The 282,562-nt window shown below is 38.6% G+C and overlaps 1 protein-coding gene, 1 long non-coding RNA gene, 1 other non-coding gene and 1 pseudogene across 5 annotated transcripts; 3 read left to right on the top strand and 1 right to left on the bottom strand.

Moving 5' to 3' along the window:
* The first annotated feature begins 50,638 nt into the window (after nt 1-50,638).
* Nucleotides 50,639-205,248, top strand: Igsf11 (immunoglobulin superfamily member 11). Of its 3 annotated transcripts, none has more exons than XM_063225012.1 (7): nt 50,639-50,862; nt 187,151-187,314; nt 188,428-188,635; nt 190,827-190,982; nt 200,186-200,308; nt 201,031-201,178; nt 203,020-205,248. In XM_063225012.1, exons 1-7 carry the CDS (start codon nt 50,811-50,813, stop codon nt 203,462-203,464), a joined length of 1,296 nt encoding a protein of 431 aa, XP_063081082.1. In that variant the 5' UTR covers nt 50,639-50,810; the 3' UTR covers nt 203,465-205,248. The 3 variants fall into 3 exon arrangements, with proteins under 3 accessions (XP_063081082.1, XP_063081085.1, XP_063081084.1); XM_063225015.1 differs by lacking the exon at nt 50,639-50,862 and adding an exon at nt 51,031-51,051; XM_063225014.1 differs by lacking the exon at nt 50,639-50,862 and adding an exon at nt 167,350-167,620.
* Nucleotides 60,745-68,040, bottom strand: LOC134470301 (OCIA domain-containing protein 1-like; annotated as a pseudogene).
* On the top strand, nt 106,964-116,410 carry LOC134470509 (uncharacterized). The gene is made up of 2 exons (XR_010039442.1): nt 106,964-114,471; nt 115,899-116,410. It is a non-coding gene; the product is annotated as an uncharacterized LOC134470509 (long non-coding RNA).
* Nucleotides 205,249-224,935: 19,687 nt separating the features above from the next.
* On the top strand, nt 224,936-225,039 carry LOC111756650 (U6 spliceosomal RNA). The gene has a single exon (XR_002791076.1). It is a non-coding gene; the product is annotated as a U6 spliceosomal RNA (small nuclear RNA).
* The last annotated feature ends 57,523 nt before the right edge of the window (nt 225,040-282,562 follow it).

Raw genomic sequence — 282,562 nt, 5'->3', positions numbered from 1 at the left:
TAAAAATATGTTTGATAAATGTGGAAACTTCTGGTCCATAAGAAGATATAATATGAGTGAAAGGGGAAAATCTCAGTGAATTAAAAGTCAAATGCTCCACTGCCACCCTAAGGTCCCACAAAGATAAAAATGGGACCCATAAGACAGAGAAGTTACAACTTGTATGGGACAATCAAGGTCTATTTTACTCTCTCTGTTTCTCTTGCGACGCCATGGCATTTAGCAAAGTCACTTCTGAATGTACTATATGTGATACTGGACGTCAAGAGAAGTTGTACTTGCACAACGTTTGATGGAGTTTAAGGCTGAGTAGCACAATTTCACAACCCGGAGCAAATTTAATGATGACATCAGGAATCTTCAGGGAGATTCAAAGAAGCAGCGTGGGTCTCAGAAGAGACCAGATGGTGTGGATCAGTTGTTTTTCTCTATTTGAAGATTCCGTGAATTTTCTGAACTTCATCATTCATTAAAACTGCATTTTCTCTTAAGAAATTATAGTGATATATATGTTTGACTTGAAGTCACAGCTATTTCTGATACTTCTAAGAGTCTGGGCCACGAGGAATCAGCCATTTCACACATCCTTGAGGACAGATGTGCTCCGCCATAAGGCCTCTCCCCCAAGAAATGTACTTCAAAGCTGAGTCACTGTAACTCTGCTGGTTCACTCAGCACAGTCATGATGGCCAGGCGTGATGGCTCACACCTGTAATCCCAGCGCCCTGAGAGGCAGCAGCAAAAGGATCATAAGTTCTAGCCCAGCCTGGGTAACTTAGGGACTTGGTAGAGCCCTGTCTCCAAATTAAAAATAAAGAAAGGTGTGGGGCTGTGCATGGTGTGAGGAAGGACTGGTAATTTTTCAGCACGCCTTCTTTTAGGTTGCTTTAAAACAGCTACTTTTGTTTTGGGGTTTTCTGCTTTGATCCACTTCCCCTACTTCCCGCGGTGTCTTCCCTGGCTCAGCACTGCCTGCCCGGTTCCTGCTCCTTATCCCGTCCCAGCTCTATACCTGCATTTCCTTCCTGGAAGACAAGATCCTCCAAAAGGAATTTTGTTTCCAGATCTTCCAGAAGACGCCCAAGTCTTCTTCTAAAACAGAAGCCAATGCCAGACGAGTTTTGTGGCTCTTGGTGGTTTCCTTTACCCATTTGTATTTGGCGGTTTATAGAAATATCTCGTAATACAATTTTTAGGTAGATACTGCTCATAAATCTTTATCTTTGTGATCCAGTTGCTTTCCCTGCTTGGGTGGGGGATTTGGGAAAATGGAAAAGCTATGTTTACATTGCCTTATCTTCCTGGGAACCATATTAATTTTTAAAGTAAACTTTAACTATTAATATCCTTAAATTAGCTAGTATATTCCTGCCACATGCTGTATCCCGTTAAATGATACCCAGGGTAGCCCAGCTTTATGAAAATGTCCCTGAAACTCTCTTTGGATCACTTTTTTGGTCACATGTAGGTTATCTTCTGATCTTAATTTGATTTCTCTCTTAAAAGTAATCATATTGATTAGCTAAAGTGAATAAATACCTTTGGATATTCTGTTTCTCATGGTAAATTATTCGTGTGCTCAGTTCCAGCTAAGCTTTATTTTGGGACTATTATTTGTGCCAGACACTGAACTAGTTACAAGAGACAGAGTTGAACAAACTATAGGCCCTACACTGAGGAGCTCGTGGTCTGATATGTTTATTTGTGGGTAGTAGGGCCCTTTTCTTTTCTTTTCTTTTTTTTTTTTTTTTACATTTTTAAAATTTTATTTAAGGAGAAAAAGAAAAAAAAGCAGAAAAAGGGTACAAGTTATACAGATTTACAGAAAAAAAATAAACAGTAGGAAATCACTAGTTAATGGATTACATATTGTCATCTTAGAAATATTTGTTCAAGTTACAAAATTAAAGCTTATAAAGTGGACATTCCACCAGTGAGACTGCAAACAGTTCTGTTCAATGATCCAACAAAACTCAGTAATATCATTATCTATCTTATACACTTAAATATACATGCAGTTATATCGTTTAGAGCACTTTCTTTTCCTCTCTTTTGTACAATGACAATTACACATTTTGGGTTTTGTTACTCCCACAGTTCTTATTACTTTTTTGGAAGAGAGTAGAACCAAATGTGACATAACAGAACAGAGTCAGTCATATCAAAAGGGTGGACATAATATGTAATGTAAAGGCATAATACAAGATAATCAACAATGGTTACCATAATGCCTCCCGCTATCTCTAATAGAATTGCCTATATCATCAGTTATAATAAAATTGATAAAAACAGTAAAGAACAAAACCAACAAAACCAAAACATTGGAGACATTACAGGTCTTCAAAATTAGATAATAGTCAAGCAGAATGGGCGTCATTCACAGCTGTTGCCTAAACTTTCGAACCTGGTACTATCAAGCAAAACAGAATAGAGGCATATCAGTCAAAACAAGATGGTGAAAGCAATACAGGGCTTCAAATAAAGATAATGGAAAATCAAGAAGGTTACTATAATATATCCTGCTATTTTTTTATTTACTCTTGCCTTAATTAAAAGGATATAAATAAAAAAGTGAATAATAAAATGGAGATTGAGATAAAAGGGGGCATAACAGCAAAACAGCACAGATCAAAACAACCATTTAAGCAAAATAGTGTTTTACCACATGATAATCCCGACATAAAAGTAGTTACCATATTGTCTCTTTCCTTGAAATCTTTGAGTATAACTTAGTATACTGTAGCATCAAATATATCAAAACAATGTAAAACCATTTAAGAGAATGACAGTATTACAGGGTATTTAGAATCAACTAACAGAAAATGAACAATGGTTTCTGTGTAATCTCCTTGTCTATAAAAGTTTTTGTTTATATTATCACATATAATAAAATCCAATAAGATACAACCTGTTTAGACCAATGGAGACAGAAGAACAAAAGCATGATGAGACTTCAAAACAAGATGATACTGAATCAGTATTACCTATTATGATGTCATTTTCTCCAAAATAGCTGTTCCTATCATCCAATCTTCTCTGCCTCATTTCTGTTGAGCTCTTTTTCTGTCATTAGTTGTCAAGTTTGTCTTCTTCATTTTGTTTTCTGCTCCATTCATTGTGGCCTCTCTGCCACTATTTCTGGATTCTTCGTATTTTTGTTTTTTAGAATATCCTGCAGTATTCGCTGTAGAGTTGAATTGGTAGTTGCATATTCCCCTAGTTCCTCTTTATCCTGGAAGCACCTTATTTTTCCATCAATTTCCAGGGATAGTTGTGCAGGATATATCAATCTTGGCTGGAGGTTTTTATCTTTCAAAGCTTGAATTATTTCCCCCCATGCTCTTTTTGATTTGATGGTTTGTGCTGAGAAGTCTGCTGTAATTCTGATGGGTGTTGCCTTGTAAGTGATCTGTTTCTTGTCTCTGACGGCTTTTAATATTCTGTTCTTGTATTGGATTTCTGGAATTTTGATTATTATATGCCTGGGTGTAGCTCTGTTTGGGTTGTAGGTGGCTGGGGTCCTGTATGCTTCATACAACTGAGTATCTTTACCTTTTGCTAAATTAGGAAAATTCTCCTGGATTATTTCTGTGAGTAGCTTTTGTAGTTCATTTGTTTGTGTTCCTACTTCTTCTTTTATGTTCTTAATTCTTAAGTTATAGATCCTCTTATCATCTTCTAGTCTTTGTATTATTGCTGTTTGTTTCTTTGTTATTTTTAAGAAGTTTTTCATTTCATGCTCCCGTATTATGAATCTGCCCTCCAGTTCAGATAATCTGTCTTTAGTTTCTTTCAAGCTTTTATGCCAGTTTTCGATAGAGTTTTTAGTTTCCTGGTCATCTCTTTGAACCTGCTTCACGTATTCTATGCTTTCTCTATTTTTCCATCAAACAATTCTTCCCTCTTTTTCTGTTCTTCCATTCCACCATCTGTTTTTTCTTGGGTGGTGCTTAGCGCTTCTCTAACTATTCTGCTTATGTCTAGTTTCAGGTCATTAATAACTTCATTCCTGAACTTGTCTATGAGGCTCTGGAGATAGCGCTTTATATCTATTGGTGCGGTGTCTGCTATTGCCTCTTTCTCAGGATTGGGGGCCAAGGAGCCTTTCTTGTTGCTGCCTCTTCCCATATTCTTTGTTCCTTATCTATGCAAGTGTGTATAGGAGGCCCAGCTTCCTTCCCTGTTGGCCACAGTCTGATTGAATTGTGCTGGCTAGGTGTTCCCGCCCACTGCAGCACACCAGGAAGTTGCAGACCAGGCAGCCTATGGGTGGCCCGCCCCTCTAGGTCAACCTACCTTCAGGCGCTGGGACCTGGGTTTTCTAGCCTACTGGGTCTCAGCCAGCAGCATCACGTAGGCTAGGCACTGCTCACCAATCCCATTTGAGAGGGGGATACGTGACTGAAGTCACTGCAGTGCCCTGTTCCCGCAAGTCTGCCAGGTCCCAGAATGTCCTCTGTTGGAGTTTCCTGGACCGTGGAAGAGTCCCCGATTCTCTAACTCACCACAGGTGAGTGCACAGCTCCCCACTCGTCCTGCTTTCAACTCCGTTCACTGATTCCCATTCTCAGAGCTTGTGCGTGTCTCTTTCCCTGCCAAGCCGATGTAGATGCAGCAGCAGCGGCGGGAAACCCAAATCGCAGCTTCCAATGGCGCAGGCTCTAGCTTCCACACTGAGGCTTTTATGTTCCTGTTATAGCACCAGGATTGTGCTCCCAGTTGGTTTCTCTCAGCCCAGTTCATTCTTGGGTCAGCAGGGCATATTTCCTCTTGCTTATGATTCCTTACTCCACACCATTCCTGAATTCTATGCTGGGTCTTTCAGAGAGCTTCCGTAGCTGCTGCTATCTGTCCGCCATGTTCTCCGAAGTCCAGTAGGGCCCTTTTCTTACCTCAGGTGATGTCAGATCCTTAAAAGCAAACTCTGATGAAAAGAAAGAACTAGCATTTCTGACTACCAACGCATGAGGGAAATACCTAGTGAACTTGGAGTTTGAGATAAATAGATGGCTTTTGGGTCCCAAATTATTATTTTTTTTAAACACCAAGAACATTTATTAGAAAAGAAGAATGTTATGAAATATCCTTGAGAAATTAAAAATAAAAGAATAAAACCAAAAACAAATATAAGATAATAAAGATCAAAAAACACAATCCCTTATCAAACTACCATCATCATTTTTCATAAAGATTAACATTTTGATTCTTAGTTTTCTGCAAAAATAGAAAAGTCTCAGAATAGTCTAAACAAGTTTGATAAAGGAGCATCACTGTAGCTCCAACCCTCCCTAATTCCATGACCTACCACAAAGTTACACCAATCAAGACAAAATGGCATGGACATCAAGATAGACAAACCAACAAAGTACCAATATAAAGTCCCAAAATAGATATCCACGTAATGAACAATAGATTTCTGGCAAAGATGCAAAAGCAATTAAGTGGAGAAAGGACTGCACCTTCAGCAAATATACTGGGACAAGTGGATATCCACCTGCAGAAACTCAAACCTTATAGCACACCAAAAATTTCTTAAGACATGCAAACGTTGACTCAAAATGGCTCACGGTGGGTTAAAGTAAAGGCAGGTGTGACCTGAGACGCTGTTTGGTGAAGTCATTCTCTCTGGGACAAAACACATGATTTTTTCCTTATCATACTAATGAAACAGTACAATGTTTATACATGCAAAACATATTTATTTCACTAATAAGTATGTTCTCAAGGCTCATCCATTTACCTATAAAAATGTTGAATGTATCATTCTTTATGGTGAATAATATTCCATTAAATAAAAATATCACAACTTTTTAAATCCATTCCTCAGTGGATGGGCATTTAGGTTGTTTCCAAGATCTGACTATTACAAACTGTGCTGCTATAAACATGGGGGCAGTATATCACTGTAATATGATGTTTTTAATTCTTTTGGGGAGATACCCAGAAGGGGAATAGCTGGGTTGAATGGGACCTCCAATCCTAAGTATTTGAGGAATCTCCACACTGATTTCCACGTTGGTTGCACCACTCTGCATTCCTACCAACAATGGAGAAGGTTTCTTTTTTCACACAACCCCTCCAGCATTTGTTGTTGGGTGATTTCTTAAAACTAGCTGTTCTTTCTGGAAGGAGGTGAAATCTCAGTATTTTAATTTGTATCTCTTGAATGATCAGTGCTGTTAAACATTTTTTTCACATATTTATTTGCTGTTTGTACCTTCTCTGTCTGAGAAGTGTGAGTTGATCTCAGATGCCTATTCTTGGATTAGGTCTTTAAATCTGAGAGGACTGATTTTTTTTTTTTTTGGTTTTTATACATTCTTGATAATAATCCTTTATCTGAAGAACAGCTGGCAAACACTTTCTCCCACATAGTGGGTTGTCTTTTCACTCTTTGGTTTCTCTTGCTGTGCAAAGATTTGCAGTAAGATGAGGTACCATTTGTTGATTCTTTGCAGTAAATTCTGTGTACTCTGGGTTTTGTTCATTCTTTGCCTATACCAATGTCTTTAAAAGTTTTACCTACTCTGTCTTCCAGAAGTTCTAATGTTTCTGTTTTAAAATTAAAATATGTGATCCATTCTGATTTTAGCTTAGTACATGGTGAAACATATGGGTCCAGTTTTAATCTTTAGCATGTGGAAAGCCTGTTATTCCAACACAGTTTATTAAAGAGACTCTCTCTCTTCCAGTAAATGTGTTTGGCATCTTTGTCAAAGATGAGGTAGCTTAGTGTGTCTGCAGTTATTTCTGCATTTTCTAATTTATTTCATTGGTCTTCAGGTCTGTTTTTTGCCGGTACCACACTGTTTTCATCATAGTAGCTTTTTCAAGTCAGGGATTGTGATGTTCTGTCTTGTCTTTGTTGCTCAGAATCGCCTTTGCTATTCTAGGTCTCTTCTGATTCCAGATCAATTTTAGGATTTTTTCTCTAATTCTATAAGATATGCTATTGGAATTTTGATTGGGATTGCACTGAATCTGTATAACAGTTTTGGAACTATGGCCATTTTCACTATATTGGTTCTTCCTACCCAAGAGCATGCGGTATCTCTCCATTTTCTAATATCCTTATCAATTTCCTTTTTAAGAGTACTGTAGTTTTCAGCATAGAGATCTCTCATACCTTTTGTTAAATTGATTTTTACATATTTCATTTTTTGGATGCTATTGTAAAAGGTATTGTTTCCCTGATTTCTCTCTCAGTGAGTTTGTTATTTGTATACAAGAAGGCTATTGATTTTTGTGTGTTAACTTTATAACCAGCTACATTACTAAACTAGCTTATTAAATCTGGAAGTCTTTTGGTGGAGTCTTTGAGGTCTTCTAAGTAGAGTATCACCTGCAAATAATGATAATTTAACTTCTTCCTTTTCTATCTTTATTCCTTTTATTTGCTTCTCTTGTCTAATTGCTGTGGCTTGCATCCAAATTAATGTGTAGGAAAGACAGAGGAAAACAAAGAAGGGAAAGAGACAAAAAGAGAGAATAAAGGTGAGAAAAAAAGAAGTCAGTGAAACCTGAAATATAAGAGTAAAAAGTAAAAGAGGTAATAAAGCATAAGACATGAAAGAGATAAAGAACAGAACTAGCAGGTTCATTAAGTGAATTAGTGTTAAAACACTGAGTGTTCATTTTACCTCCTGAATTGCTAACACGCACAAATATATCGCTAATACAAATGTTAAAGTCTTTTTAAAAAACAACAAATAAACTTCCAAACTTTCTGGGTAAGAAAACCCATTAGTATAAAAAGTCTTTTAGTTCACAGGGAAGTAGGTGGAATAAAGGCAAACTGTTACCCTAGGTATGGTCTATCTTTCTTTAAAGATACGAATTAAGGATGAACTCTTAAATATTACTTAGGATAGGAAAGTTACAATTAGCTGCAATAATAATTGTGCTCTTTGGTTCTTGCTTTGTTTTACAGTGGTTTTAATTAAAGGCCTACTGATGTCAGAAAGTCACATTAATTATTCATCTACAAACATTTACATAGACTTCTGTGTTTGTCTTCAGTAAATTAGCAACTTCATATCTCCATAATTTAATCAAAATGACTAAAAATATACCATTTTAGCCTTCTGCCCCTCCTCTCTGGTCTTTGTCTCTTCAGTGTTATTTGCTATGAGAAAAGACTTCCCACTGTTAATAAGAAAGAAGAGAAGAAAATCTGCCTGATGAAATTATGGAGTGTTTACTTTTCCCTACAATGTCATATTGATTGGTGTAAAGCTTTGCTTTGCAAATGTCTGTAATTTTTTTTAGAGCAAGACGGGAGGTACTAAAGAATTGTGCTATTATTAAAAGCTACATGATGCTGGAATATATTAATAGAAGCATAATACTCAAAAATACAGGGGCAGTTTCTCTCATAATGCTCAGAATGTGGAGAATAAAGGCTCCAGTTACTAAGGAGAGAAAGCTCATAAAAAGGTAAACTTAATAAGGGTTACAGCTAAGGGAAAAGGATAAGCAAAGTTTGAGATCCAAATGTAAAATTAAAAATGTGATTTTTAAAAGTTGTTCAAGGGGGTAGATGTATAATTTCATAGAAACATAGGCAGCCAGTTAAATGCAAGGACTCCATCAGAATTAATGGGGAAAGCATGGGTTTTGGAGTTACTTGGATCTGAGTTAAAAATCTCAGCTCTGCCATAAACAAAGATAAATGTGAGATACTCCTAGGTAAATGAATGCAATTATGGACCATACTATTAAATGAAATAAACCACTTAAATAAGTCAAAAGCTTAAGTATCACTTAAAGTTTTTCTCATATAAGAAACTCACATAAATTTTTTTCTCTCTATATAAACATATAATTCTTTCTATATAATATACATTATGTATGTTACACAAATAAGAAGTAGGGAGATCTTTTTCAAATGGATGGGTGAACAAGAGATGGAGAGAAGGGGAAGGGAAGGAAGGGAAAAAGTATTAAAAAGAAAGAATTGAGAGCAACAATGATGACAATGGAGCATTTGCAAATGGGAAGATGACCAAGAGTCTGAGGGATTAGGGAAGACGGAAAGGACAGGGGATGAAAATAAAAAAGAATTAAGACGTGTTCTGTACCTAGCTGCCCCACAGTAAATATAATCATGTTGTACTGCAAGCATGTATTAGAGGAAAATCTTAGCTCTTCAATTTATCAGTGCTCTAATTTTTTACAATTTCTGAACTTTTAAAAGTCATATTAAACTTGAGATCTGCCTCTGCCTGCTGGGTACTGCCACCAGAAGGCTCCTTCCCGTGGGCAGCCAGTGTAGGCAGAGAGAACCAGCAGATCTGCCTCCTTCTGCTAGGTGCTGCCACCAGAAGGCTCCTTCCTGCAGGCAGGCAGCGTGGGTAGAGAGAGCCAGACAGATCCACCTCTGCCTACGGCACCACCACCCAAAGGGTTCTTGCTGTGGGCAGCCAGCAGGAGCAGAGACACACAGGTAGGTAAGCCCCTTGCACCTGTAGGCCACCATTGGAGGCCCTTGGTTCCTTCAGGCAGCCATCACCCATCAGGAGAGTCAGACAAACGTATCTCTGTGTGCCTGCCACCATCATGGGAGTCCGAGTGTAGACACACAGACTGAGAATCAGCCCTGCCTCCACGCACCCCTGATCATCATGGAAGTCCCAGTGTAGCTACACAGGTCTGGAGAAGCCCACCCAACACCTGCTACCCCCCTGTAAATCTAGAGTAAGCAACGCAGGTGCCTGTCCCATTCCCTTACACCACAGAGGGGCAGTCAACATGGGAAGTGCCTGGGGCCCCATAACCAGCTTGTTGGGAGGAACCCACGATAATGTCAGGACAAAGGAGCAAAAGGCAATCTCAGACCTCCAGCCCACACAGAACAAGTCTGGGAGATACAGTCATGGAAGAAAATGGAAGTCACAAACTAACATCTCTGAGAGGACAGCAGCTGAAGTAAAGAAGATGTAAAAGCAGTCAAATCAGAAATAATGTCTCAGGTAAAAGACAAGATCACAAACATAATGAAAGCATTGCTCAGCATGTGTAAAGAAGACGGAGATAAAAAAGAGGAGCATAGGAAAATGATAGAGACCGTGAATCAATATAGAAAGAAATTACAGTGCATGAAACACAAAGAGAGATCCAGAAAATTAAAAAGTCAACCAAAAGTTTGCAAAACCGCTTGAAAGAAATGGAAGATAGACTTTCAAACCTTGAATATAGGATTGCAGCTAGCAGCTGTGAAAGGGAAGGTCTCTTTAAAATAACAAGGAATCCGGGCAGCTTACTCTTCCACCCTCTTGCTAAGTGCCCAGGGTGGGCCAAGAGGAGAACCAGTGATTCCCTTGAGCCTAGCAGCATGCAGGCTGACAAAAAAACCAAAAACAAACAAAAAAATCCAAAAAACCCACCCTCCTCTCTTCCCCACTCCATAGCTACTGGGGATAGATGTCTCAGCATCTCTTGGGAGGATGACCATATGCAATATAGCAAATATGGGGGATTTCCTTCTATCTTCTGTTTGAAGAGTATGGCCAAGTCAATCTAGAGCTTCAAAATAATCACTATCAGAAGTTCAGCTTTGTAGGCTTTTGTGGACAGAAATTGATAAGCCAACCTTAAAATTCATATAGATAACCTGGAGATGCAGAATGGTCAAGATAATCTAAAAAAGAGAGAAAGAAAACTCACCCTCTTTATTTCAAAACTTCCTGCAAAGTCATAAAATTCGACACAGTGATTCTGGCATGAAGACTGGATTTGAGAGTTCAGAAATTATACATATGTCTTATGTATGGTCAACTGTGTTTATCAAGGATGCCCAAGTGTTCAATGGGAAATGTTCAAAAGAATGGTGATGACTGAGGGTGTGGCTCAGTGGTAGAGTCCTTGCTGGGTTAGATCTCCAGCCTCCAAAACAAACAAACAAACAAAAAAAAAAACCAAAAAAACAAAGGTCTTTTCAACAAATGGTGCAGGTACACCTTGATATCCACATGCAGAGTAATGAAATTGGATTCCTACCTCATTCCCAATTGAATTGGCTATACTCTTATTTTAACAATATTAAACAATAATTTATAATATGTCCCTTTATTTAGCCCTTCTTTGATTTCCTTAGGAAATATAAATCTTATTCAGCAGTCAGATAGAAGAGACTCTAAACACTCAGGGAAAGGAAAAGCTGCCTCAAACCTTGTATACAAAAATTAAGTACAATGGCTGAAAGGCATACATTTTAAATCTAAAAATAGAAAGGAAAATAGATTTAAATCTTCACAAGCTTGAATTAGAGAATGGTTTCTTAAATATGACACCAAAAGCACACATGATAAAAGAAATAATTGCATTATCAAAACTAAAAGCTTGTGTTCCTTTAGCTTGGGCCCCTAAGGTTGAAGCCCTGGTCTTACCCATGCTGATCACGTGCTCTACCACAGAGCTACACCCCCAATCCCTGAAAATATTTGTGCGTCAGAGGATGGTGGCAAAAACTGAAAAGAATGAGACAAATTATTCATACGTCATTTGTCTGATAAGGGTCCAGAGCATATTAAGAATTCCTACAATTAAGTAAGTAAAAACAACCTCAAGAAGACACAATTTAAAAAAGTGAATGATATTTCTAGGCGTTTCTGAAAGAAGGTGTACAAATAACCAGTAAGCAGATGGAAGATGCTTAATGTCATCAGGAATCAGGGAAATGGGAGTCCAAACCACAGGGAAGCGCCACTGACACCAGCTGGCAGGGTACTGTTATGATAGCCATAATCAGAGAGGGGCAAGGTTTCAGTCTTGTTTGGGATGTGGATAAAGTGGAACCTTCCCACACGGCTAGCAGGAGTGGGAAATGGCACAGCCGTTTTCAACACAATCTGGTGCAGTTGCGTGTGTCAGAACAGGAAAGCCTTAAAGAGAAAAATAGTTCTACAAACATGTTTTAATAAAAGTAAGAAAAACAAACTTTGGGCTTGACAACACGTTAGGTTCACCGTTTGCGACACGCTCTAGATCTCCTGTCGAAAGACTGTGAAAAGAGAGGACAAAGGACGGGAACTCACTGGCTTGGAGTGGCTGCAAGACTTTGGAGTGTGCCCAGAATCCGAGGGAAGCTGGCTGACACCGTAGGATGAGGTATCTCTTCATTGTAGAGACCTTGGGCACCTGTCTAAAGTAGGGAAACACCAAATGCCAAAGGAAGCCTATCGATAGGGATATATGTGGTTGAATTTGATGCTGCACTGGGTTTCTACGAAAGCTTTTGCTGTATAATTTTGTTTCCTTTGCTTTTTTTTTTTTTGAGGTAGCATCTTGTTATGCGGCCTTGAACTCTGGCAATCCTCCTCCCCCGGCTCCTGAGTGCTGGGATTACAGGTTTGCACCAGCATGCCTGGTGTGTGTAATTTTTTTGTGTAAGGTTTGGGCCATGACCTTAGCCTTAACCAGAGTTTTCATTGAACTGTGATGTCATGTTGATCGTGAATGTCAGTGACTGTTGCTGTTCATGTTTTCTGGTATGTTTCCTCTAAGAGAGCAGCAGTCAGCAGCAGATATCGGCTCTCACATGACTGCTGGAAGGACTTTTGAGTATGCAAAGCAAACCTTTCTCAGAAGTCTGACTGTCTCTTTTGAACTCATTTTCTTCGTATCCCTCAACAGTATAAACCAGGTATAGGAGGGACCGATTTTATCCTATGTTTGCAGTTGCGCTTGGCTCCATGGGTGTCAGAGAACAGAATGTGGACACCATTCGCTATGACAGCACCAGATAAAAGGATACCTCTGCCTTCTGCAGAATTTTTCAGAATAAAAAAAGCTGCTTAGGGGCTACAGCATTGGGTTTGAAATGACATTAAACACATATGCAACAGATAAAAAGCATTAGAAAACATTACTGCTTCTGCATCTATTGTATACATGACACGTGTGTGTGTGTGTGTTCATATATTTCTCTTGTTTATTTTATTTTACTAGTACATAGTCGTAATTCATGCAGCTTCTAATTATCTCCAGGAGTGGTCACATGTACACTTAACAGCTGGGATTTCTTTTTGTCTCTTGCATCTCCCCTCCCCTCCTCCTCTGATTCCTCCATCACTTTTTTCATTTGCCTTCCCCGCCTCCTTTTTTTGGTTCTCTTTTTCCATCTCCCTGTTGTGTGAAATCTACCCCTCGCTCTTCTCTACCTGTCTTTTTTCATTTTCTTTGTATTTTGCATCCCTCAAATGAGATATACAGATTTGTGTGTCTGATTTATTTCACTAAATATTATGTTTTCTAGGTGCATCATTTTCCTACAAATTCCTCAAATGTCTCATTCTTCATAGCCTAGTAGTATTCCAATGTACCACATTTTGTTCACCTACTCATCTGTTGATGCATATATAGACCACTTCCAGGATTTGTCTATGGCAAATTTGACTGCTGTAAACATTGACATGCAAATGTCACTGCGCTACAATGTCTTAAACTCCTTGGGGAAGATTCCTAGCCGAGAGATAGCTAGGTCATTTGGAATTTCTAATTTCAGTCCTTTGAGAGATTGCTATACTGATTTCCACAATGGCTATACTAGTTTGCATAACCACCATCGATGTCAGAGAGTTCCTTTTCACCACAATCACGTCAGCATTTGATTTTCTAATGATTTCCATTCTTTCTGGAGTAAGATGGACTCTTAGAGTTGTTTTAATTTGCATTTCTGTAATGGCAAGAGATGTTGAACAATTTTTCACGTATTTGTTGGCCATTTGTGTTTCTTTTTTGTAAAGTGCTCGTTTCTCTAGCCAATTTCTTGACTAAGCCTTTACTTTTAAGATGTTTAAATTTTGGAGTTCTTTATATACTCTAGATATTAGTTCTTTGTTTGATGAGTAGCTGGCAAATATTTTTTCCAAGTTATCCAGGTTTTTGTAGGTTATCTCTTTATTCATTGAATTGTTTGCTGTATAGAAGCTCTTCAGTCTGGTATGATTCCATTTGTTGATTGTTGCTGCTATTTCCTGTGTGATTGAGGTTCTGTTTAGAAAATCCTTTCCTACTCCTGTCTTCAAGTGTTTTACCTATTTTGTCTTCTAGGAGACTTAATGTTTCTACTTTAATGTTTAGATCTTTGATCCATTTTGATTTGAATTTAGTGTTAGGTGAGAGATAAGGGTCCAGTTTCATTTTTTCTACAAGCAGGTAACCAGTTTTCCCAGCACCACTTGTTGAATCCATGCTTTTGGATCCTTTTTGGATCAAATAGTTGAATCTATCTGGGAGATTCCTGTGCCCTCAGTTACGTTCCGTGCGTCCACAGGTATTTTTATTCCAGCCCCATCCCATTTTTATCACTGTTGCTTTGTAGTACAGCTTGAAGTCTGGTATTGCTATGCCACCTGCTTTGCTTTTCTTGCCCAAAATTATCTCTGCTATTCAGGGTCCTTTCTGGTTTCATCTGAATTTTAAGATTGTTTTCTCTAGATATGAAAAGTACGCTGTAGGTATTTTGATTTGGGTTGCACTGAATCTGTATAGCAGTTTTGGAGATATGGCCATTTTGACAATCTTGGCTCTGCCTTTCCAGGAGCAAGGGCTATCTTTCCATTTCCTGATGTCCTTTTCAGTCTCTTTTAGAATATTATGGTTTTCTTTGTAGATGTCTTTCATTTCTTTGGTTAGGTTAATTCCTCAGTATTTTATTTTTCTTGAAGCGACTCTAAATGGTATTGCTTTCATAATTTCCTTCTCATTCTGTCCAGTGTTGGTATATAAAAATGCTGATGATTTGTGTGTACTGGTACTTGTGTACTGTGTACTTGATAATGTGTACTGGTCTTGTACCTTGCTACTTTTCTGAAATTAGTTAATAATTTTAAAAGTTTGTTGGTAGAGTTCTTTAGGTTTTCCATATAGAATATTATTGGGGACCACACATTCACAATGATTAATTTTGCACACTTCCCTAAGGGATAAATGGAGGGATTATGCCATCATCCTTTTGAGACTTCCCATTAACTCTTGAGATGGGCCATCTTCTCCACTCACTAAGACTTAACTGAGACTACTAAAATGAAAAAGAATAGTTAACAGTAAGATCCTTCTTAGTATGAGACCATCTTCACCCATTTGAGTCCTCCTGGGATTATCCATTGCCTGCAGTGTCATTGACTTCTGAATCTTCTGCCAACCTGGAACCTTCCACTGGCCTCTCCTGTCATTGTATACACCCAATAAATAGTGCCTGGTTCAGAGTATTTGAGTCTTTGCCCATCCTGAAGCACTGATGTCCCAGCCTTCCATCATGCTTTACTAAATTTGTCTCTGTTTCTTATTTTATCCTCCATTGTACCCCTCATATAGGCAATTGGAGATCTTGGCCAGGTCCCTGACAGAGTTTCATGCCACTTGCAAATAATGATAATTTGAGTTCTTCTTTTCCTGTATTATCCCTTTTGTAACTCTCTTGCTTAATTGTGCTGGCTGATGTTTCAAGTATTATGTTGAATAGCAGAGGTGATAGTGGATATCTTTGTTTTTTTTCTTGATTTAGGGAGGAATGCTTTTAGTTTTTTTCCATTTACTATGATACTGACAATTGACTTTTCATAGATAGCTTTTATTATACTCAGGTATAGTCCTTCTATACATGTTTCCTTCAGGGTATTTTTTTTTTATCATGAAGGGGTGTTGGGTTTTGTCAAAAGCCTTTTCTGCATCTTTGATATGATCATCTGATTTTTGACCTTGTTCCTGTTTACAAGATGTATTGCATTTATTGATTTATGTTTAAACATCCTTGCTTCTCTAAGATGAAACTGACTTGATAATGGTATATTAGGTTTTTAAAAAATAATATATTGTGGGGCTGGGGATTTAGCTCAGCGGCATAAGCGCCTGCCTTACAAGCAGGCAGTCATGAGTTCGATCCCTGGTACCGATAAAAAGGAAAAAGACAAAAAAAAAAATAATATATTGTATTCTATTTGCTAATATCTTGTTGAGGACTTCTTTAGCATTTATATTCATTGAAGAAATTGGCCTATAGTTTTCTTTTTTAGCTGTGTCTTTAGTTTTAGGAACAGATAATAGTGGCTTCACTAGATGAGTTTTGGAGCACTTCTTTTAATTTCTTTGAACATTTTCAGGAATATTGGTAATATAATATCCTCAAAGATTTTGTAGAATTTGAGTGTTAATCCATCATGTCCTGGGCTACTTTTAGTTGGTATATTCTTTATCATTAACTCAATTTCATTGCATGTGATTGGATTGTCAAATACATTTATGTTGTCTGGTTAGTTTTGGTAGTTTGTATACATCCAGGAATCTGTCTAGTTTTTCAAAATTTGTTAATTTGTTGGAATATAATTTTTTGAAGTTGTTAATATCTTTTGGATGTTGAGTGTCTGCTGTGATTCTCCTTTGCCATTTCTAATTGCATTTATGTGAGTTTTTTTCCCCCTTCTTTTTCTTGGTGAGTCTTGCTAAAGGCTTATCTTTTTTTTTTTTTAATTTTGAAGATAGTAAAATACAACAAAACAAGACAGAACAAAGCCAATTGAGACAATGCAGTGAAATTGGTACAGAACTTCAGAGCAGGATACTGGGATAACAGTAATAGGCACCATAGTATATCTTGTTTTCTTCACAATAGTTGTCCATTCAATCAGGTATAGCAAAATCAAACTAAAACCAGAACATTATAAAACCTATAAAAATATTGAATAGAGCAAAACAATTAATCAGAACAAAGCAAAACAGTGAAAATAATATTTGCCTTCAAAGAGAAGATAGAAGGAAATCCTCCATATTTGCTATATTGCATACGATCATCCTCCCAAGAGATGCTCAGACCTCTGGCTCCAGGGAAGCATAACCAACTCAACATTGCAAACATTTAGTTGCTTTATGTGCCTTAGTTGCTATCAACTCTGGCTGTCCTTAACACCATCCAGTTGCTAACTGGGGGAAAGAGGGGAGGGGACGTTTGATTCTCAGCCTGCGTGCCCTTAGACTCACAGGAGACACTGACTTGTTCTCTCCCTGGTGTGCCCACTGTTTGCTCGAGCTGCTGCTTACCAAGAAGCAAGGCTTATGTATTTTTATTCTTTCAAAGAACCAGTTCTTTGCTTCATTGATCTATTTTACTTTTTTTTTTAGTCTCAATTTCATTAATTTCCCCTCTCATCTTTAATTTCTCTCTTAAGTTTAGGTTTGTGCCTGGTTTGTTGCTGTTTCTCAAGTATCTTAAGATTTCTCATTAAGTTATTTATTTGGGCTTGCTCAGTTTTCCTAATGCACACATTAATAGCAATTAATTTTCTTCTTATAACTGCTTTCAAAGTGTTTCAGAGGTTTTGTTGAGTTGTCGGATCATTGTCATTATCTTCCAGAAAGTTTTAAATTTCTTTTTTCATTTCTTCTGTGAGCCATTGGTTATTTCATTTTATTTTATATAGAATAAAATGCAACAAAACAAAACAGAATAAAGTCAATCAAAATAAAGCAGTGAAAGTGGTACAGGACTTCAAAGCAGGATAATAGCAAAACGATAATGGCTACTTGTTACCTTCACAGTAGTTGTCCATACCGTCGGACATAGCAAAACAGAATAAAACCAATCAAAACAGAACAATTGAATAAAACAAAACAATAAATTGGAACAAAACAAAAAGTGAGACTAATACTGGTTTTCAAAAACAAGACGGAAGACAATCCCCTATATTTGCTATATTGCATACTGTTATCTTCTTACTAGATGCTCAGACTACTAGCTTTAGGCCTGCAAAGTCAATCAAACAATATGAGCATTTAGCAGTTTTGTATCTCAGTTGCTATCAGCCTGTCCTCTGAACCAGCTGCTTACCAAGGGTGGGGGGAGGTTCTTGATTCTCAGCCTATGTATTGGTTCACTCATGGGGTGGGAAAACTGGCTTCTCTCTTCTGAAGCCCTGCATGGTTTGTGTGGCTTACAAGAAGGGTGAACTGTTAGGTCTGAGAAGAGGTGGAAGAGGGGAAGGAAGGGAAAGAGGTCCGTGGAAGGAGTGGAGTGGACGGCCGTGAAAGGAGTGGACGGCGATGGCTGCAAAGATAAGAAATATTAAATATAAGTAACCTTTATTTTAGGAATGTGGGCAGAGACCCCCCTGGCCCTGGGGCACAGCATCTCCACCCCGGGGGCCAGTGGTCTCTCTCTGGAACACACTCTCCCTTTCTCCTTCTTCTTCTTCTTCTTCTTCACGTGGAGTGAGGCCCATAAGTAGCCTCTGTCTGGGGTGGACCCCAAGGGGCATTAGGGATGCACAGGTATTTCATTGGCACACGTTTGGCGCCAGGGTTACAGGGATGGGGGTATAGGGTTACAGGCAAATCTATAGGGGCGGGGGAGTCAGGAGCCCCCTAACTTGGCTGAGGCTTTTCCTGGTTAAAGTGTCCGGTCTGGGCCAGCAACTCTTTCATGAATCAGCTTCTTGATGTGCTCCTCTCAGACCCATTTTGGCTTCTGCCAACTCATGGGGAAGGCGAATTGGCTACTCTCTTCCGTGGCCTCTGCATGGTTTGTATGGCTTACCAGAAGGGTGAACTTCTTAAAGTGTTCCTCCCAGGCCCAGCATGACTTCTGCTGACTCATGGGAGAGGCCAACTAGCTTTTCTCTTCCTGGGGCCCACAGGTTTGTGAGCCATTGGTTATTTAGGAATACGCTATTAATTTTCCAGGAGCTTTTGCCCTTTCCAAATTTTCTTGTCATTGAATTTTATTTTCATTGCACAGTGGTCAGACAGTACATATGGAGTAATTTCAGTACTCTTATATTTACTTAAACAGGCTTTGTGGAAATAGATATGTGAACTATTTTGGAGAAGGTACCACGTGGTGCTGAAAAGAATGTATAATCTATTACAGACAGGTGGAATACTCTGAATGTATCTATTAAATCCATGTATTCATCAGTGTGGTTCAGCTTTGAGATTTATTAGCTTTTTGTTTAGTTGATCTGTCTCTTTGAGAAAGTGGGGCATTAAAATCCCCTACTATGATTGTGTTAATATTTATTTTGTCTTTTAATTTCAGTGGTGTTTGTTTTATGAAGCTAGGTGCTTTGGTGCATATATGTTTATCAATGTTATCTCCTCTTGTTGTATTGTTCCTTTAACTCATATTTAGTAACCTTTTTTGCTTCTGATCTATTTCAACTTGAAGTTTACCATATATAATATGAGAATCGTTATCCATGCTTGTTTTCAGGATCCTGGTGTATAAAATATTGCTTTTCATCCTTTAATTTTAAGTTATGAGTATCTTTTTGGATTAGATAGATTTGTTGAATGCAACAGATTGGTGGATTATGTTTTTTTTTTAATAATTCAGTCTACTGGTCTCTTTTGATTGGAGAATTGAGGCTGTTAACATTGATTGATATTACTGAGCTTTGTTGGCTATTTACTCTCATGGTCTTCTTTATTTCTTGGTATATTGTTTATTTTACTTTTTCTTTTATTTTAATTGTTGTTTATTCACTTCCCTCACTTATTTCCTCTGTGGATTTGTTTGTCTTTTGAGACAAGGCCTTGCCATATAGTTCAGGCCAGCTTTCAACTTAATATGTAACCCAGGCTGGATTTGAACTGTATCAATCTTTCTGCCTTAGTCTCCTGCCCACTGTACCCAGATTCCTCTGTGTTTTTAGGTGTGTCCAATTCTATGTTTCTGTTAAGAATATTCTTGAGTATTTTCTCTAAAGCTGTTTTAGCACTCATTAATCTTCTAAATTGGGCTTTTTCAAAGGAATACCTCATTTATCCAACTATTTTGAAGGATAGCTTTGCTTTGCTGGATAGGTCAATCTGAGATGGAAGTTATTTTTAAGGCTTGTAATACTTCACTCCAACCTCTTCTGGCCTTGGAAGATTTGTGCTAAGAAGTCTGATTCTAATTGGTTTACTTTTATATGTGAGTTTTTGTTTTTCTTTGACTGCCTTTAAAATTCAGGGTTTTTTTTTGTAATAAATAAGCAAATTTAATGAGGATATGTTTTGGTGAACTTCTATCATTATCATTGTTTGGTACTTTATAAGCATCAACTATTAGTATTTTGAAATCTTTTCTTATATTTGGAAAATTTTCTTCAATAATTTCTGAAAGTATATTGGTGAATTCATCTGTGCAGTCTTTTATTTTTTTTTCTGACTCCCATTAGCCTTATATTAGCTTTTTTTTTTTTTGTGGTCATTTAGTAGCTGCTGGAGGGTCTTGTTTGCTTATTTTCTTTTTGAGTTCTTTGAGCCCAGTGATATAATTTATTATTTTGTAATTAAATAGAACAAAACAGATCATAAGAAACAATGTAAGAGATACAGATTTCAAAGCAAGACAGTCAGAGATTCACTGTCTATCCCATTGTTTCTTGTTTTCTTCCAAATGGTTGGCCATATCTTCACATACAGTGACTTCATACAAAACAAAAATAGTATAAAACTGATCAGAACAGGATGATGAAGGCATTTTAGGTTTTCAAGACCAGACAATAGGAAGTCAACAATGGCTGCCATAATGTCTCTATTCTCTTTAAAAATAACTGTCCATTTCTTCATGTATGTTGAAATTAAACAAAACAAAATGGACTGAATTCACTGTGACCAAAGAATAACAGTATTGCCGGATTTCAAATCATGATGATACGGAATCAGCCCTGGGTACCTTAGTGTCTCTTTTTCTTCAAAATAGCTGTTCATTTTAAATCAGCATGCATTATATAATTGATTCTCATAAACTGTTTAGAAGTTCTACACATGCATGAATCTCTACATGTATACCTATTCTTTTTGTATTAGAGGGAAAAACAAAACAAAACAAAACAAATTCCTGAAAAAGACATATGAAAAACAATAGCAAAGAGCCCAGAACACTGACAATATAGGCCTTCAAAACAAGGTGGTATGAACATAACTATGGTTGTTATTTTAATCTTCAAGACTTTTTCAGATCACCACACAATAATATACACAGTTGTTCCAATCTTATGAATGTTAACTGTTTTGTTCCCAGAACTTATAGAATTTGTAGCAAAATCATCTTAGCTATCCGAAGTATGTTTATATAATTTAGATATTTTTAATATTAAAAGTCCTGTCTTAATGTTGGTCATTTCTACAATGTATGAATTCTACACTATTTTTTACTTTAGTTATTTCTGACATCTTTTAGAGAATTTCATATCCTTGTTAAATCTGTCATTCAGATTTTGAACTGTCTTGATTGGCTTATCCAGCTTTTTACTTATTTCCCTGAAAATCAGCATTGGCATATTGCCATTGTTGTAAACTTTTGGTTTACTTCCTCTTTGAACTCTTCTATTTTCTTCATTCTTTCTTAGAACATTTCATAGATTTCTGCTATCTAGTATTTATTTTGCTTTCCCGTTGCTCTTCTTTGGGAGAGTTGGGAAGGTGTTCAAAGATCTTACATTCCCTTGTTTCCCCATTCTACTTGTAGGTATATTTATTTATGTACATGCACACGTTTTAATTACATGAATCTCCCTCTGTTTTCTCCTCTCTTTTGGGGGGCAGTTTACTGTCAGCTGTGGACTAGAGAAGTGAGGCAAGTAGGTGGTTATACGGAGCTTCTTAGTACGTATGTTGCTTCTCTGTGAGTAGTTTTTAGCTTTGTGTGTCCAGTTCTAGTATTCCTTCCTTATGTTGTTTACTGTAAGTGACTGCATCTTTGTCCCTGTGTTTTGCCACAAAAGTTGCTTCACTTTATCACAGCATCCACATTTTCAATCTTACGAGTATACTTTTAATAAGCTGCTCTAGGATATAAATCCATTTGATGTTAAATTATGTAGCAGGAGAAAATGGAAAGGGGATGAATTTGGAGTCAGGTAGTCTTGTGTCAATTTCTCCGTTATTGGAATAAATATTATGTCCTTTGGTGTCGACTTTTGTACAACAAACATACCTGTCTTAGTTCACTTCCTCTCATTGCTGAGACAACACACCCAATGCTCAAAATTAAGGAAGGAAAGGTTTATTTGGCTCAGAGTTTGTGGAGGTTTCAGTCCATAATCTGCTGGCTCCAGGGGACGGGCTGTGGCAGAGGGGAAACCATTCATGGTGGCTGAAGGAACAAGAGCAAAAATGGAGGCGGACCAAACCGCTTTTCTTATCTTATATTGTAAGCAGGTTACCCACCCTCAGGATGTGGGGATGCTCAGGATGCAGAAAGGCTCAGGATGCAGCACTCACATTATCTCCGTGCCCTCATCTTGCATATGCTCACCATGTTTACAAAGTGAGGACCCTGGCCTAAACTTCTCAGGATGACACAGTGTATCAACCATTACAATAACTATTCTCTGTGCTTTTAATTCTACCTGTATAATAGATGTGGTGAGGGATAAGTTGTGTGGGTAAGCCCAGTGCCTAGCATGAAGAAGCAAGACTGTCACCGAATAGTGATTTCGTCTTCTGGGGATCATCATTTGTTCCATAAGGCCCACCTCACGTTGCATGTCCTCATTAACACTTTCCTGACTTTTCCTGTGTTTTTGATAACACAATGGTAGTAGGGTATTTGTGTTTCCTTGGATTTTTTAGATCTCAGTGCTAGGAGTCATCTCACAGTTCAAATGAATTACCAAGAAACTGTGCATGTTGGTTATTCTCTTGATAAGTTAGGCGTAACCTCAGTCCTACAGGGTTATGCTTTGTAAAAGGCCAGACACTTTTAAGGAGATTCATGTGGATCATGAATTGTTGGCCTACGCCCACCACTGAGAGCTGAGATTTTCTGTGGTCAAAACACTATGTGAAAACCAGGTATTTTCACTCTCATTTGAGATTTCATGTTTGGTTCTACTTACATTATATCCTCAGTAGTATCTACACATTTTTATTTCTGTTTTCAAATCACACCTAGTATATCTTATCTATTTCTAGGAATCTGACCTTGTCTCAATATTAGGTTATGATTTCCTCAGTCTCTTCATCAATTTCCTTGTCTGGAAAGTATAAATTGTATCTTTTCTTTCCTACTTCTTCCTGTCTCCATAAGGAAATTATCTCTTAGCTTCCTTCATGGTAAAAATGTAGAAAATCATTATGTTAAAAAGATACCTACAGTGTTAGGTACATGTTCTGACTACTCACAATGACTGTATTCGTTATATACTGCAAACATGTACTAATTTTTTAAAAAAGATATCTGTAATCGTATTTACTGTAGTACTACTCACAAGTAGCACCAAAGTATTGACTCAACCTGGATGCTCATGAACAGATGCATGAATGAACAAAATATGGTATATATCATAATGGTATATTATTCAACCATAAAAAGATAAAATCTGTTGGAGGAGATTATGTTAAGTAAAATGATGTAGGACACAGATAGACAAGTATCTAATATTGTCAAACACATGTGGAAACTAAAAAAGTTGATCTCATATGTTTATTAGAAGTTGGAGAGGGTGACATGAAGGGCAGATAGGGAGAAGCTGGTCAGTGGTACAAAGTTATAATCAGGAGGAATAGGCTCTGGTGTTCCTGTGCAGAGCAGGTAACTACAGTAAACAACAACCTGTTGTATATTTCAAATACCTATAGGAGAGTGTTACATTTGTTACACAAAAATGATAACATTCTGAGATAATAGCTATGTTAATTACACTGATTTGAGCAGTGCACAGTGTATATATGTATCGAAATATCACACTATACCACAGACTATGTACAGTTACTGTGTGTTGGTTTAAAGAAATAGTGAAGTGATGGCTTGTATTTCTCCACTTCTTCATTGACCAATAGCCCCATTATAAGCTAATCTGTCCTTGCAATGTTGAAATACCTTACTAGAATGACTAAGATTCAGTGGAATTCTCCCCCTGCTCTTTCCGTGCATTAAATATTTTGACATTTCATGGTTCTCCTACTGTGGCTTTATAATGTTACTCTCAGTATTTTCTCTAGTTTTCTGACCTTGGTATACAAGCCTCCTTTAAGTGACCTTCTTTATCCCCCTGTATTCATGCTTTTCCCTATTGGATGATTTATTCTATGCATTTTTTGAGCACCTAGTATATACCAAGCACTGTACTATGAACGAAGGTAATTACAATGAATTACAAACTTGTCAAGGTCTCTATTTTCCTGGACCTTGATTCTAACTGGGGAGATCTTCTGTGAGCAAGAAATCAACTAAAAACATTTCAAGTTACGATAATTACAATTGGCTCCATAGAGGAATATAGAGTGAAGTGAGCGTGAATGACACAAGGGAACCACTATAGGTTTGATGATTACGTAAGGCCTCCTGAGGGAGAAACTACAACACTTTAGCAGAAGGAATGGCCTTTAGTTGGTATTTAAAGTCACAGGAGTAGGTTGGGTCATTGAAGACAGAAAACTGTGGACATACTAACATTGTGAGTTGAACAGGATAGAATGGGCCAGCAGAGGAAATAAAAACAGGCAAGAAGACAGGAAGAAAGGAAGATGAAGGAATAGAAAGGGGTAGTAGCCCCCCTAAAGACATCCACATCTTAATTTTGGAATCTGTGAATACTTTAGGTCACATAACAAAGAAGAATTATGGTTGAAGACAGAATTAAGCCTGATTCTTAGGGATCAGAAAGATCTAATAGTGAACTGATTAAAATATAAACCAACATGTGTCCTATATCAAGTGACGTAGAATAGCAGAATTGCCTTGGAATAATATAGAATAAAGTATCCAAAGCACGGGAGGATGGGAAAGTTAGACTGGGTTTATTATGTGCACATTTCTGCTACCCTTGGAAGGTCCAGAGAACATGTCTTTTATCACAATTGTGAAAAGCAAATTCATGAGGACAGCTTGAATATTTATCCACCTACTTTGTGGCAGATCGGTTACTTCAGATCACTTTCAGCATGGGCAGTGTGGTACATTCTTATTTGAGTAATATATACTTACTCTCAACGTGGGTTTTTCTTCTCCTGGGCACGGTGCTCCTTCCCAAACCACCACCGGAATGCCTACCCACTCGCATGGAATTCCACTTAACAACACTTCTGACTGAGGATGTTTTTCACAACAAATGAAGTACAGCAATGGAATTTATTGATCTTGTCATATTCCTCACCATCCTATTCAACTGGTAAAATGACTTTTGAACAACCAGAGTCTTCTGCCAAGGGGCTGGCAATACTTTACAGAGGTGAAGTAATGTCCTCCAGGCAGCAGTATATGTTCTAAGTCTAGAATCTCTTGTCTGACACTATTTTACCCATTGTGCGGATTTGTGGGTCAGTAATCAAGGAGTAAAAAAATAACACTATCATGTGTTATTATTTTCTCTAGTGGTCCATAACCAAAATTTTTACTTCCTGATTTAGGTCCTACTAGCACAGAAGTCTTCATTCCAAAGAGAAGAATGTTTGCACTAGAGGGACTGGACAATTATTTCACTGAGCTGGAGGTTGGTGTGGCTGCTCAGGCATTTTGGGCTCCATATATCTTTTAAACAATACAAAAAAGAGGTTAGTGTATGTCATGGTTTATGTCTGTGTCCCCAGGCCTCATGAGTTTGCAGTGTACATTTGTGATGGTTTATTGTCTAGTGCTTGGATTTGATGGTGTCAGTGCTCCACCCACATAGGGGTGGAGCCAGGATGTGATGTAATGGCAGGAAGAAGGCGTGTCTTGCTCTTTGCTGGTTCCTGCTTGCTGTTTGCAGCGAGGATGAACTGTGGCCCAGCCATGCCCACATGCCTTGCAGTGTGGGCTGAAACCTCCAGAAACTGTAAGAAATAAACCTTTCCTTTTCCAACTTGGGCTTTAGGTATTTTGTCTCAGCAACGAGTAAAAAGTAACTAAGACAGTGTACTGGCTGTGATGCTCAGTTCTTACTGTTGTTTTACGTTTTGAGATGTGTGGAGGTTAGGGGAACTGTCAGAGACAGCAAGCTCTATAAAACTATGTTCTTAACTTCATCTGCAAATGGAATAGTTATTGTAAATAATGGGAAGCTTGCAACTGCTATTATACCTTACAAAGGGGTATCACCATTTCTTTCTTTTTTTTTTTTTCCTTTTTATCGGTACCGGAGATCGAACTCACGACCGCCTGCTTGCAAGGCAGGTGCTTATGCCGCTGAGCTAAATCCCCAGCCCCTACCATTTCCTTTAAAGTTTCTTACTTAGTGCAATGTTTTCCCAGTGCAGTGTTACTTGTTCACAAACAAGTAACTCGGGAAGCCCAGGCCTTACCATTCTATGAGCCTGACTAGGGCTAAGTGAAATTCATGCCTTACAGTCCTCTTAGTCTCCCCATTCTCCTAGTGTTGCCAACAGTTTGGGTTCTTTTGCTCAATTCTGATGGAGATTGTGATCTGCAAAGTGCAGCTCTGCTGGCAATTTTAATGTTACTTCATGATAACGGGTAATGTTGGATGTGGATAACGCAGGTTGACACAACCAGCTGCTGCTGGTCACTTGTGCTAGTGCTGCTGACTTTAAGGGCTGACTTGTGCCAGACCCTGTGGGACCATAGGTTGACTGCTGGCTGCTAGCTCTGGAGCTCTTCAGCGCTAACAACTCTTGATGTTCACTGCTCTTTCCTTTGGCACCAACTGCTCTGTCTACATTACTCAGCATAAAAATGCTGAGAAATAATATATGAGCAGATTACAGGATGATTAAGGTAAGTTTATTTTACCAGAACCTGTACTGCAGCACAGAGGGGTTAATTTGCTAGCTGGTGTCCTCCTGGACCAAACCTGAGAAGTGGTTGGGGAATGCTGCTGACTTGGCAGCTGCAGGCTGATGTGGGTGACAGGCAGGGCTAACTGAAATCAGGAGCCCTTCTGGAAGGCTAGCTGTGATGGCTGAGCAGGCAAATAAGGGGCCCTGATCCCTTACTTTCTGAAGCTGGCCATTCCAGGGTGCCCTCTCCTTCTTCAGAAAGGCAACCTAGCATGGAAGTGGCCCAAGCAGGGCAGGAGCTCTGCGCTGAGAGTCTGGCTGCACTCACGCTGGAGTAGAGAGTGGCAGCCAGGTAGTCAGGGAGGGCACTGAAGGCAGTTATCGCAGTCCACTGAGGGGTGAGAAGCAAAAGGTAGGGAGGGGAAGGGGCTAGACAGCTACTGGCCAAGTCACAATCATCCCTAGCTGGGGTGGGGGTGCGGCATAGTAGAGCCCCCTGTCTCAGGAGGACTCAAAGTTGGGGGAAAGGAAAATACTGACTCTGCTTCTGTATTCAACGTGATTACCCAGGCACAAAGTGTTTCTGCCATGTGCAGAGCCTCCTCTCACCATTTCCTTCCTTCGATTTTGTCCTGATTCTACTCTTAGATGAACCTGAGCTCAACAATTTGTACAAAGGTGGAGAGAAAGGACGCAGTGTCCAGGTCATTGTCCTCAGTTTCTTCTTGCCTTTACTCCATAGGTGTCTCTCAAACTGCTGTATCTTCCCTTAGAAGAAAAAATCCAAATTCACACCAAACCAACCCATCAACCAACAAAAAGAAGAAAGAAAGAAAGAACAAAGGCCATCATAAACTGTTAAGGATAGGTATTGGAATGCTACCCCATACCAAAAGATTTGATTCTTCTGGTACACGTATGTGAATCATCCTAAAGTAGTTAAGTGTTCAGCGTGCATAAAATATCATCTTTCAGCTTCCACTGAATTAGTTGAACTCCCATTATTTTGTAATTTCTTGTTCCCTTACATATTCCAGATACGTATTTTTTTACAACTAGAATAATATTGTAATATATTATTTAGGGGATGGATATAAATTCCCCTATGTACAGGCTCCCAGGAAAAGAAGTAAACCTTTCCTGTTGAAGATTAGTTAATATTTGTTTTAAATTTTTAAAGGTATAAAAAAAACATGTCTGGAATTCTCACTGAGGGCTTGAGGTTATAAGTTATACTATGTCTTTTTGTTTGGCTTAGAAGAACTGAGTAAAGTGAAAGCCTTTTGAAGTCAGCATGAGCCAAAGTCAGGAATATCTGAATTCCAGCTTCTCTGCTTCGTCCTGTTGTCTTGAGCAAGCTGCTTTGTGAGCCTCAGCTGCGTCCTCTGTACACCGAATACACTTCCCAGTGTGCACCGTAGGGTTAAAGGAGCTGATGCAAAGTGCCTCCACCTAGATGGCCTTTCCACCTACCCTTCCTCCCACCCATTGCCTGTTTCTCTGCATTATCTCATTCTCCAGTGAATCATTGCTATATGGAATTTTCGAGCTGAAAGAAATAGGTCTTAATTCTCATTACCATGACGACAGAATCAGAGAAGTGAAAAAATTTCCTCCTGAAACAGTGAGCAACTGTTAACAAAGTAGCACCTTCTTAATTGGTGGCAAGTATGTGATTTCTTTCTTTCTTTTTCTCCCTTTTGCTAGTTTCCCTAATCCTGTTTGTTTATTCTAAAAGAATCAAAGGAGATGTTGAGTATTGATTTTCTTACCATGAAAATGTTGATAATGGTATCTGTGACGTTTATATCTCCTATCCTGCTGCCTACAGGATATCATGGAAGGGTCCTGGGATTTTTATTATTACTGCAATCAACTCTGTTCCTAATCACTAGCTACATGTATAACAAATATCTTTAAGTCATAACTGTATTTCATTCATAATTCTCAATAAATTACACGGCCATCTAGTCTTTCCTTTGCCCTCTAACTAGGATAATTTCCAATAGGAGCTTTGCAAATGACAAATATGCAAATGACAGAAATTAATTGAAAAATACTTTTTTGAAATTCTTAAAGTTGATTCAACTAATTTTGATGGTAATATATTTCTTTTTTTATTTAAAAGGAAAAAGAGAAAAAAAGCAGAACAAAACAAAACAGTGTAAGGGGTACAACAAAACAAAAAACAGTAAGCTATCACCAGTTAATAGACTACATGCTATCATCTTAGAAACGGTGTTTCAGGTCACAGGATCAAAGCATACAAAGCGAACATTCAAACAGTGAGACTACAAATAGTTGTGTTCAGCAATCCAATCAAAAATATTAATATGGTCTTCTATTTAACACACCTAAACACCATTGCTGTTGTATCCTTTAGGGCACTTGATGGTAATATATTTCACTTTCTCATAGTTTTAGGGGTCATAGTTACTAAACTAACCTACTAAAATTTAATTCTGTTGGTCTTTTACCGTACATATAGAAAATAGTTCATTACTGCCATTAATTAATCATATCCCCATGTGTTCTAACTACATGCCTTACTGGAGAAAGAGTATTATATTTTCTTTAAAAATAAACAGTCATTTTAATAATCTCATTCAGTAAAAGCCATTTTAAAAGAATATTTTATGCATAAAATTTATTTTTAAAAAGTTACTTTGAAAGCCTGAATGTTGAAAAGCAGTTTGGCATAGATCCGTTAAAAAATTATTTACTGAAAATGTATAACTAGAGAGAAGAACTGAGTAGTATAGAAATATGTCACCAGTAAAATTATTTCCTTCTTATTGATAAAAGACCACTTCAGACAGGAAAATCATGCTGCTTGCATGCATGCAAATATGAAATGGCAAAATGCTTTTTTGGCTTTTGATAACGTGCTTGGAGCAGAAAATAATTTATCTCTTGTGTAGTTATAGAGAGCAATTTATTAGATAAGAAAGAAGACAGGAAAAGTGCAAACAATGAAACTAGCAGGGACATCTAGCTGCTTGCCTAATATCCACTCCCTCATTCCCTTGGTATGATAGAGCCCAATTTTCAGCTTAAAAAATATATTTCCAAGTTGTCCTTACAAATACGATTGGAGGAGCAATACCGCTTGAGTCAATGATTTAAAAAAATGTTTAAGGTTAGAACTTCTAGAAATACTTTTTAAAAGTTGGTTATCTGTTGTTAGAATACTTTCCTGGTCTATGGACCTTCTAATTTTTCCTGTGTGCAACAGGATAGACGTGATGGGTAGGGGCCTAAAGAGTGCCCTTCCCAGTCTTTATCTTGGTTCTAGAAGTTTGTATTTGTAATCCCATGGAAAAGTTATGGAATTCCAATTAATTAATTCTAACCTACCACTTCCAGTGCAACCCACAGTGAGAATAAAGACACTAAGACATATTTATAGTTATGGAGAGTCAGGCCAAGGGTGATTTGCTTGGCCCTTAGTAAGTTTTCATTGATTGCTTGATCACAGTGATCATAGATATTTTCCTCAGCTATTTGCGTCCTTACTTTCCATCTTATAATAATAATAATTAAGTTGATTGCTTACGAATATGAAAATTATTTTATGAACTCTTTCTTTAAGGTTGCAGGGTACAGTTTATTTTTTGAGGCTCCTCTGTAATGATCTCCTTCAATTATAGTGTTAGGGATTTTTGTCATGTCTTTGTCTTATTATGATTATTTTGAGTGACTATTTTTGATCAAACTTAAGACTTTTAATTCTGATGCTTTCTTGATCTTTGTAGGAGTCTAGTCAAGATGGTGGTTCACCTGAACAAAGGCTTTGACCCTGGGCTCACCCTGGATGTTATTAACTCATGAACAAGGGAGTGATTTGAGGATGAGTGATTGTGAGAAAGGTACAAAGTATGCGAGTGCTGTGAGCTGGGCTAGATAGGTAGCCTGAGGTCACCTCTGTAAATATATGCAGAAAGAGTAATCTATATAACACAACTGAGGTATCCCCTAATGTTTTGGGGTGGTGCTTTCATTCTGATATGTAAATTTTTCTGCCCTTGGAAGTCATAGCCTCTTATCTCAGGGCTCAATCCCAGTTGACAGCATGGAGTGGTGGCTCACTAGCTCTTCATCACACCCTGTTCAACCATGTATTTTGGTGGTCGCGGGGCAGGGAAACAGTGACTGTTGCCTAGCTTCCAAGATAGCACATCAGCACCTGAGCCAGCCCTATATACATTGCTTAAAGCCAGTTGAAGGGATAAAGAAATGGCCTAGGCAGCTCTGTATATGGAGATAGGACCAGGTTTAGCCAAAATGGAGATAATGTCTTTTTATTCATGGAGAGTCATCTAGGTGGTCCTCCACAGGGGTCCATTTATGGGGAAAGCCAAGAGAATCCTAAGTGCTTCAGCTGAGACTTCAAGCATGTCTTGTTTCTTTGGTGAGGTCAGTGGTATTGAGAATTGGCTGTTTATGAGACTGTATCAGAGATATTTAAATAATTTAATCATTAAGATTTTTAACAGGTAGGATGTATACATTGTGGCAGGATAGTGTTCCTATTTAAAAAAACAGGTAAATTGCAGCTATAATTTTAAAGATATCAGAAAGCTATAAAACCAAGTTTATCATACTAAGAATCCAAAGAGGAAGTACCATCCTCAGGTAGGTGGGTGCACAATGGTCATTTCTTACCCAGAGGGCATTGCATAGGCAGAGGGACTTTACTGATAGAGACATGAATAAAGTTTTTAGTAGTCATGCAGGGATAGAATGAAAACAAGCAGCTGGCAACACTTCAGATAAATGTCTGGTTTTTCTCACAGGACACTAGCCATGTTTGGGGGCTACACAGGTATGGGAGGAGCTAAGCTGAAAACTCTAGATGGCAGAGCAAAATCCTTCTGTCATGATACTTAAGAAGAGGAGGGAAACGTGCCAGAAACACAGAGCTGATCACTCCTTCAAGACGTTTGCTAGGCTTTCAAATGAAGGAAGCAGATAGCTGATGGCTGAGAATCTTAGACGAATGGAGGTGGATCCTCCTGAGTTTCTCAGAGTTGAAGAGCAGGAAACTCTTCAGGATCTCAATAAAAAGCTCAAGAAATCCTGAGGAACAGGGTGACTCACGGTACATTCAACTCTTAATAAACTGAAACCTAGCCCTAACTCAGCTCAGTACTTAAACTGACTGAGGTAAGCAGCTTCTCATTTTATACACTAGCAGAGAACAGGACCAACTCTCTTTTGTACTAGTCAATATTATCTGGATATTTGTGTATTTTTTTAGTGCACAGTATCACATACAGTAAAAAACTGCTAGTCGTACAATGAGGCAAGACAAAAATGATTTTTTTTTTATTTAAAGGAGAAAGAAACCAAAATAGTATAAGGGTACAAGTAATACAGAATTTTAAAAAAAAACAGTAAGAAATCACTAGTTAATAGATTACATATTGTCATCTTAGAAATAGTTGTTCAAGTTATAGGATTAAAGCATACAAAGTGGACATTCAAACAGTGAGACTGCAAACAGTTCTGTTCAGTGATCCAACAGAAACTTAGTAATATGGTCATCTATCTTAACACTCCTAAACACACTTGCAGTTGTATCCTTTAGAGCACTTTTTACTTCCTCTCTTTTTTACAACAGCAATTACACATTTTGGGTTTTATTACTCCCATAGTTCTTACTACTTTTTTTTGGAAGAGACTAAAACCAAATATGACAAAACAAAGCAGCCAGTCAAAACAAAGGATGGACATAGTACATGATGTAAAAACAGAATACAAGGTAATCAACAATGGTTACCACAATGCCTCTTGCTACCTTAAAAAGAACTGCCTATATCATTAGGTATAATAAAATTGAACAAAACAGTACAGAACAAGACCAATAGAACCTAAACATTGGAGATATTACAGGACTTCAAAAGAAGATAATAGTCAAATCAGAATGGGCGTCATAGTGAATCTTATTGCCTTCAAAATAGTTGCCTATACCCTCAAACTTGATACGATCAAACAGAACAGAACAGAGTAAAATCAGTCAAAACAAGATGGTGGGAGCAATACAGGGCTTCAAATCAAGTTACTAGGAAATCAAAAAAGTTACTATACTATATCCTGCTAATTTTTAAATTTTTTCCCTTAATTAAAAAAATAATAAATAATTTTTTTAAAGGAGGAGATTGAGATAAAAGAGGACATAACAACATAACAATACAGGTCAAAGCATGACAATTTCAGCAACCTAGTGCTTCATCACAAGATAACCCGACTTAATAGTAGTTACCATAGTGTCTCTTTCCTTGAAATATTTGAGTATAACTTCGTATACAGTGGCTTCAAACATATCAAGACAGTGTGAAACCATTCAAGAGGATGGAAGTATTACAGGGTATTTAGAACCAGCTAACGGAAAATGAACAATGGTTTCTATATTATCTCTTTGCCTATAAAAATTGACAGAAATGATTTGTAATGAAGAGAAAAAAGATCACTGAGGTAGGCCACATATGGTGTAGATATTGGAATTTGGAAATAAGGAACTTAAAGTAATTTTGGCTAATACGTTTAGGAAAATAAAGATACCGGAAAATAAATGATTGAAAATTTAACCAGCAAATCTGAATCTATAAAAATAACCGGAAATGCAGAACTGAAAATAAAATATTTGAAGTTATGAACTCAATAGATGGGCTTTATGGGATGATACAGAAAAATAGATTCAGTGAACTCGAAGGTAGCCCAAGAGAAAAATATCCAAGATGAAGCAAAACAAGAGAAAAGAATTGAAAGGATAAAAGAGAGAGTAACACATGACTAGAGTTGTACTCATAACTCAACTGTGGAGGAAATTAGTCATAAGGATGAGGATGGGGAGATAAATTACTTGCATTAATTATGAAAAAGAGACTACCATTATGAATCTTATGGATATCAGAAAACAAGAGACTATTGTGAAAAATGTTTCGCCAGCATAGTTGGATAAATTTGGAAGAAATGGCTTCTCTTTTTTTGAAAAATACAACCAGGAAGTGAGAGTTGACAACAAAGAAATAAAAGACTCAAATATCTTCTTTTAACAGTCCATTAAAAAGCAGCTATTTCATAATGAAAAAAATCTCACATTTGATGAAGATACAAACATTTACATAAGGAAGTAAAACAAATGTTTCCTAAATTGTTTAATAAAAAAGAATACTTTACTGTTTATTTTAAAAAGAATAAAGTAAAACAAAACAGTAAAGTAAACCAAAACAATACAATGACAACAACCCTGGATTTCAAAAACAAAATAGCATGAAATCAGTAATAGTTACTATACTGCACACTGCCATCCTTCAAAACTTTGCTCAGACCACTACACAGGCATGCAAAATGTAAGTACCAAGTTGTTTCCTCACCTCGGCTGCCATCATCCCAGAAACCTCAGGTGCCTGACCTCTAGCTTCTTTTATGTCAAGATAAGGAGTTACCTTGCTTTGGGTGGGGCTCACGGGGGACCCCGCTTCCACTTCCTTAGGACTGCAGCTGCTGACTCACAGCAGGCCTGGCTGCTTCTCCTTTGGGACCTGTTACCGCTGGCTCACTGCAGCAGGGTGTGTGTGTGTGTGTGTGTGTGTGTGTGCCTGGCTTTCTCATTTTTGCTGGATTTCTGGATTATCTCTAGCCATGGGTTTCAAGTCTCACTTCAAATCCTTCCTGGATCCAGGGATCCCACCGCCCTCCTTTTTCTCTTCCTCATGTTACTGTATTCCAGTGTCTGGACAACAAATCTTAGAGAGGCTCTTTCTCTGCTGCTCACCAGTCCATCATCTTCCTGGAAGTTCAATGTTTTACTTTTTATGTGCCAGCATAACTTCAAGTTTTTATGTTAACAAGGGAATTACAAAAGCAAAAAGCAAAGAAAAGGAAAGAAAGGAAGAAAGAAAAAAGTGTAAGGAAGTGAATTACAGCTATAGTCTCATGAAAACATTTAAAAAGTGAAATCTGGTTATATGTAAAATGTGCCATACAGTAAATGAGGCATGGTGGTGGAAACCTGAAATCTCTGAACTCTGGGAGGCTTGAAGTTTGAGCTCGGCTGGGCAACTTAGTGTTTTTATGAGACCATTTCTCAGAAAGATTTAAAAATAGTCTGGGAATGCAGCTCAGTGCCAAGACCCTCAGTGCCAAGCTCAGCCCAGTATCACATTTAAAAAAAGAGAAAGAAGCAGAAATAAAGAAGGAAAAAGAAAAGAAAAACCAGGCGAATTTATTTCACAAATACATTATCATTTTATTAATATTTAATAAATATTTAAAAAATATTTAATAAGGGCATTTTGTTGCATCAAATATAGAGATCATTTGAGAAAAAAACACTTAATGATTTTTAAAACATCTTGGAAGATGTGGAATAAAATAGAATTTTCTTATTTTGTTAAAGATAACCATTTAAAAGTCTTTAGGAGGCATCATATTAAACACTGAAATATCCAGATTTTTCCCTCTGAGATTAGGAAGAGTGGGAATCCTGTTACTAATGCTTCTGTTCAATGTTTTCTAGAGGCGTTAGAAAATTCAATAAGGCAAAAAAAGGAAGCAAATAAGGATTGAAAGAGAAGACAGACAATTTTCAGATGACACGATAATGTAGACTAGGACTCTATAAGTGAACTACTAAAGTCAGTAAATGAACTTAGTAAGATAGTTGGAAGTAAATTACTCATGTGAGTTAATTTTTCTATATATTGGTAATAACCAAATAGAAATTTAAATTTGAAAAACAATACCATTTACAACAGTGCCAGAAAACATCTCATAACTAGGAATAAGTCTAATTAAAAATGGTTGAAAAGCTACAAAATATTATTGTGAGAAATAAAAAAAAACCCTGAAAACCTTTATGGATATGCCAAGTCTTTGGTTTGGAAGATCTGGTATCATAAAAATATTTCTTCCCAAATTAACTATCATTTCAATATAACCTCAAGAAAAACCTCAGGTTTACTACGGAAACTGAGGTGTTGGTTCTAAAGTTCTCACGGAAGTGCAAAGGATGAGAGTAACCAACATAAACTTAGGGAGGAGGAAGAATTTGGGGGAATTTAAACTACCATATGTCAGTATTATTCTAAACCTATAGTAATTAAAACAATGTAGTACAAGACTCTAATTGAGAAATTGGTCACTGAGAACTAAATAGAGAAGAAGATTCTTGCACATACTCAGTTATTTGGGTCACTAAGGCTGGACAGTATTCCAGTAAGGGAAAACCTTTTTAATAAATGGTGCTGCATGTAGTGGCTATCCTTACCTCATAGCATTTATAAAATTTAAATCTACGTGGACTGCAGATATAAATTTAAAAAGTAAACCGAAAAAGCTTTTTAGAAGAAAATGTAAGAGAGCATCATACGACCTTGTCTTCATTTCATTCCAAATTCAGGATTCCTCTAGCTCAACAGGTTTTTTTTTTTTTTTTTTTTTTTTTTTTGGCATTTCAGTATCTCCTTTCTTCCTTCCACCCAATAAACCTCATCTATCTTTTCTGTACCACCATAGTGGGGTATGCACAACAATCTGAGACCATCCCAGCCATTACTCTTCTACCTTCCACTTTCCAAAGGGCAACATTGCTTCTGTGAACAAACTATTAGGAAATTGAGGACCTCAGATTTGACAATGTGGGACTTTCTCAACTTCTCTTCCTTGGTTCTTCTTTGAAAGGTTCCCTTGTTTTCTTGCTGAGGTTGGAATGTCATTTATGTAATATCCTATGACTTGTCTTCAGGATGATTACCCAGTAGAACGCTTTTGTGTGAATCTACCTGACTTTTCTCTTGAATTTTAAAAAGACACTACTGCAATTTAAAAAAAAAAACCTCAAGTAAAAATAAGAACAAAAATAGGGCTTGCTCCTGTCCTGAATCTTGGCTAAAAGGAAATCATCTTACATAGCCATTGATTATTGCTCTAAAAGCAGAGGAACGATTTTATACTATTTTTCTGGGACCCGGTCTGTCTGTGTTTGTGTGAAACAAAACTCAAGCATTGGCCTCCAGGGGAAGTACTACAGGAAAACATGATTAAAAAGGGCTTTTAAAAACGCAAAGTTTCCTTTTGAAGTAAGTTTACTGCCTGTGCTTGCTAGAAACTATCTACTTCCTCAATGCAGGGTCAACCTCTGCCTTTTACAGAAATCATGTCTTCAAGGAACTCTTTCAAGATCCCTTTCATTATGTGAAATTATTCTGTTACAGGCCCTTACAAGTTGACCTCTCCTCTTCATAATACTTGTCACAATCATGTGCATGATTATGTGATACATTTCTTAGAGGTTTTGTGAGGGCAAAGATTATCGATTTTTTGATATTTAATGTATTGTCAGTACCTTGAACAGAAAGTGGGAGCTGCTATCATCTCAACAGACTCCACAAAATCCTATATCATGTACCCTATAAGTAATGAAAATTAATATAAATTATATCGATAATGAATTCTTGTCCAGTGTCCATCCTTTTTCTCAAGGAAGGAACAAGCCCTAATTTCTAAAGACAATGTGGCTGGATGAGCCAAGTTAGAAGTTTAAATGGTATGCCTGGCATTGGAGGCACAGAGTGGATTCATACCTATCATGGCCCAAGCTGATGAAACAAGTGCCCACATACTATTCCTGCAGTCAGTGATGCTTCCATAGAAGGTTCTATGAAATGCACCCATCGATAAGCTGAGTTTTAGTTTAAAATGCCGTGAGGTGGCATTAAACTATAGCAAGTCCTGGAATAGGTAGACATCCAGAAAATGGACTCTGGGGATTCCTGGCAATCTAGCTGGTGAATTTATTACCCCAGTCATTTTGTTTTTGTTTTTTTCTTTTTTATCGGTACCGGGGATCGAACTCAGGACTGCCTGCTTACAAGGCAGGCGCTTATGCCACTGAGCTAAATCCCCAGCCCCTACCCCAGTCATTTTATAACTTCACAAGACTGAAATTGCAAAGTTTGCAAAGTGCAATTGTTTAGTCTCCACTTTCATTATAGTGGGACTTTTCTATATTTGTTGAATTGAAGTACTGCACTCTCATTTCAAAGATCTCTGCAGAGGTAGTCTCAGTTTATTGTATGGACATAGCTTGATTTCAAGCATTAAATAATTTCAAATATTTGATTATGGCTACAGACTATAATGCAAGATTTTAGGCAGAAATACCAAGTCTACAAAATGGACTTTTTAAATCCCAATGATGGCCAACTTTCAAGTAAAACTAAATCTATTCATAATGGTAATAATAGCTGCTAAGAGTATTCACCAAGCTGATTATTTGCCTGATACTGGCCATTTTCATACATACTGCCTTGTTGACCTAATATCCTGTGAAATAAAATATTATGTTCTACTTTTATAAATGCAATAGTTGAGACATAGAGAGATTGACTTTCAGAGGTATTAAAAATATACAGCGAGGTAGGAGCTAAAGATGAAGGATTGATAAGCAACAGGATACAGAGCCTCCCTGAGAGAGACAACTCACATGCTGGAATGAAACATGCTGGAGAGGTCCAGATAGAGGGAGATGGATCCTCTCAACCCAGAAAGAAACTAAAAGGGAAACAGCTGGCCAAACAAGTGGTCCTGGGGCTGCTATTGGAGCAGCTAAGATTAGCACCCACGGTCTAAACTTGCACTGCCTTAAGTTGCTGGAGCCACCCAAACCTGTGCTGCCATGACTCGATGGAGCCACCCAAAGTCACGCTGCCCTGACTCGCTGGAGCTGTAGTCCTGATGAAGTAAGAGGTCAGCAAGCCCAACAGAGAACAGAACCTGCAAGGGATCTGCATTAACCTGTGGTGAGTGCTGGGAATAAGACCCTCCCACGGGGAAGGGGCAACCAACTAGATGACATGTTGGAATTGGGCAGCCTGGGCCTGAACTAGAAAGGCAGTGACTTCAGTCAGTAACTCCCTTCTGAGAGCAGACTGGTGGGATCTGCTTGACCTGGGCCACACCCCTGGCCGGAATCCAATAAGTCATCCCAAACCGATTCCCTATATGCAGCACACACTAACCAGTGAAGGCCCTGAAGGTTGACTGGTCTGAAGGGGAGGAACCAGCACAAGCTGCCACCGCTATGTGCAGCACACACTAACCAGCGAAGGCCCTGAAGGTTGACTGGCCTGAAGGGGAGGGACCAGTATAAGCTGCCACCCCTGCTTGCACCTAAATGACCAACAGCAAACTGGAGAGGGGATAAATCCCTGGTCTGCCTTCAGAAGAACCATAACGAATAAGGAAAGGGGCTGAGACCTCCACTATACACCTGTATGGAAGAAACCAAAAACATGACAAGAGAAAGAAATAAGAAAATGGCCCCAGCCCCCAACCCTGAGAATATTGATCCAGGAGAGGTAAATACAAAAGATATTGAGGGCCTCAAACATGCAATATCAGACACAGCATCAGTGGACATAAAGAGATATCTTCAGGACCTCATAGATGAGCTCAAAACTGAAATATTAATTCAAGTAAAGCAAGATATAAGTAGACTAAAAAAAGAAATGTTAAGCACATTTCAAGAAGACACAGATGGAAAAATGGATAAACACAAAAAAAGGAGAGAAATGTTTGATGAAGAATATAGAAGACATGAACAGAAGAAAACATAGAATACATGAACCAGATTCAAAGAGATTCCAGGAGATTAAAAACTCCATTGAAAGCTGGAAACTGCTCGAAAGAAACTAAGGATAGACTATCAAAACTTGAAGACAGGTTTGCAATGTGCTATTATGAAAGGAAATAACTCTTAAAAATAACAAGGAAACAGGCAGTAACAATACAAAAGCTAGAAGATGACACGAGGATCTATAACTTAAGAATAAAAAAAGTGAGTGAAGAAGTAGGACTAAAAACAAAGGAAATACAAAGGCTATTCACAGAAATAAGGAAAATGAACCAAGCATAGGAAAAGGAAATGATAATCTGATGTATGAGGCATGCAGAACTCCAGCCACCTACAACCAAAACAGAGCTACACCCAGACATACAATAAGCAAGATCCCAGAAATTCAATACAAGAACAGAATATTAAAGGCCATCAGAGAAAAACAGATTACCTATAAAGAAAAACCCACCAAAATCATGGCAGACTTCTCAACACAGACCATCAAATCAAGAAAAGCTTGGAGCGAAGTATTCCAAGCCCTGAAAGAAAATAAATCTCCAGCCCAGATTGATGTACCCTGAAAAACTGTCTCTAGAAAATTAATGGAAAAACAAGATGCTTCCACAACAAAGAGGAACTGGGGAAATTTGTGACCACCAATGCAACCCTACAGAGAATACTGAAGGACATTCTAGAGAGAGAGAAAAAAAAATACCAGGATTTCAGAAACAGTGGCAGAGAGGCCTCAATAAACAGGACAGGCAGTGAAATGAAGGAGAAAAATAGACAACCAATGGCAGAAAAATAGCATAGCAGAAATGAGACAGAGAAGATTGGCTATAATCTCTAACATAGATAGCTTTGACACAATAAAAAAAAAAAAAAGAAACAGGCAGAGTGGATCAGGAGGTAGGGCCCACTGAGATGCTCTGTATAGGAAATGTAATTAACCTGAAAAAGAGTCATGGACTGAAAATCAAATATGAGAAAACAATGCTCTAAGTGACAGGGAACTATGGACAGGTATTTTGAAGAGATTTAGAGACACTATGACAGCCATTGTTGACTTCCCTATTGTCTGGTCTTGAATATCTAAAATGCCTTCCTCATCCTGTTCAGATCAGTTCTATACTATGTTGTTTCATGTGAATTCTCTGTATGTGAAGATATGGACAAGTATTTGGAAGAAAACAAGAGACAATATGATAGATAGTGAAGATCTCTGATTGTCTTGCTTTGAAATGTATGTCTCTTGCATTGCTTTTTAATATTGTTTTGTTGTATTTAATTTTACCCACTTTAAAATAAAAAATAGTTTAGGAAAAAAATATATAGCACAGCTGAAATTGAGCAAAACTCTTTTCAGACAGTCAAACCCAAAAGCTCTGTTTTGTATTTATTGGATTCTAGTCATCAAGAAAGATATATAACAAGAACCTGCCAAAATCTCTAGAAGCAGCAGCACACTGTTCCCATATTCTGATGTGCAATTTAAATTTAGCTGGATGCTAAATTTATTTTTAAAAAGACTATAGTTGAATCTTGATAAAAACCATATATAGAAGTCTGTATAAAATCTCTTTTAATATAGGTTTCTTAGCTTGGCTTCCCCTGAAAGTATATCCTGAGTCAAAGGCTAATGTATAGTAGATTTATTTAAGAAGTAATTTAAGGAAACAGAAATAATTGATGGAAGCATGAGGAAAAGAGGAAAATTAAAGATACATTTGTGTTTGGCTGGTTACTGCTGAGTATACCAGAACCTTGGTGAACCTAATGAAAATTTGGCTAAAAGCTGCTACTTGGAGGATGTGAGGGACACACTGAGTCCCAGCCCAACTGGTTCAGATTCCCTGTTCTTTTGGGTGCCATCAGTTTCTGTCGGTGTCTCAGGCACATGCATCAGAGGCTCTGCTGAGCAGGAAGAGAGGCACCTGGTGCAGGTCAGGCAGAAATGACAGCACCAGGTTACACCTGTGAGCAGCAGATCTAAGCCCATAGCAGTGGCCAAGATGCTTTGCAGTGGGCAAAGGGTTCATGGCTGTGGTGCACTTGCTGTAGGAGTGCATGGTGACAGTATGTGGATTTTGGTCACAACAGTAATTAGATATGTGTGGATTTTTATAGAAATGTTATTAAAGCTGTGAACTAATGTATTGGAATTAAAATATATTTTAGGCCATCTGATTATTTTCTTCATTGTGTTACCATAGAAACACAGCGTAGCTCACTGTTTTTAAGTTCCAAGTTGTATGGGTTGTTACTTATTTTATTAGGAAGATATATCAAGCCTAGATATTATTTAATCTCATGTTCACTAAATATAAAACTTCAGATTAACTTTAAGAGAGTGGTTTTTATTTAATTGAATAAGATTATCTCTTAAGGAGGACTAAGAGTGGTGTAGAAGTGGGCTAAAATCTGGAAAACAAAACTTTACGTATTAAAAAGTAGCTGAGCACATGTGTATAATCCCAGCACTTGGGAGGCTGAGGCAGGAGGATTGTTGTGAGTTTGAGATCAGCCTGGGCTACAAAGTGAGCTCAAGGCCAGCCTAAACTGCACAGCAAGACCCTATCTCAAACTGACAGAAAAAAAAGGAGCTGAAAGATGGTAAATTCCAGATTGTCACCCATAGAGGTGTCAGAGTACAGGGAAACAACACTTGCTCTAGAGACAGCAGACTTGGACCTTACTATGTAGAGTTGTACGACCCTGATCATGCAGCTCAAAGCTTCTTTGGATCTCAGTGTTGTTCACTTTGAAAAAATGGGGTAGAAATACGTAAAGACAGGATTTTGTGAGGATTTGAGTGAAATTATTTATGTTATATCATGTAATATAGTTTTCAGTGCTTGCAACATAGAAATATGTCATAAATAGGGATTGAATTTAATTCTCAAAGATACAGCCTATTCTGGTTCTTTTCTATATTCTGGTCATATATGCCATCAAACTAGGGCCCATCTTTCCATTGCCTTCTAGTTTTTCTGATATTTATCTTCTGAGTCCTTGCTTAGCTTTTCTATGGTGCTACTAATCAAATACCACCCTTGCTTTTTGTTTTTTAAGTGTGTTAATCAGTATTCTTAATTTCCTAGAAAACAAGGAGCTCAAAAATCTTTAATTCTAAAGCCAATGTTCTTTATTACAAATAGAAATTGATGGTAGTTAATTAAAGCAGAAAAGGTCCAAGACGCTGGGTAGCACATAAAAAAGAAGAGACGTTTAAAGAAACAGAAAGTAAGTGACGACCAAAGTTGGAGAGGTAGCCAAAATGACACCTTAGAATAGTCCAGTCAGGATTTCCTGGACACTCCCAGCACCAACACTACAGCTAGCCTTGGGTACTGGATGTCATCGTGCTTCTTGTCAGTGAAGTGTGGAATGAATTCTCCCTCATCCCTTCCTGACTTTTACATTTTTCATTTCCTTTTCCCTGACTTCATATGAAGCCTGCTCAAGACTTAACATTCCAGAGGTGAGCCTTATGGTATGTGACTTCTTTCTGGTTTCTTAGAGATAGAAGAAAGCTAAACTTTGAATTTAAGCTGTTCAAAAAATGCTAAGAATTAAACTTTGATGTTAAGCAGTGTAAAAGATGCTTATCACTAAAAAAAAAAAATTCCTACCCATTGGATGCCCAACATCCACCAAAAGGATACATGCATCCTTAGTTTAACTTAAAAATTACTTAACAGAAGGAGACAACTCAAAGTTTGGTCAGTTTATGTCTTGAGAATTTTAATCCAGTCTTCTACTTGAATTGTTCTTCTGTCTTGCTAGTCTTGGTCTGTGCAGAAACTAGAGACTTGTCTGCTAACATTGTACTCTAAAATAATGAGTACAGAAGAGGTAAAAACAGAAGGGTTAGTGAGAATTGTAAATGTGAACATGGACAGTAAGGAATTAAGCAGTGATAGAGGCTGCAGACTTTATTTCTGAAACTGATTATGAAGTCTCTGCTATTTCAACCCTGCATCTTCAAGGGATAGCATTCTCTGAAGCAGTCTTGGAAAGTATGTGAATTTCAGTGCTGGCCATGAGCCCAGATGTAAGGATTAATTGTGTTATCTCCTTTCTTTAATTGGTGTGGTGTCATGAAAAGCAATCACCAACTCATAGTTCTTGAATCTGGTTTTACAGGTCTTTGAAAGTGGCAGTCAGGTTTCTCTTCCATCTTCAGTGGACACTTAATGAAATGATCATTTTTTTTCAGCTCAAAATGATGAACTATATTGACTGATTTCAAATGTGAAACTGATGTTGCTCTTCTAAAGTAAATCCAATTGATACAGTGTATTGTCCTATATATTTTTGGACTTGGTTTTCTAACACTCCTTTGAATCTATCTGCCTACTATTTTATTTCTTTTATTATCTTTTGTAAACATTTGGTATTCAATGTACAGAAATGTCAACATCGTAAGCTGAGTCAAATGAGTGTTCTTCTTTGCCTCTATTTTTTGAGTTTGCAAAAAGTTTTTGTTTGGTGCATCTGTTAAAATCTGATGATGAAGATGTATAGATTTTTATCTTTAGAAAGATTTTAAGCTATTGTTTTAGTTACTTTCACTATATGACACTGTCCAGATTTTCCTTTACTTCCTGAGTAGGTATTGCTAAGTTTTATTTTCCTAGAATTTTATCCATTTCTTCCACGTTTTCCAATTCACTGAAATAAAATTACTCCTTATTATCTTTTTAATGTCTGAGATATCTGTAGTGATTTTTTTATTCTCATATTATTTGAGGTATTTCTTTTCCTCATTTTAAACATTAATTAGATTCTATAGTATTCAGTTAACCTTTCAATCAAATTTTGCCTGTTGATCATCTGTACTGTTTAATATTTTATTAATTTCTCCTTTATTATTTTCCTCTTTATGATTTTTGTACCTATCCTATTTTCCTTATCAAAATTCTTAAAATGTGTAGTAACTTGACTTTAGGCTTTCATCTTTCCTAAGACAAACATTTAAGGGTTTAAATTTTCCTTGAAGTGTACACTTTAACTGCCATCACAGACTTTGAGGTGTTTTTATTTTTCTAAATAGATTTTAGTTTCCTTTATGATTTATTTTTGAAATACTAAGATGCACTTTTATTAATATTCAAATGCACATATATCTGTAGTGATACTTAATATCATTGTGGTTATATAATGTGTTCTGAATGATTTCATTGAGGTTTACCTCATTCATTGATTAATATTTATTCAGCATACACTATGTGTCATATACTATTAGAAGTATTGAGTTTTATTTTTATCTTTTTGAGACAAGGTTTACTATGTAGTCCAGGCCAGCTGTGAACTCTCTCTGTAGCCCAGGCTGGCATTGGAAATACTGAGATTTATCAATGAATGAAACAGATAAAAATTGCTTCCTTAGGGATCGTATCCAGGAAGGTGGACAATATATAAATAAGATTATTAAGTAAATAATAGTTTATTAGTAATAGAATACTAAGAAAAAATATAATGGGGAAGGGGATTTTTACATGTGATTTAAACCTTTAATTTTAGATAGAATGGTCAATTAAGACCTTCCTTCAGGTGACATATGAGAAAAGACCCCAGAAATGCAAGGACAGATAAGCAGAATATAAGGATGAGCTATTCTAGTGGTCCTGTGGCAAATATGTTCCTACTTGTTTAAGAAACATCATGAAGGTTCTTGTAATGAAGACAGAATGAATGAGGAGAAAAATAGAGAGTTCATGGGGAACTAGATACAGTTTGGCTGGCCGGGAAGCAGAGTAAGTCTCCCAAGATAACCGTTTCCTAATTTTTACAACCTGTGTTCCTTTACAAGGCAAACAGGAATTTGGGTTGCAGATGGCTGCCTGGAAATGAGGAGATTATCCTTATTCATCTGAGTGGGCACAAAGTAATCACAAAGATCTTTACGTCTGGAAGAAAGAGGCAGAAGAGAGAGTCAGATGGCAGTGTGAAAAGAGGTCGATCTGACGTTGCTGGCCTTAAAGATGAGAAAAGAGACCATGAGCCAAGGAAAGCAAGTGAGACTCTGCTGGAAAACATGGACATGTGTTCTGTCGTAGGTCCCTTTGGGTTCCTTGATTTTAGCAAAGTAAGTTTCTTTTGGAGTTGTGATCTCAAGCACTGTGAGATAATACACTTGTGTTGATTTATGCCATTTTATGTATTTATTATGTATATACATTATGTATATACATAAATTTATGTATTTATTATGCCATTTTATGTATTTATTTATGCCATTATGTATTTTGTAACAGCAGCAGAAAACTAATTCATGTTATAGCCTAGTTTTAACCCTTGCGCCTCATTTCTGTTTTGTATGTGCCGCTCAGCCTCCTCTTCCCTTCCTATCTTTCTAGGTTAAGTTTCAATTTCCTGAGAAAGCTGTAAAAGCCTTAGGTATCAGTTTCCTGTAACCCCCTCCCCTACCCCTCATCTGGCTATCTGTAATAAAATGTGCTGTTCTTTAAGAAATGCTTAACTTCAAGGAAACTATAGGAAGTTCTGTAAGGCCCAGATGCTATCTAACTGTGTCAGGGATTACAACATTCCTGTGGTTTTTAGCTTTAAAAGCTTAATCCCTCAGCTGTGAGGGGGCAGTCTCCAAATTGGCTCCTGGAGACTGTGACGCTAGGCCTGGCCTAAAATAAAGCCTTTGCTCCCCAAATTTTAATTTCTTGCTTCCTTGGGTTTTATTCCAGGGTCCGAGCTATCACAATTCAGATCCTCTCATGCACAGTAAGGACTTGGACTTTTCTCCTTGAGATGTAAATTATAGAAAAGGTCTTGGTTTAAAAGTAATGTGATTGGACCTTCTAAGATCATTCTAGATGCTGGATTGAGAATACACTGTGTAGAAGACTATTGTTTTTCGTCTAGTTTTTAGATTTTTCTGTACTGTATTTTATTGGGAGCTCATCAATTCATTTTTTTTAGCTAAATCAAAGTCTCTAGCCTGCATAGAGGTAAAGTTTGAACTTTAAACTTCTGTGGAAACTATCAGATTTGATGACATGTAGATAACTGATTGCTTGTATTGCAGTGTATAAAATCAAGTAGATTAAAATAGTGAAAACTGGTAAAGAGCTGTTCCAGAATATTTAAAAATACATTCTTTGGAATAGAGCTGTAGCTTAGACCTGGCATGCACAGAACTCTAGGTCTGGTCTCCAGTACTGCCCTAAAATTTTTTTGTAAGAAAAAGACTGCACAAAATTTTTAGGTGACATGTAAAATGCTAGTCATGTTGGTTGCCCCTGTAGAGTCCTAAAAACAAATGTTACTATTTTAAATTTACCACTGCAATAAATTATATAGCATTTTTCTATTTAATTTATTAAATTTAATAATTTATCTAATAATTTAATTAATTTATTAAGTTTAATTTATTAAGCCACTCTGCTCTGAGAAAAACTTCACCTAAACATAATTGGTTCACACAAAAGGGTTTCAAGGAAAAGAGCTAGCTTTTCCTATAATAAATGGAAATTTCCTGAACTTTTAACAATTTTCACAAAAGTGGCAGGAATTGTGCTATGGGGAGGGGAGTGGAGATTATGCTTCATTCTAAATCCTATCTAACTAGAATTGCTGGAGAGGTAGAGAGGCACCTTTGACTCAGAGAAACTAAGCTACTCATATATGCAGGTGATAAATTATTCCAAATCTGAGAAAGATGTTTTAAAATATTAAATCATCTACTCAAGGAACATGCAACAAATATTTGCTAGTTTGCTTGCTTCCTTACTTAAGGGATTTCACTGTTTCTGTCTTTCCTCTTTTATTTTTATCATAGAGTTCTACTATACCTTTCACAAAGGGAAATGGGGAAAAATTCCTCTCAAGGTTTAGCTGTAAAATGACCAAGTTCCACACTAGACAATATCTGACTCTACACAGCTGTGTTAAAATAGTTACAGAATGAGTCACTGGCCCAGAGGACCAAACAAGGCTTTCCTGACTTTAAGAATATGCTATAATAAAAAATACTCCAGACAATTATCAACCAGAACTTAAATGAAATTAACCTTTAATTTATACGCACAAATGGGGAGGAAACTGATGTATTAATAATTTAAAATGGTTAATTCAAAAATAATTAATGCTTAGCTTTGGAAAGCTTTGTAATTCCTCTATCACCTGTCTTAATTATGTTTCTCCTGAGCTAACAAATTAATTTCCATTTTGAATGCAAATTAACTGATTGCAGAGAGAAATTGTCCAGCATTTGACAGTTTGAAGAGAAGCATGTCTAGGTTTAAAATTTGAATTTGGATAATATATATTCAAATGTTTGGAAGTTGACTGTACTCTCATGTCTTCACTGTTTGTGTAGCAAGACTTCTACAAAAATAGCAGCTTCTTTACTAGGGTTCCACATCCCAATCATCTCTTTTTTCACGTCTGTCTGGTACATTAGATCAACTGTCCCTCCCGTGCTGGTGTGGATGGGGTCAATCTCATTTAAATTTTACTGCTACTAAGCTGGAGAGTGGGTGTTGGTGGAATGGGGCAAGGCAATTTTAGGGTTTCTCAGAGACAATTTTAAGGCACTGTGCTGTCTTTAAGTATCGGGGGCTTTAGAGACCAAAAAAAAAAAAAAAAAAAAAAAAAAAAAGAGACTGTGACGTGGCAGAAGAAGCTATAGGGTAAATGTTAGAAGACACTGGCTCTCCTTCTATCCACTGGTATCTATAGTTTCTGAGGTTGCTTGATCTGTTTGGACTCGTGGTGGTTCATGTTCATCATCAGCTTGATTGGCTTGAGAGATGCCTAGAAGATTACTGAGAGACACTTATGGATGTGTCTGGGTAGATCTTAGGGTGTGTATATATACTGGTCTGTGACCTCTTTCTCTGCCTTCTGCCGCTGATGCCATGTTGTAAGAAGCTTCCTTCCACCATGACATTTCTAACCTTGGAGTCAGACAACCAGGGGCTAAAACCGTTGAAACATGAGCCAAAATTAGCTTTTCCTCCTTGAAATTGCTCTTCTCAGGCATTTGTCTCAGGGATGAAAAGCTATTACAAGATTCACTACCATCCTATGTGAGGAGGGGGTTATAATCCATACCTTCTTCCCCTATGAAGCTGTTGTGAAGATCAATTACATTATATGAAAATACTTCAAAATTTATAAAGTACTATACAAATGTGTGATATCTGTTGATGACTCAGAATACTGAAAGGATTTAAAGAAATCCTACTGTGATCAGAAGGCAAATTAGGATAAAAGGACAGGTGAAAGTCATCATTACTAATAAGTCTCCTCAAAGCACATGCAGTGGCATTAACTCTGTGAATTAAAAATCACACTTTTGGCTTTGTGTCCTGTGGGAGTACACTATTGAAAGCTTCTGTGTACAGCACTCAGAGCTTCCAGTATTCTTGCTCTGTTTCCTTAGCATCCACCATCTACCATCTGGCCCATGCTTCCGGGCACCCAGATTGCCTCATGAAATCTGATCGTCCCCACTTGCCCTTCCAAAGCCACACTTCTACTAAAAGGGTTCCCTCCACCAAATTGTAAACACCCTTTCCTCTCAGTGACTCACCAGCTCTTGTCAGTCAAGGCAGAAGAACACTGTGGTGTCAAAGAGACCAGAGAATTTTTTCTGTAGCTCATGGAAGCGTAATATAGATGGTATATCTCAGTGAATACCAGTTTAAATATTTGGGGGCAGGGATCATATCTTATGTTTTGTATCTAAACTTCAACCCAGTGCCTTACACAATGCAATTACATAATAAATATTTGATGAAGTGACATAATTTGCTTTATCAGGTCTTTTAAGTCTAAATTATTAGATTAACTAAAATATATTCCATCTATACAGTTAAATCTGTTATGATGAAGCAGAGTGAATGCTCTAAGTAGAACTAACACTTTCTAGCTTTCTCCTTATATTGTTTATCTTCCCCCCTTGGGACTGGACTAGATTCCAAAAATAAATGCAAGAAAAGGAGAAAAATCTAGTCCATGCCTGGAGTTTAAAAGTATGGACTAACCTAGGAGATGGTTCATAGCTGAATATTTAGACTTCCATTATTAGTATGAAAGAGGAATGTGAAGCATCTTTAATTCATAATGAAAATTTCTTTCTGATGTATTTTTATTAAGTGATTAATATGCCTCCCCTTTTATTTGAAAATGTAAGATTCACATTTTCACAAAAAGAAAATGTTTACCTATAATTACACCGTTTTGATTTTAATTTTTCCATGTATCTTCCAAGCCGTGTCCAAATGTCCACTGTAAAAATGTTTTACACATTTACTTGTCTTCTGCCACACTAGTTTTGCATCTGAGTTGCCCTGGGAAGACTGTACTTGCTACATGGGATCTAACAAGTTGTCCGGGGACACACCAATCCGTCGATACTGCTAAACTTCGAAAACTAAGCTGCGAAAACTAAGCAAAAATGGTCGGTCAGACAACTCTGGACAGAGAAGTTCTAAAAGCTAGAAGACTCAGGTTGGGTGTGAAAGCAGAGTGACTGGGTTAGAAAACAGAGCAGAGACCTAACTGGAAACACAATGAAGTTTAGGTTTTATAAGGGAAGATGTAGCCAGAGAATGATTGAAGTCAAACTACTTTCAGACAGTTTTAAGGTCCAATACAAGCAACATAAACAAGAAAGCAAAACAAAACCCAGCTAAGTGACAACTACCCCACCCCATGAGAGTTAAATGTTTTAAAATTAAGAAAGCTTTACTGCTGTAGTGGAAAACTTCAAAGATCTGAAATCGACATAAATTTTATAACAGGCGGAGAAAATGGCAGTTTCTCACAGAAAACGGGAGTTTGGGAGCCTAGTACAGCACCCATGCTCTTTTGTGGGGAAAAGGGCAAAAGGGTATCCGGAAAAATCCATAAGCCGTAAGAGTGACAAGACAAGCCTCGATTTTCATTTTGCCAAGAGTCAGGATCTTTCATATTATTTAGGTTTCAGAAGAGAAGATTCAGAGCGAGCCGACCCCACGGAACAGCACCTGAAAACTGCAGCAGACAGGACTCGTCGGCTCCGACGCAGCCCGCGAGGTCGCCCTGGTGCTCCGCGGGGACCCGCGCACAGCTCCCCTCCGCGGAGAGGCCGGGCTGCCGGGACACCGACCCCGACCCCGACCCCGACCCGACCCGGCGCGCGGGGCGCGGGCCTCGCTCCCGCCGGCGCCCGGCACAGGTGGCCGCGCCCGCCCTCAGCGCACGAGCGCGCTCCGCGGGGGCCGCCAGGCGTCGCGCTGGAGCCGCCGTTGCCCTGGAGACCGAGCGGGCGAGTGGGCGGCGCGGTGGCGAGGGGGCCGCAGCCGGAGGAGCCCGGCGGGAGTCGGGGGAGTGGCTCCCCGGCGGCGCTGGGGGCCGGCGGGGCCGGGGCGGCGCGCGGTGGCCCGGGCGCCTCTGACCGCCGCTCTGCCGCGGAGCTGCCGTGTCGCGGCCGCGCGTCTCACGTCCCGGCGGCCGGGCGGCGGGTCGGGTCGGGTCGGGTCGGGTCGGACCGGGCGGCCCCGAGAGCCCCAGCGCCCGCCGCGCCTCGGCTGCCGGCATGACTTCCCGGGGCTGCGGGCTGGCGCCCCTGCTGCTGCTCGCTCTGCACGGTGAGTCTCCGGCGCGTCCGGCGCGGGGGTACCGGGCGCCCACTTTGCGCCGTGAGCGCCTCCGCCGGCGCGCGCCTCGCGCTCCCCGCACCCGCGCCGCGTCCCCGCCACCCGCGCGGCTCAGGTGCTCCGGGCGGAGGTCGCCGGGCCCCCGCACCTCGCAGCGCTCGGCGGCTCTGGATCCTTCAGGTAACGGAACTCCCGCACGTCCGTGGCCAGCTAGAAACGGTACGGAGACTCAGATTCCGTTACCAGGAGGCTCCTGGAAAACTTTAAATGGAAGCTTCACCATAACCTGTAAGAAGCATGTGCGCGCTTGGAAAATATTTGCTGTAGAAATAATTCATTTAATGCGGTGCTTTACACTAGTTTATTTACATTACAGCTTCATCTCCGAAGATTTGTCTCCCAAAATACACATCCCATAACAGCACTAGGACAACAAAAATGATCTTTGTGTTTTGTTAAACGTTTTTTAAAATGTGTTTTTAAAACGCTTACTATTAAAATTTTTGTTTTTAAATTTGTGTTTTTAAAACATTTACTATTAAAATTTAATTTTCTACCTTATTTAATTTTCCTTAACATTTTATTTCCTCATGATAGCCGTCATAGGAGACCCTGATATTCAGCTTATAAACTGGTGTGTGCTTTGTGCTGGGGATCCAGGTTTTCTTTCCCATTTAATTGATTGCTGAGGTTTATTGAGATTTATTCTGAAGGGTTTTCGTTAACCCTTTTGTTTACCAAGCAGGTTTCGTGATTTACAGAGGATTGTGGTTAATGGTTTCTTGCTATAGATACCAATATTGTTTCCAGTCACTTTATGGCCTCATTTGAACTGATTATATGCCAAGCAGATTGTTAAGTAACCCACTTTTAGTTAGTTTAAATTGTACAGATTTATTCGGGCAGAAAACAATGTCTAAACTTTTGTGTACCTTCTGTACAGCAGCTAGTAAAGGTATAACTATCAAAGTTATAGATAACTTTCCTGGAGTTCAACATATATATTTTAGTGACAATATGCAGATAATTAAGTCACATCAGAATATACATTTTATGAACTTCTGCTTCCAAGTTATTTTTGCCCTGTTACCGGTTCAGCGGGGCAGTGTTTCTCAGGCTTGTTTCTTTCAGTGTGAAATAAGAGAATAAATAGGCTTTTTATACAATCTTTGAGCAGTTGAAAACTTAATAAATATTACCATGAGAACAGTCTTAAAGTTTTGGTAGAAAAAATCTTGTTAAACTTAATACATTTTAATCTCTTTTCGTAAATACCATTTGTGTATAGTTTGTTACTGAATTATTAGCCAGTACTTTCAAAGAGTTGATGTTAATTCATCAGCCTTACAAGGTCATCTGATTTGTTCTTTTGCGTTCAGCAGAACTATTCCTAAGCCATGCTAGCATGTTTTTAGAGACTTCAAGGACATTTCAGACTTCTTGATAATATATTCTGTACAGGCATTTTTTTTTTACCACAAAAATGTATTCATTTATTCAACCAATATTTACAGAGCTACCACTCTGTGCCTTTGAGAATCTGGTGGAGAAAGGAGTGGTGGAATGCAGGGATACATTGGAGTTTTCTGCAACCCTGAAGGAGTTTTCAGTTTTAAAACAGGCTAGGAGCATGCACAAATAATTTGTAATGCGAGGAATAGATGATGAATTGGTTAATGGTAATATCAAGAAACATTTCATGAAAACATTGTCTTTTGATTTGGATGGTGAGTAGAATCTGAATTGCCCCATAGATGGGAGTGGTTGGGCTTCTGTAGCCAAGGGACCTGCCTGGAAGATGGATATGAAGGGGAAAATGAAGAAGGGTATTTTTGAAAAACCAGGCTGTGAGCTTCTGGAGCAGATGTCTGCAAAGGAAGTGGGCTGGCAAGATAGTTGGGGGCAAAATAGCCTGGAATGCTAAGTTTGAACTGTGTTCTGGGAAGAAACTTCTGGGAAGAAACCAGTGTCGCTTTCCTCATGATGAAGCGGGGAAAGGCATACAGAGCTGGAGTACCTATCTGTGTTAGTGACATTCTGGTCTCCAGGAGATGGTGCCCTGTAAAGTTCTGGCATGGAGCAGTGGCAAAGTTAGTTTGATGAAATTGCTGTGGGTCTCTAGAACTTCCAGTGTGGATCAGCAGGAGAGGTGGATATCTGAGCCAAGTTGATTCCTTTTGTTCCAGAGGGGGAGTGGAAGGGATCCAAATAAATAGCAGCAGTTGATTATTAATTCTCTGTCTGTTTCATCCTGGTTCCTGTTATACTGATCTGTAGTCCTCTATTACAGAGGAACGTTGCACCAAAGGTAGAAATTGAGGGTCTTCAGCAAAAGAAATAAAATAGATGTCAAGAAATTTAGTTTTCAAATCACTGTAGAGTAACTTTAAAGGCAATTGGAATCGAAAGGTTAACCTAGTTCTCTCTATGGACTAAAAAATCTACTAGTTTCTTACACTTGTGATTCCTTGAAATAGCAAGTGACTTTTCAGAATTTGAGAAAACAAAGAAAGAAAAGACCATATAAAATGAAAATGAAAAAGTTATCAACCTTTTAAGTGTTGGCATTCTGAAAAATGTATTGTAATCTTCAGTTCCTTAGCCCTACATTTAAGTATGTAACTACTTTGGAAGGATTTACTTTTTAGTAAAAATCTGTAGTTTGACCTACATAGAAGGAGACAGCCATTATATGAAAATTTTAGAAAAGACACCATATGCTTAATGCGGACTGTTCAAAAAGCAATTTAAATATTAAATCACCAATTTTAAAATGTTACCCTTACAGCTGTTGTCAGTCCCAAAGGTCGTGATGCCATGGGTGGAAGGAACTTACTTGTTGAGCTCACCTGCCCTGCCCAGTAACAGCAGATGGCACATTTTCCAATGTGTTTTCACACTTTGGCAGTACAAACATTTATAATGAAAATTCTCATCTGAACCTTCATACGTAAGCCATGTGATTTAGTGTCAAAGGATGTGCCCATGCAGCAGACTCTTTAGTTGCCACGAGTAGGACAAAATAAAGGACTGGCAGTACCCTTGGACTTGGAAGGCATTTGGGGAAGATTTTGCTGGTCCATCCAAATTTTCAACTGTAGCTAGTTTATTTGGAGTAAGGATTCTAGATCTATTGTTATCGGACTGATAGCAATTTATACTCAACCTTTTAAATGTTTTAAGCGGCTTGAGGTCAGATGCCCACATTTCTAGTCACTTGCGGTGAGTGCAAACACTTTACTTTTCTCTTGTTTGGGGAGCACTCTCTGGCGTGAGTGCGTCTCACCCTGGGAGTTTTGAGGGCCAGGCCTTCCAACCATCTGGAGGATCAGAAATCCACTCCATCAGACTTCTATGAGCAACTGGTATGAGAGAGGTTGTCAGTTCTTGGGTGGGGTTCAAAAAGCCATCTGATTTGAGTTTAATCTTCAAAGTGGAGAGTTAATTCGTTTACTCATTGGTTAAGCCTATCTTATTAAACTGTGGGAAGGATTTTTTTTTCTTTCTTTGAAAGTTTGTGTAACTGGTTGCTCATGTATCTGATTTGCTAATTCTAGGAAAGAGTCTGTGGTAGTGGTTTACATTTGTAATGGTTTGAAGTTTCAGAAATTCGAAGTCAAACAGTGAAAATTTAATTGTCCTGATTTGTAATTGATAGACATAACCACTGATCTGCTGCCGGTTTATCGTGGCTGTTATCCATGCAGTAGTGGGGCTACTCTCGCCTCATTCGTGTATCAAAAGAAGAGTCATATTTTAATAAAAAATCAGTAAAATTCACATTTTGGGAGTAGATTAAACCAAAACACATGCTAGTGTGCACAAAGCCTGTTCAGTCAAATGTCCTTTGCAAAAACCTATTTAGTTGTTAGTCTTCATTGAGCAATTAACTTTTTGAGCTTGATAAAGAGAAAAAACAAACATTAAGAGGCACATGCATTTTTAGCCAGGCACGGTGGTGCACACCTGTAAATCCAGCATTTGAGAGGTTGACACAGGAGGATCCTTGCGAGTTCGAGCCCAGCCTGGACTACAAAGTAAGCTCAAGTCCAGGCTGAACTGCACAGCAAGACTCTGTCTCAAATAGACAAACAACCACAACAAAACAAAAACAAAAAACACCCTTTAAATCCTAGAAACACTTGCTTCAGCAAATATTTGTATCATACTAAGTGCTTTAGAAGAATTTTAGCAGTTGTGAATCAGTGATTTAGGGTTGGGTTCAGATGGTTAAAGTGTAATGGATGGGGATTGGAAAGTTGATGTTTTTTATTGAGGGTCACAAATATGTAATAGCACACTGCAACACTGAATGCAACTCTAATGTAATGGAATCAGTTCTGGGGAAGTCTTAAAGGAGCTCATTAGTTCAGTGTTTTAAAATATTGATAGAAATTTATATCGAGGACAAGCTGATCACATAAAAGGAAACACAGTTAGGTCCTAATTTGGAGACACTTTTTCCATGCCTTTGCCTGAAGTTTGATTGTTCACACTTAAATTCTTTCTTTCCTGTGTTCTCAGTGTTGATTAGTGCTAATTTTTCTCTTCCCTTTCTTTCGTTACTTTTCTCTCTCATTTTTTTAATTTCTTCTCCTCCTTCTCCTCTTCTTCCTCCTCCTCCTGCTCTTCTTCTTCTTCTTCTTCTTCTTCTTCTTCTTCTTCTTCTTCTTCTTCTTCTTCTTCTTTTGGTAGTGGGTAACATCATATTCTTCTAAGAAAGTAATTGCCATTCCTGGTTGTTTCCAGTTATTCAGCTCTATGTGCTTCAGAATTGATTCGAGCAAAAGCCATAAAAAGCCAACCAACCAGGCAGACCTAGAAACCACCTTACAAGGTGGATTTTGGTGGAGGTATGTGGGCGTGTGGACATAGTTATGTGCTGATACTATTGACCGTGTGATATATTCTTTTCTTAGTGTATATTTCTACATGTTTTCTTACTTTTAAATAAATGTTTACAGATCTCTAGGGGGTACTCCTGTGCTTGTGGCTTACTTGAGAAGAATCTTGTATTTTTCTAGGATTCTTTGAGTTTTCTCTTGACATTGATGTGACTGTGTCACCTGCAACTAATATTTAAATCTGGGTGTGTATTTTGTGAAGAAATGATAGACATCTGTTTTCATAGGTTTTAAAAATATTCTATGACTTGGTCAGAAATTTATTTTAAAAAATAGACTTCTATAGGCCTTTTAAAATTGATTCTTATCTGTAATCCTAACATTTTGATGTTATCCTTTTTTGAAATATTTTTCCTATAGAATTTTGAAGTTTTGCTTCAGGTGGTAAAGAATGATCTCAGACTTTTAGCATTTCATTGTGAACCTTGAAATTTCCCATTTCTGTATCTGATATATATATTCTTAGGCTTGAACACTGTATGTTACGGCTAGAAGTTAAAAAGCACAGTAGTAGTATGAACTCTTCCTCTTGTTCTGTACATCGTTGGAGATGGTTCTTTAGCAATAGGAACATTAACTAAGCCCCACATGGGAGGCATCAGACCCTTGTTCCAGCGGGCAGTTGTCCTCCCTCTATTCCTTTGGTGTAAAAACCAGCAGCCAGCACACCTTTAAGGTGATTCTTAATTTTTGTTTCTTTGGTTCTGGCCTACCACTGTCAGTTATGCAGTTTCAGTTAGTCCCGGTGGGGCAAGATCATTTGCCAGAGCACAAAATGCATGGAGAGAAGAGAGACCTGGGATGTGGCAAGCATCACTTACTATGATGCTAATGTCTGCACGTCAGGTTGGCACTTAGGCTTTTTCATAGGAAAGCTTGTGTACACCTCACTTAGCTTACTGCCCGTGGATAAATGAGATTGCCATATCTGATCTTGTTGGGCAATGCTTAAGACAGAATGCAAAGTGTTGGAGAACGTGTTTAGTATACTGCAGAGATCTCAGACTTTCTAATAAAAGGTTATTGGGGCCCTAAAGATTATTGAGACTCTTAAATTTTGTTTATGTGGACTATATTTATTGATATTCACCATGTTAGAAACTGAGAACATTTAAAAACATTGGATAATATGTGGTATAGTAACTATTGTTATTTTCCTATCATCTTGCTACATTTTTTAAAAAATTTTATTTTGACAGTATACAACAGAACAAGACAGAATAAAGTCAACTAAGATCATACAGTGACATTGGTACAGAACTTCACAGCAAGTTACCAGGATAACAGTAATAAGTATCACAGTATATTTTGTTATCTTTATAATAGTTGTTCTTTCAATCACATATATCTAGATGAGATGAGATATAGAACACTATAGAACTTAACAGAATATTGACTAGAGCAGTACCATTAATCCGAAAAGAGCAAAACAATAATAAAAATATTTGTCTTCAAAGAGATGGTAGAAGGAAGTCCCCCTTATTTGCTATGGTCAGCCTCCCAGGAGATGCTCAGATTTCTGGTTCCCATTTGCTAATGGGGGAGGGGAGCAGAAGGGGGGGTAAGGGAAGTGGGATATTTGACTCTAGGCCGTGCATCAGTAGGTTCACTATTGCTTGGCAGGGAGGCAGGCTGGTTGTTTGGATTCACAGCGTCCTAAGTTGCTATGTGGTATGGATCTCAGGAGCTGCTGCTGGTTCTCTCCCTGGAAGGGCCTCAGTCTGCCACACTGCCACCGCTTACCAGGGAGGGGAGGTGTTGCTTGGCTTCCCAGTGTCCTAAGTTCCAACATAGCGTGGATCTCAGGAGCTGCTGCTGGTTCTCTCCCTGGAAGGGCCTCAGTCTGCCACACTGCCACCGCTTACCAGGGAGGGGAGGTGTTGCTTGGCTTCCCAGTGTCCTAAGTTCCAACATAGCGTGGATCTCAGGAGCTGCTGCTAGTCATTTTTTGTCTTTTTGAGACAGGGTTTTGTTGTATGTTTCAGGCTGACCTTGAACTTACTATGTAGTCCAGGCTGGCCTTGAACTCGTGACAGCCCCACAAATGCTGGGATTACAGGTGTGCACCACCACACCTGGCATTGTTACCTTTTTTCCATTAAAAAATTTACTGATCTACTTACAACAAAGAAATTAATTAAATGTTAATATAAACAAAATATATTTATGACAATTGCATGTTTTTCTTGTAAACCAAACAATGTTAGTATTGCTGTTGTACAGTTTTGAAAATCTCTTAAATGTCTGAATCATGAGAATACAAGTATACTCTTGTCTGTATATCCCATTTTTTAGGATATATTACTGTGATTTTGTTGAAATGTATGACTATCTGATATTATACAGGTATGTAATATTTTTGATAGCGTTTCAAATAATATTGGATATGCTTCTTTGATATCCTACCAAAATATAGTACGTGGTAGTTTCTTAGAGATTGGTTGCAATGTAGAATAGGAAACTATCCAGGATTGTTTTCTTGATCTGTTAAAATCCAATGGATCTTTCACTCATGTGTGATTTTTGTAATATTATATGTTGGTCATTGGGAAAAATCAATTCACTGTGTTATATAGATCTTACATATGTCGGTCTCTGATATAATATAAACAAATTTTGTTTGTTAATATCACTATCAATTTCCCAGAACATCCTTCCAGTGCTATGAAGCTGTTAAACGACCATAGCACATAACAGATTTTCCAAAATTTTTCGATTTGCTCCAGTTTTATAACTGGCAACAAACCACTGTCAGTTATTTCCCTTGAGATGATAGTATAAGTTGGTTCAGTTTGAGAAAGTGCCTTTCACAGCCTTAAATCGGAATGATCGTAATCTGTCTGTGAGGTGTTCTTTCAGGTCAGCATGCCGACCTACCAAAAAAGTGTTGGGTCCTTTGAGCTCTGAGCTCGCAGGGGTGTGTCAGTACTGTAGTCTGTGGTCTGTGCTTAATGTTTTGTACTGTCCTTTCTGTGACTCAGAATATAAAACGTTAAGATTTAGCAAAATCATTGTTAGGGCTCCATCAAAGGCATTCTTTGTTTGAGGGGTGGATACCAGGGACCCAGCTCAGGACCTCACAGTTGCCAGGCAGGCACTTAGCCCACTGAGCTAACGCCCCAGACTGTAATCAAAGGGATTCTTCACTGGAACTGGACTTTCTTTTTAAACTGTGAGTAGGTAATAATGAAGACTACAGTGACTACTTGTACAATTTAATGCCAAAGCCTTGACCTGTGATCAAATGCCAGGAGTTGCACCCACCATTTCTTCTGAACCCTAAGTGCAAATGTCATCCCAGGAAAAGAGGCATATGGCACTTTGCTGTTGTGAAGAAAAGTATTTTTTAACCTATAGACTTTCTGAAAGGATCTGGGGAACCTTATGTGTCCATTGAGTATGCTTGAAATGTCAGTGTACTGTAAAGGAGTGTTAGACTTGTAATCTAACTTAGAGACAAATCAGCATACAATTTATCTGTAACATATGGGAATGCATTCAATAGTAGTTGTGTGCGTAATTTAAAGATAAATAACTCAAGAAGTTTTCCTTTATATTTAAAGCTTTATTCTATATTATAATTTTTTAAATCTTAAAGGTACAAAACTCAAACAGTGCAGTGCAGTCATGTGTAAGAAATGACTTGTACCCTACGTCTACCCACCTTGGCTTTCCATGTGTATTTCTAGGCCTGTTTGACGTCATGTGTTTCTTTCAAAAATAAATCACAACATTGATATTACTCTGAAACCTACTTTTAAAACATAGTAATTTTATATAGGCATCTTATTACAACTGTTACTCAGTATGTCTCATTCTTTAACCTGAGTTCAATATTTAATAGCAAGTAAATACTATACTTTATTTAGCTCTTTCCCTAATGTTGGGCATTTGCATTGTCTCTAAGTTTTGGATATTGATGTTGTAGTGAACGTCTTTGTGCATAACGTCTGTATATTGTGTAGCATTTCTGTAGTCCAGCTTGTCCAGGTGGAATTGTTTGGTGTACACATTGAACATTATGGGGAAAGTGGCAGCACTGTGCAAAATGGGGCTTCTGTGGTTATATAAACTGGGCTTGAATTCCTGACTAGTGATTTCTCTGCCCTGTGACTTTAGGAGTGTTGCTTAATACCCCAAGCTGGAGTTAGTCTTATAAAGGGGAGACAGTTTTTTCCTTGCATTGAAAAGAACAAAGTTACGTGAAATCTGACATCTCTGAAGTGTCTTGCATGGTACCTGGCATGCAGCAGATGTTTAGTTACTAGCAATTATTATTATAAGGGTCAGCTCTAATTTAAGCCAGAAGATGAGTGTTTCATCCAGGACATACCACTGGAGGTACCACCTGGGCACATCTCAGGTATCAATTCTTCAGGCCTGCTTTCATTTGCAAAATGATGGTGTTAAATTAGGTAACCTCCCATTGATTTTCAGCTTTTTTGTTTTTACTCCTTTACATTTTATTTACCATAAACAATAAGTACATCAAGTACTGAAGAAAGGCTTTTTGTAAGGACGTAAAGCTAAATACTGAAAAATTATGCTTACTCCTCCCACCCATGCCAGTTCAACACACTGGTATCATTTATTTTCATAAAGGCAATTTCCAGAGCATCAGAGTCTCTTCAGAGTTTTAGAAGAGTGTCTTTGCCTTGTAACTTTAAGTTCTCAAACTGTACACAATCATCTTAAAGGTACAAAACTCAAACAGTGCAGTGCAGTCATGTGTAAGAAGTGACTTGTATCCTACGTCTACCCACCTTGGCTTTCCAGCATTCACAGTATCCCCAGTGTGATCTATATTTACATGATCCTATTTCTAAAAATCTGTATTTTCCTTTACCCAGAACTTAGTTTTAAATGCATTTATGAAGACTTCTACTGAGCTCAAAGCATGCAGGTATTTCAGTCACCTACATGAAGCTGGATATTGAGACTTCTTCATGATGTCAACTGATGTCCTTTTTCACTCATCCCAAGTATCTCCATATTTGTTTACTGTGACTTTTTTTTGCACTCTTTCTTGCATCGACTGGACTGAGGGGCCAGTCTTTTGTGTAAAAGTCACTTCATATGACTCTCTGTTCTTTTGTCTTAATTCCTCATGGGTAATGTGTTTTCTTTTGGGGCTTTCTTCAAGGTTAGGATCAGGTCCTTGGGCAGTATGATCAGAAACACCAGTGGGAGTGGATTCATTCATAGAAGCAGTGAATGGAATTGGCTCATAATGAGGAAGCGTCTCCTTTTGTATGTTGTCTGCTGCAGGGGAGGGTACAAAAGAGGACTGACCACTCACATTGGAGGCATATTTTGACTTTTGAGAATAGGGTCCAAGTGGTGAAGATTGTCATGCAGTCCTGATCGTAAAGCTTGTCGAAGAGGGGAATTTTTGAGATTCTTGAACTTTACTTGGCAAGTCTTCATATAAGAAAGTTTTCCAGCAAAGTATCCCATGATACAAGCAAATGTAAGTATAGGGATGGAACCAAATCTGGGATGACTTGAAAAAATTCCTTTACTAATTAGTCCATGAGTAATCAACATACTTGAGGCAGCCAGAGGCTCAGATCTGAACCAGAAGCTTTCATCCTTGTGTTCTGCAAACGTTCTTCTGTCTTCCTCTGTTGGAATGTAATCAGCCCCTGTGAGGGGAATTGGTCTTGAAACTTCTGCATTCGGCTCTCAAAAATCAGCCTGCCCATTCCTCTTTCCTCCAAATGCAGCTATGGCCAGGGCATGTAGATGCCAAGAGACGGGGGCAGAAGCTGGGAGAAGACCCTAAAGGAGGTGGGGAACTGCAGCCAGGGCAGGGGATGGACTGCCAGCAGCTGCCAGCCTTGGGAATCTTTATCATGGCTTCTAATAGTATGAGTATTGGCAGTAAAATAAGCAACAGAAACACATACATACAGGATTACATAATGTAATAGGCAGCTATCTATCTGTGTGCATATATACATAGAAGGATAGATAAATACAGATACAGATATAGATAATGTTTTCCTAAAATAGTTACTTGGCATTTTTCTCTCCCTCCTCCTGTCAATATAATAAGATGTTATGGTGATGCCTATTTTAGAAATTAAAACTATCTTTATCTTTTGTAGAGTATAAAATGTGATTTAAATATAGGTAATATTTAAACTTTATTTTAAAACTGATTTTTGCTCACTTTAATGAAGATCATGTATGTATTTCTTTCTCTTAAATCTTTATTATGGGGGCTGGGGATTTAGCTCAGCGGCTTAAGCGCCTGCCTTGCAAGCAGGCAGTCATGAGTTCGATCCCTGGTACTGATAAAAACGAAAAAGACAAAAAAAAAAAAATCTTTATTATGGACAGATCCTGAATGTTGTTAAAGGGTCACTCCAAGCAGGCTATAAATGTGGCAGATATTTTTACGACAGTACTGGCAGCCTGTCCTTTGACTTGATTTCTTTGTCCTTTCTCAGCTTTTTTCTGATAATGAATTTTTTTTTTGGTCTGTGCTGAGTATAGATGCTTACATTTTATCTCTTCTAGGTTACATGATTTTTATTAGTGCTATTATTGATTAAAAAGGAAAAGTCCACAAGTTTTAAGAATATTACAAATTCTATTAAGGAAAATCATGATGTTTAAACTGAAAGTTCTGAGAGATGTGGTTAGGGTACATCTTCACTCTGATTTTCTGTCCTTGATTGGTTTTGTGACATTGATACTGTTCCCAAACTGTTTTTTTTTGCATTTTCAAGAAAGTGGATGTTTTTATGCAAAGCCAAGTGGTCTCTAAAATGGGCAGTTAGTTATATTGGCAGAACTAAAATAAAATTCTGAAATCCGTAACCTCATTGCCTACTGCATTGTCTTAATAACTAGAATCCTTTTTTAGACAATTTTTTTTTCTGAAACTAAGCCACACTGATAAGAGATGGTTCTTATACTTCAAACTAGTTATAGCACCTTAAACTTGATTCATTTTTGTGAAAATATTTTCTGGAATTGTGACTTTTAATTCTTCATTTTTGATTTCATTGTCCTCAAGCAAGACATGCCCATAACTATTTTGGGCCATTTTGATCATTCTGTACACTTACAGTTTCATTCTTAAAATTTGCACTTCTCTGGACAAACTTGCTCTTGTGTGCTCTGCCTTTTGTTACAGTATTTGGAATTCAGAGGGTTGAGCTGTATTTCTCATTAATTAGAAAGTCTAATGTTGTGAGTGACAGGGAGCTGGACCAGTAGGGTCTCTTAGAGCCCTTTAATTCCATAATGTCCTTGATCTGATGAAGCGGCACAGTAATCTCTTCACAATTTCCATGACCAAGCCATCTGCCTGCATTAAAATAAATCCAATCTGCTTACTCCTTCAGTGTCTAACAAATATTCTATAAACTGATGATGATGAGGTCCATGAACACAAAAATAATTTGCAGTCTTCAGCACTTCCTCTCGAATTCTCTGCGCATGGGAGCAGTGGGAGTTGGCATGGCAGCTCCCTGCCCCGCTGGGGTGCAGAGCACTGGCACTTTTTCCCAGGCCTCCGTGATTACCCAGCTGCGGCAAGTGAACTGATTCGCTTTCCCATGTTTAACTGTTTAAACTTCGAAAACCTTTGCTTATCCTACTTCATGCATGTTAATTTTGCAAACATATACATATATATTCATTTCATTTTACTTATATGTTTAGAGAGAGGAAGGGAGGGACGGAGAGAGAAAGGGAGAGAGAGAGAGAGAATGAATGAATCACAGGCAGACTGAGTTTGCATCTAACCCTGCTTCTGATATTGTCCACACTTACAGCCTGTGTTGTATGTGGTAGTGCCATGCTGTTAAGGGCTCCATTTGATGGTCTGTGTAGAAGCAAAAACTGTTCTTTTTATTCACACCTGAAAGCCACCCAATCTCCAAAAGCTTTCTTCACTTTTGTAAGAAGTTAATAACCTTATATAAAAGCTTCCAGCAAATTAGTGGTAAAGAGCGTTTCCTCAAACTGGTAAGAGGGATCTATAAAAGTTCTGCAGCTGACAGAGAGTGAGTATTATATTAATGGTGAGAGACTGAATGTTTCTAACTGGGTGGGGATATTGGGTCTCACCACCTCCAGCCAGCACAGTGCCACGGAGCCCAGCAATGCAAAGGCTGCTGTCTGTGATTGTTCCTGTGCTTGAAGAATATCCTTTTGCATTTCTTATACTGTGTATCTGCCTTTGGTTTCATCTTTTGTGTATCTTTCTTCCCTTTAAAACATAAATGAATTCTCCCCAATGTTGTGTACCTTGTGTCTTTCCAAAAAGAAGACTACTTTCTCTTTACTTTGGGTTCTCTGCATATATAGGTATTTCTTTTCTGGCTACTTTTAAGATTACTGTGCAGTTTGGTTATGATATTTTCCTAGTTTGGGTATTTGTTATACTTGGGTCTCAGTTAACTTTTTGTATTTATTAGAGTTATATTTTTCATTTGACTTGAAAACTGTTGGCTATTATTTCTTTAAACGTCTAGCTTCTTCCTTTGTTTTGTGTGAGGAGGTCTTCAACTGTACATGCAATTATGCATGAAGTTGTTTTTAATCCCATTACTGTTTTTCTTTCCATGTTTTACTTTTGGTAGTTACTTCAAGTTTGCTCATCTTTTCTTCTGAAATATCTTAATCTGCCTAGCTTCTCTTCACTATGTTATTCATCTAAGAATTTGTGGCTTTTGTCTGATGAAGTTTTTGTTGAGGCTTCATATTTTCTGCCTGTTTACCTCTCTGAGAATGCTGGGAGTAATGAATGATATATAGTTATAATATATATATAATGCTGGGAGTAATGAATGATATATAGTTATAATATATATACATATATATATATAGTTAGAATGCAGAATGCAGTTAATATAAATTTTTTAATGTCTTTGTTTCCGTCGTCTGTGTTGGTAACGTAATAATGAGTACGAATACCTGTGAATGACCTTAGTCTCCGGCTCCTGGAAGGGAGACTAAAACTTCACAATTTTCTGGGTTAACAGGAGTGATTTTGTTATTTGTAAACTCTGTGGATCAAGCCTGCGTTGGTGCTAAGACCTGAGATTTCTCAGAGAGGGGGTGTGTCACCAGAAAGACTAAGTCTTGCTAACTGACCCAGCAAATACAGTATGTGCATGTATTCTAACCTGTGTACATGTGTCAAATTCAGGGATGTTTCTACTTGTGAACAGATACAGCTTACTGATGTCTGCAGCTCAAATCCATTGCCACATGCATCTTTCTAGTCCCCATCCCTCAGTATCCATAAAGTCCTACTGCAACAATAAGGAAAAAATCTGTATCTCTACTGTTTGACAACAGTGTGCTTATTTAATTACAGTGTACAAGTTTGATCCTGGTACCAAAAAGATAAAAAGGTACTACCAATAAAAAATTAAGTGTATATTGCATCATTGCACGAGAATTGTGAACCCGTAACTGTGACATAACTTTACTAGCTGCAGTGGGTGCTTGTGCCAATTTGTTTGTCTTTTGGAATGTGCCCATTCACAAGTTGTTTACATCAGCACTTTTCCTACTATTTCCTTTAACAAAATTATTTTCTATGATGTAATATGGTTAGATCCTTTTATCATATTCTGCATTTCACCGCTGGCTGCCTTGACATCCTAAATTATTTTCTATAATTTGCACATAGTAAGGTGCATTATGGGTTTTGACAAATGCATGATGTCATTCATTCACAATTGCGGTGTCACACTGAATAATTTCAATGCCTGTAAAATCCTCTGTGCATTACCTCTTCACTTTTTCCTCTCTCCACACCTCTAACCACCAAACTGTTCTCTTTATGGTTTTGTGTTTAGAAAATCCATTTAAAGATCTTCATGTTTTGTGCACTTTGGCCATGTATCTTTTTTTTTTTATCACAGAATAATATTCCATTGCATGGATGTGCCACATTTGGTTTGTCCATCTACTAAAAATATCTTGGTTCATGCTAGCTGTTGGTAATTATCTTAAGTCACTTTATATTTCCAACAAATACCCACCATCCACAGTCCTTGTAAAGTATGCAGTCGATGTTTTTTGGTATATTAAATTATTTCTAAAAATTATGTTAAAATATATACAACATAAGTTTTATTATCTTACTGTTTGTGTTTAAATTAAGTAACATTAAGAATGTTCAGTGTTGCGCAGCTAGCACATTGTCTTTCCAGAAACTCGTTGATTACTCCCCGTAGATGCTCTGTGAATTTAAGTAGTAACTCCCGTTGCCACCTCCCTTTAGTCCCTGGGAATCTCTACTCTGCTCACTTTCAGCTGTATGAATTTTACCTACTCAGGTGTCTCATCGAAGTGGAATCATAAAATGTTTGTACTTTTTTGTCTGGCGTATTTCACTTAGCATAATGGTTTCAAGGTTCATTACTGTTGTTGCATGTATCTGAACTTAATTTTTAAGGATAAGCATTCCTTGCGTGTCTTATCTCTATGCTGTATTTTGTTTATCACTTCATCCATGGATGGACATTTTTTTTTAAACCAGTTTTAAAAATTAGGAAGGCTGTGTGTGTTCCCACCTAACTCCCAACTTGTGGAGTTTTGAAGAAATATGTTAGAATACTGACACACTGTTGCTTATTTGTATTGCAAAATCTTTTTCTCTGTTTTTTTTTTTTTTTTTTTTTTTTTTTTTTTTTTAACTAGCTTATTCTGGAGCCTAACAGAACAGGCATTCTTCATTTTCATTGGTTCAGTTTTTTTGTGTCTTACTGTTTTATGTGTTTGGAATTTTTTTTTTTTTTTTTTTTGCCTGTTCTGATGTCATGAGGATAGTCTTGGTTATCTTCTGCAGGTTACACTATTGTCACTTTTATATTTTGGGTGCAGTCTGCCTGGAGTTGATTTTTCAAGTGTGCGTAGAGTGGGATTTCAAAGACTAACACTTACTGTTTGTGGTAGGCTGCCTGTTTACCGTTTACCGTTTAGTGTTGTCTTTTTTGTTAGACAAATTCTTTGATGTGTTCTGGCACTTTGTTTTGTCTTCAGGACCTAACTCAGTGCTGTGCACACGGTGGATGATCAATACGTTCTTAATAATGGTTATCATTCCCTGAAGACTTACATCCCCAAAGACACACAGAGCCTCAGGCAAAATGCTATGAAACCTGAGTTTGCTCTTAAATAGTGCTCACTGTTCCTTTTCTTTCCACAGCATCATTTTCTTTCTTGTTTCCCCCCATTGCTTTCTTCCTCCTTTGTTGCCACTAGCATCTTAACACCGTTACCTCTTCCATTAGAATGGTCTTCTCTTTGGAGCTGAGGTTAAGCTTTTGATCTCATATTAATGTTTCCATTAGATAGTAATTTCTTTAAAGTAACAATTTTAGTAGTAATAGTCCCTTGCATTGTAACGTATCACTACCTACATACCTATGTTTGTTTTGCACAAAGGAGTTCTTGCTTTCCTTTTCCCTTCTCTTCCTCCCTTCCTCCCTTTGGCTGGGCCTCACACCTGGGCCTTGTGCATGCCAAGTAACTGTTCTCCCACTGGGCTGCGTCTTCAGCTGCATGTACATGGGATTTTGGTGTGTAGTCTGAAGATCCTTTTCAAGGGAAGTCACAGAAATTTTGGGCAAAATTTAATGTTGACTTCTGCCTCACATGAGTGCCTCATCTACTTTTTAGAACATATTCTTCTATTTTCCAGTATACTGCTGAACTCATTCTGTACACACCACTGTGGGTTAGTCAGAGATAGCATGTTACCTAATTTTAAGGAACTTAACATACATGTAACTGTAGTTGAAATTACGTATACAATAGTTACAATTTGAAGATTTATATGAACCCAAAAAAGGAGTAATGATAGAATACTTGTCAGGATTATGTGAGGAGCTAGGAGGACAGAGACATTGTTGTAAAAATGTCAAGAGGAAGAAAGATAAAGCCAGATACTCAGCAGCCTCGCGTACTGCGGGACCTGTGTTTCAGCGTCTGTGGGAGACAGCAGCACTTCTTATGTCTTTAGCAGTTAGAATGATGGGGGTAGACTGATGAAAAGGAGCTGGTCCATCCAGCCTTGCGGTTTAGACAGATTGCTGTGCTTTTGTCTGGGTAAACATGATTCATCTCACTGCAGTGCGATGTGTTATAATAGTGATGTGAGTGAATATATTCTCTTGCTCAGCTCTCATTCTTGTCATCCTGCCATTTCATTCCCACGGTGGTCTGGTTCTCCATTCTGCGTGCAGCGCAGCTGGCCACTCCCAGGATGTGCAGGGTCACGTGATGACATCGGGGATGAGAGGGGCGCTCGGAGCCTCAGAAGCCATCACAGGTGTGTGAGAGGCCTGCCAGTGTCTGAGCATCCTGGGAAGACACCGACAGAGGATTGCGATTAGGAGGAATTCCTATGCAGGAATTTCAAGATCAGTGTCTTACTCTGTCATTGTTGCTATAGCAGAATGCCATTGACTGTTTTATAAACCATGGAAATCTGTTTCTGACAGTTTTGGAGGCTAAGAAATCCAAGATGAAGGTACCTAGCAACTTTTGTGTCTAGTAGGGTCTATTTCCCAGTTCATAGTCATTTTGTGGTTGCATTTTCATGTGACAGAAGCACCCGAGGAGCTCTTTGGCTTTCCTCTTATTAGCACACTAAGCCCCTTCCCTGGAGCTCCACTCTGTGACCTAATCATCTTCCAGAGGCATCAACTTCACGTAGCATGACACTGAAGGTTAGGTTTTAACCTATGAATTTTGGGGGTGGGTAGACATTTACTCTAGGGTAATCAGAGGGAATGGCCAGGGTCACAGTATGAAGGGAGGGAAGGGACATGCTCACTGCTATTCTGATTCAACAACAATGTCCACAGAAAGAACCACCACAGAATACTGGTTCCCTGTCTGTGGCTGGTTCCCCTCTCATCTCCCTTGGAGAGGCAGTGATACGGCAAGGGACTGTCGGGAAGTAAAAGCAGGGCACAGAAAACAAATCTGATAGGCTGAAATCTATCTAAGGCCTGCAAGGAAACATGGACAGATTACAGTACTTGAAGAGGATGTTCGGAGTATCTAGCCAGCGATGACTAGATTATCCTGAATCTAGGGCTCCTGCTGACTCCTGCTGCCATGTGGAATGGGGGTGGGTTGGCGAGGAGGGGGCTTGAGAGGAGACAGACTCTGCTTCTTTGCATATGCTTATTTATTAAGCAAGTGAATGTAAATTTGCATATTGCAGTCCTGTTGATACAATCTGATTTAGATGCCTGGCCTGTCTCACGGAATCTAGACTCCTCATCTGGCCAGATGCACCAGTCTTGAGCTCTGTCCCAGTTTTTAAGTAAAGCTGATCTACCAACATGGCAGCAAATGTGTAAGCAATTGCGAGAACCATACTACAGGGCTTTATTGAATCTCAATAAATGATCTTTTCTTTCAAGAAAAGCCTCTTTATTTCCTTGATCACTTGGAGTGCTTTTTTAAAAAGTACTTGAATTTGGCAGGCGTTTTCTGATGCTGCGATGCCCACAGTGTACTGAATGTGGTTAAACAGCCTGGAACACTGGAGTTGAATAGGCTCTGCACACATGTGCCAAGGGTGGCCAGCCAAGGCATGCTGCAGCCTGTGCCAGCTGCCACCACTACCTCTGCATGCCTCCTTAAGTTGCACACATTTATTCTGCTTTTAATGTCACAAATTTCTAGTCTGGGTATCAAGTTGTTGGATGCTCACTGTGTGCTATGCATTGCCTGGGGATTTATGTATGTTTACTCCCTGATCTTCAAAGTAAGCTAAGCATTAGTCTTATTTCCAAGTAAAGAAACTGATGATCCACTTACAGAGCAGAACAAATTTCAATTCCTGGAAATAAATACCTGGGAAAATAAGGGAAATATAGAAAGGGTCAGTACTGTGACATGTTCAGACATCAATAAGAAGGTTACATTTTTATTTCTAAGCTCCATTTGATTCTGGAGGTTTTGTCTTCTAACTGGGGGAGCGTTTGGAAAACGTTTATAGCAGTGATCCCCAACCTTTTTGGCATCAGGGATGGGTTTTGTGGAAAACAGTTTTCCTGCAAACTAGGTTGGGGAAAGGGATGGTTTTACGATGATTCAACTTAGTTTCTATTATAATCACATTGTAACATACAATGAAATAATTATAAAACTCACCATAATGCAGAATCAGAATGAGAGAGCCCTGTGCTCATTTCCCTGCAAGTAGATGGTCTCATCTGGGGGCAGTGGGAGACAGTGAAGCCTAAAGTGAGCTGCGTATGTCCAGTCTATATTCTGTCATCGTGTTTTGGTTGCTACCTCTGCAGAAAACCCTCCTTCACAAACCAGTTCCCTTGTTATCAGTTACCCTTTTCTCAGTATTGATAAACTTGTCAACCTGGATTGCATGCCACAGTGACTCATGAATCCGAAAGGTCGTGCCTGCATATCCTTTGCTGTTTCATGAGTTTATCTAGTTAATTTCTAGCTAAAAGAGGAACACATGCCACCCTTGGAACCACAGCCTCTCCTAAAACTTTACCACAAATGTTCTTAGCAGCAAGCAAGATAAAATCTTCACAAATAAGGCAGGGTGTTGGAAGCAGACTTCTCAGTACTTTTGTGGGAGCTCAGGATATTTTGCATTGACTTTAATCTAGAATTCATAGGGATTTGAAGTTGTCTCACATATACTTATTTATGTTAAAGAGATAAAAATAAAACAATTTCAGGACAATTTAATATATTGTGCATTTTTATCTTTAAATTAGTTACTCAGAGTACAAGATACTGGCATTTAATCATCCAAAAACAGCACAAATCTTTCTTTTCAGTGAACTTAATAAGAGAAATTAGTAGCATAACTATATCTTAATTATTTTATATACATATGTATTTATTAATTTTGCTTTTACTTTTCTTTTGTTCTCAATGCCCTCATACCAGTGTTCTTTTTGAAGTTTCTTCCCATTTTACAGTATATATCATACATTTTGATTCTTCTTTCAACTTTTCACACAAGGAAACAATATGAGGTTTACACATGAGTCTGGTTTATTTCGCTAATGAGTATGATCTTGAGTTGCATCTATTTATCTATAGAAGCCACCATTTTATCATTCTTTATGACTGAGTAGTACTCCATTGTATAAAGATAGCACATCATTTTGTCCATTCCTTGGTTGATGGGCATTTGGATAGCTGTTAAACATTTTGATGCTGTAAACATGGGGGTGCACATATATTACTGTGATACGATGTTTTTAATTCTGGGAAAATACCTACAAGAGGAATTGCTGGATAGAAGGAAACCTTCAATCCTAGTTGGTTGAGAAATCTCCACCCTGATTTTCACAGTGGTTGTACCACACTACTCTCCCAACAGTGAATAAGGGTTCCTTTTTCCCCACAACCCCTCCAGCATTGTTATTGGTTGATTTCTTAATAATAGTTACTCTTCCCAGAGTGAAATGCAATCTCAGTGTGTTTTAATTTATATCTCTTGAGTAATCAATTATGTTGACTATTTTTTCATTTGTTTATTTGCTGTATTTCTTCATCTGAAAAAGTATATATTCATCTCAGTTGCCCTTTTTTTATTTGGGTCTTTAGATTTGGGAAGTCTGATTTTTTTTTCCTATGTTCTCAATAGTAATCCCTTATCTGGGAAACAGCTGACAAACATTTTCTCCCACATTGTGGGTTTTCTCCGTACTCTGTTGGTGGTTTCACTTTCTGTGTAAAAACATTTTAATAAAATGAGATCCCAGTTGTTGATTCTTTGTGATAGTTCCTGTGCCTTTGGGGTTTTATTCATAAAGTCTTTGCATAAGCCAACGTCTTCAAGGGTTTTACTTATCCTGTCTTCTAACAGATTTAATGTTCTATTTTAATATTGAGATGTTTGATCTGTTTTGAATTTAGTTTAGTGCATGGTGAAAGATACGGGTCTAGTTTTAATCTTCAGCATATACAGATCAAGTTTTTCCATTTATGAAAGAAATTATCTTTCTTCCAGTGAATTTGTTTGCCACCCTTGTAAAAAATAAGGTAACCCAATATGTCTGGAATTGTTTCTGCATCTTGTACACTGTTCCATTGATCTTCTGGTCTGTGTTTTTTTTTGCCATACTGTGCTGATTTTATCAGCTTTGTAGTGTAATTTCAGGTTAGGAATTATGAAGCCTCTAACCTTGCCTTTGTTGCCCAGTGTTGCCTTTACTATTCTAGGTCTCTTCTGGTTCTGAATGAATTTTAGCATTGTTTTCTCTAATTCTGTGAGATATGCTATTGGAATTTTAATCAAAATTGTATTAAATCTGTATAACAATTTTGGATGTATGGCCATTTTCACTATATTGGTTCTTCCTACCCAAGAACAAGGAATACCTTTCCATTTTCTGATATTCTCTTCATCTTCTTTTTCAGAGTACTGTAGTTTTCAATGTGTATATCTTTTGCATCCTTTGTTAGATTGATCCTAGGTATTTAATTTTTGGATGCTATTGTAAAGGGTGTTGTTTTCCTGATGTTTTTCTCAGTGTGTTCGTTCATCCTCTACAGAAAGGCTATTGATTTTTGAGCGTTTATTTGTATCCACCTACTCTACTGAATTTGTTTATAAAATCTAGTGGATTTTTAGTGGAGTTTTGGAGTCTATGTAGAGTATCATATAATCTGCAAGTAATGATAATTTCTTCAGTTCCAGTCATATTCCTTTTATTTCTTTCTCTTGTCTGATTGCTCCAGATAAGGTTTCCAGGACCATGTTGAATAAAGAGTGCATACAATGGGCATCCTTGTCTTGTTGCTGATTTTAAAGAGAAAGCTTTCAGTTTTGTCCATTTAGTATGATGTTGGCAGTTAGTTTGTCATTGATAGCTTTTATGAGACTGAGATAAAGACCTTCTATTCCAATTTTCTGTAGGTTTTTTGTCATGAACAGGGGCTGGAATTTTGAGATGATCATATGGTTTTTGTTTTTGGCTCTGTTAATATGGTGTATTACATTTATTGATTTATATATGTTGAACCATTCCTGCATCTCTGGGGTGAATCATACTTGGTCATGGTATATAATCTTCTAGACGATTTGCTGTGTTCTATTTGCCAGTATCTTATTGAGGACTTTTTGCATCTACATTCATTATGGCCTGTATTTACCTTTTGCAGTTGAGTCCTTCTCCAATTTTGGTATCAGGGTAATGCATGCTTCCAGGAATGAATTTGCAAGTATTGCTTCCCTTTCAATTTCATTAGCTAGTTTGAGAACTAGTGGTGTTAGGTCTTCTCTAAATGCCTTGTAGAATTAAGCAGTGAATCTGTCAGGGCCTGGGCTTTTCTTTTTTGGTAGGTTTTTAATTATATCTTTGGTTTCATTGATTGATATTGGTTTATTTAGGAATTTTGTATCTTCTTGATGAAGCTTTGATACTTCATATGTATCTAGTAGTCTATTGGTTACTTTTTACTTGTTCCTAGGACACAGTACCCAACATTCAAAGTTAAAGGGGATAAGACTTACTTAGCTCACAGTTTGTGGAAGTTTCAGCCCATAATCAGCTGGTTCCAAGCAGGATGGCGTGGCAAGAGGGCAGCAGTTCATGGCAGCAGCAGATCCCAAAAGGAACAAGAACAAAAGAGGCAAAACGGGAGGAGAGTGGAGAGAAGACTCTTTCTGTCTCTTATGTTGTATATAGGCTACACCCACTTGAGTGTAGCACACCCATAATCCCAGCTTTGGACCATGAATCAATCACAAACTCTAGAAGTCTATTCCCCCCTCCCCCCCGCCCCATGACTGCATAAGGTTTTGGGGGTGGGCATTCAGACACAAACCATAACAGAATCTTTCCATTTTAATGGATTTTCCATCTTACTAGATGTTTTCAAAGTACATATAGATGATCTGGATTTCTACAAGGTCTATTGTGATTTCACCCTAATTGCATGAATTTGAGCCTTCTCTTTCCTTTTTTTTTTTTGATAAAATTGGCTAAGTGTTTTTTAATCTTAATCTTTCAAAGAACCAACTCTATAATTCATTGATTCTTTGTATTTTTATAGTCTCCAATGCATTAATTTCTGCTCTTATCTTTATAATTTCTTCCCTCGTACAAGTTTTTAGCTTAGCTTGCTCTTCTTTTTCTACAAGTTTGAGGTTCACAATAACCAACAATTAAGTTGTTTATTTGCACTTTCTCTGTTTTCTTGATTTGAGTATTTACTGCTATAAAATTCCCTCTTAGGACTACTTTCATTGTGTCCCATAAGTTCCTATATGTTGTATTGTTATTTTCACTTAATTATATACTTTCTAATTTCTTGTTGAATTGTATCTGTGACCCATTGGTTGTTCAGGAGGGTGCTATTTAATTTCTGTTTATGAGATTCTTGTAGTTTCTTTTGCCATTGCATGCCAATTTCATTGCACTATTGTCTGATAATACACATGAGATAATTTCAGTTCATTTGCATTTATTTAAACATTTTCTGTGAGTGAGAATGTGGTGTATTCTGGAGAATGTCCCATATGCAGCTGAGAAGAATGTGTATTCTGATGTTGTAGGATGGAACACTCTCTGGACATCTACTAAATCCGTTTGTTCACAGATTTGGTTCAGTTCTAATATTTCATTGTTGATTATTTTGTCTAGTTGATCTGTCTTTTGTGATGGTGGGATTTTGAGAGTACCCCATCGCAGTTGTATTGATGCTTCTTTGGCTTTTAATGCCTGTTAATATTTGTTTTATGTAGTTGGATGCACTGGTATTTGTTGTGTATATATTTTTGATTGTTCTCTCTTCCTCTTGGATTGTTCCCTTTATAAGGTTTTAGTGACCTTCCTTATTTCTTTCAATCAGTTGTGGCTTGAAATTCAATTTTTCTGCCAATAGATTAGCTACTCCTGCTTTTTTGTGAGTTCCTGTCACATGGAGTATTGTTTTCCATCCTTTGACTGAAAGTGAACTTCTCTTTGAATTAAATGTTTTTCTTGTATTCAGCTTCTTGTTGAATCTTGCTTCTTGATCCATCTGCCAATCTGTTTCTTTTGACTGGTGAATTGAGACCGTTATGCTATTTTTCTGTTGTTGGCTCTCCATCTTTTTTCCCCTCCCTCTGTTTAATTGTTTGTCTTGCTTCTGATGGAGTTCATGGGGTTGTAGTCCTTGTTATCATTTTTCAGAATGCCCTTCAAAACATTTTGGAGAGCTGGTTTGGTGGTCATAAATTTCCCCAGATGTTCTTTGTAATGGCAATATCTTATTTCTCCGTCAGTTTTGAAAGATAGTTTTGTAGGATACATCAATATTGGTGGAAGGTGATTTTCCTTTAGAACTTAGCTCTCATTGACTTAAGGATTTGTGCTGAGAAGTCAACTGTGATTCTATTGGATTTCTTTTCCTTTACAGATTTTAAGATTTCTTTCTTGTGTTGAATTTCTGAAATCTTGACATGATATGCCTGGCTATAGATTTCTTTCTGATCATGGTTAGTTGGAGTTCTGTATGCCTCACTTAAGTGAAAATTCTTTTTCTCTACCAATGAAGTTTGCTGCCATGATATCTTTGAATAGTTTTTCATTGTTTGTGCTGTGTCTACTGTTTTCATTGACTCAGTCACTCTGATTTTTCTTTGTCTTATCTTGCAGCTGTTGGATTGTTTTCTCAATGTCCCTTTCTCTTTTTAAGAAATCTTTCATGATCACTAACCACAAATCTGTCCTCTGTATCTGAGATCCTATTCTCACATTTGGTTTATTCTGTTATGAGTACTTTCAATGGAATTTTTCTTTTCCTAGATAACTGCTTGAATCTGCCTTATGATTTCCATTTCTTTCCTATTCTGAGCATGCATGACTTCCATAATTTTATTAAGCTCTTTATTTTTTTGCCTATATCTTCTCTAGAGTCACTAATCTCAGTTTTCATTGTGGGCCAATTCTCTGCCATTATCTGAGAAATTATTTCTGATTTGATTTTTTCTAGAGCCTCAGTCAGTTGCTTTGTTGTTACCACTTCAGAGAGGCCAGGTGGGAGGCTTTTGGATTATCCCTAGTTGTGCACTGGGTTTGCCTTTGGTGAACTGTTTGTCTGGGGCTGCATCTTGTTTAAATGTCTTCTCATTTTCTTTCTTTTTTTCTTTTTTAATTTTTTTTTTTTTTGTCTTTTTCCTTTTTATCGGTACCAGGGATCGAACTCACGACTGCCTGCTTGCAAGGCAGGCGCTTATGCCGCTGAGCTAAATCCCCAGCCCCCTCATTTTCTTTTTTTTTTAAAGTTTAATTCCTGGGGTGACGCTTGTAAATAGCCTATAATGGGTTGCTTTATTGCTATCTTTTAGAACCCTTGGTAAATGACTCCTTCTCCAAGATATCTTCCATGTGTAGCTGGTTTTTAGGTTTTGAGTCTGTTGCAGGATTTTACCTTTTCAATTGGTTGGGGTTGAGAGGTTGCTGCCTGTTTGGCCCCGCCCCTGGTTATTTGGTACTATGCCACACTAGTTTTTCTGTGACTCTTAGTCAGTCTAAGTCTTAGACTACTAGGAAGAATAGCCATGTAGGACATTTGTCATAACGCAGCCTGGAAAATGACAAACTGGAGTAACCATTAATTTTCCCCCTTTAACGATATGAACTAGATTTGTATAACAAAATCTAAAGCAAACCAGAAAATTATATGCAGCATGCTGGTCTGTAATATACCAATTTTGTCCTTAGGGGATAAAATTTAAAATGGATTAAAGAGAAAATAGAGAAGTGGAAGAAGAGGAAGCCATTAGAAGTAAGACTGGAGGGCAAAGCAGGATCCCACTAACTTTGGGAAACTGGTGCAGACAACTTGGGGGAGAAAAGGAAGAGATAAAAAGAAGACCGGAACAGAACCACAGCCACAAAGAGGCTAGAAACCACATTCACGCTCATACAAAAACAAGATCAATGAAGGAGAAAAAACAAAAAAACCCCACCCACTACCACAACAAAAAACGAGAGGGAATTTAAGAAACTCTAAGGTTTGGTCTTTGTTTTCACTGGTAGACAATGCATGGAGATAGATTCCAGATCTATGCTGATTCCAGCAAGCCAGCCATAGCTTTTTTGTTTTGTACCAGGGATCAAACTCATGACCTAGCACTTGCCAGGTAGTCACTTATGCCACTGAACTAAATCCCCGGCCAACCATAGCTTTTTGGTGGGGTGGTGGTAATCTCAGCAGGCCTGCACCTCTGGCAGAGAACTGACTCAACCAGCCTGTAGCCATCTGCACACCTTCCATGGGCCTGAGCCCAGCTGGGAGGCACCAGGTGGAGCCTGCCTCCTCTCTGAGATGGCTCCTGGCCCATTGCTGTCTTGCATGGGACTCTGTACTCACTGCCTGCTAGTGCAGTCCTTTATATCTGCTGCTCCCACCCCACCGCAGAGATTCTGCATGGAGGCCTTTAGGGTCGCCAGCACTCACCATGTGTTCACAGGTTAGCACTGCTCCTCCCACACAGTCCTATCTTGGGGAGAAGGTGCCACTGGCCACTTCCTTATTCTTCTTTGAATTTTCTCTCTTCAGTGTCTCAGTGGGCTTCGGATCCTTCCTGGGCCCAAGGGTCCCACTTCCTTCCTTGTTTCTTCATGCTGTTATGTTCCACTGTCTGGGTGGCAACTCTCAGGCCTCGTTCTCAGCTGCTTACCTCTCCATCATCTTCTGTTGATCTCCTCAAATATACTTTTAAGGGCATCATCATTTGTGATCTCATTGTCTTCTAGCATGGATAAAGTTGATTCAACTGGCTTATTCATAGGTAGGTTGTAGATGCCTTTCTTCTAGTTCAGGAGTCTTTTGTGGTTGAGAAATGATGCTTTAACTCTTTTGAAGGTTGATACAGGTGATCATTCATCAGCCCTGACTGTTCTTTTTAATAGTCTTTGCTAATGTTTGAAACTTCAAGCATCGCAGTGTTTACTCATTGCCACATTAATTCCAGTGTGGCTTTGAATGCATTTACTTTATTTACTGAATTGAACACAGTTGTCATTCTTCCTTCCAGTGACAGATTGAATTCATTGAGTAGGTTGAGTATGTCATGATCCATTCTGTTCGTTTCAATTTATTTTCTCTAGTTGCTAAGACAAAGTATTTGATGCTGGCTGGGGATATAGCTCAGTGGCTTAAGGTGCTTGCCTGCTAAGCACAAGGTCATGAATTCGATCCCCAGTACAAAAAAAAAAAAAATCTCATGCCCAAAATGAAGGAAGGAAAGGTTTATTTAGCTTACAGTTTTTGGAGGTTTCAGTCTATACTCAGCTGGTTCCAAGGCAGCATAGCAGAGCACAGGGTACCTGCCACTACCATGAATGAATGGTGGTGGCAAGTACCAGAGGTAACAGAGTGAGCAGGGCAAAAGGGAAGAGCACACCTCTTTCCATCCCTTACATTGTATGCTGGCTACCCACCCCTGGGCAGGTGCGCCACTCACAGTGCCAATCCCAGTGCTAGACAGTGAACCATCACAAATGCCAGATTCAACCACCTTTGAAAGGCACCCCCCCACACACACCACATGAGGCTTTAGGGGATAATCAAACACAAGCCATGACACTGTGTCACTGAAATGTTCTTCCAGTGGTGACTTTTTTTTTTTTAAAGAAATCTCTAAATCACACACTCTGGTTAGTGATTCACCTTTGGAAAGCCATGTGACTTCTGTGTACAGGAGAAGACGTTTGTGGTGTGCATCCATCCATCTTATAGAACTGTATGAACAGACATGAGTTGGGGCATATATTTTAATATGGTTGATAATTTTAATGACATTCTGCAAAATGTTGTTGTATTTTTGGCCAGGCACTTCTCCGTGGATGACACAGTGAGGAAACTCACATTCAGAAATCACCTCTTTGACTTGAGTACTGAAACCAGAAAGCCAGGCATGACAGCCCCAGAAAGCCATCCAGTCACAGCAGCTGCTCTGTCATGAATATCCCAACATGAAACAACTAATTTAGTTTTATTAATATAATTATTCAAAGACTCGAATAGTTCTGCAGCACTGGTGTTGGTTGGCAACAAAGGTGCACATTATATCCTCTTGCACATCCTCCTGACAGCTAAATGACATAAAAAGAATTGCTGCCCTTGCTGTCAACATTGCTGGACCTGTCTACCTGGATTGCATACCACTGTCATTCGTTAACTCAAACAGTTGTACCTGAATATCCTACGCTATTTGATCAGTTCATCTATTTAATGTGCTAGGCAAAAGAGAAACACATGCCACCTTTTGAACTATAGCCTTTTCTTAAAATTTATAATATGTCTTTAGCAGCCAGCAAGATCACATCTTCATCATTAGTTAAGAGTTTCTTATGTTTTTGCAATGCAGTTAGCTACTGATGATGATGCTCTCAATATAGACACAGTCGTTGAAGTGGTGGCCTTTGATAATTGCTTATGTTCATTGTATTCATGCTTTTGTACTTTTAAAAAACTAAAGTGCATTGTAATTTAAGTGTGATTGGTCTTCATGTGATGAGGTGGTTTTGAAGGTTTCATGGCTTCCTTTTGGTGTCACCACATATTATGCAGGGTGGAGTTGGAGAATGTGACTCACTTGTGACAGTGAGCCTATAATTTAAGTAGGATTCTTGTATTTTCTTTGAAATTCTGCTTTCTTTTTATTGACAGTCGTAGAGTCTTCTCTTGTCTCGCCATTGAGTTTCCCCTCTTTTCAAAGAAGCTCTCCAATGATGTTTGTTTTTTATTCATTTTGGCAACATCTGGGATCAACATCTGGGCTTAGCAAAACTGTGACTGAAACAAGTGTGCAGTACAGATGGAAGTGGTAAATAAAATAATAGTGAGCCTCATGTGGTCTAAAATGACTATTGGATAGTGACTTAAAGCCTAACAGTTAGTGTAGTTGTGCATCAAGTATATCACCCACTACCACTGCAAAGCCTGTCATCAGATGCAGCCTGTTACTTGCCACAGTTGATCCACACATAAACAGTTAATGTGTTACATGTGTGTGCAAACAGTTGATGCATTACGGGTTTTGATATTTGTGCAAACAATTGATTTACGGTCTCTCTGCAGTGCAATTTGTCTGCTAATGCTAGTCTGTATTTGCAGCCATTCCCCAGCGCTAACATCACTGCCTCAGATCATCAGGCATTAGATTTTCATAAGAAGTGCACAATCTGGATCTCTTGCATGTGTAATTCACAGTAGAGTTCATGCTCCTGTGAGAATCTAATGCTGCCACTGATCTAACAAGAGGTTGAGCTCAGGCAGGAATGTGAGCAATGGGGAACGGCTGTATAGAAAATAAGCTTCCCTGGGTTGCCCTCCGTCCATCTTTCTGTGCAGCCTAGTTCCTAACAGGCCACAGTCTGGTGGCCCTGGACTTGGGAATCCTTGATTTATTGATTCATCTTTAAAGATCTTTAGAATCCTGAATATTGAAAATCCTTAAACTTTAAGCACTGTGGAACTTGAAACACCAAACTGCATAGCAGGAGTAAAAATACAACTCATTTCTGAGTCTTTCCCTCAGGAGGCCCGTCTTCGCACCATGTCTGCTTTGGCTCTAGTGATTGTTACATATCTGTAGTTGTGCTTATTGAGAATGTAGCACTAGCCATGAGAGGGTTTGGAATTTTATTTGCATTTGTATTAAATACACAGAAATGTAGAAAGTTAATATTATTTGGTTTAAAGAGGAATTGTTAAAAATTATTGTATTTATATGATTTGGAGCTTACTTGTCGACAAATTTTTCTTGGCAGTGTGTTACTCTCTGAAGTTGATAGGAAAGACTAAACCTGGGTTCTTCACTGAGTTTATAATTATAGAGGAGGGAAGGAGAAGGTATTTGTCTTTCAATTTTCATTATGCCTCATTTTCAGTATGCCTTGACATTATGTCCATTTTATAAATAAGGAAAATGTGGTCAGAAAGATCAAATAAGGTCACATAGCTTTGCTGGTTCCTTTTGGGAAGTAATGTGAGTTAAATTTGGATGACGTCTATTTCAGCTTATCTAGTGGTGTTTTTCTTTTGTTTCCTAAAAATTAATTATCTTTTGGTAGCTATGGTAACTCATTTGAAGATCTATTATGCATGTAATCTGTACACATTGAATTATTTGCTTCCGCATTCTAAACATTTTCCTGCACAGTCAATAATTCTGTATTCTCTTCCTTCTGGTGAAAATTGGCTTTTATGTTTAGATTTCTGAAGATGATTTTTAAAAGAATTAACAATGACAGTGTGACTAATAGATGACTGTAAATGGCCGTCACATTTTGTCACTACTGATGGTGTCATGACTTCCCTGTACTGACATTGGTAGTTCTTATTTTGAGAACCTTTCAGCATATGCCGTGGGCCACCATGGGCTCTCAGCTGCCCAGCTTCCCCCTCATCCTCATTTCCAAGGCGTCTTGCACCTCCTTCCTCTCTTCTCTGGGTCCTGTCACCCAGTGTAGTTCCCTGGCACCTCTTGCCTGGATCCGGTCCAGCGAGTTGTGCCTCTGTGGCTTCCCCTCTTCTTTTTCCTTGCAACTGCCTTAGCCGTCGCTAAACTTTTCAGGTCAGCCTGTCTGAGGGGTTTGCCCTCTGATTGAATTCCCTTGTGTCCCGCCTTTCAATCTAAGAGGACTTTTGCATGTGCACCCAGCTCACTGACATCCATCAGGAGGCCCCATGTTGTCTTCTCTTCTTTCATCAGGGTGTGACTTAACTACTGCATCTTTTTACTCTTGTGGGGAATGGATAGCCCCTGCTCCACGAGGGCTGGATTAGATGAAGAGATGGACTTAAAGCAGCGGGTGCATAGTAAGACAGGGTGTAATTTCCTTTCCCACAGCCCTTGCATTGTAAAATTACTTATTTTTAAAAATACTTTGTCATTTGTTCACTAAATATTTACCCTGTGCCTGTTTTACACTAGGCTCTGGTCCAGTCCTAGGGATATATTCTAGAGACAAAAACAGATAAAAATCAGCCTCATAATACCTAAGGCAGTAAAAAAGTGAGATAGCATTAAAAATGGTTTCTGAAATACCTCTTTCTTAAAATACTTTGAATCCCTCATTTTGGTCAGGGTATTTTGAAAATATTTTGAAATCCTTCTTAAAAATAATATATTGAAAAAATTATGTTAGATACTTAAGAATTCTTAAGTCCTGATAATCATGTTTTTGAAAGTTTTTGCATTCTTTATTGGTTTTTATTTATGTCCATCCTCCAGGTGACATGGAGGACAATGGAGTCCTCCATGAAGTGACAAAGTCACCTTGGGTAGAGGTCTGACGCCTTTATGGTTAGTTGTATTAGACAGATCTTATGCAAGCACTAGTGTTTGTTTCGAATTAAATGATTTTTTACTTAGAGTACTAGTGAAAACTCGAATCATTTTATTTGAGATAGTTATGACTCACTGATGCTTGTAACTCAGGGCCTTTGCAAGGACAGAACTCAGGGTTTTGGGGCTCAGAGAATGTTTCTCTCTCCTTTTTACTTTTACATAGAATTTGTTAGCAGTAATACACATCTTAGATATGCTTGTGTTTCTTTTTCTTTTAACTTAATTGTATACATTAAAAATATAAAATTGTTCTGCTTGAATTGTGTTTAAGTTTTTTAAACTTGTTTTTTACTCAAATGTTTACTTAGCTTACAGTATGAATGATTCATATACTTACAAGGCACTAAGAAAGGTAGACAAGTAAGTATTTACTGATTTGCCTCTGGGTTTCATGCTGATGATTCAAATTCCGTATACATTGTCTTCTGAAAATTTATCTAGCTGTCTGGTAGTCCCAGAATTGTGGGTCTGAGACGGCGTCATTTCGTTTTTCTTCAATGTTTGCCTTCTCCTTCCTTCTCCTGCCTTTGTTTATGCATGACGTGTAATAAAAAACTTAGAGAAGCAAAATGGTGTAAGTGGCAAAGTTTGGACCAGAATTTAGGTTAATGCTTTTTGCAAAACACAGAAGTAAAACCACATGAGATACAAGTAAGCAAGCAATGTTACAGTTATTCTTTCTGCCTTGTTAAACTAACTTAGATCTCTTCCCTGTCAAATACTTTATTTTCCTTAGGTCTTTCTGCCTCAGTCCCCCCACCTCCATGAAATGTTATGCAAGAATAATGTTCGTGCATTACCAGCGAACGTCAGTGTATAATTCTAGCAGGATTATTGAAGCACAGTGGGCATGTAGTGTGCACCAAATAAAGTGCCTGTCAGAAGCGCGCCCTTAGTTACTTCCCTGCTTCTGCTGTGTCCATATTCCAGACTGGGCGAGATGAAACAGAGAAGAAAATACTCAGATTTCATTTCAGAATCTGCAGCAGCTGGAGTAAACGTCAAACAGATGGGCTTTTCCACCCTGATTATCCTAACTCCCTAAATTTAGAATTACATGCTTTAAAAAAATGTAAATTACCCAAGGGGGTGGCAGCACATGCCAGGCAGTGCTAACGAGTGCAAATAGATGTCATCTGCTGACTCAGATGAAGCTGGCTGCACTGCTGGGCCTCTCATTTTGTCCCCCTTAGGTTTGTTTTATGCCACTGCTTTTCTTTCTGGAAATGTAGTGTCAAGCCCCTTTTCATGTATAGATTAATATAATGCCAGATTGTTGATGTACATAGTATCTTTTTTTTTTTTTTTAAACTGGGGATCAACCTTGCACTCACCAGGCAAGCACTTGAACCACTGAGCTAAATCCCCGGCCCTGTACACAGTATCTTTAACCAAAATAGTGTTTAATCTGTCTTATTACTCAGAATTCCTCCAAACTAGTGGGATAGGACTAGGACTAGGAGAGAGAGGGAGTAGAGATAGGGGCACATTGGAGGAAAAACCTTCACATCGTATCATCGCTACTAATTAGCTAGATGGATTTAGGCAGGATGACTTTAGTCTTCTACTGTAAAATGGGTGTATTTGGTTCAGTTGTTTCTGATGTGGCTTCCATTATAAGCCACAAGATATCTTGATGGTTTATAATTTGTCTACGTACATTCTTTTGACATTATTTTGCCCTGAGGATCTAGTTGTAGCACATGGCACATAGTGGGCACTTAATAAATTTTGTCCAAATATTCAAAACTGTGTGGCCTATTCTTTGAGGAGATTGTGTTTTATGACCAGCCTGTCCCAATTAGAAGATACGACTTTTCCTCTTTTTCTTATAGGGCTAAGTAGCCATCTAAGTAAATACAAAGATAGTCAAGCCAGTGAGGATATTTGTGTATGCAGATACCCTTGCTCTGGAGCGTAGATTATTTGGGAAATCACATTTTATGTAAATGTGCATGTTGAAACACCTTTGAAAGTTTCAATAGGAAATTGGGGAAACCTCTCTGGAGTAAGGGAGCTTCTCCCAAAGTAAAGGAATTGATCAGATTTGTGAAGTGAAGGGTAGAAGAGCCCAGAAGTTTCATTTTGGAGGAAGCCAGAGGGTGACAGAGCAGGCAGGAGAGAGCTCGCTTTCCCAGGCAGTGAGTAGGTTTGCAGAGTTCCGAGGCAGAGTGCAGCCCAGGTGCCCTAAACCTTTGAACATTCTGGAGAAGGAGCTTACAGGGAGCCCAGGGTGAGATGGGGCTGGAAGGGCAGGGCAGCCCCTGTGGATGTGGACTTTGCCCAGTGAGCCCTGGAAGGCCTTTCAAGGGTTGTAGCTGGAGGGAGAATAATAACTTGCTCAAATTTTTTCTTTTAGCAGTTTGACTTTAGCAGTACAGTGGAGGGTGGATTGGAAGTGGGCCAGGAGCTTGATGGGGGGTCACCTGGGAGTCTTTTGTGGTAGTGCAAGATCACATGTCACTCCTCAGAAATGTTGATAAATTAAGTCTGAGAAGAGAAACATACCCTGAGCCCTGGGGGGGGGGCTGTCACTTACAAATATGTTGAATAAAGCCTACAAAATCATAGTTTAGAACTTACTTGGGAATCTCATGAAAAGCCTAGGAAGTATCTCAGTGAATGATACTGAGAACGACAGAGCTCTGCAGTTTTCTCTCCTGCGTTTGCCTTGGGACACTAAGCATTCATAGCTGGCCAGTTCATCTAATTTCTAGAAGTTTATAGGAATCTGACAGTCTCTTCTCCTCGAGTCTCTTTTTGGAGATCCTCAGTGTGCACTTATGTGTCACTTTTCTGTCTTACACTGTGGGGACAGACCCTGTCACATCGCCTAGGAGAAAGAGGAGGTGGCATCTTTATTCAAATTTTCTGTTTCCTTTTCCCCTTCTTGCCCTTGTTAACTTTGGCATCCTCTCCTCACCCATTTAAATGACCTGTTTAGTGTAATTTGGTAGGGAAATAAAGCTGGGTTTATTTTTTAGTTTGATTAATGCACTCACAGCTTCGTGGGAGGTGGTGAGCTAGTGAGCTGCCTTTGCCTTCCTCAGATTTCTATAACTGGAACATGCTCTTTGAGTAACAGTACCCCTGGCTTTTCTCTTACAGTTAAAGAGGACCAAGCATCTTAAGTGCATACCAAAATACTCAAGCAGGTGAGGATATTTGTGTATGCAGATACCCTTGCTCTGGAGTGTAGATTATTTGGGAAATCACATTTTATGTAAATGTGCATGTTGAAACACCTTTGAAAGTTTCAATAGGAAATTTACTCAAACTCATTAAACTCATAAAACCTCAGTTTTGTTTTCTGTAAAATGACGGTGGCAGCAGGAACTACCTTATAGAGTTAGTGAGATGAAGTGTGCTAATTTATGTGCTTGACATTTGCACACAATTAGTTGTATCTCATTTGCCACACAGAATATGACCAGGTGTCTGTGAACTATTTCCTGATCTGAACCAGTGGACCTTATCCCCATTCTAGTGTGTACGTGACCTTCTCCACTGCTACCTCCTATTTTCTATGTACCCGTGTTCTTAAGTGTAAAAGTTTGCCAGTACATTCTGTTTTATTCAATTTGCGTGGCATTAAATGCTGGTATGTGCAAAATGTGTTGGATTCTCTCAGTTATAATTTCTTTTTGTGTCAACTAAAATGCAAGGTGAGTAAGTAACCCAACTTTATAAATGAAGACATTGAAAAAAGGGCCCCTTGTAGAAACAGGGGTGCTAATGATTTAAAAAAATACGACTTTGATGAGATACAAATTGAGTACAAACATCTGCATCTTTTTAAAGATTACAAATTTATGTTTGTTGTAAATACCCAAGAACTGCCCACCACAGTGAAGATACAAAACATTTTATTACTACTTAAAAATTACGTGTGACCCTTTACATCTATCCCTTCCTCTGCACACAAGCCCAGGGAACTTTTGCTCTGTGCCTATTTTTGCATTTTACAGAATTTTATGTAAGTGGAATCATACAGTGTATATTTTTTGATTCTGACTTCTTCACTCAGCATGATGATTTTGAAAGTCATCCACATTACTGAGGGTCCCAGTAGTAGGTGGATTTTTGTTGCTGAGTAGAACTCACAACTTTGTATGGCTATATTGTAAAATTTTCTGTTCTGTTGAATGGGAAATTTGGACATTTGAGTTGTTTCCAGTGTATGAGACTTTGTGAGCACATGTTTTTATTTTGAAAGGGGAGGTGGGGAACTACTCAGACTGCAAAGCTCAGGGGTATCTAAGGACACCCTGAGGATGTGACCCTGCTTATCTAGTGCAGGCTGACAGTGGGACACAGTTATGTAACTGCGACTCAGCACAGGTAAACACTCCTGCTGGTTATAGCACTGTGTGAGTGTAGCTATGAGGAAGCAACCTGTATGAGAATTACACAGTAAAGACACAGGCAGCTCTGTCTCTCTCATGCTCTTGTGCTCTGTCTGCTCCATGCTGCCCGCTGTTGTTGCTGATGTCTTGCACACGTGTGTTCTTTAACCATGGGACCTCCCCCATGAAAATCTCCCTTGGGCCCCTGAGCAGGCTAATGGGTAAATAGTGAAATGCTTGCCGTTTAATAACTTTCTAGAGAACTCACAAACTGTTGTTCAAAGTTGTTGCACCGCCATTTTTCTTTCTTTGCTGTGAGTATATAAAATATCACTGCCACATCTTGGTGTGGTTAGTCCATTGAAATGTAGCCATTATAACAGATGCATAATGGTATCTCATAGTGATTTTAGTTTGCATTTTCTTGATGACTAGTGACATTGAATTGAACATCTTTTCATATGCTTGGTGGCCATTCATAAAATTTCTTCGGCCAAGGATTTGTTGAAATATATGGCTCATCTTTAAAAAAGTGTATTTTCTTACTGTGTATTATAATAATTGTTTCTATATTCTGGACATCTCTTAATTGTCACATGTATGCACTGTGAATATTTTCTGTACTATGTGGGATTGGTTGTTCACTTAGTTTCATTTTGTTTTGGTGGTACTAGGGACTGAACCCAGGGCCTTTCTACACTGCCAGCTACATAGATAGTCATTTTTATATTTTATTTTGAGACAGCATCTCTCTAAGTCTCTAAATTACCCAGTAGGCTAAAACTTGTGATCCTCTTGTCTCAGGCTCTGACAGTGTCTGGATTACAGGCATCTGCCACTGCACCTGGCTTAATTTTACTTTCTTAATTGTGTCTTTGAAGAGCAAATGGTCTTAATTTTGAAAATTTCATTATAGTTTTTTTGGGGGTTGTGCTTTTTGTGTCTTACGTAAAGAATTTTGCTTACCTCAGAGTTGCAGATATTTTCTCTCCCGTTTTTTTCATATTAGAGGCTTCTAGTTTTACCTTTTTTATTTAGATCTGTGTTTCACCTCACATTAACTTTGCAGGTGATGGGAGGTGAGGGTAGATACTCACACTCATGCAAATATTCAGCCCTAGTACCTTTCCTTTAGTGGATCTTCTTCTCCCAATTTAATTTTTGACTTTAGTTGAAATTCAGTTGAGCAACTGAGTACTGAACTTGTGCCCTTTCTGTACCGCTGACCTATCCGTGTCTGTTGTTTTGTCAAACCCACACTGTCTTGATTACTGTAGCTTCATATAGTAAATCTTGGAACCTGGTCGTATGCCTTTTCCCCATTTTTAAAACTTGCTTGGGCTATTCCGTCATTTTCATTTCTATAGACATTATAGAATCAGTTTACCAGTTTCTAAAACAAATAGCCTGCTAGAATCTGGATTGAAATCTTATTTAATCTACAGATAATTTAAAGAGAATTCAGATATAACAGTATTTAATTATCTCATACCCACACAAATATTCTTTATATATTATTCTATATTATTATTATTCTTTATATATTATATATATTATAGATATATTTATATATTTTATATATTCTTTATATTCTTTTATATTCATTCTCCCATCACTCCTTTTCCTTTATTTGCTCATTGATCTTTTCATTCTTAGTAGTTTTTATCAAATCTATTCAAAAGAATGTAAAGATAATATATTAGCCAATAAAGCTTGGGTCCACTTTTCATGTGTAATTTGTAATCTGGGTATTGCATAATTCAGAGTAGATGTTAGGTGCCATATGATACCTTGCCTTCTTAAATTGTGTGGTATTTGAAAATAAAATAGTGTGACAGAACAGTAATAAGTAAAGCAAAAAGGCTGTGAAGACTCCCAAATCTGGTAGTAGAAATAACTGGAAAAAGTAAAAGTGTAAGCAAAATAATCTTTTTATCTATTAATTCCTGATGATCTTTCACAGGATCTTTATGGCCCTCCTTTGTAATATAGATGTTGCAGAGGGCTTGAGCTCTATGCAAGCTGTTGGTGGGAAGAAAGTTTAGTAGAGTTTAAATTATTTTTCTTTAATATTAACTGATTGACCTCTAGAATATAAAGTTTGAAAGACTGAACATTGGAGCAAATTGATTAAAGAATGCTCAGATGGTGTGTTGGGGTTCTCCAGAGAAATGAACATGTACGCATGTGTCTGTGTAGAGATTTGTTACCAGGAGTTGGCTCCTAAGATCGTGGAGACTGGAAGATCTAAAACATGCAGAGCTAAAGTCCCAGCTGAGGTCCAGAGAAGTAGATGCAGTAGAGCTGGAAGAGCTGATGTTCCCAGTAGGCCACCAGGCAGGGTTCTTTCCGGCTGGGGGGAGCTGAGACTTTACTTCAGCTGACTGGATGAGACCCACCTTAGGGAAAGCACTTTCTGCACTCAGGGGATTGATTGAAGTGCTGATCTCATCTAAAAACACCCTCAAACAAACTTCCAGAATAACTTTTGATGGAATATCTGGAAATCCACATAGTCCAGTCATGTTGCACATAGAATTCACCCTCATAAAGGAGCATGTTTATTTGTAAAGAAGTTAAGCTCTGATCCAGGAACACTTTAAAGAATGATTGCAAAAATGCCACGGAGGTCTGTGGGGGAGACTGAGCGCGTTGCCTGCGTGTCTCCCTTGCGAGTCCTTCCCTTTTGCTCCTGGTTCTCTTCTTACCGACTGATGGCTCCTTTGGTTTCCATGCTGGATCTTTCATGCTCAGATTCAGTGGATGTGCTGTATAGTATGTGGGTGTTGAATGAATAGAGAAAAGGAACAGGAAAATTTGACTTTTACAGCAGAACTTTGTTATTTGTTTAGACATTTTGGAGTTCACGAAAGCACAAAGCCACATTCTAAGGTAGCTGGTCTGGGCTTGGGATCATGGGTTCCTGTTGACTCCATTTCAGATTACACATGTGGCTTTTTCTGTAACTTTCATGTAAATAAGTGAAATAATCTTGAGGTTTCATTACTTGGTGTTTTGTTGTGATTTGTTTGGTTTCTTTCCTCAAGAAATGTCTGTTGTAGGGGATGGAAGGCTGTCAGAGTCATCTCCAGTTTCTTGTAGTAAAGCTAAAAGTGTCAAGAGTTGGAAAGCTGAGATGTGAGTAGATGTTTGAGAGAAGTAAATCTGTGTCAGAAGGCTTAAAGCAATTCTGTTAGGAATTTACCCTGGCATCAATACTGGGACAGCCTATTTGAAGTTAGATAATGAATGGGGAGGCCACACAGGTTTTTTTGTTCATTTTGTTTAATGTTTTTAGATTTGTGATTCTTCTTCCTCAGTAGCTGTGGATGTCACTTGATTCCTGGTATTGCAGATGACATCTTTGTTCTCAGCTTTTTTTGACCCAGAACCCTATTTTTGAAGAACTTTCTTTAGAACTAATTTTAAAAAGCATCTCATCATTTTGGGTCTTCGAAAGATAATGTGAAAAGGTATAAGTACTGCATCATAAAGTAGTTGTTCATTTATTTATGCATTTAGTTAATTAGTGGTACTAGATGTTAAATCCAGGGCGCTCTAGTATTTCTTTCTTTCTTTCCTTCCCTTCTCTCCCTCCCTTCCTCACTCTTTTCCTTCTTTTCTCCCTCTCCCTTTTCTCATCTCTTTTTCTCTCCTCCTTTTACCTCTTCTCTTTCCTCCTCCTCTTTTTCTCCCCCCCTCCCTCCCCTCCTCCCTTGGGGCAGGCTGTTAAAGCTGGGGAGCACCGGGCCTCTTCTCTAGCTCTTTTTACTTCTTCAATTGCCAGGCTGCCCTAGTACTAGGAATCCTCCTCTTTAGCCTCCCAGTTAGCTGGGATTATAGGCCATAAAGTTTATTTCTAATATTTAACTCACTATAGCATACCAGTGAGATACTTTGACTTACTTAATAAGAGATGGCACAGTGTGCTTAGAAAAATTGAGTGTTTAAATTTTTTTGCATATTCTTCTTATGAATCATGTCAAGACTCTGAAGATTTTTGTTGTACCCTTGAAAAACTAAGGAACTTATAATAACTGCTGCTTCAGCTATTGATGAAAAATAGGAAGCATTTAAGATGAAATGAACTCTTAAGATTGCTATATGCTAGTGCAGTTAAGGGGACACGTACTGAGCAGTTTTAAACATATTATAATACATATTAAGCATGTATAAGCTAATATATTTACATATTCCTTTGCAAGTAGTAGAATACAATTATATCCATTTCCACTTTATAAAAATAACTTCTGCCCAACATTTCATTGTATTAGTATACTGTGACATCCCCTCTATGATGGGCACTTAGCTTCCAGTCTTTTATTATAAACAGTGCTAAAATGGTGTGCATAGGTTATTTTGCATATGTAAAATTTGCTTCAAATTTACCATATGAAATAAAGTACCATTTAACAAATTTGAAAATGTGCTTTGAGGAATAAGAGTAGATTAAAGGGAAGATTGCCATTTAAGATTATGTAGAGGCATCACAAATAAATGAAAAGCTTATCCACTTGCCTAGTGATTAAAAGTCTTATTTTATGTATTTATTTTTGATGCTGGAGATTGAACTGAGGGCCTTGAGTATTCTAGGCAAATGCTCTATCACTGAGCTGCGTCTCAGCCCAAAAGACTGGTATTTTTTGTTTATTCAAAACCAAAAGATTTTTGTGGTAGTTACTGTTAATTACGGGTTGTCTTCTAGTGAAATTCTGTGTTGCTTACATTGTACTGTTGTGATCTGCTTTGTTATGTCCTGTTTTGTCTTAATCTCTTTAAAATAAAAAACCAAAGATTTTCTTTTTAAATATAATAAAAGATAAAATATTTGAAACTACTATTTGAAAGTACTTTGTTTTTAAGTAACACAGTATGGAAGCAGATAATATTAATTCAGTATAAATTAAAGCCAGTTTATTATTTTACCTGCTATATTTTTCCTTTCGACTTTGAAGTATTGGAGATGTTTTGTTTTTAAGAGTTAAAATTGGGCCTGAGGATATAGCTTAGCAAAACAGAGCCTGCCTTACAGGGGTGAGTCTGTGAATTCCCTGGTACCAGAAAACAAACAAAGAAAAGAGATAAGAGTTAATCAGATAACACTGTATGACTGGTAAAACTCTTGAGTTGAAGTGTTTACTGTTTATGTTCCTTATTTTCTCATACTTCAGCAGTTCTGTTTCCAGCATTTAATTTTTTTGCCTGAACTTTCCTGCCTAGAGTTTTTATCTTTTATTTTTTAACACCAAGTAAATTTATTAGAAAAGAAAAAAGTTATAAAGTATCCTCATATCTTCCCATAAGGAATAAAACCAAAAACAAATAGAAGAAAATAGAAGATCAACGTCATTTTTCATAAAAATTAATATTTTGATTCTTACATTTCTGCAGAAATGGAAAAGAGTCAATATTCTAAACAGTTTTGATAAGGGAACAAAATTAGAGCTCCAGCTGTCCCCAGTGCCATGACTTATCACAAAATTACACCAATCATGACAAAATGGCATTGATGTCAAGATGGACAAACTACCACGGTACCAATAGGAAGTCTCAAAATAGATACCCACACAACAGGTCTTGTAATCCACAAGTGAGCCCCCAAACTTCAGTTCAAAATATGAGACAAAAACGTATTTTAAAAAGCAGTGCTGATTTATTTTGCCCTGAGCCCAGCACCACAGTGCAGCAGGAGACTGCAAAAGCTGTGTTTCTCCCTCTGCTTGCCACCTTTAAGTACGTATCACAATTTACAAAGCAAGGGGTCCTGGGTGTGGGCTGGGAAACTGTTAATGAGGAAGACCTTTGTTTTCCTTAGGAGAGGACAGAGCAGTCTAACAGTAACCAACAATCCCTGTTAGCTTATTTTAGCACCACATCTGTTATTTGTAGATGGCAGCAATGGTTAACATATCAATTAGGTAAGATTCTACAATTCTTTACAGAGGAGAGCATTGATTAACATATCAATTAGTCACCCAGAGGGGAAAAGTAAAGGCATATACAGTATGGCCACATTACAGGTATTTTGGTACGATACAAATATAACAAAGTTATTTTTTTTCTAGAGTACAATAACAGGCAGTTGATTTCTGGGAAAAACACAAAACAATTAAGTGGAGAAAGGGACTGTACCTTCAGTAAATACACTGGAATAGGTGGCTATCCACATGCAAAAATTCAAACCTTATAGCACATCAAAAACTTAAAATATCCAAAAGTCAACTCAAAATAGCCTATGGCAGGTTAGTTAAAGTAAAGGCAGGTGTGACCTGAGCTGTTGCTTTGGCTGAGGTCATTCTCTCTGGGACAAAAAGGCCGGGATGAGGTGTAGAAGGGAAGGCAGAACCTACAGAGGTGTTCAGTGAAGCTCCGGAGGCAATTGAATTTGCTTCTGAACAGGCCATGAGGATGACAGAGAAGCCCATTATGCCTTTTTTTAAATTATAGTAACCTTTTTTACATATACATATACATACACATATGCATGTTTTTTCTTTCAGTTTGTCACACTAAACAATATGTGTGTCTTATTTATTTCACTAATGAATATGTTCACAAGGCGCATCCATTTGATATTGCGGAACGAAACTCCCGATGTACTGTATGTTCTGAACAAGTTCATGTTCTCTAAAATCGAAGAATGAATTTTAGGAACAGCGGAGGTTGAAAGAAGAAATATTTATTGAGAGAAAGAATGCTTCTGTCTGAGAGAGAGACTAGACTGAAGGGGTCTTGAGTGGGTTGCCAAAGAGTCTGTATTTTCTCAGTGTTGTTAGAGAATAAGATCATGAGATGAGGTGGGTCTAAAATTGGAGAAAACTGGGCGAGGTAGATGGGCATGAGGTGGGACAGAGCTATGGTCAACCTGTAAGTTAAATTGTTTGGGTAAAATGGACCAAATTGGGCAAATGGGGAAGCGAGTCATTAGCAAGTGAGGTTTTTTACAGATAAGTGACTCTTCCTGTAGGAGTTTGGGATGGTGACAGCTGGCTTCTCAAAATTAACCAGATTTAATCCTTAAGGATTATACTTAAAGGAGTGGTTGCATTTGTTTTGCCTTCTATCCCCCACAGCAAGAGGTGTGTCTCCCCCAAGGTCATCAGACATCTGGTCCTCTGTGTCAGCTTCTTCAAGCTCCTTGCCCTGTCTAACTGCTGGTAATATTTCTAACTAGCTCAGCTGCTTGTTAACACACTTACCTAAAAAAGTATCCAGTTTATCATTCTTTGTGGCTGAGTAGTACTCTATTGTTTAAAAATAGCACATCTTTTTTATCCATTCCTTGGTCAATGGTCATTTAGGTTGTTTACAAAATCTGGCTATTATAAACTGTGCTGATATAAACATGGGTGCACATATATTGCTGTGGTATGATGTTTTTATTCTTTTGGGAAGATACTCCGAAGGGGAATAGCTGGGTCAGATGGGACTTCCAGTCTTAGTTGAGGATTTCTTAATATTAGCCATTCTTTCTGGGGTGAGGTGAAATTTCAGTGTTGTTTTAATTTGTACCTCTTGAATGACTGGTGATGTTGAACATTTTTTTTCACGTATTTAGTTGCTTTTTGTACTTCTCCATCTGAGAAGTGTGTATTCATTTTAGATGCCCATTTTTGGATTGGTTCTTTCAATCTGGGAGGACTGATTTTTTTGAGTTCTTTGTATATTCTCAGTAGTAGTCCATCTGCGGGACAACTAGCAAACATTTTCTCCCACATTGTGGGTTGTCTCTTCATTCTGTTGGTGGTGTTTCCTATATTTAAGAAATAGTCATTTACAAGTAAAAAATAAATGATGTAGAATCAAACGCAAGTCAGTTTAAAAACAGGATTGTGAAAGTCACCAGACTCCTGTCAATGATTACTAGAATAATAAACCAAATGACAGGGTGGTAAGCCGATTAATCGTACATTTTTCTAACAGTTATACATGCTCCCTGATATTGATAGGGCTTCCCAGAAGATATGTTTTAAAAGAACATTTTTATGTAATTATTTATTTTATATATTGGCTTTTAAAGTGATGATAGTGATTTGTGCCATCATCAGTGTTCTGAACTTGAGTTTGTGAACAGTAGTTAGAAAATGCTAATAGTGGGGCAAGTTAAGAGGAAAAGGTGTTGTCTCTTACATCTGACTTTGGAAAAGTTAGTTTTGCGTATTACAAACTCCTTGGAAACAGCATTTGTCATGCACAGCATTTGATATTAAATGGTTTTGCACAATCGCATAAGAAGACTAGTTATTTTAGTGTTGCTATTTTTTGAAACTCTTTAAGGCAGCCCCATTCCAAGATGGCTATCTAGGGTCCATAAATGAAAGGAATGAAGGTAATTTTCACACTCACTTTCCCTAACCTGAAAAACTCCCATGAATATTGTCAGAATGCAGATTTTCAGAGGGCACCCCAGATGTGCTCAGTCAGGTAAGATTTATGATGAGTTAACAAAGAAGTCATTTGGAAGTTGGTAGGACGTCAGGAGTACAGGGGCAGATGTGTTATGAAAAAGTAGTTTGAAGAAAGTGGCCAAATCATAGACTTTGCTGCAAAGTTTTCCCTTATAAAAGATCCTACTATAGAACTAAGGCTTGATGGGCTGTTTCTGTTGTCCTTGAAATGCTCTCCTAGCCCTAACCCAGAAATGCAGGGCTCCAGATTAGAGAGACATTTTAATCTTTTGTAAGCTGAGCTTGCTTCAGGCAAGTTGCCTTAGGTTGTGATGATCTAAATAGTCTTAGCCTTGTTTACTGAAGGTAAAAGTATTTACATTGGTCCTAAAAAAAGTGAAACAAGCGATTTCAGGTCCATTCTGTTATTTGCACTTAAGGTAGCTGCTTGGATGTCCTGTAGGTACAGCCAACAGGCTTGCAATGAAATTTGTCTCCTTGCTTCTTTTAAAAATACTTACTGTCTATAGAGTATTATGCATTGAGTATTCCAAGGTGAATAAAACAAGATGTATTCTTTGTCTTTATTTTTTTAAATTGGAAGGCCATTGAAAGTTTTTCTGGTTTACTAATATAATTCTTGTGTGTGGAAAGAAGTAGAGTGAATCAAGAACAGCAGTACAAAGATTGACTGAGAGGCTGTTTTCAGATCAAGGCATGAGGTAGTGGCAACAAGGACAGGGTGGTGGCCTTGGGAATAAAGAGAAATGTTTGGATGAATGAAACACATTTTGGAATTAGAATAGTGGCATTTGGTGGTGAACTGAACATATTCAGGTGTATGGAAAGTGTATGCCACAGATGATTCGTAGGTATTGGGTTCATGAACCAGCATCAGTCCAGTGCTGCAGCCACTCATACTGGGAGGAGACTAGCAGACACAAAGTCAACTTTGGCAATTATTAAGTTTAAAATACCTATAGGAAAGCTCAGTATTCTGCTATGCTGCCTTTATCAATAACGTTGTCCTCCTTTACCCAAGCCACAAGCCCAGAAGCAAGGGAAAACAAAACATATTCCTATAAACACATGAAATGTAATAAACATACAAGACCGTTGTACAAAGAGTTCCACCATGGTTCCTGTGTTGTCTCTTATTATCTTCAATAGAATTGGCTATATCATCAGACATAGTATAATTAAATATATCAGTACATAACAGTATTAATAAAAGCACAACTTTGTATATAGTATAAAACTTCAAAAACTGGCAGTTATCAAACCAGAATGTGTATCGTAGAGTCTTGTCATCTTCAGTGTAGTTGCCTATATTCTCAGAGTTGATAGTATCAATCATATCAGTTTTGAATAAAATCTGTTGATACCAAACAGCAATCAAACAAACTAGATTTAACTAAGATCAGTCATGATAAAACAGTCTAAGTCATACAGGGCTCCAGATTAAGATAATAGGAAATTAAAGATGATTACTGTGTTATATCCTGATGTTTCTGGGATAGCTGTCTGTGCCCTCAAATCTAATGCAAGTAGACAAACTGGGACAGAATAAAATCTATCAAAAAAAAATAAAATCTATCTAAGCAGAGTGGTGCAAGTAATGTCGGTTTTATATCCTAATACATTATTAACAATATCTTCTGCCACCTTTTTAATACTCTCTCTCCCCTTTTACTCCCCAGGGTACACTGTGCATTTTTGGGTCTCACCAAGATGCTTGGTTTTAAATTGGGGGGGGGGGTAACCTGCTATTTACCTAAGAGGTTCCGAACCTTCTCCCTCCTGGACTTGATCTCTAATTGTATTCCTTTACCTATCAAAGCCTGTCTTTCCAACCCATCCACAAATACTGGTCTAGTTGCCCCTATTACTCTCTGGTTCTCTGCCACACAGAGCATTGTTTTCTCATATTTGATTTTCAGTCCATGTACTCTTTTTCATGTTAATTATATTTCCTATAAATAGCATCTCAGTGGACCCTGCCTCCTGATCTACTCCACATGTGGTTTTTTTCCTTAATTTAGTGTATCAAGGCCATCTATATTAGATATTATAACCAACCTTCTCTGCCTCATTTCTGTTATGCTCTTTTTTGCCATCAGTTGTCTGCTTATCTTCTTCATTCTGTTTTCTGCTTCATTCATTGAGGCCTCTCTGCCACTGTTCCTGGAATCCTAGCACTTTTCTCTCTTTCTAGAATGCCCTGCAGTATTCTCTGTAGACTTGGATTGGTGGTTGTGAATTTCCCAAGTTCTTCTTTGTCTTGGAAGCATCTTGTTTCTCTATTAATTTCTAGAGACAGTTTAGCAAGGATATCAATCTGGGTTGTAGGTGATTTTCTTTCAGGGCTTGGAATATTTTGCTCCAGGCTCTTCTTGACTCGCTAGTTTGTGTTGAGAAGTCTGCTGTTATTCTGATGGGCCTCCCTTTATAGGTGATCTGTTTCTTGTCTCTAACAGCTTTTAATATTCTTCTTATATTGAATTTCTGGGATCTTGATTATTATATGTCTGGGTGTAGTTCTGTTGCTTGTAGGTGGCTGGAGTTCTGTATGCCTCATATATCAGAGTATGATTTCCTTTTCCTATGTTTGGGAAGTTTTCCTTAATTATTTCTGTGAATTATTTCTTTGTTTGTACCCCAGCTTCTTCATTCACGTTCTTTATTCTCAAGTTATAGATCCTCTTGCCATCTTCTAGCCTTTGTATTGTTACTGCTTGTTTCCTTATTTTAAAAAAGTTTTTCCTTTTATAATCCCACATTGCAAAACTGTCTTCAAGTTTAGATAGTCTATCCTTAGTTTCTTACAAGAAGATTTGCCATCTTTCCATAGAGTTTTTAATTTCCTGGTAATCTCTTTGAATCTGCTTCATGTATTCTATATATTCTTCATATTCTTCAACAAATAGTTCTCTCCTTTGTTTGAGTTCCTCCCTTCTTCTGTCTGTGTCTGCCTGAGGGGTACTTAGCATCTCTTATTAATCTTCAATATATCTTGCTTTACTTGGCTAAATATTTCCCTTTTGAACTTGTCTGTGAGGTTCTGAAGATATCTCTTTATGTCCACTGGTGCCGTGTCTGATATTGCATGTTTGCTGTTCTCATTCTGCTTTGTATTTATGTGTCCTGGGTCAATGTTCTCAGGGTTGGGACCTGGGGACTTTTTATTTTTGCTGCCTCTTCCCATCTTTTTTGTTTCTTCCAGGAGATCCCAGTTTCTTTCTTTGTTGGTTACAATTCTTCTGACGTTTGCTGGCTAAGTGACCCTTCCCACTGCCATATGCTAGCGAGTTGCAAACAGGGGCAACATATGCTGGCCCCTCCCCTCTGGATCAGTCAAGCTGCTGTGACCTGCACTGTATTACTGTGCTTGCAGCCTCCCCTTCAGGTCAGTCAAACTTCTGAGGCTTCACTGGGTTAGTGTGCGCCACCGCGGTAGGGGATTTAATTCGGATAACCTATTGGGTCTCATCCAGGCCACGTGACCCAGGCCAAGCTCACTCCACTAATCCCATTCGGGAAGGAAGCAACTGACTGAAGTCACTGTTCCCCCTTTTACTTGCCAGTCCTGCCCAGTCCCAAAATGTTGTCTGCTGGAGCCCCCCTTTCTGTGGAATGCCTCCACTCCCATCACTCACCACAGGTAGATGCAGGCTCCCTGCCAACCCAGCTGTCCATTTGGCTGGCTGACCCCTGACTTCAGTGTGTCTGCGCCTCCAGTGATTCAAAGTGGTGGGACCTTGGATGGCTCGGCAAGTCGCCCTCTGCAGCAGGAATGCTGAACCTTTAGCTGTTCCAGTAATAGCACCAGGACTGTATGTTTAATTGGGTCTTCTCACCTTAGTTTCTTCTTGGGGCAAGAGAATTCATCTCCCTCTGTTCTGTGCTTTCTACCCTATATTATGTTGAATTCTAACTTGACTATCTCAAGAAGCGTCAGTAGCCAGCTGTTATCTATCCGCTGTCCTTGCTCCCTCCTAAAGCATGTTAAAAGTAATTATATTGGTAAATACAAACTGTAGAGCCATCATCCTAGTAAATCTTCATTTTGCCAACGTCTGCTAGGATGTTATTCCTAAAATAAATGAAATGGTAATTTCATTCTGCTTAATACCCTTTAATGGATCACTGTTACCTTTCAGATAAGGACTAAAATATGTGACACATCCATAAGCTAGTTGAATCCCCCAATTTCATTGCTATAGTTGGGATAAAAGTTCTCCAGAGGTTCATGTGTTAAGAGTTTAATTCACAGGGTGATGCTGTTGGGAAATGGTGAAACTTTTAGGAGATTTGGTTTAGTAGAAGACCTGTCTTTGGGATTGTGTCCTTCGTTATGTGAAACTGAGGTATATCTGAGACTACTGAGGCAGGCAAGTTTGAAGCAAACAGTGATAACTTCATTGCAGACCAGGTCAGGCCAAGGGTAAGAGATCATTGGCTCTGAGTGAGGGGAGAAGGCATGTTTTATAAGGGAGTTTAGATAGGGGAGGGTGAGGTTTTGCTAAGAGGAAGATTTTGCCGAAAAGGGTAAAAATTTGGGAGCTTTCCAGGAGAGGAGAGTCTGGATGAGTACAAGATGTCATTGGTGATTTTCTGCACTGAACAAGGGATACAAGATGTCTTGTGTGGGCTCCCTGTACCAGGACCATAGGGTGAGGAGATTTCCTCTTGCCAAGTTGTAAACCATGAAGAGATTTTGCTGTTTGGTTTGGGCAGCAGGGCCCAGCTCAGGGACCTAACATTTCCATCTGTTGTGTTATAGGAGGAGGAAAAGGACAAGGATTGTTGCTTCTCAAGGCTTCTTCAGGCATGACCGTAGGGCCGTGCGGGCAACCTAAAGGGAAAAAAATGGAAATGGGGGTGCTGGCAGGGTTACTGGCTGTGTTGGTGGCTGTAGGGGGCAGGGTTCCATCATGGGTCAGTTGTGGGGCTCTTGTGGAACAGCAGTGTTGTGGGCTGTCAGGAGGAGTTTCTTTCTGTTATAGAGTGGACCTGTCCTTGGATGAAATCTGTTAGGCATCTTTTTAGGCAGGATGCAGGTAGTAGCAGGAAGAAGATTGGGACTAGGGGCCGAGGATGGGGACAAGCCTTGATGTGTACCCGGTTTGGAAGAAGGTCCCTCCCCACCCCGAGGAGCAGTCACCTTTTGCCTGTTTCTTGAGCCTGGTGGCCTTGTCTTGGACTGTCTTGATGGCTGACACCTGATTTACTGACATAGAAGCAGCATTCCTCTCAGAGGAAGGTGCAGGTGCCTCCTTTCTCTGTGGTGAGCATGGTGGTTTTGGAGAACTACTCTGGCTAGAGATTCTACCTCTTTTTGCAAGGCTATGACAGAATTGGAGGTTTTGTTGAGTCCTTCTGATCTTTCTTCTGATAGCTACTGATAAGCTGTGGCCGAAAGGGCCACTCCTGCCACCCCAGTTCCTACATCTGTGGAGATTTCTAACCCTATCATCAAGCATATGATTGTTGAGGCTCAGGGGTGTTGCCTGCATGGTTCAAGGCTGGGAGTATTGTCCTGTTGACTATATCTATTTTAGGAGTTTAGAATATGAGTGTTCAAGTTCCAGTCTAGTTGGCTAGGAGACAGACGTAAGTGGAGGTTCCACAGAGGAAGAAGATACCTTGGTTGTAGAGTCAAAAGTGAGTGTGAATATCAAAGAGGTGGGTGAGTTTTTTGTTTTCATTTTCCCAGATGCCCAATACTAGCTAAGACAGTGTTGTTAAAGGTTGGAAGATCACTCTTCTAGAGATCTGTGTGGAATTTTCTATCTTGTTTTCCCATTATAGGAAAAATCTTTTGGTGTCTATTAGAAGCCATTGTAGGGAATGATTGAAATTGGGTAAAAGAAGACATTCTGAGGGTGTGGGCGTTAATGGCACAGGTGCCAGGGGTATGTGGTTATATGGTCATGCATGGAGTGTGACAGCCATTGCAGAATCCTGTTGTTATAATTTGATGTGTGTGGAGGGGATGTGGTCAGAGAAGCAGATGGGGTGAGAAAAGGGTGTCCTGAGAGATGTGATAATTGGCATGCTTAAGTGAGGCTTGTAGTTTTAGTATATAGTTGCATTGGTAAGGGGCTCAGTGTCCTAATAGTGTGCCAGAGGTAAGGGTCCATTGCATGTAAAGAGCTGCTTGGTAGGCCAGGGTGACATCAGTGATTAAGGGACCATCTAAGGTTATTATAAACTTCATTTGGCCTACTCAAGGAGAACCATTGGTCATGTAGGACTGCAGAAGGTGGGCTTCCTGTCCTGTTTGCATTTATTTGGTTATGTCTGCAGACTTAGAAAGTTATTATGACTTTTTTGTTTAAGTGCTTGAGTGGGCCTTTGAATTTGTATTGTGGGTGATATATGATGTTGGTGAGGACTCAAGTTTTGGGGGGACTTGGGTGGCCTCATAGGTGGCTGTAGACATGAAGATGCAGAGCCAGCAGTGTTCAGCCAGAGAAGGGTCAGACTGATTTAGCAGGGAATGGGTTAGCTGTAGGGTCTTGTAAAGTGGGCATATTTGGATTGAGTGAGGAGATTATGTCTGTGGGAGCTATCAGGGAAGGAGACCAGTTAGGATGAAGGTAGAAACAAACAAAAGGGTGCTGATATGGTGAGAAGCCACAGTTATCCCAGTGCCAGAGGAACAAATATTGCAGCTACAAAGTGAAGAAACATTGTGGCCAGGAGGCAGTTTTTTGTAGCGCTCCAGTTGGCTTGAGTGACTCCAGTTAGGGCAGCTACAAGGAATATGGTAATGCATGGGGTTGTCTAGGGGTTTTGTGATGCTAGGCAGAGGATAAGTAGGAGGTATAAAGTGGTTTTCTTCTGGGGAGAAGTCACAGAGGGGTCCTTGGCAGGCTAGATCCTTGATCCAGAGGAGAGATTCTAAAGAGTTAGACTTGGGACAAGCCATGATAGGTCTTTACAGGTGTTTTGTAAGAAAAGAGAGAACCTTTGTGTGAGATGGGAGTTTGGCATATGTTGTTGTGGAGAAATTTGGGTTTGTTGAGTCAGATGATGGCTAGGAAAACAAGGGCTAGAAGATAAGTGAAGGGCTAGAGGCCTTCAGCCAGGCAGAGAGCTACAAAGATGGTGAAGAGAGGGACCTCATTTAGGAATTGAGATAGAGCAGGTTCTCAGGTGATGAGAGGTTCAACCTAGGGGAGGACTGATTTTGGGGTGTTGATAAGTGGGTGAAGAAAAAGGAAATCTCTGTCCAGGGAAGAAGAGGTCTCAGAGGATGGATCGGGGGAGATAAGTGAAGGTTGGTCTCAGAGCACTGGTGAACTGGCAAACTTGGGAGGGCATCTGTTCTTCAGGGTTGTGAGTGAGGTGAAGGGAGGTAGGAGAGAGTACTTGTGATTTCCAGTGGGGTCCTCTAGTGATTGTCTCTTGGCAGAAGTGGTTATCTGGTCTGGAGAGGAAAGTTTCAGGCGAGAGCAGTGGACCCATTGTGGTGGGTCTTGAAAGCGGGCTGCTGTTGGGGTATTGTAAAATCTTGCCCATTTAGGTTTTAAGGATGGCAAGTAAAAGTCCCTAACCAGAACTGATTTGCTAGCCAGGTTGTTTTCATAAGACTGGACAATAGGAGAGGTAGAGTTAAGTTGGCTGCCTGCCAGGTTTCCTCCTGGACCAGTTGGAGGGCAAGGAGGTAACCTTCTGTGGGGCTGACCTCAGGGGCACTGCAGGACCAGAAGGAAAGAATGGCTGTAGAAGAGCTCAAAGGGGCTATAACCTGTGGATTCGCAGCGGGATGCTGTGAGCCTGAAAGGGCCGTAGGGATGAGGGAGGACTAGTCTTTGGAAGCTGTAGGGAGAGTTTGGTTAGTTGTACTTCCATTGGGTTATTTGCTTTTCCTGAGGGTTGGCCCCTATAGGGAGTGCGAAGTTTCCATTGTATCCCCAGGGATTTGGAAACTTTGCAGGTAATTTGTGCCGTACAGGCAGGCCCATTATCTGATTGAATGGAGGTGGGGAGACTGAATTGGGGAATAATATTTGACAGGAGATACTGTATGACTGCTTTAGCCTTTTCAATGGTAGTGGGGAAGGCTTCAATCCATCTTGTGAAAGTTTCTATTCAAAATAAGAGATATTTAAACTTTTTAATTTTTGGCATGTGTGAGAAATCAATCTGCCAGTCTTGGGATGGAGTGAATCCTCAGGCTTGGTGAGGGATGAGGGAGGGAGCCTTACGAGGAGACTGAATGGCGCACCGAGCATTGTGCAGTGATCTGTTTGAGGGTTGTCCTTCACGAGGAGGCTGACATTAGGGGTTTGGGCAAGCAGGTGAGGGGCTTATGACCTATGAAAACTGACATGAAGAGATGAAAGAATCTGGTCAGTTTGGAAAGCAGAAAGGAGGTATGTTTCTTGATCTAGGAACCATCCTTTAGAAGTGGGTAGGGTCTGGTGTTGTAGTTGTTCTTCTGTGGAGTAGTTGAGAGTGATGCCTGCCCAGGGAAAGGTATTGGCCCTAAGTGGCAAGTGGAGTATTGGCAGAGGCAGTGGCCCTCTTTGCTGTCTGGTCTGTGAAAGTATTTCCATGTGCAATGGGGTCTATGGCTCTTTAATGGCCTTTGGCAGTGGATGACTTCTGTCTGGATGGGCAAGAAGGCTGCCTTTGGGAGCTTTTTTAATAAGTTGGAATTTATGATAGAGAATCCCCTTTTGGTGAGAGATCCCTTTCTGTCCAGATTGCTGCATTCCTTTTGCCAGAGTAAGGGTCAGTGCTATGAGTTCAGCCTGTTGTGAGGTGGTGTCTGGAGGAAGAATTTGAGTCTTGATTATTGTGTCTTTGATAACAGTTGCGTATCCTGCCTTTGCTGGTGAAGTAGTGGAGGCCCTGCATGAGCCGCCATCTGTGAACCAAGTACGATGTGATTGGGTATAAGGAGATTTGAGATTTGAAATGTGAGAGAACAGCTTGGTGTGAGATTGTGGGACGGAGGTGCAGTTATGTTCCCAGGAGGGGCAGGATTTGCTATTAGCTTCTTGTAATGAAATTAAGGGTATGCTTGGTTGAAAGCAGGCCCTGGGGTCAGAGTGATGGTAGGGGTTTTGAGGAAAAGGGCATCAAGTTGTATGAGTCGTTGGGCCAAGAGTAAGTAAGGCAGATGGAAGGAGGTGAGGAAAGCTCCAAAGTTATGGGGGAGTGTAGGGATCTGAGCATGGAGGGCAATATTTTGGGCCTCTAGAAGCATGAGTGCTACATGGAGACCATCTCTTGGTGGTGGGGTCTAATTGTAGGGAAAAGAAGGTGATTGGATGGGGCATAGGGCCCCGGCTTAGAATCTCTCCTGCATATTCTTTCATTTCTAAAACGTGTAAGGTAACTGGGGTCTGGAATGGATAGGACTAGAGTTAGCGCCTTTTGTAGTTTTTAGAAAGTCATGTGAGAAAGGCCTTGCGGTATGTGTGGTCCGAGGGATTGTCATGGGTAAGTTCATAGAGAGGCTTGGCCCTGGGATCCAGAGGTTAAAATAGCCTATGATTACCAGGAAAGAGAGGTTATTGGATTATTGTAGGCATCTGATTTTGGGTGATGCAGCATATGTGTTTCGGTGGTAGGAGCTTTGTATTTTGTTACAAGAGAATACCCAGATAAAGGGCTAAGGTTTTATAGATTTGGGCCTTAGAATGGGAAACTTGATATTCTTTACTGTCTAAGTGCTGGAGAAGGGAAAGAGTGTCCTGATGGCAGGACATGGTGGAAGGAGGCATGACCTGCAGAGGAGCAGGTCATTGATGTATTGGAGAAGATAGGAGGTGGTGGGGTGAAAGGAAAGGAGATCATAGGTTAAGACCTGGCTAAAGTAGTTGGACCTGGCTAAAGAGCCTGTCCTTGGGAGAGAACTGACCAGGTAAGTTGTCATTGGTGTGTGTCTGGATCTGTCCATGTGAAGGTGAAGAGCTCCTGTGATTTAGGATGCAGAGGTATGGCAAAGAAACTGTCTTTTTAGACCTAGAATGGCACAGTGGGTAGTAGAATGGGATACAAATAACAGGACAGTGTACGGTTTGGAAGTGATGGGATGGATGAGGAGTACAATCCAGTCGATGGGTTGTAGTACTTGGACCAGGAGATAAGAACAGTCTGACAGCAAGGATGGAGGTGTTAAAGGGAGAGTTGATAGGAATGCAGAGACAGTGGGTGAGAAAGTAAGTGATAATAGGTTTTAGACCTCAGAGGGCTGAGTTGAGAAGGAGATACTTTCTTTGTGTCGGGTATATGGGTATGCGTGATTGTCCTTGAGAGGTTTGAGGAGAAGGGCTCAATGGGTGGCAAGAGCGAGTTGAAGTGTCCTACATGTACAAATTTAGTAATGGTGAGCTGATCTAGGGAGGAAATTTGGAGGTGGATGGGGAGAGTAGAAGAACCATGAGGCAAGGAGATGTGCTGGGAAGAGTCAGAGTGGCTGAGTGTATCAGAATGTTGCTTCTGAGGAGCAGAACAGGACATGTCATAATGACTAGGAAGGCATGGAAAAATATGTGATTTTGTAACTGAAGAAGAGTAGAAGTGTTCTTAGGGGTCTAGTTATGGTGCCATCAATCCCAAAAGAAACATCAGCTAAAAGCAGCTGTCCAGAGAAGGAGGGGAGTGGGAAAGGGGTTGCCCCCGTGTCAATTAAGAATGAAACAACCTTACCATCCACTGTAAGAGTAACCTGAAGTTTGGCCACTCTGATGGTCAGTCATCTGAGGCCTATCCAATCAGACTGAACAGGATGGGAATGTGTGGTGGGGCACCCTGGGAAGAGGCCCTGTGGCATGCCCAGCTGTCGAGAGACAGTCCATCTTCCAGTGAGGGCCTTCATGTATGGGACATGGCTTAGAGGGGGTTCTGGGTTGGGACATTCTATGGCCCAATGGCCAGACTGCTGACACTTGAAACAGGGTCCTGGGTTGGGCAGTCCCCCTTTTTGCTCCTTTGGACCCGTCACTGGTGGTAGAAGCAAGTAACCATAGGTCAGAGATATATTGTTGGTGGGTAGCCTCATCCCTGTTGTTGTAGATCTTAAAGCCCTGGGAGATTAACTCCTGCGGTGCGCTCTGTGGGGTCCCATATATCCAGGCATTTTTTTTTTTTTGCTGTCTGCAATTCCCCCCACTGTGTACCTCCTGTGACCCCACCAAACTCTACTCCTCTCCACACCTTCTCCCACCCCCTCTCCAGCTCCTCCAGACTATAACTCAGTCTTTGCTAGAGATCCCTGTCTTAGTTTTTTGAAGTTTTTTTTTCATGTCAGGAGCTGATTGCTGAAGTGTATCTTTAGGATTAGATGTCCCACTGGGCGGTCTGGGCTGAGGGTAGTGTACTTTCTGAGGGTGGCCACCAGTCAGGACATAAACTGAGCTGGATTTTCTTCTTTAGTTTGGATCAGCTCTTTGCATTTGTCATAATTAATCTATTTATGTAGTTCCTGTTTTAGTCCCTCAGCAAGGCAGGTAATCAGGTAATCTTGTGATCTTTTTGGTGGACAGAGGCCTTGTCCATCTCTGAAGTTGAAGTCCCATTATGGTCTGGTTCAAGGGACAGCCATAGCACTGTCCGACAAGAGGATCTTGGTGTGGCAGCGGTCATCAGCATAAGCTTGAGCCATGGCATAGACTTGTTCTTATCCATGGGAGAGAGAGCAGAGGTTAGAGTGACAGTAGTATCATGCCAAGTGAGGTCATAGGTGTGGGCTAGATATTCGAACTCTAGAATGTAGGTGCAGGAGTCTGAAAGGAAGGAACCAAGGCAGTGATTGATTTGAGAGAGTTCTGTGAGAGAGAGAGGACATAGATCTGGTCAATGCTCTTGAGTCTGGCAACTTTGCAAAGGGGAAATTGGCGGGGCGGGGGGAGGCCAGATCATGTATGAGAGGGAGTAAACTATTTGCATCTGGAGGTTGTTGTTGAGGAGAAACAGGAGGAGTAGTGGGAGGTGAGGGAGAAGGTGAGAGATTTGGAGGCAGTACCAGTGTGGCTGAAGGAGCTACAGGAAGGGGCAGGGGACTGGCAAGTGGAGGTGGGTGGGGTGGTGGTGGGTGGGGTGGTGGAGCCAGAGAAGAGGGATCTGTAGTGAAGACTGAGTTATAGTCTGGGGGAGCTGGAGAGGGGGCATGAGAAGGTGTGGAGAGGAGCAGAAGTTTGGTGGGGTCACGGGAGGCACACAGTGAGGGGAATTGCAGACAACAACAACAACAAAATGCCTGGACATAGAGGACCTCAGACCACTTACCCCACCCGTGGCAGTAATTGTCAAGATCCTGGAAGATTAAAAAATCAAATGTCCCATTAACTGGCTATTGGGACTGATTGTCCAGCTGGCCAGGCCATATTGCAGAAAAGGATAAGGTGCTTTAGCTTCAGGTTGGGAGTGAAATGGAGAGACGTGGGAGCCTTGAGAATGCAAGGCAGGGAAGAGGAAGCAGGGATGGAGAGAGGTAACTTTCCCATGATGACGCAAGACTGCCTTTGAACAGGGGCAGCTCAAGAAAAGGAGGCGCATCTCCTATCAGTTTCCTGAGGTCAAAGACAGTAGACCAAAGCAGGTGTCTCCAGGGCTGGGAGGCATCAGGGGAGCTGGCTGTCTGCAGGGGCTGAGTTTGATCAGGCCTGGATTTTCCTGCAGTACACCTCTTGACTGGGTCTTGAGGGCTAACAAGGGTGAGGAGGGAGGCAAGGAGCAACAGCGGGGAAGGTAAAACCTCACTCACCCAACCTGAAGGGAAGATCCAGACTAGCAGCCAGTCGAGGCAGAGTGGGGGTCACAGGGCCATGTCAGCAGTGAGCTCTGTTTGCCTAGGCAGGGTTCGAGGAAGGGAGGTCAGACCCTCGGAGTAGGGGACCTCATTACCCTCCTCACATGAGTGAAACCGAGGCATGCCTGAGACCACCGAGGCAGGCGGGGTTGAAGCAAACACCCTAGAAGAGGATTCTGGGAACCCTGACCGGTCTTCTTGCTCTTTTACTTGCTGACCACGAGATGAGCCTTTGGTTCCACACACGCTCCTCACTGTGGCCATGTGGCACACTCACCAGAGGCCCAACGCAGTGGGGCCACCCAACCTTGGAACCCAACTTTCAAAGTTGTGAGTCATTATAAACTTCCTCTCAGGCCAGGGATGTAGCTCAGTGGCCCAGGGCCTCCCTGGCAAGTGCAAGGTGGTGAGTTCCATTACTGGTACACCGCTACCTCACCCCCCCCCCCCCAAAAAAAAAACACAAAAAGAAAAAGGGAAAAAACTTTCTCTCTTTGTATGTTCAAAATCTTCAGTATTTCATTACAGTAACAGGAAGCTGACACACTTATCTAACATCCTTGCTTTTTTTCCTCACGTAACTTTTAGTCCTCTGTATCTCTTTACTGTTTGATACTGATTTTCATTACCCTGGCTAAAGTTTGCCTTCATTCTTCACGCCTTACCCTGCATTACTTCCCTCTTGTCTACCAATCCTTTAAGGCCTTGCTTAGGCCTCACGATTCCTGTGAGGCTGTTGAGGTTCATTGCTGTGGTTGGGGCACTGGTTGAATGTGTTTTCAAAGGCTCATGCGCTGGAGCTTGAGCTCTGGTGAGGCAGTGCTGAAAGGGTGGATGGTTTAAGAGTTGGGGCCTGATGAGCTCAGAGGGTCATCCTTTCAGAAGACACTGATGCTGGTGTTTTTGAGTAAGTTCTTTTGAGAGTGGGTTGGTATAAATCTGTATGTACTTAGCTGCTTCTGCATGTGGTGAGCTCTCTTTCTGTTTTTGAGCCACCTTGTGACACAACCAGAAAGGTTCTTGCTGGTATTTCAGGCTACGCAGATCGATTTACAGAGCTAAATAAGCTTCTTTTCTTTATAAAGTATCCAACTGCAGGTATTTTCTTATAGCAACAGAAAATTCTGTGGTATAGTCGTTTTCAGATGGAATTAACATTTCTCTGATTTGTGTTGTTTCTCTGTCTCATACTTATTCATGTAATTTGCATGCAGTTCTCTGAACTTGGAATCATGTGCGTACATATCTTTCTTATACTTAAGAGGCTATGAACTTACTGTGTATTGGACCCACTGTATCTTTTGTCTTTATATTTAAAGATAGACCTTTATCTAGGCCATACATCTGTCAATGTTTTTTAAAGTGAATAGAATCAAAATTGGCTGCGTGTCTGGTACACTTCGGTAGTTCTGAGGAATTTGTGGTATTTGCAGCATACTATGTGTACCCTATGGTATTGCATTCTTTGGTGTTGCCTGAGCCAGTATAATTCAAGGCCAATGCGTGGAATATAGACAGCGGTTGGTATGAGAACTACTGCTCTACTTTATATTTACCTGGCCACATCTGATTGCAGCTGGCTTGGGGAACTGCTTTCAGGAATGTGTAAGGTTTGTTGTTAGTCACAATTTTTTAAAAAAGCAAACTGTTATATTGATATATAATTTATATATCCTAAACTTTAGGTGGACAATTTGATGGTTTTTGTATATTTGTTCCTTTATTACCTTTACATAATTTAAAAACATTTTTATTGCTTCAGAAGAAAAGCTTGTACCTATCTGTATCACTTCCCCCACCCCCCACCCTCTCGGAGGAAATGTGAACCCTCTAATCTACTGTCTTTCTTTACAGATGTATCTATTTTGAACATTTTGTATCAGTAAAGTCATATTGTATGTGGTCTGTGGTCTTGACTGGCTTCTTTCAGTTAGTGTGATGTGTTTGAAGTTTGTTCTTGTGTTAGAATGTTATTACTAATTTTTATTGCCGAGTAATATTGCCTACATATGGATATACAGCTTTCCCTGTTTACCAACTGATGGACATTTAGGTTGCTTCTATTTTCAGTTGTCCTGAATACTGCTCTAAACATATGCAGAAGTTTTATATGATGTAGTTTTTATTCTTGCATAAGTGTGGAATCACTGGGTCTTGTGACTCTCCATAAAACTAGTGATTTTAGACATCTAGCACTATTTACATTCTTCCCAGCATTGCATGGGGGTTACTTCTTTTTTTATATTCTTGTCAACACTTGTAATTATCAGGCTTTTTATTATAGTCATTCTTACGGGTTTAAAGTGGTGTCTCATTGTGGTTTTGTATTTTCCTGATGACTAATGACAGTGAATGTCTCATGTATTGATTGACCATTCCTATGTTCTCCTTAGAGAAAGGGCTCATTTAAACCTTTTACCCATTTTTAAGTTAACATTTCATTGTTAAACTTTAAGATATTTTGTACATGGTGAATATATATCGCTTATCAGGTGCATGATGTTTTCCTATTCTGTTGTCATTTCACTGTTTTGTTTTAAAGCATAAACATTTTAAATTTCATGAAATTCATTAGTATTTCTTTTCTCATTTATGCTTTTGGCATTGCATAACTAAAATCATTGCATAACTGTGACAAAGCTTCCTGTGCTTGTCTTCTTCCCGTGGACTGTTTCTTCTGTTTGTAGGTAGCCATGGAGTCATTGTAACTTCTTTCATTGCCACCAGATTTGCACAGTGTCAGGACCAGAGTCATGAAGCCAGATCCATAGGTTAGATGGTCATAATTATGTGTATGTGCTTTGAGATGGGGCTCTGGTGGTGCCCGGAAAACACTGGAGGGGGATTTGCTGGACTCTGTTAATAAAGATCTGGTGAATAAACAATTAAAAATGTTGGTAAAATGATGTATAACCAGACTTAGATCTTTTGCTAAGAAACACCATCTAAATTAGCTTGTTCTGAAATCTTTGACTACAGTTTAAACTTGTGTATAATAAGAAATTTAGAAAACAAGATTATTTGGGTAAAACCTAGCAAGGTTGGTTGATAGCTGGGAGATCCATAGTATCCAGATTATGTCTGGCACGTAAAATTTTCAAAAAGCCAGCTAGCTGTAATAGCTTTTCTTCTTTATTTCATGTTAGAATATTGGATGTTTGAGATCTTTTTTTGGTATATTTCCATGCTCTTGCTTTCAGTGCCAGTTTAAGGAATTGCTAATTGTCCATTCTTGCTGGAAAGTACTGATTTCCATTTGAATATAACAGTCTTTTTGCTAAAACTTTCCTATGGTTAATTCGAGCAAATACAGAAGCCTTCTGTTTGTGAACTGAATGTTCAGCCAGCCGTGATGTAGCCACTATTATCAATGAAGCTTATTCATCACTCTGCGCTAGTGCATTGTACAAGGCGTGCTGAGGATCTTGGAGACTTTGAATAGAGCGCTTCTCCTTGCTTACCTCCATGCACTGTTGGTATTAAGTGATTCTGTTGTCTATCTTTTCTAGACTTTGTGGATAATTAGATCTTTTTGTTTTATGTGATTCCCAGTAGTGCTTTGCAGATGCTAGGCATGAATTGAGAGTTAGTTCATTTTCTAAATTAAAAAAGAGCAATTAATGTTGTTCAGAGATAATTTTGTTCTGTTCTTTTATATGCTGATATTATCTTATATCCAGTGTCATTTTACAAAGATACAGCAAATATTATGTTTTTATGAAATGAAGTTGAGGATCTTACGTTAAATCTTAAACTTTTTAATAGTTAATTTTGTATCATTGTCAGACAATTCACAGATTGTTGAATTTCATTTGAATAGATACAGCTGTAGAGACAGGTATAAAAGGGATTATATGACCCAGTGCATAACTAGAATACAGTAGAAGTTGTCAAAACCCATTGTATACTTTGATAAAATTATGTGCTACAAAATGTAGCTGGCACTGATTATGTGATCCTTATAAACTATAATCAACTCATACATCTGACCTGCTCACACAGTAGTATTATTCCCTATGTGTAGATATTGGAGTACAGAATATCTATGATAGAACAGTAATTGTATTTTTTGATTCCTCCATACAGTCTTCTGTTTTTCAGAATAGTCCATGGAAAATGGTGCATGGATTCCATTCACTATTCCTGGTGTTTTCTGTCAACAATCCACGTTTCAGGGACTCAGCCTGTGGTTTCTGTTCTATGGAAATGCAGCTCTCTGGATCTCCGGAGTTACAATAGGTCAGGAACGAGGTGGTTCTGGAGGAGCTCGTTGATTCAACAGTTTTTGCTTGTGGGACTTGTGTTTTCCATGAGGACACTTTAAAAATTAATTCATTTCTTTCAGACAAATACTCCTCCCTTCCTGCTCACTCACACGTGTACCAACCCCCTTTAGAGATTCCCGAGCCCATAGAATTCCTCTGGATTAAAAATGAGTCTTGAGTTGGCACCTACTGTATTAAGTACCTCAGGGTAGCTTAAGCCCAGGACCACCTTGCAGGGGGACTCAGGCGGCTAAAGGCACAGAAAACGCAATTCTAATTTCTGCTTGCGTATCATCCAGTGTCCAAAATAAGGGTGCTGTACACATGGTGTGCACAGTGTGTGGGCTACAACCCTTTTCCATTCTTCCCCATGGATATATGTGAACCTGTTTAAGATTGTAAAAGCCCAAGATCATTGTAGAATTTCACGTTTTATTTTAAGATATTTTTTATGCTTCTCAATCTCTTTGCAACACACCTATAGTACTTACATTTCTGAAATTTGACTAGAACTTATGACTGATAACAGTGTGCATCTCATGTGTTCATTGCCGATTCCTGTGTTTTCCTTGGAGAAATAGCTTATTTAAGCCCTATACCCATTTTTAATTGGATGGTTTCCTTATTGTTAGACGTTGAGATTTCTGCACCTTTCACCGGCAGGCATCGGTCTTGTCTCTCGGTAGCATACTGCACTTGTTCATCCTTCTTGTAATTACTAATCTTCCTTCCTGTGATCAGGTCAGTTACTGGGTTAAGTGAACAGTTCCCTAGCATGCATTCTGATCTGTATTAAACAGCAAGGAAGAAGATAAGACTGTATAACATACAAAACATTTCTGTAAGCCATTCTCCCTTGCCTGTGTTTCTTTGCACAAAACAAGTTCTTTTCATTCCTATGTTGTTCTGGTGTGTTTATAACTGGTCTGTATCCCTCCCTGTCTCCCTCTCACTCCAAACCTACCTCTCCGCTGCTGCAGTCATGTTTGTGAATACAGAAATACATCCTTTTCCTGCTTATAAAAATCTTCGGTAGTTTACTACTATGTTTTGAGTGAAGTCCAAAAGCTATATTATGAAGTCATGGTGGTCTCTTTGAATTCTGTTTGAGTTAACTTTCCGGCCTTTTTCGGTTTATTCCTGTGTATAAATGTCCCATCCACTTATGTGACCTCCAGGCCTCGGCCAGTGCTCTGCTCTGCCCAGGGTGCGTTTCTTCTCCCTGCATTTTGCCCTCTTCCGTGGCCCAGCGCCTTGGTCTTCTGTGGAGCCTCAGTGGACTCTGCCAGCCATCTGTCTTCATCTGGGTTGTGAGTGTCCTGTTACCTAGCAAACAGCGCTTGTGTTTTGTCACTTTACTGCTTTGCTCCTCAGACTTTCTGCATTGATGACTTTGTAAAATATAGCAAGAAATGAAATACAAAAAGATATACTTAATAGATGCTTTAGTTTGAAATTATTAGGTTCAGCAGACCTAAAATTACTGCTAAATTGCTGTAAAATTTTCTAAATGTTTTCAATCATTTTCTATGCTTAGCCATCTTCTCATAGGTCAGCCCTGGTCCGTGGCCACATTTTGAGTAGCACTGCTATGTTACCCTTAGGAGACAATTTGAGAGTCATTTGCTTTCTTTACTGGATAGGGGTTTGTCTTAATAATCTTGTATTTTGTGTGGATATCTTTGGTCCCTGCCTCTTCTCAAAAAACTGGATCTTAGAATAGTGCATGATACACTTGGTAAATGAGGGAGTGAATTAAATATAGCGTTCCCTCTTAATCACAACTGCCTTGCGTTTTAGTTTGCAGAGAATCTTGAATCGAGCTCTACTTTAATGTGAGTGCCTCTTTGAAGTTCACGATGCCCTACTGAAGCCTTGCTAGGGAGGAGGAGGCTTCCTGACTGTCTGCAGTGGGTGTACTTGTGCGGTGAAGCGTCTCAGCACTGAGAAATCCTGTGTACAGGAAGAAGACATTGTCATGTCTTTAGCCCGGGAGATAAAATGGTTCTTTGCTGTAGGAGATGTTTGGACTAGCAGCACCTTTGACACAGTCTTTGTCCCACGGTTGCCTTGAGGAGAATGCTTGCTCCATGACTTTCCTGTTGCTGGTTTTACTGGCAAATCACAGGCACTTGCTGTTCCACCCTCCGATTACACACTCCAGGACTCAGCCCTCCTGTCAGCCCGTCCTCTTTCACATTCCTGAGTTTGCATATCTGTAGAATCTGTGCCTTTTTGAAGATTGTACTGTCAGTTTAGAAGCGGGGAACCTGCTCTATTTCCTGTGACTGTGCAGCAGGAGTTGTGCTCTGGGAGAAAGTGTTGGCAACCTGAATCCCAGCCCAGACTTTGCTGATAATTGATTGCAGACTCTGGGACAGCCATATTCTTTTTCTAAGTTGTGTCTTCATTTGAAATCTAGACTAAGTTATTTCCAGGATTACTGATACTGGGGACTTAACTCGGGGCACTGTACCACTGAGCTACATTCACAGCCTTTTTATTTCCTATTTTGAGTCAAGGTCTGAGTTGCCCAGGCTGGCCTTCACCTTGCAGTCCTCCTGTCTCAGCCTGCGTAGCTGGAATTACCGGTGAGTGCCATAGGACTTCTTTGTAACTCTTCTCTTGGCTCTTTCCCTGTTTACATGCCTTTCTTTTAGTCATTTAACACTATATGATGATCTTTTTAGAATACTGTCCACACACCTTGCCAGTGGTTAGTGTATTATGTTGATGTTTTCATTGAATTTTTTTCTCCCTGGGAAGACTGTAGCATCCACAAACACATTTTACTCATTTTCCTGTTGGCAGTTTTTGGCCCAGGGTCTCAGTTTGTGCTCTGTTAATGTTGGCTCATTTGTTGAGCTGAACTCTGTCCTCAGAGTTTTGTTCAACAACCTGGCTGTCGTAAGAAACCTTGCATTGGTTGCATATTTGGGCCCCTATTACAGAACTGTTTCAAGTTGTAAAAGTCCTAAAAGCCCAGTTACGGTATTGCTGACCTGTCATATGCACTTGTAAGACAGAAGGGACTTGTGGTTATTTATTCAGTATTCTTAGGAAGGTCTCACTGAGTATTTGCTTGATGAAGGATAAGAGGTGGTATTTTTCTGTCTGTGCCTTTTTGGCCTCTGGCAACAGAGAAAAAGACGTGAATTCTCTGTCCACACACTCTGTGCCCTGCAAGGCAGACTGCCAAGATTCTCAGTCACATGCCTGCTGATAGTCGCTGTTACATTTTTTCTTTCCTTGTGTTTTTCAAGGCTACTGTTGTTAGGCTCTCTGCCTGGTTTCCCTGAATTGTAGCTCTCTTATTCTCTGAGTGAAGGACCCCTAACAGTATTTAGCAACTGAAGCAGTCTTTATGGGGGGCTGGGTTACCTCCACCGAGTAAGCCAGACATCTTTTTATTGTGGCTTTCCAACACCAGGGCAGGGCTTCCAGAAATGGAAGGTATTGTACTTGTTTTTGTTCGAGCTCCTGAACTTGAAGTCCTGATTCACCCACTTACGGTCCTCAGTGTCAACATTTTGTGCCAGTGTCCCCAAGCCTAGGGTGTGTGTGAGAGGCAGTCAGTCCTTCCTCATTTCATGGGGTAGAAGTGCCCTCATTCTCTGGGATAAGCACAACAAATAACTCTTACACTTAAGTGGACTTACTTTTCTACTTAGATTTTCCATTTTGCATTTCATTTGCAGATGGGAGTCGTGGCCCGCTTTGACATTATTCTTCATTTTGCCAGGGATTTAGCTCAGTGGCTCAAGTGCTTGCCTAATAAGTGCGTGGCTGTGAGTTCAATCCCTGGTACACTCCCCTCCCCTCCTGCCCCAATTGTTCATTTACCAAAATGTTAAAGGTCCATTTGTTGAAGGTTAGTTAGTACTTGGCATTGTAACATTTTTTTCTTAACTGTATATTTATGAGATGGTTTGCAAAGGATGTCTAGTGAAATGAAACTAATTAATGCTTAAATACTTTTGACCCACTAACCTTAACTTTCCTTAACAATGTGTTCTAGGTAATAGCCATGGTCTTGAATGACCCCGTTACCCAGAGTTAACCTACTTTGCTGTGGAATGTGGAGAAAAGAGAAAACCAGGACTGGAAAAGAAGTTGTAAACATTTCTTTTCTAATTCTTTGTTCTGTTGAATTTCTGCATTCCTGCCTTTAAGTGAGAAACACTTTGAGTTCATGTAAAAGCTGTCCTTCAGTGTTGACCCATTCAATTCCCAGTCATGTAACCCTGAGAGTTTTCTGTTTTCTGTAAGCTGTGGTTTCCTTCTTGGAGGGATACTGCCACTACTTAACTTAATGGCTACTTTAAATATTAAATAGCATGGTGGAAGTGTGTACTTGGCATGGCGTACTGCTAACCTGGGAAGACCTCTGGGAAGCCTCCTTTCTGCTTTCTGGTAAAATTGAGCATTATTCATATTACTTATTATAAATTGATTACTTGTGCCCATGTTGAAAACTCAAAGAAAATGTTACAAATAGCATAAAGTAAAAGTTGTACTTGATGAATGAAATGCAGTTTAATTCAATGAGCATTTATTGCACACCAGGCACTGCTGGTGGAGTAGATCACTTCCCTGGCCAGTTTACCATCTGATGAGTAAGACAGGTCTGTAAGCAGACCTGGGGGTGTGCTGCCGCCACAGAGGCATGACTGGGTTACTTTGCAGAGACAGTGTATCACACCTGATCTTGTGAAGCAGGAGAGGAGGTGTGAGGGGTGGCAAAAAGTCAGGTAGGGGTTCCTGAAGCACTGGACTTTTGAGTCAGTTGCGGCCCATTACAGAGGAAGGCACATTCCAGGCAGAGACAAGTGTATCAGACTTGATTTTTAAAAGCATAAAGTAGCTTTGCATGTTCACCTGCAAGTTGTTCAGGCTTGCGTAATTGCGGAGTGCAGTGTGAGGTGGCTCCAGGTGGAAGATGAAGCTGTTTGTGGCCACCCCTGGAAGGAAGGCTTTTGTCTTGCTAAGAAACTTGATTTATGTCCTATTGAGAATGGAGGGCATTCATTCCAAGGCTCTCTACTCTGTTGTGACATGATCAAATTTCCATTTTATAAGAACCACTCTTGTGCTGGTGCGCAGTGTATTGGAGGGGACAAGCTGAGGAGGAGGAGATATGTTAAGGAGCTGGGATTGGGTTTAAGAGAAGGGAGGATGGGGCTGAACTGAGCACGAATGGCAGAAAGGATTCATAGGAGGAGGGCAGGTGGGAGTAATTTTACAGGTACGGTGTATGAGAGCCTCACTGTGAAGGATGAAATTGTGAACAGCATAAGTTCTTGTTTGGGGAGCTTTGAATTAGAATGCTAAGTGAAGGAGAATCAGATTTGGGGGAAACACAATAAGTTGCGTTTCAGACAAATTGAATTTGTTCTACTGTGAGATGCAATCCAAAGGAAGGGATCGTAGGCAGGCAGCTTGATACATGGATCTGGGGTTTAACAGGGGTCAGAGCCAGAGATGCAACTTTTTAATTTAATTTAAATTGATAATAATGATGTTAGAAACAACAAAATGGGTCCTCTGTCCATATACTGTGAAAGACACACAGATTTATATTGCAGATGAAGCTGTCTTCAAAATTGTCCATTAGATCCTCCCCCACTTTCCTCCCATTTCTGCTCATTAATGGAGGTAGAATGTTGTTATCTTCCTTTTCTCCCTTGATTCCCATAATGTCTTTTGGTTTGCAACATAGTTTTGAAATTAAATGATTGAACTTTGAAGGGTGTTAAATTGTAATGTGATATTTTATATGACACCAAGCCCCGTTCCAGTGTGACTAAGCATATCTTCTGGTGACTTGGGGAGTAAGCCAGAGTAATTTATTGTCATCGTCATCACCATCAGAAATAATTTTTTTTTTGGTCTTTTTACTTTTTATCGGTACCGGGGATCGAACTCACGACTGCCTGCTTGCAAGGCAGGCGCTTATGCCACTGAGCTAAATCCCCAGCCCCAGAAATAATTTGTTAGCATAGAGAAAATCATTGGAGAAATAAGGGTTTATTCCCTAAATGTAAAATGGAATTGATGTAAATCCTCAGCTGCGGTGGTTTTTATCTTTTCACCTGGCTCGCCCTGCCTTCTCTCCCCTGGAGGGTCTGTGGTTTTAGATTAGACTCAGTGTGTCCCTGAGTGACACCCTCCAGTCAGTCACTCTGAGATCTGGCGGTTGTACAATGCAGCTGTGTGGATGCATCACACTGAGAAATGGGGAGGAGATAGAGAGCTAGAAGCCATGTCAAAGGACTGAACCTTGTTCCTGGTGTGAGAAAGACCGTAGCAGCAGATGCTGAGGCAACATAAAATTGTAAGAATTCACTACAGTGAAGGAAGTAGTTAGGACTGGACCCCCATAATTATGTCAGATGATGACTGGGAGAAACCTGGTGAGTGACAACATATTGTCACCCATTGCTCCAATAGTTTCTCTGCTTCCCTTGTACTATACAACGTGGTAATTGGTTTTCATTCTCTACAAGTGAGTTTTCAAGTATCTTTTAAACGCTTGGCCAGAAAAATGGTGCTTCTCAAAAAAGTTTTCAGTATCATTTTTCTCTTTTCCAGTTTTAATTATTCATACATTTCTCATATTGACCCATGAAGATGAGCAAAGAAATAACAAAATTAAGTATAAGAAAAACCTAAATCAGGTATTATGGTGACTTACTTAGAGTATAAGCCAAATCAGCTTCACTTGTTAATACAGGTTGAGATGTGAAAAAAAATTCATTCATAGCATTATTGGGTCATTGGCCACATATCCCGTGTGTGCACTTCATGAGAAAATGATAGGATGGAAAAAACTAACGTTATCCAACTTTTTTTTAATGATTAGTGTCCCATTTCTACAACAGAAAAAATAATATAATTCAGTATCTTTTTTTTAATGGAGGAGGGTGACAGGAAGTTTACTTCTTAGACAAACTCAACACCACCTTTGTAGGATGCGATTATGAAAAGTAATTTCTGATACTGAGGTGCAGGTTGTACACTGGAGTAGGGTGGGGGGTTGGAGAGACTCACATCATTTGGGTTTCTCCTCTGGTTCATTGCAGAGGGCTGTGGTAGTAGAAACTTGGATGCATAGTAACAATTTGGGTAGAGATTGCATTGGAACTGAAATAAGAGGCTTCTCATTTGGGGAAAGGAGAGTTCCCTGTATCTACTTTCCAGAATATTTTCTGTCTTCACACTGGAATGAAAAGTCTCTCTCTAGTTTTCCTCTTGGCGGGAGTTTTGCTCTTGTTTATGGCACCCACTTTCTGTGGTGACTTCTTGGAGCCCCTGATCGTGGCTGCAGTGGTGGAGGTGCTGCGTGCAACTGGGGAGGAGGTGAGGACCGCCTTGGGCTCTTTAGTGATGATGGCAGGTTCATAGTCAGGCGTCAGCGACCTTATCTAATAGTACAGACATAACAACAGCATGAGAGGAATAGAAAAGATAGTTTCAAGGTTTGTGCCTCTTGCTACTAATGTGTACACACACACACACACACACACACACACAACCATGACCATGCACATGAGTTAGGAAAACAACTTAATTTTTAAAGGGAAGATGACTACATTTTTAGATCTCGAATTTGCATTGGTGGTGAATATTAGAATGGTGGCTGGAAGCCTGACATTCCATGTTTGGTGAAATTCTGGAGTTCACAATGTGTTAGGCAGATTTTTTTTTGTTGCTGGGTCCAAATAACCTCCCCAGTTTTACATTTGATAGGGCACATTTTGAAATTATAATACAAGTCTGTAGAAATAGGTGATTTATTTTGTAAACTCCTAAGGAGCAACTGTGAATGGTATTTCCCTCCCCCTTTTTGGTTCAGCAGGGTTACAAATTTGTAACATAAAGCCACATGAAATGGGGGAATGCTTTTTTTTTTCAAGGAAACATTATTGAAAGAAATAAATTGTGATAACATTTAAAGATATATTTGGCTTTGTGAACAAATGATTTAATTTTAACTTTTTTTTTCTAAGGCAAAGATTCTTCAATAAAAGGCAAGAGAGTTTATTTTCTGTGGAACTTAATCTGTAGCCATCTGCTGCTGTATCTCATTATGTTCTTCATGTAATTAGAGCAATTAGGATGAGGCTTGTGCCATATATCGGTCTTAGAAGGAGGACTGAGCTATTTCTAGGCTTGTTTTGAGAGATTGGTGATTAGTAACCTAATCTTTTAGGTAAACTGATAGAAACCAAGAAGCCTGTAAACTGGGAAAAGAGACAGCATTGTTGTTGTTGTTGTCGTCATTGTTATTACTTATTATGTTTTTTTCTTATCAGCATGGTAACTAGACTTCCTGATGAGCATGTTTTTAATGAGATAAAGTTAAAAGGTGGTAGAGAAGCCAGATTGTAGAAAGAGACGGGGAATAAGCTCTGGGGTGCAGTGATAATGTGGGAACCAGTATAGACCGGAGAAAGGGGGGCGGGATTGAAAGGACAAGATGAAATCAGAGATGTGCAGAGTTCGCTTTGGGGAAGCCAGGCACACGATTGACTTTTGTAGTAAAGAAAGACATGAGATTAGGTACTGTGAGCACTGTGGGATGCCTGGGGTGGGTTTCCCAGCTGCTCTGTGCTCACCTGGGGTTGATAGCCATTGCACATCTTGGGCAAAGCTTCCTAGGCCTGACAGTCCTTCCTTCCTCAGTGTCCCCTTCATTGCCATGGTGATTTGCATCACAGATACTTTCCTTCAGCTGACCTTTCTGGGTCATTGTCTACCCCAAGGGAACTTAGCTGTGACCACACAATGCATTTTTATGAAATACTTACCTATCATTGGATCCCTTGCATTTAAATGCCTTTATCAATGGTCCATATTGTCCACAATGTCACATTTCTTATCCTGTTTTAAGGTGACCCGGAAGAGGCAGACTCATTTTACGTCTATAGCTCTTCTGAAGGAGCCCTCCAGCTGGTCTGGCGTCTTCCATTTTGAAACTTGCTGTGTTCAGCTCTGTTTCTCTGGGTCCTTGCTGTTGTCTAAAATTTCTTTTGGTTCTCTTCAAAGTCTGTCTGGGTACCTTACTGTCCTAATTGTATCCTACCATTTATTATCTCTCGTTTTTTTACTTAGCAGTCCAGTCCAGTAGATTGGGGCTGGAAAGTCTGTGGTGCGCACTGAAGCACAGGCCATTAGAAGTAAAAGGAACATTAGTCAGGATGGCCCACTTCGTTTGGAATTACAAGTTGCTGTGATACCAGCTCTTCAAGAACTCCGAGAAGTCAGCATAGAGAAATGACTTGAGTCTTTCTTCCATTCCTTTGTTTAATCTTTTCCCATAGTCTAGTGTCACCATATTCCAGGGCATGACATTCCTGAAACACGCTTGACACAGAAAGGCATTTTCTTCACGTTGAGAGAGGACTTATCCTGACGCACCAAGTACATTTTGCTTTTGGGTGCATGCCCAGTGTCTTATACACAGAATGGTTAATTCTAGTGCTGTCTGTGCCCCCCTCTATTCATATCAGGACTCATTTATGTGTGCCAGGCCACTGCTGGGCTTGGCATATGCTGGTGAGCAAGAGAGGCCTGGGTTGCTCTCCCTGCATGTGGCAAACTGCGCTCCCTGCTGGGTGGGGCCTGCGCCTGTGTGAGGGAACAACAGAGAACACCACCCTGGGAATCAGCTTGAGGAGAGAGGACCAGATGAAAAGTAGGCATGCAAAATGGAGAGATCTGATAGTTACTTTACAAGTGGAAACACCCAGGCAGAACAGGCGTTGGGTGTCTTTCTTAATGCCATGGTTTTTACCCAGAATGTACTGAAGTTTTGGTATCTCTTGACTGTGATGGACTGTAACTCTTCACTCATCTGTGATATATATATATATATATATATATATATATATACATACATACTTTAAGGAGATACTAATTTCTTATTAACGGAATTTTTGTTTCTGATTTTAACTGAATTTTAACAGTGTCCGTTTAGTAGTTCTCCTAATTTGCTTTTATGCCAGTGAGACTCTGGGCTACATATCTGAAAAGGTTTCAGTTATCTTGAATCATACCTCCCAAACATTACATTAGAGCATTTATAAACTTAGCAATAACAAATTAAACTGACTAACAACTATTGAACAGTAATTTCTAATGTGAAAATATGAAGATCCTGCCCACATGGAATCTGTATTTAGCCGGGACAGAAGACTCATAATCATTAATCAGAGTAAGTCGTAAGTTTGGTGGGAAGTATAAGTACATTGAAAATCAGAAAGAGTGGTGAGAGTTGGAGATGCAGAAGTGAGATGAAATATAGTCCCGTATTTACAGTTTGGATGCGTTTAAGCCGTAGATGGTAACAAGTGTATCATTTGAGGAATGTGTACCTCTTAGGGGTTTTTGGATTGAGGGACCATGGGGAAATCAGGCATCCAGAGCCGCGTAACTTCCGGTGGGCTCCACAGAAATAATTGGCTGTTTTGTCCTGGTCATTTGACATTGATGAGAGGGACATCAATAACCCCAACATCTTAAGCTAATGAGAATCCCTAAAACAAAACACTGAAGGTCTTCCTTTATAGCCTTATGGTTTGGAGAGTTTTCTTGTTTTAGTATTTGTCTTTAGTGTACAACAATCATAATTTAAATTTTAGGTGATTCTAACTGAATAGGATAAGTTGTTGGTGGTGAACTTATGGTGTGTTGTTTTTCTTTTAAGATAAAAAATGTTAATGTATGAGTTGGTTTTTCTAAACTAAAATCTCAGTATTCAGGTTTAATTGCAGTACTGGCTCTTTGCGATCAATAAGTGGGTTTTGGGGTGCAGTTTGGGCACCCATCTCTAAAAGGTTAGGCATTAATGGTATAAATGTTGGAGGGTTCAGCACATACACAGGCAGGACCAGCAGCCCAATGCAGAAAAGTCTGAAGCAGCGACACAAATATGAGCCAAGGATTTGTGAGTGAGGTACACAGACATGGAGAAGCTGATGGGCACAGCCTCCATTTTATTTCAGAGGGCTCAGAGTGATCTCTGGTAGCAGAACAGCCCTGGATTGTTTCACTGCCAGGGTCTCAGTTGGAATGAAGGAAGAGCAGTCAGTCACAGTGGACTGCCAGGAGGTAGGAGCAGACTAAAGCAAATTCTGCTAAGAGATAGGGGGCCTGAGTCTACCTAGACTCCACTCCAATGGCCACCAAAAGCCAGTCTTAGCACTAAATACCAAGGACTAAAATTGTCTCCCTGGTCTGACTTAAGCAGAGTAGCCTTGGCCCAGTAGCCTAAACAGGCGAGCAGCCTTGGTTTGCAGTGAGACAAGGACACTGCTTCCACCCAACAGCCAACACATGAGAGGGGTCACTGATGTGAAACAGAGGAGGCTCTGCAAGGTCCAGAAAGGAGCCCACTGTGCATAGGTTGGGGAGCAATCCTGGGCTTTCCCTACCCAAGGGTGCTGCGGCAACTGGGAGGGTGCCACAGAGACAGTCATGGTGAGGAGAAGTGGACATCCAGAATGTTGTCCACTTAAGATCAGTCCTGGACCACATAGTCCAGAGGCCAAGACCAGACCCATGCACTCATACGTAGTGCAAATCCTTCTGCAAACTTGACAATTACACAGCACATTTCTGAGATCCAATTTGAACACTATCACAGAACAGTGTACACTAGATAAATTTTATTGTTTTTCTTTTCCTTTGTTTGTTTGACTTTCCTTTTTATGTGTGGTTGAACTTTTTATTTTCTTTTTTTTCTATTTAGGCTTTTTTCCCCTTTCTTTTTGTTTTCTTCTATTTGTCTTTTTTTCCTCCTTCCTCAACTATCTCACATGATTTTATGATGTTTTCATGTGAATGGATATTGACCCTTCTCTTTCTGGTTCATTTCAACACTCCTTTTGTTTTCTTTTGCATTTTTCTGTACTGTGTTCCCAGTTTCTCAAACTTAGATGATCATCGTTTGCCTTCCACAGGCTTGTTTCTACTATATTGTCCTCATTCTTTTATCTTGTACCCTATTCCTTTTAAATCCCCCTCCCAACAATAGGATAAAGTCATACTATGGAGAAAATCATTGTATCCAAGTTCCTGTTATCCATTGGATTTTGTTATATAACTGTAGAACTTGCTCCTGTGGTTAAATGTAGCATATTAATAGTTAGAAGCTACGCTTTGCTTTATGTTATTGTTAACTGTACTTCTTTAGCCAGGATATTATACCTGTTGCAATTAGTTTTTCTCCCTTACATGACAACCCTATGATTGTCTAGGTTCATAACCATCATCATAGTCCAAAACTAGATGACTGAATTCTGACTCAAATAGATAACAACTTCTCATCCTTAATAAATTGGTTCTTGGGATAGACACAAAGAACAAGAACCACCAACATCTAGAAAACCGCTGAGCGTAATAGTCCTCAACTAGAGAAGCCTTGATATTAGTGATAAATCAGGATACTCATAAGAAATCTACAAGCATCCACACAGAAAACAAAATAAAATGAAAAGCAGAAAATATAAAATGACAAGATGCAGATGCAAAATGCAACCCTAGATCTCCAGCCCACTCAGGACAAGTCCAGAGCAAAATGAGAGATAAAATTGGAACCACTCACTGGAACTTTCTGAAGTGATAGCAGCAATAGTGAAAAAATTACATAAGGCTATAGAAAAAATAATCTCTCAGGTAAGAAAAGCAATGATGATTGAAGTGTAAGACATTAGAGCAGACACCAATTGCAAAAATGGAGGAGTTCAGGAAAACAATGGATATCATGAATGCCCAACATAGGAAAGAAATGAAATCCATGAAACATACTCAAACAGACATCTAGGAAATTAAAAATGTCATTGAATTAAAAGTATGTGCAATAGATTGAAGACAAGGATAGGTTATCAGATCTAGAAGACAGGATTGTGGCTATTGACAATGAATTAAAGGTATCTTAAAAATAGCAAAGGACCATGAAAAATCAATCCAACAGCTACCAGATGAAACAAAGAACAATAACATAAGATTGACTGAAGGCAATGAGAAAGTTGGAGATATGCAAATTCTGTTAAAAAAATTTCTTTACAAAGATAATGAAAAAGAAAGTGCTCTAAACTACATAACTGCATGTATATTTAAGTGTATAAGATAGAAAATGATATCACAGAGTTTTATTGGATCATTGAACAGAACTGTTTGCAGTATCATTGTTGGAATGTCCACTCTACAAGCTTTAATTTTGTGACTTGAACAATTATTTCTAAGATGGCAATATGTAATCCATTAACTAATGATTTCCTACTGTTCATTTTTTTCTTCTGTAAATCTGTATAACTTGTACCCTTTCACTGTTTTTTTTCTTTTCTCCTTAAATAAAAAATTAAAAAAAAAACAAAGATAATGAAAAAGAACTTTCCAAATATCAAGTCTTTGATATACAAATAAGTAAAGCATATAGAATTCCAAATAGCCATAACCAAAAATAAATCTGTATCAAGCCATATAATAATCAAGATTCCAGAAATTCATCATAAGGACATATTAAAAGCAGAGAACAGAAACAAATCACCTATAAAGGAAAGCCCATCAGAATTACAGCAGAATTCTCAGTACAAACCCTCAAGTCAAGAAGAGATTAGAGTGAGATATTTCAAGTCCTATAAATAACCATCAACCCAGATGAATGTACCCTGCAAAACAATTGTTCAAAATTAATGGAGAAATAAGAAACTTCTATGACAAAGAACAACTGAAGAAATTCATGACCATCAAACCAGCTTTCCCAACTGCCTTGAAGGATACTTTATTTTGTTTGACTTTTCTGAAGCGAGGTTTTACTGTATAGTGCAGGCTGGGCTTAAAACCTAGTTATGTAGCCCAGGCTCTTGAACTCATGGAAATCCTTCTGCCTCAGTATCCAAAGTGTTGGGAAGGATATTTTAGAAAGAGAAAATGAAGCCCACAGTTACAAGAGTACCAGTAGAGGCCCAAAGCAGTTAAACAGAAGGGAAAGACAGGAAACCAACAACAGGAAAAATGATATGAGAAGGATAAGCCAATATGTATTAATTATAACCATCAATGTAAATTCACCAATCAAAAGAAACAGAGTGGCAGAATGGGTCAAGAAACAAGATCCAACAATATTCTGCATACAAGAAACACAGTTAAAGAAATTCATAAAATTCTTTAAGACAGAAAACAATACTCCATGCAACAAGAACCTAGAAAAAACCAGGGATAGCTATTCAGACAAAGTGAACTTGAAGCCAGGACTAATCAGAAAATACAAAAAAGGTCACTACATGTTTGGTATAGGAAATTTCCAAGAAAAAGAGGAAGAGACGATAATCATAAATACATATGCACCAAAATCTGGTGCACACAATTCCATAAAACAGATATTAACAGACATGAAAAATCAAATAAGCACCAATACAGTTTTAATGGGGAACCTTAATACTCCACTGTCACAGATAGATCACCTAGACAAACAATCAAAAATGTCAGAACTAAACCAAACCTGTAATCAAATGGACTTAGTGGCTATCTACAGAGTGTTCCACTTTACAGCATCATAATACACATCCTTCTCAGCTGCACATGGGATGTTCTCCAAAATAAGCCACATAGTAGCCCATAGATCATGCTTCAATAAATGCAGAGGAATTGAAATTATCCCATGTATATTAATTAATGATAGTGCAATAAAAATGGAAATCACAAAACTGCATAAACACATGAAAATTAACACTCTCTTGAACAACCAATGGGTCACAGAGGAAATTAAAGAAGAAATTAAACAATATCTGCAATTAAATGATATGCCAGTACAACATACAAGAACTTATGGAATGCAATGAAAGCAATCCTAAGAGGGAAATTTATAGCAGCAAATTCTTACATTAGGAAAACAGAATGAGCTCAAATAAACAATGTTGAACCTCAACTTATAGAAAATGAAAAACAAATCAAGCCCAAAGCTCATACGAGAGCAGAAATCAGTATAGTTGTGACTAAGAGAACAAAACAAAGAAATCAATGAATTGAAGAGTTGGTTCATTGAAAGATTAAATAAAAGTGATAGACTCTTAGCTAACCTTATCAAAAAGAGGAAAGAAAAGATGCAAATGCAATGAAAAGTTTGAAATCACAGTGGATCCTGAGAAAACCCAGATCATCAGTACCTTCTTTGAGAACCTGAACTCTAATAAGATAGAAAACAGATGAAAAGGACAGATTGCTAGATACATATGAATTGCCAAAACTGCAAAAAGAAGATAGAAAAATTCTAAATAACCCAATATTAGTCAATAAAATTGAAAATGTTAAAAAAAAAAAAAACTCACCTACAAAGAAAATCCCAGGCCCTGATGAATTCTGTAAGAAATTTAGACAAGATCTAATGCTGCTAATGCTGAAACTCTTTAATAAAATTGAAAGGGAAGCAATACTCCCAAAATCATTCCTGGAAGCAAGTATTATCCTGATACCAAAACCAGGAAAAGACACAACCAAAAACCAGAACCAAAGGCCAACCTCCCTAAGGAACATAGATGCTAAAATCCTCAATAAGATCTAGAGTAACAAAAAAATTCTGGGCAGCAAAGGCATATTAAGAGCATCACAGTCCCTGAGTTGAAATTATACTACAAAGCTACTCTGATAAATACAGCATAGTACTGAAAACAGTAACAACCCAGACCTGAGGATCAGTGGAACAGAACACACGATGCAGAAGCAACTCCACACATACTAAACCATCTTATCTTTGACAAAGGTGCCAGACACATTCACTCTTGAATAAATGGTGCTAGAATAATTGGCTTTCCACATGCTGAAGACCAAAACTAGACTTATGCCTATCACTATGCAGTAATGCAAAATCAAAACGTGTCAAAGATCTAAACATTAAAAACACTAAATCTCCTGGAAGAGATGATAGAACACTTGAAGACATAAGTATAGGCCAAGATTTCATGAACAAAACCCTGATCATATGGTAAATAATACAAAAAAATCAACATCTGGGATTTCATCCTGTTAAAAGCCTTTTGCACAGAAAAAAAATTACCATGATAGCACAAAAACAACTCACAGAGTGGGTAAAATTTTAGCCACTTGTTCTTTGACCAAGGACTTACATATCTAGAACATATAAAGAATTGAAAAAAGCAACTCATCCCCAAATTCAGCACTGGGCATCTGAAATGATTCATACTTCTCAGATGAAGAAATACAAACAGCAAATGAATATATGAGAAAATGTTCAACAACATTGGTCATTTGAGAGTTGCAAATTAAAGCAGTGCTGAGATTTCATTTCATCTCCAGAAGAAATGGCTGTCATCAATCAACCAATAACAAATGCTGGTGAGGCTTTGGGGGAAAAGGAACCTTTCTCCACTATTGATAGGAGTGTAGGTGAAATAAATAGGGTACATGTGTAAATATCACATTGTCTCCCTGGAGCAACCACTCTGGAAACCAGCGTGGAAATTCCTCAAAATGTAGGGTTACAGGTCCTATTTGACCCAGGTATTCTGGTGTCTTTCAAGAACAATTAAAAACATCATTCCACAGCGATATATATATACATGCACCCATGTTTATGCAACACAGTTTGTAACAGCTAAATCTTGGAAACAACCCAAATGCCCATTAACCGAGGAATAGATAAAAGATTTGTGGATTTCTGTTTTACACAATGCAGTATTACTCAGCCATAAAGAAGGATAAACGAGACATTTCTAGGATGTTACCTTGAGACCGTACTCTTTGGTGAAATAAATACACATGTGCAAATATTACATTGTCTCCCTGATACGAGAATCTGAAAGAGCAAATAAGGACCCAAATGTTAATAGATATTGTGAAATAGGAAGAACTTGTTCAGAAGGAAAGAGGAACTGAGGAGGAAATAGGGGGAAAAGACGGAAGACAAAAGGAGAAAAAATAAAGGATAAAGTGGGAACAAAGCTTGTAAATAGGGAGGGAAATCAGGGTCGAAGGGAGGGTAGGAGATTGGAGAAAAAGGGATGGAAATAAATCATACGCAGGTACAAAGTCTCTGTGCTGAATATGATCATTATGTAAATTGTACCAGTAAACTTGTTATTTGGGGACATGCCATTATTCTTAACTTATAAATGAAAATGTTCAGGTGTGAGAGAAACCTCAAAGCAGGGAGTTGGGGCAGGATAAGTTTCTTCTGTCCATCAACCATTCTTTCATGTATTTTATTACCCTTTTTTTCATCCAGTTATTTCTACTGAAAGGAGATACGTTTCAGAAACCAGGTGTCCTGATGTGTCCTGAATCTCTGGTGCTGTATTTTTCTTGGGTGTGGATAATCCTAAAATGTTTTCCTTTAGTATTTGTTTTCTGTTGCTGAGTTTTCACTTCTTAAGAGTTTTGCTAATATTACTGGAGCTGGCCTAATGATTGTTCATGTGAAAATATATTTCTGTCCATTGTTTACTTCAGTTATTCTACTGTTTCTGCCTTTTTAATATTATGATTGACTCAGTTATATTTCTCTAGAAATAAGCAGAAATGTAGGTAGTACTAGGTACCTTTGTGAGTTCACAGCTCACCAGATTTGCAATACCACAACACTTTTTTGATCTCTTTCCCAGCTAAATGTTTTTTCAAAGAATACATAATTTATGTGTATTATCTATTCCTACAGCAAAGAGGCCACTAAATGAAGAAATGGAATGCTACCGCAGGCTTCAGTGTGTTAGGATTCAACAAACTTTTAAATAAGTTGTTTCTTTAATAAAACTGTATGACTATTTAAAATATAATCATATTTGAAAACTTGCATAATGAATATTTACTGAGAAACAACTCAGTAATACTAACTCCTACGAAAAGACTTGAATCTCTTTTGCTGCTGTTTAAAACTGCCATCTTAAACTAGAGAAATTTATGTGAAAATATTTGAAAACCAAATTGAAAATCTACTCTAACCTGGCCTCTACACTGATAATGCCCAAATTTTGCAAAATTGATAGTGGGAACATGCTCAAGTTAAGAAACCATGAGTTGATTTTATTTCCTCTCTTACTCAGTACTTTCTGCTTTTGTGAAACATTCCTGCCATATTTTCTATCTCTAAATTTATCTATTCTCTGTTCCCAAGGACCAGTTAATTCATGTTATCTTTATGACCTACTTAACTTGATGTGATGCAGTTAGAGGTATCAAACAGCACTCTGTGGGAGGGCCCTGCTATTTCTTACCATACTTACTCCTTTGTTTGAAAATCTGGTTTATTTTTGCAGAAAAAGATAAACGCAGCATATCCCATTCTATAAAAGAGTCAGATTCTTGAATTTTAGAAGTCAAGTTCTAGCCGCGAAGGAACTTGATCCAAAAGCATCAGATCAGCTCTTCCTGCCTTCTATGAAGTAGAGCTTGTGTGGTGGCATAAAGACATACTGTGCTCAGCACGCTGGAGAGTAGTAGAGACGTCTGTCTAATCCAAGGGATCAGCGGCAGCTTTGCAAACATCTGTGGCAGGGACAACCTTGGGGCAGTGGAGATACTTGTGTGGCTATCATGGCATGGATTTGTCAAGACGGCCAGACTTGCGGGGGTCTTGTGGCAGAATGAGAAGGGCAAGGAAGGACCTAGTTGCTATGGAAGACCTCCAGATATTTGCAGGATGAAGAGTATTGACTTCTACTTACCCTTCTCTTTCCCTACCTCCAAAGCTAGAATTTTGTACTTCTCTAGCATTTAGATGTAACTCTTGGGCAAGGGAAAACCGGCATTAAGATTACCTTGAGTTCACTGAAATTTGGTTTTTAGTATTCAGCAGTATGGGGGCCTCAAAACAAAAATTAAATTCAATTATACAAAAATAAACCTATTTTTTATATACTTGACTTTGTGCTTTGCCTCAGTGGGGCACTGGTACACTAGTTGTTTTGCACTTCAGTTTGTAATTTTGCTGTTTTTAGGCTTTTTGGAGTACACAGCCTGGATGCAGGTTCTTTGTAGTTTGGGCCCACCCCACTGTTCCATATTCTTCTCAACTCAGGCCTCTCATTCAGGCAGGCTAGATGTCTTCTCATTAGCCTCCTGTCTGCCAGATGATTTCTGTTATTGTAATGGTGATTGTCAGACTGAATTAAGAGACACCGAGAAAATCAGTGCCGCACATGTCTGGGTGTACTACAGATGTTTCTAGAGATGGTTGCCTGGGGGGGAGAAGATCCATGCTGACTGTGGAGGGCACTGTCTGGTAGGCTCGAAGTGTAGGTGAACTGAGAAGGGGAACAAGGAGGAAGTCAGTCGGTCTGTGTTTCAAAGCTCAGTTCTTCATGAGCAGGTGTGTCTTTTGCTGCTTGTGTCCCCTGTGGACATCGTTTTCTAGGTCCCTCACCCTTTCAGCATGAACTCACACCAGCAACTCCTTGATAGCTTCCAGGCTTAGAGCCTCAGGCTGGCACTGCATCCTTGGTCCCTGTTACTCTGCAGCTTTCAGCTTCTTGGGTTTAGGAGCTACTGGATCCTCTGGTTCTGAGGTGTGCAGATGGCCATTGTGGGTTATCTAGCTAATTCTGTAAGGTGTCTAATAAATGACACACCTATGCACACAGACATAGTATTGATTCTGTTTCTCTAGAGAGCAAATACAGCTATAGTTTGTATCTAGACCATCCTTCAAACTTATGTGTTAAAGACTTGGTCCTGGATTGTGCACGTGGCCAGTGGTGGAGCCTTGAAGTGGGTGCAGTGGGAGGTAAGTGACCGCTGACCTTTCGCTGTTCCTCTTCCCACTTCCTGGCTGCAAGCTGAGCAGTTTTGAACTGCCGTGGCTCCCACAAGATGTTCTGCCACAGGCCCAGAGGAGTGGGGTCAACTGATCGTGGCCCAGAACTTCCAAAATTGTGAGTGAAAATAAATCTTTTCTCTGTACAAGTCGATCACCACAGGTGTTTGTTACAGGAATAGAAATCTAGTACATCTTAAAACATCCTCGCCCAACTGCTCTTTCTTTGCTTGGGTGTCTCCCATTTATACTCAGATAGGAGCTGTCTTCTCCCCTCTCCTTTTTAAGGAGTAGGAAAATTTCCTGGAGAAAAGGAATGGAGGAATGAGGAATAGGAGCAGCTCCTGGGAGACTGGAGGGGTCCTGAATGCTTTGCTGCTCCCCCTTTTAAGAGTCTACTTCACACTCATTTTCAAGGTTTGCCTCAGATTGTGCTTCCTTTTTAAAATTTTTACTTTCAAACTTCCTTGGCTTAAGGAAGATATTTATAGGGCTGGAGATTTAGCTCAGTGGTGTAAGCACTTGCCTTACAAGCAGGCGGTCGTGAGTTCGATCCCCGGTACCGATAAAAATGAAAAAGACAAAAAAAAAAAAAAAAAGATATTTACTACACCACTTAGCTCTGTGTTACACAGTGATATTTTTTTGTTCCATGGCCATTAATCATATTTTCCCCACTTGATGATAATCTTTTTAGAGATGGGCCATTGGCCACATTTTTTCTTGTGTTTTCTTGAAGGCTTGCAAATAGGACTCATAAAGTAGATACTGAAAAATATTTGTTAATACTGTGATTTCTTTTTGCAGTACACGTGTGAGATGAATTTTATCTTTATCTGTTTTAGTCTTTATGTAGTTTCCTCTATCATTTGTGCAGTTAAAGAATCAGGCAGTGGGTGGACGCACTGTGTGCATCTCTGACAAGTAAAACCAAGTTGATTTGCACTATGTTTAGAAAGCTTGATGGTGTTAATTTTTCAAGTGTCACTTAGAAGTGGGTAGCTAAATAAGTACTCTGAGTGTTTTTAATGCAGTGGTATACTTTGGCTAAGAGGCCTTTGGAGAGTGGCATCACAGGTTTAACATCTTTTGTCAGCAGTTGCTAAGAGTTATTGACAGAATGACAGAGGTATTGCTATGGATTACATAATATTTTTAATCATAAAAATCTTACAACATTAGTTAGGGTATTTTTTTAACAGTTAAAGCTTAATTCCTCTAGTTGTGGATTTTATGTGCTGTTTCATTTATGTGCTTAGAACCACACTGGTTTCCTGCCTTGGTCTGTGTTCTCTTTTATTCAGTAGTAGTGGCATTGCACAGAAGGGGTTTCTGTGTTACATTTTAGACTGTGTCTTTTTTTCCACGTTATTTCTCTGGCTCTCATGATTCCCTGGGGGCCCAAAGCAGGCAGGCGGTGGAGGAAGGAACTGAAACCCAAGAGACTTCAGGCATACAGGAATCTTCTTCTATTCTCCTTTACCACCCTCCCTTGAGCAAGTACAGGTTTTACAGACCCGGGGAACCGAACATCTGTGTTACAGAACTAGGTCATATAGCCCTCGTTAGGGATGACCTATAAAATTTGTACCTTTTTACTCATGTGCAAATATACGATAAGTCTAGTATTTAAAAAAAAATCTCAAGCGGTCCCTTATAAATGACTTGCGCTCTGATATTCTGCTTGAAAGGCAATCTCTTCTGAGCACTCGTTGGTTAAGAAGTTCTCAAAAACAAAATAATACATGCACACATTTTCATGCTGGTAATGACCCTGAAACTAGCCTGTGTGCTGCTGCCGTGAGAAAAAGGAAGACTTTACATCAGCTTTGGAAAGAGGCTCTGCCTCATTCGGTGGTGCTGTGTGCTAGTGTGTAATAGCAATAGAGCAGAAAAACTTATGCAGAGAGAAAAAAATTTATACCTGTTCACTTGCTTTCTCATTTATTTGAAGCGTTTCAGTAAGCGCTGAGAAGAGGAAGCACAGGGTGCTGTGACTCGTGCATAGGAGAGGTGTTTCTGGGAAGAAGCCTCCAAGAAGCAATGTCTGAGCTGCAGCCTCCGGAATTAGCAGGAGTGGAGGGAGCTGTTACTTGATGTTGAACATAGCTAGGTGAGCAGTAGGAGCTGAAGGCTGCCTGGTGTGGCACAGGTGCATGAAGAATGGCAGAGGCAGCATCATTTGGAAATGCTTTACTTGATTTGTAAAAGATGGTTTTTGGATACATGATCGACACATTGCCATGGAAGGTGAATTCATTTGTTTTGGACAATAAATATGAAGTAACAGATTCTTAAGAAGTTATGTTTAAATCTTAAGTAAAGGTATTTGAGAGCAGAAAGACTAGAGAAGAAATGTAGCACAGATCATACTGTGATCAGAGGCTTTTTACAAACACTTTTCTTTTGTGCTTTCAAATAATGAAATACCTTGGCCTTTATATAGAAGACCATATATATTAATTTGTCTTATAGTTTAATAATTTTAGCATTCTTGAAACTCAGTTTATTTAGCAGCCCGTATAGTTAGAAATCCTGAAAAATTCGCTATTTTACCAAGAATCTGACAATATAGTTAATGTCAAAATCCTGAGTTAATCTTGTAAAGTGTCTCTTTCTTCCCCTTCTTTTTCTTTTCTTTATTGGCTTGATTTTTGGATAGAATTACAAAAGCTACAGAGAAGAGCCAGTTGTCTCTTCTCAGTGTGGTACTGTGTTACCACTTCCTGTGAAGGTAGACGTCTGTGCAGTCCCGAGACTGTGCTGGGAATGGAAATCCTACAAAAGGACAGGAGGGTTTGGTTGGCAGGCTTAAACTGCATGAACCTGAACGTTCTGTTTATCAAAGGATAAACAGGAAATAAGAATAAGAAGTAGCCAAAAGCTTCTCACTTGACTCTTTCAGATTTAAATCCAAATCTGATACTCCTCAGTGTGATCTGGCTGCTTTTTTATTTGGGTTAATGCGGGATCCTGGAGCTGCCTTTGTAAGGCTCCCTTTGTTCTCTGAACCTGGACATCCTTTACCTGCCAGGAGATAAGCGATATGGAAGTAGAAGTTGGCCTTTTGAGTCTGCTCTCTAAGAACTGTCAAATGCTTGACGATGGAACAGAAGTCAGAAAGGTGAGATGCCTCTAGCAGTCTTACCACACCATTCTGATTTTTGGCCTATGTGGAAGATAAACCAAGTAACTCAGTGAATAAGTCTATGAAGAAACCCTTGTTAGGGGAGTGGGAAGAAGTGGAGTCAAGGGTCTTCTCATATCTCTTGTCTGCAAGACAGACCGCTGAGTGACTGACTTCGAATGGAAAATACAGTGGTGCCTTGGTTCATGAATGATTTTGTTTGCAAGTATTGTGGTTTACAAACAGAGGCCCTGTTTGCAAACTGTATTGTGTGACAAATATGACCGTGGTGATCTTTTCCACATGAACACATACGTGGCCATCTTTTCCAGAATTGTAGGACAGACTAAGTTCATGAACTGAGGTTTCACTGTAGTGTTTCTGAGCCGTTTCCTCACCTGAGAGGTGGAAATGATAGTGCTACACTTACTTTATTAGGATCATTTCCGAGGATCACAGTACATGTGAAAGAGTTCTATCTAGGCACTTGTGGTACTAAACCTTCAAGTGAATTTAAATAATCACTGAGCCCATGCTGAGCACTTGTGGCTTTACCTTAAAGCAGTTATTGTTCAGTCTTTGTGAGACCTGAGCTTTTCATAGTTGTCCCATTTGTTGCTTGAAAAGCATCAGTGCCCTTTGTGCAACATAGTTTAATTCAGTGGTCACCCTGGCAGTCACGCACAGGTCCTGCCTGTGGCAGACAGTGGACCATGTTACAGGAAGCAGACGGTATCACCTTCCTGCCATAGCACACGTGAGGAGGCAGGGGAAGAGTCACTTGGTCTGACTGCTACTCAGTCCCCCAGAGATGGGGTGGGCCGAGGAGAGGCACCACAGAGGATGATGCTGGCACATACCTGGCAGAGCGAGCAGGTGGAGATTGCTTGATGAGAACCGGGACAAATCCTAAGCATGATGCCCAGTAGGTGTGTGGTGAGGTAAAATTTAGCAAGTGGGTGTGTACCTGGGATTGGTTTGGTGTTCCTTGTGCATTTTGTGTAAAAAAAGGAGACAGTACTTTTGTGCCCTGAGACGAGTACTGATTACATTTGTATCACACTAGTGTCTTTGATTCATTACTGGGTTTTGTCCCCTGCAGTAGATTTCACTCCCTCTCCCACTTTCCATGGGATTTTTCATATCGTTCCTTAATCTTTTTTGAATGCTTTGAACTGCTCCATCTCCAGGCTTCAACCACCTAATTTCTGACTATAGAACAAGTTGACATTTACTCATTTTTCTTTCATTTCTCTGAAATGACACTTCTGTTGCTTTGCCTTGAACATGTTTTAGTGGGTGTATCCCTAATTCCAAGTGCTTCTTGGTGGCAGCCTTTTAAAAAGATATAGAAAAATATAAGGAAGAAGATTAAAATTACCCTTAATGCCTAGCTTCTGGAGATCACATTTGTTAAATTTTTGTTGCTTAGGAAATTTTGGGATTTTCAGTGCAAACCACATAGAACAATGTAGCTTTATTACATTTAGAAGAAAACAGCACCATTTTAATTTATGATTTCTGATGAATTAGAGCCACCTCTCCCAAATTATTATCACTTCTGTAGGAAAGAGTTTTTTTAAAAAACCAATGTAGGATAAGGTTACTATGATCACTGACATTCATTCACTTTTGAGCCCAAAGAAAGCAACAAAATAAAGGTTAAGAGACAGAATACCCCTTTTCTTTAGTAAATTTGAACACATACAAGGTCCTCAATAAATAAGTCACTTTATTTTCCTTTCTTTTCCCACTTTGTTTTTTATGTTCCTCTTTGCCTCTCAAACTTAGCTAAGGAGTAGAGTCATACAAAATCTCTCTGGGGTACCTTAATGTAACACATTAGGATTCTAGTATGGCCCTTTAGAAAATACATTAATTCACCTAATTTGGAGTTTGCCAACTGGAAAGTGGGAGATTTATTTACATTTCCTAAAATTATATGCTAATATATATTTATATGTTCACTTTTGGGAAAATGCTTGGTTTATAAGGTTAACTAGATTTTCAAATGATTAAGTGACCAGAAAAAAAGATTTCAAATCTGATTTTAAAATCTAGTTGTGTCTTAGATCTTGAGTTTTTGTTAACTCTGGATAGGGGACATAACCTGCCTGAAAAGAAGTACATAGTATATGAGGAAGTTGTAAAATAGCTGAAATTTATGACAAGTTGGGCTCATTGATTAGAAACAATTCAAAGGACATTTTATTGTTGGTCTCCACCATACACACTATTTTACTGTATTCTGAAGCTACTTATAAACTATTGGATTTTTTTTTTCTTTTTTTTGTCCTGGGGACTGAATTCAGGACTGAGCTGCATCCCCACATCTTCAGCCCATTTCATTTTCTCTTTTGAGACCCTGTCTCATTACATGTTCCAGGCTCAATTTGAAGTTGTGATTTTCCTGCCTGAGCAATGCGAATTTCGTGGACAAAATAGATATTGGTTTCTGACTGTAGAATGATAGAGTTGGTAGACTACAGAAGGACTCCTAACAAGAAATTCATGTGCTACAGGGACTTTGTATAGTCTCTGTAAGTCTTTATGAATAGGGTAGTATTTTTCTTTGAATGGAATTGTTAAAGTCAGCTTACATAAAGTAAAAATAGGTGGATTTGTGTGTGTTTTAAATGCACTTAACCTTGGTTTGTATTGACTTTGTATTCCTATGAAATAACTTATTTGCTGAGTATAAAACAAGATGTACTATGTAGTTAAAAATGCAATATGTCTTCCATTTGTATTCCTCCCCACACCCCACTTTTTCTCTTGCTGGTAATTGTGTATTAACTGCCAAGTGTGTACATACTTTAAGCTAGTATTTTTAGCCTGTCTTCTCAATCACTGATACACTGCTGTTGCCTTCTGTCCTAATACCCCTGTTTTCCCCTTTAGCTCTGCCCATTCTTCAGCCTAACTCCTAACTTGCATTCATTAGGTAGATACATGTTAATTGCCTATGATGTGCTATAATAGGCATACATAAATATGAACCAACTTTTAAAATTCTCTTCTCATTACTTATTTTCTTATTTAAAGATATACAAAGTAAATGTGTAACCCTATAATGTAATGATACCCAAAGACCATCTTTCCCAAGGTAATCCTGTGTACAGAATGCTGCAGAAGAGTCAGGAGGGTCTAACTGGAAGATCTCAGGTGAAATGCACAGATCCTGCAGTAGTGAAATGCACAACCTATATTACAGGCTCAGGGTGGAGTGGTGGTGTAATGATTTTAGGAAAACGAGGTACAGGAGATTGAACTAACTAGTTGACTCCCTGAGGCCTTTTGGCTCCAGTATTCTGAGACGTAACAGGCATCACCTAGACTAGACCTAGGCAAAGATCTCTGAAAAAAGAAGGCTTCCCAGAGTGATGGACCTCACTGAGCACCTCACCCACAAAGCTTGGCAGAGGGACTGTCATCAGTCAGTTAAAGTCAATATCAATTAGGGAATAGTAATTAAAATTGCAGCCTTCCCAAGGGGGAAATCATTGATTTTTCTCTATATATGTAGACACAAATGTTGACTCTGTATTTCTATATATAGGTAAATAGAAACATTAGTTTTTGTCCCAACTAAAGGAAAGATAAAACCTTATAATGTGATGTAAGAAAGTGTAAGTTACTGTTATTATATTGATGTGATACCTGAATAAAGGGCTAGCGAAAGGGAGTGGGGGGCAACAAGTGAGGCACACCTCCAAAGACATGAGCTTTGCAAGGGTCAGAGAGTGATTTACAGGTGGAGGGACAGAGCTGAAATAATTCAAGTTGTGTTTCTTTCATTATTCATCTAGAGTGTGCTATTTGAAAACAGGAGCATGGAGCTGGGGACACGTGAGTTGGAGAGAGGACTAGCTGTGCCTACAGGGAGAGGCCATGCCATACAACACCAGCACAGAAATCCCGTGTCATCAACCATCTTTTCAGCATAACTTCTGTGTGGCCGTTGGTGTTTATTAAAGGATAAATAATGAAAATGTGCTAACTCAACATTTGTAGTACTAAAATTCATGATCACTGTGGCAATTATTTAGCACTTAGACTAACACATTTTCTTAGGAATTTTAGAATTTCTGTTTTGTAGTGACTATAAAAAGCAAACTGACCTTTGGTCAGTTGTATTGTTTTTAAATCAGCTGCAAATAACATACTCCATTACTGTCCAGCTCACTCCTGTTCCCTTAGCATCCACTGCATCCTAGTTCACTCAGCCATGAACTTCTTAATCATTTTAGAATTCTTTTTCTTTGTTTTTGGAAGTTTTTTCCCATTCAATTTTAACTATCTTATTGTTTAATTCATTAATTTTAAGACTTTTCTTTGCTGATGTGAACATTTGTGGAAAATTACATTTTTACTTCTTACAAATGTAGCTCTTTTCAAGGTATAGTGTATACATTGTAAAATTGTGCCTTTCCATATTGTACCATGCCATGTGTTTTGAGAAGTGAGCACTGTGTGGATGCGGAAAGCCTGGGGACTGGCAGAAGCATAGTGGTGGGTAGAGAGGTCTACCCGAGCAGAGCCACCTCTTGATAACACAGGCCCTACATTTGGCTGTCGGCAAATCTCTCCAAAAACTCCCAGGGTTGGATGTATCTGAGTAGGACCTAGCCCCAGGAAGAGAGCCACTGTGTAGCTGACAGTAGCATTCGCATCCAGGGACCAACTGAGTCTGGTCCTCTTTTACCTCTGCAGAAGGCTTACGAGGGCACCTTACATACTGTCTCTTAGTCTTCCTGGCATGGGTCAGAGCAGAGCTCTGAGAGACTATTCTAAAGGCACTGAGTTGTCCAAAGGGATTCCTGCAAACCCCCTTTTGGCACATTGCATTTAGAATAGATCACCATTTCAAGTGAAGGATTGTTTAAACTAGTAAAGATTGAAACCTTGCTGATTAGCAAGTCTGTTTTCTAACTACCTACTAGGATGGGCTTCTAAAGATAATTAAATGAGCTAAAAAAATTAAAGAAACTGCATTTTCTTTGCATAGCTGAATGTTTCAAAAGCAAATTTGTAATGTTTTCTACAAAAGTAACCCCTGACAAAAGATAGATTTACAGCTTTACTGTGTTATTTAAAGGGTAAGGTAATAAATGAAAGGAGAAATTAGAAATATATGTACTATAGTCTTAATGTCTGACCACTATAGGTGACTATCAGTTTATTTATCTTTCTTTTCTTTATCTCCTTATATTGTCAAAGTAAAGAAAGAATATACTTAGTGCTTAGGAGAAGTTTTTTCTTGATCATTTGCATTATTATGCACCTTTATGATATACATTCTGTGTATACATATTTCATACAATACTTTTCTGAAATTTTATATTTTACTTTTCATCATCAAATATTATAATTTAATTGTGTTCCCATTTCTCCAATTTAAAAAAAGCATTAAAATGTAGCTATGTAGTAATTCACTGATGAATCACTTATCTGTTGCTGGCTATCTGGGTTATCTGAAAAATTTCACCATTTTAAATAATGCTATCATGTAGATGTTTCTTTGTGAATCTTAGTATATTTGGAGTTTTTATGGATTTTTGGAATGAAATTTCTGGGTTAGGTAATAGAAACATTTTTAATGTCTTAGATACCAGTTTTAATTTCAGTAACCCTTGATAAAAAATCCTAAAGGAGTACTGAAATTAAAACTACTTTGTCTGAATTTAACATTTTTATTCCTCAGTTTATTATTCCTTGTAAAGAGCAGCAGCAGCAGTTAACCACACATGTACATTCACACACTTGCATGTGCATGCAGGAACGCACACACAGCTATTCTCTCCAGTTAAAACTCAAGTCATACTCTCCTCGAAATTCATAATATTTGCTTATTGTCTGTTTATTTTCTTTAAAGGCAACCTCTCATTATTCATAGCAGCTGTTGTCCTATGAATTCAACAATGATAACCAATCTAGAAGTGGTTTTGGTAGACATACTTTGGGGTGGGGTCAGATTATCCCTGTATGCCACTTACCTGTTGTGGCATCTTGGATAACTCTTGACAACTGTTAAATAATTTGTCTGTGAAGAGTCTGTTTCTTGTACCTCTGCTTTGAATATGGTTCTGCTCCTTGCTAATTATTCTCCTGCCTTTATAGGTCTCTCCCAAGATTCAGACTCTCCACAGTCATTTCCTTTTGAGCGAGGCCATGCCAGTTTCTTTTATTTCATTAGCAGCATGTGCGGTCTGCATCAAGCATCTTACTTAAGTGCTTATATCTTCTCAAAGCAAAGACTTGTGCCTCATAATTCAGAGCAGTGAAATCACAATTGACTCTCTGTTTAAAGAAAAATCTTCCAAACATATAGGAGGGTAGTTGTTCTGTCTGCAGACATTGTCTGATCCGGCCTTTCCCAAGTGTATTCTTAACCTGTAGTATAGTGTGTCCAGCTTTATGTATGAGAGAGACAGCCTTTGCTTCCCTGTAAGTATTTTGTAGGTGCTGTCACACTGCATAGCATTCAGCAAATGTGCAAGTTCTGCCAAGAAGAAAGAAGGGGGAGTTAGTCCATGGAATTCATGAAATGAGATAATAGTTTCTATTAATATAGAGAATCTCATTTGCTGCATTTGTGTTCTCCACAATGCTTAACTCGATGCTAAGGACATAACTTGTCCTTAATAAATATCTGTTCTCTGTTCATCTATACTTGTGTTTCATTTTATTATAATAATTTCTTTGGTGATAATTAAATGTTGAACATCTATTATAAAATATACTTATTATTTCTTCATGTCACAAGCTGACCTTGTCATTATCACAGCTTTTTACTCACCACAGTTAAATCTAGCGTTCTTTATTTTTGAATTGGTTCCAGCAGCAGGGCAATCATAACCACCAACAGCTTGTATTTCCTGAAGCTGGCATAGTGAGTGTGCATGCATCCCTTTCTAATAACTTTTTCCTTGCTGCTTATAACATTGTCTTTGTTTTTTCCACTGACTAGAGAAAGTTGGAGACTCATGAAATGTATAACTACAAGACTCTTGGCCATATTCCTTATGTAAATACTTTTCTGAGTGGTAAAGTAAGGAAGGGAGGCTAACGTGTAAGCTCTAGTAAGAAAATGCATCTACAGTGTCCCCTTTGAACGTGAATGGTTGTCACGCTGATGATAATAGCAGTCATCTCTTGATTCATTATCATATTTGTTAACTTCTATTCATTTATCTTCTTTTATGAAAGGACAGTAATTATGTTCATCATTAGCACAGATAATACGAACCTTAATTTTTCCTTTGAACTTTTTCCCACCTTCTGTGAAATACCATACAGAAACTCAAGGCAGTATCTGTGGTTCTGAGAAATACCAGAAAAAAAGATCATTTGCAAGTGATTGTAAAATAAGCAGTGTTAAATTTAAGATTTCCTTTATTTTGCTAGTTTCTTCCTGATGTGATTGGACTATGTAATAGCCCAGTAGTAAAGGTAGAAATTTGGAGAGTATTCTCCTTTCTTTTAGGAAAGGAGCACTGGCTTTCCCTGTTCTAGTTAATAACAAAATCAGGTAGGGCTTAGCCTGAAATTGGGCTTATAGACCAGCCGCTTTCCACTGAGGCCTCTGCTGGCAATTCACTGCTATTTCAAAGCAGAAACTACTTTTCTTCCGTTCAAACAGAGGCAAAGTGGGGACTAGTGATTGTACTGAAAATACTGTAATGTATGTTCCATGTGAAATGTGTGATGACTGGGTGACATAAATTAGTCTGAGAAGAGTGGTGAGCATTTTGGTTAAGAGCACGAGTGGAGTCCAGAGCCAGATTTCTCCTATTAAACATTGAGATCTGATAAAGATTATTAAGAATAACTCCGTGCCCACAATTTGTTAACTTAGATGAAATGTACCAATTCTTGAAGGCCACTATCTGCCAAATTTCACACAAGGAAAAATAAATATCAGCCTCTAGTTTTCAAATAAATTCAATCAATGATGGTTTATTTTATGTGTAAACTTGAGTGGGCTGTGGGTACCCAGATAAAGTGTTTTTTCTAGATATCTATGAAGATATTTCCAGATGGGTTTAGCATTTGAGTTCTTAAAAAAGTTAAGTAGAATGCTTTCTCTAGCATGAGTGGGCATCATCCAATGAGTTGAGGCCCAAAATCAAATGATGGAGGGGACAACCCCCACTTACTGCTTAGACTGGAGGAAATCATCTGTCTGTCTGTCTGTTTGTTTGACTTGGGAAGAAACTGTTCAAAAGAAAAGAGAAACTTTGGTGGGGAAAGGAAGGAAAAAAATATATGTATAAACAAGATAATTAAGATAGTTATACTGCTACCTTCTCTTAGTTCATAGAAAAGAAAAGTTTCTGCAAATACTGTTTGTAAAATCATCTGTTCTTGCACTGGGATTGACATAATCAGATCTCCTGGATCTCAAGCCTTTAGACATAGACTGAATTTAACCAGTGAGTTTTCTGGGTCTTTAGCTTGTAAATGACAAATCTTGGTACTTCTCACCCTGTCTAACCACGGGAGTCAATTTCTCACAGCAAATCTAGATATAGGGAGTGATGTGTGTGTGTATGTCTTATTGGCCGTGTTTCTCTGGAGAACCCTGCTAATACAGTACCTTTTTAAAACAGAAAGCACCTGGCTCAGATGGGTTTATTGGTCATTTTCATCAAATATGTAAAGAATAATTTACATCTTTGGTAAATTCTCTCCAGTCTACCAATTCTCTTTAGTTTCTTTCAGAAAGTAGAAGGAAAGGGAATACTTACAGATTTTATGAGGCCAGCTTTATCCTAATATCCAAATTAGGAGAAATATTATAATAAAGTAAAACTACAGGCAAATAACTCTAATGACAAAAAATCTTCAACAAAATGCAATATTAGCAAATCGAACTCTATAATGTATAAAAATTGGAATTTTTTTAAGGTATGGAAGGCTGCCTCAGCATTCAAAATTCAATAAAATCCATCACATCAGCAGGCTGAAGAAGAAAAGTACTATCAATAGATACAGAAAGGGCACTTGATAGAATACCACATCTTAATAAAAACTATAAATTAAAGAAAAGGGAACTTCATCAAATTGATAAAGAATATCTACAAAAAAAACTCTGGGTGATGTCATACTTAAGGTAAGAAACTAGGAACTTTCAAATTAAGATTAGGAACAAGGCAAAAAGATGTCCCTTCTCAAGAAAAAATTCACATACTTACTGAAGATACTGAGGCTGACTTGCTCAAGAGAGCTGATGATAGTAGGTACAGAGATCGCTGCAGTGGCCTTTGTAGTGAGGGGGAAAGATTAAACTCAACTCAGACAAAAGATGGGGATTTGTAATTGCTGAGCTGAGCAGAGCAGAGGAAATATGTCCACATAAAAACATATACAGATGTTTAAAGTAGTTTTGTTTATAATTGCTAAGACTTAGAAACAAACCCTATGTCCTTTAGTAGATGAATGGATAAAAATAACCTGAGGTAATCAACAGTGAAATATTTAGTGCTAAAAGAAGATGAACATTCAAGCCATGAAAGACATGGAAGAAATTTAAATGCATATTACTAAGTGAAAGAAGATAGTATGAAAAGACAGCACAGTGTATGACTTGCCAGCAAAGGAAAACTATGGAGACAGTAAATGCATCATTGTTTTCTAGGGGTTAGGGATGATTAGATAGAGCCGAGAGAATTTTTAGGGCAATGAAAAATGCTGTTGGGTTTCCATATGCCCCCGCCCAGAGCTCCTGTTGAAAATCCTTACTGTGATGGGATTAAGATGGATGGGGGGAGGGGTTGGGAGAGAGCAAGTCATGAAGACTGGACCCTCATGGAGGAATTAGTACCTTATACAAGAGTCGGTAGCAAGTAACAGGCCTTTTTTTCCTTTCCGTTCCTTCTGTCATGTCCTTGTGTGTGCTCAAGGTATTATCTTGAAAGGGAGAACTGGGTCCTCCCTCACCAGAATGAGCTTGCTTTCCAACTTCCCAGGTTTCAGATTTGTAAGGAAATAAGTTTCTGTTCTTTAGAAATTAACAAGTCTGAGGTATAAATTACCAAATACAAATGGACTGAAACAGATACGTCATTATAAATTTGCAAATCTGAGGAATTTGCAACAGTAGATATGAACCATAATGTAAGCTATGTCCTCTGAGTGACAGTGTCAGTGTAGGTCTGCTACACTGGTGGGGATAGTGGCAGTGGAGACTGTGTTTGCATGCGTGTGTGTGTCAAGGGTATAAATCTCAGTACCATCTTCTAAGTTTGGCTTCAACCTAAAACTTCTCTGGAATAAAATTTAAAATTCTTTGGCTGTGTCATTTACTATCAGTAATTTATGAAGTAATTTACTTCTTTGGTCTCAACATCCTTATAAAATAGGGATAATGGTATGTAATATCACATAGTGTCTATCTTATATGAGTTATAGGGATTTAATTAATGCATATGAGGAACTTTAAAATATTCCTGGTACATAGAAAGTGCCCAATAAAGGGACAGATATAGTTAGAAATATTGTTATATTTTAAAAAGAAGTTTAAGTGTGTTTTGTAAAAAGAAATCTGGTAAAAAATAAAATTGTTGTGGTATTTTGTAGGAGTAGAAAATCATGTTTCTATAGATATGGGTGCACATGTATCCATAAAATAAAAAAAGGAGCTCATGTTTGTAAGAGAAGGGAGAGATAGAACAGAGACAGAAAAAAATCAGAAAATGTTAGATAGTAACTGGAAAATATCTGTCTGTAAGTATTTAAATTAGGTTGGAAGCAAAAATATTATATTCATTAAGCCTTACTTATGTGTTACCCAAGTTTGATTCAAGGGTCACCAGTTGTAATCCATGATATAGGGGACACATACATGATAAATATTTTGGCTCTATAAAGAAGGATTAAGTATCTAAAACTGTGCTCTCCAGTATGCTAACCATTAGCTATGTGTAGGTATTTAAATTTAAATCAGTTATAAAATGAAAATTCAGTTGCATTTAATTATAGCTCAGGGGCCATTTAATAATATAGATCTAGAGCATACCATCATGACAATGGATAGAGCTAATCTAATTGCTTATAAAGTTATTTTTCCGTATTTCACTGAGAAATAGCCAATGCATAGCCAGGAGACTAGTGTCACACAGTGAAGTGGGATTGCTGTATGCTACATCTGTTATTCCACCCTCTAGCAGCAGTTTATAAGATTGTTTTCCAAGTATTTTTTAAGGCAAGATTTTGGTCTGGTGAATTTACGCTTCTAGTACTACAACAATCTCCAGTTTGAGGAGAAATTTTTATAGGACAGAAAGGATAGTTTCCCCCAAAAACTTTAGAGGTTACATGATTAGTATATCTATAAGCATGAAGAAAAACATTCAACAAGAATGTATATATGTGTTTGCATGTATTCTTTATTAAGAAAAATAATATTAATGCTTAACTTTTTATATTCTCTATAAAATACTTAAAATTCATATTGCCTTAAGGATTTTTTATTGTATCATAGTAATGTTGTGTCTCATGGTGACAAACATCTTCTATCAATAGAATAATGTATCAGTAACACACTTTTAATCATTTAAGTGATAATTCAAAAAACTTTCGCTTTGTTATAACTTAACAGTAAAAGGATGTTGATGGGATGATATGGCCTTAAGATCCTTAAGGCCATTCAGATTAGTGGGCAGATAGGATTGTGTCTCTGTTGCCATGCATGATAGAACATGAGCCTGGAGCACAGAGGGACATGTAGGCATTGTGGTCTCTTTAAAAAGCACAGGTAGCAGTAAATATTACGTGTAGCAGGGAATGCACTATTTTAGCTGGGCAACTTTAAATGAGCAAAGGGCTAACTCTTTGTATGTTCTCTCTTTAGTGAGTTTTCCACTGGTAATTGTTCCTTCTCCCTGACAGCTTACATATTTTGTTTGAGGACAAGATCAATTTTCATTGATGAATTAATTTCATATATTCTTTTCATTTTAGAGTTAACGCAACCCTTCTTCTAGAGGTGAAGTTTGGAGAGGCATTTTGATCTATCTGGGACAGCTTTTTGCTTAACCCTTTCTCTTGGACCTTAGACTTGTGTTACAATGAAAAGAGAATGAACATCATGAGATTTGAATTTTAGTTTTGGCTTTCACAAATTTCTTGAATTACTTTGTACAAGCTACTTAAGTATCAGCATTAGTGTCCACCCAGTTCACAAAAATGTTGGAATTAACATACAAAAAAGTTAAAACTATTTGGACCCTCAGCAGATCTCAGACCCTGGGTTTCCCACAGTTCTGCAAGGCATGCTTCATTGTAAAAACTCCCCAGATGGTAATGCAGCTCTTTTAAAATAGTGTTTAGGAATGTTTTTATGTCTTTGTGTGCTTGTGTTGGACCTCATTTCATAAATACCCAGACTGCCCATGACATTTCTTAAGCATCTGGATAACTCTGAGGCAAAATGTAACTTCTCTCTGCCAGGTAGTCAAAGCAGCTCCAGTGGTGGCATATGAATAACAGTAACTGAATTGTTTCTGACTCTGTTCCTATAGTAGGGCGGTAAACATCTTTGTCAATTTATTCTGGATTTCTTAGAACAAATAGTTTATGTAGCACTGAGGACTTTTATTGCCTGTGGTGCCCCTTGTGACCCATGTTCCCTGATCTACCTTGATCGAGGGTCAGTGTGGTCTTTTTTCTGTTAGTTATTTTATGAAACTTACTGAGGTAATCTTTGCTGTCTGTATCTTTTTAAAATATTCAGTGTTTTAAAATGTAGCTTGTAATGGTTTGTGTTTAAGTGTTCCCCTAAAGCCTCATGTAGCCATGGAAGGGGGCAGTCCTTTCAAAGGCAGCTGAATCTAGCATTTCGTTCATTGCCTAGTGCTGAAACTGGTGGTGTGAGTGTTGCACCTGCCTAGGGGCAGGTAGCGAGCAGACAATATATAGGAGTGAAGGAAGCATGCTTTCCCTTTTGTCACTTGCAGCTGCCATGAACAGCTGCCCCTTAGCTATGCCACCTTGCCTTGGACCCAGCTGAGTATGGACTGAAACCTCCACAAACTGTAAGCTAAATAAACCTTTCCTTCCTTCATGTTGGGTGTTGGGTATTTTATTTCAGCAACAAGAGAAAAGTAACCATGACAGAACTCTTGTTTTTTAAGGCTCCTCCCGTAGCTTCCTCTTGGGGAACTAGGGATGCATTTCCTAAGTGATGTGGAGAACAGGAGCAGTGGCTCTGTCTGGTGTGGCACCCAGCTGGAGCTGCAGCCTGACAGTGGTGATGTTCGTAGTGTTCTGTTTCTAGTTTGTGCTCGGTTTTGATTTCACAGATGTATTCTTCATGAAAATCCATTAGGACATTTACTTAAGATGTGTGTGTCTTTAAGGCCTATTAAGATTAAAAAGTTTTATACTAAAATATGAATAGTAGCTACTTTTATTTGTAATGTATTAGATTTATTTGCTCATGGTAAATCTCAATAACAGTTTCTTGCACAGTTAAATATTAATTGCTTCAATATGTAATTTTATAATAGAAGCATTTGGAGCTACAATTTTTCACTAAGTACCACTTTAATTGCATCTCATATATTTCAGGCTTATGGGAAGAACAGTCCTGGCACTCCATGTATTTAATTCACAGTTGACCCAGTAATGTCACAGAGAAGACTGCTAACCTGATGATACAGATTGAGGCCTGTTAGAGGAAGAAAACTATAAATGTAGACAGAGTAAAGAGATTCCTCTTGACTACCAGTATCTGGTAATCACCAGACCAGATCAAAACCCCAAAGAAAGCAAATAGAAACATATTTGGAATAGGGAAGGAAACACTGAAACACAGGCCTGCAGTTTGACCCTGTTAAAAATTCAGAATTTATGAATTTGTGTAACAAAATGATAAAAAGGTGTGTATTAAGATAGTGATTAACTTTTGTATCTCTATAACATTTTTTCTTTTTCTTTCTTTTTTTTTTTTGTCTTTTTCATTTTTATCGGTACCGGGGATTGAACTCACGACCGCCTACTTGCAAGGCAGGTGCTTATGCCGCTGAGCTAAATCCCCAGCCCCTATAACATTGTTTCAGAATTAACTTTACTGTTGAAATACACGCTGATGCTCAAATTTCAGGTTGCAATCAAATTTTAAAGGGTAAATTCTATATTCTTAGGGAAGTAACTAAATAGAAAATAGAGAACAAATAAGTATCACTCCCTAACCATTATAACTACTTTTTTTGCGTGAGTCCCCCATGATTGTAGTACTCATCTTAAAATACCACATGGTCAATGTGATTATTCTGACTCAATAAGTAATGTTATGTTTTTGTCATTTGGAATTGACCTGACAATGTGAAACTCCTTTGACCTTCTCCCCATTCCTGATTAAAGTAGCTAATGTGGCCCACTGTAAATTAAAAAAGCCTTCAAAAGTGAAACCTACATAAGACCTATTTAGAGAAGGGATGGTGTCTCTATTTAATAGCCTTATATGACCTGGAGGGTTTTTTTGTAATTTTTATTTTAAAAACAATAAAACAAGCAAAATAAAACAAAATAAAGCCAATCAAAGCAAAACAGTGTAAGTGATATAGGACTTCAAAACAAGATAATAGAAAATCAACAGTGATTACCATAATACCTCTTGTTGTCTTCAAAATAGCTGCCCATAGCTTCAAACATAATAAAAATCAAAACAGAACAGAATGGAACCGATAAAAGCAAAACAGTGAATTCAGTAAAGGACTTCAAAACAAGGCAACAGTAAATCCAAAATGACTACTATATCTTATTATGTTTGAATGGCTGCCCATGCCATTGGATATAATAAAAATCAAACAAGACACAACAGAGTAAAACCCAACCCAACAAAACAATGAAAATAACACAGGACTTCAGAACTAGATAATAGGGAATTAATAGTGGCTGCCACCTTCAGAAGAAGATCTGCCATAGATGTTACATTGTGTACTGTTGTCCTCTGAATAGATGATCAGACTCCTGGCTTTAGGCCTGCAAAGTCAGTGAAACATTAAACACTGCAAGCATTAAGTTGTATTTCACCTTGATAGCTCTCATGGCAGCTTATGTTTCTCTGGATCAGCTGGTCCCTTACAGTGGGTGGAGGGAGTGGGGGTTGGCTCTTCTTGTTTCCCAGCCTGTGAACCAGAAGGTGCTGGTGCCTGGATCTCCCCCCACCGGCCCCCAGTGGCCAGCACATGGTGCCAGCTCACAGGGAAGACTTGCTTCTTGTTGATTTCTTGTTTTCTTTGCCCCAAAGGTTGCAAACTACACTGACTCATAGGAAAAGGCTGGCGTCTGGCTCTTCCCCCAGTGACCCATGCATGGTGCCAGCTTGCAGGGAGGGCTTTTGACCTTTGTTCAAAGTTAAAAAGAATGAAAGATTTCACAATGGATTACTGTAATCTTAATGCTGTGATCCGATCCAGTATAGTCCCCATTCACAATATTACTGACTGCATCCAGTCCATAACTGGATGATACTTTGCAGTTATACATTTGACTAATATATTTTGGTCTGCCTCCCAGCTACTGTTTTCTTTCATCTCTGAAGCAACACAGAACGCCTTTATTGAGCTATGAGGTATCTCTGTATCATGAACACATATACGTTGGTGGCCAGATCTTAGTCACACCTCACCTTCTCCAGAAACAGAGGTACACCATTACATGATGATATGCTCCTCGAGGAGATTAATTTGGTGCACTGACCACTGTTATGCTAAATACAAAGGTCACCAAAAGGACATGGTCCATCACCCCATGCAGAACACTTAATTGGTCTCAAGTAAACAGCAGAGGTTCCTTCATGTACTGTACAGATGTTAGTGCCTCCAATATAGCAGCAGCAGCCATCACCCTGTGAAGTGGCTGCCTGGAGAACTGCTGTTCTTCATTCCTCAACTAGGATTTCCCTCATCATGAATGGGGCCCAAGGGTCAGTAAAAGCTGGTAAGTTCGGAGAGTTTTCTTAGCACTTGTTGCCCTGGCTGACAGTTGCCACATCTGTACATTTTTATAGACCCTAGGGGACCATTGCCAGTAGTCTCCTTGTGTTTGACCAATGATAACAATTCCTTATTGGAGATTGTCTCATTTGTTCTAAAGAAGCTCTGGAATCTCTTGTCTCATAGATACCCAAAATGTACATCAAGATCTCACATATCTCTGGATACACAATTGTTATAAGTCCTTGCTGTCCCCTTGGGGTTACAGGCACTGTTGGTAGTGACAAGGCCACTCATTTCGCTTTTCAAAATACAGGATGATGGACTTTAAGGACTTATTTTTGGTAGCACTGGGAATTGAACCTAGAGCCTTTCCACTGTGCTAAACCCTGACCTTGTTTTGTTTTTGTATTTTGAGACAGGGTCTTGCTTATCACTGAGTCACCCAGGCTGGGTTTAATCTTGCAGTTTTCCTGCCTCAGCCTGGCAGAGTAGTGGGATTTGATAGAATTTTGGCACAGCTGAAAGGATAAGAAGTGTGAAATATAAATGACCTTTATTTTAAGAATGCGGGGAGAGATCCCCCGACCCACCAGGATCCAGCATTTTCTCTGGAGTCTGGCAGTCTCTCTGTCGGACATGTGGAGTGGGGCATACATGTTGCTTAAGTTTGGGGTGGTACCTAAGGGGCATTAGGGATGTACAGGTAGCCCATTAGTATTCATTTCATCACAGGCAAATTACTAGGGGTGGGGAAGATAGAGCTCCTTGGTTCCGCCTCCAAGGCTTTACCGGCTACAGTGTCCCATCTGGGCCAAAATCTTTTCAGTCCCATCTTTTGATTATTAGGAAAAAGGGTGAAGATTTTCTTTCTCTCTCTCTTTTTTTTTTTTTTTTTTTTTTTTTTTACTGAGTCCTGCTGGAAGGGGGCGCTGTACCGGGGTTTAGGAGTGTTCATGGGATGAAGGTTGATGCCCAGGTAGAAGCTGGTGCCAGGTGTTTTAGCCAGGACAACTTTATCACTGGTGAATGCCCATATGTTAGACTGGAAAAACAAAAAGACAAGATGTTATGAGGAGGCATGGCACTATCATATTTAAGGACCCAGGTGAGGTAAAAGGAAAGGTGCCTTTGATTTTGATATGTCATTATATCAGGACTATGTTGAGGTAGAGTCATTGCCACAGTAAGGTAGAATAGAATTCTGAAAAATAAATGTGGATTAGGAGGAGTGAAGTTATGAGAGGTGATTATTCCCCCATCTGAAAGGGTAAAAGTTAAGAGGGTAGGTAGGTAAGGTTTGTCTCAGGTATGCATGATGTGTGAGTCTTGAAGAAATACTGTTGAGAGTCCTGCTGTAAAAAGGATAAGAAATTAGAAACCAAGTTGGATAACAAAACATGACAGCTTGAGAGTTGTGGCTGTGAGGCTTTGGTGAGGTAAGATGAGTAGGCAAAAGGATGGTTAGATCTACGGCTGGAAGGGCACCACTTAGCCTGAGTGATGTGAAACCAGGATGGCAGTCTAGCAACTCTGACCGCTGTTGGGTTGTCAAGAAGACCAGGTATGGACCGCTTTAACTTGGTTGTAGTCTTTGTGATGATTTGCTGTAATAGGACTTTAGTAAGTATTATATCAGCAGTCTCCCTGGTTGTGGGAAAGGCTTTTATGTATCCTGAAAAGTATAAACAGGATTACAGTGATATGCCACCACTTCCTATGGTGTACTTTTGATGTACACCACAGGACCATAGCTATGATGTACTTTTGAACAGACATTATACAGAACATTTTTTACTGTTAGGGACCTCTGCAGTGTGTCCTCGGTTGCATGCAGGGTATTTCAGCACATGGCAAAAAAAGAGCAAGAGACAAGCAGGAATGCAGGGGGATCTGGGATGACCAGTTGTGTACAGGGAACTAAAGGCTACAAGGCAGCCAGGACGTTGGTGGTATTCACATTCACACTGAGGAAAATGGGAGGGGATTACAGCTGAATGTGCTAGACAAGTGGCTCCAGCAGGCAGAGCTTGTAAAAGAGGGAACAAAGCATTCTTGTGAAAGGAGCAGAACAGCCAGATTTGAGTTGTAGTTAATGAGTAACCTGTCTTGTAGTCAGTTCTGGGAAGGAATTTTCTCTGGAGTCATCCAGGCCTCAGCAGAGATGTTCCTCGTATCTTAGCCCTGCAGTCTCTCAGCCTGCCTTTCTGGGCTTAACTGTGGCCACTGGTGAGGAACAGTGCTAGTCCAGTGCCACTCACTTGCTTCCATGAAGATGTGCACACAGCCTAATTAAACTAAAACTAATTTAGGGAAATCACCTCTATACAGCCTGTCCTGTAAGCATAATCACCTTTGGGTCTTGGGGAGGGTGATGTAGTAGTCTTCCACACTTCACTGGCCACAGCATCTGGACTCAGCACCATAAAGGGTCAGTTAAACAATTTCATTTTCAGTTAAATGAGATATGGCATATTTTAATCATTACACATTATGGGCAAGTTTTTAAAATTTTTTTTATTATTTTGAAGGTAGTAAAATGCAGTAAGACAAAACAAAGCCAATTTAGACAGTACGTAGTGAAATTAGTACAGAACTTCACAACAGGTTACTGGGATAACAGTAATAGGTACCACAGTATATCTTGTTTTCTTCACAATAGTTGCTTTTTCAATCAGGTATAGCAAAATAAAATGAAATACTTCTACATAGAAGTATACTTCATTATAGAACTTATCAAAACAGAATATTGAATAGAGTAATACCATTAATCAGAATAAAACAAAACAGTGGTAAAAATATTTGCCTTCAAAGACATGGTAGGAGGAAATCCCCCTTATTAGCTATATTGCATATGGTCAACCCCCCAAGAGATGCTCAGACCTCTGGCTCCCATTTGTGCATGGGAGGTGGGGTGGGGGTGGAAGTTAGATGTTTGAGTCTCAACCCATGTGCTGGTAGCTCACTGCCGCTTACCAGGGAGGCAAGCTGGTTGCTTGGTTTCCCAGCGCCCTAAGTTCCAACATGGCGTGTATCTCAGGAGTGGCTGGTGGTTCACCCCTGGAGGGGCCGCAGCCTGCCACACCACAGCCGCTTACTAGGGAGGTGAACTGGTTGCTTAGTTTCTCAGTGCCCTAAGTTCCAACATGGCACAGATCTCAGGAGATGCTGGTGGTTCTCTCCTTGGAGTAGCTGCAATTTGCCACACTATAGCTGCTTACCAAGGGGGCAAGCTGGTTGCTTCATGGCAAGTTTTAATAATTTGACTGCGTTTTGACTTCTGGTAGTCAAACGCCTGCTCACTGCTCTTTCCTTTATTTCTGAAAAAGCTGATGAGGAAGTCTGGATCTTTCCTCCTTGGGCACTAGTGGGAAGTGCAGTCTACCCAACTCTGGCTCAAGCACATGGAAACCCTTGCTGTAGCCCCACATGCTACCCACAATCAAAGCTATATGAGCCCCTTCCCATGTACAAAACCTTTAGAGCTATTATTTAATGCAGTCATTTTCGTTGTTAGAGTGTACTCATCTTTATCCTCATCTTGAAACTTGTCTTGACCTTTTTATTACAGAATGCCCTTTGTCCTGAAGTAGATTTTATTTGATACACTACTCCAGATTTCTTTTGGTTAGTGTTTTCATGGTATATGTTTCTATTTTCTTTAACTTATTTATATATCCATAAAGGATGTTTCTTGAATATTGTTTCTTGTAAATTTGATTCTTTTTAACTTGTTTATATATAGAATGCATTTCTTTTTGATATAGCAGTGTTTGCTTTGGAACTAGATTTCTTAGTCCTTTTACATTTCATGCAATTACTGACATGATTTGGTTTACGAGTACTCTTATTTTCTACTTGCCCTGTCTAGTCTTTGTTCCTGTTTTTCCTTTTTTCTAATTTTTAAATTAATTATTATTTTTTATTTTCCATTTTGTTTTTCTCTTTCTGTCCCTAATGTTGTATGTAGGCTACCCACCAGGGTGTATGATTAATTATTATTTATTTTCCATTTTATTATTTTATTTTATTTTGTTTCATTTTTCTCTTTCTGTCCCTTATATTGTATGTTGGCTACCCACCAGGGTGTATGTAGCAGCACTCACACCCACAATCCCATCACTATCCAATGAATCAGTCACAGACTCTAGATTCATCCCTCATGACTCATGAGACTTTGGGGCAACATCAAGACACAAACCATAGCATTCTGTTCCTGGCCCCCCAGGGAAATTCCTTTATGCAAAAGACATTTTAGTTCACCTCTAAGAGTTGAAAAGCCCAAGTCCCAAGTCTTTGGCAGAATTTAAGGCAAACTCTTAGCAATGAGTCCTAGTACAAATGAAAAGAAATTTAAGTACTTCCAACAATCAATTACACAAGATAAACATTAGCATTCCAAAAGGTACACATGGGGATACAAAGGACTGGGGCCAAAGCAAGTCCATCAGGACAAATATTAAGTCCTATAGTTTCTTTTTTTTGAAATTTTATTTTTAAAAAAAGAGAAAAGTCAGAAAAGAAAAAAAGCAAAAGGCATAAATAACAGCAGATTCAAAACAATAACAATACAGTTCTTCAAAACAATGAATGAAATTTAACAATGGTTGTTATATTGTGTATTGTTTGCTTGTTTTCATTTAAAGAAGAATACTAAAGAAAGTAGAAAAACAAAAGAAGTATAAAACAATACTGGATTTAAAAAAAAACTATCATTGTAGACTTGCTACTTGTTACATTTCTCATTGTCATCTTAAAAATGTTGCCAAAGTCAACCACTATTGAAGTCAGTATGGAGATTCCTCAAAAAGCTAGGATTGGAAGTTCTATTCAACCCAGCTATTCCCCTCCTGGGTATTTTCCCAGAAAAATTGAAAAAGTCATGTCACAGAGACATACATGCACCCATGTTCATAGAAACACAATTTGTGATAGCTACATTTTAGAAACAACCAAAATGCCCAACAACTGCAGAGTGGATTTAAAAAATGTGGTATTTTTATATAATGGAATACTAGTCAGCTATAAAAAGGGATGATCTTGAGGCCTTCATAGGTAAATGCAGGCAACTTGAAAATATCCTCATTAGTGAAATATACAAGACTCACATAAGTAAATATCACATTTTCACTCTAGCATAAGAAACAAAAACCAACAGAATAATGGGATCCAAAAAGTATAACAGATACTGTGAAAATGAAAGGGAAGTGCTCTAAAGAGTATAATGGTATGAATAGTGTATAAAATAGATGACCATGTTACTGAATTTCTGTTGGAACACTGAACAGAAGGATTTATTCCATCAATGTTTGAGTGTCTATTACTTCTTTGAACAGCTTAGTTGTATCCTTTGCATTGTCTCCTGCATCCTTACTGATGCCTATTAGTTGTATATTGTTTTTCTTGGCATCATCTTGAAGCTGCTGGATTGTCATTTCAAGCTGCTTTGTTGTTTTTATAAATCCTATCTTTTCATGGTTGCTATCTGCAATCTTGTCCTCAAGGTTTGAAATTCTATCCTCAGCTTCACTTAAACAGTTTTTCCAGCTTTCAGTAGAATTTTTTGTTTCTTGGATATTGCTTTGAATTTATTTCATGGATTCTGCTTGTTTTCTGTATTGTTCATTCAAAGTTTCAATCAACTTCCCATGCTTCTACATGTTTTTTTATCTAGTTCTCTAGCTATGCTGAGCAAACCCTTTACTAAGGTTGTTATTTCTGTCTTTACATAAGACATTACTTCTAACTTGATTTCCTTTATAGCCTCATGGATTTGTTTCTTTACTTCATTTGCTATCTTTTCAGAGATTTCTGGTGTATGACTTTTAAAGTCCTCCATTTCGCTGTTTCCTGTTCTTGCACCTGATGGACTAGATGTTTGAGATTGCATTCTGGCTTTTTATTTTGTCATTTTCAACTTCTGGGCCAATATGGGGTTATTTAATCCCAATAGTCACAGCTGTGGACAGTGTATGTTCCAGGGTCCTATTGTGTAGTTGATGTCAGCCTGATTGTTGCGTACATATTGACCGGAACTTACTGGGACCCTCTGGTGAGGGGCCACTGAGAGTGCCATCAAACCAGCACTGCCAGTCCACCACAGTTCAAGATTCTGGGAGGGAGGGTGGGAGCCAAAAGCTCACAGCAGTGTTGGACTAAGAGATGGGGAGGGTATCTGAGAGTAGCAGGTTGAGCCAGGGTGGGTGTGGTGGTTCTGTGGGTCAGCACAAGGAGGAGCGTGCTGGGTCAACAGCAAGGCTCAGCAGCCTGAGCCAGAAGGAGCATGGCGGTCATCCTCTGTGTGGTGGCAGTGGAAGGGTGCTGGTGCAGGCAAGTCCGGCATAGCTGCCTGAGCTGGGGCAGAGCTTGGTGTTCTTCCTCCACACGGCAGGGTGGATGGCATCGGCCAGGGTCACCAAGGCACTCAGCTTATTTTCCATTTTATGTCTGCTATTGGCTCTTTTGGTTGTACCCATCCCCACTTTTACATAGTTGTGGAAGTGATTACAACATACACCCTTTGTTCGTTACAGTTCACATGCGTGAATATTATGCTACTTAAAGCCTAGAAGCTGTATATTTGCATTTACATCCTTTCACACTTCGTGCTGTTATGGCCATAAGTTTTACTTTGGTGTTACATGCAAATCACATAACATTTTCAATTATTTTTGTTTTAAAAAGTTACTTTTTAAATATGTTAATAAGTGAAAGGAACCATCTTACGCTTACCCTCATGCACTTTATGGCTTTATTTCTTTGTAAGTATTTGGATTTCTGATTAGAATATCGTCCTTTAGTCTGAAAAGTTTAATATTTCTTGTGGTGTGATCTGTTAGAGAGGAATTCTGTCAGCTTTTACTTACCTTAAAGTGTTGTATTTCACTTATTTTTTAAGCTCTTGATTTACATTCATATGAGGTATGATTAACACAAAGCTAAATTCATTCATTTTGGTGTATAGTTATATTACTTTTGACAAACATGTATAGTTATATAACACCACAGTTGGGCTAGAATCCTAAAAGGTTCCCTCATGTCCTTTTGGGATTAGTGTCTTCTGTCTTAGGCCCTAGTAACCACTCATCAGTTTTCTGTTCCTATAGTTTTGTCTTTGGGAGACCGTTCCATAAGTTGAGTCATGTAGTTCACAGCTTTCATGTATCAGGCTTTTAAGATTTTATCTTGTGTTTAGTGGTTTAACCATTATATGTTTAGTTATTTTCTTTGCATTTATACTGCTTTGGTTCTGTTGAGCTTCTTTTATCTGTAAATTTTTTAGCAGTGCTGGGAATTGTGACCAGCGCCTGCACACTGATCTATATCCCCAGCCCTCTTTATTATTTATTATTTTGAAACAGAATCTTCCTAAGTTGATGAATTTTCCAGGTTGGACTTGAACTTGTAGTTTTCTTGTTGTAGCCTCCCAGAGTGCTGTGATTATAAGAATATGTCTCCAGGCTCAGTTAACCTGTGGATTTTTAATCAGAACTGGAAAAAGTTTGGCCTTGGTTTGTTTGTCTGTTTTTATTCTGGAACTCCATATACACATGTTTAGAGTAGCTGATACTATTTTATGCATCACTGAGATCCTCACAGTTCTTTCAATTTCTTTTCTTTATCGTTGTTTAGTTTGGGTGATTTATATTGTTAAATCTTCAACTGCACTGATTTTCTTTTCTTTTTCAATGTCCAATCTTCTATTAAGCTCATTCAGTGAATTTTTATTACTGATTTTATGTTTTTTAGTTCTAGAAATTCTATTTTCTTCCTTTTTATGGAAACAAATGTTTCCTGAGATTATAAAAACCACTTTGCTCATTAAGTTCATTTTTTACTTTTAATCTTTAAATATATTTAAGATAACTCTTAGAATGCTTTTCTGCTAATTCTAATTAATCTTGTCACCTGTGGGTTGGTGTTTATTGACTTTTGCTTGCTTTTTATTATATTTTAGACAATGTTGACACATTTTTGAGAATTTAGATTTTGATTGAATGTTGGACTTCTGGAAAAAAGTCAATTTTTGGGGGTATGTACTTCATTTATTTGAGGTGTAGTATTAGATTGTTAGGGTAAGACCCAAAGTTGTCTTTACTTTAGGGCTACAGTAGCCCTGTTACTAAGGTATGGCCATTATGAGACCTTAATTCAGTGTCTGGAGTATTCAACAAGAACCTTCTATGCTGGCTAGTTTAGCGTAGTTTCTGTACTGTCGCTCAGTCTATTATCTTCCAGTACTAGCCAACTCCCAGTATTTCTGTTCATCTCTCAGCTGCCTAATAGCTCTTTGCTGTTCAACCACGTGTGGTCTTAACTTTTTCATATTCATCTAAGCTCTGAGCCACAGGTTGAAGGAAATCTTCATGTAGAGTTCTTGTTCACCTCATAGCTCCTACTCTTTGATAAACTAATTCACACTTTCTGTCTAACTCAATAGCCCTAAAATTGAATCTCTGCCTTCGTTATTTAGTGAACCTGCTCTGCTCTGCTTTGATTCCATTTTTCTACACAATGTGTGGACTATGCCTCAGGGCTGAAAGCTAGATCAGTTATTGTACTTACTTTTGTTACAGTGATTTGTGTTGTTTCATTACTGAAGACAATTACATCACAGATTTTGCTCAGTTTTATAGTTATTTACAGTGGAGGGAACAGTATTACCTATTTAGTCTTTTGAGAATATACTAATATGTATTCTGGCAGCATTCTTGGACTAACTACTTTAATACCATCATCAGCCTTATTTTTATATACTATCTTTTGACAGTCCATTAAACCTATGTTACAGTTTAGACCATGTGTTTGTAAAGAGATTGGATCATAGGGACATTATGGCTGAGTTGTTCTTAGGAGTTGGCCTCTACACCAAAGAGGCAAATCACATTGGGCCAGACCTGAAAAGGGTAAATCTCCCCTCCTAGGTCCTCTATTCCCATGCTTTGCTTCCTGGATACCATGAGTTGAGCAGCATTCCTCCACTGAGACCCTTCCATTATGCCAATGACATTGCAAGGATTGAAATTCTAAAATGTGAACCAAAATAAACCACCTCTTTTAAGTTGTAAGTTCTTGTATTTTGTATCAGAGATGAGGAAAATGAGTAAGACAGATTTTGGTACCAGAAATTGTTGATGTTATGCTACCTGACCATGTGGCTCAGAAGCCTTTGGAAGTGGTTTGTAGGAGTTTGGAAAGGTTTGGAGATCCTTGCTTTAAAAGACTATTGTAATTTGAGCTTGATGGGAACCCTAATCAGAGCTCAGAAGACCAGAATTCTGATTTTTTAAAAAAGTGCACACAGTAAAGACCAGGCTCAAGAGGTTTCAGTTGGGACTAAGTACTCCATTGGTAGTTGGATTCCAACCATGTGTGTTATGCTTTACTACAAAATTTGCCTATGTTTTGCTCATGTCTTGAGGCTTTGCTGGCAACTGAGATTAATAGAGGGTGCACTAATTAGTGTGGTAGAGGCAATCCAATGTTCAGCTGCTTTTAGTGAAATGCACTGTGAGAAATGAGCAAAAAGGTTGATTGAAACATTTTCAGTTTTGCCAGAAAGAAAGTATCTGCAATGATGGAGAGGTTGGTTTCTGGAAAGATTAGTAATAAAAAAGAAGCAGTACTTTGGATTAGGTACTTCAAATGACTTGAAGGCGTGTCTGGAATCAGTGAGGTCCTTCTCTTCTCTGGCTCAAGGGTGCGAGTTTGTAAAACTTTATTTGCTAAGTAAGCCCTAGGGACAATGTGCTTTTAAAAAGGTCCACATAAGACATTGTTTCCCCAGGATTTGATTTACAGTGCTCAGCCATTCAGGTACTCAAAGGCCTCTGTGTAAGGTAGCAGCAGACCATGGTGTCATCCTTGTGATGATGTTTTATGGGCATGCAGAATGCAAGAGTAAAGTTAGAACTTTGACTTAAGTCTCAGAGGAAAGTTTAGATTTGGACTTACAGCAGTGTTGAAACTGTTAGGGTTTTACATCTCTTATAGGAGGACTGAATGCATTTTGCATAAAAGCAAGTGCAAGAGTCTTTCGGGGAGCAGGGTCAGAATATTATGGTTTGTGTCTGGATATTCCCACAAAGCCTGCTGCACTCAAGGGTGGGGCTTTTGAAGAGTAAATGGATTATGGAGATATTTTACCTAATTTTCTTTCAGGAGACAGGGCCTGGTCAGAAGGGTTAGGTCACTGTGGTCGTGATGCAGAAGGTATATCTGTTTTCCTAGTTTCTCTCTTGACTTTCTGTTTTTTGTGTGTCATGAGGTAAACAGCTACTTGTCCACAAAATCCTGTGTCATGCTGTCTTGCCTTGGATTCAGCCAACTACAGACTGAAAGGTGAACCCCAAATTAACTCCTTTTAGTTGCCAGTGTCAGATATTTTGTCTTAACAGTGATAAAAGTGACTAAGTACTTTTCTCATCACTGAGTCAAAATATACAACACCTAAAGTTAAAGGAGGAAAGGTTTATTTCAGCTCATAGTTTGTATAAGTTTCAGTCTTATTTTTGGCTGACTTCATGGTAGGGTGGCATAGCACAGAGACCTCAAGGGAAAGAAACTGTCTATGTCCAGGCAGGCAGAAGGCATCATCATCATCATCATAATCAGCAGCAGCAGCAGCAGCAAAGCTCCTTTTCCTTTTTATCCCTAGGCTACAAGCCTTTTGAGTGGTGCCACACCTAGGGTGGACCTTCCCATTATCCAAAGCCAGAACTATGTTAAACCAATCAGTGGAATAATTTAGTGCCATATACTCTCAAACCCATTATTATACCCTAGATCCATCCAGCTCCGAAAAGCGCCACCCAAAAGCACATGAGACTGTGGGGAGAGATCTAGATGCAAACCATAATATTCAGATAAACCTGCCTATTCCAAAAGGTGCAAATAGGAGAATAGAAAGGGATAGGAACAGAGCAAGTCTGGAATCCAACAGGTCAGACATTAAATCCTGTAGTTCCACGTCCAACATCTGGGGCAATCTGTGGCCAAATGTAAACTCCAAACGACTTGGGTGTTTCTGTCCCTATGGCACTGCAGTGGTTGTAGCTTCTGTAGCTTCTCTCTTGGACTGACTTTATGTACTGTTTACAGCTTCGCTCAGAAGATGCACATTCCTGGTATTGGGTGTTTTGTCTTGACAAAGTAACTAAGTGAGACAACTTAGCTTCATTTAGTTAATGTAGTGTATACTGTGATCAAATTTTTACTTCTTGCATAGTGATGAAGTTACTTACTGCTTTTTGGAAAACTTATCCTTAAAGTTACCAGTTTCAGTTGTATATGGATACAATACATGATTTTTATATTTTATTTTTTCTTACTTTTTCTTAATGCAACTCATAATGTTTCACTATTTCACAGAATAAATTTTTTGTACAATGAAATCAGATTATCAAATGTAGAATATCCTACAATAACTGTAGTCAAGTGTCTCTCAAGTTGAAATTAAGGACTGTGATTAGCTGATTGCAGGCAAATGATTTCCCTTTTAATGGACCCAAGTTTTTTCATTTATGAAATAAAAGGATTAGAGTGAGTGCTATTCAAGATCATTCTCCAAATATTTAACATTCTTAAAAGATGCAAATTAAATATATATGCTGTATGTATTTGATGTACATGCACAAGATCTATCATATATATTTAATATGTGTATGTATGATGTTTAACTTAATATCTAGAATTTACTTTAAACCTTTATTTTTATATGAAAATTGAAATAGTGTATAATAAGGTTTTTCCTAAAAGGAATAATAAAGGTGGCACATAAAGCCATCCAAAATAAATATTTTTAAAGAGACTTTTAAAACTTTAAAGTTTACAAAAGTCGACTTGTAGAGTAACAACAACAAATGCCATCTGGTTGCTGACTTGATTTCTGAACAGAGTTGGGTAACTGATACTCTTATGAATAGTGAAGTCACTGCAGGTGTCCATCCCAGGATACAATACACTGATTTCAACTTGGAAATACAAACTAGGGAATAAGGAAAGATTGATACAGTCATAAAATTTAATGCCCTTTTTTCAGGTAACCAGTATATTTAATTTTATTCAACAGAAAATAGTTGGCTTAAAAGTTTGTTTATAAAATTGAGACATTGGATAGTTATAGAGCATTTTTAATTTAAAAACTAACTCATGGAAAGACTATATGATTATTGCGTCGGCAGGAGAGGCATCTTGTGTTTCAGAACTCCTGCGCATTGTCTGAGGTGGTGGTTTTATCTCTGCTTTTTTCCCCGAGCATATTCCCCCATCAGTAACAGATCCAGCACAGATACACAGTTTTGTTTAATGACAGTTGCCATTAGATGTTGGTGTGACTCTAGAGATGGCTGTCAACTGCTGATTAAAAAGGAGAAAGAATTTTTAAGTGAAATAATTGATGAATTTTAAATTGAACTTTTTTGACTCACTTTACACCTCAACAACTATGTCCTTCATGAAACTCTATGAAACCTACTCTTTTCTTGGTACCTACTCTGGGTAACAAATTTTTCTAAACCCTGAGATTATACATACGTACTTTTGTCTTTAATCATACTGTGGTTCAATTCCCCTGAGGGAGAAATGGTACCAACTGGACAGTATTTTATAGCACTTATGCTCAAGTTCAGGGGGAGTCAGCACATGGGCAGGGTCCTCAGACTGGCTGTCTGAGGAGACTGTAGGTGAAACTTTTGTGGCTGTGCTACTGCTCTGTAAAGGCACACGTGGTAGTTGTTACTCGTGACATGGACAGAGTTGCACATTTCTGCTAACAGGAAGGTTTCATAGTGGTCAGAGTCTGACAGTCTGCAAAGAGGGGAGTCGCAAGACAGTCTCCTGCAAGCTTTGGAGGTTAGCAGCTTTTGAACCTCATTGTTGGGCAAAACATCTTTTGCAAATCTCTTGTCTTGGATGATACCTTCACAGAGATAGGGGTGGGGTACTGGTCAGGACTTCCATAGTGTGTTGCACTTTTTTTTCTAGGTGCTTTCGTGATTGTCAATTAGTTACAAGCCATTTTTCACCATATACTCTCTATAGCTCAATCTCAAAACCAGAGACAGTTGTCAAGAGCCATGGAATTATGTGAAAGTTGAGTGTCTCTGCAGTTCAAGGGTGCTAGATATTGGCCTTACATTCAGTGTGTCAGAGACATGCATTGTGCACATAAATGTATTTAGCATGGTTCTCTGTGAAGTGTTTTGGGAGGCAAGGAAAGAAAAGAATAACATTAAAAACTGCGTGGAAGGAACATATTAATATTAAGTAGTGATAACACCTCAGAGCTGACAGTGCATTACAGCTGTGCCAGCCTTTTATCTTAGAAGTGGTGGCAACACACACTTTACTACATACTTCTCTTTTGGTGTCACTAGAGTAGAGCCAGGTACTTTCACTTTCAAACTATTAGCCGGATGAAATGGTTGCAGGAAACAGCTGAATTTTTCCAGAATACTTGTAGCTCTGTAGGAAATTCTAATCTATATGCTTTGTTTAGTGGCTCTAGTTCAGTGTCATTTTTATTCATGCCAAGGAAAACGTCTGTATTCCAAATTCTCTGAAAATCATTTTGCTCAAAATTCAAGTGAAATCCCCTATGAAACTCAGAGTTTACAGGACTGAATATCTATTCAGGAGCCCACAAATTATCTGTACCTCAGATTAGAGTCCTTGGACTTCAGGGAAGGGTTTCCTCTTCCAACTTTCCTTGGGTCCTGGGTGTAGGTCATGGGCCACTAGCTGTCCTTGGTTCCATGTTATCTCTTCTGAGTTGGGAGAACTGAGCAGTTCACCTACAGGTCAGTGATTTCAGGGATAGCCATAGTTATCAGTAAACACCCCTTAAATTATAAGGAAAACTCAAATCAAAAGTACCTCATCAAAAGAAAAGGAAAGATTGTTTCACTTATGATGATAGTCTCAAGTTTTTTCCATTTACCTATAAAAGTCTCAAGATCATACTTTTTTATAGCTGAGTAATATTCTATTGTATAAAAATACCACATCTTTTTCATCTGTTCGGCGGTTGATGGTCATTTGGATTGTTTCCAAGATGTAGCTATTACAAATTGCACTGCTATAAATATGGGTGCACATATATCACTGAGACATGACCTTTTCAATTTTCCTGGGAAAATACCCAGAAGGGCAATAGCTGGATTGAATGGAACTTCCCATACTAGTTAGTGTTTTGAGGAATCTCCATACTGATTCCACAGTGGCTGCACCAGTCTACGCTCCCAACAACAGCGAAAAAGTGTTCCTTTTTCTCCACAGCCTCACAAACATTTGTTATTGGTTGATTTCTTGATGGCAGCCATTCTTTCTGGAGTGGGATGAAATCTCAGTGCTGTTTTAATTTGCATCTCTTGAATGTCTCAGGATGGTGACCATTTCTTCATGTATTTATTTGCCATTTTTCTGTCTTCATCTGAGAACTGTGTGTTCATCTCTGATGCCTGTTTCTTTTTTCTGTAAATAAAAAAAAAGAAACATAAAATAGCACATCTTCTTCATGATACTCATTTCCACATGTTTCTTAGCATCTACATTTCCTTTAATTTTCAGTTCCGTGAGGGCAGGAACTACATCTCTCTGGTGTCCACTCTGCTGCCAGTGCCTCACCTCTGGTTGGCTGCCAGGTGACATGTCATTGACCTGGGCCATATAAGCGTATGGCTGGAGTGGGGCATGGAGAGTGTGATTCCTTAGGGTTCTAACTCCTGTTTCTTCCCTCCTGTACCCTTCCTAACTACCACCTACATAGCTGTACTCCTGTACCCTTCAACTACCACCTACATAGCTGTCCAAGCTTAGAAATCTCTTCCCTGATCATTCCCATAAAGAATTAAGTGTATTTTTCCTATTAAACTGCTAATAATATGCCTGACATCCAACATCTCTGTATTTCTCTTTTACTTTATTAATTTTGTTTATTGCTATTCCACTCCTGAAATTTAGTAAAGGGATCCATAAAAATGTATCTCCCTATCATACCCATATTACTAGATGTAAATGCATCAGTTTAGCTCACCACTTAGCGAGAAAAGTTAGCTTGCCAAAATATATAATAAAAAGTAATTCAGCAGTGATTGTCTCAAAATTTCTTAATGGGGATACTGTATGGATTCTCTTGTAGGCTTTTGATAGGGCTGTAGCACCATCTAAGATGATCTCTGGGAATGTAAAGGTTAGACATGCAAAGAGAAAAGACAGTCCTTTTAGGGGCTGGGGATTTAGCTCAGCGGCATAAGCGCCTGCCTTGCAAGCAGACAGTCATGAGTTCGATCCCCGGTACCGATTAAAAAAAAAAAAAAAGAAAGAAAAGAAAAGACAGTCCTTTCAGAACAGGCTTCAAAGGGGACACTGATTTGTCTAATGCTACGGAGTTTTTCTTTGCTATGATGTGGTACTGTGAAAATGTTTCCCCATCCATACCTGCCTTGTCACAGAACTTCTTCATGCAGAAATCTTGTATTTTGTGTAACATCAGAGGGCAGCCAAAATAAAGGAACAGGGACAGCAGACGAGGGCAGTGTGCTCCATGAGGCACCACATGCTCGTTGTCTTGATCTGCTATGAAAATCCTGGTCAGTGGTGACCTTTTCTAGTTTTTCTTGTTTCAAATTCTAGAGAAAGACTAATGGCATAAGAAGCGCACCAGCAGTACATACCACATACAAGAGTCAGAAGGTCACAGTCCTGGAACAACAGGGCTGAAATACTCATTAGGAAGGGACAGTAAGTTAGGCAAAAATCTATTGTTCTGGATCAAATGATAAGTCTCTGGGGATTTATAGTATTTTTCCCTTTATAGTAAAATAGGCTCATTTTAGAGATTGAATGTTATAAAGTGCTTTAAATACTATGAATTTATGTGCTGTAGAGAAATAATAGTTGGACTGTGCTAATCTAATTGTATATATGAGTGGTATATGAGTGGTTAGTCTGTAGCCTTCGGAGGAGAATGTGTAATTTTTTTTAAAAAAAAAACATTTTCTGCATTTATCCATTTTGCAGGATTTTTACTACATATATAACCAGCTATGGCACTGGTTGCCTACCCATTCCTGAAAAGAATTCTGTATAGTCAAAAATGAAATGCTAAGGGAAACTAGAAAGGAAACAGTAGAAAACAAAAACTACTAGGAAATGAAAAGGTAAATCTGGGTCTATGTATGTATAGTGAGTAGTGTGGGTGTATGTAACGTGGTGTGTGTATTTATCTTCCCATCCAGTGCTGGTTGTGGCAGTTCTGTGGTTAATATGAAGTTGTAGGAAGGAAAGGCTCAATAAGATGGAAAGTGTCCCATACCTAGGACAGAGTGCCAGCCCCGCCATGCAGTCTCTCTGTGCTCCCCACCCTCATATGATGGTCCATCTCCAGTACGGCAGTGCCCGGTGCTCAGGGAGAGCGCTTGGTGCTGCCCTTCAGAACCTCCAGAGGGACTGATTGATTCTCTTCTCTTCCGCTTCCTTGAAGCTTGTCACTTTGTCATTTCAGTGTAGGCACACAGTGGAAGGACGCAGGGTGGACTGTCAACCCAGGACATTTTTGGTGTGTGTGTGTGGTTTTTACCTTCTGTTTTGTCTAATTCTTTATTTTTTTATTTGCTGATACGAGGGAGGGAAGGCTTAGAGAAAGAACCTGATGTGGAACAGTTGGGATTTGGTTAATCTGCTTAGAAATAACATTAATCGGCGGATCAGATGCTGTCAACAATGCAGTGCCTCCTGTCCCTCCTTAATTCCCTCACTCTTTTCTTGCTTATTCTTTCTGAACTACCTTTCATTTCCTTTACATTTACTGTGTCTTATTTAACTTTTGTTTTACAAAGTTTCCTTTTAATTTTTTTCCTTGCACGTCATCTTTGAATTCCACTACTGCTTTGTCATGTCAGGTATTCTATCTTTTGACTTTTTTTTGCGGGGGAATGGGGGGGTATAATAATTCATATACCAGAATGAAACTTGCTTAACAGATGATTGAGAGTACCTACCACAGCTGAATAAGAGCATGACCATAGCTGCTTGACACATTTCATGCTATTGGAACAGTTATTGTTGAGATAAACTCTACTATTCTATTGCTTATAACTTTATTTTTCTGAGATTGGATTCAGTTACTACTTATTAAGACCTCCTTTATACCAGGCAGTTTAATGTATACATTAAAATGACCCTGTGAGGTAGATATTTTTATACATTTTTAAAAATACCCTCAACTGAGGCTCAAAAATTTGAAGTAATGTGCCAAGAATACACAGCCAGATGCTGCACCTGAATTCTAAGTCTGTTTTTACCAACACTAGGAAAATGTATGGAGTAAAGATTCAGAAGGACTTGATACTGCGCTGAGTCCCAGCTCCATCTCTAGGCCTCAGCGTCTTTTGTGGGTAAAATTTGAGTTATAATCATTCTGCCTCTCAGTCTTGTTAGTTACTAAGTTTCATGTTGAGCACTTAGAACAGTGCTTGGAACATAAGTTCCTGATGAATAGCATTAAATATCTTTTGGGCATTTAATGTGTTACGGTCTTCATAGTAGGATCTACATATAGTTTGGACTTAGAACTTTAAGTGGGAAAGACCTGTGTCAAGAGAATTTGGGGGGTCCTGTTGGTTTCAAGGAGAGCAGGTTACCTGAAGAGCTTTTAAAAGGGACCTGTAACCTGTTCTGGAGGTCAGTGAGAATTTGAAGTCTGAAGCATGGGTAGGGGTCAGAAGGAGCCAGAGGATGTATGTGACTGGGTTCCAGCACTCAGGAGGCTGAGGCAGGAGGGTCATGAGTTTGAGGGCAGTCCAGGCTACATAGCAAGTTCAAGGCTAGCTTGGACAACACAGTGAGACCCTATCTCAAAAATAAAAACCAAGCACACGTGTGCGTGGATATTATTTTAAGCTAAGAAGATGTGTATCACAGATCATGAAGTGGGAGAGCCCAGTGCATTGCTGAACGCAAGTCAAGTCCACAGTGGGAGAAAAATGTGTAAAGAGACAAATGAAGGTCAAATTAAACAAAGCTGGGGAGGTTACTCAGTCATTGTTAGAGCCTAATTATACCATAGAATTTCTCTCTCTGAATTCTTAGATTTCTAAGAGATTCTGGTAGGATGCAAACTCTCTTTTTCTGCAGTTAAAATGTCTTTTTTAAAAAATTCTGTGGACTCTGTACAGTGCATTAAACTAGTTAAAAATTAAACTAGTACCGACACAAACGTAACCAAGAAATCAAGAAAAAAAATGTGTTCATTTTAAAAAGAGCCACTGTTATTGCTAAACAAGAATAAAATAGTTCAGTTGGAGCCTGTTTTTAAACAGAATGGTTTCAGAATATAACATCCTTCCTGATGGTTTCAGATGGCTTTATTTGTTCATAAATAACTCGACTTGTTGATTTAGCCACTTTTATCATATGAATGCTTCATTAAACAAATGTAGCTTGCTCATTATAGCCAAGTGGGGTTTTATTCAACCAAGTGGGGAGGTTGGGAATACTTGCTTGTATTTAACAGCAAAGGCCATTTATCTGGCCTCTTGCCATCTGGAGGCTCTAGATAGCTTTTCCCAACATAAATCTTCAGTCTGGTATCCAGACTGATAGGGACATTCAACTACAGTATCACCATGTCAGAAAGGCCTACAAAAATGTCAGATAAAGAACTCTGTAAATAAAGTAAATCAAGCCAGGAAAGAAAGATACACTCTTCTGAGGTGTGTCACTATCCAAGTAAAAAGACTAGATTTTTTCACAAGTTCTTTGAAAAGCTAAACAGCAAGGAATTTTGAAAAATTTCCCCTTCTTAAAGTCCGCCTTCTTACAGTTCTGACTCAGCTAAATCATAAAGCACTCTGATACAAGATGGTCATGAAACAGAACAGACGGCCCGTCAGTTTCCCCCTATGCCATGCTTTCACACTAAAGTAGCAAAGCACTGAAATAAATAAATTCATCTGATACTTAGTGTTTTAAGATTAATTAAGTTATTTTCATTATTCCTTCGTTCCTCCAAGGATTACAAGAAAAGTCTGTTCCTGTATTCGTCTTAATTAAAGTTAGCTTTCATTATGAAGCCCTTTTCCCCATATGGCAGGAAAGCCAGTGTCAGTCACTGGGGTTCCCTTTTCCCCGCTGCAGGCCCCAGACTCTCCAGAACCCTCTGAGCCCCTGTGCAGAAACTGTGAGCCCCCTTCCCCTTGTTCAAGCGCCAGCGTCCTTAGCTGCCACTTCCATGCCACGTAGAGCACGAGGAGCCCCAGTGTCCTGGCACGGCTGGCGTTGCTGGGGTTCTGGGCTGTTATTTTTCTCATTCTCTAAATAAAGTAGAGCACGGGTCTCCTCTTCCCAGGGAATGCAGCCGGTTTCCATTTCTCTCCCTGTTTCCTTTCTCTGGCCCCAGGCTCACAGGTACCTCTCCCCAGAGAGCACGGGAGGAGATGGTCCTGCTGGTCCTTAGGAGCTTCACTTTCCCACCTCACAAAGCCATCAGGGAAGGGAACATGAGGCCTGCACGCTGGTAGCATTAGCAGAGGTGAGCCAGAGGAGCAAGAGTGACAGACTTTAATGTTTTCATTTATTGTTTGCTGTAGCCAACGTTTGTCCTCTTCCAGCTGGTCATCTTGTTTTCAGCCCTATTTCTATGTTTGGAGACATTTCCACATTAGAAGTAGCTCCCTCGTGTCATGAATACTCAGAATTTATAACCTCTTGTGGGGAGTTTAGATTCAGGCACGCCAGGCAGAAGTCCCCAGGTGTGGGCTGTGATGGGAAGAGAAGGGGGTGACGCGGATGGCGTGACTGTCCTGTCACCAGCATGGACCGCAGCAGAAGTGGCTGTGTAGGTGATAGTGTCTTAGGGCTGAGTCTCTGATCCAGAACTACTGGCACTAGCTGTTGCAGTAAGGTTCTGGTTTAGAGGGTTTAGTGACAGGGCATTGGCAGGGATTTTCTCATCAGCTGGTTTGACATTGTAAGTTTTGGATATTTGCCTGGAAGACTAACATTTAACTCATTTCTTTAAACGTGTCAGTGTTTTTATGAGTTCAAAAATTTTTATTCTAAAAAATATCTGATTCAATCAAGTGTAATTTATATACAATAGCATTCTTTTTCTCAGATGAATAGTGTGTTACATTTTAACATGTGCTTACAGTCTTGCGCTTACCACCACTGTGATATAGAATATTTGTGTCACCCCAAGGAGCTCTTCTGGACCCCTGTGTAGCCATTCTGTGCTCTGCTCACCCTTAGCCCCAGCTCCAGCACCCGGAAACCATCGATTTGTTTTCTACCCTCATAAATTTGACTTTTCCATAATACAGGTTTTTCAAAAACTGGATGTATGCAGTTTATAATCTTTGTTTCTGGATTTTTTCACTATGATGGCTTTGATATTTATTCATGTTCCACACGCCAGTAAGTTCTTTCTTGTTCATGAGTAATATTCCACTGGATGGCTGGATGGCTGTGCCACAGTTGCTTTAGCCATTAGTTGATGGACATTTGAGTTTGTGGGTTTTCGGCTATTGTGAATGGAGATGCTATGGTCATTTACGTACAGCTCTTTTTGTGAGTGTATATTTTTACTTCTTTTGGAGAAATACTCAGGATTGGAATTACTAGATTGTATAGTTAAGTATATGTTAACTTCATAAGAAACTGTGAAAATGTAATGTTTTCTAGTAACTCAGTGTACTTCAAGTTACCTGTTGACTAATAATGTGAGCAGCTTTTAATACTCACTTGTATGTTTTCTGTGGGGACATATTGGTTCACATTTTGTACATTTTAAAAATCAGGTTGTTTGTCTTATTAAATCCTAAGAGTTATATATTATAGATACAAGTATTAGATGCATTTTGAAAATATTTTCTCTCAAACTGTGGTTTGTATTTTTATTTTCTTGAAGAACCTTAATTTTGATGTAGTCTTAACTTACCAATTTGTGACTAGTCCAGGCAGTTTGTTTCCTATCCAGGGGTCTTTTCCTATGTCAAAGTCATACAGCATGTGGAGGCCACTTTTTCTAGCACTATTTTTTGCAAAGGGTACCTTTTTTCCAATGAATAGCTTTAATGCCTCGACAATATATGAATTATCTACTTCTAGATTCTTTTATGCGGTGGTCTTTATCACATTATCATATTTGCATAAACTTACTATTGTACCTACATATTTACCTTCTTTTTATATAAAAATATTTGTTTACTATCTTTACATTTACTGTCCTATTAGCTTATGGTCTTGTTGTATTGTTAGCTTTTAAAACATGTTTTAAAAGAAACATTTTTTTATTTTTCAAAATTTGACTGTTCTAATCTTCATTTTTGCACAGTCCTTTAGGAAATATCTTGTCAGATCACTGAAAATTTGATTTGGATTGTGTTAATTTTTTTTTATTTTAGAAAGGGTAAAATTAAACAGAACAGAACAGATCATAAGGAAACAATTTTAAGAAGCACAGATTTCAAAGCAATACCACTGGAGATCTTCACTGTCTATCATATTGTCTCTTGTTTTCTTCAAAAGAGTTGTCCATATCTTCGCACACAGTGAATACATACTGAACATTATAGTACTAAATTAATGAGAACAGGATGATGAAAGCTTTTTAAGTCTTCAAGACCAGACATTAGGGAAGTCAACAATGGCTGCCATAATGTCTCTCATTCACTTCGAAGTAGCTGTCCATATCTTTACGTATGCTAAAATTGAACATAAGAGACTAGATAATATCACTCTGAACAGTGAATAACAGTATTGCTAGATTTTATATCATAATGCTTCATAATTAGCACTGGGTATCTTCGTGTCTCTTCTTCAGAGTATCTGTTCATTATATAATCTGTTCCTGTAAACTGTTTAGAAATTCTCCCTGTGTATGAATCTCTACATGTTTACTTATCCTTTCTGTATTACAGGGAAAAACAGATCAAAGCAAGACAAGAAAGCAAATTCCTAGAAAAACATGAAATGAAAAAGACATAAAACCACAATAGTAGGTGATCTACAGTAGTTACTATGCTGTCTCTTGTTATTTTCAGTAGACTTGTCTACATCATCAGACATAATATAATTGAACATAGCATTACACAGCAATTTTAATAAAAACACAACATTGGAGACATTGTAGGACTTCAAAAGCAGTTAATAATCAAACCGGAATGGTTATCGTATTACATCTTGTCATCTTCAGAGTAGTTGCCTCTGCTCTTAGTATCAAGATACTATCAAGCATACCAAATTCAAATAAAATCGGTCAAGACAAAACATCAGTCTAACAAACCAGATTTAAATAAGATCAGTCATAGTAACACAATGTCAGTAATACAAGGCTTCAGTTTAAGTTAATAGGGAATTAAGGATATTTACCATAGTACATCCTGCTATTTTTGAGATAGCTGTCTGTGCCCTCAAATCTAGTACAAGTACACAGACTGTAACAGAATATAATCAAACTAAACACAACGATGAGAATAATGTGGATTTTAAATCTTGATACACTATTAACAATGTCCTCTGCCTTCCTTTTTTAGACAATTCCTCCCCTTTCCCTTTCTCAGGCTTTGTATATTTTGGGTCCCACTAATTCCTTTAGTTTTTAGATTAGGGGGCAACCTGTTACCTATCTAACTGGTGTTGAACCTTTTTACCCTGAGCTTGGTCTTGAGCTGTATTCCTTTACCTACTAAAACCTCAAGATTTTCCTTCCTTCTGAGTAGTTCTCCACTGCATAAAAGTGTCATGACTTTCTAACCTATCTTCAGCTGCTGGACGAGTTGTCCCTATTTCTCTCTGGTTCCTTGTCACATAGAGCATTGTATTCTCATCTTTGACTTTCAGTTTATTAACCCTCTTTCAGGCTGAGCATACTTCCTATTCAGAGCATCTTGATGGACCCTGTCTCCTGATTACTCTGCCTGTGTTTCTTTTTGTTAGTGTATCAAGGCTATCTCTGCCTCATCTCTGCTATTCTATTTTTCTGCTATTATTTGTCCACTTTTCTCCTTCATTCCACTGTCTGCCCCATTCACTGAGGCCTCTCTACCACTGTTGCTGGAATCCTAATATTTTTTTTCTATCTCTGTCTAGAATGTCCTTCAGTATTTTTTGTAGGGTTGGATTGGTGGCCACAAACTCCCACAGTTCCTCCTTGTCTTGGAGATTGTGTTAAATTTATTAATAAAGTTGAAAAGATTTGACATCTTAACAGTATTTAGTCTTTTGATTAAAGATTAGTTTCTCTAAGTCTTCAAATTTCCCTCAAGGAAGTTTTTAAATTTTTATTGTATTTTTATTTTTATTGTAAATTTTTATTGTATCTGTATTTTACAGATACTTTGTTAAGTTTATCATTAACCATTTCATATTTTGATCCTATTATAAGTGACACTCTTAAAATTATGATTTCCAATTATTTATTGTTACTATTTAGACATATAATTGATATCTTTATACATATTAACTTGGATTTCTGCAGCTATAGGAAAATTATTAAGATTTTTTGCTTTTATAGATTTGAAATAATTTTTAATGTAGATGATTGTATTTTTGAAAGTAAATACAGTTTTACTTTTCCTTTCTAGTCTTTGTACCTCTTTATTTCTTATTCTTGCCTTACTATAATAGCTAGGACACCATTAATAGAAGTAGCTAAAGAAGACATCTTTTTCTCTTCCCTGATCATGAAAGGAAAGTCTTTTATTGTAACTGTTATACTAGCTGCCTATTTTGAAAACATAGATGCTGCTTAACAATTTCAGGAAATTCCCTACACTTCCATGTTTGAAAAATTTTGATAAGGATAGTGATTTTTATTAAACAGATTATATTACTTTTCTTTTTTAGTATGTTGGCATTTGAAATATTGAACGAATCTATTTTTCTGTAGTAAACATCACTTTTCTCACAAGAAATTATCCTTCTGTGTATTGCTGGACTCAATTTGAGCATACTTTCTTTGCAAAATTTTTTCTTTGTGCTTGAGAGATTCTAGTATGTGGTTTCTTATCTTTTCTTTTTCTTTTTAACAGCTGGGTGTTCCCTTATAAGAGATCTGTTTCTTGTCTCTGATGGCTTTTAATATTCTGTTCTTATATTGGATTTCTGGAATTTTGATTATTATATGCCTGGGTGTAGCTCTGTTTGGGTTGTAGGTGGCTGGAGTCCTGTATGCCTCATACATCTGAGTATCTTTACCTTTTGCTAAATTAGGGAAATTCTCCTGGGTTATTTCTGTGAATAGCTTTTGTAATTCATTTGTTTGAGTCCCTACTTCTTCTTTTATGTTCTTAATTCTTAAGTTATAGATCCACTTGTCATCTTTTAGTCTTTGTATTATTGTTGTTTGTTTTCTTGTTATTTTTAAGAAGTTTTTCATTTCATGTGCCTGCCTTACAAATCTGTCCTCCAGTTGTGATAATCTATCCTTAATTTCTTTCACGCTGTTATGCCAGCTTTCAATAGAGTTTTTAGTTTCCTGGTAATCTCTGTGAACCTGCTTCATGTATTCTATGTTTTCTCTATTTTCTCCATTAAACAATTCTCCCCTTTTTTTCTGTTCTTCTATTCCACCATCTGTTTTTTCTTGGGCGGTGCTTAGCATTTCTCTAACTATTCTACTTATTTCTTGCTTCATTTCATTTAATACTTCATTTTTGAACTCATCTATGAGGCTATGGAGATACCATTTTATATCTATAGGTGCCATGTCTGATATTGCATGTTTTCTGTCTTCATTCTCTTTTGCTTTTACCTTTCCTGGATCAGTGTTCTCAGGATTGGGGACTGAGGAGCCTTTCTGGTTGCTCCGTTTTCCCATACTTTTTGTTCCTTCCATACAAGTGAATGTAGGAGGCTCAGTTTTTTTTTTTTTTCCTCTTTGTCTGTTGCAGTTTGTTTGAATCCAAGCTAGGTGTTCCTGCCCACTGCAGTGTACTAGGGAGACACAGACCTGGGCAGCCTCTGCTGGGCCCGCCCCTCCAGGTCAACCTACTGAATGCTTCACTGCTAGGGTGCACCACCAGGTGCGGGGACCTGATTTGGGCTAGCCTACAGGATCTTAGTCCGCAGCGTCACCAGGCCAAGCGCTCCCCACCACTCCCGCTTGAGAGGGGAATATGCAACTAAAGTCACTGCAGGACTGTGTTCCTGCTAGTCTGCCTGTTCCCAGAATGTCCTCTGTTGGAGTCTCCTAGTCTATGAAAGGGTCCGCATTTTGCTTACTGCAGGTCGAGCCAGTCCGGCTCTCAGTGCCGTTTGGGCCGATTCCCGCTCTCAGAGCTTTCGCGCACCTCTCTCCTTGCGGTGCGGATTGGGATGCAGTGTTGGCAGCAGGAAATTCAAATCGCGGCTTCCAGTGGCGCGGGGTCCAGCTTTAGCACTGAGATTTTATCTGTTCCTGTTATAGCATCAGGATTGCATTTCCAGTTGGTTTCTCTCAGCTTACTTTGTTCCTGGGTCGGCAGGGTACATCTCCCCTCGCGTAGGACTCCTCACACGGCACCGCTCCTGGATTCTAAGCTGGTAATCTCAGAGAGCCTCCGTGGCTGCTGTTATTTGTCTGCCATGTTCTCCTGGAAGTCTCGGGATCTCCAGAATTTCAAGAAAAAAATATACAGTAATAAATCACTAGTTAATAGATTACATATTGTCATTTTAGATACAGTTGTCCAAATTACAAAATTAAAGCATACAAAGTGGACATTCATACAGTGAGTTTGCAGACAGTTCTGTTCAATGATCCAACAAAAACTGAGTAATATGGTTTTCTATCCTACACACTTAAATATACATGCAGTTATATCCTTTAGATCACTTCTTTTCCTCTCCTTTTTATAATAACAATTACACATTTTGGGTTTTATTACTCCCACAGTTCTTAAAACTTTTTTTTGGAGAGAAAAAAAAAAACCAAATGTGACAAAGCAAAACAGAGTCAGTTAGAACAGAAGGATGGACATAGTACATGATGCAAAAACAGAATACCAGGTGATCAACAATGGTTACCATTATGCCTCTTGCTATCTTAAAAAGAGTTGCCTGTATCATCAAGTATAATAGAATTGAACAAAACAATACAGAACAAGACCAATAAAACCTACATTGGAGACCTTACAGGACTTCAAAAGAAGATAATAGTCAAACCATAATGGGCATCATCGTAAATCTATTGCCTTCAAAGTAGTTGCCTATACCCTCAAACTTGATATTATCAAACAAAACAGAATATAGTAAAATAAGTCAGAACAAGATGGGGAGAGCAATACAGGGGTTCAAATCAGGTTAAAAGGAAAACAAAAAAGTTACTATAATATATCCTGCTATTTTTTAATTTAGTTTTCCTTAATTAAAAAAATAAGAAAAAATACATTAACTTTGTTTTAAAAAAAAGGAAAAAAAGGAGAAGATTGAGGTAAAAGAGGACATAGCAACAGAGCAACACGGGTCAGAACCAAACAATTTAAGCATCATTGTGTTTCATCACCAGATAACCTGACATAATAGTAGTTACCATAGTAAGACAATGTCTTTCTAAGAATTTGTGCATTTTATCTGTCTTACCAGAAACATTGATGTGATGTTACTGACCATGTTTCTTTATTCTCCTTTTAATACCTGTAGAATACATAGTTGCATTTCCATTGTTATACCTGATATTGGTAACTTTATCTTCTCTTTAATTTTAATCAGTCTGAGTAGAGATTTATCAGTTTTATTTACTTTCTCAGAGAACCAACTTTTGATTTCAATGATTTACTCTCTGTTTTCTCATTTAATTTTAATTTTTATCAGTACATGTTTACAGTAGTACATAGTGATTATATTTTTTGTAATGAATTGGTACAGTACATAACATTTCTTAATGTTTTAAATCCCCTTCCCCTCCCTTCACTTTTCCCTCCCTCCGTCTCTTGCCACTATTCTCCTTTGCAAATTATCCCATTTTCTATTATCAGTCTTTTATTTTGTTTTTTAAATTATTTATATTTTGATTTTTCATATAATAGAATCCATGTGAACTCGAAGCTTTTATGTCTGATTTGTTTCACTTAACATAGTCTCAAAGTGCTCTATTATTTTCTGCATTGATGTCTATATTTGTGCTTCTTTTCCAATAGTGTGTACTTGATTTAATTTGCTTTTTTTCACTAGTTTCTTCTGTTGTAAACTTAGATTGATAAGCCTAAATTTTATTTCTTTTCTAATATGAACACTTAGATGCAGTTGCTTTTTTTCTCTTCGTAATTTGATTCTCTCCCATAAATTTTGATATATTATATTATATTTTCACTTAATTAAAAACACTTTTTAATTTTTCATGCGATTTCTTTTTTGACCTATGAGTTATTTAGAAATGAGGTTTTTTGGTTGTTGTGGTTTGGTTTGATTTTGATTGGTTTCTTGAGACAAGAGTGTCACTAATTCAAGCTGGCCTTGAACTGTGTAGCCTAGGCTATCCTCTAGCTTGAGTAAATCCTCCTGCTTTAGCCTCCCAAGTGCTGGAATTACAGACATGTGTCACCATACCTGGCTTGTAAGTGAGGTTTTAATAAATGTTTGATGACTGTCTTAGTCACTTTCCTGTCACTGGGATGCAATACCTGATGCTTGCAATTTAAAGAAGGAGAGAATTACTTTGGCTGACAGTTCCAGAGTTCTCAGTCCAAGCATGATTGGTATGCTCTCCGGGGAGAATGGCACGGTGGAGGCGTGTGGTAGAGGAACACTAAGAAGCAGAACTTCAATAGGAGATACGTCTTTCCAGGTCATACCTCCAGTGACCTTCCTCTCCTGACCAGAACCCACCTTCTAACAGCACATTCAGTTCCGCATTCTTCAGTGGGTTAATTTACTGATGAGTATAGGACTCTCATGATGCAGTCGCCTTCCAAAAGCCTAGCCTCTGGATTACATGAGCCTTTTGGGGCACATTCTAGATCTCAGCCTTGACAATGGCTTTCAAGATTTGTTCCTGTTCATTGAGCTCTAGTTTAATTCACATTCTTTGTGTGATTTAAATTCATTAACGTTTAACCCAGAATGTGATCTCTGTTGGTGAATGTTCCACATCTCCTTTAAAATAGTGTTTATTCCATGTTGTTAGATAGAGTATCATAAATATCATCTATTAAATTCACTGTGTTGTTCAGATCCGTTTGTGTTTTTATAATTTTCATCTATTCTGTTAAGAGATACTGCTGAGTAAATTCCACCTTAATTATACTTATGCCCTGGCATGAAGGAATATGATAAGCAGATATCTGTCTATGTGCTTGATCTGTCTGTCTGTTCATCCATTGGTCTTGTTTGTTCATCCATCTGTCCATCCATTCACCTTCTGTCCATCCACAGATACACTGCAAAATGACAAAGTGGAGAAGTGATTAAATCCACACAGTGAACACTGACTCAGTATGAGACTTTGTGCCTCTCTCTGTACCTTTGCTTCTCCTGGCCTGTGCTTTGGAATTACATATGAGGAGTCTGTATCTATAATCAGGGATGCTGTTTGCCTTTTGGGTGGTCCCTGAGGAATGTCTGTGGTTGAAGCAGGGAAGTCAATAAGAATGCACTAAAATAACATCTAACAGGGAAATGTCAAACATTGAAATCTGAAACCATGAAACACTCACCTTGTAATGAGTATTTAATGCTTAAGGCAGAAAATAAGGATCTACAATATTATGGTAGTCTGTCTTTGTATACCAACAGAAAATACAGTATGTAACATGGTATAAAATAGGGATTTGGCAGTGATCCTGAGAATTGTTGAAAGTAGATGACATGTTTAATAGAGCCATCAACATTGATGAAATTAACCAGATATTAATCATTTAATTTAGAACTATATTGATGGTCAAAATGTAATTTAGTTTAATACATTTTTAGTTTAAATGAAAGTTTTTGAAAAGATCCTGTATGTATGATAGACCATTTCATCTAAATAAAATTCAGTTATAATATGAAGAGAAAATGATTTTTAATCAATGTAATACAATGTAATACAATGTTACAGGGTTATGCTGTTTCTTAATTTACTTCCAGAGTATATCATAGAATTTTTTTTTGAGACAGAATCTTAGTTCAGGCTGGCTTTGAATTTACCATGTAGTTCAGGCTGGTTTCAACTCATGACAGCCTCTCCTGCCTCAGCCTAATTGGCTAGGATTACAGACATGTGCCATCATGCCTGGCTATATTTTAGAATTTTGAAATTTATTTTAGTATGGTGAATAATAAAACAATTTGAATAGATTAATAGACTTCTGTGAGTGTACAGGAAAGATACAAGCCAATAAGCTTTTTGTAATTATCTTAAAGTTTAGGACAAAAGTATTACATGAGTCTCCCAAATTGCCATAATGTCCTTTTGCTGTTTTGCTGATGACATTTCCAGAGGGACGTTTTCTGGAAGTGGGACTGAGCCTGCCCCGTGAATACATGTTCCACAGATATCCGAAAAGATTCGGGTTTGCAATCTTCATTGGTGGGTTGGGCCAGTCCTCACTACAAGCCTCTGGTGTTTTAGTGCTGCTGCATCTATGGAGATTTCTGTCATTTAAGTCTCCAGAAATCAGGTTATTGTAAAATGTCATTGTTTTGATCTTCCAGTATGGGTCATCTCTTTTAGGGTTTTTCTGTTTCCCCTCTTAGGATTTTTATGGACTCTTCACTGCTACTTTCTTTTCCTCTAAAATGTGCTTAAGAGATAATGGGAATTTCTTTTTGCTTTAAATCTGGGGGCTAGAGCACTAAAGAATGATTATAGACAACTGTAATTTATGATTTCAACTCCTTGGAGGAAACATGTCTGTATATCTTACGTCCTTTTTACTTAATTGCTGTAAGTCATTCAGAATTCATGAGTTGACTTAATTTTTTCTTCAGTGAAAGTACTAAGAAAAGATTCAGGTCCACCAGTTTATTGCTTAAATTATTGATTTTGCATATAAAATTGCAAATTGTAAGATGTTTTAAGTAAGTTTTAGATTCACTAGCATTAAAGTTTAAATTCTTACCTAGATTTCAAACATGGAAATACATTCTGAAAGTGTTATAGTTTGTGTCTACATGTTCCCCCAAAAGCTCATGTGGTCATGGGTGGGGCTTTTCAGAGATGGCTGGATCTAGAGTGTGTGATCCTGGGATTAAGGTTGTAACCCTTAAAAGTAGTCCACTAATCAGTTTTGCATAGTTCTGGGTGTGGGTAATGTGAAGGCCTACGCTAGATGTGAGTGCTACCTGTTCTAAAGGAACACAGCTTGGGTGAACCATAGGGACAGAAGGAAGGCTGCTGTCATTGCTTGCTGCTTCCTTCCTACTTCATTGCTCTGGTGCCTTCCTGCCCTCCACTCACCATGCCCTTTGGCATGCTACCCTGCCTTAAAGCCAGTCAACCATGACCAACACCTCCGCAAACTGTGAGCCAAAATAAATCTTTTCTCCTTTAACTCTGAGTATTGAGTATTTTGTCTCAACAATGAGAAAAGTAAGACAAAAAGACAATAGGGTTTTTAAAATTTTAATAGAATATAAATTTTTTAAAACTGAAGAATTCAAAATATGTAAAACACTGATTGCCCTCCTTACACTCTGTAAGAAATTGATTTTAATTAGTCCAGTTGATATTAATAAGTCCAGTACTGATATGCAAGATCCAGCTTTCAGTAGTCTAGCTTCAAATCTACATCTTTACAAGTTCAGGAAGCAGCTCATCTAGAATATCTCTTCTACAGCTATCTCGCAACTCAAGATTTCAGGCATCAGCATTGGTATAAACGTGGAGAAAACAAAGTTGGTCTTTCCTGGTCCTGCTGCCTCTGAGAGTCCATGTCTGCTGTCAGGCCTGCTCTGTGTCCCCAGATGCACCTCTGTCCTTCACATCTACTGGTTGTCTGCTTGTCCTACTTTGTAGTTCTTTCCATCTACATCTTCCCCTTTCATTCCTAGTTTATAGTGGCCATTTTCTCTTTGTAAAATTTGTATGAAAAAGTGTGTGAGTTGTTGAGGTTAGTGAAGTGAAGGTGGAGAATGTCCATCACTCTGTGCCAGTAGCAAGATGTCCCTTCGTCTCTGCCTTGGAGTTTTGTCTGAAGAAGGCAGTAATGAGGGTTTATTACCAGTTTGGCTTCCACACTTATCCTTGAATACATATCTAATGGCATTTATCATAAATTTATCTGATCATTGTAACACAGATACTTCCATAACTGTGTCAGTTACTTTTCTCTTGTTGCTGAGACAAAATGCCCGATGCCCAAAATGAGGGAAGGAAAAATTTATTTAGCTTACAGTTCATGGAAGTTTCAGTCAGTACCAGCTGACCCTAAGGCAGGGTGGCATGGCACGGGGGGCATCCGTTCATCACAGCGGAAAACAGCAAAAGCAGCAAGAGCAAAACTGGAGGAGCATGAGAGAAGACTCTTTCTGTCCATTATATTGTATGTAGGCTACACCCGCCCATAATCCCTGCACTGAACTATGAACCAATCACAAACACTGGAAGTCTGCCCCGATGGTTGCATAAGGCTGGGGGGGATATCTAGACACAAACTATAACAATAACCCAGTTGTGCTTTTCTATTCATTGCCTGCTACATCAAATAACCTTCTTCTTCCTCTAATTTTAAAATGTATAGCCTTCCTCTAATGTTACTTAATTTAGAGCCATTTTTTTTTTTTGTTTGTTTGTTTTTTGGTACCAGGAATCAAACTCAGAACTTTGCACTTGCCAGGCAAGCCCTGTGCTGCTGAGGTATATCCCCCAACCCTAGATTTTTTTTGTTGTCAAGTGTGTTACATTTTTGTAATAGATGGTTTATTTTTCTATGGTAAACATTTACTTTATTGTGACATTTTCATACACGCATAAGATATGATTTCAGTATATCTACTTTTCCTCTCTTCAGTAAAGCATTTTATTCTGGAAATTTAACTCCTGGGAACATCTTAAGACTATGTGTGAAGAACGTAAAGTTCCATAGATGGAAAGTGTTTTGTACAATTTAAAAACTACTTGTAACCATGATACTGTGTTATTGTCTTACTTTTCTGGAAAAATTAGAATATCATCACTTCAAAATAAAACAGTTTGATATTCTATCATGGACAGAATGTGTTTTTCCTGATTTAGAATAGTTGCTTTTGCCAGTTGCCCTGATTACCTGTCTTATGATCTTGTTACTTCCATGCGTTTCCATCATGCTGAAAGGCAGGCAGTTTGTAAAATATGTAACGACTGATTTTCGCTTCCCAGGAGTTGGCTTTGGTGAGCCACTGTTTTCTTTATTTAAATTTTAGGGTTTTTTTTTTTTTTTTTTTTGTACCAGGGATTGAATTTATGACCTCATGCTTGCCAGGCAGGTACTTACACCACTGAACTAAATCCCTGGCCCTTTATTTAAATTTTAATAGTATTGCTGAGATATAATTTACGCCCATTCTGGTTGACTATTATCTTTTTTTGAAGTCCTCTAATGTCTCCAATGTTTTGGTTTTATTGGTTTTGTTCTTTACTGTTTTGTTAGATTTTATGATATAGGCAATTCTTTTTAAGATAGCAAGAGTCATTATGGTAACCATTGTTGATCACCTTGTATTTTGTTTTTACATTATGTATTATGTCCATCCTTTTGATTTGACTGACTCTGTCCTGTTATGTCACATTTGGCTTTACTGTCTTCAAAAAAAAGTGATAAGAACTGTGGCAGTAATAAAACCCAAAATGTGTAATTGTCATTGTACAAAAAAGAGAAAAATAAAGTGCTCGAAAGGAGTTAACTGCATGTATATTTAAGTGTATAAGATGGATAACCATATTACTGAGTTTTATTGAATCATTGAACAAAACTGTTTGCAGTCTCACTGTTTGAATGGCCCCTCTATATGCTTTAATTTTGTAACTTGAACAACTATTTCTAAGATGACAATATGTAATCTATTAACTAGTGATTTCCTACTGTTTATTTTTTCTGAAATTCTGTACAACTTGTACCCTTTTTCTGTTTTTTTTTTCTTTTTTCTCCTTAAATAAAATTTAAAAAAAGACATTATCCATCACCCTATTACGTCCCACTCAGCCTATTTGTGTCGATCTCTGCTCTTCCTTTCCAGCTCCAGACAGCAGCAATCTGCTTCCTGTCTTTATAGAGACATTCCTAGATATTCCTTTTATGTGGAATCATACACTGTAGTGGTGTAGATCTTGTGATTATTAATCTTGTCCACCTTCTTGGCTTGGGATTTGAGTAGAGAATTAGTCTGAGTGGCTCTTGATGCATGACCTTAGGATCTGTCCCTGGTCCCTGGTCCCTGGTCCATTGCTCTTTCGTGCTGCTCTCCTTTGCTTGTAGTGACTGTGGACTAAGCAGCTTGGTTCTAGTATGTCTTTCTACCATGATGTTCCTGCCTCGGAGCCAGCTGACCAGAGACTGAATCCTTACAAAAACAAATCCTTACATTTATTTAAATTTAAATTGAATATGTTAGCTATTTGGTCCCATCTATTAATCCCATCTTATTAATACAGATCTGGCTTCATTCATTTAGCAATGTATTTTTGAGAGGGTTATCCGTATAGTAGTAATGTGTCAGTAGTTCAGTGCGTTTATTTTTTCTGAATAGCATGGATATGTCACATTTTATTTAGCCATTTGCCAATTGATGAGTATTGGTATTATTTGCATTTGGGGTATGAGTTAGATGCTGCTGCCGTGATCATTTATGGGCAAATCTTTGTGAAGACGTATATTTTCATCTTACTTGGGTGTACTACTAGGAAATGATATTGCTGAGTTGTGTGGTATATTTATGCTGAACTTTTTAAGAAACTGCAACTATTTTCCATAGCGAGCATGTCATTTTGTATTTCTACCAGCAGTATATGATATGATGTTCTCTTTATCCTCATTAGCACTTGAAATTGTCTTAATGTAGCCACTCTAGCAAATATGCAGTGACATCTTATTGTGGTTTTAATATTTGTATCCTTTTTTTAATTGAGTTGTCATAGTTATTTATATATGCAGGACATGTCTTTTATCATTTACATGATTTATATTTTCTTATTCATGTATGTTTTGACTTTATTTTCTTAAATATTTTGAAGCACAAACTTTTTTTTAATTTCAAGCACCTTTTGTTACAAATGTTTGTCTTTTTTACATATTAGTTGTCTTGTAACCTTTGTTGAAAATCAATTAACCATAAATCCAAAAGTTTCACTAGTTTCAGTCATGTGGTTTTTATTTGTATATCTGTTCTCATTCTTGTGCCATATTGTTTTGATTAGTATAGTTTATGACAAGTTTTAAAATCATATGTGATGAATTTACCATTCTTGCTATGCTTTTCAGTATTCTTTTGGTTATTCAGGTTCTTTGCCTTTTTATTTTAGAATTAGTTCTTTGCCTTTATATTTTCGAAATGCCTAGTGAGATTTTGATTGAAGTTATTATAAATCTGTCAGTCATTTTGGAGAAAATTGGCCTTCCACAAAATTTATGAGTTTTGTTTGTTTAGTTGTATTGATTTCTTTCATCAGTGTTTTATATATAGTTTTTTGTATATAGATATTACATATATTTTGTGAGACTTACACATAAGCATTTAATTTTACGGTATGCTATTATAATGGTACTTTAAAAATTCAGGTTATTTTTTATCTTTCTTTTTTTTTTTTTTTTTTTGTCTTTTTATCGGTACTGGGGATCGAACTCACGACTGCCTGCTTGCAAAGATTTTTTATCTTTCATCACGATTTATAACCTTTGCTCAAACCCTGCTGGTTACATTTTCTCATGTTTTTTTGTTTTAGCTTTTTAATCTGGCCAGATGCTGCATGGAGTCTGGAGCACCCCCCCCTTTTTTTTTTTGTCTTTTTCATTTTTATCAGTACCGGGGATTGAACTCACGACCACCTGCTTGCAAGGCAGGTGCTTATGCCGCTGAGCTAAATTCCCAGCCCCGAGGCCCCTTTTTTTTCCCTTTCTTTATTTTTCCTGAAAGTATTGGGGTTGAATCCAGTGTCCTGTGCGTGTAGGCAAGCAGTTTACCCCTGAGATATATCCCCACTTAAAATTCTATTTTGAGACAAGGTTGTATTTAGCCACTCAGGCTGCCTAGAACTTGCTATTCTCCCAACAGCCGCTAAAATAGTTGGGATTCCAGTCATGTGACACCACACCTGGCTCACATATTTCAAATTGCAGTTTCCAAGAGGTAAAGGGGTAGACCACTTTTAGTAGTTGATTCAGTGGCTGTCAGGCATTACTTAGTAAGACTATCATGTCAGTTGTTCACACTAGCAAGAGTAATTCTGAAACAGTAAGCAAAAAACTGAAATGACAGATGCGTGTTTGGCCATGCCCTTCATGGGGCACTTAGGAGCAGCTTAGCTAAGGAGGGTGTGAGGTGTCAGTCACCACAGAACTGCAGGTGAAGGCCCATCAGCTGTGACTAGTGCTTCCCAGTCTTGGTGCATAGACAGAGCAACCTATTGTTTATGCTGTCTGTCTACTCACACATCCATTCAGAAGGCACAATCAGAGATTAAACATTCCAGTCCCCCTTCCCCTGAGCGTGGGTTTAACTAATAAGAGGTGATCAAGCTCTTCTCTTCAAATTGAGCAGGACTGATAGACTGGCCAACTAGGGTACCCCAAGGGTCTTAATGGAATCAGGCAGGCAGGTAGACAGACAGACAGGTTGCAGCCTCCCATGGGGGTCTGATGTGAGTTGCTCAAGGGAGGAGTCAGGCCTCCTCCAGACCTCTGAGGGGACTTGAAAAATCTTAGAGGGCGTACCTTCCCATCAGCAGCTGGAGAGGTCCATGAGGGCCATGACTGGTGACCAAAATGCTCAGCATGGTCAGTCTTCCTGGCCAGTGCACCAAAGGCATGCAGAAATACCAAAATGACACCCATGATTTGGAGGCAGATTTATGGATGTTTAAGGGCACTGGTCAGATCGCTCCCAAATTATCAGGCCCGTATCTCTGGCAGTCAGTCTATGGCTTACACTGGATAAGCAAGTGGGAAATACAGAGGCAGAAGGGCGTGTCAATTGGAGGTGATTTATACAATTTACAAATTTGCATCGCAGTAACTAGCTTTCTTTCTTTCTCTCTCTTTCTTTCTTTCTTTTTCTTTTTTTTGATACCGGGGATCAAACTCATGATCTTGTACTTGTCAGGCAAGCACTTATGCCGCCAAGCTAAATCCCCGGCCCCTGACCAGCTGTTTCTAAGAGACCAGAAGCAACCAGAACTGGAGCAGAAACTATTACCTGGGCAGCTGAGAAACTGAAATATACCGGCTGGGGGAGCGGCTATTTTCTGTTACAAAATGGTCATGTTAACCAAGCACGCCTTTCTGAAGGGTTTGTGCTGTTAGGAACAGATGAACATATAACCTGAGTCCCTTCTTCTGTAGGTGTTGCAGTGTCGTTGGAAGTGTCAGAGAGCCCAGGGAGTATCCAGGTGGCCCGAGGCCAAACAGCAGTCCTGCCCTGCACCTTTTCTACCAGTGCTGCCCTCCTGAACCTCAATGTCATTTGGATGGTCATTCCTCTCTCCAACGCTAACCAACCTGAACAGGTACTTCTGCTTCATCTTTTGCTGCCTCTGAAATAATCCTTTTGTAAGAGGTGGGTAGGGGAGTATCCTGAGCACTTTCTAGGATAAGGTGGCATCTTTTAGTGCATCTGTGCTGTCTTGAAGCCTCCTTTCTGTGTTACTATCAATTGTCAGGAAAGTGTATACTCTTTTTAAAAGACTTCTATTATTATTGTTATCATTATCATGGCCATCATCACATGCTAAGGAGATTCTCCTGAGACTTTTATGCAGAAACTTAGAATAAAAAAAAAAACACCACCAGGAAAATACCAACATAGAAAAAGCAAAGTCTATTTTGTCACTAAACAGGTGATGGGTTTGAAAAGTAGTGATAACAGAAATTAATGTTAGATAGAAGCAGTTGGTGTTCTGAGTTAGTTTCGCAAGTATTTAAACACAAGCAAGTGTACTAGGCAACTCATAGTGTCATATATATTAGAGGGGACCACAGAAAAATGTACATGAAAACAGAAGCTAATCTCCATTAAACTATCCATTACAGAAGAAAGATTCAAGTACATTCATAGCTCAAAGGATTTCTGTTAGGTATCATTCTGATCACTCTCCCAGGAGCAGTTACCTTTGACACTAGAAATTGACATAAGAATAACAGTCATGGACTTGAAACTCTGCCTCTTTTTATAACATTTATTTATATTCAGTCTGTAACTACGATGCACCATTTTGTGGCCTAGTAATCGAGACAATGACAATGCTAATATTTTTTAAAGTTTTAATTTTGTAATTAATTTTTTGAATCGATAAATATTTATTGGTTAATAGTAGGGTATCAGTGCATACTTTGTGTGTTCTGATGAGTTTCATAAGGGAAATGTGTTATTCTAATTTGGTATGTGAGAATTAGAGCCCCAAGATACATGTGGACGTGTGTGATAACAAAATGTTAGTAGTAACAAATCTTAAGTTAGAAATAAACTTTTCCAAAATTTGAGGCAGAAAATTTTCCAAAATTTGAGGCAGAAAATTTTCCAAAATTTGAGGCAGAAACATTTGGTACTGTCTACTACTTAACTGTTACAGGTCCAGAAGTGGGTACCGTGGCCATTAGGTTTATTTTGCTTTCTTTTGCAGGTCATTCTGTATCAGGCTGGACAGATGTTTGATGGTGCTCCCCGGTTCCACGGTAGGGTAGGATTTACAGGCACGATGCCAGCTACCAATGTCTCCATTTTTATTAATAATACTCAGCTGTCAGATACAGGCACCTATCAGTGTTTGGTCAACAACCTCCCGGACAGAGGAGGCAGGAACATTGGGGTCACTGGCCTCACAGTGTTAGGTGAGCGACAGAACAGTTCCATGCACCTTGAAATTCCCGTGTGAGTCTGCTGTCAAGCATGTTTGCTTCTGCCTTTACTTCTGCACGGTCTGCTTGTGTTCCTGTCTTTTCTCTCAGTTCTCTCTCACCTTCCTTGACCTTCTAACACAGTCTGTCCTCTGCTTCCTTCATTAGACAGTCTCTCGGACTTCTCTAATGGCATTTTCTAAAGGTGGATGCAGGTGGAATGAAATACTATTGGAAGTGGCCTCTCTCCTTAAACTTCCACAGGGCAGAAGCTTCTGTTGAGAGCAAATTAAATCACAAATTATTTATTGCCGTACAAAGCCGAGGTTTCTGCATGTATGAGAAGTAATACTCCTGTTGCTTGATGCCTGTGCAACATGGATTGGGAGCTCCACAGACCTCAGCTGGCCCCTGTTGTACTGAGGAATTTTTAATAACACTTCCTTGACTATTCTCACAAGTACCTTTGTTTGAACAGTTTGTCATAATATCACCCTAATTCTGAGACCAAATAGATTTAAGAGCCTCGTCCCATAAGACAGTGAACAATGCAAGGTTTGGATTAAAATTTAGATTTCCTCATTCCAAATGCCACCCACTCTATTGCATGACACTGCTACATTGTGTCATACTAAGTTGTGCCCACTTCAAACATGTTAGATTTCTCAATTTTCCTAGCTATAAAATAAAATACTGCCCTCTAAATGAATATTGGTGGTACAAGTGGCTAAATTTAGTTTCTTTGAGAAGATGGAGAAAGTACTCGAGAAGGGCAGTGGTCCTGATCCTTCTCCATCCTTCTGGGGCTCAGAAGCTGCCTCCTGGTCCTCCTCACATCCCTCACCCCGCTTCTTTTCCTCCCATCACCCCTGCAGTTCACCAAAGGTGGGATTCTTGTTTTGTCTCTTGGGGCGAGAATACCCTATAATGCTGGGTGCCATTTCTTCCCAGTCTTTGAACAGAATTAAAAAACTGAAAGACCAGGTTGGAGATTTATTTTCTCAAAATATTATTCATTGTAATATATTAAAATTGTGTAGATTTTTAAATAGTCTGAGTACTGGATTCAGCGAACTGCTAGAATTATGTATTATTATGATGCATGTACCTGTTGAGTTAGATAGTTGGCTTCTTTTATTATTTATTTCTTAAAGGAAAAAAGACTCTTTTTTATAATTAATGTTATCTCCAAAGAATTACCTTGCATTTTTTCAGAATGTCACAGTGGCAACGTCAAAAAGGGTAAACCAGGAAGACTGTCTGCCCATCACAGTGGTTAGGGTTCTGAGATTTTTATTCTTTCCCACTTTCATTGTGTTCCCTTTCCCCACTTTCTTTCTTTCCTAATTCCTCTGAATATTCTGCATTCATTTGTAATTCATTTGTGAAAGGGTAAATGTGTGTCTTGAAAAGTAGCAGTTTAAATGCATCATTATTTATACTTAAACATTCGGTGTTTCAATGTTGGAATTTAAGCCATGGATTTATATTTCTGTTGCTTGCCTTTTACTAGTGCAAGTAACCACTTACTATTTTTTTTTACTAGTGTTCTTTTCTGATATTTATTTTTATTTTATGTGATTTTATCTATCTGAATGATTGTAATTGTATAAGACAGACATTATTGGATAGTGACGTCCAGGGCATCGCTATCAGCTTTATCCTAATTTAACATTACTCTGTTCTCCCTGCATGAAACAGGATTTGGCATAGGTGTAAAAGTATGCCCATGTGGGGTTTTCTTTTTTCCTGTAAAGCGATGAAAGCTTTGCTAAGGTGGTCTTAGCCAGAGGTCAGCTGGAAAGCTGGGGCTTCTGTTCCTTGAAAGTCTCTACACGCAGACTTTCAGCAGGGTTTTTAAAGCCAGCATGTTGTATGAATGGAGGATCTTAGGTTTTTTTTAGAAGCCGCAGAGTGAATCCAAGACCGTAAGATGTCTTGACAATACAATACACGTGGGTCATTCTTTTTCATATTTGCTCCTGCAGGCTAGAGTGGCATGCCCAGTGCACTGCCCTAGCCCAGGAATTAGTGTGTGATTGTCCTCTGGCTTCAGCTGTGGATTGTCTCCTGTGTGATCCCAAATCAGTGTTACCTAGGCCTAGGGTGCTGAGACTTGATGTCTGTTCTTCATTCCTTGGCTCAGAGCAAATGTGTACCTTATTGCTTCCTTTTCCTATTATAGTTCCCCCTTCTGCCCCACACTGCCAAATCCAAGGATCCCAGGACATTGGCAGCGATGTGATCCTGCTTTGCAGCTCAGAGGAAGGCATCCCCCGGCCAACTTATCTTTGGGAGAAGTTAGACAATACCCTCAAGCTACCTCCAACAGCTACTCAGGGTATGTACAGCATTGCTTAACCCTTCCTTTTTGTTTTTAGGGAAAATTGTAAGGTTCGTCAAATAGTCAACTTTAGTTGAGTTTGAGAAAACTCTGTAAATGCTCAAAAAGCTTTCCAAGTCATTTTATGTCTTTAACTTTAAAGGAAAATGTTTTCTTTCCCTTCTCTATGCTGCCTTTATGAAGTTCTGCGCGTCACTAGTGCCAACTACATACCGAAAAGCTGTTCTGTCAGCTTGGAGATATAAAATAGCTAAGCGGTAGCTTCTTTGAGTTAACACCAAGACCGACCTCGACATTTGTGTCTGGAAACCCCAACAGGTGTCGATTTTAGGGTGAGAAACATCTGCACAGCTGAAAGAGGATTAACCCTGCTTCCACCCTCACGTCTGCTTAGAGAAGGAGCAGGAAAGAGAACAGGAGCAGGGCTCTGGGCCCGGCACATCTACCGACTGATCACACTAGACACGGGAAGATGAGGCGGCCTGAGTGTCATGGAAATCCAGTTACTGACATTTGATTTGGAGGAAAACATTGTTGAAAACTAAGGAAATTTCATGAAATGAGGAGAAAATGTAGAATTATGTATTAAATCTTACGTTTCAAGAAAACACAGCATCCTAACATGTTGCGTCTGCCCCAATACAGGAAATCTTCTTTGTAGTATTCTCAGGGCAGATTTACAAATCTTAATTTAATATGAAGAGTTGGTGTTAATGTAGAGGCCCCATTCAATCTAAATGAGAACTAGCTTGAGTCATATGGAAGATCCTTGCCTCCCATGAAAAGATCCACACTGGTGAATTTAGATATAGTGAAAGACGGGTTCAGGATGTATGAAAAGCCTACATATTTTCTGAGTCCTTGCAGAACACTGATGGACATTGCTGTCCGCTCTTAACTCACCCAGCCCCAAACTCATTACTTAAAAACAAACAAATGAACAAACAAAACCTTTAATTTGGTAACTTTTGGATTATTTTCATAGTGACTACTGCAATACTATTGTTCTCTACTGATTGTTCATTGCTAAATGTTTCAGCCACACTGCAGGCTAAATAGCTTTTTGTAGACTGACTTGTTAATCTCACTATTGTAAGTGACATACTTAAAATAGCTTCTGTCTTGAAATGCTGAAAAGTGTATTAAAATTCCAGATTTTCCAGTAACTATTTCTATAACAGTGTTACTTTTAATGTAAAATAAAAGGGTTAAAATATCATCTTTAATATCCTCAGATTCCCTGATTGGTACTTTGTAATATTTCTATGGAATAGTGGATCAAATTGGAATTACAAATGAACGTTTATCAACAATGATGTGTCAGTTATAAAGTACTTAGAAATAATTTTTCATACCTCTGTTTCTAGATAAGTACAACTCTGTCATATTTTTTGTTTCTTTGCAACTAGAATATTCTTTGATACTTCAATATATAAGTGAATTTGAAGTCCAGGAATTAAATTTTTGTCTTTTCTAATTCAGTTTCTGGGTTATCAGAATTGGCTTTGAATTACCTTACCTGTCATAATAATAAACATCAAATGAGTCATATTTTAAATTTGAATTAGCTTCTCAATGAGCATCTTAATAAATTAGATTTCAAAAATAATATATATTCCACAATAACTTAGGTTTTTTTCCCAGAAAATGTACCAGTCTCAGCTACAAGTCAAATGTGACATAGTTCCTAATGATTTCCTTATGAATAAAAGTTATCCAAGTATAAAAATATAACAATTACGGAAGTAAATTAAGATGGGAAAAGTCTAGTAATTAGCACGTAGGTTAAGAAATATTATAAGCAGAGTGCTATGGGTTCTTGGGAAAAGAAAACTACTTATAAGGATTAGGCATCAGGAGAAAGACACCATTCTTGTTGGGCTTTGTTGTCTTCAGGCTTTTGTCTGTATTAGCATACCTTTTTTCTTTTCAGTGGTTTTATGTAAATGTTATTTTTTGGTTCTGAAACCTGATTCTTTTAACTCAGAATATACTAAGGACCGTTTCTCAGCTCATAAAAATTTATTCTACAGAACTGATACAGGAATATATTGTTATATGTGGCCCTCTATTTCTGGATATTTAAATTACTTTGAAATTGTAACTTGGATTTAACTTTACCGGAATATATTTCAGGAGGAATTGGTTCTGTAATTTCTGTAAGTGGTTTTGCTTTGTTTTCCTTTTTTTGTTACAAGTGGGGAGCAAATCCAAAGTCTTGTGTATGCTAGGCAAATGTTCTATCTCAGGCCCCAGTAAGAGCTGTTTTAAGTTGTTTCATTTTATTTGGTCCAGAATCTTTAAGAATACAGTGCAACTTATTTAACAAATTGTATAACACTTTTAGAGAATTTACTTTGCAGTCTATTTCTCTAGCAGCAGTCTACACCCCACCTACAGTCAGGTAGGAGGCTTGAAAACTGTTCATTCCTCTTCCTCTCCTTCAGACATCCTGACTTAATTAGTCTGTGGTAGACTCTAGCATTAATATTTTTAGAAAATGTTCCTAATGTGCAGCCAGGGTGGGAACTGCTTGGGTAATACATTTATACTCCAAGAAGGATACCTATCAAGCCACAGAGGTGAGGATTTTTTCCCCCTGCTCTGGAAGGCCAGCTAGTCTCCAAATTATACAGCCTCTTGGCAACCAGGGATTGAATTAAACACGGTTGCTTTTCACAATGCTTTAGTAAAATTTAAGCTCTGCAAGGGAATATGGGGGAATTTAATTAGGAAAAACTCTTTCTGACTAAAACAGTAAGAACAGCCTTCACAACTCTGAAGTACAAGAAGTCTTAAAATTAGTCTTTAAAATTAACGTACATAATGACAGTCAATCTCCTATATCTTTTGCCTTGGTAAATTCAAGGCATAAAATTACACTTATTTTGTTATTAATGGTTAGCAGTTTCTAAAACTGACTTGTCCTCATTGTTCCTAAGAAATACATAGTCTTCATTATTCCATAATTCAATACGGTGAAGGGAAGTAATTCAGTCTGCTTGCTTGTGAATGCTGGGCAGAGTTCACATGGAGAGTGTAGCCTGAGCAGGAGACTGTCTTAACAAGACCTGGACGCCAGTGCTGCCATGTTACAGAGGAGATAGCAGAGGCCCAGAGAGGATATAAGGTCTGTCCAGTTTACTGGCAGAAAGAATTTCCATTCTTTTGCATGAAGACTTAGAAATCTCGATTCTCACTTTTGAACTGCCAGTTCTGTTTCCCTCCACAGTGAGTGTGTTTCCATAATTTTCTCATGGGAGCAGAAAAGTTTCATCACTTACGTTAAATAAATGGGTACTTTTTTCTGCTTCTTGAACATGTTACTTTGACCAGACAAGTCTTTCCTCATCCTGGTTTGCCCTCTAACATAAAGAAGCAAGTCCCATGTCATGTTCAGTACCTCATCTTTAAAAGATTAATTGTCAGCAGTGAGCATAACCAGCAGTATTTTTGTTTGTATATTCTTTCGCTATTTAACCATGTGTGTGTCCACACACATAAATAAGGCCACACAGTCCTTATCCCGTGCAGCTCTTTCAGGAAGCATGTTAGAGAAGGTGGAGAAATCAGTACTACAGAGAGATGTATTTTCAATCTAGAACTCATCATCTAATGGAGAAGACAGATATACAGATAATGTGATTAATGCTGTAAATACAGTATATTTAAAAATTGAAAGAAATACATTCTTTGGAGAGTCCAGGAAGAACTTCATAGAGAGATTCCTGAGCCCAAAAGCATCTCAAATGATAAATTGCTTGACCACTATAATAAAAGTATTATACATGAAGGTAACCATGCATGTGAATTTCTACAAATGTAAAAGTTTGGTATTTTAAAATGAGAAGCTCTATGCAGCTGATATGAAAGTCTGTATAGATTTGGCTAGACAGGATCATGGGCAAGGTCAAGTGCAGATTGTTGGTGAAAGGCTTGTGTAACATGCAAGGAGTGTGGGTGTTATCTTGGAGATTGTGAGTGTTCACAGATATAGAGAATGTCAGAATAGCCAGATCTATATCATGAAGTCAGTGTCAAAAATCTGGGTTAAAAATCAGCAGCTATCTTATGACAGAGAGGTTTTGGTAACAGCTCTATGAGGAAATGAGAGAGCCCAAATTAAGTCCCTAGTGACAGTGATGGAGAAGCTCGATGGAAGGTTAGAATTACAGAGATTAAATTAAGAATCACCAATGTATGAGGCATGATCAGATGTTGGGACAAAAAGTAAGTCTTGGAGGCAAAACAAGGCATCCAGCTGCTAGTTGTGGTGTGTGATTCCATGTAACACTGGTGTCAGGCTATTTGAATATTATATTAATCCAGTGTTGCCTGGGATAACTTACTGGTGGTTTGTAATGTCTGAGTATTTTCCGTAGACTTCAGTTTTTTTCTGAATACTTTGGTGACAGAGTTACAAAAAGACGATGGGAGTGTTACTATGGAATACACTGATACAAAATCAGAAACAAACAGATTTAAATCTGAATTGGCAAAAGCAGTGTCTGTTTCAGTGACAAAACCAAGAGAGGACAAGCAGACAAAATATTTTCATCCCTGAATAAATGACTGAGCAGATATGAAGCATGTGTCTGTATGTTCATCTGGAAGGCATTTGGGGGTGTTTTCCTGAAGGGCACAGGTTTCCCCCAGTTCTCCATCTCTGCTCTAATTCACCCAACATCAGCATAAAAATGAAATGAATTAAGTTTTCTCTATGTGGAGAGCAAACAAGGGCCAAGGTTTCTGGATATTATATTTACTGTCCTTTACATTTTTCCTTAAGAATGACAAAGTTTAAATATTAAGTATATATGATAACATCTTTACATTTTTAAACAGATTTCTATTTGGCATTTGTTTTTTGTTAATGTTATTTTATAATTTTTTAATCATCAGATATCTGTTTCAAGTCAAGATCACTTTTACATGTATAATTTTAAAATACATGAATTCTGAAATAATTTTGTCATAGTATGTTTGTTCAAGTAAAAGTAAATCATGTATATATTATCATATCTTTTTTTGGTGTGGTATTAAGGGTTGACTACATCCCAAGACCTTTTGTAGTTTTCAGGTAGGGTCTTGTACCTTAGATTCTGCCAGGCAGAACCTAAACTTGCAGTACTTATGTCTCACTATAACTGTATCTCTTTTTAACAGAATATTTATGAAACTTTTGCATTAGAAATGATTCATTGTTGGTTATTACAGTCACTCATTACTTAAGTAGGTAAATAATGAAAATGTGGAATATTTTGTTATTTAGGAATTCTTATCTTTCATCCTCAACTCCTGAAGATTAATATTTTGGGGGGACTTTGCAGATACTAGATTTTTCTGGAATTTCTTGACAGATCTTTCTCATCTTTCAGAAAAATATATAAATTTCCCAAGAAATTAATGGGAGAAATTCCCACACGGAGACATTACCAGGTACTATACTAAGCTCATTACCGTGCATTATCTTGTTTGATTCTCACAATAATCACTGATGCATAAGCACTTTGGTAGCTCCAGTTACAAAGGAGGAAGCTAAAACATAGACAAAGAGCAGGTACCATCATCAAGACCACACATGTAATTAGTAAGCAGTTGTGCAGATTTAAATCCAGACTGGTGGGCTCAGGAACACGCGCTCTTAGCTCGTGTATCGCTGACCAGGCAACCAGAAGTGAGATTCTATGAAAAAGAATGGAATTGGAAAGATACTCTGAGATTGGCTTCTTTCTAATTATGAAGGGCACTACACTTAGTACAGTACTACTGTGAACTAAAACAGTGGGGTTTGGTGTCCTTTGAGCTTTCCAAACTATGTAATTCCACACCATTGAACTTGCCCTGTTCTTTAAAAGAAAGCAGATCAAACATACACTTATTCTCTAACTTGATTTCAGCACATCACTTTGGTCCCAGAGCAAGCCCTGTGAATGACAGCCTGAGGAATTAGCCCTGCCAGATTCCGGAGGGCCTGTGGTCTGTCACTCTGTGCTGAAGTGTGGCTCCTGCCCCTGCTTCGCTTTGTCCATATAAACAACCCTGTTTTGTTTCTGGTTTATTCTCCCTTATCAATGTGCCTGTCTCATTCCCTGATTATGCTTTGAGTTAATGCCATCATGGTATGTCAGCCTCATTTAATCACACTTTCTTGTAGCTGCTTGCACATGGTGTCTGCATATACAGAAACAAAGGGGAGAACAGTGAGTGACTTTACCTTTTAAAAATAAGATTTTAATGCAGAGATCTTTTTACCTCTTTGTAATACAACATACTGCTTAGAACAGCTGTTTAAAATTTCTCAAATTGTCTCTTTAGAAATGTCAACAAAATTGCTGGTTTGCTGTGAACTGATCAAATTTTTAGAATTTGAGAGCCTAAGAAAAGAAAAAATCAAAGCAAACAACAGTATGTGGAATTGAGGGGTTGGTTGCCCAGAGATTATGGTTTTCCAGCATGATGATAGTAGGACATGTGTGGAAGCGAGAGTTGGGCAGATGGCTTAGTCTGTAATATTAACAACATTGGAACACTGCAGCGTTAGAAAATATCCCCCAGACTCATCACGTAGAACAACATAATTTTAAATGTCTGCTGGAAAGCCAAGTATACATATGGTGATTTGGGGTGTTGGATTTGGACAGATCTGATTTTGTAGGCCACTGCTACCTGTGTGCTATGTGATCTTGGACAAACTGCCTCCCTACTGTGAGATTTCTCATCTGGGAAAGTAGCAGGTGTAGAACGAACCTTGTTACAAACATTAAATGAGGCCCTTTTCAAACTTTTAGTGTAGTGTGTGGTAGGTAGTAAAAAGAAGGTAGCCCTTGTGATGGAGTGGTCATCTTTATTTTTTAAGCGCCTTTCTGTGTGCTGGGTAATTTCAGAGTTTGGTGATACAACAATTAATAAGAAAAATCCAGTCCTTACCTCGATGAGGTAAGAAGGCCAGCAGTTGCAGTAAATGAATGACGTGCCTGCCGGGGCTGGAGAATGCATGGAGCTGGAGGAGCACATGTGAATGGTGCTGATGAGGATCCGAGAATCCGACAGAGCCCAGGGCAGGAGAAATCCACTGCTCCTGGTGGGGCCTCCCAGCACTGACAGTCCCAGAGTTTACTGTTTTAATCTTAAGGAAAAGGAATTAATGCACAAAGGCAAATCAGTTAACTGTTAAGTGCATTGACTTTGATGTGAACAATACAATTCGAATGTCCAAAATTATGAAGCATCATGTTTTGGATGTATAAGAGATCCATATGAGTTTAACCTTCTAAACGCTGTCATTAAAAAAAGCAAAAGGTGAAATCTCCACCTTCCCTACCCTGTGTATTGAAGTTAACGCCAGCATGTGTCTCATGATTCAGAGTCATTCGTGAACATGCTGATTGTGTTCTGTTAGAAGGCTGGTGGGGATCTTCCAGTGAATTCACTCAGATACTTGCGCCGGCCTCGACTGGTGGTTTTCTCCTCCCTGTTCTGCTAATTTCCCAGGCACTCGTTACAAGGCCTGCCTGTGTCTTCTCCAGAACTCTGTACGCTCCAGCCCTGATGGCACTTGCTTGGCCCATCTATTAGAATTGCCTGTCTTCTTGTCTCGTTAAGGTTTGCCCAGCTCATCATTGTGTCACCAGCTTCAAAAATTACCGAGCGTCGAAGATGGCACTCACCATGTATTTTACATTAAATGAAGGAGTTGATAAAGATGTGCATGTTCTGGCCAGATCTGTTTTCCTTGAGCCCTTTCTGCTTCTGGCTTTGATCTAGATAAAGCTGAAAGCAGCCAGCAGAATCCAGATAGCCAAATCTTAGGTTCTCATAAATAACAACCTAGAATGGGACAGTTCCAAGTGTGGCCCCAGGCTTGTAGAATATGCCAGATTTTTTTGTTTGTTTAGTTTTGTTTTAACTCATGCCCTTGGGAGGCTTTTCTGCTTACTTGTGAATAAACGTGCAGCTATCTTGATCCACTGAAATGACAGCGTGCATAATCCTTCCTGCCACAGGGAGGCAGTAACACCAGATTGTAGGGGTGAGGCAGTCATCTATCCAGTGTCAATTTCTAATGAGCAGCCGTGTAATCTTATTACCCAGCTAAAGCTTCGGTCTCTATCTGTTGAAGAGGATTTATAATAACATTACTGCACAAGGTCACTGTAAAGATTGATATATATTAAAGCTTACCTGGTACTTGATGCATATTCCTAATTGTTAACTTTGCTTTTTATTATGACTGCAAGCCATTTAAACTTTATATGCATAATCAAACTATGCTTATGTTGATGAATTATTTAAAAGTAAACTATGAAAATATTTCTTGGTCCTATCACTGTGTGGCCTTGAAAATGCACTGCTCCAGCCTGCCTCCCCTCTGGTTCCACCTCTGCTCCTACCAAGGCCAGGCTGCTTGGAGGCTGCTCCTAGTGGGGTTTGGGGCTCAGTGGGAACATTGAGGCAGGCCTCTTGCCGCCAGGTGTAGAGCTTCTTTAATGAATGACTTTGGTTCAAGGATTCCCCGTGTGTCTGATGAAAACTTCTATATAACTGTGCTGCAGTGCGAGATCCTTTCTGTCCAGACTAACTCCCTTTCTGCAGAGGTCAGGGCTGCCTTAAGTCTGAGGATCTCCCTCCGTATCCAGCTTTCTTTGCATTTCTCTTACTGGTTTTTTTTTTTAAATAAACTTCATGCTTGTTTTAGTAACTGCTTCTTGGAAAATCTGAGCAAATACAACAGTTGTGGTAGTTGTGGAAGGAAGTAACAAGTTGTACATTAGAGCACAAAGTTGACTTTCCTCCCTCCGGCTAAAGGTAGATATTATTACAGAAACCAGCTTTATGTTACTGTATTTCTTTGGAACTAAAATTTCATGGTATTGAACATAAATTCTCTAGGACACAGATTAGCCGCCCTTGTCTCACAGAGGGCCACTAACATTTAAGACATAACCTGCTAATCTGCAGATTGAATTTTAGGTTGTCTTTGTTAAGGGCAGTCCATAATAATTCAGTTCCACATCTTTAACATGTTATAGTGATTTTAATCTTTAACATTCATGAATCAAAGATTTCTTCCTCCCCCTGAAACAAGAAAGTAGGTAAGTCTTCAATATACCAACTTATTTCTATAGTCTAATGGTGTGCTGATTTCATTGGTTTTCTTATTCATCTCATCAAATCCTCACATGATTATTTTGCAACAGACCAGGTCCAGGGAACAGTTACCATTCGAAACATCAGTGCTCTGTCTTCTGGTTTGTACCAATGTGTGGCTTCCAATGCCATTGGAACCAGCACCTGTCTTTTGGATCTCCAGGTGATTTCCCGTGAGTATATGGAATTACAATGACCACTCTAGGTGTGAAACGCTATGATCTTTATTAAACAGAGGGTTCTGCTTAATTGTTTAGAAGTTTTCTGAAGATTCAACAGCCATTCTTTCGGATTTAATCAGTGTTAAAAATATTTTGTAAATGTCTCTATTTTTTAAGCCTCAGGATTGTTACCATCTTTTGACAAAATATCTTTCTCTTCAGGATCATTAGAATCAAACCTGATTTCATTTCATAGTGCTCTAGCCATAATATAAATTTGCAATGATCTTATAGTTATGGGAAGACCTTTTTGGGGGTCTCCCCTGGTATCTCCTTATTGACCAAATTGTTGAGTGACTATAAGTAATGCAGACACTTTCTCTTTAGTTGAGAATTCTAGCTGCAGAAGGGATTCTGTGACTGGGGTAAGACTGTAAGTTATGCCACCAAGGGCTAAGATTCACTTGAGACACTCAGACAAGTTAGATAGACACTATTTCCCCTCCGCCCCAGCTGCTGCTTTCCTAGAGCTATAAGAATTGTTTAATGGTTTATTCATTCAGTAGATGTGGAGAACCCACTATGCTACTAGGTATATAGAAAGTTCTCCAAGATTTAACTTAATATGGGTGCCATATGGGAGGCGGTTTTGCACGTATAAACAGGTTTGCATGTTTGTACAGTTGTGTGGATATAAAAAATTTCTCCCTTCTTTCTTTAAATATATTTTGCAGCCCAGCCCAGGAGCATTGGACTTATAGCTGGAGCCATTGGCACTGGTGTGGTTATTATCATTTTTTGCATTGCACTGATTTTAGGGGCATTTTTTTACTGGAGAAGAAAAAATAAAGAGGAGGAAGAAGAAATTCCTAATGAAATAAGGTTTGTATGGCAGATAATTTGCTGTGCATAGCCAATGCATATTTCTTTTCATTTTGGCTGTCAGGGTAGCTTTGCTAATCTTGTAACTGTGATGCCAAGGCAGTTAAAGTGGCCAAATGATATTTTGTTGTGTGTTACATTGCTTTTCCTCATAGTAAAGCTGTATTCAGTAAATCATGAAAAATCCAACATGTGCCCAACTAGGAAGAGACAAATGCAGGGATCCCCTGTTTTTTCATAATTCTGGAGTTTTTGGGATTCAGTGACTCCTACACTCAGAAAGGTAGTTTAAAATACATGTGGCCTTTATAATAGGAACATAAAACAAAAAAACCTTTGTGTTTCTCTACATGGACATAGCTATATGGCTTGATGTGATTTTCATTGTCATGGCAAAATACCTGAGGCTGGCTGTTTTGTAAACAAAACAGGTTATTTTGACTCATAATTATAAGAGATGCAAAGTCTGGGTATCTCATCTGATGATGGCCTTCTTGATAGCAGAGTCTTGTAGCATCAAAGAGCATCAAAACAGGCAGGGAGTAAGTGCGTCTCGTTGGGTTCTCTCCCTCTTTTTATAAAGCTCCCAGAATTGATGGGTGCTCTGTCCCAATGACCTTACCTAATCCTAATCACTTTCTAAGGTCTCACTTCTGAAAAGCAGAGTTGGTGAAGTTTTTACCCTAACGGACTTGACAGTGGGTTCAGACTTTAGCACAGGACTCAGAGGAACTATAGAAAAATGATACTTCAGACAAGAATACAAATGCATCCAGAAAAAGTGTCAGGATGATCTTTAAAGAAAAAGTTAATCCCCAAGCATTGTGGAGATTTGAGCCTATGGTCAGCTTTGCAAATGCTCCGATGACCCAGCCTCTGCAGCGTAACATATGCAGCCTTTCAGGCCTTCTGACCCTCACCGCTTCCTCCTCCCCGCCGACACTCTGCTCACTCTGTGTTCTATTCTGTTCCACAGCTTCCTTTGCCTCAGGATCTTTGCTCAGTTTAATGCTTTCTTTGTCTTTCCCTTTCATCCCAGCTCTTTACTCAGTTTCTTGAGCAGATTCAAAATTTATCTAAACATCACCTCCTTACAAAAGTTGGTGTTAGCCTCTTGCCATACTTTTCAGATGCTAATGTTCTTGCATTGGCTGTCACCCCACTTGACTTCCTAGGTTGTGTGTGTGTGTGTGTGTGTGTGTGTGTGTGTGTGTGTGAAGCATCTAGTAGTATGTATTCAATAAATCTTAAAATAAACGAATTAGCTTCTAATTTAATAACTTCTTTAGCTCTTGTAACTCTTAAAGAGTTTGGGCTGGATGCAAGGATAGATTCTATCCCTGAGTAACGTCACAGCAGAAAACTTCTCATCAACATACTGCTGTGATTACTCAAACCCTAAAGCAGTAAAAGCAAATACTCATCATTCCATGAAGTTGTCCATTACCTATAGCTTGGTTTTCTAGCTGTTTTATGGCAACAAACAGTGGATTTCTTTGTGGGCTGTTTTCCGGTTTACAGGTAAAAGATGCACATATGTTTGTTTGCAAATCATGCATGTGTGTATGTATGTATTTATGTATTTCATTTGCATTAGAAGAAACTGTCTTTGAGCTAGCTAGTATTTCCTGTTTTACTCTTGAGGATGGAGCAGCTGAGCAGAAGTCTCCCTGGCAGTGGTCTCACACAAAGTGAATGCCAAAGCAAATGCCATTCGCGGCTGCTTCCTTTGCCTCATGGTAGAAGATTTGTTTTTTGGATGTGAAAAGAAAAAGTCTTGGGGAGGAGGGTAAGCTCAACCTCAAGTAAATCCTAACGACTTAAAACTCACTTCTTTTCAGAGAGGACGATCTTCCACCTAAATGCTCTTCGTCTGCCAAAATGTTCCACACGGAGATGTCCTCCTCGGAGAACAACACGCTGACCTCTTCCAATACCTACAACAGTCGATACTGGAGCAGCAACCCGAAAGTTCACGGGAACACAGAGACATTCAACCACTTCGGTGACTTGCGCCAGTCTTTCTCCCTCCACTCAGGCAATGCCAATATCCCATCCGTCTATGCCAACGGGAACCATCTGGTCCCTGGCCCACATAAGACTCTGGTAGTGACAGCTAACAGAAGCTCATCACCACAGATCACGCCCAGGAACAATGGCTCAGTCAGTAGGAAGCCCCCACCTCCACACACGCACTCCTACACCATCAGCCAAGCAGCACTGGAGCGAATTGGTGCAGTACCTGTCATGGTGCCAGCCCAGAGTCGGGCAGGGTCCCTGGTATAGGATAGAAAGGGGATGTTGTGTTTAGAAGAAAATAAATGGAATACCTCAGTACAGGGGGAGGGCGGGGTGCGCAGGTGCTGGGAAAGATGCACTTTCCTTATGATTCTACTAGTAAAAGCACAAAAAGAAGGCAGTGCTGTTTCCTGGCCACCACGCTGTGCAACCTGGTCTGGAGTGCTCTGTCCTGAAGATCTGTTTCCCCACCATGGGTGTCCTGGGTTTCTATTCAGAGAGCTGCATCTCAGAGATGTGCCAAGCCAAGGGGAAAGATCCAAGAGCAGAATAGCACTTAAAACTTAAACTGTACTGCAAATGGGCTGCTTCTTTAATTCATGCCTAACTTGATAATTTTCAAGAGACTGAAGTGCCAGATGAAGTTTAAATAATAAAGGTATTTAAAACTCTAGGTGTCTTTAGGAAAAACAGAGCGCAACCCCGTGATGTCTTCTGCCCCTTTAGGTCGAGGGCTTAATGGCATAAGTGTTTGATATTGATCCCAACAGGGCTGGCTCTTTTATCATAGAATCAGAACTTTTTACACAAACAAAATTCCATGAGAAATGAGGGGAAACAAAGGAAACTTCTTTGAGAAACTCCTCGTATTTATTATTTATCTCTCGCTTCCTGAACCATGAATTTCATATTTGGAATTTTGCTATATTGACAGATTCTTGCCTGTCTGCATTATTCTAGGATCTGTTACAGATCCATGGCAATTTCTGTTCATTATTTCCTGTGAAAATTTTTTAAAAGAAAACTTACTACTTTAAATACATGAGAGACATAGGGCTAGGAAGGAAAAGACCCACCAGCTAGTTCAGCAGCTGTACTTAGGCCCGCAGGAGGCCCTTCACACAAGTGCTAGGTTCTGTGGTCAGCAGGCAGGCAGGTGCGAGGGACCCCAGCCTCGCCTGACAGAGTCACCTCCAGAGCTCCTGTTGTTGTACTAAGAGGCTCTTGGGGAGGGCAGCACGTGAAGCTTTTTGACAGGCAGAAGTCAGTATGTTGTCACAGGAAGGACAGGAATAGTTTGTTGCAAACTAATTCTTTTTGCAAAGGAGATAAAACAGGAATTAGAGTATCTCCCAGTGAACTCCCTCGAAGGTCTGCCCTGGACTTGACAGCGTAAGTGTGCAATTTTGCCCCAATCATTTTACATCACTATGAATGAATTCCTTTTGTGATTAGTTACCTGGCTTGGCTGGCCTTGCAGTTCACCATATTCATTTACAAACTCTGCCCTCCACTTCGTGCTACAAGGATCTGTCTGTACCCGTGCTAGTGACTGTCGCGCCTTAATCACACGTTAACCCATAAACGGTTCCTTCACACATCTATTTCCTGAACTGTTTATAGTACTGATCCTGAGGTTCACTATGAGCATCTTTTCTTCCCTCAGCACTCCAACCCCCTTTGCCCACCATGGTTTTTACCTTGCCCTGCCAGCATAGTGGCTTCCCGTGTCTTCTCAGTTATTTGACTTCAAGGAAACAGCTACAGCAAACACTGTCTTTCCAAAAGGGCCGGCTCAGACCCTACCCCTCGCAGCCATGTTTATGTTGATAAGAAACTGAATTTATCTTAGCGTACTTACTTTTTCCATTTGATCTTGACTTTGTAAAAAATTTAAATAAATGAATGTCTATACTTTTTATAAAGGAAACTGAAAATACCATGTCACAGAGAAGAGACTATCGGCTGTTGTTTAGAAAGCATTTATCTTGCATTTCTTTATTCTTTCTAATTATCTAAAAAACAATAAAAAGTTTATTCATGTAAAAGAAGTTGTCATTAATTGTCATCATGCTGATATATGATTTTTTAATTTATCATCTGCCTTAGTTTTCATGCATTTTTTCATTTTGTTAATCATGTTAGTGAGCATGTAGTATTTGAAAAATTGCTTTAACTTTCTCTTACTATTAGAAATTTAAGTTAATTCAGATTCCCACATAGATGATTGAAGTAATGATCCTCTTCATACCTTGATCTGTTTTTATATTTCTTGGTCTGAAAGCTCATGAAGACTGGCTGTGGCTGCTCTTTTCCTCATGGAATCTTTACCACCTACCACAGTGCCTACCACGGTGTTGAGTGTATAAATGACTAATAGTGTCTAAATTGATACTGCCACGCCAAGCTAGGGATGTGATTGTAGCTCTTGATATGTATTGGATCACACTTTGCCAGAAGGAATGTAAAATATTGTTTTACTTTTTTTATTTTGAAATAATGTTTTTATGCAGTTGTAAGAAATAAGAGATTACAAATACCCTTCACTTGACTTCTACCAACAGTAACATCTTGTATGACTTGTATAATTTTACAAAACAGCATAGTTACAATTCATACTTTTTTCTGATTTCAGCTATTGTGTTTGCACATTGCATGCGTGAACATTTAATTATATACAGTTTTGTCTTGTGTAAATTCATGTGACAGCATTTGACATTTAGTATTCCATGGCAAGTTACAGTCTATACAAATGTTTAAATGTTTTCTCTTTAAATCTCCAATCCTTGAAAAGCACCACTCTGTTCTACATCTGTGTAATTTCATCATTGTGAGAATGCTGTATAAATGGAATAATGTATGTAACCTTTGAGAACTGGCTTTTTCTCACCCAGCTTAATGTACTTGAGATCCGTCCAAGTTGTCGCATGTATCAGTAGTTGTTTCTTTCTTACAGCTGGATGATATTCCATGATACGGATGTATGAGAGTTCTTTTACTCATTGAAAGGTATGTAGGACTTAGGAGTTGTTTCTAATTTTTGGTGATTATGAGTAAGGTGATGAAAACATGTATGGCTGGGTTTCTGTATGAACTACATTTTTGTTTCACTGGGGTAAATGCCTAGGAGTGCATTCCTAGGTTATATGCATGTTTAGTTTTGAAAGAAAAAAAGCACTCTTTTTTTTCCAGACTTGTCATATAGTTTTACACTTTGTCCAACAAATATCTGCAGTCCAGTTCTCTGCATCCTTAGCTGCATTGGGTGTCATCGTTCCTTATTTTTAGCCATTTTGATGCGTATGTAATGATACTCCCTTGTGATTTTAATTTGCACTCTCCACTGGCTAATGATGGCCAGCATCTTTTCATATGTTTGTGTGTCATCTCTGTGTCCTCTTTGATGTAATGTTTTTTCATGCCTTTTATCCATTTCCTGGATAAAATTTATCCTTTTATCCATTTTTAAAAATGTTTTTGCAGTTCTGTTTTGAAAGATATTATATACTTTAAATGCAACTGTTTTGAATATGTTACTTAAAATATTTTCTCCCAGTTTATAGTTTGTCTTTCCATAAGTCTTTCAAAAAGCACTAGTTTTACTTTAGAGGTTTTACTGGACACAGTGAGTTACCTGTAATCCCAGCTCCTGCCCTTGGGAGGCTGAAACAGGAGACTGTGTGTTCCAGGCCAGCCTTAGCAACAGAGACTTTCCTTAGAAAATTTTTTTACTGTGTGGTTTGTTTCAAATGTTTAAAATAATAGGTGAAGTTCAGGTTGTGCTTTATCTATTTGTTTGCATTGCCTATGGAAGTCTGTTTGCTCTTTGTCTTTCTTGTAGTAAATGGCTTTGCATTTTTGAGTAATGTCATTAGGTGTATTTATGGGAATCTCCTAAGTTCTCTAGCTGTTCCATGGATCTTTTGGAAATCTCTCCACTAATATCCTGTTGGCCACTGTGACTACTTGGAAAGTTCTACCAGGTAGTAAAATGATTGCTCCCACTTAATTCTTCTTTTATAGTTTCACTTATTTGAGGTCTAATAACTTCATAAATTTTAGAATAAGGTGCTATGTGTACAGAACACTTTGCTATTTTCATAGGATTTTCATTGACCCTGTAGCATCAGTCCGGGAAGAGTATCTTTACTATGTTGAACCTTCCAGTTCATGAACAGGATCATCTCCACTCATTTAAGTCTTTGGTTTATTTCACCAGTATTTGGAAGTTTCATGATAAAGATATATGTATGTGCTTTGTTAGATTTATGACTGATAATTTCATCTTTCAAAGCAATCGTGAGTACTGCACTTTGTTTTATATATATTTGTTGTTAGAAAGTTAAGATGTGATTTTTTTAGCTACTTTACGTTCCTCAGTAGTTTTAGAAAGAGTTGAACTGCCTATTTCCTCTTTATTGAGGTTTAATAGTTTGTTTATTGAGATATTGATCCATTTATTTGGCTTGTCAATTTTGTGAGTGTGAATTTTTTTCTATTGTAGTAGGAGTAAGATCTGTAGTGATATCCCTGTTTAATTCTTCATGATTTGTGCTTTCTACATTTTTCATTTTTGTTTTTCTAGAAATTTGTCAACTTTATTGACTTTTCTAAGCAGAACAGATTTTTGTTTCTTTAAAAATTTCCCCTTTATTCAATTTTTATCTTTTATTATTTCCTGTCCTCAAATTGTTTTGTGTTAAATTTCATTTTTCTTCTTGGAGTGGAAACATAGTTTATTGATTTGAAACTTGCTCGCTTCCAGTGTAAATATTTAAGGCTATAATTTTACACTCATGACTGCTGTAAACATGCTGTGTGTCCGTTTTCATTAAATTCTACCTATTTTTAACTTTCATCTAAGTTCTTTAGAAATGCATTATTTAATTTCCTAGTTATTTACTTTTTTTTTGTCTTGTAATCTCTAGATTGGTGTCATGGTCAAAATATTCGATATGATATTAATTTTTAAAATTTGTTAATGTTTGTTTCAGGGCCTTTCTAGAAAAAGATTGATGTTAGCATATATTCCATGGGTTTTTTTTAAAAAAAATATTCTGATGTTTCTGGGTTGAGTGAGTGACTAACCAACCACTCAGTTTAGTATATCAAGAAGATTCTCTTAGATGATTGTGCTGGGCCGCTTTAAAGTCTTACTAGCTTTTTAATTGCTGCAACCAGGGTGGAGTCGTGAACTATAATTATGATTCATGCACTGTATTTCTTCTATGCTTGTCAGTTCTGGAAACATAGATTGTGAGGCTGTCTTTTTTGGTGTTCATGTGTTCGTAGGACCATTATGTCTTCATGGCAGAGTAATATTTGTATCCTTGTAAATGTCCTGTTTGTTCTACTAATTTTATTTATTCTGAAGTCCACTTTATCTAACATTAATTTTTACCCACTTCTACATTTTCAAAATTAATGTTCAAATGGTATTACCTCTCCCATTTCCTGTTCCAGCATTCCCACATTCCAGTGCCATTGTATCTGAAGTTAGTTTCTTGTAGGCAGCATATTGTTGGCTCAGATTTTTGTATTCACTGGCAGTGTTTACCTTCTAATTGGTATATTTAGGCAATTTATATATAAGGTAATTATTGATGTCTTTGGGCTTAAATCTGCCATTTTATTTTTTACTTAGTGTATTTTACCTTTGTTTTTCATTATTTTTTGCTCTCCTTATATGGGTTTCTAAACAATTTTTTAGGATTCCATCTTGATTTGTTTACAGTGTGTTTCAGTATATTGTTCTGTAGAGGGGTTTTTTTAGAGTTTTTTAGGTATTAAAATATTGAAACAATGTATCAGTCTTTTTGTGTGAGCATCTTGTGATTTTGAGTGAAGTATAGAAAGTGATATATGTCCTTTTGACCTCATTCTTTTTAATCTCTTTATATGATATATAGTTTTTGTTTGGGTAATCAAATGAAAACTCTTGAAGATAACTGCATTGTTACTTCTTTTTGTTACTTCTTCCTGATGGTCCAACATTACTTCGTTTTTTTCATTCCCTGTTTGAAGACCTTGCTTTAACCAATCTTAAGCTAAATGTATTTTAGTAAAAAATTCACCAGGCTTGTGGGTTGTAGGTGGGGATGGAGGCTCATCTTTCCATTAAAATCAGGGAGAGGGAAGCAGAATGTCAACTACCCTGCCTTATATCACCTGTCACACAACTAAATCTTCCTGTACCACAAGTGCAATCCAAACACTCTGTTCCCCATAAATTCTCTTTTTCCCCACAATCTCCCAGTATCAAAAGTCAATTCTAGTGAGAAATGAAAGCTCCTTTTATGATCTGTAACATTCAGTATCTGTAAGGGAATTGTTATAGTTTGTATTATGTTTCTCTTATTTGTGTATGTGATGTATCTTTCCATGTTTGATCCCTGAATATATGCTGAACATTGTTATAGGAGCCAAAAGTGGATAATTAGACATAGACCATGTTTTCATGGAGCTCATATTTCAGGAGGGATGTGGCCTGTAAGCAAATAACTAAGCAGTATTTGAGTGGATGTTTAAGCAGGCTAGACAGTCTCTTCTGTACATACTATGGCTGTCTTCATAGCTGTTAGCATATTGCTTCATTTGGAGAAAGTGTTTTAAGAACGTGAAATTCACAAAACTAAAAATATGCGATTAGTCTCTGAACTTCAGTATGAAAAGTGGCAGAAAATTCCCCAACCAAGGCTGCATCAAAGTTACTTACCTAGGTGGCAAATGATGTCACATTTTTGTTTAAAAAAGCTGTAGAGATGTAAATGCAGTGGTTCGAAAGACTGCTTTGTTAAGTAATTGTGAGGTGCTTTATGTAGAAATAATCCTTTTGTGCTGACATGGCAGGCACTGTTAAAAATGAATTTCCGCTAAACATTTAGTCTCATCACAGTACTAAATGAAAAATGGCATCAGTCATATTTTTTAAGTTCAGAAACTAAAGCTAAGAATGGTTAAACAACTTGTATAAAGCAGTGAGTAGTCTGCCAATCATTTTCTCAGTAGATATTCCCAGCCAACCAATGTCTGAAAAGAAAGATCTGGGATCTTTATTGTTTGCCTTCAGATAGGCCTCTACAATTCATTTAACTTGTGTTAGGTGAAGTAATTCTGAAGTTCCCAGAAAATGTTGAGAAATAAATTCTAGCCAGAGAAAAGGTGACTTGTAAATTTTCTGTGTATGTAATTATTTATAGCTCTTCCTCACAGCTCCTTTCTGAACGTATTATTATTTTAGGTTTACCTAAAATAATAGGGCACAACATCCTCAATCATAAGACATTTAAACAAGAGACAAAACCTTAGAAAAACAAGCATGTGTGCCTATTGTATATTTAATACTGGATAGCCGATAACTGGTTAGTTTTGACAACTCTAATAATGAGTAGATTAATTAACTTACGATATTTATATGGAAGCCACATTTCTTTAGGGTTCATTAGTGGCTCCCCAAGTTCATCAGATTTGTAACAGTTATGCATTTAGTCTCTGGACAGAATTGCATACCCATTTATATGTAGAAAATTTCAATTTCCCTGACATTGGACATTACAAACCTCTTTAAGGTGTAGTTTTATCTACAAAATAGTATCTACTATAGTAGTAACAACCTTTGAGATTGTAAGGACTAAATGAAATATTGCACATAAAATGAGCATGGCGACTGGCCATAATAAACACTTGGTATTTACCATTATTAATAGTAGTTCAGAAGCTTTCAATTTTGAGGCAGTAGTGCAAGTCATTACACACTCAATATTCTAGCTCTTTTTGCCAGATGAACTATTTGAGTGCTACTACATATGAAATAGCAGTTTGGGAGTCTTTATTTAGGAGAAGGGAGAAGACTTGGTAATTACTGTCTGTCCAGTGAGCCCCTAGTTTCCTTTTTTGTTTTTTCCCTCACATTTTGTTCCTGCACAGCGTACATTTATGTTCTGATCACCGTCAATTTTAAGTCACTGAGGAAAATGAAGAGGGTGGGGAAACACCAACCTTTACGCAGCACCGTTGTACGCCAGACAGCGTGCTAATCACTTTGTATGTATTCCATCTGCTCCCGAAGACATGCAGGTTAGTGTTATGGTAATTTTACAGATGAGGAAACTGATGTTTACTCAGGTTAAGCTCAAGGTCACAAAGCTAGTTAAGTTTCGGAGGCACAGGAATCCTCATCTGACATCACTGCCTCTCCACTAAGATACCTAACAAGGGACAAGGTGCTCCTCCAGCTGCAACCCTTGACTCCCAGTCACCCTTGACAATTTCTGACTCTGATTTCTAGATCATTTGAGTAATTTGTTTCATATCCTCAAGAGTTTTGAGTCTCCCTTCTTAGTTCCCATACTTTAGGGAGCTTCCCAGCCTTTTAATTCTTTTTCATCAGTTTCCTAGGGCATTTACAATTTGCATAAAGCTCTAGTTGCCTGGCTGCCTTGACAGAGGATGAATTTGGGAAAGTTTGCTTAGGCAAGAGGCTTTGAGGGGGACAGGAGGTCTCTGAGGGCCTGTGGGATACTGGGAGAACACTGGACGAGGTAGAATGCTCTTGCTCATCTGGCTCCTGAGTGCCATTCCCAACTCCATTACGTTCTAACTGATCCAGGCAAGCTCTTTTGTCCCTCTGTGGCTAGAAGACCAGAGAGCACATAACCCTGTGTTAGAGCACTATGCGGGGGAGCAGGGGCTTTGTTCTTTCAGAGTGGAGTCATTATTGGTTATTTTGTGTCATGTTTTGAATTTTATGAGGAGAAAACAGTTCCATTGAACAGGCTAGAAAAGATAAAAAAAGATCAAGGTCTCATGTTAAAAGCGTGTGATCTTCCTTCCCCACAATCTCCCAGTATCAAAAGTCAAGGCCTGCTACTCCACCCCCACCCCAATCCTGTGTTAGAATGTCAGTGTGGCTGAGATTCCCTGAGAACCAATCTGTAGTGTAGAGAGCACAGCCCACAATGCCTGGAGAGGAGAAGTCAATTTACCAGTTGGGTCAGGTGGGGAGTAGGGTAGCCCGGAGGCTTGACTGCCTCCACACAGCATTCACCAGTTTCTCAGTCCCACCACCAGGGCCAAGTCTCTTGAATCGTCAAGAGGAGCCAGAGCTTTATTTGTGTACGAAAGCAGTTAACTTAAAAGAAAAGATAAAACCCATGTGTGTCTGGAGTCCTAGATTTTCAATCTATCCTATGGCGAAGACATGTTGCATAGCCTCACGCTGTGATCTAGCAGCGAACAGAATAGTATCTGGTGACCAGACGTGGGCACTGTTTAAAGCATTTTCCATTTATTAACTCACAATAATCTTCACAATAATTCTGTAAGGTGGGTACTGCTATCGCATGTATAGATGAGGACTTAGATTGAAGACAGTAAGCAGGCACCAGCTTTCACCTGTAGATAATCTGTATCTCAAGTGTGCTGCAGGATTTGCTGTGTTTGTGCTCACAGAGGAAAGGTACATTTCCAATCACTTTAGGATTTAGAGGAAAATCTGCATGATTCAGAGTATGTGTGCAGCCTTCTCCCTTGTTCTCTTCTGAAAACTATCTGAACTTCTACTTGGAGAGGAGGGGAGGAGCTGGCTTGCTCATCTGACTGTTTGAGCAAGGCCTGCCAGAAGTACTGGACCTGAAAGCCCTCATTGTGTGAGCCTGGCCACTTGGCCCCTCCCCCAGCCCAGGAGCAGTCACGAGCCAGTCTTGAGCCTCCACAGATCCAGGAGCCCAGGCAGGAGATCTCCTCATTAACAATGCATTGATTTGTGACTGCATTTTTATAAAAAGAACAGCTTTAATTGTGGCCTCTGCAGCCTTTATTTTGTGTGTGTGTGTGTGTGTGTGTGTGTGTGTGTGTGTATTTGGTTACTTTCAAGGCACTGAAGAGGAATTAACTTTTAGATGGGTAGAAGGAATCCAAATGTGTTGCTGCTAGCACTCCCCCTCCCCTTTGGAGGATGAAAAGAATGTTAAAATTCAGGGTAGGTTATCAGGAAACAGAGTTGCTTCTCAGTTGATAGAACACAGCCAGGAGGAGGAAAATCTTTCACCTAGCTCTGACTTTAATTATTTCTTATGAAGCAAAAGCTTCTCTGTCTTCTCTGAAAAAGAAATAAAAACTTCCATTTCAGGCTTGCACTAGGAAACTCAGGATTGTGAGAGGAAAACCGAACTAAGTAGAAACGCGCAGAGAGATGGAGGGCTTGGACGTCACGCTGCCCTCTGAGGAAAAGGAAATGACCGTGGCATGTGACACTGTCCACATACATCTGGCTCCGTCTCACTTCCCTTCCATGAGAGGAGTATGCGTTTCCCTGAGGCGTTGCGGAGCAGGTGTCCTCGGTTCCCCTCCAGCCCCATGTGCTGCTTCTGCCCTAGACACTGCTCAGAAAGGGAGCTGCTTAGAGAAGGCCATCTGCTGGACTGCTGGCCGGGAGGAGGGCGGTGGTGGACAGCTGTCTCTGTGATTCTTCTAGCTTGGCAAATACCTGCTTTTGTTTTATCTGTGTACTTAGTGATTAGGTTATACTTACAGGAAGGCTAAATCTCCCGCTTCCCATGCACCTGTGGCCACTGCCAGCGCCTCCGTATTGAATCCAGGCTGTGTGTTCACCTTAGCATCCTTCCTCTCCTCTCCATCTCAAGTGCTTTTCCCTAGCCTTTATTTGCCTGTCATGATGGGTCTCTAGCAGGACTCACTGACTTCCAGACAGTTGCTGATTGAAACTGCGATACATCTCTGCTCTTACATTTCTTTAAACAGCCCCTCATGGCTTCCAGAAAGACATTTAGTTTATTAAAAAAAAAAAATTACCGAGGGCAAATCAATCAGTATTTCTGGGGGTGGGAGGTGTGAGTCAGGTACCGATAGCTTTTAAGGCTGCACAGCAGTGCGTGTTCTTGTTAATAACCAGCCCAGAATACCTAGATTGCTTTACACTCACACCAGGACCCCATGATCTTGCCTTGGTCGGTGGGTTAGTCCCACTCTGTAACCAGTTTACCTGCTGTCTCATCCTACCAGTATGTCCCCTGAAGACACGCTTTTCTCTCTGTGTGCCCCACTGCTCCTACCAAGAAGGCTTGGACTTGTGAGAATTCACCTATACTCTGGGCTCAGGTATCAGCTTCTAATAGAAAACATCTCTCTCCCTCTCTCTCACCCACCTCGCCCTCCATCTCAGTCTCCTCTCCTCCCCCTCTTCCCACTGTGTATCCTAACAGCTATCATCTGCTAAACTAGTGCATTTATTTTTTGAGGTGTTTGCCTTCCCATGATATATTTGGAGAACCTTTGCATTTTAAGTACTGAGAACATAATATCGCTAATACTTATCTATTGAATACTCTGAGTACATTTTACAGTTAACCCAAGAGGATAAAGGAGTCCGGCACTGTCTGACTCTCATGCTTTTGTTTTCTGCTTCCTGCAAGCAGTTGTGACATAGGAATACTGAGCAGAGTGTGGCTCTGAGAACCACTCTGGCTCCTAGCCATGCCCAGAGAACCGTCCTAGTGTATTCATATTTTTACAGGTATTAAAATCAGACTCTGGAGATAGTTGATATCTTGTATTTTATCTCTTAATGTTATATTAATATATTCTGTTATTTTAAATATTTATGTAGCTATGGAATATTCCATTATATTATTATCATATTTTTAAATCTAGTGTTTTTCAAACTGTGGCTCAAACTCTACCTAGTGGTAGGGTTCGTGGGTAACAATCAACACTTTTTAAAAATTGAAATTGGATACACTGTCTAAAGGAAAGGTAAGTTTTATCTGATGAAGGCTTTATATATACATATACACAAATATGTGTTTGGTTTATGCATGTAAATAAACAGTGTAATTGAGATATAATGCACTTTGAATTTCCTATTGATGTATTTATAAGCTACTGTTTAACACATTCTTCTACAGGATATGAAAACATTTTAGATTATAGTTTTTTTACTGTCATAAATAACATTTCCATGAATTTCTTTATGGATAATTTTTTGAGTTTTATTTGCAATATTTGTTTTTTCTAGGGAAACTCTGGGTCAAAGCGTATTTTTAGCCTTCTGCTATTGGTCGGTAAATTATTGTCTTGAGGGAGGAGGGAAATTATTCTACCAATGTCGTGCTAACCCTAACCCTCAGGTGGTGACATTTCAGAATCCAGCCCTGACTCATAAACACTCAGGTATCAGGGGAAGGAGGAAAGCAAGACTCCAGACAAGGACAGCACAGTATTCAGAGAAACTGAGCTGGGGCTGGTAGAGGTGTCTGCTAACTTTGAGGAACAGAGGGTGGTGCTGTGCGCGGGTAGCTGTTGAAAAAGAGCAAGGGTATGGTAAAATAGTCTATTTTCAGAGTTCCGGGGTTTTAACGTGCTGCTAAATATTTGGTCTTTATTCTTTGACAACTGGAACACCACATTTTGAAGTGGTGTGAGAAGATGCCGCCTATGTTATAGACAAAATGAAAGAGGAACCAAGCTTTGGTTGTCTGTAGAAGGCTATTTCAATAATTAGGGTAGCAGATACTGAGAAACCGAGGTCGGAAAAGTGGGCGTTGAAACAGCACTGGGTAGAAAGCCATCTCTCACATAGAATCAGAAGGACTCGTGACTCTGATTAGGGCTGGGGAAGCAAGCAGTGAACGATGGCTTGGGGCGTGATAGGTGGCTGGGAGTTTACAAGTAACCTGCAGAAGAAATGCGGATTCATTTTGTTTGAGGACTGGGATGGTGATTCTGTGGCTCATGGTGACACAATGGAATTCAGTTTCCCCTTCCAGTGGAGAAATGATAGTACACTGCTCAGCCTGTTCTGTGGGACATCAGAGAGCTCTTCATCCTCTCACGTAGAGTTAGTGATTTAAACTCCCTGGTGGTCTTGTTTTGAAAATGTTCTAGAACAATTTGATAATGTCATGATATGGGACACAAGTGCAGGACCATTGAGAAACACACATTTTTCTCATCATTCTGTATCATTTGCAAAACTTAGAAAGCTATTTGTGTTGGGCGAAACTTGGAAACTAATAATTGGGTTGAGGTGTACATGGAAGGACGGAAATCTCTTGGATGTTGGATACAAGATTCTGACTTGGAGAAGAATTAGGAACAAGTTTAATATTCGCAAATAGAATTTATGAATGTCAAGTAATTAAGAGCTCAGGGAAAATGTTAAATGTATTTCTTGTTTCATGGTTCTATTACATAGACAAAGATATACAATGGAAAATATTTACCATATATTAAGTAACTGAGATATATCTGAAACATTTTTCAACAAATATTAATAGAGTGCTTGTTATGTGCCAGAGACTAGGGTTCTGGAAATACAATACAAACAACACAAAGTTTCTTTCCTCAAATAAACTTACATTTTAGAAATTCAAATATCAGTCAGGACTAGAAAGATTTTCCAGCAATGCCAAATCATAGATATAAATAGCACTCTCAAAGTTTTCTTCTTTACCATTCTGGCTCTAGATAAATGGGGGATTGTGGTTTTGAAGCTGTTGATGCTGTGTATTCAGTCAAAATCTAGCTAGGATGGAGCGTGCAGAAAGCCTGTGATATGTGCACATGACTCTGGTTCCTCTGCAAGTACGCAGAGTGTGTGTCAGGCTTGGATTTAGAAGTCAGTACTTCCTTAAGCTGATCAGCTGGATAACCTTGGCCAATGTTAACCTGCTAACCTGGTTTCACTTTTATAAAATAAATACAATAACACCTGCTCTAGTCATTGTACAAAGTTGGAAATTTCAAGTGAGGTCACAAATATGAAAATGACTTTGAAAGTACAGGAGACAAACACATGTAAAATTACTATTCCCTATATGACTATATTGGCCTAAAAACAGCTTGTGTAGACCTATGGCCTGTTGGGCTCATGACTGTTGATTCTGGGAGTGGGAAAATGGGGGTGCACTGCATCAAGAAGATGCTGACGAGGGGAGGGAGGTGGCAGGGAGGTCCTGGAATCTCACAGGAAAGACTTTGGAGACTTCTCCTTTACAGCCTGCCACTCCCCAGCGATTGACACACAGCTCTAGCCCAGTGGCAGTTCCTGAGTGGTTGGGAGTCAAAAGGAGTATGGTGGGGGAGAAATACTCTGCTCAGCAGGTGTTGTATGAAATGTAAAACGAAACCAGGCAATGACGCCCATTTTTGTTCCATAATGTTTAATTCAGGGTATGATATAGGTGAGATCCTGCATTGTGTGATGTGCATTATACTGTTACCCCATCCTCTCAGATCTTTAGGATTGTCTGTGTTCAGTAACAAAACGTAGCTCCCTCAAGTTGTAGGAAACTATTCCACAAATACCATGTGGTTTCCCACAGGATGTGCAATATGACAGGTTATTAACACTAAGCTCACAAACCTCTGATGAAAATCAGTTTTCTGTGCCACAGAATTGTTTGTACTGAATCGCTGTGCATCTGAGTAAGACTCAGTTATCAAACATCAGTGGGACCACCCACTCTGCGCACTGTGCTGCCACCGTGTGGTGTAGGAGGGTACAGCATAGTGAGGTGCACTAAGATGGGAACACATCTGTCCTGCCACATCATTTTTATACTCCTAAAAGCCACCTTGCCTCTATCACTGGCTGGTTACATGCATTAAATAATATGTATGTGACATATTTGTAAATTCTAAAGAGTCATTCTAACATAGGGTTTGACACCTTGGAACTGTGCATTATTGGCAGCAACGGTAAGGATGGCTTTACACTGTGACCGATTGCCGTGGTACCCTGGCCTTATGTGCTTCTGGGCCCAGAATGTTCACAAAAGAGAGTCACAGGGAACTTGGAAGCAGGAACTAAATGCAGGCCCTTGTGTTCAGAGAGCTACCACAGCACATACTGTTGCTCTTCTGCTTTGCCTTCATTGGGGTTCAGCTGCCACAGGGCCGGCTGCTCCCACCGTCTCCTCAGCTCCTCCACGTTCCCAGCCCAGCCCAAGCAGAGCTCTGATGAGGAGCCTGACTTTTTCTTGTCTCTCCAGCAATGTGGAACGAGGGACATAAGAAACTGTTGTGCACTCCAGTTTCTGCTCTGGTCGACCCTTTCTTTCCCCACTGGCTGCTCTCCTGATCTAGCACTTTGGGTCACAGGGAGAGGCAGAGCAAGCGCTCCTTCTGGGCTCCCCTTTGTGGCTCCTGCTTAGTGACTTTTCTCTCACCTTCCAACCATCCCCTTGTGAAATTTTTCCCAGCTTTCTCCACATTTGCATAAGGTCTAATCCCTACAATCAACCCTTAAATATACTAAACACATCCTACGGTCTTCATTTATATAAATAAATTGGTTTGCCGGATCTTTCTGCTCAGGGTATACACTTTAAGAGACTTTCCTAAGAGTTTTACATGCATTTTCCACAAGCCTGGTAAATAGGTCTATTTTATTGACATTGTAAATGAGAAAATTGAAGTACAGAATGGTTAAATAACTTGGCTAGCATCACAGAACCATGAAGTGAATGCTTGCTTCAGCATGCTTTAGAGTCTATGCTGTTTTTATCCGTGTTATACAGTTTCTCCTGGTTGGTTTTTTTCGCTATTGTTATTGGAGTTTGGTGGCAGGAGACAACTGTGAGAACTCAAGTTCCAGTCGGATGGGAAAGTGAGACTGAGAATTCTGGGCTTGAATTCACACCCAATGTGCACTCTAGACTGAGACACCAGTTCACAAGGAGGTAAGGAGAGTCACATTAAAGCCAAGGTGAAAGGGTTTGATGGAGGAACAGGACTAGATTCTCAGAGGAATCTCATGTGAGTAGGTGGTCAGTATGGAGGTGATCTGGCTACAGGTGCTTGTGAAGTTGGTTAAAAACCTTGCAGGTAGGGGCTGGGGATTTAGCTCAGCGGCATAAGCGCCTGCCTTATAAGCAGGCAGTTGTGAGTTCGATCCCCGGTACCAATAAAAAGGAAAAAGACAAAAAAAAAAAAAAAAAAAAAGTCTTTAAGGAGCTGGGGATTTAGCTCAGCGGCATAAGCGCCTGCCTTGAAAGCAGGGAGTCGTGAGTTCGATCACTGGTACCGATAAAAAGGAAAAAGACAAAAAAAAAAAAAAAAAAAAAAAAAAAAAAAAAAAAAACCTTGCAGGTTCAGGAGTGTGAATCTAATGAAGTTCCATTCCCGTGAAGCAATGACTGCAGCGTAAGGGAAAAAAAAAAAAAAAAAAAAAAGAAGAAGAAGAAGAAGAAGAAACCAGTTTTCAAGATCTGTCTGGATGGGCAGCTCTTAATATCAGCCTCCTTTGGCACTGCAGAGTCTGAATCTAATGTACATTTAAATTTACAAGTGAGTTGAAAGGGTTTATGTGATTGGTTCCCATCTCTCCCTTTGACAGATTGCCTGAGACTCTGTGGACTCAAACAGAGCTGTACCAGGCCCCTCCTTCCTCTCCAAGGCCGAGAGAATCATGTGACAGGGACCTGAGCAGCCAGAGCTTTGTTTGCTACAGAAGGCAGTGGTGGCTGTGCTGACAACACTCTGCTCCAGTCTTAGTGATGGAGTTGTGGTTGATAACGTGACATTAGAGAACCAATCAAGGATTCAGGATAATGTCTTTCCTCTGTGACTGGGAACTGTGAGTGTGACACAAGTTGGAACTACCTTTGGGCCATCTTTCTCACTTTCTGGAGAGGATGAGCCCATGACATTAAAAAAAGCAAGACTGACAGAACCTAAAGAGAAATATTTGAGTTCCTGTATTACATTCTATGTGGACCAAAAAAAAAAAAAAAAAAACAAACAAAAAAAACAAAAAAACAAAAAAACAAAAAAAAAACCTTTGAATTTGTGTCATCTAATATGATCAACACTAAGACGTAGAAGCACGAAGCACTCAAAACATTACTAGTCTGTGTTAGCTCTCTGTCACTTTGACAGAATACCAGAGAAAATAAATTTAAGATGGGAAGGTTTCTTTTGGTTCATGGCTTCAGAGATTCTAATCCGTGATCAATCAGCCGTGTTACTTGTGGACCTGTGGATGGTCCACGTGGTGGGCAGCGCGTGGTTAACAAAGCTGCTCAGCTCCTGACGGGAAGGAGGTGGCTTTTGAGTCATTCTGAAGTTTAAGGAGCTCTTGTTTGGTATATGCTCATTCCACTGGCGTGCAAGCCAAGTAGTCAGAAAGCCTGTTGCCTTACTGTTTCCTAGAGTTTTCACGTTTCCTGGTTCTGCCCCGTGACAGGGGCAAAGGATTTCTGGCATCTGTCGCATATGTTGTAATTCTTTGCTTTCATTTTTGTCATGGCTTGTGTAAAACCATGTGTTTGGTTGCACTGCCACCTTGTGGCACCAACAGAGAAGTGAAATTAGAACGCCATATTCAGTAAGTTAAAGTTAGTTTTAAAATCGTCCTTTGGTGTTAAGGATGAAAGACAGAAAAGCAGAAAAAGGAGTGATTAAAAGCAAGAGACAGAGAGCTCGAGTGAGGCAGAGAAAGAACAACCAAAGCGCATTTTAAAAACAGAGATGAGGAAATGCACAGAGAGAAGAGCACAAGCACAGGAAAACAGACCTTTAAATGTAAAAAGGGATCACAATGGAGGGCAGGTTCTGCAGAGGCCAGGAGCTCTTCCCAGGAAGGACTCTAGCAGGTCAGGAATGGGCTGAGTTCCTTTTTGGTTGGCAGCTAAACAAATGCGCTTTCTGTATAACACAGTGATCAGGGATTTGGGGAGATGCAGCGCAGACCAGAGAGCTTGGGCAGGCAAGGCTGGGTGACTACTCTGAAGTATACCTGGTTCTCTGCACAATGCCTCTGGCTCAGCTCCACGCCAAATGTAGGAGAGTGCCAGAGATCTATCCACACACTACAGACCCAAAGAATAGAGCAGAGTGCCTGGATCCCATGACAATGTCCTGCACTAGTCCAGCTGAAGACCTGAAGCCCATTGCAATGTCCTCCACTAGTCTAGCTGGAGGCCTAGAGCCCACAACAATGTCTCATGCAAGTTATTTGGCTTTCTGAGTGAATATTATAAAGTAATCCTATAAAATATGTGTGCTGTGTTAAATTGATTCCCTCACAAGCCCTGCCTACAACAGGGGATTTCTACGTCAGTTGTCTCTGAGTTCAGAGAACAAGTTGGACCCTGCTCCTCAAGGTATCACATTCTCAAAGTCTCATGTCGATATACATTATTGTTAGCATATAATTGAAAGCCTGGCCTCGGGGAGAGAAGGAGATTTCTTTGCAAGGCTTCCTACAGTTAATTATAAAGGTTGTTTAGATAACCCAGTGTTCTGAGTCGTGAGGTTACTATGCCTCGGCGCTGTACTCCATATGCAGCAACTTCTTGTGAAATTGGCAGCCAATCCCGGGTGCTGAAATTGTGGCTGGTGCTTCTGAAGAGACTTCAGGTTGTGGACAGAGAGCTCTCTCTGTACCTGGCAATCACTGTGACCCCAGAGACTCAGCTGATCCTTTGTTGCTTATGGATGTGGTAGCAGGAACAGCAGTTCATCAGGACCTACTCACAGCACTGAACGGTCCCAGAATTTTGCAAAGTCAGATTTTTTTTTACTTTAGAGTAGCTGTTGGCTTTTTATATAAAGGACCAGAAGAAGGTTTTAGTTTTGTGGGCCGGTCTCTGTTGCCACTACTCACTCAACATCTCACATGGTACCCTGAAAACAACCATAAGCAATGTGTAAGTGAATAAGCATGTTTATTTCCCAATAAAATTCTACTTCATGAACTAGGGAGCTACCTGGATTTGGCCCACTGGCTGTAGACTGCTTATACAAAACATATTTTATACTCTTCCCTCATTTTAACCTTCTGCCAACCCTAGAATGACCTATTATTTAAAAATACAAGATAATTGTTCTCAGGGTTCTTGGGCTCAGCACTTGGTTAGCCAAAGCATGTACCCTTGTAACGGAAAATGCCTCCCCTCCTCACAGCCTGTGGACTTCAGTTTCTTAGTTGCCCAGGTAACAGTTCCTTCCTGTGGCAGTTCCAGGTGCTTCTGTCTCCTAGAAATGGCTGGTCACTGTGATGCACAGCCGGTCACTATGATGCATGTTGTAAGAACCAATCAAAGGCAATCAAGTACTGTACCTGTGTACTTTCCCTTTGCCATCCCGTTAAAACCTCCCTCCCTGAGCTTCCGGGGCCTGATGTTTTGGGAATGGTCTCAATCAGTGCCATCCATGTAAAATAAATCTGCCTCCAAATCCTGGGTGTCATTTTGATACTTTTCTCGTCATTGTACCCTGATCACCCAGCATTTAAATACTCTTTTAGGCTTGAGTTACTGAACTGAACCTTAAATGGTACTGCCACACACAGTCCTCTATCATCGGACAAGTTAAGCACCAAGATTAGATCTCTTCTACCTAGCAAGTAACGGGGTTTGGGGACAACACAGCTCCAAATACACCCTAATGGTGACATGAAAATGTTTTTGGGTAAAAATAGAATTAAGAATATCACTAATGTTAGAGAAATACAGGATGGTCAGATGCAGAGATAATTTTGTTGAAGGTTGCTGTTTTGCTTTCATACTAGCTAGGAAAAAGGACAACTATTTTTAGGGTAGGTTCACCAAAGGACATATGATTGGTCTCACAGGGTTTCGGGGATGGTAAGTGAGAACTAATAGCTCCATGTGGTTTTAATTTGTGTTTTTCTTATTAGAAGTGAGGTAAACATCTTTTCTTATGTTTATGTAACTCTTTCTGTCCTGTAAATTTATCTTTGTGTCTATTGGCCTTAATTTTTTTGAGTCTTTTTTTTGGTTTCTTTTTATAATAACATGTCTTTTTTTATTCTTTCTACACTATGGAGACTCATTTCTTTTAAAATATAGGATTTTTATTTGTTCGGTAATTTCCCTTAATTTTAATATAAAACGTTTCCCTTTTTTCTTTCTTTTAAATTCTATAAGGTAAATCATTCTTCTTTATTGCTTCTAAAATTTAAGTTGTGTAGGAGGTTTTTCTTAAGTTATTTTAGCATATATTTATTTTTCTTTTTGTTCTTATGCAGTTTCACTGTTTTATATGAACTCTCTAATCTATTTGGGAGTTACTTTGTAGAAGGATAGATTCAATTTTGTTTTATTTTTCAAATGGCTGTCTAGCTTTCTCAGTATGGTTTATTAAAAACCTTTCCTTTCCTATGGTTTCAGATGCAATGTTTTCATTTATCAAATTGTCACATGCACTTAGGTCTGTTTATGAACTTTCTTTTCTGTCTAACTACTCATGTGTGAATATCATTCTGCCCTTTCTTGTGGGGGGCAGGAAGACCAGGGCTTTGTGCATGCAAAGGAAACGTCCTACCAATGGGCTGTATTCCCAGCCCCATACGGTTTTAATTTTGAAGGCTTATAATTTAATATCTATTAATTATATTAATATATTTATTGTAGTAAAGGCCTGTCTCTCCCCATTTGCTCTTCTTTCATCAGGATTTTTGTGGCTGTGTTTTCTTTTTTGTTCGATAATCAACATGTAAAAAATAATTCTTTTGTCATTTTTGCAGGGCTGAATTACAATGATAAATTAACTGTGGATTAAGATACGTATAATACTGGATTATCTTATTCAAGAGTGTGATATATTTTTCTATTTTTTATCTTTACATTTTATTGTTAATGAATATTTATAATTTTTATTTTACTTCAAAGACTGTCCTTTGGCGGATCTGCTGGTGATAAGCAGTCTTGGTATTTATATATCTCAAAATGTAATTTGTCTTCATTTATGAAGAATATTTTCACCTTATATGGAATTCTAGTTTGATGGTACTTTTAGTTTTTTCTTTTAACATTTTAAATATGTTATTACATTAAACTTCTGATTTGCATTGTTTCTAATGAAAATTCGGTGATAATTCTTAGTATTTTGTATCTTTTAAGTTATTTACACCTCTTTGATTGTTTTGAGCTTAGGTGTTTGTTTTCTTTATGTTTATTCTGGTTGTAGTATATTCAGTTTCTTCAGTCTGTGGGTTGATAAATTTTATCAAATTTGAAAATTTTTCCATTGTTTTTTTTCAGATATTACTTCTAATAAAAACACCTCTCCTACTGGAAATTCCATCACATGTTCATCATGTTGCTTGACATTGCTCTGTGGTCACTGAAGTTCTATTTATTTTCTTGCTTTCCTCCTCACTGGTTTCCATGCCTCAGTTTGAATAGTTGTCTTAGTCATTTCTCATCTGTGGCGCACAACACGCGACACCCATGAATTAACAGAAGGGAGGTTTATTTTGTCTCATGCTTCTGTCCATGCTCCCTGGCTCCAAAGAAGAAACAGCACGGCACAGGCACATGGTGGAGGAAGAAATGGCTGAATCAGGGTGGCCAGAAAGCAGAAAGAGGAAAGGAAGGAGCCGGGGAAGAAGCTATACCCTTCTGGGTCATGCCCACAGTGACAGGCCTCTTCTCATAAGATCTCACCTCCTAACAGCAAGTCAGTCATAATGCTCCATGATCCAGCCACCTTCTAAAGTCTCTTGCCATTGTGGCCACATGAAGATTGGGAGGATATTAGACATAAATTGTAACAGTAATTTTCATCGACTTGTCTTTATGTCCGTCTAGGTTGCTGTTAGGTCTGTTTGGTGTACTTTTTATTTCAATTCAGTTATCAACTTTAAGTTGCTTAGTTCTGTTATCTAGGGTCCACATAGCCTTTGAAATTACTTATACCTTTATTCATTATATATGTTTTTCTTTTACATCCTTATAAATATATATACTAGTGCTCACTTTGGCAGCACATATATTAAAATTGGAATGATACAGAGATTAGCATGGCCCCTGCTCAAGGATGACACCCAAATTCATGAAACATTCCATATTTTTATAAAAACAGAATACTAAAAACTGTTAGAGGAAAGATACAACTCACCTATCAAGGAAACCCTATTAGAATCACAGCAGACTTTTCAGCACAAACCTTCAGGTTAAGATGAGCTTGGAGTGAAGTATTTCAAGACCTAAAAGAAAACAACTTTCAACCCAGACTGATGTACTCTGTAAAACTGTCTTTCAAATTTAATGGAGAAACAAGATACTTCCATGACAAAGAACAACTGAAGAAATTCATGTCCACCAAACCAACCCTAGAAAGAGTACAGAAAGACAACTGGATAAAGATAAAAATGACCACAATCTCCAGAAAAATAACAGAAAGAAACCAAGAGGCTGGACAAGAAATTAAACAATAGAGAAAAGCAGGAAACCAACAACAAAAACACAACATGGTAAAGTCAAGCCAGTACATATCAGTGATATCTATAAATGTAAGTGGGATCAATCCACCTATCTAAAGAAGCAGGTTGACAGAATGGATCAGAAACAGGATCCCACAATATGCTGTATACAAGAGACACATCTGACTCAAAAAGAAACTCATAGATTAAAAATCAAAGGCTATAGCACAGTATGCCATGCAACAGGATGGCTTGTTCTCAGAAAAAAGGAGGGGTGGCTTTTCTGTTTGCAGACAAAGTGAACTTCAAACCTAAAAAGATTAAAACAGATGAAGAAGGCCACTACATACTTTTTTTTTATTTAAAGAAAAGGAAACAAAAAAATACATGGAGATAAAAAAAAGGGTAGAAATAATACAAAATTACAGAAAAACAAACGGTAAGAAATTGCTGGTTGATAAGTTACATATTGTCAACTTAGAAATAGCTGTTCAGGTTATAGAATTAAAGTATTTAGAATGACATTCAAAAAGTGACACTACAAACAATTCTGCTCAATGATCGAACAAAAGCTCAGTAATATGGTTATCAGTCCTACACATTTGTTTTACATCTCAAAGAAGGTAAGATTAAACATATCAAAACAGAACAAAACAGTTAAAAAAACAAAGAAATACAGATTTCAAAGCAAGTCCACTGGAGATCTTCATTATCTAACTGTCTCTAGTTTCTTACAAATAGTTCTCCCCATCTTCACCCACTTTACATACTTATTGCATATTATAGAACTAATCAAATCATTACAGGATGATGAAGGCTTTTTGGGTCTTCAAGATCTAACATTAGGGAAGACAATAATAACTACCATCACATGTCTCATTCTCTTTGTGATAGCTGTCCCCATCTCTACATATGCTGAAATTGAACTCAAGAAACCAGTCCAATGTCATTCCAATCAGCAAACAATAGTATTGCTAGAATTTATATCATAATGCTACAAAATTAGCCTCGGGTTTCTTAGTGTCTCTTCTTCAGAGTATCTGTTCATTACATCTTGCATTATATAATCTGTTCCCGTAAATAATTAAAAAAAAAACCTCATGTGTGAATTTCTACATATATATCTATCCTCTCTGTATTATAGGGAAAACCAAGTCATAGCAAGACAGTAAAACAACTTCCTAGAAAAACATGCAATGGATAAGACATATAAGACCACAATATAGATGATCTTCCATAGTTACTATGTTTTCTCTTGTTATTTTCAATAGATTTGTCCACAACACTGGCTTAATATAGTTAAACATAGTATTACCTATTTTTATAAAAACTCAACTTTGAAAGCATTGTAGGATTTGAGAGCTGTTAATAGTTAATACCAGTATGGATATCCTTTACATCTTGTCATCCTCAGAGTAGTTGCCTCTATTTTTAGGGTTGATACTAACAAGCATACCAAATTCAAATAAAATCAGCTAAGGCCAACCCATAGTCTTATGATTCAGATTCAATTAAGATCAGTCATAGTAAGACAATGTAAGTAATACAGGATTTCAGTTTAAGTTAATAGGAAAGTGAGGATAGTTACCATGGTATAACCTGCTATTTTTGGGTCAAGATGTCTGTGCCCTCAAATCTGACATGAGTGGACAGACCAGAACAAATTAAATTCAAACTAAATATGGCGATAAGACTACTGTGTCTTTTAAATCCTTATACACCTTTAACAATGACCTCTGCCTTTTTTTTTATAGTGTTTCAGAGCTGTCTATACTAAAGACTATAGCTTACCGTCTCTGCCTCATGTCTGCTACTCCACTTTTCTGCTATAATTTGTCCACCTTATTCCCTCATTCCACTGTCTGCCCCATTCATTGAGGCCTCTCTGCCACTGTTACTGGAATCCTGGTATCCCTTCCTCTCTTTCTCTGTAATGTCCTTCAGCACTCTCTGTAGGGTTGGATTGGTGGCTACGAACTCCCACAGTTCCTCCTTGTCTTGAAAGCATCTTATTTCTCCATTAATTTTGAGAGAGAGTTTTGATGGGTATATGAGCTTTGGTTGCATATTATTTTCTTTCAGGACTTGGAATATTTCTCCCCACTCCCTTCTTGACTTAAGAGTTTGTGTTGATAAGTCTGCTGTTATTTTGATAATTTTCCCGTTGTAGGTAATCTGCATCTTTTCTCTGGCTGCTTTTAATATTCTGTACTTTTGGTGGATTTCTGGAATCTTGATTATTATATGTCTAGGCATAGTTCTGTTTTGGTTGTAGGTAGCTGGTGTTCTGTATGCCTCTTTTATCTGGATATCATTTCTTTTTGCTATACATGGGAAATTTTGCTTTAATATATCTGTGAATATTCTTTGTATTTCATTTTTGGTTGCTCCTGCTTCCTCACTCACATTCTTTATTCTTAAGTTATGTATCTTTTTGTCATCTTCTAATATTTGAATTGTTTCTTTATGGTTCCTTGTTATTTTTAAGAGGCTTTTTCTTTCATGATCATATGCCATAAATCTCTCTTCAAGTTTCAGAAGGCTGTCTTTAGTTTCTGTCAAGGCATTTTGCCAGTGTTCAGTGGAGTTTTTAGTTTCCTGGTGATCTCTTTGGATCTGTTTCATGTATTCTAAGTTATGTTTAAATTCTTCTTCAGAAGTTTCTCTTTCTTTTCTGATTTCCTCAGTTCTTCCATCTGTGTTCTCTTGGGCTGGGCTTGTCATTTCTTTAATTAATCTCTTTATATCTTGCCTCGCTTGGATCAGGAGTACAGCTTTAAATTCATCTATGAGGTCATGAAGGTATTTTTTTAATTTCGGCTGATGCTGTGTTGAGTATTGGATGGTTACTGTGCTTGTTCTCTTCAGTGTTTACTTCTCCTGGGCTTATTTTCTCATGTTGGGAAGCTGCAGATTTTTTTTTTAATTTTTATCTCTTCTCATGTTTCTGGTTTCTTTCAGACTGGAGTGTCCTGGGGGTCTCTGGCCCTCTCCGTATTGCTTAGGGCCTTTCAGAAGCGTGCTGACTTGAGTTTTTGCTGTCCTCCCCAATTTGCTGTTATCTGGGGTAGGCTGGGATGCAGGGGTGGTACAGGCTAGCCTCCAGCCTCTGTGCCAGTCAATCCATAAATTAGGCTGTACTTTCTGGATGTCACTGAGTTGTGACTATTTTGTATCTGCTTATTGGGCCCCAAGCAGAGGCTTGGTTTAGCCCCAGTAGCTCCTGCCAGTTCTCTCTGTACCAGAAGCAGCTGACTAATGTCAATATGGCACAGGGTTCTGCCCAAATTCCAGCTGTTCTCTTCCAGACCTCTCTGTGACAGGAGCACCAGGACAGGTCTGCCCAAATCCAAGATGTCTTCCACTAGTTCTCTGTATGATGCTGAAGCCAGCACGGCATCAGGCTCTGCCCAATTTCAAGATGTCCTCCACCAGACCTCCCTACAGGGGGACTCGGTGATGTCACCAAGCTGTAGGTTCTGCCCAACTCTAAGATGTCTGCCGCCAGACACTCTGTGTTATTGATGTCCCCGTGGTGGCAGGCACTGCCAAGTTCCAAGATGTTCTCTGGCCAACCCCAGCAGCTGCGGGGTCCCCAGTACTCAACAGGGTTAGGTGCAGGTCCTCCTCTTAGGTCTACTACACACCATGCCGCTCGCCCTCCCTGCGCTCTCGGCACAGCGTGGAATGGTCAGAAAACTGCACAGCATTTGGCTTCAGAGCTCCAGAGCCTTTTACAATCTCCTCTGGTGTAGCAGGGCAGTCCTGGCTGCTTCTCAGGGTCCCAGGTCTCAGTTTCCAGCAGTCACCAAAAGCCAACACAGCTTTTCCTGTTGGGTCCACGGGTCAGTTTGCTGATTTAAAGGCATGGGATTTGCAGCCTCCCTTTATCAGCCTTCACAGTCTCAGCATGACTTTAAATCCTCTAGCTGCACTGTCTTGGTTAATAAAAATCATTATCCATTCATCTGGCCCTCTCCATGTTGTCATATTCTAGCTTCTAATATGATTTCTCCGGAGAGACTCTCTGCCCGATCCCCTAGCAAGCTGCCATTTTTTTCTCATTACCTTGGCCATTGTTTCGCCACTACATACTTTTAAGTGGAAAACTACAAGAGGAAGAACTAGCAATTATAAATATATGCACCAAATACAGGAACATTCAGCTATATAAGACAAATACTAATGAACATGAAAAACCAAATACACAAGAACACAATTGTCATAAGAGACCTTAACACCCTATTATCACAAAGAGATAGATCAACTAGTCAGAAAGTCAGCAAAAATAACAGAACTGAATCATACTTGTGAGCAGATGGACTTAGTGGATGTTTACAGTGTTCCTCCCAACCACATCAGAATATACATTCTTCTCATCTGCACATGAGACATTTTCCAAAATAGACCATAAATTAACCCATAAAGCATTCTTGACTAAATGCAAAGGGAGTGGAATTATCCCATGCACAATATCTGAACATAGTGCACTAAAATTGGAAATCAGTGGCAAAAAACTGTAAGACCTGCATAAATACATGAAAATTAAATGGCAACCTGCTGAACAACCACTGGGTTACAAATGAAATTAAAGAAGAAATAAAACAATACCTAAAATACAATGAAAATGTAAACACAACATACTGTAACCTATGGGACGCACAATGAAAGCAGTCCTAATAGGGAAATATATAGCAATAAATAGTCACATCAAGAAAATGAAATGAACACAAATAAATAACCTAATGCTACATATATCAAGCTTCTAGAAAAGGAAGAGCAAGTCAAACTGAGAGCTCATAAAAGAGGAAATTATAAAGATTAGAGCAGAAATTAATGAAATTGAAACAAAAAACAATACAAAAAGTGAACAAATCAAAGAGCTAGTTTTTTTAGAAAATAAAATTGATAAACCTCTAGCCAATCTTATCAGGAAAAAGAAAGAAAAAACTCAAATCTGTGCAATAAGGACTGAAAAGAGGAAAATTGCTGTAGATCCCATGGAAATTCAAAAGATCATGAAAACCTACTTTGAAAATCTCTACTCATATAGGGTAGAAAACACAGGGGAAATGGATAGATTTCTAGAAACAGATGAACTACCAAAGCTCAACAAGAAGATATAATAATTTTGAATAACTCAATATCAGCTACTGAAATAAAAAATAAGATTAAAAACTTACCAACAAAGAAAAGCTCAGGTCCTGATGGATTCGTGGCTGAATTCTATAAGAAATTTAGAGAAGATTTAATACTAATAGTCCTTAAACTCTTCAATGAAATTGAAAGAGAAGCAGTCTTCCCTAACTCATTCTTGGAGACAAGTATCACTCTGAAACCAAAACCAGAGAAAGACCCAACCAAAAAGAACTATGGACCAATCTCACTAATGAACATTGATGCAAAGATTATCAATAAAATATTGGCAAATAGAATGCAGCAAATCATCAAGAAGATTATACACCATGACCAAGTGGGATTCATTCCAGGAATGTAGGGATGGTTCAACATGTGCAAATCAATAAATGTAATAAGACACATCAACAGAGCCAAAAATTAAAATCACATGATCATCTCAATAGACACAGAAAAAACTTTTGATAAAGTGCAACACCTGTTCATGATAAAAATTCTACAGAAACTTTGAATAGGCAGTATGTCCCTCAATCTCATAAAGGCCATTTATGACAAATCAATAGATATTATACTAATGGACAAAAACTGAAAGCCTTCAATCTAAAATCAGGAACAAGACAAGGATGTCGACTATCACCACTCCTATTCAATATAGTTCTAGAAATATTAGCCAGAGCAGTCAGACAAGAGGGAGATATAAAAGGAATAAACATAGGAAAAGAAGTTAAACTATCATTATTTGCAGATGACATGATACTCTACATAGAAGACTCCCAACTCCATTAAAAGACTACTAGAGATAATAAACGAATTTAGCAGCATAGCTGGATACAATATCAACACTAAAAATCAATAGCATTCCTATACACAAACAAAAAACTCCATGACAGAGAAATTATGGAAATACCACCTTTTACAATAACATCAAAAAAATGAAATACTTAGGAATCAACCTAATCAAGAATGTAAAAGACCTATATGCTGAAAATTATACTTCTCTAAAGGAGACTGAGGAGGATATTAGGATATTAGAAAATGGAAGGATATTCTTTTCTCTTGGTTAGGAAGAACCAACATTGTGAAAATGGCCATACTCCCAAAATTTTGTTATACAGATTCAATGCAATTCCAATCAAAATACCATATACATACCTTACAGATCTAGAGAAAATATTACTAAAATTCATGTGGAAACAGAAGAAACCTAGATTAGCTAAGATGATTCTGGGCAACAAAGGCAAGGCAGGAGGCTTCTCAATTCCTGACTTGAAACTATACTACAAAGCCAAAATAATAAGATCAGCATGGTATTGGCAAAAAAATAGATCTGAGGATCAGTGGAACAGGTTAGAAGATGAAAACACTACTACAAAGACAATCAGCCACCTTATATTTGACAAAGGGCTAAACATATTCAGTGGAAAAAAGCCTCTTTAATAAATATTATTGGAAAAATTGGCTTTCCACATGCCAAAGACAAGCTAGATCCAAGCCTATCACCATACACTAAAGTCAAAATGGATCAAGGATCTAAATATTAAAACAGAAACACTAAATCTACTGCAGGACAAAGTAGGTAGAAATCTTGGAGACATAGGGGTAGGAAGAGAATTCATGAATAAAACTCAAACCACACGGGAAATACTTCAAAGAATCAGCAACTGAAATCTCATATTACTAAAAAGCTTTTGCACTTCAAAAGAAATCATCAACAAAGTGAAAAGAAAACTCACAGAATGGGAAAAAGTTTAGCCAACAATCTCTCAGACAAAAGACATATCCAGCATGTATAAAGAATTGAAAAACATCAAGCCCCCAAATTCAAAGACCCTCTCCAAAAATGGGCATTGGAGATGACATACAGTTCTCAGATGAAGATATGCAAATGGCAAATAAATATATGAAGAAATGTTCACCATCAATGTCAATTAAGAAATGCAAATTAAAACAGTATTGAGATTTCATCTCACCCTGGAAAGAATGGCTGCCATTAAGAAATCAACTGATAAAAATGTTGGTGAGGATGTAGGGAAAAAAGAACACTTCTCCACTGTTGGTGGGATTGCAGACTGGTGTAACCACTGTGCAAATAAGTAAGGAAATTCCTCAAAAAAACTAGGATTGGAAATTCCATTCAATCCAGCTATTCCCTTCCTGGATATTTTCCCAGAAAAATTGAAAAGGTCATGTCATAGTGATATATGTGAACCCATGTTAACAGCAGCACAATTTGTGATAGATAAAATTTGGAAACAACTGAAACACCCATCAACTGCAGAGTGAATAAAAAATGTGGTATTTTTTTATAATGGAATACTACTCAACTATAAAAAAGATAGTTTTGAGGCCTTTATAGATAAATGGAGGCAACTTGAGAATATCCTCATTAGTGAAATAAGACTCACATTAGTAAATATCACATTGCCTCTCTAGTGTTAAAAATAATAAAAACTGACAGAATAATGGGATACAAAAGATAAGACATATTGTAAAAGTGAAAGGGAAGGAAAGTGCTCTAAAGGATATAATGGTTTGTATAGTGTATAAGATAGATGACTATATTACTAGGTTTCTGTTGAATAATTGTACAGAAGGGTTTGAACTATCAATGTTTGGGTGTATAGCCACTTTTTATGCTTTGATTTTGTAACTTTATTTTTAAGATGACAATATGTATAAACTAGCAATTTTATTTTTTTAAAATTCTGTGTTATTCTACCTTTCTTTTTGTTTTTTAAAAGTTTCTTTTCTTTCTTTAAATAAATAAAGAAAAATATTTAGACTAACCATTTTCAGTCGTTTGCTGATTCAACATCTCTGCTATCCCTGGATCTGTTTCTCTTGATTCTTGTTATGAATCACATTTTATTACTTCTCATAGCATAATTTTCCATTGTGCTTTAGACACTGCAGATGCTACATAATTTAAAAGCTTGATGGTGGTTGTCTTCTTTTAAACAAATGTTGGTTTTGTTCTGTCAGGCAGTTAGTGAAATGAAAGAATTTTAAGCTGTGCTAGGATAAATCTGTAGTGAACTTCTTTGTGTGGCTAAAATAAAGCAGTTCTTCTTTGACTTTTTTGAGGCATTCATTGAATCCTTGGTGTGTGTGGTTGTAGAACTTTTGTGTTCAAATTTTTAAAAAACCCAAATATGCTAATAGTTTGCAGTATTTCTTCTGCTTCTGTAAACAGCCTTGTACTAGAGGTATAAGCTATACCTATTTTTATTTCCAGTGAGTTCCCATATTTGTAGTTTCATTTGCTCACAAAAGACTCCCATCCTGATAAATAGTATAAAAGTAATATCCTCGGGGCTTAGACTTTGGAGTAACTTGCTCTTTGAGCCCACTGGTGTAATGAAATTTGGTTCCCTCCACTTCTCCAAATGCCGCTCAGTTTCTTCACCTCTGGTAAACCTAAAATTGTTGTCACATTGCAGTTTGTGTCCAGATAAAGCCTCATGTGTTCATAGGTGGGAGTTTTGGGTGGTAGCTGGGTCTAGAGTGTGTGATGCTGGGATTAAGGGTATGTGACTACTAAATTAATCCACTGGTGGATCTAGCACTGCCTGAAAGGCTACTAGCCTGGAAAGATTTAAAGGGAGTGTCTCCTGCTGCTTCAGCTTGCTGCTTCCTGTATTGCTGTCTCCTACCTGCTTACCATGAACTATTTCTCCTCTGTGATGCCCCTCTGCCATGCCACACTGTCTTCGAGTCAATTGATTATGGACTGAAGTCTCTATGAACTGTGAGCCAAAATAAACCTTTCCTTTAAAGTTTTTTTTTTTAATTTTAAAAAAGCAAAACAGAAAAGAGGATAGAAATGATACAGAATTACTAAAAAAGTAGGAAAATGCACTAATAGATCACATATTGTTATCTTAGAAGTAGTTGTTCAGGTTACAGGATTTAGCCATGAAAAACATGATCAAACAAACAGTGAAAGCATGAACTGTTCTTTTGGATAAATGAACAGGGATTAGTAGTATAGCTATGTATCATATATCTATCATATCCCTATCCCAGTTGCTCTCTCCTTTTGAGCACTTTTTTTCCCTTTCATTATCACAATACCTCTTGTACATTTTGGATCTTATTATTTTCAGTATTTTTTACACTAGGGAAGGAATACAATATTTCCAAAGTGAGTTTGATTTATTTTACTTATAAATATGGTCTCAAATTGCCTCCATTTACCTATAAAAGCCTCAAAATTATTCTTTTTATAGCTGAGTAATATTCCATTATATAAAAATACCACAACTTTTTATCTATCCCACAGTTGGTGGGCATTTAGGTTGTTTCCAAGATTTGTCTGTTACAAATTGTGCTGCTATAAACATGAGTATATATATATATATATATATATATATATATATATATATATCACTATATCATGAGGTTTTCAGTTTTTCTGGGCAAATTCCCAGAAGAGGAATTGCTGGATTGAGTGGGACTTCCAATTCTAGTTTTTTGAGGAATCTCCATAGTGATTTCCACAGTGGCTGCACCAGTCTACACTCCTACCAACAGTGGAGTGGTGTTCCTTTTTCCCCACAGCCCTGCCACCATTTGTTATCAATTGATTTCTGGAGATGGAATCTCAATGTTTTACTTTGCATTTCTCAAAAGACCAGTGATGCTGAACATTTCTTCACGCATTTATTTGCCATTTTTATTTCTTCATCTGAGAAGTGTATATTCATCTCAGATGCCCACTTTTTGATTGGGTCTTTGAATTTGGGGACCTGATGTTTTTCATTTCTTTATATGTTCTAAACATTACTCCTTTGTGTGAAGGACAATTGGTTAAAATTACTTCCCCTTCTGTGAGTTTTCTTTTTGCTCTGTTGATGATTGCCTTTGAAGTGCAAAAACTTTAGAAAAATGAAATCCCTGTTATTGATTCTTTGAAGTCCTTCCCATGTGGTTTGCGTTTTGTTCATTAATTCTTTGCCTACCCCTATGTCTTCGAGATTTCCACCACATCTTCCAGTACATTTAATGTTTCTGCTTTGATATTTAGATCTTTGATCAATTTTGACATTAGTTTAGTGCATGGTGATAGACATGGGTCTAGTTTCAGTCTTCAGTATGCAAAAAGCCAATTTTTCCAACAGCATTTATTAAAGAGGCTATCCTTCCAGTGAACATATAGAACCCCTTTGTCAGATATAAGGTGGCTGAGTGTCTTTGTAGTTGTTTTGTATCTTCTAGTCTGTTCCAATTATCTTGAGGTGTGGTTTTTTGTTTTTGCCAGTACCATGCTGATTTTATCACAGTAGCTTTGTAGTATAGTTTCAAGTCAGACCTTGCCCTTCTGCCTTGCCTTTGTTGCTCAGAATTGCCTTTGCTGTACTAGGTCTCTTCTGTTTTAAAATGTATTTTAGTAATGTTTTCTCTATATCTGTGAAGTATGTTAATGCTATTTTGATCAGGATTGCATTAAGTCTGTATGAGAGTTTTGGAGTATGACCATTTTTACTATGTTGGTTCTTTCCATCCAAGAGCAAAGGATATCTTTCTTTCCATTTTCTGTCATGCTTTTCAATTTCCTTTTTTTAGAGTACTATTTCAGTGTATAAGGATTTTACAACCTTTGTTAGATTGATTCCTAAGTATTTCATTTATCTGAATGCTATTGTGAAAGGTGTTATTTCCATAATTTGCCTCTCAATGAGTTTGTTGTTTGTGTATAGGAATACTATTGATTTTTAAGTGTTGACTTTGTAACCAGCTACGCTGCTGAGTTTGCTGCTTAAATCCAGTAGTCTTTTGTTGGAGTTTTTGGGGTTATCTATGTAGAGTATCAGGTTATCTGCAAATAGTGATAGTTTAACTTCTTTGTTTCCTACCCTTATTCCTTTCATTTCTCTCTTTTGTTTACTTGCTCTGCCTAACGTTTCCAGAACTATAGTGAATTGAGGTGGTGCAGTGGACATCACTGTCTTGTTCCCAATTTTAGAATGAAAGCTTTCAGTTTTTGTCCATTTAGTATAATGTTGGCTGTTAGTTTGTCATAGATTGCTTTTATGAGCTTGATGTAAATACCATTTATTCCAATTTTCTGTAGGGTTTGAACAAGTGTTCGAATTTATCAAGACTTTTCTGCATGTGTTGAGGTGATCGTGTGATTTTTGGCTTTGGCTCTGTTGGTGTAGTGTATTACATTACATTTATTGATTTGCATATGTTGAACCATCCCTGCATTCCTGGTTTAAATCCTACTTGGTCATGATGTATAATCTTCTTGATGATTTGTTGCATTTTATTTGCTAGGATTATATTGAGAATTTTTGCATCAATATTCATTAGGGAGATTGATCTAAAACCCTTCCTTTGGTTGAATCTTTCTCTGGTTTTAGTATCAGCTTAATGCTTGCCTCAGCTGGTGGCTGGGGTGGGTCTGCTCCCCACTCAGAGCCCAGGAGACTCTGTTAAGATCATCACTCCCAGAGCTCAAGGACCCACCCATAGCCCAGCCATACTAGGCTGTGCTCACCTGGAAGGTTTCAGATCTGCCCAGGACATGCCCAGTGACATTCTTTGGAACCAGGAACCAGGAAACTCAGCTAGCAGCTGGAGTGATTCTGCATGCTATCATGAGCCTGGGACATTGTCTTAAGATCATTGCTCCCAGAGCTCAAGGAGCCACCCAGTGCCTAGCCACTCTGGACTCACTTTGGGACATTTTTCAGGCTGAGTAGATTACCCCTATGACCTTCTTCAATTATGGGAGTGGAGAGCAGGTGAAGTGAGTTTCAGGGCATTGGTCTTTCCCAGGGGAAAGCTTTAGCCCATCATCCACAGTGGGTAAGTGCCTGCCCAGCTACCTGGAACACTGAAGGTAGCACAGGAAGGCCTGAGGACCTGACTGGATCACACTCAGCAACCTCCATTCAGTCCTAGGAGCCTAGGGCATAGGACACGATTTCCAACACATCTAAGGGAAGCTTTAGAAAAACACTTCAAACACAGAAATATAGGAAAATGACAAAACAAAAGACCAAAATGCAATCTCAAACCTCCAGCCCATCCCAAGAAACCCTAGGAGTCATGTACATAGAAGAAAATAATATGCCGTCACCTGAAATACTTGTAATGATAGCAACTGAAATAAAGAAGCAATTCCAGGAAGTTTTAAAGGAATTCAAACTAGAAATAATCTCTCAGGTAAAAGAAGAAATGATAAAAGTAGTGAGATGCTGAAAACATCTAAGGAAGACACAGTTAAAAAATTAGAGGAACAAAAGGAAAAGATAGAATCCCTGGATGAACAATTTAAGAAACAAAACAGAATGCATGAAGCAGATTCAAATAGATATACAGGAAATCAAAAACTCCATTGAAAGTTATAAAAACCAACTCAATGAAAGTGAAGATAGAATTTCAGACCTCGAAGACAAGATTGCAGCTAGTGAACAGGAAAGGAAAGATCTTTTTTTAAAAAAAACAAGGAATCAGGAAATAACAATTCAACAGCTGCAGGATGATGCAAAGAAAAACAACGTAAGATTAATAGGGATAAATGAAAAAGAAGGGAACAGCACAAATGATATCAAAAGGCTATTCACAGAAGTCATAGCTGAAAATTTCCCAAACATGAGAATGGAAACTGAAAATAGGATTAAGGAAGCATATAGAACTCCAAATAGCCATAACCAAAATAAAACTACACCAAGGCATATAATAATCACCGTCCCAGAAATCAAACATAAGAATAGAATACTAAAAGCTGTGAGAGAGAAAAGACAGATTACCTATAAAGGAAAGCCTATCAGAATCACAGCAGACTTCTCAACACAATGAAGTCAAGAAGAGCATGGAGTGAAGTATTTCAGATCCTAAAGGAAAATGATTTCCAACCTAGACTGATGTACCTTGCAAAACTGTCCTTCAAAATGGATGGAGAAATAAGATACTTCCAGGACAAAGAACAGCTGAAGAACTTCATGATCACCAAGCCAACCCTGAAAAGAATACTGAAAGACAGATTAGATACACTTAGGAAAAAAAACCACTAAGCAAAGCAGACAATTAAACAGAACAGAAAGATAAAGATGCAACAGCAGAAAGGTAACATGTCAACAAATAAGCCAACATATAACAGTTATAACCATTAATGTAAGTGGACTCAATGCATCAATTAAAAGAAACAGACTGGCAGAATGGATCAAGAAACAAAATCCAACCTGTCTACAAGAAACTCATCTAACCCAAAAGGATATTCACAGACTGAAAGTCAAAGAATGGAAAACAATATATCATGCAACACGAACCCCCCCACCAAAAGGGCTAGTTATTCTGTTTGCAGACAATGTGAACTTCAAACCAATAATGATCAGAAGAGATAAAGGTCATTATATACAGATTATGGGAAAACTTCAAGAGGAAGAGATAACTATCTTAAATATATATGCACCAAATTCCAGAGCACCCATGTATATAAAACAAGCATTAACATGAAAAACCAAATTAGACATAACACAATCATAACAGAAGACCTTAACACACCATTGACACCAAGGGGCAGATCAACCAGAGAGAAAATCAGCAAAGAAATAACAGAACTGAATCACACCTGTGAACAAATGGACTTGATAGAGATATACAGAGTGTTCCCCCCAACAACATCAAAATACACATTCTTCTCAGCAGTACATAGGTCATTCTCTAAAATGGATCATATATTAGCTCACAGAGCATATTTAAATAAATGCAAAAGAGTTGAAATTATCCCTTGCATGCTATCAGATCATAGTGCCATGAAATTAGAAATTAATGATAAAAGATACTGCAAAAATCCCACAAATACATGGAAACTGAATAACACAGTCTTGAGTAATCAGTGGGTCACAGGGGAAATTAAAGAGGAAATTAAACAATACCTAAAAGCAAATGAAAATACAAATACAACTTATCGGAATCTGTGGGATGCAATGAAAGCTGTCCTCAGAGGAAAATTTATTGCACTGAGTTCCCATATCAGGAAAACAGAATGAATACAAATAAACAACCTGATGTTGCACCTCAAACATCTAGAAAAAGAAGAGCAAGTCAAGCCCAAAGCCAAAATAAGGAAGGAAATTATAAAAATCAGAGCAGAAATTAATGCAATAGAGACTAAGAAAACAATCCAAAGAATCAATGGATCAAAGAGTTGGTTCTTTAAAAGAATAAATAAAATTGATAAGGCCCTATCCAACCTTATTTTAAAAAGGGAAGAAAAAGCTCAAATTCATACAATAAGGTTCATTCCTTAGGCGAAATCACTACAGACTCTGTAGATATACAGAAGATCATCAACACCTATTTAAAAAACTTCTACTCTCCTAGGTTCGATAACACAGAAGAAATGGACAGATTCCTAGAAACATATGAAGTACCAAAGCTGTGGATAAGATGTAAAACTGCTGAATAACCCAATTTCTATTAATGAAATTGAAAATGTAATTAAGTCCTTACCTACACAGAAGAGCCCAGGCCCAGATGGATTCACTGCAGAATTCTACAAGAAGTACAAAGAAGATTTAATACCTACAGTCCTCAAACTCTTCAATAAAATTGAAAGGGAAGCAATCCTTCCTAAGTCATTCTTGGAAGCAAATATTACTCTAGTACCAAAAGCAGAGAAAGACCCAACTAAAAAAGAGAACTACAGACCAATCTCCCTAATGAACATAGATGCAAAAATCCTCAATAAAATATTGGCAAATAGAATGCAGCAAATCATCAAGAAGATTATACATCATGACCAAGTGGGATTCATCCCAAGTATGCAGGGATGGTTCAACATACGTAAATCAATAAATGTAATCCACAATATCAATAAAGCCTTATAATCCTTAATATCAATGAAGCCAAAATTAAGAATCACATGCTCATTTCTATAGATGCAGAAAAGCTTTTGATAAGACCTAATGGTCATTCGTGATAAGAATCTTACAGAAAATTGGAACAGATGATCTTTACCTCAATATAATGAATGCCATCCATGACAAACCAACAGCCAGTATCATACTAAATGTCCAAAAACTGAAGGCCTTTACTTTAAAATCAGGCACAAGACAAGGATGTCCCTTAACACTGCTCCTATTTAATATAGTACTGGAAATACTAGCCAGAGCAATTAGACAAGAGAGAGAAATAAAAGGGGTAATGATAGGAAAAGAAGAAGTTAAATTATCATTATTTGCAGGTGACATAATACTCTACATAGAAGACCCCCAAAACTCCACTGAAAGACTCTTAGATACAATAAATAAATTCAGCAATGTAGCTGGATACAAAAATGAATACTCAAAAATCAATAGCATTACTATACACTAACAACAAAATCACTGTCAGAGAAATAAGAAGTCATACCCTTCACACTAGCAACCAAAAAAATGAAATATTTATGAATTGCTCTCATGAAATACATGAAAGATCTACACAGGGAAAATTATAATACACTGAAAAAAGAAATTGAAGATGATCTCAGAAAATGGAAAGACATCCCTTGCTCATGGATAGGAAGAATAACTATTGTGAAAATGGCCATTCTCCCAAAACTGTTATACAGATTCAACACAATCCCAACAAAAATACCATCAACATACCTCATAGATCTAGAAAAATCACTCTTAAAATTCATCTGGAGTGAGAAGAGACCTAGAATAGCAAAGACAGTTCTAAGCAGCAAAGGCAAGGCAGGAGGCATCACAATCCCTGAATTGAAGTTATACTACAAAGCAACCGTAGTAATTTCAACATGGTACTGGAATAAAAACAGTCGAAGATGAATGGAATAGATTAGAAGATACAACCACAACCACAAACACACTCAACCACCTTATCTTTGATAAAGGGGCCAAACAAGGTCACTGGAAGAACGACAGTCTCTTTAATAAATGGTATTGGAAAAACTGGCTCTCCATAGGCCAAAAACTGAAACTAGACCCATGCCTATCACCATGTACAAACTAAAATCCAAATGGATCAAAGATCTGAATATTAAAATAAACACTAACTCTATTGGAAGACAAATTGGGTAGAAACCTTGAAGACATAGGAGTAGGTAGAGAATTCCTGAACAGGAATCAAACCGCACAGGAAATACTTCCCAGAATCAATAACTGGGATCACCTCTTATTAAAAAGCTTCTGATGTTGAAAGAAATCTCCAGCATAGTAAAAAGAAAAACCACAAACTGGGAAAAAATCTTAGTGAACTGTCCCTCAGACAAAGGACTTCTGTCCAAAACATATGAAGAATTTTAAAAAATCAGACCCCCAAAATTCAAAGATCCAATCCAAAAATGGGCATCTGAGATGAATACACAATTCTCAGATGAAGAAATACAAATGGCAAATAAATACATGAAAAAGTGTTCATCGTCATTACTCATTAGAGAAATGCAAATTAAAATCATGCTGAGATTCCATCTCACTCCTGAAAGAATGGCCAGGATCAAGAAAACCACCAACAACAAATGCTGGAGAGGCTGTGGGGAAAAAGAAACTCTCCTGCACTGTTGATGAGAGTGTAGACTGGTGCAACCATTGTGGAGGTCAGTCTGGAGATTTCTCAGAAAGCTGGGATTGGAAGTCCCATTTGATCCAGCTATTCCACTTCTAGGCACATTCCCAGAAGAACTGAAAACATCATATCACAGATATATATGTACACCCATGTTTATAGCAGCACAGTTTGTAATAGCCAGATCTTGGTAACAACCTAAATGACCATTGACCAAGGAATGGATAAAAAAGATGTGGTATTTTTATACAATGGAGTACTACTCAGCTATAAATAATGATAACATTGAGATATTTATAAATAAATGGGACAGCTTGAGATCATATTCATAAGTGAAATAAATCAAACCAACATGTGTAAATACCTAGTTTCCCTAGTGTAAGAAATGATAACAATACATAAAAGTACGTGGTAATCATGATTCCCCATTACATTGCTTTGAAGCCTTATAATGTTTTCAATCATTAATTGTAATGGTTTTATTCTGGGCTGTTTGATTTTATTGTCTGTGATGGTATGAACAGCTATTTTGGAGAAAACAAGACATCATAATAGCTAGTTCTGATTTAATATCATCTTGTTTTGAAGTCCCATCAAGCTTTTGTTCTTCTGTCTCCATCAGTCTTAACATGTTGTATCTTATTGGATTTTATTATATGAGATACTATAAACAAAAACTTTTATAGACAAGGAGACAAGGAGATAATATAGAAATCATTGTGTATTTTCTGTTAATTGGTTCTAAATACCCTGTAATACTGTCATTCTCTTGAATGTGGGGAAACATTGTCTTGATATGTTTGATGCTACAGTATATGAAGTCATACTCAAATATTTCAAGGAAAGAGACATATGAGTTTCCTTTTGAGTCAAATATGTTTCTTATATATAGCATATTGTTGTACCCTGTTTCTTGATCCATTCTATCAACTTATTTCTTTTAATTCATGAATTGAGGCCATTCACACTGATGGTTATAAGTGATATGTATTGGCTTAACTTTGTCATGTTATCTTCCTGTTGTTGGTTTCCTGCTTTTCCTCCTGTGTAGTTGCTTGCCCTGCCTGGTAGTTTTTATCTGTTGTTCAGGCGATTGTGGTCATTTTTTCTCTCTCTAGTATGTCTTTCAGTACTCTTTCTAGGATTGGTTTGGTGAACATTATTTTATTCAGTTGTTCTCTGTTGTGGAAGCATTTCATTTTTCCATTAATTTTAAAGGAAGTTTTTCAAGGTACATCAATGTGGTCTGAAAGTTTCTTTCAGTGCTTGAAATACTTCATTCTAAGCTCATCTTGACTTGAGGGTTTGTTTTGAGAAGTCACTCATGATTCTAATGGGCTTTCCTTGATAGGTGATTTGTGTCTTTTCTCTAACAGCTTTTAGTATTCTGTTTTTGGGGCCAGGGGTTAGCTCGGTGGCTTAAGCACCTGCCTAGGCATGAGGTTGTGAGTTTAATCCTTGGTACATAAAACAAAAATCAAACAAACAAACAAAAAACACAAAGTACCTCAATGTTCTGCTTTTATGCTGAATTTTAAGCATCTTGATTATTTTATTTATGGGTGTAGATGTATTTTGGTTATGATTGCTTGGCGTTCTATATGCCTCGCTTATCTGTGTATCAGATTCCTTTCCTATTTTTGGGAAATTTTCTTCTATTACTTCTGTGAATAGTTTTCTATGTCATTTGTATTGACTTCTGCATTTTCATTGACACTTGTATTTTTCTTTGTGTCATCTTGAAGCTATTATTTCATGATCCCTTGTTATATTTAAAAGTTCTTTCCTTTGGTGATTGCCAGCTGTGATCCTGTCTTCAAGGTCTGAAAGTGTATCTTCAGTTTCATTCAAGCAGTTTTGCTAGCTTTCAGTGGAATTTTTATTTACTAGATATCTCATTTTATTTGTTTCATGCATTTAATTCCCTTCCTATATTGTTCATTTATGGTTTCCATCATTTTCCCTTGCTCCTATATTTTTTAATCTATGTCTCTCTGGCTATGCTGAGCAACTTCTTTATTAAGGTTGTTATTTCTTTCTTTACCTCACAGATTATTTCTAATCTAATTTCTTCTATGGCCTCATGACTTTTTTTTATTTCACTTGCTCTCTTTTCAGGAATTTCAGGTTTATGATTTCCAGTGTGCTCTGTTTTGATGTCTTCTGTACTTGTTCCTGATGGACTGGACGTTTGAGATTGCATTTTGCTTTTTTTGTTTTGTTATTTTCACCTCTTGAGTTAATATTTTCATCTTTTCAACCCTGCTAGTCTCAACTATCCACCTGTGTGTCTCAGAGTCCTATTATGTGGCTGATGTTCACCTAGTTGCTGGGTGCTATAGAATAGTGGAGGGGAAGTCACCTGAATTTCTCCTGCAGAGCCTGTTGGATGAGTCCTATATACTTTCTAGGCTAATCTAGAAGTATTAATGTAAGCCAACACTAATCTATTGTTACTGCAGCTTCAGGCTGTGCCAGGCTGCCAGATCCATCTGTCTATAGTGTGTGCCCAAGCTGGACCCTACTGTGCCTCTAGGGGTCTTTTAGGCTCTTTCTGTTTCCTCTGGTTAGGGTAGGCCTCATTTTCACCAGCCCACCTGAGGTTCTCTGTATGGAAAAGGGACTTACCCACACTCTTGCTTGCTTGCTAAGGTCGTACAGTTGGGGGAGAGTTCACTGAGGCTCCCACTGACATACTGAGGTCCTCTACTTGAGGGGGAAACTCATCACACTGTCACAGGCTCTCCAAGGGCATCTGTATAGGGGAGGGGGTTGCTGAGGGTCCCACCAGCCCATCAAAGTACTGCAGGTGGTGGAAAGGGTCACTGACAGTCTGTGGGCTACTGATGTCTTTCAGATGAGGTCAGGAATGGTGGTCCACAAGCCCATTGGCTGCTGAGGTTCTTCAAGTGCAGCAGAAGGGCAGCGGAGGGTCCCCCTGGCCACTAAAGTCATTTAGGTGTGGGGGAAGGGCAGCCAATGATCCTGTTGGCTGCAGATGGCTGCTAAGGTTTCTCAGGTGCAGGGTAAGGGGGCTGAGGCTCCCCTCAGCTGCTGAAGTAGTTAGGGTGCCAATCTTTCCTTTTTTAAACTTTGAGTGTTGGATGATTTGTTTCAGCAATGAGAAAAGTAAGACAGTTACTATGGGAATATTTGTCTGTGTCCGTCACCATCATCATCAGAAGCAAAGGTATGACCTGGGTGTTTTGTCTTCCTTTCTTTATTAATTGCATGGTGTTCAGAAAAATGCCACATAAATTTTAAAAAGAAAGAAAAAAGGGAAATAAACCACAAACCCATGCTGTTTCCATTATCCTGAAGAATACTGAAGTTTTCACCCATGGAATTGACTCCAAGCATGAGCTTCTCTAAACAATGCTGTAAATCATTTTAGCTCTCACAGTTTGCCTTAGAGTCTTGGAAATTTGCTGTGCTTGTTTTTGAGCTCATTGTTGTTTTAACCCTCATCTCCTGGGGACTGAACCCTTGTCTGCTTTCCTCTCTATGGTAATCTCTAACTCTGAAACTTGTGCTGCAGCTCTCCCCTTGCTACCTGGTCATCGTGTTCAGGTGTAGCATCAGCTAAGAGAAGATTCAGTTCTTCCCAAAATAGGATGAGAGAAATAGGCATTGTCAGTCTCTAGAGTCCATGGTGCAGTGCAAAGACATTCCAGTTCCTGTGGGCACCATCTGAAAATTCAACCCCTGTGTTGTTACTGCTGTAAACTCTGCCTCAAACCACACAGGGATTAATAAGGATGTTATCCTGAATCTCCTATCCTTTGTGGCAATGATCTATCATTTCCTGGAGTTGAAGGTTTATCTAATGTAGTTGCTTAATTCCCATAGAGAAGCCACATAGCTTCTCATGCTGATGCTGAGACATTTTTTCTAAAGGCATTTAACAAAGACAGCATCCCTTCACCAGCCTTTCTTACTCCTCAGCTAGCCAGCCTGGTGAAAATGTGAGGCTGTCCTGCAGAATAGGCAGAGGGATACATATTACTTTATCCTAGGCAGAAACTGGATTTATGTGGCATTCAGTCACAATTTTATTTTGTCTTCACTGGCTAATAAAAGGCTTAGCTTCTCCCAATTTACTTATACAAAGCCATGGAGAGCATAAGAGTGATTTTTGTGTGACATGGCTCTTAGTAAGAATCTGAAAATGTTACATGCTTTCCTCTCTCACTGCAAACGCACAGTCTTTTAGAAAGGTCATGGAGAGACCCTGCCACACCTTTCTAACAGATAATGATTGCTCTCTATTCATTCTATTTTGTTCCAGCAGGTCAAAAAAATCCTCCTATAATGGTGTCAGAAGATATAAACTGAATTTTGAACATTTTCTGGAGACATCATTTAATATTGATGCATTGTGAACTCATTCTGAGAACTTTTACAGAAAATTGCCAGGCCATTTATTGCATCAAGTATTGATATTATTGGTTTATTTCTTCTTTTCTAGCACTCTAGGAATTAAGGATATGTCTTATCAAAGAACTATTTAATTAGAAATTTAATTTGGAAACACAGAACGAACATTAGTTTCATATAAAAGTCTAAGTATCCTGGGTGGCCAATGGTGATGAGATTTCTTTCCACCTCCAGTCACATTTCCTGGGCCTCAGAGAGGGCATCATCTCACCTGTTGGTGTCCAGTTCTTCCCCAACTCTGCTACAGAAAACGCATCTTTAGTTGATGACTGGATGGTGGGTAATGTAGAAACTCACAACTTGAATCAAATGTTCTTTGTAAAGGACTTGTAAGAAAGGAACTTCAGGTCCTTTTTTCTGCATGTTGCTCTTCAATTTCTTTGTCTTTCTCCAGCTGTTATCTCTGTTTTTCTTTACTAACCAGCATGCCCCTGCTGCTGTTTCAGTTTTATTTTCCTGTCAGTTATTCAGCCTCTGCTTTCTTTTGGGTAGCAATTCTATGTTGTAGCTACATTGCATTATTAAACATTTTCTTAATAAACAATACAGAACAACATTCAAAATTAAAAACATTCATCCTGAGGCAAACAGGAGCCCTAGTTTATTGGAATGTGCTTGAATAATAACATGGTGTTCCGCTCGAACCACTGAGTTGCTGGGTGAAAGCATCCTCTAGGGAGGATCCCAGTGCCTGCTGACTCTTTGAATTTGTCCTTGGTTCTAAGCAATTTTTGTTCTCACTAAAATTGTGAGCTTTTATTTTGGATAAGAGCTGATTTTCTATGAGGAAGTTTTCCTGCCTTCTCTCTCCCCACACTGTTTTGAGAAATAGAGGCCAGTTTGCTTCTTCCCTCATTTTTTAGTTCTTGGTGAACCACATTGTGGTATTGTATTAATTGAATAGTGTATTTGTAATCCACACAAAGCTCAGCCTCATGTAAGTGAACAGAGCTTTAAATTTAAACAGAGCTTTATAATTCCCACTATTTCTGGAATAATCTTTTTCATTTATTCACTCTTGAGATACAATGTAGTATAATCTCTAGCCCTTTCTCATAAACATAGTAAGTGGCATTGCCTAAAAAGAGCTGTATTTCTTAGCTGAGAAAATCTGCTTTTAAAAAGATAGATTTATATAAGTGGATTTCTTATAGTTCCCTCCAAGGGTACTATAGCTCATATCTCACAGCTCATGTCTCAGTACCTTGGTTTCTCAAGTGAAAAATGAGGATAACAGTATCCAGCTCTCATAGGTATTGCAGAAATGCAACAAGTTTTACATACTGTGAACCTCTTAGGATAGTGACTGAAATATTCAATGTTATCCACTCTCACTCTCACTATCACTTGAAAGGACTCATTGGTATAAAGGGCATATTTTAAATGTGTACCAAGTCAACACTGTACTAAGTTTATTTAACCCTCAGTGCCCTACTACAGGTAACTGCACTTATGATTTAGGTCTCTCCAGACATAACATGAATGTAAGGCTGAGGCTGTGTCTCACCACATTTCAATGTATCTGATAGCTACTGGAATACAGAAGTGGCCTGACTTGTTCACAGTCCTATGTTCCTTTTAACAGTCTCTGATTACCAACTGAGATAGCCTACAATACTGTGTTTGCTCCTCTTTTTCTTCCTTGGTCAAGTATTTACATGGGTAGGAACTGAATAATGCTATAAACCACAAAGTTTGTTCCAATTGCATGGCAGCGTGTTCTCCTGGTCCCTTTCTTTTGGTCACTTCCTGTTGTTAGCAATGAGTCATGCAAATTCTATCGTAGTCTTACTGTCTTCATTTGTGCTTGTATAACTAAATATCGCAGGTAGAGTGTAATTTCTAAACAGTGGTGATGTATTTCCAACAGTTCTGAAGTGTGGGAAGTACAAGATCACTTGGTGTCTGATGAGCCTTCTCACACTCTATCATGCAGGACACTGTGTCCTTACATGATGGAAGGAATCAAAGGGAACAGGGCCCTACCCTAGTTCTCTCTTGCCCTTGAATAAGATGCTAATCCATTTGTGAGGTACAGAATTTACCGCTTACTCATTTCTCCAAAGTCTCCACCTTATAATACCATAATGAAGAGTAAATTTTGATGTATAAATTTCAAGGGACACTCAGACCACAGCATCCAATTATTAAAAAGTTATTATTAACCTCAAGTTTTATAGGACATTATTCAAAATCTTTCACAAGCAGTTTAACCTGAACATGATAACAAAGTATGCTGTTAAGGGTGTTTTCTATTTGGAGCTAACTGGAAATGTGACCTTTTATTAGTGGTCCCTATTGCCTGTTCATCCAGCCTAGTCTCAATTACAGTACAACCTAGCAATTATTAATATCCCTCTTCAATCGATCTGAAAAGTTTCTTGGTTTGGGCTCTAAATTATAAATTAACACTCCTTGACCTCTTGTTTTGTAACTATGCTCCAAATTATTCCACACTAGATGTTTACAACCTAACATCAATTTTTCATATATCTCCATCTCTACATTCTAGTTTGTCTGTTTAGACGCCTCTATTTTAACATCTCTGATACAAAGCTTCTAAAAGAGTTGTTTATGTTAGAAGCCTAATATTTATGGTGACAGGATGTGACAAAAATAGGACAGCAAACTATGGCAGAACACCTTCTCTGGAAGTCACCCTACTAGGTCCTTTCTTGATCACTGGGCAGGAATTTAGCTCAGTGGTGTGCCTGCCTGCTGCAAGGGGGTGAGTTAGACCCCTGAAACAACAACAACAACAACAACAACAAGTCCTTCCTTGATTGCCAAAGGCATATTTTACTTAGACAAAGGCATATTTTGTGCTTAGATAAAATGCCCTGAGCTTGTATCTATTTTATGATTCATCACATTACATTTAAATTATCAACTATACTCCTTAAAAGCTGAGGCTACTCTGTAATTATTTATGCTTTCCAAGGGCCCTGCACAGAGCTGGGCATGAAGTCAGTGCTGAAAAGATATTTGTTGATCTATTTATTATGCTCAAATGAACTGAAGGTTTTTATTTGCTCTTCTATTGATCAAAATTGATTAGAGATTGCTACTCACCTATGGTATAAAAAGAGCTAATCAGATGTGTCAGTCAGGCAGGCACACTAGTGTGTGATTTCTTTTTCAGTCTCCCACTTCTGAAACATGCTCCTCTTCCACCTCACATTGAGGCAGGTGAAACTTTTCCTTTCTCCCTATTGTCAGTACATCTGATGATACCCTGCATTCCTGGTCATCCCATCCCCAAGGCAACTCTGACCCCAGCCAGAAGTTTCTTAGTAACTTCCAGTTAGGGAACTGTAGCCAGTTCCAGAGAGACATCTCCAGAGGGCCCACAAATAGACTTTGGGTAATAGATCACCTGGCCTGAGTCACAAATTTGGAGTTTGAGATAGGAGCTGATCTTGATGAAGATAGATTGAGGAGAAGCCCATTAGAGTTTATTTCTAGAATAATTTTCATTGTCTTGCCTATAATTCTGATTGTCTGAAAGTAATGGCTCACATAGGATATTTAGAATTTGTGACTTTGAACGAGCCACACTATTCTTGTCCTGCAATACAATGAATAACTGAAGTGTAGGTGTGTAGCAGGAACAGAAAAAAAAAGTTTCAAAATCCAAAGTGACTACAGTGGGTTTTACTCTTTAAGTGAGCATAGAAGTACCATATTTTATATCAGAGGAAAAGCATATGTTGGTACTGCTTCCTTCTGCTCATGGAGGCCAGAGGGAAGAAGGAAAGGAAAATGGAGAACTTTGTTTTTCCAGGGTACTAATATTGGGAGAAAAAATGTATAACCGTTTTTTTATCAAAGCACATGAATCAGTTTTTCATATATGTAAAAGTTTTCACAGGGCTGGTTAGAGAACTACATTACTCTGCAGCCCAATTCAAGTGAGCCAAGATATACAAAGTTTAATAAAAGAAATGCTAAGCACCTCTCAAGAAGACACATATGGAAGAATGGAGGAAGCCAGAATAAGGAGAGAAACCTTTGATGAAGAATATAAACAAAATCTAGAATACATGAAATAGATCCAAAGAGATTATCCAGAAGTTAAGAACTGCACTGAAAGCTGGCAAAATTCCTTGACAGAAACTGAAGTTAGACTTTCAAAACTTGAAGACAGATTTGCAATATGTGATTGTGAAAGGAGAGATCTCTTAAAAATAACAAGGAACCAGGAAGTAACAATACAAAGGCTAGAAGATGACAAGAGGATCTATAACTTAAGAGTAAAAATGTGAGCAAAGAAGCAGGAGTGAACACAAATGAAGTACAAAGGCTATTCACAGAAACAATTAAGGAAAACTTCCCAAGCTTAGGAGAGGGAAATGATACAGATTTTTGAGGCCTACAGAACTCCAGCCAGCTACAACCAAAACAGATCTATAACCAGCTATATAATAATCAAGATCCCAGAAATTCATCATAAGAACAGAATATTAAAAGTGGTAGGAGAGAAGAAACAGATCATCTCGACACAAACTATCAAGTCAAGAAGAGTTTGAGTGAAGTATTCTAAGCTCTAAAAGAAAATAACCTCCAACCCAGATAGATGTACCCTGAAAAACTGTCTCTAGAAATTAATGGAGAAACAAGTTGTTTCCATGACAAAGAGGAACTGTGGGAGTTTGTTACCATCAAACCAACCCTACAAAAAATACTGAAGGACATTCTAGAGAGAGAGAAAAATCACCAGGATTCCAGCAACATAAACCTCAATGAATGGGGCAGACAGTGAAATGAAGGAGAAAAGTAGACAACCAACATCAGAAAAATATCATAGCAGAGATGAGGCACAGAAGACTGGCTATAATCTCTAACACAGATGGCCTTGATACACTAACAAAAAGAAACACAGGCAGAGTAGATCAGGAGATAGGGTCTATCACGATACTCTGAATGGGAAATATAATCTACCTGAAAGAGAGTTAATGAACCAAAAGTCAAAGATGAGAATACAATGCTCTACATGACAGGGAACCAGAGAGAAATAGGGACAATTTGTTCAGCAGCTGCAGAGAGATTGGAAAGTCATGACACTTTTATGCAGTGGAGAACTCAGCTAGAAGGAAGGAAAACCTTGAGGCTTTAGTAGGTAAAGGAACACAGCTCAAGATCAAGCTCAGGGATAAAAAGGTTCAGAATGACTTGGGTAGATAGTGGGTTGCCCCCTTAATCTAAAAACTAAAGGAATTAGTGGAATGCTACAAAGCATCCTGAGAAATGGAAAGGGGATGAACTGTCTAAAGAAGGAAGGCAGAGGACATTGTTAATAGTGTATCAGGATTTAAAAGCCACATTAGTCTTATCCTATTAATTTGATTTTATTCTGTTCCAGTCTGTCTACTTGTACTAGATTTGAGGGCACAGACAGCGATCCAAAAAATAGCAGGATATACCACAGTAACTATCTTTAATTTCCTATTAACTTAACCTGAAACCCTGTATTACTTACACTGTCTTACTCTGAGTGATCTTATTTGAATCTGGTTTGTTTGGTTGCTGTTTTGTCCTAACTGATTTTATTCAAATTTTGTATGCTTGATAGTATCAAGTCTAAGAGCAGAGGCAACTACTCTGAAGACAACAAGGTGCAATAGGATATCCATTCCAGTTTGATTATTAACTGCTTTTGAGATCCTATAATGTCTCCGATGTTTTGTTTTTATTAATATTGTATGTAGTGCTATGTTCAATGATATTATGCCTGATGATATAGATAATTCTATTGAAAATAACAAAAGACATCATAGTAACTACTCTAGATCATCTGGTATTGTGGTTTTATATGTCCTTTTTGTTTCATGTTTTTCTAGGAATTTGTTTTGTTGTCTTGTCTTGATTTTTTTTCCCTCTAGTACAGAAAGGATAGGTGTACATGTAGAGATTCAAGTATGTGTAGAACTTCTAAACAGTTTACAAGAATAAATTATATAATGTACGATGTAATGAATGATACTTTGAAGAAAAAGACACTAAGATACCTACTGCTAACTCCGTAGTGTTGTGACATAAAATCTAGTAATACTATTATTCTCTGTTCAGAGTGATATTAGTCTATCTTCTTTTGTTTAATTTCAACACATGTAAAGATATGAACAACTATTTCAAAGAGAATGAGAGGCATTATGGCAGCCATTGTTGACTTCCCTAATGTCTGGTCTTGAAGACTCAAAAAACCTTCATCATCCTGTTCTGATTAGTTCTATAATGTTCAGTATGTATTCACTGTGTGTGAAGATATGGACAACTATTTGGAAGAAAACAAGAGACAATATGATAGTCGTGGAGATCTCCGGTAGTCTTGCTTTGAAATCTGTGTTTCTTAAATTGTTTTCTTATTATCTGTTTTGTTCTGTTTAATTTTACCCTCTTTAAAATTAAAAAAAAAAAAGAACTGTAAGTACAACATCACATTCATAGGTTGAAGAATATAATATCAGAAAAATATTGAGAATTTAAAACCTAGAGTTTCTTAGGATCAGGAGAGATGCATGGAGCCAGTTTGAGTCAACTCCAAATGACAAGAGGAGAACACTTGATACCAGTGACAGTTATTGGAACCACATTTTATGTTTTAGGATTGAAATCTTCCCAATTTTCTTTTCATAGACCTTGTCCTTAATATTTTATTCTTTTACTCAGGTTCCCATTCTTTGAACTCCAATCTGCATTTTGCTCACATCCTACACATAGTCTCTCTACTCGAATCCCAGGAAGAAAAGTCAAACCTGCCCTAAAAGTGTCACCCCTAATTAATTTCCTGGAAGGTCACCCTTTCATTAGTATTCAGACCTGGTTTCAGCCCAGATCATTAATGGATTCTTTTCTTGAAGGACAATAATTACATGTGATGCTTTGTTCCTTGCCAGTCAAAGGATATGCAGAGCCTTATCACCTTGAAGGCTCCTTGGAGAGTCAAATAGTCTGGCTGAAAGCTGTTCCACCAAAAAGATGTCAGCCAACATTGTAAGCAACAATTCAGCCATCATCAGGCTTGATGTTGCTGCATAAGCTCACTGAGGATTGTGTAATTTCTGATGGCATGACACTGTGGACCCACCACAAGCTCATATACATCTGATATCAGAAAATAATAATGGTTTTTCTCAGTTCCTTCATTGACTTATCCATGGGCAGGTTAAAAGCAAAGATCTCGTGATTCCTCCTCTGAATGAAATTTTAACTTAGAGTGCTTCCCATTATGACTCAGTTGATATGAGCTCTGAAATTACAGATTACATGACCATGTGATCTAAATGTTTGTGTGCTTCCCACAGTTCATATCTCAAAATGAAGATAAAAGAGACTGTGGAGCTGTCTTGTCCCATGTGAAAATGAAGCAAGAAGTCATCATTTATGAACCAGCCAATAGGCTCTTGCCAGACGTGGAATCAGCCACCACCTTGATCTTGAGCTTTCTAGACCACAGAGTTGAGAGAAAATTGCTGGTATATGGCATTTTGTTATAGTACCCTGAATGGGCCATGGAATGCAATACTTTCAACAGCCTTATTTTTTTTTCCAGTCTTTCATTCTGTTGATCTTTTTCCAATCCAGAATTTTATAGTTTTGGGTACATCAAAGAGCATCTGTATCTACTTTTATTTGATACATAGACCATTGTCCCTTCTGATTCCCTTTTATTCCTTAATTACCTTTCCAGTAGAAAATTACTTGGTGAGTCCTCGTTTATATTCATCGGACAGTGTGTTCCATAATATTATGCAAGCATTTCCCTCACTTTTGCCGATAATTTTCAGTGCTGTGGCTAAATATGACATGCTGGGATATGGCAAGCTGCTCATCCCACGCAGCAGGTGAATGATTAAGGCAAGGTTTGGCAAGTAAAGCCAGGCGTTAGAACCAGGCTCCAAGCCAGATAAAGTACTAGGCAAATACACTGGGGCCACAGTTCCCTGGAAAGCAAAACCATGCAGGTGGTTTACCTTTCAGGAAAACATTGGGATTTGTACTTTTGCAGTAGCTGAAGGGTAGCGAAAAGCAAAGGAGGAAATCAAGGCTTATAAAACCAGGCAAAAATGCTGCTGACCAGAGTCATATTTTACCTGGGAAGTTTATAGCTGCTTCTTGTTAGGGTTAAGCATCTTTACTTGACTAGCTGCCTCTGAACTCGCAGGGGGAAGTGAACGAAATTAGCTGTATATACTAGACAGTGTAGCAGTAATCAGAGTCACAAGAACAGGGTCCATTTGCTATGCAGGCGTTATTGATCGTGTAATTTCTGATACCTTCTCTATCTGAAGTTACAGGATGCCTTGGGACTGCTGTTTCCTGGAAGAGGCAACATAAATTATATGGCAATGTAAATTCAAGTAACATTTATGTGGAGCCTGTATGAACTTTACTAGCAACAAAAATCCTGGTACCCAGAATATAGTGAAAACTAAATTAATCTTTATTGAACTGAAGATGAGAAGGCTAGAACTAACTTTGTGGAAGCCCTGCATGTGTGACATTAATATGAGTTAGAAAGGACATGTTTTGGAAGATAGCAATACTGGAAAAGGAAGACTGCATTTTGGGAGGGCTAGGGTTGGAAAAACAGGTAGACAGACAGTGTGAGGAATCTAGAGCACAGGTGAATTTGGCAGCTCTCTAACTCAAGAAAAGCTCCATTCCTTCATCTTCTCTGGTCCCACCCTCAGTAAGAAGCTAGGTCTTTGGAATTGCCCCTCCCTTGGTGACCAGATGTCTGCTGCTGCTCCAGAGCCACACAGACACAGCAACAAGTGGAATCACGAAGACCAGACTGTCTAGGTACTGCTTCTTCACAGAGAGGGCTCACTGCATCTCTATTCAGATTTCTTTGACAAGAACTAGGCTCTTGCTTATTTCTAAATCAGTCACTGAGGAAGAAACAGAATCAGATTTTTCTGATTGCATCTGTTGTGCTGAACAGAATGTATTGCATGGGGTTGGGGGCTGGAGATAGAATCTCTTTAAGCATCAGGTAGCAAAGGGTGAATGAGTAGATGAGTTTGAGGAGCTGGGATTGCCATTAATTTCTCTAATAATAGGAATTTAGGGAGTTTGGAAAACTTTTGGAAGCAGTCCTTGTGAAGGCCAAGGTTCTAGTGCCTGGTGTGCATTGCCACATTGATTTATGCTCTGAGAGAACACCGGGTACTCTAAATCACTGAATTAGTATTCTGCTTAAGGCCACACAACTGTGAGGGTAATAGATGCATTCCCAGATCATAGTCTTCAGAAGTGGACCCTACCTGTTCCCTTTGGTGTGGATATTGTGTGTCAATAGTTTTTGAGAGACTCACTCTTTGGTGATTTCACCATGTAGTACTGAGATCTTGTCACAAGAGAAGTTAATCTTGGTTCAGTGACTTTCCTGTAAGGTCTTAATTTAGAAATTAACAGTGTAGATGCTTATTTCTCAATTCTAAGACCCTGTCTCCTTAGTTGCAAGATATCTTGTCACATCTTGCTCTATCCCGAATGTTATAATTTTCCATTATAAGTCAGGATCATTACTATCAACCAACGGGAAAATTCGTCTTTCTCTGGAAATTTAAGCCAGCTTGTGGGGAAGATGGGACTAGAGACACCTCTTGTATGGCACCCCTTATTTTACTAGATTGCTATTCTTCTCAATCTTGTTCTTTCCAACACTCATACTTCAAATTCAAAAAAGCCAAAGAGAATGTTATTTGCTTCCTAACAAACTTTAAATCATGTTTTCCACTAATCACTGAGATGGTCACAACATTCATAAGATTATATAGTTTGCCTAATTCTTCCTCTGTAGCACTGGGTTGTAAGTTTATTGGCTAAATTCAATTGGAAAATGAGATTTCCTTTATCTCATTCTCAATATCTTTATGTGAGAAAGTCACAAAAAGCACTTTTTATGTTCTGTCTCCTGAGATTTAAATGCCAGGCTAACCTCTGGTACCCCTGGCACACTGTCCCAAGATGATTTGACAATGGAGACATTTTAGATGCCATAGGATATTTCATAACTTTAAATATTTTATAGCAAATTAAATGTTAATTATATGCTGGTCAGGGAAGAAAATCACCAAAGTATTTAATTAACATTTAATTTATTAGTCATCAAATATTTAAGTAGCTCCTATCTGAGGGGTTTTTAGTCCTCATTAGTTGTAAGCCAGTAACAAGCAATATTGTTAGCTGCTACTAATGTAAGTATGTATGACTTCTGTAGATTTCCTTCAAAGGATCTCTGCACACCTGTTGTCTTGGTTACTTTCTTCTTTGCAGGCACAAAATACTTGACACCAACAACTTAGAGGAGGAAAAGTGAATTTTAGCTCATGGTCTCAATCCATGTTTGGCTGGTTGAAACACATAGAGCAAGGAGCTGGGTGGAGGGAAACTTGTCACGTCTTGGTGACCAGAAAGTTGGATATATTGGGAGTCATATCTGATCTCATCATGGTCTGGAGGAGTCTACATTTGTAATCCCAGGGAAAAGGTATTGGAATTACAATAAATGAATCAAATCTACCACTTTCAATGTCACCCGTGGTAAGTATGAAAAGGCAAACACATATCTGTAGTTCTGGGGAGCCAAGGGGATCTTAAGTCTAGTCAGAACAATGCTAATCAGAACAAAAGCTGTGACCAGGGCTGAACTCAGGTGTCTTAGGTACTTTTCTCTCATTATTCAGAGGAAATACCCAATGCCCCAAATTAAGGAAGGAAAGGTTTATTGAGCTCACAGTTCATGAGGGTGGAAGACGGCAAATGCATAAAAGGGGGAAAAGGGGCAAACGTGAGAAGAGCCCTCTCCCTCCCTTATGATGTATGTAGGCTACCCACCATGGGGTGGGTATAGTGCTCACACCGTAATCCTAGCATTGGACCATGAGTCAGTAATGAAATCTAGAATCCTGTCCCCATGACTGCATGAGGTTGTGGGGTGACATCCAGATACTAACCATAACACCAGGTTTTGTTGATTTGAGAAGAGAGGAGTGGATCCAGGTTGAGTGACTGTGAGAATGGTGGGAAGGATGTGAGTGCTGTGAGCTGGGCTATGGAGAAGGCACAATGGCACTCTGCAATATGCAGAGAAAGATATGCAGAAAGAGTACTAGATTCTGGTAACAGGTAGCTTCGAAGTTTGAAGGCATCTTCATAGCACAGTTTGAGGAAATATCTTGTGGTTTTGGTCGGTTGCCTCTGCTCTGATGTCTGGTCCTCCTGCCCTGAGACATTATGGGTTCTCAAGCCTCAATCCCAGCCAACAATGTGGCATCACTAGGCTTAACTTATGCTTAGTATTTGGGAGCTAGGCTGAGGCATCACTAACCTATTACATTGCTTCAAAAGCTACACATCAGTGCTTCGGTTAGACCCGTTTGCATTGCTTACAGACATTTGAAGAGGCAGAGTATTACCCTTGTCAGTTCTGTATGAATCAATACATAGAAATAAGGCCAGCTTTAGCCAAAATGGAGACAATGGTCTTCTTTCAAGGTGAGCCATCCTGGTGGTGCTCCAGAGACAGAAAAGGGAGAAACTGGAGAGGAGTTACACCCTTTCAGGTCATATCCCAGAGATGTGCCTCTTCCCACCACCTACCTCCCACAGTGCATACAGCTCTGAACCCATCATCCAAATCCCCGCTCTGAGTGCATGAGACTTTAGGGGAATATTCTCCATGTAAACCTTAACAGATGACAGACAGACCCCAGTATGGGTAGATTATTTCTAATGGCCTTTTCCCCCTGGTGTTTTTGTGAGTGCAGTTGATGGTCCTTTGAACATATTTTCTCACAGAAATCTTGTTTGCAAGGTGCTTTATTGTTGAAAAATGCTGTGATTTTCATGGCCTCAGAATTTTGTGAAATTTCCCTGAAGTTCGTAGGGTAAAGCCACTGCTGGTTTATTAGGATCTCAGGGGTACTGTGGGACAGCTCCATTGTCACATAGTCAAAGCTGAGGTGTTTTGTCTATCATTTTTACATTGCATTGTGATCAATGTCCAGTGCTATTTCAGTCTCAGAGAAGTCCTGACTTTAGCAGGCCATTTCTAGTTTTTGTTTCTATTTTGCTAAGAATGGAAAATATATCCTATAATCATTTTCTTGCATAAATTTCTATTTAAGCAAAAATATTTGATCAATCTGTAATTGTTTTGCAGATGTAAGACAAAAACAGATATTCTCTTTGGAGCAACATAATTCTCTATATAATACAGTTATTGATTGTATTAATTTATTGATTGAGCTAGTCAGTTCTTTTATTTTTATGCTTATTTTTTGCTAGTACATCTGTGACAAACAGATTTAGTCTACTTTATCTGTGTTTTTACTAAATCCTCTTTGTATTTCCAGTACTTTTTGCTTTACATATTTTCTTCTGTGTTATTTTTTGACCACTATATCTTCTTTATAAATAGTACATTGTTGTTATTATTATTATTATTTTGTCTTTTTGAGACAGGGTCTTGCTACACAGTTTAGGCTGGGCTTGAGCTCACTTTGTAGCCCACGCTGATCTCAAATTTGCAATGATCCACCTGCCTTCATCTCCTGAGTGCTAGGATTACAGGAGTGCACCACCACACCTTGCTTTTACTCTTAACTTTAGACACAGTTCTGCTTTTGCTAATAAAACTTAATTTGGGTTTTTATGAATTTTATGTGAATGGAATCATTAGATAGGCACTATTTTTTGGTTTACTTTCTAATATTATTTGAAATTCATCTACTTGATATACGTAGCAGTAGTTCATTTTTTCTATATTCATTTGTTGATGGATATTTGAGTTGTTTTCAGTTTTTGGACTTTATGAAGAAAATGACCATTAACATACACATAGAAGTCTTTGTCAGGACATTCTCTTTGGTAAATATGCAGGAATAAAGTGGCAGAGTTATATGAAGAGGTATATATTTAACTTTATTAGTCACTGCCATACTGCTTTCCAAAGTGGCTAACCACTTGACAGCCTGAAAATGCATGAAGTTTTACTTCCAAATTTTTCCTAACATAGTAATAATAAGATACAGAATCTATATTGTGAATATTTTTTCACTTGATACACAAAGAACCAGGGAAATGTGATTGTTTTTCAAGGGAAAAGATAATCAACAGAGACCAATCCTGAGATGACCCAGATGTTGGAATTATCATCATCACTTATATCTACAAGATGTTCTCACAAAATGCAATGAATGTTTAAATGAAAATCTTTATTACAGTAACACTGCCACCTCTGCAGTACCTTCCTCACTTTGAACACATTTATCCTGTCATTCCTGAAGCAGTTCCGAAGTTCCTTTCTGTTGAGTATCTTGTTGCACTGTCTTGGCTGCCTTGACATCCTGATTGATTCAAAACGTATCTTTCATGGTCATTTAGACTTTGGGCAAGAGCCAGAAAGTTCCTGGGGCCAGATTCACTGAATAAAGTGGCAGAGGACATTCCATAATGTTTTCATGAGCTTGCCTTTCCATTGGATGACACTCAGGGGCGAGATTCACTACATTTTTAATTAAATTTTATAAAGATGCTCATGAAAGAAGACTTTAAGAACTTAAGTGGCAAGAATATTTTGATATCTGTATTAAAAGTGAGGAGCTGTATTTAGGGGGTGTATTAATGGTGCAATGTCTTTTACTGTAATACAGTTTTCAAAAATTTAAATTCACTCTGTTTTTGATTAGCCTTTGCTTCATAAGTTTAAACACACTAGAAATTAATAGAAAAATAGGAGTTCTCTGAAGAAAAACAAAAATTGAAACTTTTTCTCAATTTTTTTGTTAGCATATATTGTGATCATAGTAAAAGCATTCACTATGGGGGAAGAGACAAGAATCTATTTCTATCAGTCTACATCTATATGTAACACCCTGACCCTTTGTATCCCTCCTTCACCTCCCCTTTCTCCCATCTCCCCCATTCCCAGATCTTGTCCCATCCTTTCTTTTATCTGTTGTAATTTTTAGTTTCAATTTTAGTAGTTTCTGGTATTAATTTCAGATTTGAATTGATCTCGTCTTTCCAGAACCTTGAGATGCATATTAGGTTAGTTATTTGAGATCAATGTATTCTTTTAATGTGTATATTTATAGCTATAGCCTTTGTCCTTAGAGGTGCTTTCATTGTATCCACCAGTTTGATATGCTGTGCTTCCAGTGAGACAGAAATTTTAAAAGAAAAAATACCTAAAATAGACAAATTCACCAGATAAACTCAGTAACATAGAGAAGAATGCAGAGAAACAAGTCTGTCTTAGAGACTGTGATATAGTATCCAAAGGTACAACTTTTGTGTCATCAGAGTCCTAAAAAAGAAGAGAAAGAGACACAAGAGGGAAAACACATTTTAAGAAATAATGGGCAAAGCTTTCCAAATCTTGGGGATGAGGAGAATACTATACATTTACATTAAGGAAAGAACAGTGAAACTTTAAAGAGACAGACTCACCGAAAGCTGTAACTAGATACATCATACCCTGATAAGACTTAAAGAGGAAACATTTTTGAAAGCCCCTAAAGAACATGATGTGTTGTGCACAGGGAAAAGTGATAAGAATAACTGTAGATTTTTCATTGAAAATAGAGAGACCAAAAGACAGTAAAATAAAAACTGTTAGTGCTGAATAAAATGAACTACCAACCCCGAACTCTGTGTCCAGTGAATCGGGAAGGAAGGCTAAATGACAGTGTCTTGCTCAGATGAAGGCAGAGGAGATCAGCTCCATAAGAAATTCCAAAAGAAGATTTTTAAGCATGAAAGGGTCTTCAGAAATGAAGGACAAATGACATAAATGACAAATTTTTGGGTGAATAAAATACTACTTTTTTCTTAGTCTTAAAAATGTATGTGACAAAAGCAAAAACGTATACAAATTTTAATGTATAATGACAATGTACAGGACACAATAAAAAATTAGTGAAAAGCATTACATAGTAAGAAGACTTCTACCTTTTATGTGAACTGGTACAAACTTAGCTGTACTTGGGTGAAAAAGTAAAGTTAGCTATTTATACTGTAATCCCTAGAGCACAGCTACTAAAAAGACTAAACAAAAAATGTATGAAGCAAAAGTTAATAGATCAATTAAAAATGGAAGCCTAAAATATTTAAATGATCTGAATGAATATGCTTTTTCACTGTTTTTCGCTGGTTTGTTAAAGTTGCTTTTTACTTCATTTGCTTCCTCTAGTTTAGAAGTTCTGTATTTTCCCATTTCAATTTCTGTTACTCAAAGCCGTATGCACATTTCTGTGCTATTTGTTCTTTCTTTTTGAGACAGGGTCTCACTATGCAGTTCAGATGCCTTGATTCACTTTGTGGCCCAGTCTGGCCTCAAACTTGCAAGCCTGCCTCAGCCTCTTGAGTGCTGGGATTACAGGAATGTGCCACCATGCCGGCCTTCTACAATAATTTTTAAAAATTTGCCCATTTCTTTCTTCTATATTCCTCACTATTACTTCAATAAAATAAGAACTGCAAAATACTTTCACCTCCTCATAAATCATTAGTCCTCACCCAGATGAAAATTTTAGCCTACATTAATGTCTTTTTTCTTTCCTCTCTCCCTACCCTGAAAAAGGTTACTCATGGACTTTTTATTAAAATTCTTACTGCAGCTAAATAATCTCTATTTAGTGTATATACCACTTTCCTACAGTTTATCAGTGCTATTTCTACTTCTCACACACCCGCACACGCGCGCACACACACATACACACTGTGAAGCTTGATGCACACCACAGTTTTGAAGATACTGAGTTTTCTGTTCTGATTCATTTGTTGTTGGGTAGAGCCCTTATTTGAGCATTTTCTTCTGAGGGTATGAGAAGTATGCACATCTGAAAAACCTTTTTCCTTCTGAGAGTCAAACACTGTGAGCCTTGGATATCAGGTTTGTGGGTTGTCATCTTTTCCTCTCAGTAGTTTATAAATAATACTCCAATGTCTTCTAGCTACCAATGTGGTATTAAGAATTTCTACACAGATTTATAGTAGATAATTCATTCTTTTAGTTAGAAATGCATAATAAATTTTGTTATCCTTGAAGTTCAGAAATTTTAATAAGATGTGTTTGGGAGTAAACCTTTTTTTTTTTTTTTTTCATTTGAATTTACCTAGAACTTTGTGTATACTTTTAATCTAAAACTTTGGATTTCCTGGGATGGGGATATAGCTCAGTGGCACAAATGCCTGCCTGGCAAGTGAAAGGTCCTGAGTTCGATTTCCAATTTGGATTTCTCTTTTCTCTCAGGAAGATTTCCATTATTATGTTCTGGTTTTTAAATTTCATTTGTGACTTCTAAAACTAATTATTATTTCCATTTTTCTTCTCAAATCTATTCTTCAAGTCTTTCTCCCTCAAATTTTTAATTTCCTGTTTGAGATCGATCTTCTAACTAGTGTTACAGGGCATTGGCTTATATCTCATCACTGACCATTTCTCTGTCAGTTAACTTCCTGAGATAGTTTGAAAATCAAAGTTTTTAGTTCCTGACCATCGTTTAATGTGTGCATGAGTATTATATTATAAACCCAAATAATGAATTCAGTCATCCAAGTATTATAATTCTCTTTCTAGTCTTCCTCACAATCCAAAAGTTTATATTTGCAATCCCATTGAGATGTCATTGGAATCCCAGCAAGTTAATTCCAGTCTACCACCACCAATGCAACCCATGGCCAGAGTAAAAACACCAAGACATATTTCAAGTTAAGGGCAGCCAAGGGATCCTAAGTCTAATCCTTGTGAGGACATGTGGATAAAGGCCTGGATCCTAGGCCTCTTCCAGAATTCATTATCTTGTGAAGAAGGGGGTGGCTCAAGGATGAGTGATAGTGAGGGTGGCAGATGTATGTGAGTAACTTGAGCTGGCTGGCCAGGTGCAAGATTGGCATCTCTGTATGTTGCAGAGATAAAGATTTGCAGAAGGAATCCAGTTAAGGTAGTAGTGGAATTGTTTTGGGGGGCTATCACTTTGGTTTCTGATATGCAAACTCTTGTGTCCTGGGGAGTCATATGCTCTTATCTTAAAGCCATGCCCAATTGACATTCCTGGAGCTATTTGCTCTAACATCTCAAGTGCTCAATCCTGTATTGTGGAGAACACTATGCAAGGAAACAGGACTGTCTGTTGGCTATAGATTTTGCATATTAGCACCTCAGCTAGCCTTATTTGCAATGCTTAGAGCCAACTGAAATACCTTAAGGAAATACCTTAGCCAGCTTTTTACATATCAGTATAAGGAAATGCATCTCAAATAAAGACATAGTAATTGTTTTGGATTCAAAGTGAGTCACTGGAATTGTCTTCTACATATTAATCATGGGGTTCATTTGGTTTCCTAATTGGCAGCACCCCTGATGGTAGTGAGAGCTAATGTCTCCTTCTTGTGGGATGGTGGAGTGGATACAGTAGTCTAGAAAAAGTTTTGCTTTCTCCACACTTTACACACTTTCCTCATATGAGGCACAAGATACCTCAGCCCGATAATTCAGTGCATGTCAGTTTCTTGGTGACCTGGGAAAACTTTCACAAGGTGCCAATGTTGACCTTGCTCTTAAAGGAGACTGAGTTCCTTCAGGGTCTTCTATGGTTACTCCAGCTCTTCGATGCTTCCCGTATCCCAGGAGCTCTCCACCTTAGCCATGGATTGTAATCTCGTGCCTTCCTGAACCCAGTTGCCTGTCAGCCTCTGCAGCTGATAAGGAGAGGACAGTACATCATGTGGATTCAATAGGAGAAGGGAGACATGCGCTAGATTGCTCTGTGTCTTGTGAAAACTTAAAAAAAAAAGTTCAAGTTGATGCTGCACAAAAATAGTAAGAGAAAATGGGGATGGGGTTTTAAGTAAAGCAAGAAAATGTAGTGCACATTTCAGATATTAACTTATCCATGGAAACTAAGGAAAGAATTTCATCTTAGAGAATGACGGCACGTTTGAGACCTTCTGTGTTTCTAGTGTTGTATTGAACATACTGTTCCCTAATGCTTACTGATGAATGCTTTTGTGCTAGTCAATTTTTCTGCTGTGATAAAATACCAGAGTAAAGCCACTTTTGGGGGAAAGGTTTGATTTGGCTGATTGTCTCAGAGGTTTCAGTCCCTGTTCAGCTGGCTCCTGTGGTTTTAGGCCTGTGGGGAGACAGAGATGTCACAGTGGAAAGGAGCCCAGGGAGAAAACTGCTCAACCCGGCCCAGAAGGAGAGAGAGAGAGAGCCGGAGTGAGGAGGCGGGGAGAGAGGGAGAGGAAGGAAGAGGGCGAGATGGTGCTGGAAGGATCCCTTTCTTCTACTCCAGCCTATCGAATGGTGTCACCACATTCAGGTACAGGAGCCCCCTCAGATCGATGTGTTCCACGCCAGTCATTTTGGGAAACACTTTCATAGACATGGCTGGAAATTTCCTTGGTGCTTCTCAGTCAATCAAACTGATCACCAGGATTAACCATCACAGATTTCGTATGGTCAATAAAATAAGGAATGATGTTAACTTTTAAAACAGTTCAAAAGGGTTCCACAAAAACGCGCAGGAAAGCCTGTGCCTAATGAGAAGTGACGAAGCCGTAAAGGCTCTGTCTTCGTGTTGGATGCAGGCTGTTACTCGGGAGCAGGTTCCTTACAAAAGGATGCATTTGCCATGTTCTTTCCCATTTTTGGCCTCACTGCCATGGGATAATGCAGCGAGAAGTCATCTGCCAGACACTGATCCCCTGATCTTGGATTTCCCAGCTTCCAGGGGAGTGAATGTATGTGGATTATGAACCACCCAGTTTGGGATCAACTAAGAATCTTGTTTCGACCTATCTCAGATGTTCCTGTGCTTGCTTTAGCAGCACATACACTAAAATCAGATGTTCCTGGAGGCCACACTGTTTTGAGATGATAAACTAATCATCTTATAGATGTTAAATGAATTCATAGCTTTGGAAACAAGGATGACAGATGACTACGAAAGCTCCACTGAGTCTTTCAGATATGCTCCTTGAATATTCTTGTGAGGAAGGACAGCTGTATTAGCAAAGAAGAGGAATATTCAAGGTAATTTTAATATGTTGGAAACTCATAACTCTTCTTGGAATCAAACATGTATTGGCCTCTATTTCCGGAGTTGGGTCTTGGTGGGAGTAGAAAATAAGTCTGATCTACTGTTGCTTTCTTTCCCCTGGGAGGAGCTGGCCTGCCTGAGGTGTCTTGGGCAGTAGGAAGAAACTACTTTCCTCCATTTGCTTGAAGTGATTTTCATCCCCATTAGAGTGCTAAAACACGAGGATTAAGAGGTTTGAGTTTAAGGGAAAGGGGCCTGGGAGAACTCTCAGCCTGTTATGTTTATGTGCCTCTTAGGCAAACAGACTGCGACTTGGAGTGAACAGCTCATGGCAGTAAAGAACAGTATTTTCCTGGCTTTGTTCGGTACATACACACACTCTTTAGGGATCTTTTTAGAGTAGTGGTGATGATCATAATAGGCAGTATTTGAGTGTTTGTGGCCATTAGGGACTCAGCAATTTCTCTTAGTCACCCTGAGTTTTAACGTAATTTAACCCTAAGAAACAGATCTGTCTAGAGATAGATCTAGTCTGGGCAGTTTTAGGAGGTCCATAAAGATTTTCATCCCCACTTTCCTCAGGGACTACTGGGGCTGAGGACTGAAGGTATTTTGAAATAACAAGAGGACATACTGAGTGTCCCTGAAACTCCCAAAGATTTCCTAGGGTGAAAGCTGTCTAGTTAAGGAGGAGAAAACAAAACTTGGTATCAATCATTGAGCTTACTGTCTCTCACCTCCAAAGCCACCTACCTGTCTGCTATCGATTTCATACTCCGCCTGTTGCATTTGTGCTTTGCCAGTCTGCTCTGTATTAGTAATGCCAGTAGGAAGCACTAAACGGAAGCCTGAGAGAGGCTGGAGAAGAGGAAGAAGTCAGAATTTGAATACTTTCTGTTTGCTGTTTGTTCCTTTTGTGTCATCCAGAAGGTTTCTGCACACCGGCAGCCACGGTTCCCTCCTACTGCAGCAACTAAATTTAGTTTGCAGTTCTTTGAACACCTGGAGGATCAGTTTCATTTTACCCTCTTAGAGACAGCAGCAGTAGCCAGCTGTCACCCCATTATGTGAAGTCTGTATCTCTCCTGTAAGTTTTTTCCTCTTCCTCTAAGTCTGAATAATTGTAAATTCTTCCCTTTATTTCTCCAGCCCTGTGAATGATAGCTTTTTTCTGCAGTTACTAGATATCTTACTGTTCTTTTATTCTTTCAGTTTCTTGATTAATAGCTCTATAAAATTCTCTGGAGTAACTTTTTCCTATGCAGATTTCTACTGTGTTTTACCTTAACTGATAGAGGATCTTATCTGAGCTTGTGTCTGGAACTATAATAAAGGTTTTCAGACAAGGCCAAGAGAAGATCCCTTGACACTCATGATCTTTGCACAGTGTGGGAAATGACAGGAACATTGTCATTGTTGCAGTTCCCCAGGTGTCCTGCAAACAAGATTGCGTGCCTTACACAGTGGGTGCTGTTGAGACTGCTCACTTCCCTGGGTTGCTGGTTTGGGTCAGAAGTTGTGTACTTGAGCAAGTGAGACTCTGTTAAGACAACTGGGTGAGTGCTAAGGCACAGGAAATGAGGCATTTGATGTGGAAGCATGACTTCCAGCCCTAAAGGGATCAGCTGAGAAGGGCTGGGCCCAGCAGGTAAGAGGTAACATTGCAAAAACACTGCAGAATCTGTGGTCAGAGCACTTAGGAAAAGCAGTTTCTGTTCCAGTGCCTACTCTAGGTCACAGATCAGGGCCTGTGGGGAACTAGGGAAGATACAGCCTACCTTCAGGAAGCTGGCAAGTTTTGAAGGATGGTTAGCATATGGGTAAGAATAGTACCTAATTACTGATTACTTATTACATTTTTAATGTTACATGTATTGTTTTTTTAATCCTTATTACAACCTGGTTTATAGATAAGGTAACAGTTCTAAATAGTCTCAGTAATTTATTCAGTCATTCAGTCATATAATTAGTAAATTTGGGGCATGGCTTTTGGATCCTGGTCTATATGTGTTTGAATCTTGGTTCTATATGGGTTTTGGATCTTGAGTCTAAAGCTCCTAAGCACTATATTTGGTTCTTCCACTGTGCATAAATTTTGATATATAAGAAGCCAATATTCCAGATGGGGGGAAGCCCATAAGCCCTTCTCTGGCTAAATCTGCCTCTTTCCTTTTCTTCTCTATTAGTCTGAAATTAGCTTTAAAAGGGAAATCTTAATTTAAAATAGCAATTGATATCTGTTTTATCTCTCAACAGTTTGAACTTTTCTCCTTTGATATAAGTTGTGTTTGCTTCTTTGGTAGTCTGAATTACTGCTTCAGACAACAAATCAGTTTAGTTTTCTCTTCTTTGTCCTTTGCCTGGGCCTCCTGGCTGTGCCCACTTCCATACACTGCTGTCCATCAGTCCCTTCAGGGCTGGGCTCCAGGACCTCTTGTGGATGTACCAGTCTAAGGATGTGCAAGTTTCCCATTCAAAATTTCCACATAACCTATGCACATCCTCCTGTGTATTTTAAATCATCTCAGATTATTTAAATTATCTAATACATTAAACATAACACAGATACTACAGAAGCAGGTATTATACTGCATTGTTTAGGGAATAGCAAAAGGAGAAAAACAGCCCATGTATGGCCCATGTCTAGAATGAGGTGGCCCAAACTTTGCGTGGAAACATGTGGACTGCCGTGGGTAGAATGAAAATTTGGTGGATACCAAGATAAGGAGGACAAAGCCACCCTGAAGATAAAACCAGATAATTTTTGGTTGTGATCTTTAAAATTCTGCATCCAGTTGAGCCTCAGATCCCCCTTGTGGGCGTGAGGGGCTGGAGGATGGAAACATTCAGCCTTCATGTGTTCCAGAGTCACACGCTGTTGAGCACGGCAGCTCTGACCAATGAACTAGGAGAGATTATTAGAAATCCATAAAGCACCATATACAGTGTACTATAAATAATAACAATAACAAAGCTACCAAAGTCTTAATTGGCTCAGTTTGGAGTTTACTTTGTACTTTCTGTTTCACCAGATCATTTGTGTCTCATCAAGGTCTAAAGTGCTGAGTAACGCTGATCTTTACAAATGTAATGTCACTCCCTGCTTATAATATATTTGAAAGCACTTTTTTTTTACACCCGCAAGTGCAGATTGGTTTCTGTTTACTGTTGCGAGAGACACTTTTTATTAAGATGTAAGCAGCATGGAAGTAAAATTATAGAAGGAATCTTCAGTTTTGACCTTCTTGACTTTCTTGCTAATAAACTGTCAAGATAACACATTACCTTATACAGAACACCTTAAAATATTCAAGACTCCACTGGTCAGATTCCTTAACCAAAGGAAAGATAAATCTGTGTATAAACAGGTAGATTACCAATTTATATTGTCTGTTTCTTGTTTATCAGCTAGTGAAGTTCAAGGCCACAGTAACTTGGCTTTTCCCTGTCTGAAAGGTTAACTTGGTGTTTTGGATAAGGACTCTCAGCTCTTCTCTCTCTGACCTTGGAATGTCATTCAAACTATAGAGTCTCTCTCTCTCTAATGTAGCCTCAATTATTCAAAAGGACTTTAATCTTCCAAATTAACCAAATCGCTTCCGCTGCCCTTGCCCATGGCTCAGGGTAGACCTTTATCAGTTAATGAAATTCAAATGGAAAAAAATTAAGGTTTTTATCACTTACATTTAATTTTAACCTCCCTCCCTCTATAGAAAGAATAGATTTGCTTGGAAGTATGACAGCATTATTTTAAAACAATAGATATGGTTCAGCTTTAGCTAATGGAATAGAATGGTTCTATCACAATGGGCCAGCTTGGATATAAAATTTGTTCATCTAGTATTTGATCTTAATTTAGGAGATCACGTTTTCTTCTTGCTTCTCTCCCTCCTTTCTTCCCCCCTTTCCTCTTTTCCTATTCCCTGACTTCATCTCCCCCTTCCTCATCTGCTATAAGATAGACTTTTGTCTTTCTCATTCAGCCCTGATTGGTTTTAGGGACTTGCCTTTAGATTTTGGCTGGTGTATAATTTCACGTAGGAGACACACTCTTCTCTCCTGCATTTCATGACACAGATAGAGTGAGACTAGGAGTAAAACAGTCCTTCCCATTTCTGCAGGCTTAGAGCAACTTACAGCCCAGTCCGCTCCTTTGACCTCAGAGCTGTAATTCATCTGGGGCTTCTTTTCAAACCCTTTTAGAGCTCTTCTTCCTTTGTGCCTCCTTCCAGCTACCCAGACACTGTAGAGCAGAACTGTTTTTTACTGGGTCAGTTCAGCGGAAAGAGACTCGGAAGACCGCCAAGATTGCCCAGTGTGATCAGGGGCGGGAGAGGGGTACAGCAAAGGCCACCCTAACCCTACTCCACGGAAACTCTCACCCCTCCTGGTCCCTGCCACCCTTCTTCCACAGACCATTCAGAGCTGCTGGTTCTGTCTGTCAAAGCCAAACTGGGGAAATTTCTTTTCTGTGATTTATTCCTTGCCAAGGAGCTTTTGTCTCTGGATTGCCTAGGCTTGTATCAGGCTCCACGAGGATGCTTTTGGTTGATTGCCACATGTGGGGGCTGAGGCCAAGACCTCCCACTGAGGGGCTGACAAGCACTTGGTACTCTGTCTCTGCAGTTCAGGGACCAGCTTGAGAGGGAGGCCCTTACTCCACCAGTCAGCGTGGGGCAACCTGTAGCCACTTCTGGTGCTGGCACATGCCCGTTGGGCCACTGTCACCCAGGCAGATTCTTCTACCAACACTATTAAAAACTGGATGGGTTTCCTGACAGGATTGCTAGTTCTTTCTTTGTCTCAGGATGAGTGTGCAAATGGCATAGAAAGGATTATGGTTGTTAAACTGCCTCTAGGGGTGGTAGAGATGGTTTGTTATATACAGCCGTGGATGCAACCCATGCTTCCTGTGAGATTGGCCTTTTCTCTGCTAATGTGGACCTGTGCATCAGTGTTTGCATAATAGGAAGTCTTTTCTGTATGCAGACTGACTCATTCAAATCCTAGCCCCATGGCTTTGTATCTGTATGCCTGTAGGCAAATAGTTAAGCTTTCCTGGGCTTCAATTTTTTCCCCTGTAAAATTAGAATTGAGACAGCACTTACCTCAGAAGGTGTCTAAAAGACTTAAACAGCCTAAAGTCTAATGAAGTCCTTAACTGAGTGCCTGGCAAATTGTAAATTCTCAATAAACATCTGTAATAATTATTACAATCATCCCTACATTTGGTTGCACTTCTATTATCTTGTCAATGTTTTTACACTCATTATCTGATTTAAGTCACCCAGTAAATCTGAGATGCAGAAATTATTGTGCTTTTTTTTGGCATATGCAGAAATCAAGGCTCAAGGGAAACAAATCATTTTCTTAAAGTCATGAATCTAAAACATAAGAAGGTTTACTTTCTCGTCTGTGTGAATTCGAGAGTGCTGGTTCCTCTATTGCTGGGTCTCTGCCCTGGAACTGGAGTACACAGCTCAGGCAAGCCCCTGTATCTTGTGCTGCCTATCTCCCTTATGGGAACCTCTTTGAGGAATTCTCATTCTCAGAACTGCACATTTCTGAGAAATTTCCTTTCCAAGGCTCCTGAGATCCACCTCAAAGCCTGCCACCTCTCCACGGCCTTAAGTAAAGAACCCCCACACTGGGTTCCACTCTGCTTTATCTTTCTGGTGGGGCAGACTTGTCTGATTATCCCTGAGCTTGACCAGCCTTGGGCTCTGCACCGGGGCTTGTCACTTGCACTTTGTCAAACAGGGATTCTTTCTCTAGCATCCAGGAATCATTTTGTGTATGCTGTGCTTTTACAAAAGAAAAGGGATTTGGCAGGGCAAGACTTCATAGTACAAATTACCAGGAGCCAGGCCTGGGAAGTTATGCCCTAAGCATTTAAATATATCTCAAGTGAGAAATGCAGTGGGGCTTCCTGTATCATTTCCCTTGGTGATAGCCAGCTGCCTTTAAAATGAGCACAGCAAGTCAGTTAACAGCTCAGTGAGTGCAGGCAGAGACACCAGCACTTCCATGAGCAAATGAAAAATTCAGACATCATCTTTAAACAGATTAATAGCTCCTTCTATCTCCTATGTCTCATGTTTCCTATATATGTTCTGAGGGTGCTAATAGGTACTATGAAACTCCATGAGGCAATGGGCTCCATTGTCCATTCTGTTCCAGATATGCTGGGCTAACCATATTTCTTCAGTGGCAGCCTTTTCATCCACCTCTGAACACTCTGCAGGGAATATTGTGTGCAGAATTTCCAAACATAACTCTCTCTCTCTCTCTCTCTCTCTCTCTCTCTCTCTCTCTCTCTCTCTCTCCTCATACAGCACTCACGGAAGCAAAAATCCCAAGAAATTGAGAAGTGGGAGAATAGGACATGGTCCTGATGGCCTCCAGTAGCTGTGGGACGTGAACACCACCCCCTTCCCCATATGGGATGGCCCACAGCATCTTCAGTCACATAATAACATGGCGCCCTTGACTGTGCCTTAGGGCGTCTTCCAAATGCCCATCTTTACATTAGAACATCTACTTCTTTCCCAGAACTCATCACACCTTCTGACTTAGATGCTATAATCCTGAATGTTACAATCTAGAAAGATCAAAATCACTAAAGTCTAAGCTTCCAAAAGCTGAAAAGCTGAAGTTCTGGGAATAAAAATGGAAGAGACTGAGAAGGGTCCAGAAGGGATTTGTGAGTAAGGGGTTTGTGCATTTTCAGGTGCACACAAGGCAGTTGCATCATGTTCAGCAGAACAAATATCCAAAAACCCAGTAACACGTTATTTGGGGGGGGGGGTTGTGAATGGGTGTGAAGTCCATTTGTGAAAATGGATTCAGTTGAACCCCCAAACCACAATGACAGATTTGGAAGTAGATGTGGTGAAGACTTCTAAAAATGATTTTCAAGGTAGTCATCTATAAAGTTTGTTTTTCCTTTCAGCCCAGAGCATTTGGCGGAAAATTCAGATGAGTGGATTGGTCACGCAATATGGCAGTGATGAAAACTTCAATTTAAAAATGCATCATTTGTCTGCACTGGCAGTCCTTCCAGCTGATGAAATCCAAGAAATTTTAATGAATTAAAGTTACATTTGCCTGAAGAAGCCAGGAAAGTTACTGACAGGCTTGAAAATAATTATGTGCACAGTAGGATAAGAAGACACTTACATTAAGTTATTGCTGTTTGATCACCAGTATTGTTTCTGAAAAATTTGTAGTTTGTATATGAGTGCATATAGAATGGATTTCTGTGTGCCCAAAATAGAAGATGGGAAAATTTAATAGGAAATGCTTATGATGGTATATATTGAATCATAGAAGAATTTCAAAAAGAGTTACACTACGTAGAAAATGAATGTGAACACATTCTTTGAAGAGAGCCAAGCCCTAGAAGAAAAAAAATCAGCTATTCATCACAAGACTTCAAAATACAGCCAATGATCATGAAAATTGGCCAGCTTTTATGAACCACCTCAGTGCAATTCTTTATAATCTATCCCTGTAATACACTTTTTCATGTTGAATTTTCTCTTTAGTCTTTTAAAATCTACCATTCTAAATTGCCAGCATTATTTTTTACAGTTTACTCTGCTATGAACTTAATCTTAGCACCACTGCTTATTGGAGGTATGTTTTATACAAAAACTTTGAGGGAGTTCTACATTTTTTTGTAAATTTGACTCTGTAAAGGAGTGTTACTGCAGTGCAGTCTAGTGTGTAAGCATTGTGTGTATATGTAAAAACATTGAAACCCCAACAATAAAGAGATGCCCTTTTCTGTATGTCTGCATTTCTGGGAGAAAATTCCTTAAGATCTTGGCTTTTGCCGTGTCTGCGTACGTGGTTATATCAAATTAAAATTTTTAAAAATGACATTTTAAACATGAATTTTCAATTTACTCACAATAAGTGCATATTTATAGGGCACAGCGTGATGTTTCAATACATGTACATATTGTGTGATGATCAAATCAGGGTAGCTGACATATCTGTTACTTCAAATAATTAAGGTCTCTTTGTGTTAGGAATGTTAAAAGTCTTACTTGCTATTTAAAATATTCAATTAATTGTCAGCAGTAGTTACTTAGTACTCTACTGTGGTATGGAACATTGGAAGTTATGTCTGCTCACCAACTACAGCCCTATATGCATTCATTACTCTCTCTCCACTCCCCTTCCCCATTTTTAACAAGCTCTAGTTATCATCATTTTATTCTCTACTTCTCTAAGATTAACTTTTTAACGCTTCTGTGTGTAAGGGAGAGCATGTAGTATTTGTCTTCTTGTAACTGACTTGCTGCCGTTCGTAGAATGTTTTCCAGTTCTATCCATATTGCCACGAGTGGCTGAGATTTATTCCTTTTAAATGGCTGAATAATATTCCGTTGTGTACATACCCACATTTTCATTATCCATTCACCTCAAGTGACACCTAGGTTAAGTCCATTTCTTAGTTTTGTAAATGATGACAACAATAACATTTCAGAAACCAAGAAAATATGCATACTTGGAGCATAGAGAAAGATAATGTTCAAGAGAGATGGAGAGACATGGGCCACAAAACCCCTAAGACTCGGATGAAGATTTGATTCTGAGTTTGATTCTGAGTGGGGCATTTCTGGAGGTTTAGATCAGCTGTGGAAAAGAGAATGGACATTAAGGGACCAAGACAGAAGCTGGGACACCCATGAGGAGTCTGTTGCTCTGATCCAGGGACAAGAAACGGGTGGCTGAGATAGCAGGGTGGACATGGGGCATGGAGACGGACGCATGTTTTCCTGTCTCATCGTGTGTGTGTATGTGGGGGACTGCCGGGAACAAATTCTCAAGCATTTGCCTGGCACGGGGAAGAGAGGGCATGTAAGTCAACAGGGAAGTTTGGTAAACTGCAAGTTCTTTGATACCATTCTTAGAGAAAAGTAAGCCTTCTGAGGAAGGCTTCGGTAGCTGAGTTTTAAGTGGTGTCAAGTGAAGTTGGTGCAAATAACAAAAATATTACTTTTCATCTTGCTAACACAGAGTCAGCACCACTGGCCATCTTGCTAGAAATGCACCCCAGCCCTCTAAGTCAGAATCTGCACTTTAAAGATGAACTTGTGAGTTGCGTTGTGTGATAGATTTGAGAAGCCCCGCTCTCAAATAGGGCAAGGCAAGACCGTCCTCCATTGTCTCTCAGAGTGAATTTTGGAGGAGTCAAGGGTCTGCCTTGGGTCCTGGGCAACTTTGGCTCTTCTTTGTTATAATCTTGCTCAGTTTGATTTGTGTGAACCAGCCTGGCTCTACGTCCCTTTGGGACCCTCTGGGTGGGATGGACATATCCCAGAAATAGGAAAGATCCTGGATAAGGGGAGGGCTGGTCCAGAGGCGCACATGCTGGGTTCCTTTCTCTGCACAGCAAGTGAGTTCCTGAATGTTCCTGCTCTGTCTCCGAGGAGACCCCTCCGCCCACTGCAGTTTTATTGCCTTTAAAATCTATTTTATATTCCATTATGTGATTGCACTGTCCTCCCTCTCATTCAGCGGTTGTACATGATACATTCTAATCTAGGTTCAGGACATTTTATCAGATGGGCTCCGATTAAAATCCAATAAAATTTAAAGCAGGGGAATGTCCAGAATAAAGGAGACTGCATATAGCACACAGGGTCTAATGAAATTCTGTTTCAAGCTTTCTGAGCACATTTTAGGAACCACCTCCAAGGCATGTATTAAAAGCAAAACAACAATAAAGGCGATCTCCTCTTGCTTCTTCCCACACAGTTTCTTTTGTGTCTTTAACCTCAGGAGTCACATACTGTCCCTTAGGACATGAAGAGCTTATATGTGTGTGGTAGGCACAGATGTCTTGCATGTGTACAGCAGTGTTATGTGCTCTGTATTCCCTCTGTATGAATCTGCTCCAGCACTGTGTCAATCAGTGCTTACTAGAGAAACAGATTTAATACAAGATATACTAATATATAAGAATTTGCAAGACTGGCTTACAAGGGCTGCTCACAGAGTCAGATGCAGAAGAGGGCAAATGATCGTCTGTGTGCCGGATATCTGAAGGATCCAGTCGAAGGCCTGGAGGTCTTTGCAAATCTCTTTTAGGAGGTTGAAGCATCTGAAATGGAAGGCTGAAAGATCTGCGCTGGAAGCCAGGAGACAATTCCAAGGTGAAGGTGAAGCCTGGAGCTCTTCCAAAGAAACAGAAGAAACTTTTTTGGGTTCCTTTTTATACCATTTTGAAGACAGTCCTCCTAGGGTAGGTTCCACACCCAGGTCTGTGCTGATCAATTAGTTGGACATTTCTTACTCAGGTTGACCCAATCCAGCACTATCTCTTTCTTCTCACAGCCACCCCTCCCATTCAGGGCTGACACTGGCAGGAGGGAGTCAGAAAAGCTCCATTCTGTGCCCATGATGGAACTTGGGTTGTCAGTCTGTTTCTATATATGCTTTCTTGTCACTTGGCTCAATATAGGTAATTAGGCGCATCCAACTTCTCTTTACTCTCTCTCTGCTCCTTGGTAATTATACCTCCTCCCATTCCATAGAGCTCTGTATCCTGTACCTAATCCCTTGCTTTAAATTAGCAAACAGAGCTGCCATCAGGACTATCACGTGTGTGCTGACACTTTCACTCAGAGTCTCCATTATAATTCTTAGGGTAAGAAATTTCTGCTTTATGCAGCATTTCTTTCTCTAGGAACTTAAGGAATTGTCATAATTGCCAGGGACAAAGCATGGGTGACATGGGAGGACAGACAGTGCAATTAATTTTGTCATTGATTTGAGGATGGCCCCTCTTCCCTGATAAAGTAGGCTTAGACATCCTCCACCTTACCCTCACTGGAAAATGCGAATGCAGGGAGGAGGTTTGAGAATACAGTCGTGCTATTTAATTGTAATCACTTTCTGAACAGGCTACCAGACTGGGAGTCAAGGAAGGGAACAGAGCTAAAACTCAAGTCAGTCGCTTTTGTTGTTTGTTAAATGGGAGGAGAGGAACTGGGGGGAGGTTCTCTCTGATCTGTTATTCAGTTTTAAATATTTCAATTATGCTTCTTCATTGGTATGGAAAATTGAGAGCTGGCTATAAAGTGCTTATAAAAATAACCATACTTGGAGCACTTTAATTACTTTAATGAAATGGAGACAAATATTTGTAAGTGAAGAGCATGCTCATAGATAATGCAAGGAGAATACATGTATTATTCAGCAAATGACTTAATTAGTTTTTAATTAGTAGAAATTACAATAATTTTCCATCATATCTTTTATTGGAATAGTTTTCAATAATAAAAAGCATGTGGGTATCCTTTGTAGAAAGCCATTTACTATAAAGCAGGATAACAGATTTGTTGTTTCAACTAAGAAAATTTCAATTCTATTAAAAGCTAATTATAGTTCAACTTATCTTTACAATGTTCAGTATAGTGCTCCTCGTATGTCATCTGAAGTATGTTCACATCCAAATCCATGAAGCAAATTGAAGATGACTTGGTTTCTGGATTCTGTCATCTTTAAAAACCAGTTGGCACCCTTCCATCCTTCTTTCCATCCATTCATGCATATATTTAACATTTATGGCATGCCAGGAACAGTGACAAGTATTAGAAATTTAAAGGTTTCTAACACCAAGGGCCAAGTAGAAAAGCCCAGAGTCCAATAGAAAGCTAGACACATAAGTGAATAATCACAATGAGTTTTAGAAATAAGTATCAGGTGGCTTTAAAATAAAGTTGAAGAAAACCATTTATTCCTGGGGACTTCAGAGCATAGAACCTAGAACAGTTGACTTTCAAGACTTTCCTAGTAATTGGAACATTAAGAAGAAAAGCAAAGGTATGGAAAAAAAGGTTTGATGTGATTCTGAAACAATTGGGACTAGAAAGATGGAACAGAGTTCTTCGAGGTCCTTGAATAAAGTAATAGGAATATATACTTTAAGTTAATATTTCTGTAATTATTAAAGTAACACATGCTCACTATGGAAAGTATGGAAAACAGAGAAGTATTCTAAAGAGGAAAATAAAAATCCCTTGCAATCTTAACTGTTTTTAATGGCTTAATACTTTTTCATTTTGAATGCACTTAAAAAGGATAGACTTGTGCTACATATGTAGCTTTATATCCAGTTTCTTTCACTTTTTAAGCATTTCCCCCGTGTCATTCAAAATTCCTGGTTAATGTAATTTTTACTGACTGTAGCAATCCTCAATATGCATGCATATATGGTCTGTAATTTATTAATGCAGTTCTTGGTCATTGGACATTTTTATTATTTCCATTTACTATGATAATAAATAATGCTATAATAAACATATTTGGGCATAAATTTGCCTGTATTTCTGATAATTACCTTAGGGTAGCTATATAACCACTAGCTCACAAGATATAAAAATTTAAAGATTTTTGATGTATTATCTAAGTGTTTTCCCAATATTGGACAATAGAGAATTTTTTATAATGGCTTTTTAAAAGTATTTTCAATTGATGAGTATCTCATTTCTGGGGTAGATTGTGTGTCCTTAATTTACAGTTTATTTAATATATATTTTAAGAAGTTTCGAGTGGCTGTAGCAGCCGTTTGTATTCTTGTCTCGGTATTATCTATGTCTTTTTCTTATAGTATTTTATTATTTTATTAACTTACCTGTTTATTGATAGTCAAATATGTAAAAAGCATCCTTTGAGATTTCATAGTTCCTGAGTGTTTCTGATGTCTGACGTAGTGTTCTCAAAATCCCTTGGGCAATGCTCCTGCCTTATGCCAACAGGCTTCTCTGGCTTTGCTGTGCAAAAACACATCCTGTATATAGCAATGAAACCCTGTGTAATATACATATTTATATGGAAGCAATAAAAAAGAGAACAAGTGCTTTAGGTGTTCACTAGCTTTATGTAGTTATTTCATCAACAAGATGTTTGCACGTTTGCCACTTTGTCATATCTTTTTAGAGCAGAAGTCTACTGCTTGGAGTCTCCAATGAAAACAGGAAAGGTATTATTGGATGCCATTACTGCCAACTGTCCGGAGTATAACATAGGCTGTGACTTTCCAGAGAGAGGTAGAAGGATCAGGTTGTGACCTAGGCAGTTGATTATGATGTGTGTAAGTCAGTGCATGCAGTGTGTGTGTGTGTGTGGGTGTGTGTGTGTTGACACACACATGTGCACATGTATGTTCATGTATTCTAGTTTGTCTTAGCCCTCTGAAACAAGCAGTGAAATCTGAGGAATTCTTAATATTATTTTGAATAGAAAATAAAAGGACTTGGTGGAAAAAAGATCTCTTAAAAAGAGTCTATTGAAGAGGAAGAAAGGAAAACATTATATGTATGTAGGTATACATATATAAATGTATGTATGTGTATATATGCAAGATAACTATACTACTGATCTCAGTTTACCAAAAAGAACAGTTTTGCTGTCTTTGTTTGATTGTTTGATCATTTTTTGTGCCTAGATCTTGTAACATGAACAACTTCTAAGATAACAAAATGCAATATATCAACTAGTTTTAATTTCTTACTAATTTTTTGTAACTCTGTATCATATCTATCTTTTTTTTCTATTTTTCTCTTTTAAAAAAAGAGTATTAATTTGGGTGTGGAAAAGGGGAGAAAATATTAAATCTTTGGTCAAATGCTCTCCAGTTCTTGTAATTTATGTCAAATAATCTTATCATCAAATTAAAAGGCAAACAATAAACAAGAAACAGTCTTAAAATAGCAATAGAATATTCTGAAGAGAAAGCAACACCTTCTTTTTAAAAGGTATTTTGACAAGACATTCTTCTTTGTTTGCTTTTCCAAAAAGGTTTTATAATAATTTGTCACACTCAACACCCTCCCTTCCAAATATGTACAGTGAGAAATAATTAGAAATGCAGATGATGATAAATGTAAACTTTTCATGGCAGGGTGTTTATTATAGGTTTGATGATCAATGAGATTAATGTTGAATACAGATGTGGTGCTCCCATGTCTCCTAATGTCATATCACAAATTGAGTAAGTCTTCTTCCAAATGATACAGGTTAGTACCCCATCTCTGACACAGATCCCACTAAAAGCATACACCGAGAAAGTTCCCCAGGCCACCAGCCTTGTAGGAAGACTATCGACAGCACTGTTCTCTATTAGAAGGGTTTCTTGACTTGGTCAAACAGAGGGATGAATGTAGTATCTCTGGTGGCCTACGGCCATGAGGGTTTTGTAAGAGATAATAGAGACTGGACAACTTAGGGGTGAGTGAAGTGGCCTGGTAGGTTGATGTAGATACTTTAACAGCAGTGCGTTGTGGCCTCTTTGGCAGAAATCTTCTGCTGTGTCAACATGCGGTCCCTGCAGGATTCAGGCATGGACAAAGCATGTGGGCTTGGTGTGGTGCTGCCTGTGCTTCAGCCAGTCATGGGTGCCTATTTCAGGGGCATCTGGTGCCATGGTATTTTTCATTTCGAATGTGCAGAAGGCACATTTTTGCTGAGAAATCAGCCTGTTAGAAGTCATTTCGGTGAATGGGGCATTTCTTTGACTTTTGATCCTCATTCTTTGGCCTCTTAGCACGATCATCTTTACAACACTTTCATCTCCTGAGAAGCCTTTAGTAACAGCTGTCTCAGGAGGCTTCATAGTTCACTTCATAGCCAACATAAATAAGCCTTGTTTCCTTGACTGTAAAATGGGGTAAATACATTGTCTTGTAAGTGACAGTGGTGTATTGATAATAAAGTAAAAATTATGTAGGTAAAAGTGCTTTGCAAGAGTGACATAGCCCCATATTTCTCAATTACGCTTGAACTTTCATCAATAAAGATATTCCTGGTTTGCACTTAAGGGTATCAGGACCAGTGTCATTTTACCTATCTGGGATAAAATTAGCTTTTTTGAGAAGCAGGCTCTTCTTAACAGCACAGCGCCTGCCTGGCAAGCACAGGTCGTTGGTTTGATTCCCGATACAAAAGAGAAAAACCACAACAAAAACAAGACCACAGTCTCTTTGGTCTAAATAGCTATTGTCACTTTCCCAGTGCAATTCTGGTGACTCCTGGTTTTCCTCCATGAGGTAGACGTGTTATCAGAACAGGGAGGATTTTGAGAATTTGTCCTTTGGACACAAGGTGGTGCTAGTGCACCCGGAAAGAAATGTCACCCAACTACTGAGTCAAAAATTGTCTTCCTTTCAACCCTAATTTATAACCAGGATTTACAGCCCCTTGTCATAACTTTACCTTTCCTAAGCCATCAATTCTCTGTTTCTCTTTTAAACATTCTCTTCCTATAAAAGTATTTTTTTCTTTGAGGATTAAGTTTGCTTTGTGACAAATCCGTGACTACACTGAAAATTATTAACTCTGGGTTTCCTCAGGGGTCAGTGCTGGCCTTTCTTCTGTCGAATCCCACAGGACCTAGTCTTGGGCTTACTTGCCAAGTGTCACTGTCATGGTCTGACTGAGAATGTGATTTGGTGAGTGGTTGAATGGTTGGAGGGTGTGAAGGCATTTTTTGTATTGCTGAGCTGCTGCACTGCTTGAGGTGCTTCGGGGTCCACATGTGACCACGGGCAAAGCCCCTCCAGCTTTCCAAGCCTCAGTTTGTCACCTGAAAGGTGGTGACAGGTAATAGATTCCTCTTAGGGGTGTGCAGTAAGTAAACAAGAGAAAACATGTTCAATGGACACTACAGGTTACTGTCATTATTACCAAGAACGTCGGAGGGTGTGTGCGTGGGTCTGAGGGTTAGCTGGAGGACCCCTGAACCTTCCTTTTAGACTTCCTGACTGTGGTGACTGTAAGGAACTAGTCCTTGTCTAGGCACAAAGCTGGTCAATGAACTGGATTTCAAGTAGTAGTGGGTTTTCCCTTTTTCCTTTTGTTTTCTTTTTGCTTTCCTTCCCTTCTTACTTAATGGAATGCTAAATCTCTATTTCAACTGTTGCCTTTATTTTAGGATATGAATTTGTGTTTTTGTGAGAAGGGAGGGACCTAGTTTTTCTCCTACCGATGCTGTCAGTCTTTTGAGATTAGAGAGAGCTGGCTTGGGAGCCAGCACACTCTGGATCTAGAGACTTGGAAATAAAATTCCTTGTAAATTTAACGACTGACATTTTCTTATTTGATGATTCTTTAAAAGGTTAATGGTGGGTCTTTTGCTTCCTATCAGACCAGGTTGTTGTAAAGGTTAAAATGAACATGCAAGATGTGAATGATGATACTGGGTTCTAGATGTTATTAATTAAAGTAGAAGTTACTGGATATTGGACTGCATACCTGTGCACACACGTGTTACGTGTGTGTGTTTAGTGAAAGAGGCTATGTGATATGGGAATGCTGGAGTGGATTAAATATGGTTGAATCAGCAATTTCAAATATAAATTCAGGAAGCAAGGGTGTGTTACATATGCGCTCTGTCTCTCACCCAGTCTCACACATATCCATACTCTTCACACCCTAGTTCTGTTTTAAAATATAGGACATTACTTATCCCAATGGAGTTGAAAATGGAACAAACAGTAAAATATGGGTCATTCCTAACTGTGTTTGGGATACCTAGTAATTTTGTCCTTGGGGGAACGTGAGCATTATTTTCTAGGACAAGGACCAGCCCCAGATTTTTCCTTACAAACCCTAGTAGAACAAAATCTGCCTAGACAGGAATAGGCATGAGGCATGGGGTACGGGTAGGTAAAGGGCAGGTAACAGGAAAAGAGAGGAGAGGGGACTGAGGAAAAGAAAAGAGGAAGACGGAGAAACAGGAGCACATTGTTGGAAGGAAGATGGCTACCAGCTGGGTTCAGATGTAGGGTGGCAGCTCTCGCAGCCTGGTAGGTAGGAGACCCAGGGCTGGGGCTGCAGCTGTGTGGCTGGTTAACCCTGCGCAAATTATGTAAACTGCTGATTCTCAGTGTTCTTAATTCTTGAGTGAGGTTAGTAGTATCTGTCTTTACATGACTGTTTTAGCAAGACGTGATGTCAGGCTGTGTGTGTGTGTGTGTGTGTGTGTGTGTGTGTGTGTGTGGT

This window comes from Cavia porcellus, unplaced genomic scaffold (assembly GCF_034190915.1).
Source record: "Cavia porcellus strain 051 isolate PalLab524CR breed Dunkin Hartley unplaced genomic scaffold, mCavPor4.1 scaffold_15, whole genome shotgun sequence".
NCBI classification, from domain to species: Eukaryota; Metazoa; Chordata; class Mammalia; order Rodentia; family Caviidae; genus Cavia; species Cavia porcellus.
The sequence above is the reverse complement of the archived record's forward strand: the minus strand, read 5'-3'. Positions and strand labels throughout refer to the sequence as shown.

Coding starts and splice junctions, on each gene's coding strand:
- Igsf11 (XM_063225012.1), top strand. CDS start 50,811: ATGACTTCCCGGGGCTGCGGGCTGGCGCCCCTGCTGCTGCTCGCTCTG. Junction 188,636..190,826: donor CACTGGCCTCACAGTGTTAG/GTGAGCGACAGA, acceptor TTCCTATTATAG/TTCCCCCTTCTGCCCCACAC. Junction 190,983..200,185: donor ACCTCCAACAGCTACTCAGG/GTATGTACAGCA, acceptor ATTTTGCAACAG/ACCAGGTCCAGGGAACAGTT.